Genomic DNA, 223,927 nt, shown 5'->3' on the forward strand with positions numbered 1-223,927 from the left:
TGATTTATGCTCTGATAGCGATCACTGTGTCAAACAACTTATTCTTTTTAACCCGTCGGATGCAGCGTTCAACATGAACCCTGAGAATGTACCGATCCACCCCGATCTTGTTTTTGAAAACACAAAACCTTCTTACTAATTTTAGAACTCAAACTCGTATATTCGCCGCTATACGACACGTTGTGATTAGAAATTTGCCGGTGTTTATAACAAACCGGAAGCTAGACTGCCCGACTAACGCTAAACGGAAACGCGTCACAGAGCTTGCGTGCATAGAGCCTATTCATTTATTTGAATTGTTGTATTGTGCCATTTTCTGTCCTGTAGAGTACTTTTAATTGTTGCTGTATGAAAAGGTGCTATATAAAGATTATTATTATTATACCAGGATTAAGTATTTTGTTCGTTTTGCTTTCAGCTTAGAGCAAAAACGTTTAATGAAATATTATCTACATCCTACATCCTCACAAACATTACTGCCCCCTGTGGACTGAAAGAAGTGACAGTGCTTCAAATTCACACCACACTACCTTCCATGATAAAATAACTTAATTATAACCAACCCTCAATCCCTTACCCCAAATCGAAAAAAAGGACAAATCTTACTCATTTTAAATATTGAGAACTTATTTATTGGTACAGTCGTTTACAGAATAACAAAGAACAAGAATATAGAATATAACACAATTATGAAAATAAAGCTCACGTTCACAGCAGACTAGAGTTCAAGAGTTGTTCCATTACTGACCATGGTTTCAAAGCTTTAATAATCGTAAAGAGACAGTCCTGTGGTCGAGTCTTTAGTGCTTAAACTGACTACTCATTCATACTAGTAAAATGATCTTACTAACAGTTGAGAGTTATTTAGTTTATTAATAACACGGACAAAATAACTTCAGAGGGCTTTTTAGTTATTAATAAATGCATTACAGTATGAATGAATGAATGAATGATCTTTCAGCTGCTCCAGCTGTCACAGTGGATCATTCGGCCATTCGTATGCATGGATTGAAATCCATGGAACTCATGCACTGCTGTTACCATTACACCACACAAGCTCATATGATTGCTGTACACTATACAGATTTCAAAGGTATGTGTTGCCTCAAAGTCAGGCCACAATACATGCTGTGACAAGTTTCTCATCTCGACTCCTCCGAACACATTATGGATAAATTGGAAAATTGATTGTGATTACTGCCTGATCTGCAAACAATTTTCAAGTAATATTTATAACCTGATTGGAGGACTGAAAGCAAACGGTTAAGAAATAAACTGCTAATTCTGATTCACCTTGATAGATATAAAATTTTATACAACATTCCTGACTTAACACTTCATTTATTAACTGTCCGAGGGATAGACTAAATTAATATTAAATGTATTAAAATATATGGAAACATTTGATTTAACCATATGTTATTTGTTGAATAAGGGATTGTAAGTGATGCATTTCACATTCTATCGGAGTCTGTGGTATATAATCTGCCTGTATATTTTACTGCACTTAATTTTACAGATAAAAATGTAGAAATGCAAAAAAAATCTTGACTTGTACGTTATAAAGGCACACTTGGTTTTGACTGAAAGACGGAGGTCAAAAAGCGTTTCACTGCCGCTGTGCAATTGTGCCTTCTGATTTCAGGGAGGACACACATGCACTAGTGCTCAGTGTGGCTCTCTGTACACCGTACAGCTCTGTGTGAGACTCTACCACTGGCACATGAAAAAATGCAGCTCACCAACTGCAAGTGCTGACAGTTTCAGCTATCCCCGGCCCATTCTGGAAAGATTGGGGTGGGAGGGTCACATCTAATGGGGTTTACAGTAACTGCAGTAAATTAGTCAATTTTACAAGCTAGTTAAATTGGTTACATATTCAAACACAAGCTTTCATAATTCAGTAACGATTTACTGGATTTATTTGATTCAACATGTACTTTTATCTCAGAAACTTTCAGTGGCTTATTTAATGCCCTAAAAATCACACACACATTATAGTTATAATCAAATCTAAAACTTCAAAACTCAGTGGACACAACATCTACGTTTACAACAAAAATATTTCTCTTTGACTTGTCTCAGCAAGATCACTGTGCAAACTGGTTACAATTCCAACAAACAGATTAACGTTATAAATAAAAAATAATCACTTCTATTAAAGTTTTACAATACTGAAGAGCTCAAAGCCATGATGAGCACAACGGCAGTTAGAAAATAGCGAGTAATAATGCTACCACGACGAGTTGTGGATTTATTGGTCCGGTTCTTTCACCTACACCGTGATTCCAAGCCCTTAGTTTCGCTTCACAGAAACAAAGTAGCATGAGTGTAGGACCAAGCCAAACTTCATCAGCCTTCCAACTCCCACTGCTGGGCCTCTGTGCTGTCGCAGATCGCCATGCCAACATAGCCCTTATGGCTAAGAGGATCGAGCATGGCCAGGCACTGACCGACTGACACTTGGTACAGACGATTGTTCTTCTGCAGGAAGAAACAGAACAAAATAAATCTGTATTTATTTGTATTTCTCCTGAGGTTTAAAATTTAAGGTGCAATACGGTAAAGCAGTGGCTGGGGGGGGCCCCCTATTTCTATTTGTATTTCTGTAGAGGTATGTCTTTAACAGGCCCAGTAGGAGGAATGTAAACAAGTCACCCAGGCTTCTCTTTCCCAGGCACAGCTGGCTGTGATGAGCTTGGATATCAGACCGCTGTGCCACCCATGCGCTCATCTCATTCATTAACACAAAGTTTGTGGTATAGTGGCATGTGGTTAACAACTGGATGCTTTGTTGGGTGTTAAAGTTTAAGCATATTTCACAAAGCTTGTTTTAAATAGAAGTCTTTAAAGAATTGACTAGATCTTGCTGCCAGTCGGCTTTTATCATAGACGTAGTTGACTGGCTTCTGAGTCGTGAGGAAAGCCATAATAGAAGTATTAAAGTTCTAGGTTTAATACAGATTCAGAACCAGAAGGTTGAGGGTTTAGAGTTTAGGAAGACATGAAAGAGGAAGAGACTCACGCCGATGCTCCACTGTTGTGAGCCTCCTGAGCCATGACACTTCATCAAGCGAGGAGAATCAGACGAGCGAATCTCCGACATGTCCAAACACAGTAGCCCTGCCAGGATCAACTCATGCTCCTCATCATACGCCCATTCCTGTACAGATACACAAGTTCATTTGGACTTATATGTGGAAGCTCCTAGTAAATGAATATGTTCAGGGGTTTTAGTCACACCTATACAGGTCTATAAAATCAATTCTATACAAGAAATCATATGTTGGTTCCAGCATGACTGTGGCCCAGAAGACAAAGCAAGCTCCATAGGGACATGGTTTAACAAGTTTGCTGTGGAGGAACAATGGCATGCTCAGAGTTCTGACTTTAGCCTGACTGGAATGAATGTGAACATTGAACTTCTTGTTATTTTGAATCCAAGAGTGACATTTTTTTTTACAGCTACAACTACAACTCTATCAACTGTGATAAAGATGGTAGAGTTTAAACAAGACATGGACTTATATGTATTTATTAAGTGAAGTCGGATGAAAAAGCTTAGGGATTAGAATTTAAATCACCACTATGGCACTAAACACACAGAGAAATACAAGAACCTGATTGATGTAGTCACAGTAGTCAAATCTGAAACTTAGCTAGCTAGACTGCAAAAGGAAAAAAGACTTTTCATTGAGTTTTACACATCCATGACTGGAGGAGTGAAGATCAGCTTTGTGATTTCCAAAAATAATATCCAACAATAATAAAGAAAAACAGCAAATAAGGTATTTAGACTCCAAACAAAACAGCAGCTAGACTTTGTGTATAGAGAATTTAAACACCTGCCTTTTTTCCTGCACCTGTTTTTGAGAAAACTGATTAAATACCGATAACGTTAATGTTTTACTCTGCCTGCTTCTCATTTTCATTGCCTGATTGCAACATCTACTCCTGTTACTGAGCTTATGAGAACTGTACAATTTACTGCTTTTTATAAAGAAATACAATTAATAATGAGCACAATTAAGTTCACCCTATTAGTCCGGCCCTCCACAACAGTCCCAGTTTGAGGCCCCTTGTAAAATGTAATTGCCCATCTCTGGTGTTTTGTTTGTTTGTCTGTATGTTTTTATAACGACATGTTATTGCATTTTTGATATTCACGGAAGGAATATGTGTTTTATGCTAGTTTTATTGGTCCTATTGGCCTATTCTACATCTAGCGTAGATAATCATCTCTGGAGTAGATGATCTGTGTGAGCACTTACTATTTTCAACCCCAGAAAATGGTAGTCTAATACCAGACGGTCTAGCCAGAAGTGACTTAATTACAGTGATTTAATTTTGCATGGGTTCCAGTATCCCTCAATTAGTGAACTAAATATTTCTACAATCATCACACGTATAGAAGTGAATGCAGGAATTAATCAGACAGCGAGCATCTCTAGGTTTTTCTATGTCCAACCTTAACCTCAATTCCCTGTGATTTCAAGAATAACAACTCTATTAATCCTGTACCTGTTCAGGGTCCTGAGAATCGCAGGGTCTCACCACAACAGCGCCACCCTTCTGGCTGGGACGTCCTTGAGCCACCAAACACTTGTTGGCCAGCAGGTTGCGTAACTAAAAGAGAGAGACCAAAAAGAAGGGTTAAGTAATCAGTGATTGAAAAAAAGGTTGAGAAACGTACTCAACATTACTTTTAATGACCACTTGTCTGTGTACATGTGTGTTGGTCATTAAAGAGGGGGGTTGGGGTAAATCAGTTAAAGGATCTAATTCTGGAACCTTTTTTTTTTTTTTTTTTTTTTAATGCTCAGTGCTTGATTTCCTTCCCACAACACACTTGCAAAATGTAGCCTTAAAATAGCAAAATGTAGCCTTAAAGCTCCTAATGTTGGGCTTTTGGCTCCAAAACCATAAGCATTTATATGGTGTTAGGACAGAAAGCATTGTGTTAGGTTGAAAGCATTTAATTATTTTAGGAGGGTTGTCCACATATGTTTGACCATGTGGTGTACCTGCTAAAAAAGAACCATACTAGTAATTTTGCTGTGTGGTGGTCATGTGGCAGGAGGTTGTTTTTTACCCGGCCACGCTGCAGTACTTTGGGTCTCTTAACTCCACGGTTGAAGAAAACAGGATGCTGTGCTTTATTCTGAGGTGAGGACAGCTGCATTTCTGGATAGACGTTGTCCAGGTACCACTTAAAGGAGCGACACTGCAGGCGTCGGCGAACAGCCAGGCGTTCACTGATATCTCCATAGTCACGATTCCTAAGCTCCGGATGAAGTGCAAAATACTGCTCCTGAGAGCCAGGACATCAAAAACATTGCAGTCAGTTTTTTCATTCATCATTATACAAAGGCCAGAATCCACATTAGATGTCTCAAGCACATTGGTAGCTCAACATTTAAAGTATTGGACTAGTAATCAGATCTTGTAACAAAGTCGTAGGTTCGAGCCCCACCACTGCCAGATTGTCATTGTTGGGTTCTCAGTTGCTTGGTGGTATTCATTCACATATGTAAATCACTTCTGTAAATACCATAAATATATATGCAAAGTGCCACTACTACTGGGACCCAGGATTCAAATCCCCAGTGGTGCTATTACCCAGTTAGGCATCTACATACGGACATGACTGGCTATGTCTGTAGACGGGGATGACCATTTATTTTAAGCCCGTGTCTTTCACTTCATCAGTTATTTCCTCATTACTAGACAGTGTGTTGGGTCTCCTACATAACAGCCCTGTCCTCCTGCTGCAGGCTTTTACCTTGTACTCATCCATCCAGACATGAGTCAGCCGCAGGGAATTGTGGGCCATGGTGTCCTGGCCTCCTGGGGAGCCGTATGGACGCCGTTTCCGGAAGATGTGACCCACTCTGGAGCAGGGAATGATTAGCAGCTGACCTCCACACATCCAGATCTTAGAGACAGAGAGAAAGCACACGTTTTGTTTACATCGATACTATTGCTATTATGTAATTTTGGACTAAAAAAAGTAACAGGATGAGGCACTTGGGTGGAGCAGGGTGGTCCGTGTACCTTTGGTAATTCGTTTTTCACTTTAAATCCCAAAGTTGAAAAACAAGAAAACGGGTCGTTTTTTGTTTTTCGTTTCAAAAACCAATACTGAAAAACGGGAAAACGGGGCGTTATTCGTGTTTCGTTTTAAGATCAAAAATCAAATAACAAATAAGCAGAAATTGAAAAACGGGTCGTATTTTAATTTTCCAAAATCAACATTTTTTATCAGTTCAACCAGAAATAAAAGAGCGAGCGCGTGCACGTGCTGAGGTGCGTATACATGCTTCATATAAAGTGTAAATCAGGTACAAGTGTTGAGAAGACGGAGCAAAAAGTCATAATAACGTTACACCGCGTCCCCTGTTCTGACTTTTGTGTCTGCTGTACTTTTTCCTGCCTTTGTTATTCACACAAGAACTATTTATCCTATTACTATTATTATTACCGTATAGGACTCAGTTCTGTAATACAGGCATAACTAATCGTACATGTCACATAGTGGTGGTAAATTCGGTTCATTTTATGGACTCGGGTTAGTCTGAGTCACTCAGTAATGTGATTCGGTTCACTTGAGTCACTTGTACTGCCATCTTGATTGAGATTGATTTACTGCATGAAAATGCATCCAGATATCACTTATCTTCCGTGCACTCAGAGCCAGTGTCAATCAGAGGACCTATAGGATCCGGGTTCATTGCGATCTCGGACTCGTGATTCCTGATTCAGTACGAAGATTCGAATCCTTAACCGAGGCGATTCAATATTTCTTGTTCTCGGCCAATAAACATCCAAAAATTTATAAAATTGCACGAACTAACTCTGCAGTGAACAAGGAGCAACAACAATCAAATATATTTCAAAAAGTTATGTGGTAAATAATAGGCAGAACACTGATTAAAAAGAAGCATTAGATGTTGTAATAGCTTCACCGTGACATGTACGAAAATCAAATAACAAATAAGCCTGTATTACGGTATTGCCTGTATTACGGTAATAGAACAGGGGACGCGGTGTAACGTTATTATGACTTTTTGCTCCGTCTTCTCAACACTTGTACCTGATTTACACTTTATATGAAGCGTGTACACGCACCTCAGCACGTGCACGCGCTCGCTCTTTTATTTCTGGTTGAACTGATGAAAAATTTTGATTTTGGAAAATTAAAATACGACCCGTTTTTCAATTTCTGCTCATTTGTTATTTGATTTTTGATCTTAAAACGAAACACGAATAACGCCCCGTTTTCCCGTTTTTCAATATTGGTTTTTGAAACTAAAAACAAAAAACGACCCGTTTTCTTGTTTTTCAACTTTGGGATTTAAAGTGAAAAACGAATTACCAAAGGTACACGGACCCAGGGTCCGTGTACCTTTGGTAATTCGTTTTCCACTTTAATTCCCAAAGTTGAAAGACAAGAAAACGGAGCGTTATTCGTTTTTCGTTTTAAGATCAAAAATCAAATAACAAATAAGCAGAAATTGAAAAACGGGTCGTATTTTAATTTTCCAAAATCAACATTTTTTATCAGTTCAACCAGAAATAAAAGTGCGAGCGCGTGCACGTGCTGAGGTGCGTATACATGCATTTATACATTCATATAAAGTGTAAATCAGGTACAAGTGTTGAGAAGACGGAGCACAAAGTCATAATAACGTTACACCGCGTCCCCTGTTCTGACTTTTGTGTCTGCTGTACTTTTTCCTGCCCTTGTAATTCACACAAGAACTATTTATCCTAAAAAAAAATAGGGGGCTATTCTAAGAAAAAGAATGCTGCATTATTTTTTACGTTATTATTATTATTATTACCGTATAGGACTCAGTTCTGTAATACAGGCATAACTAATCGTACATGTCACATAGTGGTGGTAAATTCGGTTCATTTTATGGACTCGGGTTAGTCTGAGTCACTCAGTGATGTGATTCGGTTCACTTGAGTCACTTGTACTGACATCTTGATTGAGATTGATTTACTGCATGAAAATGCATCCAGATCTCACTTGTCTTCCATGCACTCAGAGCCAGGGCCGATCAGAGGACTCATAGGATCCGGGTTAATTGAGATCTCGGACTCGTGATTCCTGATTCAGTACAAAGATTCGAATCCTTAACCGAGGCGATTCAATATTTCTTGTTCTCGGCCAATAAACATCCAAAAATTAATAAAATTGCACGAACTAACTCTGCAGTAAACAAGGAGCAACAACAATCAAATATATTTCAAAAAGTTATTTGGCAAATAATAAGCAGAACACTGATTAAAAAGAAGCATTAGATGTTGTAATAGTGTCACCGTGACATGTACGATTAGTTCTGCCTGTATTACGGTAATAGAACAGGGGACGCGGTGTAACGTTATTATGACTTTTTGCTCCGTCTTCTCAACACTTGTACCTGATTTACACTTTATATGAAGCATGTATACGCACCTCAGCACGTGCACGCGCTCGCTCTTTTATTTCTGGTTGAACTGATAAAAAATGTTGATTTTGGAAAATTAAAATACGACCCGTTTTTCAATTTCTGCTTATTTGTTATTTGATTTTTGATCTTAAAACGAAACACGAATAACGCCCCGTTTTCCCGTTTTTCAATATTGGTTTTTGAAACGAAAAACAAAAAACGACCCGTTTTCTTGTTTTTCAACTTTGGGATTTAAAGTGAAAAACGAATTACCAAAGGTACACGGACCACCGAGCAGTGGCCTATTATGTTATCTGGGTTTTGTAATCTCAGCTGTGCTAACGGCCGACTGAGCGAGTGTCTACACAGAGACATGATTAGCTATGCCGGGGGGTATGGCCAAAGCCCTACGATGGATTAGAGCAGTGGTCCCCAGCCACCAGGCCGCGGACCAGTACCGGGTCATTTATTACCGGTGTGAGATTAAGAGATTGCTACAAAAGCAATAAAAACACCACTTTTTTAAGGGTGTTAGTGTCTCCAATCACCACTAGGTGGAAGCAGCGTCTCGTTGCAACAAAAAAAAGCTCATCCTGCTGCATTTTTCATTTCATTAGCTTTTTGTCGCATACAAATTAATGTGAACTTTTCCACCTCTAAATCTTTAACAGTTTAGATTAAATATTGCGACCAAAAACATTGTTTTGATACACCAACTGAAGAAAACTATGGGCATGACTAACTCCGTTATTATAAATAACTAGAGAATAAGGTATACATTATTTAAAATGGCCCCAAATACACAGGGGTGCAATGGGCGTCTCTGGAAAACAAACACTGTCTAGGTCAGTAAGTCCTAACCATTTTGTCAGCTGGCCTGCAATGTGCCACTCAAGGCCATAAATGTATGTGGCACTTAAAAATCCCAACAACACTGTTGCACCTTTTACACTCGTGCCAGAACAACACACACTACTATGTCATTGTTAAAGTCATTGCAGTGTGGAGAATGTTTTATTACTTAAATAATAAATAATCAGGTGGGGTACAGCGGAGTGACAAAGTGTACAGAGCAACAGATGGGCTACAGTCAGATATCGTAATCCAAGCTGAAAGGAGCCTATGGGTTTGTGCTTGTGCACCCCCCAGGTCTGTAGGAACCTGAACAGGGGACCCAACACACTAACCCAGTAATTCTCCAACTTTAGAGGTATTGGAACATACATTCATTGATTATTTTATAATCCATAACTTACATATAGATGAACTTTGTGGGTATAAAATTCATGACTGCAGTCCATTTTTTTCTTAGTACACTTTATTACACGTGTACCCCATTCATCAACTGATTGAGACCCCCATATAACCCGCCACTGAACAGATGATAATTGGATGGTGGAACATTCTCAGCAGGACTGTTTATCAGCACTGCCAAAGCATTTGAAAAAAGAAGAAAACCTATAATAGAAATGTTGAAAACACTCAGGTTTGTGTGTGCACGAGTTGATTCTTTACCCGAAATGAAATCTCAAGATTTTCCCCACCCCAGACGTCCATGCCACTGTCGTACTGTCCGAGCTCGTTAAAGTATGCCCTGTCCATTGCGAACAGGCCTCCAGCCATCGTAGGAGACCTGGAAGAAGATCAGAGACAAGGCCAAAAATCAATGCAAACACTGAACAAGTCAAAGCCCAAAGTGTTAGTGCTAAAGAGTGTATAGCAGTAGAACAAACACAGCTACAGTGACATCAGTTAGAGTTTGATTTTTATTTCAGGTGCATGATGCAGGTAACCAGAGTTTGGGCACTTGGTGGCACAGCGGTAAAGTACGCTAGCCAACAGAAGCTGTTTTGTATGATTTTTTGTTTCTAATACTGCATACAAATTTTCAGTATTTTCTTCCAGTGATTAAAAGCACTGTTGTCTTTTACACATTTATTGTTCAAAATACAGTATATTAGAAAATCTTTGTGTACCTGATGGCTCCACTGGGACTGTTGAGTTCTGCTGGAGGAACGGGGTCCCATTTAAAGTGCAGCCCCCAGTTAAAGCCACCCCTCACAATGGGGGAGGGAGTGTAGATTAGTGTATCTGCACTGATGATATCGATGACGGGGCACACCACTGTGTGACGGTTCTCTTTAATAGGAGTCAGCAGGGGCTGTAGCCACATCTCATTCACCTCACAGTGACTGTCCAAGAAGACCAAGACCTCACCTAAACCAGTAAGAAGAAGTGACAGCGTGAGAAACGAAGAGAGAATTAAGTAGAGTTTCATTTATGGCATTTAGCAGACGCCTGCAGCCAAAGTGTCTTACAAATGGAACCAATTACAATGCAAGCAATTGAGGGTTAGGGCCTTACTAGGAAGCCCAACAGTGGTGGTCCTGGGGCTTGCATTACTAGTCCGGTACCTTAACCACTGAGTCACCACTGCCTCGAATATAATTATGAAGTGCGGACCTGTAGCATGCGACGCTCCGATCATTCGTCCCCGAATGAGCCCTTCTCTCTTCTCATTCCGTACAACCTTCACTTTATCTGGCAGGTTCTTCTGCACATACACATCCAGGTCCTCCTTCAGATCATCTACACAGAACACAAACAGTCAAGTGAAATCAAACCCTTTTCCCCTGCACAGCAGTCTTTAAACTAATGACGCTGTAAAGCTCTTATCCGTGTTGGAGATGGCATCACTAGGTACAGAAGTTGAAGATTATGCTAGTAATGTTCTTTAACCAGATAAAACAGGACACCTTTAGATGTCTTGTGGAGTCCATTTCGACTGGGCGGGTGATCACAATGTTTTGGCTCAGTGTATGTTCCAGTCATAATATTACTACAATTTTCTTTGAGATGATGCAACATTTTCCCCGACAGGTAACAATACAGTGCTCAAAAATAAAGGGACCACTTGTCACAGTAATATGTCCAATTACAAATCATGAGTGATTGTGAACCAAAAGGAAATGGTTTTTGCAGGTGGTAGCCACAGACAACAGACTTCTTTAGTTTTATGTTTATTTTAGTGTTCTTGTCACTACTGGTAGCATAAGGCAGTAGCTGCAGTCCATTCAGGTAGTCCAGCTCCTCCAGGATGGCACATTTATACACGTGGTTGCAAGCTAGTTTGCTGTGTCTCCCAGGACAGTCTCAAAAGCATTAAGAAGATACCAGGATACAGGCCATTACAGGAGGAGAGCTGGACAGGGCTGTAGAAGGGCATCAGACCCATCCGCAGGACCAGTATCTGCTTCATTGTGCAGAGAGAACCGGATGAGCACTACAAATGACCTCCAGCTAGCTACTGATGAGCATGTTTATGACCAAACTGCCAGAAATAGACTCCATGAGGGCGGCATGAGGGTCAGACATCCTCCAGTGGAACCTGTGCTCACAGTCCTAATTTTTACACTACTTTATCGAGATCAAATGTGTGATTTAATTATTCCCTTAATTTTTTAAGCAGTGTAATAGATGATACAGGTGAAGATACTGGTGTCAGAACCAGACTAGTAACAATGTCATATCAGACTGATTTAAAAGAACATTTTAAAACTGGAGGTAAAGAGGCTTGCCTAGCTCACTGCTGTCGTCCACCAGGATGATCTCATGCAGAAGGTAAGCAGGTGTTCGATCCAGAACGCTGTGCACAGTCCTTAGCAATGCTGAGAATGCCTCATTAAAGAAGCAGATGATGACACTGGCAGTGGGTAATGCTAATGGATACATCTTAGCTTTGCACCTGGAGGATTAAAGTAGTAAAGAAACACCAAGTTAAAACCATACCACCAAAAATAAATGAATAACAGAGGCTTAAGCACACTGGAGGAAGTTAGCCAACCCCTAGCTGCCTTTGCTATGCCATTAAACATTAGCTTTTTGGAAAATGATCCTAGGAGTAGTATCAATAATAAATACGACAACTAATTAGATGCTAGTATTACATGAACTTTAAGCTCATCAGATCATCAGATCTCACACATTGTGCTAGAGTCAGCAACACTTACTCAAGCAAATCACCCAACATCATTGTTCAACACAGAAAGTCATCAATTTGGAAATTTGGATGCTTAATCAAATTAAATCTAACCTCTTGCTTAAAATCCAAGAAACCAAACTGAAACTCTATTACTTTTCCTCCATGCCCCTTATTTTAACATGAGGAGCTTAACTGCTGTCTTCCTGTTGCACACTTTTTGACCATAATATTTCAACTTAATTCTCAAAGTATTCCAACGTTATTCTTCGAGTCAAATAAAAAAAATAATAAACAATGGCCCTACAACACTTGTCATAGTCCCCTCGCCTAAGTACTACTAACAAAATAGCTCATTTCTTAGAGCTATTCTCTTACAAAGCAATATTGCACACAACACGACATGTTTACTTCAAGTTTAGCCAGTATTTCACATACATAGTTTGCAGCATGTAGCTGAAGTTATTGAAGCACAAGATTTTGAAGCACGTCCATGTTTTCAGCCCAACTACCATTTATGAAGTCGAACACTGACAGCACGTGAGAAGTCCTGGGTCACAATAGATATCCCAATTTATTCCCAAGCTGTTCACTGTGGTTAAGTCATGGATTTGGTGCAAGTCACTGGAGTTCCTCCAAACTTATGAAACCATGTCCTTATTAAACTTGTTGTATACTGGCACACAATTTAGGCTTCAGAGATTCAGAAATCTATGTATGTGTGTGTAGTAGTGGCCAGTCCTGCATCTACCTAGACATAATTGTCTGGAGGATGGATGACCAAACAGCATAGCTATTGGGATGTGCACTTTTCAGGGCGCTCTCAGTGCTGCTCCCAAGCCTGGATAAGAATAGCCAGGGTTGCGGCAGGAACGGCATCCAGTATAAAAACTGTGCCAAATTAGGTATGCACACAACACAAAAATATACTGATTAGTGGCTTACAAATAACGTTCTACCAACATGGTCCAACCAGGAGCGTAACACACCCACACACACCCACACACACCCACACACCTACTTTTCATTTCTGGTGTCTGGTAGGTCTCTGTGGTAACCGATTCTGTTGCTGATGAGAACATTAAAGGCATGTCTGTGGTAGCCCATATCTCTTATTTCCTGATCCTTCTCATTGTATATCATACCTGCAAAAAAATACCAGAAGCATGACATATCGAAGTGTCTTGTTGGACATTTTTGTTTGTTTATTAGGATTTTAACGTCATGTTGTACACTTTAGGTTACATTCTTGACAGGAACAGTAGTTACTCATTACACAAGATTCATCAGTTCACACAATGTTATATCAAACACAGTCATGGACAATTTAGTATCTCCAATTTACCTCAATTGCATGTATTTGGACTGTGGGAGGAAACCGGTGTACCCAGGGTAAACCCACGCAGACACAGGAAGAACATGCAAACTCCACACAGAAAGGACCCGGACCGCCCTACCTGGGGATCAAACCCAGGACCTTCTTGCTGTGAGACAACAGTGCTACCCACTTAGCCACCGTGCAGCCCTTGGACATACCATTTAAAATCCATCTAATATAGAGTTGGCAATCACACCACACCATCCACTGTTTTGGAAATGCTTTTGTTTAGTTGTTTGTGGGAGTTTGTGCTGATTTAGTTACTAGTAAGACTTTGTAAGGTCAGGCACTAGACTTCGAACTTCAATTTGACGTTCTATTTAGGGATGTCCCGATCCGATCTCAAAGATCGGGATCAGGGCCGATCAAGGCATTTTTTAACTGATCGGAATCGGCTTTACTAAACCCGTTCGTAATCCCGATCTTTTGTTTTACATCAGCATGTCCGCTGTGTGGAAATACTTTAAATTGGAAAGTGAAACAAGTCCAGCAGTGAAGTGTAATGTCTGCAATGCGAGCGTTTCACGAGGCGGTAGGAGCAGAGCTGCGTTCATTACTGTACAATTTTACTATTTATATGGTGTGTGAGTCAAGGATCACACCGGTTTACAAAACAATGTAGTGATGCACTCGTTTAATAAAGAAATAAATACACGGTATATTCACATATTGTCGGGAGCAGAACACTTTATTAACTTCTTCTGTTACGGTTCCGAATAGCGGACAGCTAGAGTCAAGCACGCTATTCCATGCACTATGGAAGCCCCAAAGGGTCAAAACACACTCACTTCGCATAGAAACGTCCATCAAACCACTGTCGCAATACAAGCACTTTAAGAACTGGCTTTCCTTCATAACAAAAGAGCCTTTCCATTTTATTTTGGTATTCAGGTTTTACTGTAATGCTTTTAAGTAACTTTTTTTCTTATATTCAAGTTAACCCTTTACAGCCGGCCCATTCAAATTTCGAAACAATAATTTCGATGGCTTGAAGCCTTATATCTCCGCCGTCCAATCACTGATTGTAAATCTGAAAACTGCCCCAGGTAGCTGACAACCCAGGCTAAAAGGCAATGTTATTGGTCAAGCGGTTTGTGTCGTGGCTGGTTTGCATATTTAATGAGAAGGCGGAGAATTTATTTTTTTTATTCGCCCCGCCCTCACACGGAGCGCTGCTGAGACAGTCGACTGGATAACAACACAGAAAGAGAAATTCTGTCAGTGAAATAAGGTAAGATTTATTTTAAAACTGTTTATTAGTGTTATTACTTTTCATTTCTACTCAGAAAACTTGGCTTTAATGGTAAAATTGTAATATTATTAGTGTTTACGCTTTGGAAAGGCTGAGGTGATTCTGAGAGTTGCGTTCTAAGTTTAGTCAGTCAGGTGCTCTGCTCTCCTTTCTGAATCGATTGTAATGTTTTTTATGTCCATCTAGATGGAAATAAATACGTGTGGAGAGTTTATCAGATACCTTTTTAGTCTCGTTTGTTTAGTAGTTTGTAAAGTATGCAGCAGTTTTACACAAATAAGTGATTAGTAGTGAACCTAAGCTAAGCTACCGGAGCTGTTTGTTACATCCTGAAGCCATGTGGTTTGAAAAGTCTGCTAAAGGCTGCTCTCAAACTCCAAAGTTAGATTTTATGCATGTAATCTTGAAATCAGTTATAGCTTACTTGTTTTACTTCAATACTGTCTAAAGTCTGCTTAGAAATCACCTTAGCTTTGCTCATAATATAATTACATTTTGCATTGCATGCATTTAGCATGACTGGCTAAAGTAAGCTGAGGCAGAAAGCATAAAGTTGTGGATATGTCAGTCTGGGCAATTTATAACCTTTATTTCCATGGTATATTTTATCTGTGGTAATTTGTACTTATAACAGAGAAATATTATTTTATCTATAAAATATTTCTGTCAAATTTGCATCATTTTCTAAAAAATTGCTGCATTTATTTGAAAGAGACTAAAGTATGCTATGCTACCATATAGGTGCATATAGGTAGATAAAATGTCAGTCTGGGCAATTTATAACTTCTTTTTTTACCATAATATATTTTTTTCTGTGGTAATTCTTACTTGTATCAGTGAAATATAGTTTTATCTATAAAATATTTCTGTCAGAGTTGCATAATTTTCTAATGTATTGCAAGAGATATTTGAAAGGGACTAAAATATGGTATCAAACTTTTTTTGAAAGCTTTTTTTGAAAGCATACAGGTGCATAACATTTCAGTCTGTGACTATTTACAACATTTTTAAATATAACCATAGCATCAAGTTTTTTCTTGTAATTATTGCTTCTCTTAGATAATTATTGTTTTATGTGTAAACCATGTGCCAGATTTGAGAAACTTTTGTCATATGTATTGGTTCAGTGTACTTGAGTTTACTTCTAAACATGAGCCTGTGGACATTAGCTTCTCTGGCAAAAACATAGAGTATTTGTGATTGAATTCTACATATATGTAATTATTTTTTAAAATAACATCACTGTCACCACCTTTATTCACTGTAATCTCTTTTCTTTTATTATTATGACATGGATGGAGACAAGGCTCAATATGCACGCCTTATGGAGTCTCTGAAGAGGAGACAGCGGCTAGGCCCTGACGAGCTTAGACTTATTGCTGAACATGACAGCGATGAAGATCATGAAGGCATGACCATTGAAGAGGAGGACTTCATGGACATGGAGCTCTTGGATGAAGGGGAAGAAGAGGATGAAGAGGAGCAAGATGAGCAGAGGGATCAACCAACAACCTCCTATCGGTAAATGCATGTATTCCAATAGTGTGTATTTGTAAATGTGTGTGTGTACATATATGCTGACAATAAATGTCAGCATTTGCACCCACACACACAATCAGGGCTGCCAACAAAAAGTTAAAATTAACAAAAGAGTACAAACTGAGATTATGATTTTTACTAATGTTTGCTTTCTTTTATGGGTTTGGTTAGTCTTTCTTGTCCCATGTCAGGTAGGAAGCGGAAACGCTTTCCTGACTCTGTATCCTTTCCTTCCTATGCTGATGTAGACACAGAAGCACCAAAGCCCATACCATTTAATCCCTCTCGTCCAGTAGGCATAGATCTGGAAAGTGTGCGTAGGGCTGTACGGTCAGCCACAAGTACCTTGCGTGAAATAGACTTCTTCAAGTTGTTTTTCACGTACACCATCGTTGCCGAGATTTGCCAGTTTACAAACTCTAAGGGGTGGGAGCTTGTACTGAATAGGCCGTCTTATGCGAACCATCATGGGGCATGGGAAGAAGTGACCGCGGATGAATTCTACCGGTTTCTTGGGCTCCTTATTTACATGGGTTTCACGTCCCTGCACAGCATTCACAGATATTGGGGAACCAAATCTCTTCAGGGTTCATGGGCCAAGTTATTCATGTCCCGTGACCGTTTCAAGGAATTGATGTCAGCCCTCCATGTTGTAGATCCTGCCACAGAAAATAATCTTGATCGTCTTAGGAAGTTGCGTTACCTGATGGACCACCTCAAAACCAAGTGTCAGCAGCTTTTCCAGGCTAATGAAAATCTGAGCATAGACGAGAGAATGGTAAAATCAAAAGGTCGATCAGGATTCAAGCAGTATATGAAGGGCAAACCTACTCGCTGGGGTTTCAAATTGTGGGTCATTGCAACTTCAGATTCGAGATATACCTTAGACTTTGATGTTTACACAGGAAGTCTTGATGGGCGCATAACTGATTTGGCTATAAAAGTGATCGAAGACCTTGTGCAGCCATTTAAAAATCAAGGTCACACAGTTTGGTTTGACAACTTCTATACATCACCAACTGTTATGGTCCGACTTAAGGAGTGGGAAATCAATGCTTGTGGGACATGTAGGATTAATCGTAAGAAATTCCCAGTGGATTTCAAAGATGTCAAGAAATGGGAGCGGCAAGCTAACCGTGGTGATATGAGGTGGTGTAGAATTGACGGAAATGTCTTAGTTGTTCAGTGGAAGGACACGCGAGCAGTTACATGCCTCTCTAATTTCCACAATGCTAATGATTCATCAGAGGTTTCTAGGATGGTAAAGAATGGTGCCACGTGGGACAGAAAAGTAGTCCGTCAACCAGCTGTAGTAAAGGACTACAATAAACACATGGGAGGTGTTGACAGATCTGATCAAATGTTAAACACATACAATCTGCTTCAGAAAACTCAAAAGTGGTGGAAAACACTTTTCTTCCATTTTGTGGACATAGCCGTCGTTAATAGTTTCATTTTGTTTCAGGACTGGCATCATTCCAATCCAGCATCACGGTATGGGTTTAGTTCAGCAGGCTACAGCCAGATAAACTTTAGGGAAAATCTGTCGCGCCAACTTGCAGAAATTTCCGTCGATTCAATTTTGCCATCTCAGCTTTCAGTAGCTCCAACCACTTCCTCATCGTTTTACGTCACCCACATTCCTCAGATAGAGCAAGTATCAAGAAATTGCTGGCTTTGCTACAAAAAATTCAAAAAAGAAAATAAAACAAAGATTGCATGCATGGCTCCTGAGTGCCAAGGTAGAAGATTTTGTTTAGTTGGCAATCGAAACTGTTTTCAGTCTTGGCATTCTAGCGAAGGAGATGAGTTTCGCAGTTAGACCTACACAGGGCTTCTGTCTTCTACTGTCAGTCCCGCTCATCCTTCCTCAACCCCTGTGTTTGTGTATATGTTCTTTGTTTCTCTTTCTCTTCACAGGTCAAAGTTCAGTGTGCATTGTTCATTGGAAGGAGGTAATTTGAGGTAATTATCCATTGTGCATTGTCTGTTAAATATTTTGTAGTGAATTTTTGGCAAAATGGCTTAGATGAGATTTGATATCCTGTTGCCTCAAAACTGTTTACTGAATTGTTCAATGATTATCCTGAACAAATAATTGCTTTTTCTTGTATTGTTGAATTGGATTATTTGAAAGTTTGTTTTATGGAGTGATGTTCTTCAATAGTGCTGAACTATATTGTATTGTTGTTTTGAAATTATTTATAGAATGAGAAGTGTATATAATTCTAATAAAAATCTTTAATGTTTTTGAACTATACACTGTTGTTAGAGTGCTTATTTTGTCAAATACATTTTATCTGCTGTCTTATTTCAAAAATATGAATGTTGACAATTTAGTAATAATTAAGAAAAAAGTACACTTTCATTGGTGTATAGTGTATGCTGACATTGGTAAAAAGTGAGGTGAAAAAGGAGCTACACGGACATTCTAAATTGCTAAATGACACCTTCTGCTAAATTGATCATAACTTTTGAATAGAAGATGATAGATTCAAAATTATTATCTTGACAAATGGCTCACAAAATTGCAAACATTTCATATGTTCTATATTGTTCTCTATATTGCACAGAAATGTGTTAAAAATGTAAGTTTTTATGAATTAAATAAACAACGAGAGATTTTTTTAGGTTGATTTTGAAGGTTTTTTGTAAACATTTATTATATTACACTTGAAAAACATTGTGTTTCATATAATTTTAAAGAACTGATTCTCCTGGTTATAATGGTGTGTGTATATGCAGGGTTTTTTTTCATAAAAGTACACTTTCATTGGTGTATAGTGTATGCTGACATTGGTAAAAAGTGAGGTAAAAAAGGAGCTACACGGACATTCTAAATTGCTAAATGACACCTTCTGCTAAATTGATCATAACTTTTGAATAGAAGATGATAGATTCAAAATTATTATCTTGACAAATGGCTCACAAAATTGCAAACATTTCATATACTCTATATTTTTCTCTAAATTGCACAGAAATGTGTTAAAAATGTAAGTATTTATGTATGAAATAAAAATTGAGAGGTTTTTTAGGTTGATTTTGAAGGATTTTTGTATAGATTTGGTTATATTACACTTAAATAACCATACTGAGTTTTATATCATTTTAAAGAACTGATTCTTCTGGTTATAATGGTGTGTGTATATAGTCTATGCTATGTACGGTATTTACACAATAAGGTTTTTTCTATGACCATGTTACATAGTGTCCGAAAATGGAATGTTCCACTCAGGCATGAAAGGGTTAAGCTGCTACACAGATTTCTGTTCATTTTTAGCGTATCACTGCATTAAACAGATTTTTTTTCTTCGAATGTAAAGTTTAAAGTAAAACTGTAATTATCTCACTTATTTTGATTGATTTTGTAAAAATACAAAACATTAAGCCAATAGCTTGGATGCAGCATTTTTCCCTACAGCACTGCAGAGCTATTTAGTTGTTAAACATGTACATTGGATTAATTTGAATAACTGTTATGTACTTGAAGTGTGCACTGTGTGAACAGTATTATCTAGTTCTTATCTAGACAATATCTAGAAAATACAAGTATCGGTTTGAGACTCGGTATCGGATCGAGATCAAAATTAATAATCTGGATCGGTATCGGGAACAAAAAAACGTGATCGGGACATCCCTAGTTCTATTTAATGCCAAAGGTGCTTAAAGGGGTTGAGCTCAGGGCTCAGTGCAGGCAACTGGAGTTCCTCCATATAAAACTCATGAAACCATGTCTTATGAACCTCAATTTGTGCACAGGGGCACAGTCAAAGTTTAAATTATAGAATTTGTTACAAAATTGATTTGACTTTGACTTTTTGTGTGTCAAACACCTGTAAGGAGAGGTGTCTACATACTTTTGGTGTTACATGGTGTATTTGTGGTTTGTAACCTCTGCGTTTGATTGAGGGTTCGAGTTACTTTAGCCTTAAGAGTAAGAAGTTATGGACTACTAAGTGGCATAAAGAAGGTAAAAAGCTACAGCGAAGATTTGTTTTATCTAAGATTGAGCAGTTAATATAATAGAGACTTAATTATAATGCAGACATCCCAAGTCTCCCGGAAGTTCCGGGAGTCTCCCGCATATACATAGCGGCTCCCTGATGCCCGCAAGTCAGATAAAATCTCCCAGAATCTAGAACGAGCGGCCAAGAGAGACACAAACGCGCTCGCAGGCGACACAGACTTTATTCCCCGATCGCGTATTAAAACCGTTATCGGATATACAATCTAGTGCACTATGTAGGGAACATAAATCCGTTATCTGATATATAATTTAGTGCACTATGTAGGGAACATAAATCCGTGATCTGATATACAATCTAGTGCACTGTGTAGGGAACATAAACTAATTAATTCACTTTCTAGTGCACTACGTAGGGAACATAAATTCATATCTAAAATACTATCTAGTACACTATGTAGGGAACATAAATCCGTGATCTGATATACAATCTAGTGCACTGTTTAGGGAACATAAACTAATTAATTCACTTTCTAGTGCACTACGTAGGGAACATAAATTCATATCTAAAATACTATCTAGTGCACTATGTAGAGAACATAAATCTGTTATCTGATATACAATTTAGTGCACTATGTAGGGTACATAAATCTGTTATCTGATATACAATTTAGTGCACTATGTAGGGAACCTAAATCCGTTAACTAATACGCTACCTAAAGCATTATGTAAGAAACAAGTCTATTATCTAGTACACTATCTAGTGCACTAAGTAAGGAACATAAATTCTTTTCTAATATACAATCTAGTGCACTATGTAGGGAACATAAATCTATTATCTTTCACAATATCTAGTGCACTATGTAGTACACATTAATGTGTTTGTGACGCGAACAGTTAGCTTAGTAGCTCAGTTAGCAGCTCCTAAAAGTTCTGTTATCACCCATATCCTTTGGTGTGTGCGAGAGGTTTTTAAGCTTTTTTTTTCTTGGGCTAGGGGGGGTCGAGGTCCTGGTCCGGGGGTACCTCCCTGAAATGAGTTTTTGCAACTTGGGATGTCTGATAATGGCACTTCAGACTTAAACCCGATTAATGAAAATATGTCAGACAGTTACATCAGACAATTTGCCCTCATTATGCTATTGTTGTATCAACTGACCTCGTTACTTCAAAAGCAGCTTCGACACTAAAGTATAAATATTTACATATTGATATACCAGAAATATTTTCTGTGGTTTTGAAGTATGGACTCGGTCTGTGTGCCGTGTTTGGTGCAACAGATGTGTATTCAAATTATGCTTCTATTCAAACAAGCTTTTTAATGCATGCCAGCTGTAGCAGATGTGCATAGAACGCGAGCCCATACCACACACTGAACATGTTTTATTTTCCTGTCTGTATTTCCAACCCCCAATACACTCATACTGTATAACAAACAAAGTCCATACAGACTCGGGTGATCATACTAAAAGAACTGAATCAAAATGACTTATTTTACTACCGACTGTAAGAACCACAGTAGTTTTTGCACCACTGATAGGCCACGACTTCGAGGACCTCAACTACGAGTGAGAGTATCCATAAATAATCACATTAGTATTGCTGCCTACTCACTTACCCATTTCAGGTGCAAGGTTGTTCCGGAGGGCGTTGTGCCCATGTGCTTTGCTGAGCAGTGCTGGGCGGCGAGTGAAGCGGGGTTGGAAGCGGTGTTGTGACCCCTGGATGGGCACATGGCTGGAGGACAGGCGGATCTCCTGGCTAAAGTTAAAGTACAGGAAGAGCAAGACGGACCAGGTCAGAGACGTGAAGAGACAGCCATAGCAGAAGTATCGGAGAGTGACACTCCCCATGGTGGAGCTAGCATTGTCGACGGCTCATCCTTATGGCCCTGAAAACAAACACACACACAAATAAATTCAAATCCATCAAGCCATGAGGAATGGGTAAAAATGTCCAGAAACAAGTGTGCCAAGCTCGTAGCTTCTTTTCCAAGACGCCTTGAAGCTGTAATTGCTGTCAAAGGTGCATCAACCAAGTATTAGGCTAAGGGTGTGTACAGATATGTAACCCCTAAATAAACCATTTTTGGCAGTAAAATAAAATTGCATATTTTCGAAACCCTGTTTTCACTTCGTATTTATTGGCAATTGTGGGTAGATGTTTGAGGCAAAAAAAAAAACAACCAACCAAATTAAATGAATCAACTTTTTTTTTTTTTTAAAGGTGAACACGTTGAGTTTAAGGGAAATGTTAAGTTTAAGGGTACAAATTTCTCAACGAAGGGCGTTGATTTGTAAAGAGTTTAAGTTTAGAGAACGTTGAGTTACAAGGTACCACAGTATTTCGCAAATCAAACAAGCTAATTAGCAGAGTCCATTATCTATAATCTTATTTTATTTTAGTCTAGTCTGAACCTGTACTGGCCAGCTCTGGGTTAACCATCACTCACATACAGTCAGAACACAAAGTTGGTGTACCTTGCTGTTTTGTATATATTTGCACTGTTAATCTAGAGCTAAACCCCCCCTTAGAACTGAACTTCGACCTGTGCTGTGATGAGCCTGTCTGGCTACAGTGCACTCAGCTACACACCACTATAATACTGTTAATTGTTAGGCACACAGTTAAAACGGTAACTTTGTAACATGAAATTATAAATGCAAACTGAGCGAGCAGAAAATAAAAATCAGAACAGTTTTTAAAATGACTAACCAGTGGGTCTAATGTTTATTCATCAAATTCCTTTCAAATCTAGAAGTTCTATTTTTAATATTACCAAATATAAGGCCAGCACAGGGCACTCTACAATAACTAAGACTTTAAAATATGGGGAGCAGGTAGAGTTGGTATCATACCTCAACTATCCATGTTTGGTTTTCATCTTTGTCATTTACACTACTTTTTCTAGAAACAACCAAACATCATAATTCTTCTTTGCACTTGTCAGAACAAGAATAAAGAAATTGGAAAAGATTGTCTCTTCAAACAAAGATCCGAATTGTAGAGAGTATGGTCTTCTCTGTGGTTTGTATGGATACAAAAGCTGGACAGTTAAAATTCTGGACAGTAAGAATATTGATGCCTTTGAACTTTGGTGTTGGCAAAGACTTGATAGTAAAGAAGACAAAAAAAGGCAGCTCAGGTGGCGCAGCGGTAAAAACACATGCTGGAACACCAGAGCTGGGATCTTGAACACATCGTATCTAATCTCTGCTCTGCCTGCCGGCTAGGCTGAGCGGCCACATGAACAACGATTGTCCTGTTGTTCAGATATGGGCGGGACTAAGCCGGATGGGGTCTCTCTCCCATGATTGGTGCAATTACGACCTCTGCTGGCTGATTGATGGCACCTGCACAGAGATGAGAAAAGAGTGCTATCAGGGTGTGTCTCTCCGTACAAAATGCTGAGCTGCACTGCACTTGTCCAAATGTAGGTGATAAGATGCATACGGCATGCTGCCCACGTCTTGGAGGGGGCGTGGGTTAGCTTCGTTCTCCTCAATCAGAGCAGGGATCGGCATTGGTGGAGAGAAAGCATGACGCAATCGGTCTCGTTTAATAGAAAAAACAGTTAAGCTTGGAAAAGTTAACGGTAAAAGAGAAAGAAGATGGATGGATACAACTGGAAGAACAATGAACAAGCCATTGAGAATCCTAAAGACCCAAACAGTAGACACAATATTTTGAAGAAACACAATCAATAAGGTCACCAGGAGTCAGAATCGACTTAACATCACTTAAATATATATAACAGTATAGAGTAGCATGAGCCAATGACATTGTCATGGAAAGTAGTTAGTTAATCCTAGGCTGCAATCACATGATTTGCTGGCTGTGCCAGTGTTTCCTATGAAACAAAGCAGTGCCGTTTTCCCAGTCACTGCACTATTTCAGTAGTGCAGTGACTGGGTGCAGTACTATTTTCCCAAGTACACCTGCCAATTTGACAAGGATTTTTTAATGCTTGCAGCAAAGTTCCAACCAGACTGAACTTTGACCCAGTTTGCCACTGATCTCTTCATGGCAGACATGGCAGAGAGAAACTGATTCTCACCATTTCATGAACGGTGTGAAGTGCTGTGTTCCACTTTAAGCTAAAAGCATTGCATTTTTGGGGGGCAAAGAAATTCTGAGTTTGCACAGCAAAGATGGGCAGACGATTTCCAGTATGTCAATTAATACATGAAAAAAATTACTGAAATGTTTAAACACAATGTTGCTCAAAAAAGGATTTGCATATTTTTTCTCTACTGTGCATAAGATCATTAAATGATTAAATGATAATGATTAAAGAATCTGTAAGAATCTCAGGGTGTAAAGACAGTGCCCTTGGCAAAGGTAATTTACACTTCTGTGATGGCAGCATTAATGCAGAAATGTACATTGAGATCTTAGAGTAACGTATGCTGCCTTCAAGACGTCATCTTTTCCAGGGACTTTCATGCATTTTTCAACAAGACGATGCAAAACCACATGCTGCACACATTACAAAGGCATGGCTCCAGAAGAAGAGGGTACGAGTACTGGACTGGCCTTCCTGTCTACCCCAATAGAGACAACTCTGTACTGTTGCACACCTTACGTGTTTTCAGGAAGAATGGGACAAAACACCTTCATCAATTGGTATTCTCAGTGCCTAAATGTCTTTTAGGTATAGTGAGATGGAATGGCAACATTACAAAGTGGTAAATGCTTTGCCATCCCTCCTGTTTGTGTTCCAGGTCTGAACTGCAAGACTGTATATTAACAAATGAATATGTCTGCAATTAAATAAGTCAGTGTAGGAAAGACATTCATTTGCATTTTCCATACTGTCCCAACTTTTTCTGATTTGGGGTTGTACACTAAATTTCATACAAAACTGCATATGAATAAACCAGTACAGTCAGTCAATATTAAGGATTGTTTTCAAGCTTGCTGCTCAGTGGCACGACCTGCAGAAAGCTGTATATCACATGAAGAGTGTAAACACCGCTGCAGGCATCAATATGTGCCCAGCCTTACATACCACATGAAAGCCACCTAATGTGTCATGGTGTCTTTTTATGGTCACCTATGATTTATTATTTAGCATTTTAAACTGACTAGTTTGGTTTTGTGGGATTCAACATTGAGCGATTCCTGGAATGTATCTAAACGTAAAAATGCTTCTTTAGTTTGACAGTTTTGTCAGCTGGCACAGTCGAGGTTGTTTTACAAAAGGAAAAAAAAATGCTACAGCATAAATTCCTCCAGACATAAAGCAAGCAGTCCAAATCTAAAACATGATGGTGTCACATTAAATATTAAATATACTCCTATTTTCCCTCTAGTGATTCTGATTGACTATTAATTAATCCCACCCCTAGAAATCCTTAGAAACAAAATGAAGCAAAATGAAGTATTTTTTTCAATGAATATACACCGACTAGGCATAACATTATGACCACTGACAGGTGAAGTGAATAACACTGATTATCTCTTCATCATGGCACCTGTTAGTGGGTGGGATATATTAGGCAGCAAGTGAACATTTTATCCTCAAAGTTGATGTGTTAGAAGCAGGAAAAATGGTAAACTGTAAGGATTTGAGCGAGTTTGACAAGGACCAAATTGTGATGGCTAGACGACTGGGTCAGAGCATCTCCAAAACTCCAGCTCTTGTGGGTGTTCCCGGTCTGCAGTGGTCAGTATCTATCAAAAGTGGTCCAAGGAAGGAACAGTGGTAAACTGACAACAGGGTCATGGGCGACCAAGGCTCATTGATGCACATAGGGAGCAAAAGCTGGCCCGTGTGGTCCGATCCAACAGACGAGCTACTGTAGCTCAAATTGCTGAAGAAGTTAATGCTGGAGCATCGCAGTTTGTTGTCTGCATAGCCGCAGACCAGTCAGGTGAGGTGTTGACTTGGCCTCCAAATTCCCCAGATCTCAATCCATTTGAGCATCTGTGGGATGTGCTGGACAAACAAGTCTGATCCATGGAGGCCCCACCTAAAGGATCTGCTGCTAACATCTTGGCGCCAGATACCACAGTACACCTTCAGGGGTCTAGTGGAGTCCATGCCTCGACAGGTCAGCGCGATTTTCACTGCCTTGAATTAGGTAGGGCCTTACTTCGGGGTGACAATAATTGTGAAGATTAATGGCAGAAAGAAAACTCCAACTGACACATTATACTGAAATGAGATGTCAGAATAGTCAGATGTAATGCAAACAACTGCATCTGCCAGAACACAAGTGAAAGTGTTGACAGTCAAACAAGCTTTTAAATAATTTGATCAGCAACAAACTTTATTCGAGCCAGCTTTGACCTCCCCCCCTGCGCCAATGCCAGAATGTTTGTATGACTCTAGGCAGCAGCTTTTAATTCATAGCAGACCTGTTTGTGGTAACTAAATCACATCTGTCCATCTCAGAACGACAGTTTTTATCCCCAACCTTGGCTAAGAGACTGTGTACTTTGTACTTATGGACAATTGTTTGTGATGATCATATGAAGGATTTTAAGGACCTGCAGGCTGTTAAAGAAGACGCTACTCACTCTAAATGACTTTTTAAAACAAGGTTATCGGAGAAGCTTAGATCTTCTGCCCTGAAAGGCATCTGTCTTCCATTGCAACATGAATGGCTGAGCCAGTAGGAAACATGAGAGAGAATTTGAAACATGATATTTCATCATCAATTAAACAAAGCTCGATCCAGGGCGCCTGCCACGCTGGACAGGATTCGTCACACGACTCTGTAGGCCAGAATAAAATGCTACACACACTGCACACAAAAGGTACAATTATGTAGAATGTAATGTTTGAAGCGAAAGGACAGAAAGACTCAGTGGTGTCTGGTAATTAAAGCTCAGCTACATACACAAAAAGAAAAACACACATTCTTATTTTAGCAAAGGACTATAACCCACAGTTAGATTGTAAGTATGTTCCTTCATTCTGTGGCGAGACCTTAAACGGACAGTTTATGCTGGAAAACCTTTTAATGTAGCCAAATAAGAGCAATTCTGCAAAGAAGAGAACAAAATACCTCCACAGATATGGAAAAGATTCATTAATGAAAGTTATTGCAAACTTTTGATTGCAATTGTTACTGCCAAGGGTGTCACAAACAGTTTTTCCAACTAAAACATGCAGATCCGAGAATGGTCAGCTGCTTCAGTTATCCCCCAATCTAGCTATTTCCAATTCCTGATTGTGAATCCACTGTCGCTTGAACAACCCGTGATCTGATCAAGGATAGCCCGATCACCGTACGCCCCCTTCCAGTACATGTCCAATCTACGGCTGCTTTTTATCACCTGTCAGTGTTGGGTTCCAACACAAAGCTGTACTGTGTACGGGGAGCCATGCTAAACACCATGTGAATCTCCCCACTCACACAGGCACCTGGACCAGTCCAAACAACTGCATATGGCTGAGGCAGCGAGAAGAGACCCCATCCGATCCATCCTCCCTTAAACACGGCCAATTGTGTTTGTGTGGATGCCTGGCCAGGTCGGTGACTTTGAACGTTTAATCTCTCTACAGTGGTGTACCAGCCCGTTAAACGGCTATTATTTTAATTTCAATAGAACAGTTCTGACCAATGTGTACAACAGAAGGAGAAGCAAATTATTTGGGATGGAGCTTTTGTATATAAACAGCAGAGTTTATATACAAAATAATACTGAATCTAATATCAGCAGCACTTTAAATCGAAGAGTTTTCTTTATAAGTGGTAGTGAAACATTAAACCTTTGGTCTACCATTCTAAACCACAATTGTGTAGTAATTATATGCATTTATATCTAGGGATGTAACGATGCACCACAAGACAGTTAAAAATCGGTGCACATGTTCCACGGTAATTCATGGTAATTCATGTAAAATTAATCAATATTCACTTTCAATGTTATTTTTTAAAGAGAAATAATAAAAATAAACTTTGTCATAATTTGTCTTCAATTTCATTTAGTTAAAAAAATCGTATCGTAAAACGTATCGCATTGTGGGTAGAGTGTATCGTTACATCCCTAGTTATATCTCATAAATACATTCATGTCCAAATGTGCATCTGCCAGATTGAATGTTCAATACAGTCAAGACAATATCACAATTATTTTACAATTTTACAAATCCAAAAGACATGAACACAAACTTTATGGGTGCTTGGGTGGCACACAGGTGCTACTGGCCTGTCTGGAGTACACTAACTGACATGACGGGTTATGCCCGAGGAGAAAGGGTGGATGACCAAAGCCCTGTGAAGGAATGGCATTATCAGGGTGTGTTACTCCATTGTGCTCATTGTTAATATAAGGTCTGATAAAAAATAAAAAAAAATCATAAAATCCGTTAAACAATTTGAATGAAAATTTGTATGTCAGCTTCCTTTGGATAAAACACTAGAGTTCCTCTTATGTTACAGTTCCTCTTCCTCTTAGAGTTCCTATTACGGCAGTGGCAATCAAAAGGTTGTTGGGCCCCTAATGCCAAGTTCACACTACACGACTTTCCAAGTCGACAGATCGCTGTACAGTTCACACTACACGACTGGATCTCTTGTAATCGGGAGTCTTTCAAGTCGGTGTGGCTTTCACACTACACGACTGATCGGCGATAGGGGGTTTCACACTACACCATCTATCTATCACCAACTGGAATCGCAGGCGAGCTTCTCTGGTCTCCCAAACTACAGTTTGTCATGAAAATAAACGCGAGAAGTGAATTGGAGTTTAGTGATACCATGTCCAAAAATGCACGTCAAAAAGTAGCGTTTGTGCTCTGATGTGCAGCGTAAAATCAAAGAGAAAAATAAATGAATCCGAGTGGATTGGGCAACACGACCAGCAGGGATTGTTCTGTTCTGTAGCGAAGTTGGAGGTTAATAAATATTTTTTGTAATGCAGTGCTGGTATTATGGTTGGGCCTGGACGATAAGTTCACAAATATTGTAAAGCTTTAAATAAATTTAAATGATGTGTCAATATCTGTTATAAATTTAGCATACCAAATACTAAGACATTTCTGTAAATTTTTCAAAGATTTCACTATTTAGGTCAAATTCATGTGCTGACTAAATCCAAAAACACAAGACGTTTCAGACTTATGGTCTCCACTGTACATCTAAAATACCTGTACTAGCAACATATACTGCCTGGCCAAAAAAAAAAGTCACACACTCTAATATTTGGTTGGACCGCCTTAAGCTTTGATTACGGCACGCATTCGCTGTGGCATCGTTTCCACAAGCTTCTGCAATGTCACAACATTTATTTCTGTCCAGAGTTGCATTAATTTTTCCCCAAGATCTTGTATTGGAGATTTGGACCACTGCGCAAAGTCTTCTCCAGCACATCCCAAAGATTCTCAATGGGGTTCAGGTCTGGACTCTGTGGTGGCCAATCCATGTCTGAAAATGATGTCTCATGCTCTCTTTCACAATTTGAGCCCGATTAATCCTGGCATTGTCATCTTGGAATATGCCCGTGCCATCAGGGAAGAAAAAATCCATTGATGGAATAACCTGGTCATTCAGTATATTCAGGTAGTCAGCTGACCTCATTCTTTGGGCACATAACGTTGCTGAACCTAGACCTGACCAACTGCAGCAACCCCAGATCATAGCACCTCCCCCACAGGCTTGTACGGTAGGCACTAGGCATGATGGGTGCATCACTTCAGCCGCCTCTCTTCTTACCCTGATGCGCCCATCACTCTGGAACAGGGTAAATCTGGACTCATCAGACCACATGACCTTCTTCCATTGCTCCAGAGTCCAATCTTTATGCTCCCTAGCAAATTTAAGCCGTTTTTGCCGGTTATCCTCACTGACAAGTGGTTTTTTTAAGGCTACACAGCTGTTTAGTCCCAATCCCTTGAGTTCCCTTCGCATTGTGTGTGTGGAAATGCTCTCACTTTCACTATTAAACATATCCCTGAGTTCTACTGTAGTTTTTCTACCATTTGATTTCACCAAACGTTTAAATGATCGCCGATCACGATCATTCAAGATTTTTTTCTGACCACATTCCTTCCTCGAAGATGATGTTTCCCCACTGTCCTTCCACTTTTTAATAATGCGTTGGACAGTTCTTAACCCGATTTTAGTAGTTTCAGCAATCTCCTTAGATGTTTTCTCTGCTTGATGCATGCCAATAATTTGACCCTTCTGAAACAGAGGAACATCTTTTCCATGACCACAGGATGTGTCTTTCAACATGGTTGTTTAACAAATGAGAAGCTACTCACTGCATCAGTTACGGTTAAATAACTTGTTGCCAGCTGAAACATAATCACCCATGCAGTAATTATCCAGTGGGAGGCTCTTACCTATTTGCTTAGTTACATCCAGGTGGTGACCTTTTTTTTTGGCCAGGCAGTGTATAAATGACGTTTATGCATTATTTTATTGTAATAAATATCGTAATAGGCACTAGAGACACTTTGTAACACTGTATAGATCAGGTCCTGCACCACCTATGCAATAATGCAGATGTTATGGAGCAAAAATACAGATGTTCTATATTTAATGACATTTGTTAATAGCAGCAGGTTTCATTTGCGCAATGCTGGTTTAATTACTGTTAATTATTAGTATTAATAACTAGAAATAACTAATTCTGTTCTTGTAGCTGTATTTCAAACCATAAAACATAAGAGAGAAACATTACTCAGTGAAGCTCCATAACAACCACACACAAATCACTGCAGCTCAGCTAGCTCGCTAACTCTTAGACAAAAAAACACTATATTTGATATATTCACAGATTTGATACACGTTAACAAGTCCAAACCAACTCACCAACCTTTCTTCTTACCAGAGGCACTTATTAATTAAAATGAAATAAAATGGAAATACACGAAAAGAATGAAAAACTTACTCTGTAATAAACATGGTGCGTCTCAGCCTCTGCGCTTACACAGACCACTACACGCTACAGCTACTGCATAAGATTAAGCAGCCTGTCCTATTCCTCTAGATCCTCCAGCACTGACCTATGAGAGCACAAAAATTATGCGCTTCTCACACAACTGACCAATCATAACAAACACTGAATACAGTGACGTACAAAAGTCACCAACCATAACACGGATTTACAACAAAGGCGGGTCAAACACGAAGAATCGTTTGGCGATACGTGCCGCGCATGCGCATCACTGTGGTTTTCCAAGCTGCTGGGTTTTAACTGCTTATGTGTCGCTTTTCGACAATAAAGGTGAAGTAAGTTTTATTTTAATGGTATACCACCATTTTATCCTAATCAGGATCACGGTGGGTCCTGCCTCACTATTGCCAAAAGTATTCACTCACCCATCCAAATCATTGCATTCAGGTGTTCCAATCACTTCCATGGCCACAGGTGTATAAAACCAAGCACCTAGGCGTGCAGACTGCTTCTACAAACATTAGTGAAAGAATGGGTCGCTCTCAGGAGCTCAGCGAATTCCAGCGTGGTACCGTGATAGGATGCCACCTGTGCAACAAGTCCAGTTGTGAAATTTCCTCGCTACTAAATATTCCACAGTCAACTGTCAGTGGTATTATAACAAAGTGGAAGCGATTGTGAACGACAGCAACTCAGCCACAAAGTGGTAGGCCACGTAAAATGACAGCAGGGTCGGCGGATGCTGTGGCGCATAGTGCGCAGAGGTTGCCAACTTTCTGCAGAGTCAGTCGCTACAGACCTCCAAACTTCATGTGGCCTTCAGATTAGCTCAAGAACAGTGTGTAGAGAGCTACAGAGCAGTGGAGACGTGTTCTCTGGAGTGACGAATCACGCTTCGCTGTCTGGCAATCCGATGGACGAGTCTGGGTTTGGCGGTTGCCAGGAGAACGGTACTTGTCTGACTGCATTGTGCCAAGTGTAAAGTTTGGTGGAGGGGGGATTATGGTGTGGGGTTGTTTCTCAGGAGTTGGGCCGACCCTTTAGTTTCAGTGAAAGGAACTCTTAATGCTTCTGCATACCAAGAGATTTTGGACAATTTTATGCTCCCAACTTTGTGGGAACAGTTTGGGGATGACCCCTTCCTGTTCCAACATGACTGCGCACCAGTGCACAAAGCAAGGTCAATAAAGACGTGGATGAGCGAGTTTGGTGTGGAAGAACTTGACTGGCCTGCACAGAGTCTTGACCTCAACTCAACAGAACACCTTTGGGATGAATTAGAGCGGAGACTGCGAGCCAGGCCTTCTTGTCCAACATCAGTGTCTGACCTCACAAATGCGCCTCTGGAAGAATGGTCAAAAATGCCCATAAACACACTCCTAAACCTTGTGGAAAGCCTTCCCAGAAGAGTTGAAGCTGTTATAGCTGCAAAGTGTGGGCCGCCATCATATTAAACCCTATGGATTAAGAATGGGATGTCACTCAAGTTCATATGTGTGTGAAGGCAGACAAGCAAATACTTTTGGCAATATAATGTATAAATGTACACAACCGGTCAAAAGTTTTAGAACACCCCAATTTTTCCAGATTTTATTGATATTTACACAGTTTAATGTTTTAAATGTACTTTGAAATTAAAGCATAGAACAAATAAAACTTAAGATAAAAATAAATAATGGAATAATTTTGTCTGTTGTTTAGACTTTTGACTCATCAGAGTAGCCACCACTTGCAGATATAACAGCTAAACAATCAAGGCGGTCTTTCTACAACCCCAAATCAGAAAAAGTTGGGTCAGCATGGAAAAGGCAAATAATAAAAAAAACACAGTGTCTTACATTTACTTTGACTTTTATTTCATTGCAGACAGGATAAACCTGAGATATTTCATGTTTTGTCTGCTCAACTTCATTTAATTTATTATTAAAAATCTATTCCTGCATTTCAGGCCTGCAACGCATTCCAAAAAAAGTTGGGACAGTAAAGCATTTACCACTTTGTAATGTTGCCATAACTTTTCACCACACTTAAAAGATGTTTTGGCACCGAGGATACCAAGTGATTTAGTGTTTCAGCTTTTATTTTGATGTTTCTATTCAGGGTAAGAACATTAGGGCCAAGAGTTTAAAGCTTGAGGTGAACCCCAGTTCTCTGAATTAAAGTTATGTTGAGTTTTGTGGGCCCCTTACAGTGCACATTATTTTACACTTCAGATTGAAACAACACTGCTGTGGACAGTCTCAATCAGATTCCAACAGTAAAGCAGTAATAGTTTAGTGGCCAAGGTACTGGATTAGTGATTAGAAGGTTGCTGGTTCAAGCCCCTAAAGAACACCCTTAACTTTAAATTGCTTGCATTGTATTAGTGACCATTTTATGATCACCTCAGGTTAGACTGCAGCCTTCGTCTCTGCACTGCATTGTACCGTATCTCATATGTAATGTTTTACCTTCAAATTCTAAATACATTATTAGTAATATACAAATGTTATAAAGACCACTGAGACTTAGGTTTGAATCTCCGTCGTGCTAACAGCTGACCAGACCTGATTGGCTATGCCTAAAGGTTATGCTCTAAGCCCTGCAATATACTGCCACTCTGTCCAGGGTATTCCTGCCTTGTGTTCAGTGTTTTTCAATGAAATTGGACTCACTGCAATCCTAACCAGGATAAAGCAGTTGATAAAATGAAATTAATTAAAATGAACAAATATTATACATTACATCATTTAAATTACATTTGAACTACACACTGTTCAGCAGCTAGAGACAGAAGTGGTACTTTCTCAGGGTTTCTTCCTTGTAGTAGTTTTTTTTCTGCTACTGTTGTTCTGAAATCCATGAAGTTGTTTTGAGATGATGTGCATCATTTAATGCGTCATACAATTAAATTTGACTTGATCCTATTGTGACCCAACACCATAGAAAACTAAACTGCTTTAAATAGGTTAATATAAAAAGCAAATACTACTGTTGAACACATAGAACAAGAACTGTTTTATGAGCTCTCAGATGGGAGGGAGTGTAGGAATGTTTATTGTCCAGCAGATGGTGGAAGAAGCTCAAATGTCCAGTTTTCAAAAAGCATGGATAAGGTTGTGATACATTTTGAAGTGATCATTCTTACAGAGGGCACTTCATAGTGCCAGCCTGACTGTGTCCCTGTGTGCAAAAGTGAGGTTTATGAAGACAGGGTTTAACAAGTTTAATGAGAAAGAGTACAAGCTGCCTGCACAGGGTCCTGACCTCAACCCCTATGAACACCTTTGGGATATATTGAAATGCCTGGCATCACACATGTTCTTGCATAGCTTTTTAGAAGACAGACCCACCATGACCCTGTGCTGTGGTAAAACATGATAATAAAATGTAAAGATTTTTACTCACCTGTTACGCACTCATTTGGAGGGGTGTCCAAATACTTGATTGCTGGCCATATTGATTATTTTTATATCCACAAATTTCTACCTCTCTTAAATTATTACACAGGACACAGGCACAAGGACAGAAGGATAGGATCGTAGAAGGGCATCAACCCAGCAGCAGGACTGGTACCTGCTCCTTTGTGCAAAGAGGAACAGGAGAAGCACTGCCAGAGCCCTACAAAGTGACCTCCAGCGGGCTACTGGTGTGCATGTTTCTGAACAAACTGTCAGAAACAGACTCCATGAGGGTGGCATGAGAGCCCAACGTCCTCTAGTTGGACCTGTACTTAAAGCCCCACACCATGCAGTTCGATTGGCATTCGCCAGAGAACACCAAAACTGGCAGGTCCACCATTGGCGCCCCGTTCTCTTCACAGATGAGAGCAGGTTCACACTGAGCACGTCACATGTCTGGAGATGCCGTGGTGAATGTTATGCTGCCTGCAACATCATCCAGCATGACCCGTTTGTTGGTGGGTCAGTGATGGTCTGGGAATATCCTTGGAGGGTCGCAAAAACCTCCACGTGATAGCCAACGGTACCCTGAATGCTGTTAGATATTGAGATGAAATCCTCAGAGCTATTATCAGACCTTACGCTGGTGTAGTGGGCCCTGGGTTCCTCCTGGTGCAGGACAATGCCCAGTGTGTAGGCAGTTCCTGGAGTATGAAGGCATTGATGCCATTGACTGGCCCTCACATTCCCCAGACCTGAATCCAATTGAGAACCTCTGGGACTTTATGTATCAGTGCATCCAACGCCGCCAAGTCGCACCACAGACTGTCCAGGAGCTCACTGATGCCCTAATCCAGGTCTGGGAGGACATCCCCCAGGACACCCTCTGCCGTCTCATCAGCAGCATGCCCAGACATTGCTGGGAGTGCATAAAGGTACTTGGGGGCCATACACACTGCTAAGTAACATTATGAGTTGCCGTGATGAAATTCACAGAAATTCTACTTTTACTAGTTTACTAGTTTTACTTTGATTTTTGTTCTTAACTAATTACACCATTTATATCAGTAAAGATTTTCAACTTGAATCTTTTGTTCAACAAGATCCGATGTGTGATTTAAGTGTTCCCTTCATTTTCTTGAGCAGTGTATATTGACTCACAGATTTTTATTTATTTTTTAGTCATGAGGACCTATGATCTGACTCTCTACCCTCTAACCCTGAACAACAGTCAATCGTTGTTCATGCTGCCACCCAACCCAGTCGGAAAGGTAAAGTCGAGATTCGATGCGATGCATTCAGAACCCCAACTCTGGTGCACTAGCGTACTTTATCGCTGCGCCACCTGAGCGGCCTATAAATTGTTTTTAATGCATGTTTTTTTTACAAGTAAATTGTATATTACACTGAAATCCTTACAGGTGGTAAAATGTTCACCAGATGTAAATGCACATTACAGTGGTTTTATTCTATTAAAATACACATTTAATGGAATCATTACAGTACAAATAAAATACAGATTACACTGGAAAAGCTGACATGTGTGACACATTATAGCATTAGCATAGAGTTCAGAACCAAAGAGTAAAGCTAAAGCTCATCACAGCCACTCTGAACATTCCCATGTTGTACCACCAGAGGACAGCACCCCCCAGAAAGGTGACTTGTTTCCATGGTTACTGCAGTTCATCCTCACCTGTTTGTAATTAATCATCATTAATCAGTGCTTAAATATTCTGCTCTACATTGCTGTAGATGTGAAGTAATGCAGGCTATTTACTCTGCATTCTGTGCTCTGTGCTCTAAATTATGTGACCTGTACTCTGAATTTTGTGCGTTGTACCATGTACTCTGTGTTCTATACTCTGTGCTTTGTACGCTGTTGTACTGTACTCTGTACTGAGTACTGTGCGATGTACATTGTATTATGAATGTAAATACTCTGTTGTGTACTCTGTACTCTTACTCTGTGCTCTGTTCTATTTACTTTGTTATCTGTAGAACCCTTTGTTCTGTGCTCTGTACCCTGTGCTTAGTGTTCTGCGTTCTGTACTCATTAATCTTTATTCTGTGGTGTGTACTTTTTACACTAATTTGTGATCTGCATTTTTTACTCTGTACCCTTTACTCCGTACTCTGTGTTCTGTTCCTGTTACTCAGTATGCTGTGTTCTGTGCTCTGTATTTTGGCCTCTGTTCTATGTGCTGTGTACTTTAGTTTTTCTGTGCTCTGAGTGATGTTCTTTAATCTGTACTATGTGCTTTGTGCTCTGCTCTCTTCACTTTTTATGCTCTACTCTGCACTCTGTGCTTTGTACTCTCTGTCCTGTGTCTAATGTTTAATTTACTTCTTGTACTTTGATTCATAGCTGTTTACTATTTACATTTAAAACTAGTATTTAATGCACTTGTATATTTATTGGCATCCTTAGTAAATGTGGCTAAAATAGGTATAAAAAGATACCTGTCTTGTTCATTAGGTCAGACTCTTGCTACCATAATTCGATTCAACCCTAAAACAGTCCATAGATAACAAGTATTAAAGTGTGTATATATTCCCCCCTTCCCCGGGTAAAGGTGTGTACGTATATCTATCCTCCCGCCCACTTAAATAAAATACTCTGTGTCAATGCTACAGTAATAATGATTTGGAACAAAAGCAGTATCCATGAAAGCAGTGTTTAAGGGGCAAAAATGGGCAGTCTCTTCTGTACACTTCTGTGATGCAGCATTAATGCAGAAAAGTAAAATTGAGATTTTAGAGCAACATATGCTGCCTTTGTGACGGCATCTTTTCCAGGGACGTCCATGCATTTGTCACCAAGACAATGTTAAAGCACATACTGCACATATTACAAAGGCATGGCTGCGCATAAAGAGGATACGAGTACTGAACTGGCCTGCCTGCAGTCCTGACCTGTCCCCAACAGAGAATGTGCGGAGAATTTTGAAATGATTTTTGAAAATGAATTTTGAAAATGTGACAACGGCAACCTGTACTGTTGCAAAATTTAAGGTGTGTTTGCAAAAAGAATAGGACAAAACACCAGCTAAAACACATCACGTGGTGTCCTCATGGCCAAAATGTCTTTTAAGTTTTGTGAGAAGGAACGGCAACATTACAAAGTGGTAAATGCTTTATTGTTCTGTTTTTGCACTTTGCTGCAGGCCTGAAATGCAGGAACAGAAGTTAACAAATGTTATATTAACAAATGAAATGAAGATGGCCAGACAAAATATGAAATATCACAGTAGGAACACTGTGTTTTTTATTTCTATAGTCCCAAATTTTTCTGATTTGTGGTTGTAGAATTTCAATCACTTCATGCTGGTCATATGAGATAACAAAGAGACCACATTCCAATAGTCATTCATCAATTTAATGTGTAAAAAATACACACATGAAGTGTGTGTTACCTTATCAAGTGATAGATGTAAATACACAATATTGCCAAATGTACACCTGATCCTGAGATTGTTGAACATGGGCATCATGGGCATCAATATAGATTAACCCTATAAAAATCTTCACTATTATGGGAAGGATTTCTACAAATATAGTGTATATAGTAAAATGCATTTGTAAGGCTAGGCACTGACAGAAAAGCTCCTGGCTCACAATAAAAATTACAATTTAGTTTTTCCTCATTGACAGCAGTGACTGGTGAATGTGTCACCACAAGAAGTGAAGGGACACAAAGGGCATAATCAGACTCTCTACAAGAATCCACCACTGGCTGATGTAAAGAAGTGGCTGGTGATTTCACAGTTTGTGAAAGGCTTTTTTTTTCAACAAGTCCATGAATACATAATTAGATAAATTGGGAAGGAAACACTGCAGTGGCATGACCTTAACCCCACTAAACACCTTTGAGCTCAATTGAAATATTGATTGACAAAGCCAGAGCTTCTCATCCATCAGTGCTGACCTTAAAATGCTTCTTTGACTAAATGAGCATACATTACATAATTATGTTAAATAATAATTATTTTTCATTAATTTTATAACTGCTTCATCCATGTCATGGTTACAGTGGGTCAGATGCCACCTGGAAACACTGGCACAAACACACAGGCCATTAAACCATTTCATGGCTTACTATTTAAAAGTTTGCTATTTCAGTTACATTCCACCTTCACACATATACAGAGATTAACTAGATTGCTCACAATTGAGTGAGTGTCACTTGCACCCTGTCCAGGACCTATTTCTGCAACAGTGACTCTATATTTAGAATATAGAATATTTTGAATAAATTTAGAATCTATACTCAGAATTAATGAGCTACAATACATTTACAGCTATATACTAGGTTTTACATTCTGTAGGTTCTTTAGTGGAAATATTTATCTGAATTATTAAATCAGCTGATCTGTCACATCTATCTCTGACTGCTGACCATCAATAACTAGTCAGTTTTATGTATGATTGGCTAATGCTGATGAAGTTAAGACCTCTCAGAACAGTGAAAGAGTTAAAAAAGTTAAGAGCTATCTCTTTGTAAACTGATGTTCAACTCTACAGTGCTCAAGATCTACAGTATGGATTTATAAAGCATAAACTGTGCTTTAAATACAGTATACTAAATCTACAGTGGATTCAGAAAGTATTCAGACCCCCTAACTTTCATTGTTGTGTAGATTAGATTTTTGTTTATCACCAAGCTGCATCAAGAAACCTGTAACAGCTCAAGGAGGGCATGCCAATCCTCTCACAGCAAAGATCAAACCCAATTGTTCAACATACACCACCGGTCTAGTATGAAAGAGGAAAAGCTAGCTAGGGAACTCGTTAGCCAGTAAGGGTGTCATCTAAGTCACAGTGGTAGCCAAAATGCACAGGAAAATTGGGTATATCCAGATTGGAAAACATCACATATTGGAAAAAATCACAAACAAATTTGAAGTGATTGAATGACAGTTAGAGTCACAGCTGTACAGGTAAGTCTATAAGACTAACTTTCCAAGAAGGATTGTACCAATTCTCTCAGTAAACACTTATTAAATATTAAATATAAAAATAAAACATACAACAGATGCCGCACACATCAGTGTAAAGTGTTAATTATTTAGACCCACATTAGAGATGCTGATGCCATTACATGTAGTCTTCCTTTAAAAGAACTGCACTGGCTGAGCTGTTTTCCCCCAACATTTGAAAGGCATCTGATGTATTTGCCCTGCTGACTGTCACAGGCTAAATTAAATGCTTGTGTTGTAGCAGTGACATTATTGTTTCTGATCTTGCCTGTTTTTACATGATTATTTATTGCACATAACTTTAAAGTGGCCTTGCAAGGCTATTACAGAGACCCCCACTGCTAGCACAGGTACCTCGACCAGACAGCAGAGGTCGAAAGTGTACAGCAGCAGTGAAGGCCAGTTCAGTAGCATTGCTTGTGATTAAGACTTAAGTTAAGTCCTAATGATCTAGAGCATTAGACTGCTAACTATCATATACTAAGCAATGCAGTAGAGTGAAAAAACATCAATGTTTACCCAAATAGTTTTACCACTTTTCTATGCAAAACAAGGGCAAGAAATCAGAAGCATCATTTCACTCAGCACACCCACACAGCCAATGTTTTTTACTGGAAAAAGTCATGATGTAAAATCTAACATTTCATTATCTGTTTAAGTGTCTAGTTTTTTTCTATGATAATGTTTCACTCCATGTTTATGCAGTGCCATGAATATTTTTTAACTGTCTTAGCAGTTTCTATGCTGCTGATTGCTGATGTACAACCCCAAATCAGAAAAAGTTGGGACAGTATGGAAAATGCAAATAAAATAAAAATGCAGTGTTCCTTACATTTACTTTGACTTTTATTTGATTGCAGACAGTTTGAACCCAATATATTTCATTTGGGTTTTATCTGCCTAACTTCAGATAAAAAGTTATCTGCTTTTATCTGCTTAACTTCATTTAATTTGTTAATATACACTAGTACACTAGTGTAGACACTAGTAACAAGATGAAAAAACTAAATAATGATGTGATTTCAAACAGGTGATGTCAACAAGTGATTGTAATCATGGTTTGGTACAAAAGCAGCATCCAGGAAAGGCTGAGTCTTTGATAAGCAAAGATGATGTCAACAAATGCGTGAGAAAATTATTGAAATGTTTAAAAACAATGTACCCCAAAGAAAGACTGGGAGGGATTTGCATATTTCTCCCTCTACAGTGCATAATATCATTAAACCATTCAATGAATCAGGAGGAATTTCAGTGCGTAAAGGCCAAGTGCACAAGCTTAAGCTGAATGCCCGTGCTCTTTGATCCCTCAGACGGCACTGCATCAAGAACCGCCACTTAACAATAGCTGATATAACCACATAGGTGAGGGATTACTTTGGCAAACCTTTGTCAAGCACTACAATACAGAGTTACATGCACAAATGCCACTTAAAACTTTACTGTGCAAAAAAGAAACCTTATGTTAACCATGTCCAGAAGTGGCGTCGACTTCTCTGGGCTCTGAGGCATCTAGGATGGACCATCACACAGTGGAAACGTGTATTGTGGTCACATGAATCAGCATTCCAGGTCTTTTTTTTTTTTTTGGAAAAAATGGACGCCGCGTGCTCCGGACCGAAGACAAAAAGGACCATCAAGATTGTTATCAGCAATGAGTCCAAAAGCCAAGGTCTGTCATGATATGGGGCTGTGTCAGTGCCCTTGGAAAAGGTAATTTACACTTCTGTGATGGCAACATTAATGCAGAAAAGTACATGGAGATTTTAGAGCAACATATGCTGCCTTTGTGACGGCATCTTTAAATAAAATAAAATAAAATAAAATAAAATCAAGGTTTATTTGTCACATACATAATCATACACATTACAACTGGCAGTGAAATGCTTTTGTGACTGCTCTGCCACAGTAATTACAAAAACTACAAAATAGTCAAAATATATATTATACAAAAAATATAGAAATGTTTTTAAATGAAAAGTGTAGAAAAGTTATATAATATAATAGTATAATAGTAGTAGTACAGTATATATAATATCATTTAAAGAGCAATTTAAAGTGAACAAGTGTGTAAAAGTGACAAGTAGTGTAGAAACTGTGCAACATAATGCTATACAGATGTATATACAGTGTATCACAAAAGTGAGTACACCCCTCACATTTCTGCAGATATTTAAGTATATCTTTTCATGGGACAACACTGACAAAATGACACTTTGACACAATGAAAAGTAGTCTGTGTGCAGCTTATATAACAGTGTAAATTTATTCTTCCCTCAAAATAACTCAATATACAGCCATTAATGTCTAAACCACCGGCAACAAAAGTGAGTACACCCCTTAGTGAAAGTTCCTGAAGTGTCAATATTTTGTGTGGCCACCATTATTTCCCAGAACTGCCTTAACTCTCCTGGGCATGGAGTTTACCAGAGCTTCACAGGTTGCCACTGGAATGCTTTTCCACTCCTCCATGACGACATCCCGGAGCTGGCGGATATTCGAGACTTTGCGCTCCTCCACCTTCCGCTTGAGGATGCCCCAAAGATGTTCTATTGGGTTTAGGTCTGGAGACATGCTTGGCCAGTCCATCACCTTTACCCTCAGCCTCTTCAATAAAGCAGTGGTCGTCTTAGAGGTGTGTTTGGGGTCATTATCATGCTGGAACACTGCCCTGCGACCCAGTTTCCGGAGGGAGGGGATCATGCTCTGCTTCAGTATTTCACAGTACATATTGGAGTTCATGTGTCCCTCAATGAAATGTAACTCCCCAACACCTGCTGCACTCATGCAGCCCCAGACCATGGCATTCCCACCACCATGCTTGACTGTAGGCATGACACACTTATCTTTGTACTCCTCACCTGATTGCCGCCACACATGCTTGAGACCATCTGAACCAAACAAATTAATCTTGGTCTCATCAGACCATAGGACATGGTTCCAGTAATCCATGTCCTTTGTTGACATGTCTTCAGCAAACTGTTTGCGGGCTTTCTTGTGTAGAGACTTCAGAAGAGGCTTCTTTCTGGGGTGACAGCCATGCAGACCAATTTGATGTAGTGTGCGGCGTATGGTCTGAGCACTGACAGGCTGACCCCCCACCTTTTCAATCTCTGCAGCAATGCTGACAGCACTCCTGCGCCTATCTTTCAAAGACAGCAGTTGGATGTGACGCTGAGCACGTGCACTCAGCTTCTTTGGACGACCAACGCAAGGTCTGTTCTGAGTGGACCCTGCTCTTTTAAAACGCTGGATGATCTTGGCCACTGTGCTGCAGCTCAGTTTCAGGGTGTTGGCAATCTTCTTGTAGCCTTGGCCATCTTCATGTAGCGCAACAATTCGTCTTTTAAGATCCTCAGAAAGTTCTTTGCCATGAGGTGCCATGTTGGAACTTTCAGTGACCAGTATGAGAGAGTGTGAGAGCTGTACTACTAAATTGAACACACCTGCTCCCTATGCACACCTGAGACCTAGTAACACTAACAAATCACATGACATTTTGGAGGGAAAATGACAAGCAGTGCTCAATTTGGACATTTAGGGGTGTAGTCTCTTAGGGGTGTACTCACTTTTGTTGCCGGTGGTTTAGACATTAATGGCTGTATATTGAGTTATTTTGAGGGAAGAATAAATTTACACTGTTATATAAGCTGCACACAGACTACTTTTCATTGTGTCAAAGTGTCATTTTGTCAGTGTTGTCCCATGAAAAGATATACTTAAATATCTGCATAAATGTGAGGGGTGTACTCACTTTTGTGATACACTGTATATAAACTGTATACACGCATATACTTATATACACATACATATGTCTACATACACACACACACACACACACACATATATATACGATTGTGCAAGTTGTGTAAATTTAGTCCTAAATGCTATTTTCGTTGAGGACTCGAATAGCTTGTGGAAAAAAGCTCCTTCTCATCCTTCTCATCTTTTCCAGGGACCTCCATGCAATGCAAGACCACATGCAGCACACATTACAAAGGCATGGCTGCGGAAGAAGAGGGTACGGGTACTGGACTGGCCTGCCTGCAGTCCTGATCTGTCCCCAATAGAGAATGTGTGTAGAATTTTGAAACAAAAAATGCCACAACGACGACCCCGTACTGTTGCATCAGTAAAACATGATGAAACATGATAAAACATGTTTGCAGGAAGAATGAGACAAAACAAAAGCTGAAACACTAAATCACTTGGTATCCTCTGTGCCAAAACGTCTTTTAAGTGTGGTGAAAAGGAATGGCAACATTACAAAGTGGTAAATGCTTTACTGTCCCAACTTTTTTAGAATGTGTGGCAGGCCTGAAATGCAGGAATGGATGTTTATTAATAAATTAAATGAAGTTGAGCAGATAAAACATGAAATATCTCAGGTTCATCCTGTCTGCAATGAAATAAAAGTCAGTGCAAGAAACTCTGCTTGCACTGAAACCATGCTGTCCCAACTTTTTCTGATTTGGGGTTGTATTTATTTCCAGATGAAGTTCCTAAAATGCCCCTTGTAATACCACTGAATCATCTACATTTGATTCAGTAACCACTATATTCTGTTCAGGACATCTGAAATCACTGGGCACAAGCCAGAAATACATAGTGGACAGAGCGCCAATGCAGCACATATTTGCTGACCTAGGAATACCAACGCCTCTGTGTTCATCGTGCTAAACTGTACCACGTTTACCCTTATATCATGCCACTCGAAATCTGGGCACATTGCGCTGGACAACGCCGCTGTTAAAATGACTGACAGGTGAAAGGACCACACGCAAATCAAAAGTGGAAAGCCTCCCCCCAGCGAATCAGGTGAGCGTAGAGGCGGGGCTTGGTCAGATTACGGGTAATGCTGCTGTTGTTGGTTCTGTAACGGAGCCGCTGTGCGCGGGAGGGCGGAGAGTGTTTGTTATCCGAGTTAGAGGATACCGAGACGAAAATCTAATTTATTCTATCATTTCTGCGCACGGATGGATTGAATGGATTGGATATGTTAACGAGGAACGGTGGGAACCTGATACCGTTGAGGAGGGCGTGTAACGGTTGTGAGAATAACGGGAATTTCGTGTCTGTCTACAGGTGCACCGAATAAACAAACAATAATAACAGGATGGTTATCTGATTACTGCATGGGAAACCGGTGAGATCGGACCCGGTGGCGCGGGGATCATGGCGGGGATCAGACTGTGTTTGCTGCTGCTTGTTGGATTGCTGATTGGTGCGCGCTGCTCCAAACCGGACCTTCCGCGCGCAGTGGCGGCGTTTCTGCACACTGGCGATCCGTCGGCGCTCGAGCGCGGAAACTGCACCGCGCGCTACGAGCTGCTGAGCGTGCGGCGACAGAGCGGGCCGCGCGCGCAAACGCAGCCGCACTCGCGCCCGAACGTCTCCACGCGCGGCGCCTTGAACGCCCTTACGCACGCCACGCGATTCCTCGCCGCGTTGCTACGGGATGAGGACCGGGACCTGAATCTGGCGCAGTGGTGCCGCGCGCTAGTCCGGAGCGTTTTGGAGGGTGACGTCAGGGTTCACCGCGCGCTCGTGGCGTTTGACATCACGTCAGGTCACGCGGGTCTCCTCATGCAGGCTACGCGCGACACCGTCGCCGGGATCGACATACAGGACCTGACCGCGTCGGCGCGCGAACTCCTGGCGCGCCACACCCCCGACACCGAGTGGTACCACGCGCACGTTCACAAGCGCGCTCCCTCTCGGGACCGGGACAGACACCGGGATCGGCACGCGGAGAGTGACGTCACCCACGAGAACCCGCAAGTAAAGTGGTCCGCGCCATTTCTGGAGTGTCAGGCAGGGATGCTGGTGCCTCGTTGGCTCCTCACGCTCTCAGCGGGATTTTACTCCATCAAACCCAACCTCACACCTGAGTTCAGGTGAGCAGTCACGTGACCTGTATGTGCATGTACAGTACAGTACAGTACAGAAAATGCATGAACTTCTAGTGAGCCAACCTCACTTGAAACCTATTAAGAGCAAACCATAAGCTTGGGTGTTTAATTCATCTTCATTCATGCCTAGACAGGGCACCAAGCATATCACAGGTAGTGGTGGTAAATTCGGTTCATTTTATGGACTCGGGTTAATCTGAGTCACTCAGTAATGTGATCCGGTTCACTTGAGTCACTTGTACTGACATCTTGATTGCGACTGATTTACTGCATGAAAATGCATCCAAATATCACTTGTCTAACATGCACTCATCTTCTGTAAATAAATCCTTCTCTCTTAAATCTCCTGGCACCTCTCACTTCTCTTATCAGTGACAAGTTCACATTTTTTTCTAAGTGGAATCTTGATAATGGGGGATAGGGACAGGGAGGGGGTGGCCTCACTTACCAAACAGATGGGTATATTAATGGGTCAAGGGTTCAAGGGGGATGGTCAACAACAAATTTTCAGGGTAACTTGACCCAGTCAGGCAGCCACAGTGGCACCAAAACAAACAGTCAATAAATTACCATGGGGGAAGGGCTATGATACTCCTTAAGTGGTACAGTCCTAAAGTTGCCTGTAAGCATTTGCATTTTAATAATAGTATAACTATATTTTGTTGTTGTTTTGTTTACGAAAAATATACTGCATCACTAATCTAAACCACTACTACTGATGATAATAATAATAGCATGTTTATTGGAATATTTAACTTAGATTACATAGATTCACGGACTGGAGTGAAGTCGGTTCAGCCAAATTACCGCCCTCAGTGTTTCAGGTGACTCTGCTCACTCGCCTTGTTTACTTAGCAGTAGCCAGTCAGAGGATCCGGGTTAATTGAGACCTCAGACTCGTGATTCCTGATTCAGTACAAAGATTCGAATCATTAACCTGGGTGATTCAGGAACCACCCAGCTCTAATCACAGGGCATTAGATACTTACCAACACTGAAAGAATATGCCATCCGCCTTACAGACAGTTACCAGAAGCAAAGTTAGAAACCAGGACCCTGGAGCTAGGTGGCACCCATACCTCAATCCCACTCAAAATCACACGTAAACAAGACACTACATCTTCTTAAGTCAATTCCATGTGTTCATCTAACATTAAAGCAACTAAATCAAATGTATTTTTTAAATATAAACACAGTTATGATTACATTAATGTTCTACCTAACATACTATTTGGTAATCATGGTGGCATAGCGGCCAGCGATAGTGCTGCACAAGTCCTTGTTTTTATCTTCAGCTTTAGTTTAGTATCCAGTCCTGAGTGTCCTGGTTGGCACATAGTGTGTCCTGGATAGACTTTGCAGCCAGGGTACTCTTAATCAGGTTCAATTTATGTATCAGTTTATTAAGATAGGCGCTTGGGTGGTGCAGTGGTGAATTACGCTTGCTGGATGGCGTCTACATACAGACATGATTGGCAATGTCTGTGGCTAATCCTCAATGGATTGATGTCCTGTCCAGGTTGTGTTATTGCATTGCACCCAGTGATTCCAGGAAAGCTGGACCTTCGCAACCCTGACCAGGATAAAGCAGTCGTACAACATGAAAATGAATCTCATTAGCATCCAATTTCCAGTGAACTCCATTGCAGGGGGTTTACCCAGGACAAAACTGGTGTTGATTGTTTGCTGCCTATTTAGGCACTAAAGCAAAAGATAGGTGTTTGGAGTTCTGCATGGCTATAGACATCAGAAGAGTAACTGTACCACAGGTGCCCATTTATGTGGTGTACGGGATTCACACTTGATTGAGTGTAAAGATAGAACATTGACTGAATTTATAAAACATCGACAATCAGTTAGAGCTAAGCATAATCGGTTCTTATGGAAAGAGACAAATCTACAGAAGTGTGAATGGATAAGCTGCAGTTTTATAGTAAATTGGATGCTTTTTACAAGACATAATAAACACAGAGGCTAGAAATTAAGCATGCAGCTCTCTTTAAATTGTCTTTTTATATGATGGTGTGGCTAGAACAAAAACTTCAATAGAATTTATTATGCATTTTTCCTAAATTTTCCCCACAGTCTAGTCATATCCAATTACCTGAGTCGTATCTAATTATTTCTCTACTGCTGCTGACCTCCGCTCCTGATCGGCCGTGACTATCACGTGCCCCATTTAAAACTTGTGCAGTAGCCAAATGCGCATGGAGAGTTTTCATCGTCCCCTGTTTCTATGCAGGCGCCATCAAACAGCCAGCTGAAGTCGTAATTGCAGCAGTCATGAAGAATCCCCACTGGCATTCCCACCCATGGTTGAGCCAGTCATTGTCCATTTAAGTACCTGACCTGCCGGTAGCAGGTCTGAGATTTAAATTTGCAAGTTGAAGATGTCAGCTCTGGTGTGCTAGCATGTTTTACCGCTGCACTACCCAATTGCCTTAATTTTAGTTTCAACTCAGACCAGTTCACATCCCTAATTTAATGACAGTGTCAACATATTTGTTAACATAGACTATACTCACTTGTTGACACTGGGGCAGAGTTTTTGGGCAAATTGTTGTTACATATAAATGAGAAAAAATGAAAAAAGATGCATTAAAACTAGGTGTAATGTGTGAATGTTAATATTCCAGTGATCCTGGGAACAGTCTGAATGTTAAAAGCTTATGAGAGTCTGTGTTGCTTTGTATGATTTTCCTCTCAGTTTATCTTCTATAGGGAGTTACCATAACACAGCACCTAACAACGGAACAATATGCCTCCTTCCTGCTAACAGACTAATTAATCCCCCTGGTAAAAAGAGATTGCACAAAGAGTAGCGTGTGATTTCTGTTGACCTAAATTTTATTGATCAGTAGTGTATTATGTTACTGTGCATGCTGGATAACTTTATTTATTGAATACATCAAATCTTGTTTGAGAAAATGTGATGCAAATTTACACAGTATCTTTTTTGGAATGAAAAAAATAATTTGACAACTACTCAATAATCGGCAGTTGGGTGGAGCAGTGGTCTATTAAGCTAGCTCACCGCTGCTGAGATGTGGGTTTTTTAAACTTAACGCTGTCTATGTCTGTGGTTTGGAGTTGGCTGAAGCCCTGCGAAGAATTGGTGCCCTGTCCAGGGTATTCCTGCCTTGCACCAGGTGTTTCCTTGTGGAACCAAGACTGCCGCAACCATGACCAGGATAAAGCAGTTGATGGAAATAAATAAATAAAAAATAATAATAATAATAATAAACATAAGATAAGTTTTTGAAGAGTTGCAAGGTGTTGCTATAGTAGTGAGTTAATTGTTAAGTGGTTGCTGAGGTGTTACTGAGTGGTTGGTAAGGTTTTGCTACACAGTTGCCAAGGTGTACTGACGTTACTAAGCTATTGCTAGGTGATTGCTAAGGTGTTGCTGGTCAGTTGCTATGCTAACAGGTTAGTTGGTAAAGGGTTGCTTAATTGCTTTGGTGTTCTAGGTGGTTGCTAGGGTGTACGCAGGTATGTATGTGGGGGGAGGAGAGTGAATACTTTCGTTTAAACAGGTGATTGGATGTATATATTTGTAATATAGTTGTATAATAAATGGAAGTGTGTATTTTATCATTTTTGATTTAAAAACACACAGCTACTCAGGTGGCGCAGCAGTAAAAACACATGCTGGAACACCAGAGCTGGGATCTCGAATACATCGTATCGAGTCTCAGCTCTGCCTTCCGGCTGGACTGAGCGTCTACATGGACAACAATTGGCCTGTTGTTCAGATAGGGGTGGGATATTAAAGCTGTATAGGGACTCTCTCATAACCAATGCAATCACGATCTCTGCTGGCTGATTGATGCTGCCTGCACAGAGACGGAAAAAGAGTTCTGTGAGGGTGTGTCTCTCCGTATACAGTGCTGATCCGCATTGCACTCATCAAAGTGTGGGTGACAAAATGCATACGGCTGCTGCCCACGTGTCGGGGGGTGGGCATGGATTAGCTTCGTTCTCCTCAATCAGAGCAGGGATCAGCATTGGTGCAGAGGAATTTGACGCGCAATTGGACGCGCTCAAAGGGAGAAAAAGTGGAGAAAATGCATAAACAAAGTATAAAAACACTATGTAGCCAAAGATATATGTAAATTAAATAAAGATACATTTAATCATACAGCTCACAGGCAGTTTTAGAGCAGTCAGTCCATCATTTAAACTTTTTGAGCTAAGTGTGTTAGCATAAACTGCTGTAGACCTCAGAAACTCCAGGAACTCACTATATGGTTTAAAATGAATCATATTTGCCACGCAGCAGTAAAATACGCTAGCACACAAGAGCTGGGATTTCGAATACATCGTATCGAATCTCAGCTCTGCCATCTGGCTAAGCTGGACGGCTACATGAACAATGATTGGCTGTTGTTCATAAGGTGGGACAAGCTGGACCAGGGTTCCTCATAACTGGTGCAATTACGATCTCTGCTGGCTTATTGATGGCGCCTGTGCAGAGTTGAAGAATAATGCTGATCAGGGTGTGTCTCTCCGTATACAGTGCTGATCCGCATTGCACTCATCAAAGTGTGGGTGACAAAATGCATACGGCTGCTGCCCACGTGTCGGGGGGTGGGCATGGATTAGCTTCGTTCTCCTCGATCAGAGCAGGGATCAGCATTGGTGCAGAGGAATTTGACGCGCAATTGGACGCGCTCAAAGGGAGAAAAAGTGGAGAAAATGCATAAACAAAGTATAAAAACACTATGTAGCCAAAGATATATGTCATATATAAATAGGGCCCCATCTAAATCACGGCCATGAAAATCCTGTCATTAGCCCGAGAAAAGAGCCATTTCCTGTGTAATATGCAATTTGCTATGAAATTCAAAATTTAAGAATTATGTTTAGCGATTTATCATTTTTCATTTATGTAGCGTATGAAATATGAGGCTTAATAGGAGGTGGTCCTAGCAATCGTACGGCATTATACGGCGTCATAATTACGTTAGTGTAACAGATTTTTCTGTGGTGTAATGTGCTGATGAAGTTTGATGTATGTGTTTACGTATAGAATGCATTTTGTACCTTTGGGGATTCCATGGTCAATAAAAAATTGTGCTTCTATACACACGTGATCATCTCTCTGTAGTTTGTGCTTAAAAGAACGAGCCAGTGAAGTATTATACTCCCTGTAGTTTGTATAAACTGGGGGGGGGGGGGTTGGGGGGGGGGGGGGGGGGGGGGGGGGGGTTGTGTACTGTTTATTGTAACTTCCATTGATTTTATTATTAAATTTATGAGTGTTATTTAATGACTGCCGTGTGGCACTTTTGTTGCAATTTTTCCCATTAATTTAGTAGGGCCCTATATATAATTAAGATAGAAGATAACATATGTGTTCAGGCCACTGGGATTTTTCCACACAAAGCTCATTAAACTATATCTTTATGGATCAAACACGCTGCGTACAGAAGGGACTGGAAGGGATAAAATGGGGGGGGGGGGGGGGGGGGGGGGGGGGGGTTGGGGGTTTGTGTACTGTTTATTGTAACTTCCATTGATTTTATTATTAAATTTATGAGTGTTATTTAATGACTGCCGTGTGGCACTTTTGTTGCAATTTTTCCCATTAATTTAGTAGGGCCCTATATATAATTAAGATAGAAGATAACATATGTGTTCAGGCCACTGGGATTTTTCCACACAAAGCTCATTAAACTATATCTTTATGGATCAAACACGCTGCGTACAGAAGGGACTGGAACATTTTGTTTGTAAGGATTAATATAGCTGTTAGCAGTGGGTGTGGCTGAAACACCAACTCAATAATTAAGAGGGGTGTCCACAAATTTGATCCATATTGTGTATTTCAGGTTATTTGTGAGTAGTCATCCTAATGCTGTAACACATTTAATTAATTAATTTATGCTTACTGGTGGTAACTTTACAGCCTGGCTTACTGAAGACCCATTATTAGCACCTACGCTTATTATTAAGAAAGCACAGTCTTCTCTGCTGCCTCCAGCCTCCTTCCCTACCTCCCTTCCTCCCTCCCTCCCTTCCTCCCTCCCGTATAACAGCAGTCAATACACTGATGAATAAATAATAAATGATGTACAAATGTGAACGGAGGCTATCTTCATCACAGCCTTCTAATGCACAACCTGACATTTTCACATTAATTTTGTGCATCGGAACATTCTAGGTTTGGAGCCGCTTATCCTTGCAGATAAACAGTGATGGTATTTCATTCCTGAAACAGCTGGCAGCAACAAATGGATGTTTGAAAAGTTAATTGCTTCCATTACAGTCTTTTTGCTATCTTGACAAGTCCTATTATGTGCTGCATCGTGAGCCGATTGATGCTGTAGATCTTTTTGTGTGGTGACACTACAGAGATCATAACAGCCATGCGACTGAAGAAATCATAAAGACATCACATTTAAATCAAATGTAGATAAAACATTCAGTAGAAAGTTTAATGTTCTTACCCTCTGATTGTGTTGGCTTGAATCAGTTTGGTTAAAGAAGGCTTTTTTTTTAGCATGCATGTCATCAACTTCTGCCTCTGGACAGACTGACAATCAATTGCATGGTAACACACGCTTACACATTTAATCATACAGCTCACAGGCAGTTTTAGAGCAGTCAGTCCATCATTTAAACTTTTTGAGCTAAGTGTGTTAGCATAAACTGCTGTAGACCTCAGAAACTCCAGGAACTCACTATATGGTTTAAAATGAACCATATTTGCCACGCAGCAGTAAAATACGCTAGCACACAAGAGCTGGGATTTCGAATACATCGTATCGAATCTCAGCTCTGCCATCTGGCTAAGCTGGACGGCTACATGAACAATGATTGGCTGTGGTTCATAAGGTGGGACAAGCCGGACCAGGGTTCCTCATAACTGGTGCAATTACGATCTCTGCTGGCTTATTGATGGCGCCTGTGCAGAGTTGAAGAATAATGCTGATCAGGGTGTGGCTCTCCGTACATAAGGCTGATCTGCATATGAACTCGCCTTGTGCAGGTGAAAAGATGCAGTCAGTACTTCACACATGTCGGAGGGGGCGTGTGTCAGTTGCGAAGCTCCTCAGTCAGCAGTGGAGGGTTGTATCGGTAGAGGTGAAGCGTAACGCAATTAGGGTAACTAGATACAACTAGATTAGGGGACAAAATTGGGGGACAAATTGAAAAAAAAAAAATCATATTGTATATTTTATTTTAGTTTTTTTTTCTGTTTGCTGCTCCCCTCATTTTAGCGGTTGCCACAGTGGATCATTTTGGTCTCCATACCTAATTTGACACAGTTTTTACACCAGATGCAATTCCTAATACAATGCTTCTTATTGTATTCATGCTTGGGTCTAACACTAAACCTCCCAATGGCTAGGCTGTTTGGTCATTCTTACTACCTCTGACATAGCCAATCATGTCTGTATAGTTGCCCGACCTGCTGATAGCACTGCTGAGGTTTAAACTCTGAAAATTAGTCAGAGTGGGTTAGTGTGTTTTACCACTGTGCCACCTAACAGCATATTCGATTGTGACAACCAGTTCTCATTTCTGTGCTATTTCTATTCGATCCACTTTCTCCATTGCAGGCTGCAGATCTTTTATTTGTTTTGTTTTTTCTGTTATTTTGGCCACCTTATTTATTTGTTATTGTTGCTGTTTGTTAGTTGCTTTTAGCCACAGTATTGTGTTACATTAAATGCACTTAGATTATTTTTTCTGTTCTTGCAGGTATAGGGCTTGACCTCACAATTCACTTACAGGCTGCAACCTGCCTAGTTACAATTACAATTACAATTTTAGGAAAAAAACATGAGAAGCTTAGAGAAATAAAACTGTTACTTATATCGGCTGTTTTGATTGTTATACAAATTAAACAGATCTAACAAATGCCCCTAAAACTGAAAAAAATCATAACAATAACCATGCATCTCTTTATAAGTTCCTAAGCATAGTTTTATTGACATGTGTTAAACATTATGCATAACAATTTCTAATAGACCCACTTCAAGTTGTTCTTAAAATAAAATGAAATTACTATTACTGCCATTGCTAAGAATAAAGGAGGTGGTGGAATCCATTGTTATGCTGAAATGTGCCTTATTATACCTATTTTTTTATTTTATGTATTTCAAACATAGTTGGAATAATGGCCTGGTTTGGCCTCATACAGAGCTAAATTGGCTGTGCTTGCTTATTTTGCAGAGACAAACAATGAACAATGACAAAGCTTGGTCACATGTCATAAGAAAAAGCTGTAGGTATTGTCGTAGAAAAACATGAGACCTAGTAACAAAGACTCAGAATAAAATCAGAACCACCCAGGATTAATGCAAAAGGTTTATTGCACAAGATCTATTGCAATAGGACACATCTCATCTACAGTCAATCTTCAGTCCATCAGCGAATGTGCAATGAGACAAAGAAAAGTCACATTACTTATACCCAATTTAGGGTGTTGGCCGAAGCCTTATATGGCGATTTCTAGAACATTCTATCTCCGGGCAGATTTCAAAGCTAACTCAAGTTGTTATTTATAAGGAGATGAAACTCTTTACATTGTCAAAAAAAAGCAGAACTTGTCTCAACAGCAGAGCTAGTCTCCAAAAATAACAGAACTTACAGACATACAGAATAGTTAACTTTTTGACCTCACACGACTTGCACCAAAATGTTAAAGATTATAGAAAAATGTATCAATGTATTAAAACTTCTGACTTACTTAAAATATATTAAAATTTCCCTCACAGTATCTAGGATAAGGAGTAAAGATTCTCGATGGTTGCAATTTATTTACAACAATAAATGAACCATCCATCAGCTGCATCCAACTTGGAGCTCTGCCCTCCCACAGGGTTTTGCTTCAACACCTGATCCATCTAGTTAAAATCCACAGGGACACCTGACTGTTAATAATGTGTGTGTTAGATACGGGCTGGAAAAATATGTGTAATTTAGACTGGGGAGGTTGAAGATGCTGGGGGTGCTTACCATTTTAAAGCCCTTAAAAATAAATGATATTTGGACATTCCTGAATAAAATTCCCTAATCATGTGGTGAAAGTTTGGGCTATTTTATTTTAACTTGGCCAGAGAACCTTGCTGTTTCATGTTCTTTTTAATGGGTGGAGTCATTTTTATACAGGCACAGAAAAGTCATCTGATATAGTAATTACATGCAACAAACTTCAATTACATTTTACACCTCTATATTAATGATCTAAGTTCTGTACTTTAGAGAAGTGTTCCATTGATCAAGTGTTTCCAAACTAGTTGTTTCAGATTCCTCATAGCACCCTACCTCAGTCATGGCCAAACGTGTCTGTTGGATGCCTGGTCAAGTTGACAGCACAGCTGAGGTTTGAACATGTAAGCTTGTCAGCAAATGTTTACACGTTTATGTATTCTATTGTCTTATGTAATCTATTGTTATTAAGCTATATCATAGTGATAGGCTAGTGTATTAGACAGCTGCACCACTTGAATGCCCAAAATTGTTTAAATCATAAGGCTGACATACTGTTTATGTTCCGTACATGTTTATGTAATTTAATGTCTTTACTTGTAGCTTTGTACAACATGCAACTGGAATTATTCAACCCCACTCACCAGTAAACAGAGAAATATAATTTATTTATGCATACATGCAATTTTGAGAACATATTTTAAGTTAATAAAAAGTTGATAGTTTTGGGTTAGATGAAAAACATGTATTTCTCTTGGCACGGTGGTTAAGTGGGTAGCACTGTCGCCTCACAGCAAGAAGGTCCTGGATTCAATCCCCAGGTGGGGCGGTCCGGGTCCTTTCTGTGTGGTTTGCATGTTCTCCCCATGTCTGTGTGGGTTTACTCCAGGTGCTCCGGTTTCCTCCCACAGTCCAAAAACATGCAAGTGAGGTGAATTGGAGATACAAAATTGTCCATGACTGTTTGACATTAAACTTGTGAACTGATGAATCTTGTGTAACGAGTAACTACCGTTCCTGTCGTGGATGTAATCGAAGGGTGTAAAACATGATGTTAAAATACAGATAAACAAACTCTTGACAAATGCCCAGATGCACTATTATTTAACCCCCAACCTTAATACTTGGTGCAACATCATTTTGGCTTAATAACCTCTAATACATAATTTCGGTAAGTGCTAACAGGCTTCTGACATCTCTCTTGTAAAACCTCCTACATTTTGCAACTGCTTTCTTTATATCTCACCAAAGATTTTATATGGGATTTAAATCTGGAGACTGAGAAGCCCACCCAATGATATTTCAGGACTGATTCCTTAACCAATTTCTTGGTTGACTTCGAAGTGTGCTTGGAAGTGTTGTCTTGTTGGAAAGTCCAACTATCACCGAGGTCCAGTTTCACCACAGAAGGCAGAACATTCCTCCTCGAAATGCCTTGGTATTTCTATGAATCCATGATGACAGTCACATGGTCAAGACTGCCAGTTCTTGCAGGAGATAAATATCCCCACATCATCACTGACCCATCACTATGCTTTAATGCTGAGGGTCTTCATGCCTGAACAAGACATACACATCTACTGACCCAAAAGTAAAAAGTTAGCTGCAGTATGCTTAAAACCATATACATACACCACAAAAGTTTTGGGATTCTGTTCTGTGGAACAGAACATTTTGGGCCAATGGTTCAGCAGTATGTCTTGAGGAGAAGAATGAAGCATACACTGAAAAGAACACCCTGTTAGAACACCCAGCTAAAGCATCATGGGACCCTCCAAAAGGCCAATGATCCTAAGGCTTGGTTTTAGCCACTGTGGAATTCAGCCAGCCTCATAGATATCAATTTCATTATAGCCTTTTTTGTTTAATAACTGTTTGCACTGACTGGCATTGCATCAGGACCAACCACAACCACCAACACCACTGCATTAGGACCAATCACATCTCTGACTGAGCAAAGTATTGCTGATTGGTAAAATCTTAGTTGTTCTTCCAAGTGTTTTCTTTTACAGTGTGTATCATATTACAACTTCTGTATATATAATTTTGTATTTTTTAAAATCTTCACTTGCAGTTTCTATTTAAGACATTATATATTTGCACAGAATGCTTTCTGTAGCACTCACATTCCTCTCTAGTAAGTGCTCTTTACGCAACTTTTTACTTTACCCATGTTGAAAAGGACTAAGCACATCTCTTAGAGATACAGAGCAGCTTGAGTGAATTCATTATTGTAAGGTGTGCTAATAGAACTTCTTGTCTGTATGAATGTGCTCATGTGTGCATGTACTAAACCAGCACTGTTATGCAGGAGTCAGTGAAAAGCTTTCCATTCAGCAGCCTATGACAGAGAGAAAGAGGTCCTGGGTGCCATAAGACCCAAAACTCTGCCCATAGGCTATCCTTTAAAGTTCAAACTTTAAAATCAGTACCTTTAAAGGACATAAAGGCCGGCCAGTGTGACAGTCTACTGTAGACTGGAAGAGTTGCTACAGTGTCACATTAACTTGGTTAGTTGTGGTAAATAATGTTTAGCTTACTTGTCAGGTTTTTAAAAAATTCTGATTAAAATGCTGTTACACTAGCCCATCAGCTGAGACCCGGGTTTGAATCCCAGTGGTGCTATTGGCTGGCCAAGCATCTACACAGACAATTGGCTATGTTTAAGGGGGATGGGGTTGGTGTTAGAAGCCCTGCGATGGATTGGCGCCCTGTCCAGACCCCACAACCCCGCCGTAACCAAGACCAGGTAAAGCAGTGATAAAAATAGTAATTTTGTAATTGATACACTCACACCAGAACAACACACACTATCGTGTCATTACCATATTAGTGTCACTGGAGTGCTGATAATGGTCCACCACCCAAACATCATCTGGTCAGTGAGTGTCCTATGAGGGAATCCCAGGCTGGGCTTACAAATACAGAAGATGTTTGCCATTAAATGAACCTAGTCATTGTGAAGACACATATCAGCGCACAAATATTGCTGGTCCCAAGAATGGGTTAAATAAGAGAGTTGTGTCAGGAGAGACATCCGGCATAAAAACTGTGCTGAATCAAATATTCAAAGAAATGACCTGCTGTAGTGACCCCTAATGGGAACAGCTGAAAGAAATTATTAACTGGCATTTTAGTCCTGCTTGTGTTCTGACTGTGTGGTTGTAAATATGTTCTAACATTTATTATTTACTTACCATTTTAGAAAAGAGAATATCACTAAAGAAGACTAAAATGTGTATTTATTTTTATTTTTATTTATTTTTTAATTGTGTTGAATTTCTCGGGTCATTTCAGTCACAATATTAACAGCACTACCTGCATTACATCTCTGTAAGTTAAACATAATAGCCTTATTATACACACATAGCCTTATTTAAAAAAAAATTTCATATAATGTTGTTTTGACAATCATGTATTAACTCTCAGTAAACCACTAATACAATCCCAAATCAGAAAAAGTTGCAAAGGCAGCTTAGGGTGTGAAACAGTACATTTTTGTTTCAAAATGCTCCACACATTGTGTATTGGGGACAGGTCAAGAGTGCAGGCAAGCCAGTCCAGTACCCATACCCTCTTCTTCCACAGCCATGCCTTTATAATGTGTGCAAAAATGCAATGACCATCTTTGCTGGATACTGCTTTTCTTCCAAATCATGATTAGAATCACTTGTGGACATCACCTGTTTGAACTCACATCATTAGTTTTTTTTTTTTTTCCCTTTTTGCTAGCCCTTAATGCCCCTTCTCCAACTTTGTTTAGAATGAGTTGCAGTCTGAAATGCAGGAATGGACGTATACTAACAATTGAAATGAAGCTGAGCAGACAAAACATTAAATAACTTGGGTTCATACTGTCTGCAAATAAAAGTAAAATTAAATGTAAGAAACACTGCATGTTTTTTTTGCGTTACCCATACTGTTTAATTATTTTTTGATTTGAGGTTAAACATGCACAGTTTATTACTGTATATCTGAGATGTTAGGAAATTAGCATCAGATTTAAAGTAAATGAGATGGTCTAGTTAAAAACAGTAATGCACTGTAGGTTGTAAGGTACAGTCAGTTGTCGTGTAGGTGGTACGTTTGATCTTTGATGTCTTTAGCTAGAAAAAATAAATATAATGGTACATGATTAAGAACCAAATTTGCAGCTTAAGGATTAATGTTGTGCATTCATTTTCTGTTCATTGTACACCAGTATATAGTACCTTTCTTTCTGAATGTATTCTGTCAGCTAGTGCAAAATTACTGCTGGGGATTGTTTATTATTCCTGAAGCAAATTTATCCTCATATTTGCATATTGTCATGCTATTAATATGATGGACTGTACATGTCCACTCACTAATAATTTCTTGTTCATTTGAAGAAGGAAATATGAAGACCATGGGTTGTAAATAAGACATTTGAAATTGAAATGTCGATTATGAAGACAGATGCAGTTCTGTTTGACCTCACTGAAGAAATGCAGTCTCCTGGGAGAAATCCATCCGCCCCCATATTAGCCAGAATTAGTCTGACTTCAGCACTCAGTCTGGTCTAAATTTGAATTCACAGAGGAGACAAAGTGCCTTATTAGTGTCTTTCTTTCATGGAAAGTCTTCATTTGTAATAATACAATTTTATAAACTTAAGGCCTTAATAAGTACTTCATTGTCTGAATGTGATTAAATCTGTTTTAAAAGGATTGTTTTGTCATATGTATACTTGTGTATAGTAAAACTACATTTTTGTCTTCAAAAAATTCTAACTTATTTGGAAGGTCAGAGCTATTTCTGTACATACTTGTTTAGCCTGCTTTCACCCTGTTCTTCAATGGTCAGGACCACTACAGAGCAGGTATTATTTAGGTGGTGGATGATTCTCAGCACTGCAGTGACAATGACAACATGGTGATGTGTTAGTGTGTGTTGTGCTGGTATGAGTGGATCAGACACAGCAGTGCTGCTGGAGTTTTTAAACACCGTGTCCACTCACTGTCCACTCTATGAGACACTCCTACCTAGTTGGTCCACCTTGTAGATGTAAAGTCAGAGACGATCACTCATCTATTGCTGCTGTTTGAGTTGGTCATCTTCTAGACCTTCATCAGTGGTCACAGGACGCTGCCCACGGGGCGCTGTTGGCTGGAGATTTTTGGTTGGTGGACTATTCTCTTTCAAGACTCCATCAGCATAGCTGCATGTTATCCACTCATACCAGCACAACACACACTAACACACCACCATGTCAGTGTCACTGCAGTGCTGAGAATGATCTGCCACGTAAATTATACCTACTCTGTAGTGGTCCTGGGAGAGTCCTGACCATTGAAGAAAAGCATGAAAGGGGGCTAACAAAGCATGCAGATAAACAGATGAGAAACTACAGTCAGTAATTGTAGAACTACAAAGTGCTTCTATATGGTAAGTGGAGCTGATAAAATGGACAGTGAGCGTAGAAACAAGGAGGTGGTTTTAATGTTATGGCTGATCGGTGTATATTATTAGAAGTCAAGAAAGTTTAGAAACTTCTATGCAAGAGTGGTTGTTTGGGGAAAAAATGTGATGATGTGGTATTATGATCTGGGAATGTTTTATTGGCAGTCAAACTGGTGCATTGCAGCGAATTTGATGAAACATTACCTTTTTTTAAAAATCTTTGATACATTTAGGTGTTTCAGCAATGACCCTAGAGTATAACAGGGCAGATCGCATCTTGCCACTGAGGTGGTATGTTTGGCCCTGTACCTGCGCAGAATGGGGCAAGTGATCCCAATATGCAGAATACATAGCCAAGGTAGAACAATACTGCAGCTAAAGAGCCACAAACTAAAATGAAACTGCAAAATAAAGTGTGGCCAAAATAACAGAAATTAATCAAAGCAAGGAAAACCCACAGCCAAACTGAGGTGGTAATAGAACAGATACATATGAGCACATTAGTGGATTAGGGGGTTTTACACTCCACACATTCATCCAGAAAAGACAATGTCACCCAAGGACATAAGCTTATGCTGTCCCCAGTAAACATGGAAAACTTAGGAGGCCATGTGCTAGCCCCACAGAGACCTGAGCGTCACAACCTAAGCAAAACCCACAACAACAGAGGAAGGCAGGAAACAAAAAGACAAAAAGGACAGAGTTGAAAAGTCCACTTAGTCCACCAGTGTCTAGAAACTCATGTTTTCAACAAAAACAGATAAAAGTAAGGGGATCTCAGTATATGTTGGGCGACAATTAAATAGAAGCAGAGCAGCCACTCCATCACTTACGCAGCCTGTGTCCAGCATGGATTCATCTCTGGGGCTACTGTCGAAAGGGTGCAGTAAGATAAAAAATGCTGACATCTGAACAGGTGAAAACAAAAGATGTTGGCCGCTCAGACTGTGTAGGTGAACACCATACAACTCAAAACCAATGAGCAAGCAAATAAAAATGAGAATGGTATTTAAAGGGCTTTCCCAGCTGCAGCACATTAACGCAGATGAGACGCAGAGACCGTTTGATTGATGAGACTGCCACATACAGTTATCTGTGCCTTCATGCTCCCTGCCTGTAATTATTGACAGGCCAGATGTACATGATTCTGTAATCCGAGTCCACTGGTGATCTCCACTTTTTTGACAAGAATTTGTCTCAATTGTTCAGTCTTAGATAAACAACCACTAATCAAAGTTAGAAAAACGCAAAAAAGTGGGATGGTAAAACACTTACCAATTTGTAATATTGCTATTCCTTCTCACAAATTTTAAAACATGTTTTGGCACAAAGGATACCAAGCGATGAAGTGCTTCATGTGTTATTTTGTCCCATTCTTCTTGCAAATATATCTTAATGTGTGCAACATTATGGGTTGTTGTTGGTTTCTCCACACATTTTGTATACCCATACATTTTCTTCCGCAGCCATGCCTTTGTAATGTGTGCAGCATGGGGTTTTGCATTGTCTTGTTGAAAAATGCATTGACGTCCCTGGAAAACATGATGTCTTGAAGGCAGCACATGTTGCTCTAAGATCTCAGTGTACTTTTCTGCATTAATGCTGTCATCACAGAAGTGTAAATGACCTTTGCCAAAAGCACTAACACAGCCCTATACCATGACAGACCCTGGCTTTTGGACTTGTTGCTGATAATAATCCACTATGTAATGGTCTATCCCAGATGCCTTCAAGCCCAGAGACCTTGAAGATGCTTCTGAACATGGTTAACATAACGTTTGTGCATGTAACTTCGTATTGTAGTGCTTGACAAAGGTTTGCCAAAGTAATCCCTTGCTCATGTGGTTATATCAGCTATAATGAATGACGGTTCCTGGTGCAGTGCTGTCTGAAGGATCGGAAATCATTGGTGTTTAGCTCAAACTTGCACTCTTTCCCTTAACACATTGAAATTTGTTTAATGAAATTATGCACAGTAGAGTATGCATACCCCTATCATTTTCTAAGGAACAGTGTTTAAAGAACAGTAATTTCTGGTGATCCTCTGCTTATCTTTGCTCCTCAAAGACTCAGTTTTTTGTGGATACTGCTTATGTACCAGATCATGATTACCTGATGACATCACATATGTAAAAATCACATCATTGTTTAGAAATGAATGTGTATTAACAAATGAAACGTAAGTCAAAGTAAATGTAAGAAACATAATTTTTTATTTGCCCTTTACGTACTGTCTGTTACGTGGGGGGAAAAAGGAGGACCCAAGATGCAGAGTTAAATAACAAAAAGTTTATTAATAAAAGTAAACAAATAATAATCAGGGATATAACGTTTTAACAAAGGAAAATGAAACCGAGTCGCGAATCCCCTTCGCGGCTTGCGAGGCCGTCGCGACCGGCATTGCAGGGCAGGAGCTTCTCCATAGAGGAAATTAGAGAATAACCCGAACTCGCTGTCGCGATGTCCGGGGACAGGTGGCTCTGTCACTAGTCGCACCATGCTGTCACCAGGCAGAAGCTCACCTATAGGAAACAAGAGAATGATCCGGACCCGCGTCAGCGCAGTCCGTGGAAACCGGTGGCTCTGTCACTAGTCGCACCATGCTGTCACCAGGCAGAAGCTCACCTATAGGAAACAAGAGAATGATCCGGACCCGCGTCCGCGCAGTCCGAGGAAACCGGTGGCTCTGTCACTAGTCGCACCATGCTGTCACCAGGCAGAAGCTCACCTATAGGAAACAAGAAAAACACCAAACTCGCCGTCGCGATGTTCGGGGAAACGGATGGCTTGAACGTCAGCCGCAGCTGGAATGCAACCAATCCGTTTAACGCAAGGAACACACCGAACTCGCCGTCGCGTCGTTCGGAGCGATGGCTGTATTCCCAAAGACCGCTTAAGCGGCGGGGGAAAAACAGCCAACCCGGAGCGCTTGCATAACGGGTTCGCAGGCTGAATTCCCAAAGACCGCTTAAGCGGCGGGGGAGAACAGCCAACCCGTATAGTGCAAGGAACACACCCGGGAGCGCTTGCATAACGGGCTCATGGGCTGAATTCCCAAAGACCGCATAAGCGGCGGGGGAAAACAGCCAACCCGTATAGTGCAAGGAACACGCCGAACTCGCCGTCGCGTCGTTCGGGGAATCGGATGGTTTGTCACCAAGTCGAAGCTGGAATGAAACCAACCCGTATTGTGCAAGGAACACGACGAACTCGCCGTCGCAAAGTTCGGAGAGCCTGATGGCTAAGTCACCAACCACACCTTGCTGTGGCTGGGACTGAAAAAACAAAAAGCAACCAAACCAAACGAAACAGGGCTAAAGGCATGACAACCTGTGGCTGCATGGTGCCTGCTTAAATAAGCAGGTGCAGCTGCAGGTCGTCAGCCTTAATTAGGAGACCTCTAATTTAAGGCCTTTGTTCCAGAGGATCTGTAATTCCTGCAACGCCGGGGACCAAGGTAGGTTAACCCCAACGCCGCAGGAAACCTTACAGTACGCCCCTCTCAAAAAGGACCGCTCCTGAGGTCCTAAGCCCCGCAGCCCGAGTCCCCTCGGGTGGACTCAACCAACCGGGGAGTTACAGAGGACCACTCCTCAGGTCAGAAGCCCCCGCAGCCTGAGTCCCCTCGGGTGGACTCAAGCAGCCGGGGAAGCAGCCAGGGAGGGAAGCAGCCAGGGAGGGCCCCCCCGGCCCCCCCAAAAATTTTTTGACAGGGAATGGGGAGTTCTCCGCGGGTCCATTTACTGGTCATGCCTTTCTGTTACGTGGGGGGAAAAAGGAGGACCCAAGATGCAGAGTTAAATAACAAAAAGTTTATTAATAAAAGTAAACAAATAATAATCAGGGATATAACGTTTTAACAAAGGAAAATGAAACCGAGTCGCGAATCCCCTTCGCGGCTTGCGAGGCCGTCGCGACCGGCATTGCAGGGCAGGAGCTTCTCCATAGAGGAAATTAGAGAATAACCCGAACTCGCTGTCGCGATGTCCGGGGACAGGTGGCTCTGTCACTAGTCGCACCATGCTGTCACCAGGCAGAAGCTCACCTATAGGAAACTAGAGAATGATCCGGACCCGCGTCCGCGCAGTCCGTGGAAACCGGTGGCTCTGTCACTAGTCGCACCATGCTGTCACCAGGCAGAAGCTCACCTATAGGAAACAAGAGAATGATCCGGACCCGCGTCCGCGCAGTCCGAGGAAACCGGTGGCTCTGTCACTAGTCGCACCATGCTGTCACCAGGCAGAAGCTCACCTATAGGAAACAAGAAAAACACCAAACTCGCCGTCGCGATGTTCGGGGAAACGGATGGCTTGAACGTCAGCCGCAGCTGGAATGCAACCAATCCGTTTAACGCAAGGAACACACCGAACTTGCCGTCGCGTCGTTCGGAGCGATGGCTGTATTCCCAAAGACCGCTTAAGCGGCGGGGGAAAAACAGCCAACCCGGAGCGCTTGCATAACGGGTTCGCAGGCTGAATTCCCAAAGACCGCTTAAGCGGCGGGGGAGAACAGCCAACCCGTATAGTGCAAGGAACACACCCGGGAGCGCTTGCATAACGGGCTCATGGGCTGAATTCCCAAAGACCGCATAAGCGGCGGGGGAAAACAGCCAACCCGTATAGTGCAAGGAACACGCCGAACTCGCCGTCGCGTCGTTCGGGGAATCGGATGGTTTGTCACCAAGTCGAAGCTGGAATGAAACCAACCCGTATTGTGCAAGGAACACGACGAACTCGCCGTCGCAAAGTTCGGAGAGCCTGATGGCTAAGTCACCAACCACACCTTGCTGTGGCTGGGACTGAAAAAACAAAAAGCAACCAAACCAAACGAAACAGGGCTAAAGGCATGACAACCTGTGGCTGCATGGTGCCTGCTTAAATAAGCAGGTGCAGCTGCAGGTCGTCAGCCTTAATTAGGAGACCTCTAATTTAAGGCCTTTGTTCCAGAGGATCTGTAATTCCTGCAACGCCGGGGACCAAGGTAGGTTAACCCCAACGCCGCAGGAAACCTTACAGTACGCCCCTCTCAAAAAGGACCGCTCCTGAGGTCCTAAGCCCCGCAGCCCGAGTCCCCTCGGGTGGACTCAACCAACCGGGGAGTTACAGAGGACCACTCCTCAGGTCAGAAGCCCCCGCAGCCTGAGTCCCCTCGGGTGGACTCAAGCAGCCGGGGAAGCAGCCAGGGAGGGAAGCAGCCAGGGAGGGAAGCAGCCAGGGAGGGGGGAGGGGGGAGGGCCGGGAGGGCCCCCCCAAAAATTTTTTGAGAGGGAATGGGGAGTTCTCCACGGGTCCATTTACTGGTCATGCCTTTCTGTTACGTGGGGGGAAAAAGGAGGACCCAAGATGCAGAGTTAAATAACAAAAAGTTTATTAATAAAAGTAAACCAATAATAATCAGGGATATAACGTTTTAACAAAGGAAAATAAAACCGAGTCGCGAATCCCCTTCGCGGCTTGCGAGGCCGTCGCGACCGGCATTGCAGGGCAGGAGCTTCTCCATAGAGGAAATTAGAGAATAACCCGAACTCGCTGTCGCGATGTCCGGGGACAGGTGGCTCTGTCACTAGTCGCACCATGCTGTCACCAGGCAGAAGCTCACCTATAGGAAACAAGAGAATGATCCGGACCTGCGTCAGCGCAGTCCGTGGAAACCGGTGGCTCTGTCACTAGTCGCACCATGCTGTCACCAGGCAGAAGCTCACCTATAGGAAACAAGAGAATGATCCGGACCCGCGTCCGCGCAGTCCGAGGAAACCGGTGGCTCTGTCACTAGTCGCACCATGCTGTCACCAGGCAGAAGCTCACCTATAGGAAACAAGAGAATGATCCGGACCCGCGTCAGCGCAGTCCGAGGAAACCGGTGGCTCTGTCACTAGTCGCACCATGCTGTCACCAGGCAGAAGCTCACCTATAGGAAACAAGAAACACACCAAACTCGCCGTCGCGATGTTCGGGGAAACGGATGGCTTGAACGTCAGCCGCAGCTGGAATGCAACCAATCCGTTTAACGCAAGGAACACACCGAACTCGCCGTCGCGTCGTTCGGAGCGATGGCTGTTTTTCCCCCGCCGCTTAAGCGGTCTTTGGGAATACAGCCATCGCTCCGAACGACGCGACGGCGAGTAACAGACCACAGGCCACAAATGTGACCTGTGGTGGTAATGTAGAACCCGACAACGCCACTTGGGGGATTCCACCCCAAGAATATAAATATAAATATAAATAAACACTTAAGCACTCAGGTAAGCTTGAAATATATTCAGAGACATAGATTGAGGTAAGTAGGAAGATTTATTCACAAAAACATCTATAAAACCACTTGTTTATTAATACTATTTAAAATGAGCACAGAACAAAAAAAAAGAAGCAAAAAGAATATAATTAAGGAACAGGAGCTCCAAGGAACTAACCCTGGCTATGGGCATCCAATTAAAAAGGTGGCCTAGACCGGTCTATATTCTAAAGTCTTCGCTATCAAAACAGACTAAAACTGTGTACTTTTGTTTCTCTGTAGGATCATGAAAGCAGAAATGAATGACATGAGGTGATAAAGTGATGCTCATGTAGTCAGACAAATCTCATGCCATCTTTCAGAGTAAATTAGCCAGCCCTGAAAGCACCTCTTTAAGAAAACTCAGTGTATTTGTTGTTAGCGTGATCACATTGTATGGTTAGCCGAGCTGAAAGGGAGGGAGACATAATGGAAATGCATTAAGCTGACAGGACTAATGCACCCCTGGCCAGAAGACGCCGTGATCATTTCAGCTCGCTCTGTCTTCAGTCATCAAAGCAGATGGCTGGCCGCTGGTGATTTTGCTGCCACAAATGGCATTCTTTGTTTGTGCTTCCACATTTTGCTTCTGTCGCCCAACTGAAGTATATGTTTTTCTCCCTTTTCTCTTACTTTTTTAGTTCTTTCTTTCTTTTATTTCATCTGAAGTGCATTAGCTGAGCTCATGGAACATCAGTGCTGCCTCTTTACGTTTCAGCTTGACTGGTTGCAATAATGAGATGCAGTCAATAGGAATCTTCACCTGAACCAATTTGAAGTAGCCAATTGCTTTTTAGCTTCATTCACTATTGGCATGAATGATCTAACTAAGCAAAGAATTAACAAAACCACTATTTAAAAACACTATTTTTTATTAGCAGGGACTATTATCACACCTAAACTTATTGATTACTCTGAAATAATGAGATTGGATGGCTTGAAACCTTTACTTAGGGTGCACCAATCTAAAACTAAGAGCTAATATGTCAAAGTGGTGGACAGCTTTTGTCTTCTTGGATCAATTTCTAACAGCAAAGGATCCAGCAGTCAGGAACTCAGACTGGCACATGGCAGAAAAAAAATGGAGGAAATGGACAGGACCTTCAGATGTAAAGTTCTGTCTCTCCAAACAAAGATTAGAATTATCCAGACTATGGTATTTTATATAATTCTTTATGGATGTGAAATCATAACAATAAACAAGTGAGACAGGAAGAATACTTGGACCTTGGACAGCAACAAAGACAATTAAATAGAACCTGGACCAAATCAAACCTAACCTCTCCTCAAAACCCAGATAACCAAACTGAACCTTTTATTTTAGACCTATTGTGAGAAGAACCACTTTCTTGGAAAGGAAAATTATGCTTGGAAGTAAAATTAGATTACACTTTGGTAAATGTTAAAGCACCACAGGACTATAATCCCACAGTCTGTTAGCAACGCCGATGATCTCTGAGCTGATCTGATCCTGTGTTTTCTCTGTATATCTGATATCATTACAGATGTAATCTCTCATTTTGCAGTACATTCCCGACCTGTAACCTTTTGACCTGAGACAAAGCTAAGCTGAAACTTAAGAACAGAAAAGCTAAAAACATCATATAGTGTGTTTATGAGTGGCACGGTGGTGGTGCACCAGGTAGTAATTTAGCTGTACAGAAGAAACAGCTGTTTCTTTAAATTGGATGACCAATATGCACCCAGTGTTCCTGGTATAAACTGAGGATGACTGAGAACAATGTGATTATTACAAATGAATGACTTAATAAGAAAAGTTAATTATGCTTATTAATTTTTAGCATATTTTTAATATGAAGTTATCTCTTGGTTCGAAGCTTTGTTTAGATTATTTTAGAAGGAAATGACTACCTGATTTTGCAGCAGGTTTTCTCTAAGTTTGTGATCCTATTTTCCCTTTTCGCTCTTTTCTTATTGGGGTGGAATCTGATTGGCCCTGCTCTCTGTATTGAAGGTTCATAATTCCTGTCTCCTTAATCACTCAAGCAGCAGCATCTAATTTCAGTAGTTTCTCCTTGTTTCTACACTCACTGTCCATTTTATCAGCTCCACTTACCATATAGAAGTACTTTGTAGTTCTACAATTACTGACTGTAGTCCATCTATTTCTCGACATACTTTGTTAGCCCCCTTTCTTGCTGTTCTTCAATGTTCAGGACCCCCACAGGACCACTACAGAGTGGGTATTATTTGGGTGGCGGATCATTCTCAGCACTGCAGTGACACTGACATGGTGGTGGTGTGTTAGTGTGTGTTGTGCTGGTATGAGTAGATCAGACACAGCAGTGCTGATGGAGTTTTGAAAGAGAATAGTCCACCAACCAAAAGTCTCCAGCCAACAGCGCCCCGTGAGAAGCGTCCTGTGACCACTGATGAAGGTCTAGAAGATGACCAACTCAAACAGCAGCAATAGATCAGCGATCGTCTCTGACTTTACATCTACAAGGTGTAGCTTCGGCGCTTCTGTGTAACTCGCAACATCACTACATTATATAGACAAAGGTATTTAAACACCTGATCATGTTCTTGTTGGACATACCATTAAAAAATTAGTATTATAATAGAGTGACTTATATGTGTTCTTTTCAGCTATAGCCACTCTTCTCATAAGACTTATTTCTGTGGGAATCTGAGCCTATTCAGTCAAAAGAGCATTTGTAGGGTGGGGCATTACCTAACCTAAATTACCATTAGCAGTGTTTTAAAGTTAGCTGCAGAGGTTTTGTTTGCATTATACAAATACATTCATTGTTAATTTTAGGTAAGTGAAACTCTGTCAGTAAAAATAATGACAGCTACTGCTGCACACAGTACAGCAATTATTTTGCTATCACAAAACTGAATAATACGAGTGTTACCAATCTTCTTCAGATCTTGTGGTTTGATGTTGGGTTTGTGTGACCTTGGACGAGTCAGCGTCATGACCACGGTTGATGAGCACAGGATCTAAAATTAGCTTTGTAGAAAGAGCTTCAATTAAAGCAAGTGACAAGTCAACACCCTTATGCGGCATTTCAATCTCAGTACTTCTTATGTTCTTCACTTTTTATTAAATGTAACTAGAAAAACAATGGAAGATAATCATGAAAAAAGCTAACAGAAAAACAACAACAGGAAAAAAGAATGACCGGAAAAAGTCATATTAAGACTCTTAAGGCAATGCAGCTGGTTTGATGTGTTGTTAACTTAGTTTAGCTTCTGTAACTAACCTGCAAACCTGCAATATGTATGCATTTCCCCCCAATTTCTCTCCCAATCTGGTCATATCCAACTCCCCTATTACATTTCACCTTCTCTACTGCTGCTGACCTCCACTCCTGATCAAAGGGAGCCATAGCTATCATACATTCCGACATGTGTGTAGTAGCTGACTGCTTTTTATCACCTGCACAGTGCATGTTTATATGGATATTGGTTTCATGCACGGAGAGTCATGCACTGATCTGTATTATCCTCTCTCTCATTGTGCAGGCATTATTAATCAGTAAGCAAAGGTCGTAATTTCAGCAATTCCCGTTCGGCAGTCCCACCCTTGAATGAGTCAGTTATCCTCCATATGAACGGCTGGCCTTCTGGTAACAGCTAAGATTCAAACTCGCGAGTTCGAGATGTCTGGTGGGCTTGCATGCCTTAATCATGCACAGTATTAAACAGCCTCTATATTCTCTTGCTAACAATATGTTGCATCGACAATCCTCAACTTGCTGCTTGAATGGTGAAATAAAAGCACTTTAATCTAACTGTAATGCCAGTGCACCACAAACATCCTGCACAAAATTCATATAGCATTCATTTTTGGAAGTTATGACAGGAGAGTGTCAAAATGCAGGTAGATTACAGGTGATTACAGATAACACTGCTGCTACATAATAAGTGTTTCATTATTCAGCAATTATTCATTAATATGTATGTGCATTGCTTTCATTTGAATTGTGTTGGTGTAGAACTGTATTAAAAGTCATTAGCTATCAGTCCACTGTAATATTTATAAGATAATTGTATAATAGAGATGCAGCAGGTAGCTTATAAATTATATCTGACTTTGTATTACTTTACTTTAAATCTTCTAATCATTTAGTTAAGAAATAACATGGATCCACATGTGCAGGGGTTAATGTAATTACTAAATGTAGTCTGTTTACCAGAGGCTTCTCACTGATGCATGATAGATTTGTTGTTAATGATTTAGAGTACTGAAAGTACTGAAAAGGTTTCTTGTTTATGATTTAAATACATTAAATGAACATAGAATTGCAAGTAGCTCTTCTGAAAGGGTATGCATCTGTTGTGGATAACAGAAACTTAGATTATTAAATCAGTTCTATATTTGATATATTTGATAGGGGCATAAGCTATTAATTTCTTGATAGGAATTATGATTGACCATAGCTGCTGAATTTGTATACATTTTCATTTCATTTTAATTAACCGCTTTATCCTCGTCAGGGTTGTTGTGGGTCTGGGCTTTGGCTGTCCCTGCCCCTCAGACATTGCCAGTCATGTCTGAATATAGATGTCTGACAGACTGCTATGCCACCTGTGCGCCCACTGTATGAATATACGAGGGATCTTCAAATAGTTTCTGCACTTGTATATTTTCGTTGGAAACAGTGAGGGTGGGAGGAGTAGTAATTGTTCGTGTCTGAGAGACTGAGAGAGAGCTTTCATTTAGCGGCATTTGTTTTCCACCTTTTTGGACTGTTTAAAGAAGCTTTAAGGGGAAGAAGATTTTCATGTGATGATGATGTGAAAAGCAGCAGTGCATCAGTGGCTACGCGGCCAACCAAAAACATTTTATGCAGATGGAATTAAAAAGTTGGTATGACACTAAATAAATAAATAAATACAGTTTAAAAAAGTGTGGCAACTTTTTGGAGAACGCTAGTAAAATTATTTACTACATGAAGACTACATGAATTATTTACTTAAACAGTGAAGGGACTAGACAGAATCAGAACAAAAGAGTACCCTACAGAAAAAAAAAGATCAGCCACAATAAACATAGTGGCTAAATAAACAATGACAAAAATGCCCAATTGACCCAAGGTATATTTAAATAACATGCTGTACACTGTCAGAGACGACCGCTCTTCAGCGTGAGCTATCCAGCCAGCTAGAAGTAAACAAAACTGACAGTTTATGCTTTCTTCATGATCCATACACTTCTTATTGCTTGCAAATGTACATACAGCACTCTAGATAGTATATTACTGACCACATTTCCTAGACTTCACTGGATTGCCTTGTTTATACTAGATAACAATGCTTACAGTTGCTAGGTCCAATTATCTGCAATATGTAAGAAGAATATTAGGCTGCATTTCTGCCAGCGGTGTTGGCGATACTGTAGAAAGTAATGGAAACATACTGTAAATGCTAAAGTGTACAGACAGGTTTTAATTTATCCTGCCATTCCTTCTGGGAAGCACCTGATTGGGAATGGTTTTGTTTTTTAGCATTATATCTACCCCAATCACTTCTAATGCAGTGAAATAATTTTGGGAGAGAAAAACAGCTGATCAAACACTGACAGTCATGGACTGGCATTCACAGACCTGAATATGATAGAGGCAGTATGGGATCACTTGGACAGAGAAAGAAATGAAAGTCTAAATATAAAGTAGAACTCTGGACAATCTCCCCAAAAGAGTTTAAGATGCTCAAAGAGTGCCAAGGGAGGGCATACTAAATACTACGTATTTAAATACTGCCTGTAGAAGCCATCTGGTGTACATATTTCCTGTATTTTCTGTTTGAATCTTAATAATGAGACCAAAAATTAAATATGAATAGCCATTAATACTTTGCTACAGTACTGTGGATTCAGGTCTCCGGTGGAGAACCAGACCATTTGACCAAGTCAGAACTGAGGATGTGGTCTGCGATGTTGGTTAACCTGGAGTCGCTGTCTTCTGACTGCACACTAGAGCTGGGCGGTTCCTGAAACACCCGGGTTAATGATTCGAATCTTTGTACTGAATCAGGAATCACGAGTCCGAAATCTCAATTAACCCGGATCCTATGAGTCCTCCGACTGGCTGCTGCTAAATACACAAGGTGGGTTAGCAGGCTCACTGGAAAAGCTGCGGACTCAGATGATTTGGCTGAACCGGCTTCACTCCAGTCCATGAATCTAAGTAATAAGTTAAATATTCTAATAAACAAGCGGTTAAACACACTGGTGTTCGTTATATGGCTGATTTTATGCACATGCTATTATTATTATTATCAGTAGTAGTGGTATAGATTAGTAATGCAGCATATTTTCTTGTAAGCCAAACAACAACAAAATATAGTTATATTATTATTAAAATGCAAATGCTTACAGGCTACTTCAGGACTGTACCACTTAAGGAGTATCATAGCCCCCATGGTAATTTATTGACTGTTTGTTTTGGTGCGACTGTGGCTGCCTGAATGGGTGAAGTTAAAATGGCAATTTGTTGTTGACCATCCCCCTTGAACCCTTGACCCATTAATGTACCCATGTGATTGGTAGGTGATTGGAGTCCATGGAAGACAAGTGATATTTGGATGCATTTTCATGCAGTAAATCAATCACAATCAAGATGTCAGTACAAGTGACTCAAGTGACTCAAGTGAACCGGATCACATTACTGAGTGACTCAGATTAACCCGAGTCCATAAAATTAATCGAATTTATCACCACTACTGCACACTGGATGCCTACATGTGTCTCTTTCCAGACTTTCTCACTCATCCAGAGCAATTTGTCCAACGATGCAAACAGTGGGGGCTGGTATCCCAGTACACACTGGAATGGCGTAAGTCTAGTGAAGGGATGTATTGAGGAATTTTGGGCGTAATTTATTTTTATGGAAGAAAACGACTCTAAATGCGTCGAGTATTTATACGGAAAGTCCTCAAGAACTGACTATCTCCTACTTAATATGTATTAATTGTTCCCGTAATTCCTGGATGGGTAGAACACAGCGAGTTACATTTGGACATTTAGTAGCTGCAGGTGCATTGCTGTGCATGGAGCTAAAATGCATGACCATGTCAGATTAGTTTTGGGATCTGACTTGGTCTTTTCACCTCATACTGTCTAGATAGAGCATCTGCTTTTGTGTTTTTTGTTCCTGGGGAGGTATGTGATAAATTATAATGTGCGAAAAAAGGTCTCACCTTGCTTGTCTGGATTTAAGGTGTCTTGCAGTCTTGACATATTGAAGATATGTTATTGTGGTATGTGTAAATTTAAAATTTAAAAGAGTTGTTCTTTGCCTTCTGGCCAATGTCTCCATTCTTTTTGGGCTTCCTTAACTGCCAGTAGTTCTCGGATGCCCACGTCATAGTTTTTCTCTGCAAAAGTATTTTTTAAATTCCAGTCTTCACCACAAAAGAAATTAGGATCCAGGTGTTTAAATATTTGTATTATTTTATGTTCAGTTTATTTTTTTGCCATTTATTTTGTAAATATGTACAGTAGATCCGTGGAGCAGTGATCATGCTCAGGTTCCTTAAAAAACGTTTGTAAAAATTAACAAACCCCAGAAACCATTGGAGTTCTTCAACCGTCCGGGGTTTAGGCCCCTGTGTTACAGCCTTAACTTTTTTCATTCATCCCTACTTCCCTGCTACCTGTGCACTTAACACATATTTCTTTGTGTATGACTCTTTAATATAAAAATCACGTAATTCAGTTTAACATACAGTACAAGTAGTGTTCTAATAGGCATTTAACACCTTGTGTACATGACTCGCATGTTCTTTAAAGTTCCTAGAGTAAAATAAATGCCATCTAAATAAACCACCTCCCATTTGTGCAGCATATCCTGTATAACTACTTTATATCCTGAACTACTTTAAACCAAAAATGTCAAACAGTAATTAAAGTCAGATCCTCCACTGTGAGGCACCAGGTTCTGTAGCATTAATTCCCCACATGCTAAATATGGCTGCCGGACTATAGGGCTTCCTCACTGTCAGGCTCACTCGCCCCCTGCTTGGGTACCATATGCCCACTTTATTTTGCTGGCAGGGAGGAAATCCTATTAGTGAAAATGGGAAAATGCATGGATAAGTTTAATATGAACCAAATGTTGGGTTTTTAAACATGGCAAGTCTGCAAAATGTTCTGCCAATGAAGGAAGGATGGCAGAACCACCGGATGCCAGAACTTGATGCATGACCAGTTTATCAAAAAAAACACCATACATTAGCTGCGTTAAATCCAGGATTTATTTGGAAAAGCGATGACGGTTTGAGTAATGGTTTTATTTAATTATATTTTAATTTATTTATTCTTTTTTCTTTTATTATGCCTTGCACCAGTGATTACGTTCCGAACTCAACATCGTCTAATCAGTAAGTGTAAAGGTTCTTTAAAAAAATTTTTTAACAGCTGCTCTCTGTATGTTAGGGATCGCCACAGCAGATCATTCTGCTCCATACACCTGAATTGGTACAGTTTTCACATCGGATACCCTTCCTGATGCAATGATTGGGACCGATGCTGAAAGCGCACTGACAAGTGCACTTCACAATGGCTATGCTGTTTTAGCCCATCATGTCTGTGCAGATGTGCAACGGGCAATAGGCCACTGAGATCCAGGGTTTCTGGGCAGAAGTGTGTAAAATCTCATTGTACTTACTGGATCTCCAGTGCAAACAGGCAGGTTAATCTGAGATGTCTCTCATTATTGTGGTTGTGTACCAAATGTACTTCTACTGTTGTATAGTTGATTAACAGGCTGTAAAATTACAACCCCAAATCAGAAAAAGTTGGGACAGCATGGAAAATGCAAATAAAATAGGAACATAGACTTTCATTTACTTTGACTTTTATTTGATTGCAGACAGGATGAACCTTCATGAGATATTTCATGTTTTATCTGCTCAACTTCATTTCATTTATTAATAAACATCTATTCCTGCAATTTAGGCCTGCCACACATTCCAAAAAAACTTGGGACAGTAAAGCATTTACCACTTTGTAATGTTGCCATTCCTTTTCACCACACTTAAAATACATTTTGGCACCGAGGATACCAAGTGATTTAGTGTTTCAGGTTTTATTTGGTCTCATTCTTGCCTGCAAACACGTCTTAAGATGTGCAACAGTACGGGGTCGTTGTTGTGGCATTTTTCGTTTCAAAATTCTCCACACATTCTCTATTGGGGACAAGTGAGGACTGCAGGCAGGCCAGTCCAGTACCCGTACCCTCTTCTTCCACAGCCATGCCTTTGTAATGTGTGCAGCATGTGGTTTTGCATTGTCTTGTTGAAAAATGCATGGACGTCCCTGGAAAAGATGATGTCTTGAAGGCAGCACATGTTGCTCTAAGATCTCATGTACTTTTCTGCATTAATGCTGCCATCACAGAAGTGTAAATGACCTTTGCCAAGGGCACTGACACAACCCCATACCATGGCAGACCCTGGCTTTTGGACTTGTTGCTGAAAGCAGTCTGGATAGTGTTTTTCATCTTTGGTCTGGAGCACACGGCATCTATTTTTTTCCAAAAAAGCCACTTCTGGACATGGTTAATATAAGGCTTCTTTTTTTCACAGTAAAGTTTTAAGTGGCATTTGTACATGAAACTCTGTATTGTAGTGCTTAACAAAGGTTTGCCAAAGTAATTCCTCACCCATGTGGTTATATCAGCTATTGTTGAGTGGCTGTTCTTCGTGCAGTGACGTCTTGAGTCTTGAAGATCAAGGGCGTTCAGCTTAAGCTTGTGCACTTGGCCTTTACGCACTGAAATTCCTCTTGATTCCTTGAATGGTTTAATGATATTATGCACTGTAGAGGGAGAAATATGCAAATCCCTTCTAATCTTTCTTTGACGTACATTGTTTTTAAACATTTCAATCATTTTCTTACACATTTGTTGACAAACTGGAGATCCTCTGGCCATCTTTGCTCATCAATGACTCAGCCTTTCCTGGATGCTGCTTTTGTACCAAACCATGATTACAATCACCTGTTGGGAATCACATCATTATTTAGTTTTTTCACCTCATTACTAGCCCTAAACTTCCCCCGTCCCAACTTTTTTGGGAATGTGTTGCAGGCCTGAAATGCAGGAATGGATGTTTATTAACAAATGTAGTGAAGTTGAGCAGACAAAACATGAAATGTCTTGGGTTCAAACTGTCTGCAGTCAAAGTAAATGTAAGAAACACTGCATTTCTATTTTATTTGCATTTTCCATACTGTCCCAACTTTTTCTGATTTGGGGTTGTAGATGTCCTATAGGAAACGTGCAGCAAAGCAAGATATACAAAATTTATCTAACCACTTTTGTTTCACAGATTCACTTTGATTTACACACTGTGTCGTTACTGTGTAGCTATACACCGACCACACATAACACTATGACCACTGACAGATGAAGTGAATAACACTGGTTATCTCTTCATCACGGCACCTGTTAGTGGGTGGGATATATTAGGCAGCAGGTGAACATTTTATCCTCAAAGAAGCGGAAAAAGCGTAAGGATTTGAGTGAGTTTGACAAGGGCCAAATTGTGATGGCTAGACGACTGGGTCAGAGCATCTCCAAAACTGCAGCTCTTGTGGGGTGTTCCTGGTCTGCAGTGGTCAGTATTTATCAAAAGTGGTCCAAAGAAGGAACAGTGGTAAACCGGCAACAGGGTCATGGTCGCGACCAAGGCTCATTGATGGGGAGCGAAGGCTGGCCCGTGTGCATCCAACAGATGAGCTACTGTAGCTCAAATTGCTGAAGAAGTTAATGCTGGTTCTGATAGAAAGGTGTCAGAACACACAGTGCATCACAGTTGCAGGGCTGTTTTGGCAGCAAAAGGGGGACCAACACAATATTAGTAAGGTGGTCATAATGGTATGCCTGATCGCTGTACATATTAAGAGAATATCAAGCTGTATGAAAGTCTATAAATGCATCATAAATGCCTTGGAAATGCATCAGACCACTTAACTTCAGCTGTTGCTCAGGGTTCCAGGTTTGTTTTTTTTATAGCACATGATGTGTCTTTGCAAACTGGCTTAGACTGAGTGGTGGTGGCATCTACTCCTCACACTGAACTTTTGACTGTTGAAGTTGCCATAGGTTGCTTTAAAATCCTTACATATTGAATTTCTAATTGTCAGGAACCTTATTGAAGTGCAAAACTTAAATCTACAGTCATATTTTGCAATTAGCATGTCATCGCTTTAAGATTTTTTTTAATATTGTATGGCAGAGGTAGCTCAGCTTCAAGCCCCCTGCAAGGTTGTCGCTGTTTGGCCCCTGAGTAAGGCTCTTGACTCTCAATTGCTCAAACTGTATTTGGTCACAACTGTAAGGTGCCTACAAGTGTCTGCTAAATGTCATAAATCTGATGTTATATACTATTTCCCTACCATTTTATTAGAAAAACAAAACCTACCTATTTTTATCAGCTGTATTGTTAGTGCATACCTCTAGAAACAGCTACAAATGACCTAGTTTATGGATTAGCAACTCTACTAGGTGTATATGAGTGAGTAAGTTGGTGAGTGTGTGATGTCTTTAAATGGATTTTAATCATGTCTTCTGTGTATTCTCACCTTACATGTCTGGGTTTCTGGGTAGGCTACAGAACCTGTGTTTCCCTGAACAGAAGAAAGCATTTAGTGAACATAAATAAATAAAATAATCAATGCTCTTTACTTGAGTGGTTTTTATTTTACATAATACAGTGACTGTGGGATTACACTGGGATTTACAATATACATTGTCTCAAAGCAACTTTACAAAATCCAGGACCAACAGATACAAAAACCCCTGTTGAGCAAGCCGAGGGCGACTGTGGCAAGGAAAAACTCCCTAAAAATTACAGGAAGAAACCTTGAGAGGAACCAGACTCAGCAGGGCCCATCCTTCTTGGGTGGCCTGGAGGATACTTTAAATAAATACACGATTTACACAAATCATACAAACACCGAATTAAATGATCTAAAAGTCATAACTGGTAATAAATAGATAAATAAACAATTAAATAATAATAGAGTTGTTATCCGCTCTAGTCTTCAATAAAGTCTGTAGTGATTTCTTGTCGTTGCAATTACTCCAGACCCGTCACATCTGACAGGAGCAGCATCGTTGTCCCGACAGTCTCGACTTTAATCCTTAACCTCGGCGGGTAAACAGGTTTCCATCAGAATGCCCTCGGGGTAAAACAACAGAGAATGTAGTTAATAATGTACAATGCTAGTTGACAAACAGTTTTACAGAGAGTTTTAGACTCCGGCAGCCCTAATTATTACAGCATAACTAAAAGGGAGAGCGAGCAGGTAACAAGGTCATGAAGGCTTTCAGAGGACATCAGCGCCCATCTCCCCACCGTCATCAAACCTGAGTGATCGGACAAGAGAGGCAGGACGACAGCAACCCAACATCCCTGATCACCACAAGTTTCTATGACCAAGAACCCCCAAGCTCTGCACCTTTGTCTATACTAATCAAAAGCCTGAGAAAATAAATATGTTTTCAGTCTAGACTTAAACATTGAGACTGTGTCCGAATCCCGAACAGAGGCAGGAAGATTATTCCAGAGTTGTGGAGCTTTGTAAGAAAATGTTCTTCCACCAGCTGTGGTCTTTTTAATTTTAGGAACTATAAGTAACCCTGCATCTTGTGAGCGAAGTGGACGCGCTGGGTTGTAGTGATTAATAAGTTCACTCAGATACTGTGGAGCCAGACCATGTAGCGCTTTATAAGTTAGTAAAAGTATTTTGTAATCAATGCGAAATTTAACTGGCAGCCAGTGTAGAGACGATAGAACAGGAGTAATATGTTCAAATTTTTTAGTTCTAGTTAGCACTCGAGCTGCTGCATTTTGAACTAACTGGAGTTTGTTTAAGGATCTACCAGAGCATCCAGTTAGAAGAGCATTACAATAATCTAACCGAGAAGTTATAAACGCATGGATCAGTTTTTCGGCGTCATTAACAGATAGTATATTTCTTATTTTAGAAATGTTACGCAAATGATAGAAAGCAACTCTAGTAATATTATTAACGTGTGTATCAAATGAGAGATCTGAATCTATTGTGACACCTAAGTTTTTTACATCTGGGCTGGGAGTAACAGAGAAAGTGTTTAGGTTTAGCACCAGGTTAGACAACTTGTCTCTTGCAGCTTTAGAGCCAACAAGTAAAACCTCAGTTTTATCTGAATTAAGTAAAAGAAAATTACACGACATCCAGTTTTTTATGTCGTTTACACAATCTTCTATCTTACTGATTGTGTCAGTATCATTTGGTTTGGCTGATATATACAGCTGTGTGTCATCTGCATAGCAGTGAAAGTTTATGCCAGGACTGGCATCTCTCATTTAAAGCATTTCTAGAAATTTCAAACATACCATTAAATAGGACAGTTACTTTGGGCTATTTTCATTTCATTTCATATTTCACTACAGCTTTATCCTGGTCAGGGAAGCAGTGGGTCCGGTTTTACTGGAATCATTGGGCTCAGTGCACCAAAACACCCCTGCAGGACGCCAATCCATCACAGGGCCTCAGCCATCCCCCTCTTAGTCATAGCCAATTGTGTCAATACAAATTTGGCGATTTTCTATTTTGAAAGGTTTTATAATGCAAGAACCTTTAAAATAAAAATTTATTAATTTATATTAAAATCCCATTAACAAAAAGAGGCAGAAAAAAAACTGAACAAATCTTTGTGCTTATATCAAACAGGGCATGGTCTGACGCGTATTAGGGCCACTGTAAAAAAGTTTCGATTTCGAGAATAAAGTCGTATAAGTTTCAATTTCGAGATTAAAGTTGAAAGGATTTTGAGATTAAAGTCGAAAGGGTTTCGAGATTAAAGACAAAATGATTTCGAGATTAAAGACAAAATGATTTTGAGAATAAAGATAAAATGATTACAAGAATAAAGACTAAATGATTACGAGAATAAAGATGAAATGATTACAAGAATAAAGACTAAATTATTTTGAGAATAAAGTTGAAATGATTTCGAGAATAAAGTTGAAATGATTTTGAGAATAAAGATAAAATGATTACAAGAATAAAGACTAAATGATTTTGAGAATAAAGACTAAATGATTTCGAGAATAAAGTTGAAATGATTTCGAGAATAAAGACGAAATGATTACGAGATTGAAGTCGAAATGATTTCGAGATTAAAGTCGAAATATTTGGGCCATAGCAAGGTCCTTGTGTTAAAATGACGGATTTTCATGATTTGGTAAAGTTATACTTTCGTATCGGTTTCACAAATAAAGAAATCCACAATCTCCTGCACATCAGCACCAGTTTGTTATTAGTATAAGGTCGCTGAAACGGCTTTGCAATAAACTGAGTTTATTTAGAAGAGTGTGCGCCACCGGTATGCTTGGCATCTGCGTCGTCGCCAGTACTTCAGCCGAGCCTTATGGACTCGTATGATAAGCTAAAGCCGTATGGCATCACTATGAATGGTTGACTTCATTCTCATAATCATTTCAACTTTAATCTTGAAATAATTTAGACTTTATTCTCATTTAGTCTTGAAAAAATTTTGACTTTATTTTCATAATCATTTCAACTTTAATCTTGAAAAAAATTCGACTTTATTCTAATAATCATTTCGACTTTAATCTTGAAATATTTTCGACTTTATTCTCATAATCATTTCGACATTATTTCGACTTTATTCTCATAATCATTTCGACTTTATTCTCAAAATCGAAACTTAAAAATATTTTTTTTTACAGTTGCCCTAATATGCCATCATTGCATGGACCTAACTACTAAACTGAGTCAAAGTTCTTTCTTTTCCTGCATGGTTATTAAATCTCCACCATTAAAAAGCTATTTCTACAATAAAAACAACAAAACCTGACTGTTCCCCATTAAGGCACTGCATGGTGTCTTTTTTGTTACTATGTGTATCTCCAGTACAGTGTAAAGGGACTGTTGGGGGTCTATTGGCTCTTTCCTGGTTGTTAGCACTAATGGCCTCTCTCTCGGCTGCCTACAGTCTGTGAGGCGTTTTATTACTTCATTACAGGTGAAACTGGGTGGTGGTTTATTGACTCGTGAGCATTACGGGATGTCTTAACGATCTGCAGCAGCAGCAAGGGGTGAAGGACATGAATAATTTAAACAGACAAACACACTTGACTTCTCTTAAAGTACCACAAAGATGCCATTGTAATCAATTAAAACAGAGTTATATATGCATTTATTCAACTCTACTATCTGATTTTGTTCTGGTTGGGGTCACTGTGGGTCCAACACCTCTCAGAAACACTAGGTGCAAACAAGAATACAGAATAGACCGACTTCCAATCAAATGCAGGCCATCGCACTCACCTTTTCACTTATTCTATCACACCTAGGGGCAATTTAGAGTAGCCAATCCACCTTTTACATGTTTTATGAGGAGGGAGAACACTCAGGTACCCAGTAAAAATGCATATGGACAGGAGAAGATACAAAACTCACAGTAGGCAATCACAGACAAGAATCAAACCCAGGCTGTGTGCCACCATCTTACCCCCACTAGCTACAGCTTCACAATGTTCCTGCCTGAACTATGTCCAAAAAAATGCAATAGAAACATCTCTATATCTCTGCATCATCTTCATTTTTTCATCTTCAATAGCCAGTTTTTCTCTGACCAAGATTGCAGTGGGGCCATTGCCACCTGAAAACACATGGCATAAGGCAGGAATGCATTCTGGAAAGGACAATACAAACCCTCCCACTTTCACACTAATTCACACCTTTTGCATGTTTTACTGGGTGAGAGAAAATGGCAGTACCTGAAGTAAACCCACTCTGATTAAGGGAACATATACCATGCTCCCCACAGAGAGTATCAATAGGCAAGATATAAAATTGAGTCCCCCGAACCTTGGTGATGTGTGGCACCCATATATACACCGATCAACCATAACATTAAAACCACCTCTTTGTTTCTACACTCACTGTCCATTTTATCAGCTCCACTTACCATATAGAAGCACTTTGAAGTTCTACAATTACTGACTGTAGTCCATCTGTTTCTCTGCATGCTTTGTTAGCCCCCTTTCATGCTGTTCTTCAATGGTCAGGACTCTCCCAGGACCACTACAGAGTAGATATTATTTGGGTGGTGGGTCATTCTCAGCACTGCAGTGACACTGACATGGTGGTGGTGTGTTAGTGTGTGTTGTGCTGGTATGAGTGGATCAGACACAGCAGCACTGATGGAGTTTTAAAACACATCACTGTCACTGCTGGACTGAGAATAGTCCACCACAAAAATATCAAGCCAACAGCGCCATGTGGGCAGCGTCCTGTGACCACTGATGAAGGTCTAGAAGTTGATCAACTCAAACAGCAGCAATAGATGAGCGATCATCTCTGATTTTACATCTACAAGGTGGACCAACTAGGTAGGAGTGTCTAATAGAGTGGACAGTGAGTGGACACGGTATTTAAAAACTCCAGCAGCGCTGCGGTGTCTGATCCACTCATACCAGCACAACACACACTAACACACCACCACCATGTCAGTGTCACTGCTGTGCTGAGAATGATCCACCACTTAGATAATACATAAGCTGTAGTGGTCCTGTGGGGGTCCTGACCATTGAAGAAAAGGATGAAAGCAGGCTAAAAAAGTATGTAGAGAAATAGATGGACTACAGTCAGTAATTGTATAACTTCAAAGTGCTTCTTTATGGTAAGTGGAGCTGATAAAATGGACAGTGAGTGTAGAAACAAGGAGGTGATTGTAATGTTATGGCTGATCGGTGTATATTCAAACACAGGGAAGCAGTCCACACTTTTGTGAGGCACCCACACTACCTGCTATGCCTCCCCGGAGTTGGACTGGTCACTGGTAGACATGAGTGGGATTTTTATCCATAGAAATGTATTAGTCTAATCAGTGAAAAGCAGAAACACATAGCACATGGATTCCTGTCCTTCTGCCTTGCCAAATTTGGTCTGCAGTAGATGCATGGAGTAGCATAAGACTGACATGTTGCCTTCTCCTAACTGACAGTCCTGCTGAAAATTAATTTGCTCCATGTGGAAGTGTTTTTGTTTATCATGGTTTCTTCCTCCAGCTCATCTGTTTGCAACTTGCTTTCTGTGGAACCATAATAATGGATTCAGTCCCGTTCTGTTTTCTGCCCACTTAGATACCAGCATATTTTATTTTTATGTACTCAGTCGGTGTCATAACCCCGACCCCATAACGGCATCATGACAGAACTGCCCTGGACAAGCAAGATGTGTGACAGCCCTTTTTCCTGAGCTGACCCGATGTTTAGACCCACCGGTTGTTGCTTGTTTTTTCTGTCCTCAGCTTGTTTTGGGTTTTCTTTCTCTACTTACCTGATTGCATTCCACGTTCTCTTCTAATGCTGATCTCCACTCCTGACTGAGGAGAGCCGTGACTAACACACGCCCCCTCCGACATGTGTGCAGTAGCCAACTGCATCTTTTCACCTGCACAAGGCAGATGTATATGGGGCTCAGATTCGCACACGTAGAGCCACAGAATCAGCTACTTATCACAAATCGACTGACTCGAACTTCTCATACATTCCCGGCGTCTCAATGCATTTACCCGCAGAAGCTGAGCGTCTCTTCACTTCTATGGGGCTGCATGGGAGGGGTTTTTTCATTGCTTCGAAACTCGCCGGTCATTGGATAAATGCCACGATTTTACGCTGAGCGTCTCTGGGGGTGAATGGAGCTGTGGGCGGGTCTGGATGCTGAGCTTCTGCAAGATCACTGGAGGATCAGTGGAAAGGCTGAATCCCGTTGTGATTGACAGCTATCACTGGGAGCTTCAGTCCCATCGCGGATTTTGCGAGTGAAGTCGAAAGACAAACTGCAACCCATTTCAGGCCATTTTCTTGAAAAGGAACAGAGGGCAGAATTTATATATAAATAAATTGACAAATTTTATGATGTAAGCCGACAATGAGCTTCCCTTCTTTGAAAGACCAGCAGCCGCCACTGGTGTCAAGGCACAACCTGCCCAGTTAAAATAAACTTGCTTTACATGATTTTTGTTTAAACATTTAAAACAACTAAATGCAACAAACATTGCGGAGGGCAATGGCTAAAAGAACAAGGTAGTAGAAACATGCAGGAGAAATAGGGTTCCTTTAAAGGGTGGCTAGGCTTACTGTCCACAATAGCCCGACTGGAAGAAACTCAAGAGTTGAGCTGCTGCTATTCAAAAGGAGCAATTTGAATCTCACAACGATGTCCCATCGGATAAAGTCCACCAGGCTGACCCTAGACTTACTGGGGAAATTATAATTTTCACACTGGTATGTAATTAACTGGAGAAACCCCAGGAGGAGCTGGAATTGTGAAGTCTGGGCTGAACTCTGCATCCTGCTGCTACTGCTATTTGCAGTGTACTAATTAGACATGTTACTAAATATGGTAGACTGAAGTTTAGAATACAGCATGCTTCAACTACTGGGTTTGGTCCTGCCCTAATAAGACTTTTTACCCACCCACCCAAGTTTCTCCAGACATCTAATCTCATGGACTACAAAAAGCATAAATAGTAAACATTGTTTAATGTTGAATAAATGCTCTAAATGAATATTTTAATGTGTTCTTTTATTTCAACACTATCTAGCTAAAGGGTCCACATGTTTTGAATCATGCAATGCATTTTCAAATGTCAGAATGCAACTGATTCATCATCAGATATGAACAGCCATCTATAAAGAGTCAACCTAACATTTACAAATCTATTTTGTCTAGATGTTCTTTACCTGAAGATGGGCCAGTTTGATTTATCAATGTTTCCTGAATGCATTCCTTTTATGCTGTTCTATTTTTGGACTGCACATCTGCATCAGTCTAATAGAAGCAAACGTCAGTCACTACCTGTCAGGCCTTGGCACTTTCATTTTCATTTTCATTAGTCGTGTGGTTTGCTGTAGCATGTGTCATGCTGACCGGGGCTGTAAATCTGTCATGGCTTTAATGTTTCCATCTTATAAAGCTTTCACACTTATATAGAAGCTGTCAGGCTTCAGGCAACATGTTTTTCACCTGATGCAAGTTTTGTGGATTGAAAGCATTTAACCAGTGAAACCCACATTTCACTTACAAATGTAATATTTGGGCTGATTGACTCGGCTTCTCAACTCATAACTGAACCTTCTTTATCTTTCTCTCTTTCTCTCACAGGGGAGTTGTACGTTTGGATATCAATCTGCAGGATGTGGATATCGATCAGTGTTCCAGTGATGGCTGGTTTGGTGGAACTCACAGGTGTAACCTAACCAGCATGGAGGTCAGATTTCCTCTTTTTGGTAGAGCATTTGGTTTTAGATTTCTGAGAATCACAGTGGTACAGCTAATTCATATTAATGAAGAATATTAATACAGTTTCTTACTAGTTTTCTTACTAGCTGGCACCTGACATTCACAATTCCTGTTTGTAATTAACCCACCCCTGCATTTTCACTCATTGCTTTATCTTGTTAAGGGTCACATTGGTGACCACTCACACATTCACCCAATAACCTTCGGTAATTTAAAGCAGCCAGTTCACTTACTTGCATGTTTTGGCGATCAATATCAAGGAATATAAGCCATAGACAACCTTTAGCTTGACATTTAGTTAAAAAAACATAGGCATTAAAATTAAGTTTCTTTTATTTTAATGCCTATGTCCGCCTACACGGACATTGTCTGTTGGCTTGTCCATTGAGTTGGACGCAGAAGGGATTCCTTATAACTGCAATCACAACCTTTGCTGGCTGACCGATGGTGCCTGCACAGAGATGGAGGGTAATGGAGATCAGTGCGTGGCTTTCCGTACGCCGATCTCAATATGAACTTGCCTCGTACAGGTGAAAAGATGCAGTCGGCTACCGTGAACATCCTCATCATTGGTTTTTAGCATTGTTTCTGGTGTTATGTTTTGTTATGTGCTATATTGCTATAACTAAAAAAGAGCTAATTTGTGTTGGAAGTTTTTTTGCTCTTCTTTTGCTGCCTATATTCTAAGTAGAGAAGATACATAAAAAGACAGACAGACAAGTAGAATTGACAGCTATTCCATGCAAGTGCCTGTTGAATTCCTTTACAGGCACACATCATTTAATCTATTTAATAAGGTACTGATTAAATGATTACCTGAACCAAATCTTAAATAATAAGGAAAAGTATAAATACATTGTTGTGGTCATCAATATTCTCATGCAATAGGACAAGCTGGGTCACAAGAACAAGACTAGTAGTATCTCAAAAGTAACTACAATCAAAAGATTTGCAGTGGGAAAAAGAAGGGTCTTCACTGGCAAAGGGATACAGTGAATCTCTTGCATACATAAAGACGGCAATTCATAAGGACAAGGTCAAGAAGTATTTACGGACAACAGCCATAGACCAGCCAAGGGTGGAAAATGACACTCCACTGACTGGATTGACTGCCAACTGCCAACAATTAAAAACTATTGGAAGACGTAAAATGACCAAACAGCAACTGGGTAAAGTACACAACAAGGATGGTTCAAAAGATGCTCCAAGGGGGAGGACTAAAGCATGTAAAGCTAGAAAATGTGTGATTCATCTAGGTTAGTATTATTATTGTTGTTAATAGTATTATTATTAAAGTGGTGACAAGTGGATTCTGACTCTTGTTGACCATATGCACAGTGTTTCTCCAAAGCATCATGTCTACTCTTTGGTTCTTCAGGCTTCCTAATGGCTTGTTTATTTTAATAATGAAAAAACCCTCACCAATAATTAAACTGCCTTTCACATGGCTGCAAGTGTTTGGTCTTTGTTTATTGATAAGGTCCTTTTTCGGAAGCACCTGTGAGTAAAATGCTTGCACTTTGGATCCCTGCATGTATCAGTTACTGCATCACTCCACTTCCCCATCCATTCCTCTTTCCTTTGCTATGTGTAATTGAACTCTGCTCTGAGTGCTCTGTAGTCAATGGCTGAGTGCCCTGATGTTTGCCTGTGAATCCTGAGAGTTTCCATTTGATGTGCTGATGCAGAAAGTAGTTGTTAGTTGGAAAAAGGCTGCTGTCCCTTTTAGCAGTGGAGGTTATAAATAGTGCTGAGGACGGCATGGTTTGTGCACTTGTGGTGTAATATGATAAAGCCATCTTATTGTGCCTGCAGCTCTTCTTATGCAAATGAGCCATGATTCTCTCCTGTTATCTCTGGCTCTGCAGCACACAGAATGAATCAGTATAGAACACTATAGAACCACCAGCAGAGCGCCAGAAATTTATTGGTCACACAATTGAATAGATGCTGTAATAGTTATAAGTGCTGACTTCAATTATTTAGGCATTTTGAAGAATCATACACGACTGAGAACACATGCACATGCACACCTGTAGATTGCATGGGTAATTTTTCAAAATCAGCAGGTCAAAATACCAAAACATGATTAGTAACCAGAACTCCACACATGAACCTGGGAACTTTCAGACTGAAAGGAGTCATGCTGTTACATCTGCACAGATTCTACCTGTTAATTTAAATCCTGATGAATTAGTTCTAAGTGATGTCATCTGTTGTGATTCTCTCTGTCTAGTGCCAGAAGGTCCTGAAAGAATCAACTCAAAAGCTGCCGTTTTGTTAATAGATCTGAAGTCATACTTGCAAATGTGTAGTACTGTGAAATAGTATGAATCATATGGACATTTACAGTTGCAATTAAAATGATTAAAAACTGATCCCCAGGCAGGGCAGTCCGGGTGCATGTTCTCCCCGTGTCTGCGTGGGTTTCCTCCGGGAGCTCCGGTTTCCTCCCACAGTCCAGAATCATGCAGTCAGGTTAATTGGAGACACTGAATTGCCCTATAGGTGAATGGGTGTGTGCATGTGTGTGTATGTGTGTCTGCCCCCTCCAGATGGACTGGCACCCCATCCAGGGTGTAACTCTGTGCCTTGCGCCCATTGAAAGGCTGGGATAGGCTCCAGCACCCCCCGCAACCCTAATTGGATAAGCGGTTAAGAAAGTGAGTGAGAGAAAAAAATCTACGAACTTTCAGCACTTTGCAGTAAACCAATCAAACAAGAACCATTTAAATAGTTTAATATAAAAATTAAACACAAAATTCCACTTTAAATGACTACTGCGGTCTAAGAATTATTCAACTCTCTGAATAGAACCACCTGGACTTGCTTAAGTTTTATTGACTGTGACGTTTGATTGCAAGTTAGAAATATGACTAAATTACAGTCCAGAAAGTTAGGACAAGAATAACTGCCTTAAGCAAAAAAGTATTCAAAATGAAAGCAAATACACTGAATTCTTATAGAGATACATTTGAAAGCATAGTTCCCAAGTTCAGACTTACTAAACACTGAAGTTATCCATAACTGAATTACAAAACAGACACTTTTAATGACCCAAAAGCACAAAGAAAGTCAATACGCTCAAAACCGTATAAATAAGTTACAGAAATCTTGGGATTCTTTTCTGTATAATGGTAAAACAAAACTGGAACTTTTCAGGCCTGTGGATCAAGGGTATGTCTGGAGAAGGAAGAATGAAGCATACACTTAAAAGAACACCCAGCCTAACCTTAGGTGTGGCTGTGGCTCGGTGATGCTCTGGGGCTGCTTTGCTTCCTTTGGCAGTGAAAAACTGCAGTGTCTAGATGGATTCAATCAAGTATGAGGAAATCTTAGAAAAAAACTTAATGCCTTTTGTGAGGAAGCTGAAGCCTGGGTGTCAGTGGACCTTCAGTCCAATACTCAGAAGGAAGATATTGGATTGGTTCCTACAATTGCCTGACTTGAACCCCATAAAAACTTTTTGGTGGGATTTAAAGAAAGCAGTTGCAGTACACAGACCCTAGAATATTAGTGAACTGGAGGCAATTGCCCATGTAAATGGGTTAAGATTCTTCAGGCATGCTGCAAGAAGCTGTTGTCTGGCTATGCATCACGTTTGCAACAGGTCATATTAGCAAAAGGGTGCGCTACTAAGTGCTAAAGATGCTTGTCATGAAGGGGTTTAATAACTGTGAGACTGCAGTAGTCACTGTTATATATCAAGACACCACTTTTTATATGTAAGTTGTGTTGAAGTATTTAATGTGTTCTTATTAGATTGGTTCTTATTGGTTCATTGCAACCAACTTTGTAAATTTGGGGGGTGGAATAATTTTAATTGCAACTGTAACTAAAAGTCCACAAAGCCTGAGAAACATCTAACAAAGTGTATCAGGCATATAACAATTTTCTAACAGTACTGAGAGGTTTAAAGAGGTGTGGATAGCTTCTAATGGATAGCTTCAGAAAGAGAAAATGCCCCTCTTAGGGCTGCTTAATTGTAGTATTATAATTATATTATTTCCTGTTCTTGTTTATTATAGTAATGGCACATAATTAGTCCTATCTAGTTTTTGTCACCGCTCTGTAGTTTGTGTGTTTAAACTTACTGTATTTGCCTTTGTATTGGCTAAGTATGTATGAATACTGTATCACTGAGGTGTGTATTTTCTAGTGTTTTGCCAATCACCCTCTGTGCCTTCCTCTGTACTTCAAAAAGATCTCTTCACTGTTTAAAGTTCAGTGAACTCTGACCTTTACCTTGAAGTCACGCATAGACATGTCACATAAACATGTGATCCATTAAATGTAATATACTGTATATGTAGGCCAGCACCAGTATGCTTAACCAAGGTAGTACAAAACTGATAAAAAGCCACAAACAAAAAAGTGTAATGGAAAAATAAAAGTGGTGGCCAAAAATAACAGAAACAAATAAAAGACTCAAAAACATCTGCAGCCAACAAGGGAGAAAGTGAATAAAAAAGGGATATAACAGAAATGATAACCGGTTGTCACAATATGGCAAGCTGATCAGGTGTCTGTGACAACCAAGTTCTCAGCTAAAGAGGAAACCCAGAACAAAGACACACCACACACCACCAACTGTCACAGCCCACTCTCAGCATGGTTTCAAAAGTGGGGCTCACTCTGGAAAAGGCCTATCAGAGAAAAGGCCCTCTGGAGCAGCTTGCTCATCCATGGCAGTTTCCTAGTGACCCCGGAAAAAAACACAAATTATAAGTCTGCCAGCAGAAAACCAGTATGTTGCTTACAGACATGATTGGCCAAATCTAAAGGGGGTGGATGGATTGCTGTTCTGTCTGGGGTGTGTTACTGATTGCAGTCAGTGATTCTTTAGAAACCGGACAAGCATAAAGCAATGATAAAACATGAAAATGTAATAAAATTTAAAAAAGCAATCAAACGGCTTGGGGTTACTTAAAAATACATATTTTAATTGTTTTGTACTGTTTAAAATTTAGCACAGGCCAAAAACTATTTAAAAACCATTGTTATGTGTACTTTTTGTCTAATATTTTTCATATCTGAATGACCACCTAGGGCAGGTAATCATTTACTTAAGTGAACTTGAGGACATTCAAGATACAGATCTGTGGATGTCAATAGAAATTGTGGATATAACCAAGATGCTTTTTTAGGTTTTGGAGCGAAAGGCCATTATTTTATTTTAAAAGAGCTTGATTAATAAGGCACCTTAGGTTTCTAGTTGTTCTAGTTGTTTTGGTTGTCTTGTACAGCGTGCTTTATGGAATAGCTGTGGAAAATAAGGATTTATTTACACTGACAGTCTTTTTGCCAACAGTCAGCTGTAAGACAGTCAAAATGTATCTGCTTTCAAAATGCAGACAAAACACTGAAGGACAAATGGATTTTATTACCTGATTAATCAAGACGCAAGAAAAGACCTGATTTGGAGGTCGGATTGTTGTTTTTGAGAGCTTAAAGCCAATTTTAAAATTCTTAAAGGCAGTTTAAAAGCAAATTGGTTGTTTTTTCACAATGCTGTTTAGCATTATAGCCAGCCACTATGTAACTATGTTGTTTACAGGTTTACAGTATTACTGTGGCAACAGTAAGTGTGCTGTGTGGGCTGCTTTAAACCATATCAGCGTTAAACATCCTACGTGAATCCTGCTTTCCATATAAAAAGTGCCTAGTGCAAGCATAGAAATCTGCAGTGGGGTCACCTGAGATGCAGTTGAAGTCATATGAAGAATATCTTTTACAAAATCAATAATATGAATATGTACAGTACTTCTAGGCAGATAAATCTTACTTAGAAATGTAAAAGTTATAATATAAAGGTTTTTTGACATTCCATAATTGACTGTCTTTAGATTACCTATTTTATTTGGAACCCCTCTCATTCTGTAGACTTAAATCATAAGCCAATGGGGCGTAAAGGAGGTTTGTGGTGGGGTTAAAGTTTGTAAACCCTCTTAATTGGCTGAAAACCCCTGCCCAAAGTGTATATATATATATATATATATATATATTAGGGCTGTCAAACGATTAAAATTTTTAATCGCGATTAATCTCAGAATTTCATATAGTTAATCGCGATTAATCGCATTAAAAAAAATCTGTGTAAATGTTATAGAAAACAAGGATTTTTAAGTGAAATGTTACAATTAAAATGGTGAACACATTTTATGCTAAATGTACTGATGTTAAAAACTGCTGGGACAAGAGAAAACTGTAAGGGAGTTTTATTCACTCACATACTAGGCAGTAAATGTCAGATTGTAGTTTAGAATTTCTCCATCAGCGAACATTGTAGATCAGCGGTGCTTTAGGTGGGATAAGGCGTAGTTATTGTAACAGACTTTTCTGTGGTTGTATTGTGACAATGGTTTGATGGCCGTTTCTACACGAAGTGAGTGTGTTTTGACCCTTTGGGGCTTCCATAGTGCATGGACTAACGTGCTTGACTCAGCTTTCCGGTATTTGGTACCTTAACAGAATAAGTTAATAAAAGTGTTCTGCTCCCGACAACTTGTGAATATAGCGTGTATTTATTTCTTTATAAGTGCATCACTACAACGCTCGGTTACATTATGTTAACAAACCGCAAATGAAAAACGGTGGCAAGTCCGACATTAAAACGTTTGTTCTACCAGTCAAGTCTCAATATTAACTAGAATTTGCGTTAACGGCACTATTATTTTTAATCGCGTTAAATTGAAATCGCGTTAATGCGTTATTATCGCGTTAACTTCGACAGCCCTAATATATATATATATATATATTGTTTATGCATTTTCTCCCCTTTTTCTCCCCTTTTTCTCCTGACATTAGGGGGTCCAATTGCCCAATTGCGTCATGCTTCCTCTCCACTAATGCCGTCCCAACTCAGGAGAATGAAGCTAACCCACGCCCCCTCCGACATGTGGGCAGCAGCCGTATGTATTTTGTCATCCACACTAGAAAGGCCTGTGGATCAGCTCTGTGTACATAGAGACACACCCTGATCAACACACTCCTTCCACACCCAAGTGCAGGTGCCATCAATCAGCCAGCAGAGGTCGTAATTGCATTAGTTATGAGAGAGTCCCTATCCGGCTTAATTCCCCACCCCTATATGAACAACAGGCCAATCGTTGTTCATGTGGCTGCTCAGCCAAGCTGGCAGGCAGAGCTGAGACTTGATATGATGTATTCGAGATCCCAGATCTGGTGTGCTAGCGTGTGTTTTTACCGCTGCGCTACCTAAGCAGCCTACCCAAAGTGTTTTTAGAAGAGTGACAAACACTAGTCACAAAGCAGTCAGAGAGGTTACTCTGACCATCTGCAACAACTCAGTTCTCAGAAAAAAATTAAAGGTAGAGAACCCTTAAATGACATGGGGACAGTAACATGCGAATGGGACCACTGGCGCAGCTCATGGCCAGCGTGTTTTGTAACAAGGTGCTTGCTCTAGAAAAGGGCTATTATGCCAACTTCTGGGGCAGCTTGCTCATGCAGAACGGTTCTGTCGAGAAGGCTGAAAAAGGCCGACATGCTGACTTAGTTCCCAGAAAAAATATACAAAAAATGCTGCCATCCCACTCCAGCATTAAAACAGACTGGACCAAGCTTGGCATCATAGTTCTAGAGAAAAAGCAGATTGCCAGAGGAGCTAGAAAAAATTTGAAGGAGAAATCTTTTAACTGATCGGAGACTGTCAGTTAGGAGAAACTAACATGTCAGTCATCTGTGCCTCCATGCTCTCTCTGCCAGCCATATTTGGGAAGGCAGAAGGGCATGATCTCTACAGCAGGTGAGCTTGTTACAATCCTGTTATCTTCAGGCAGTAGAACACAAGAGAAAATGTGTTTTTGTAAATGTCATTATCAATGTGTCACTAGTCAGAAGCACAACCGTAACTCTGACCAGGATAAAGCAGTGGTAATACAGACAATAAATGAATGAATTGTTGTTGTAGGCACTTAGGAGGTGCAGTGGTAACTTGCACTACCTCTCTACCTCTGCACCTTGTATGCGCCCTCAACAACAACAATAATAAATACATATAATCACCAATAATGTGGCCAGTATACATACATGTGTGAACATGTGGTCAGTACATCTATAGACAGACATAGCTATTGTAGGTGCACATTTGAATCCACTGAAGCAAAAACATTAGTGAAATAGTCAAAAATATTTTTGTTCTAATTGCAAAAATGCCTAAGCTAAGATTTCATGGAGTAAATAGTTGCTTTGTTTACATGACAACTTACCCTCAAAAATGTCTGTGTAATTAACAGATCTGCCAGTTAGACTGCTCCCAGTGGACAGCCGAGATCAACATGAGATATTTTTGGAACCCATTATATGAAGACAAATTGTGTGTAATTTTGTCTGTCAGATACTGCATTAAGTTATATTAGGACAAAGTGATTTTCTATTAAAACTGGAGCTCATGCTGCAGATGTTTACTTGATTAAAAACAAGCTTTTTGTCATTGAAAGAGTTGGTAAATGTTGGATTTATGATGTTATTTCAGATATGATTAATTTAGTGCTTAAATGCTAAACTGGCTTAACTTATTTTGTACCAAGTAGGAATCGCTGCCTTTTTTCATACTGAGCATTACACACATCTCACACAGCAAAGCCCTGACTACACTAAATAAATAAATCATGCTAACAATGAAGAAATGTGATTACTGTTGGCAGTGTATATCATAAGCACTTATTTATAGTTAGTTATAGGTTTCTCATCAGATCACAGGGGCTTACCTTCCTGGGAACATCAAAGTTGCTATTTACAACTATAGATAGACAGATGATTTATAGATAGACTGATAAGACAGGTAATATAGAGACGTCAGTGTATAAGTGGTGTAAGTTCTAGGAAAAAATCAACCCTAATCAGTCCAACAACATTAGGTCTGACCAGTGGCGTAACTAGGAGCTCATGGGCCCCAGTGCAAAAAAAAAAAATATTTTGGGCCCCCTCAACAAATTTCATATATATATATATATATTGCCATAATACATGCATAATACGTGCAGCCAGTGGGGGGGGGGGGGGGGGGGGGCAGTGAGGTGGGTGGTTCATGGAGGGCCCCCTCCTGCCATGGGCCCCAGTGCACCTGCCACCCCTGCCCCCCCTGTAGTTACGCCACTGGGTCTGGCTGCCCCGACTGTAAAGAGACTCATTGTAGAGTCTGATGGCAGAGGGTAAAAAAGACCTCACATGCCACTCTTTGGCACAGCTTAACGGGTTTAGCCACTTGCTAAACACACTTTTCTGTGCCTTCACTGTTGAGTGGAGGGGGTGTGCTGCATTGTCCAAGATTGTTAAATGTTTATAAAGTGTCCTACGTTCCAAAACAGTTTCCAAGTAATCCAGCTTAACTCCAATGACTGAGCCAGCCATCCATTGCCCAAGCAGACAACAGAGTACAACAGAGCACTGGCTACAACCGACTGGTAGAATGTCCACAGCAGGGGCTTGCACACACCAAAGGACCTGTAAAAAAACTCTAATCAGGAAATGCTTTAAATTCTCAATTGAAATATACAGGGAATTTTTTTTTACTTTTTTTAAAGTAGAGGTCTTCAAGCACAACCAACCATCTGAAAACCAAAGCTGATACAGGAACTCATCTGACCACAGCACACATTTCTACTTTCTTTTTGTCTAACTGAGATGAGCTTGTGCCCAGAGAGCTTGGTTGTATTTCTGTATAGATTTGATTTATGATTTTTTTTCTTTGCGTAATACAGCTTCAGGTTGCAGTTCTTGCTGCAGCGTTGGACTGTGTTAAGTGACATCTGTTTTGACCTCGCCCCACACAGACTTTCTTCAGATTTGCTGATGCATATGCATAGAAATGGTGAAATACCTAAATTACTTAATTTGTTTTGAGAAATATTCTTTTTTTTAACTGCTTGAGATTTTTTTTTTTTTATAAAATAAATTGCCTTTGGTCAATTAAAACCCAATTATGAAACCCTTACCTGTTACCAGTTCACCTGCTTATTGTGAAATGTTTTAAAATGTTTTAAAATGGCGTGCTTTCAGTGCCAATCCCAAGGTTTTTAAGCCTGAATAATAATGAGATTCACATCAGGAAGGGTATCTGGTGTAAAAAATTTGCCAAATCAGGTATGTGGACCAAAATAATCCACTGTGGTGACAATCAAATCAGGGCAGAAGAAAAGGAATAAGCATAAATAATTGCTTTCCTTTCTTTTAAACTTTTGCCTGCTTTATTTTTTTTATTTTTTTTTATTCTTGTCCTCTGGTTAATCCTGTGCCCCATGTTGACCCTGGACCTGTCAGATACATAAACTTCAAAGCTGTGACTGCTTGTGAGGATGCAAAAAGCCCTTCAGTACAATGCAAAATTTAACAAGATGTTCAAACACAACCTCCTGCTGTTCCAAATAACGCTTTGAAAGCAGATTTACATCACATTTAGTATGGTTCTGCTTTCTCTGCAGTATGTTAGCTGTATGTCCTGGTGCTTTTCATTTTAAACATGTATTGCCAAGAAGAGGAAGTGAAAAATATCTTAGACAGGGTAATAAAGCATTAGATTAGATAACATTCATAACAGGGTATTTATAGTACAGTCAACACACAGAGGAAATTTGTACTCTTTGCACTCTTAATAAAGACTGAGCTGTATATAGTTGCAAATGAAGATTATCTCTGTGTGTTGATTGTTCTAAAAATACCCTATTATTAATTTTATCTAATCTGATACTTTATCATTATGGATGAAGTTTTCTCTATTTTGTATGTCATACTAAACAGTTTTATTGCTAAAAAAATTTAAAATAACACTATAAAACCATGGGGAAACATAATATTTTATACAAGGAAAATAAGGTTATGTGATAATTATACCACCTATGTGAAAAAGTAATTAGACCCATAAACTTTGCTGGTTGTTTCAATTTGGCAACAATAACTGGAACCTAACACTTCAGACTTTTTAAGCATAAACATATGACCTTTTAAGGTCCTGACACAGATTGATGACCAGACTTTCTTTTTCAGGATTTTTTGCTAGAAAGCAAAATTTATGGTTCTGTCAATTATGGCAAACTGATCAGGGCCAAGCAGCCCCACACCAACAATTACACTAACACAGATTTATACCACATGTGACTACATGTGACCAGTGGTGTGAACCATTGTTTTCTTAAAAAAAAGTTCTGACTCATCAATGCACATAATGTTATCCAAAAAGGCTTAATTAAGTTGGATTTTTAGCAAATGTGTGACTAGCCTTGATGTTGCCCCAGGTTAGCAATGCTTTTTGCTTTGCAGTTCTCTCAGGAATGCTAAGGTGGGCCAGGCCTACAGTTTGTTTGGTTTCTTTTGTGACTTTTTGGATGAGTTGCTGATTTGCAGTTTTCGGACATTTCTTTTGATTGAGGCACACTGTGATGCTTTATTTAATTTTTTACCACCTCTTTATACTGGTCTAAATCACGATGATTTCAGAATCCCCAAGCACAATGCAGTAACACACAATGGACAGGACACCAACTCAAAGCAAAGCCTTGGCAATTCCCTCCTTGGACAATCATGTCTGTATCTAGGCCTCCGACCGTCTGATAGCACTGCTGAGGATTTGAACCCTGGATCTTATTTGGTATTTATATAAAACTAGTAAAATTTATTTAAAAGTAGTTCTAGAAAGCAGCAAATAAGCTGCAAAAGGATAAGTTTTTTTCTGTCTAAATATTCTCAATCAAATGCTTGCAAGTTTGGCAACAATTTGGAAATCCTTTTACTGTTTCATCAGGACTGTTCCCCTGTGCACAAAGTAGGGTCCATAAAGACATGGTTTGATGAGTTTGTGTGGAGAAACTCCAGTGGCCTGCACGGAGCCCTGACCGCAACCCCATTGAACACCATTATGATAAAATGAAAAGTTGATTGTGAAATTGTGAGGCTTTTGTTTCCAACAGTGCCACACAAATACATATTTCACTAGATGACCTCAAATTTCCAAAAACAAAATCTTTCCAAAGGAGTGTATTTGTCCCAAAAGTGTTTGTGTGTGTGTGTGTGTAGGGGGGGGGGGGTGTCCTATTTCAACGAGCCAATACTTTACCTATAAAGAGTATATAACACACGGGTTGAACTAAGCAAGCACTACAAGAACATCTTTGTACAGTAAAAAATCACCATGAAACTGTGTTGTTCTTCATATTTAAATTGTCTTCAGAGATCATAGCTCTAGGTTAAACTATATTTAAACTTGTAATAAATTTTTTTTATGTAGTGTTTGCTTTGATCAGTCGGAATGTGTTACTACACCATATCATCAAGTTCTTCTTCTGTTTCTCTTTTAGTGTCTTCCCATTCCTGGTCATGGATTTGTTCTGGACAAATACAAATGCCGCTGCAAGAGTGGTTTTTACAACACCAACAGAGTGGCCATCAATGGAGTTAAGAGTAAGTAAATACTCTTGCTTTATTGAAAATGACCTGACAGTTTGAAAACAAAATGAACACTTCTACAGCTAAGTAACAGCATAAGGGTAAATAAACATAAACTAATTATAAAAAAATTCTATATGAAATGGCAATGAGTTCTTAAATTACTGTAAAAATTCTTACATGTGCATTTTATTTTTGAATAAAATACTGATTACAAAATGCAATTTATGTAATAGTATTGACTGCATACATATGCTTAATGTCATTGTGCAACAATGCTGTCAAAATTGTTACTGACACCCTATTCCCAGACACCCTAGCAACCACTTGCAACACCATAGCAATCCACTGAAAACACTCTAGTAACTACTTAGAAACACCCTAAGCAACCACCTGGTAATATCCTTAACAGGGGAGTAACTACCGGGGGGGAACAGGTGCACTGGGGCCCATGGCGTGGGGGGGCCCTCCGTGACATTAACTCAACCCCCCACCGCACTGCCCCCCCATTGGTTGCACTCGCCAGGTCGTTATTATTATATTACAATATTGTAGCGGCGATATGTGAGTGACATTCAGCTCAGCCAATCAGAATAGAGCACCCGGATTTATTCATGTGCTTTCGGATGTTTTGCAGTTAGTTAGTTTTGTATATGAGACTCACCGTATGGCCCCATTATTGAACCCAATAGGTTTGTTTGATTTTAACATCATGTTTTACACTTTGGTTACATTCATGACAGAACAGGTTCTCATTACACAAGGTTCATCAGTAAACAAGGATATATCTCCAATTCACCTCACCTGCATGTCTTTGGACTGTGGGAGGAAACCGGAGCACCCGGAGGAAACCCACACGGACACGGGGTGAACATGCAAACTCCACACAGAAAGGACCCGGACCATCCCACCTGGGGATCAAACCCAGGACCTTCTTGCTGTGAGGCGACAGTGCTACCCACTTAGCCACCGTGCCGCCAAACCCAGTAGGTAGTTCGGGTGCTGGAGCTAGGCAGTCTAAAGTGTTGTAACGCTCATTCAAGTCCTGACTAAACAGTTAAAGTGAACTTTACCTTGTCGTGTGCCTTTATTCCCACACCCCCACCACCGCGCACAGCAAAAGACTCGTAGCATCCCCGCCGGACAAGCAGCACTCGCAGTGGCTAGGTGAGCCAACCCTCTACGGTAGCAAGTGGCTAATGCTAGCGGTAAAGTGCGGCGATAACGAAAGTAAAAACACGACAATATTTTCGTAAAGTAAAACATTAAAATAACTAAAAGACAATGAAATATCAGAATACTTGTAATCAAAATATACAGTGAGTGCACAGCAAGGGATTTTGAGAATCTGTGTAACCTGCTTAACGTTACTAGACATACAGTGTATCACAAAAGTGAGTACACCCCTCACATTTCTGCAGATATTTAAGTATATCTTTTCATGGGACAACACTGACAAAATGACACTTTGACACAATGAAAAGTAGTCTGTGTGCAGCTTATATAACAGTGTAAATTTATTCTTCCCTCAAAATAACTCAATATACAGCCATTAATGTCTAAACCATCGGCAACAAAAGTGAGTACACCCCTTAGTGAAAGTTCCTGAAGTGTCAATATTTTGTGTGGCCACCATTATTTCCCAGAACTGCCTTAAGTCTCCTGGGCATGGAGTTTACCAGAGCTTCACAGGTTGCCACTGGAATGCTTTTCCACTCCTCCATGACGACATCACGGAGCTGGCGGATATTCGAGACTTTGCGCTCCTCCAGCTTCCGCTTGAGGATGCCCCAAAGATGTTCTATTGGGTTTAGGTCTGGAGACATGCTTGGCCAGTCCATCACCTTTACCCTCAGCCTCTTCAATAAAGCAGTGGTCGTCTTAGAGGTGTGTTTGGGGTCATTATCATGCTGGAACACTGCCCTGCGACCCAGTTTCCGGAGGGAGGGGATCATGCTCTGCTTCAGTATTTCACAGTACATATTGGAGTTCATGTGTCCCTCAATGAAATGTAACTCCCCAACACCTGCTGCACTCATGCAGCCCCAGACCATGGCATTCCCACCACCATGCTTGACTGTAGGCATGACACACTTATCTTTGTACTCCTCACCTGATTGCCGCCACACATGCTTGAGACCATCTGAACCAAACAAATTAATCTTGGTCTCATCAGACCATAGGACATGGTTCCAGTAATCCATGTCCTTTGTTGACATGTCTTCAGCAAACTGCTTGCGGGCTTTCTTGTGTAGAGACTTCAGAAGAGGCTTCCTTCTGGGGTGACAGCCATGCAGACCAATTTGATGTAGTGTGCGGCGTATGGTCTGAGCACTGACAGACTGACCCCCCACCTTTTCAATCTCTGCAGCAATGCTGACAGCACTCCTGCGCCTATCTTTCAAAGACAGCAGTTGGATGTGACGCTGAGCACGTGCACTCAGCTTCTTTGGACGACCAACGCAAGGTCTGTTCTGAGTGGACCCTGCTCTTTTAAAACGCTGGATGATCTTGGCCACTGTGCTGAAGCTCAGTTTCAGGGTGTTGGCAATCTTCTTGTAGCCTTGGCCATCTTCATGTAGCGCAACAATTCGTCTTTTAGGATCCTCAGAGAGTTCTTTGCCATGAGGTGCCATGTTGGAACTTTCAGTGACCAGTATGAGAGAGTGTGAGAGCTGTACTACTAAATTGAACACACCTGCTCCCTATGCACACCTGAGACCTAGTAACACTAACGAGTCACATGACATTTTGGAGGGAAAATGACAAGCAGTGCTCAATTTGGACATTTAGGGGTGTAGTCTCTTAGGGGTGTACTCACTTTTGTTGCTGGTGGTTTAGACATTAATGGCTGTATATTGAGTTATTTTGAGGGAAGAATAAATTTACACTGTTATATAAGCTGCACACAGACTACTTTTCATTGTGTCAAAGTGTCATTTTGTCAGTGTTGTCCCATGAAAAGATATACTTAAATATCTGCAGAAATGTGAGGGGTGTACTCACTTTTGTGATACACTGTATATATATATACAGTGTATCACAAAAGTGAGTACACCCCTCACATTTCTGCAAATATTTTATTATATCTTTTCATGGGACAACACTATAGACATGAAACTTGGATATAACTTAGAGTAGTCAGTGTACAACTTGTATAGCAGTGTAGATTTACTGTCTTCTGAAAATAACTCAACACACAGCCATTAATGTCTAAATAGCTGGCAACATAAGTGAGTACACCCCACAGTGAACATGTCCAAATTGTGCCCAAAGTGTCAATATTTTGTGTGACCACCATTATTATCCAGCACTGCCTTAACCCTCCTGGGCATGGAATTCACCAGAGCTGCACAGGTTGCTACTGGAATCCTCTTCCACTCCTCCATGATGACATCACGGAGCTGGTGGATGTTAGACACCTTGAACTCCTCCACCTTCCACTTGAGGATGCGCCACAGGTGCTCAATTGGGTTTAGTCCATCACCTTTACCTTCAGCTTCCTCAGCAAGGCAGTTGTCATCTTGGAGGTTGTGTTTGGGGTCGTTATCCTGTTGGAAAACTGCCATGAGGCCCAGTTTTCGAAGGGAGGGGATCATGCTCTGTTTCAGAATGTCACAGTACATGTTGGAATTCATGTTTCCCTCAATGAACTGCAGCTCCCCAGTGCCAGCAACACTCATGCAGCCCAAGACCATGATGCTACCACCACCATGCTTGACTGTAGGCAAGATACAGTTGTCTTGGTACTTCTCACCAAGGCGCCGCCACACATGCTGGACACCATCTGAGCCAAACAAGTTTATCTTGGTCTCGTCAGACCACAGGGCATTCCAGTAATCCATGTTCTTGGACTGCTTGTCTTCAGCAAACTGTTTGCGGGCTTTCTTGTGCGTCAGCTTCCTTCTGGGATGACGACCATGCAGACCGAGTTGATGCAGTGAGCGGCGTATGGTCTGAGCACTGACAGGCTGACCTCCCACGTCTTCAACCTCTGCAGCAATGCTGGCAGCACTCATGTGTCTATTTTTTAAAGCCAACCTCTGGATATGACGCCGAACACGTGGACTCAACTTCTTTGGTCGACCCTGGCGAAGCCTGTTCCGAGTGGAACCTGTCCTGGAAAACCGCTGTATGACCTTGGCCACCATGCTGTAGCTCAGTTTCAGGGTGTTAGCAATCTTCTTATATTATCTAAGTTATATCCAAGTTTCATGTCTATAGTGTTGTCCCATGAAAAGATATAATGAAATATTTGCAGAAATGTGAGGGGTGTACTCACTTTTGTGATACACTGTATATATACAATTGCTCATCGTGTCCCGCTCATTGTGTAAGTCGCTTTGGATAAAAGCGTCTGCTAAATGCTGAAAATGCAAATGCAAATGCAATGCAAATATATATATAAAAAAAAGGTCACCACCTGGAGCAAATATGTAAGATGTAAGCAAATATGTAACTAAGCAAATATGTAAGAGCCTCCCATTGGATAATTACTGCATGGGTGATTATGTTTCAGCTGGCAACAAGTTATTTAACCGTAACTGATGCAGTGAGTAGTAGCTTCTCATTTGTTAAACAACCATGTCGAAAGACACATCCTGTGGTCGTGGAAAAGATGTTAATCTTTTTCAGAAGTGTCAAATTATTGGCATGCATCAAGCAGAGAAAACATCTAAGGAGATTGCTGAAACTACTAAAATCGGGTTAAGAACTGTCCAACGCATTATTAAAAAGTGGAAGGACAGTGGGGAAACATCATCTTTGAGGAAGGAATGTGGTCGGAAAAAAATCTTGAATGATGAAATCAAATGGTAGAAAAACTACAGTAGAACTCAGGGAAATGTTTAATAGTGAAAGTAAGAGCATTTCCACACGCACAATGTGAAGGGAACTCAAGGGATTGGGACTAAACAGCTGTGTAGCCTTAAGAAAACCACTTGTCAGTGAGGCTAACCGGCAAAAATGGCTTCAATTTGCTAGGGAGCATAAAGATTGATGAGTCCAGATTTACCCTGTTCCAGAGAGATAGCGCATCAGGGTAAGAAGTGAGGCAGCTGAAGTGATGCACCCATCATACCTAGTGCCTACTGTACAAGCCTGTGGGGGCAGTGCTATGATCTGGGGTTGCTGCAGTTGGTCAGGTCTAGGTTCAGCAACGTTATTTGCCCAAAGAATGAGGTCAGCTGACTACCTGAATATAATGGATTTTTGCGCAGTGTTCCAAATCTCCCATCATCAATACAAGATCTTGGGGAAAAATTAATGCAACTCTGGACAGAAATAAATGTTGTGACATTGCGGAAGCTTGTGGAAACGATGCCACAGCGAATGCGTGCCGTAATCAAAGCTAAAGGCGGTCCAACGTAATATTAGAGTGTGTGACCTTTTTTTTGGCCAGTCAGTGTATGTATACAGGTCCTTCTCAAAAAATTAGCATATTGTGATAAAGTTCATTATTTTCCATAATGTAATGATAAAAATTAAACTTTCATATATTTTACATTCATTGCACACCAACTGAAATATTTCAGGTCTTTTATTGTTTTAATACTGATGATTTTGGCATACAGCTCATGAAAACCCAAAATTCCTATCTCAAAAAATTAGCATATCATGAAAAGGTTCTCTAAACGAGCTATTAACCTAATCATCTGAATCAACGAATTAACTCTAAACACCTGCAAAAGATTCCTGAGGCTTTTAAAAACTCCCATCCTGGTTCATTACTCAAAACTGCAATCATGGGTAAGACTGCCGACCTGACTGCTGTCCAGAAGGCCATCATTGACACCCTCAAGCAAGAGGGTAAGACACAGAAAGAAATTTCTGAACGAATAGGCTGTTCCCAGAGTGCTGTATCAAGGCACCTCAGTGGGAAGTCTGTGGGAAGGAAAAAGTGTGGCAGAAAACGCTGCACAACGAGAAGAGGTGACCGGACCCTGAGGAAGATTGTGGAGAAGGGCCGATTCCAGACCTTGGGGGACCTGCGGAAGCAGTGGACTGAGTCTGGAGTAGAAACATCCAGAGCCACCGTGCACAGGCGTGTGCAGGAAATGGGCTACAGGTGCCGCATTCCCCAGGTCAAGCCACTTTTGAACCAGAAACAGCGGCAGAAGCGCCTGACCTGGGCTACAGAGAAGCAGCACTGGACTGTTGCTCAGTGGTCCAAAGTACTGTTTTCGGAAATCAAGGTGCCAGAGTCTGGAGGAAGACTGGGGAGAAGGAAATGCCAAAATGCCTGAAGTCCAGTGTCAAGTACCCACAGTCAGTGATGGTCTGGGGTGCCATGTCAGCTGCTGGTGTTGGTCCACTGTGTTTTATCAAGGGCAGGGTCAATGCAGCTAGCTATCAGGAGATTTTGGAGCACTTCATGCTTCCATCTGCTGAAAAGCTTTATGGAGATGAAGATTTCATTTTTCAGCACGACCTGGCACCTGCTCACAGTGCCAAAACCACTGGTGAATGGTTTACTGACCATGGTATTACTGTGCTCAATTGGCCTGCCAACTCTCCTGACCTGAACCCCATAGAGAATCTGTGGGATATTGTGAAGAGAAAGTTGAGAGACACAAGACCCAACACTCTGGATGAGCTTAAGGCCGCTATCGAAGCATCCTGGGCCTCCATAACACCTCAGCAGTGCCACAGGCTGATTGCCTCCATGCCACGCCGCATTGAAGCAGTCATTTCTGCAAAAGGATTCCCGACCAAGTATTGAGTGCATAACTGAACATAATTATTTGAAGGTTGACTTTTTTTGTATTAAAAACACTTTTCTTTTATTGGTCGGATGAAATATGCTAATTTTTTGAGATAGGAATTTTGGGTTTTCATGAGCTGTATGCCAAAATCATCAGTATTAAAACAATAAAAGACCTGAAATATTTCAGTTGGTGTGCATTGAATCTAAAATATATGAAAGTTTAATTTTTATCATTACATTATGGAAAATAATGAACTTTATCACAATATGCTAATTTTTTGAGAAGGACCTGTATATATATATATATATATATATATATATATATATATATATATATATAAATGAAATTTGTTGAGGGGGCACAAAATTTATTTTGCACTGGGGCCCATGAGCTCCTAGTTACCTAGATCCTTAATATCATCTGGCAACAATCGAGCAACTGCTTATAAACTTTTCTACTGCCACATAAGATACCACAGTAACAGTAACACCCCAGCAAGCACCTAAAACACCACAGTCACCACCTAGCAACACATTGGATAATGTAGTAGCATGCTTGGAAAAGCCTAGCAGCCATTCAGCAACTTCCTAAAAATACCAAATAATGTTTTTTTGATTTCTGTAAGATTCTAGTTTCATTAAGGTTTCAGTACTGAGAAAGGAACAGAACACCCATTGGTTTTCTATCATTAAAAATTAAAACATCAAAGTGTGTAAAACTAATAAAAACCTACAACTGCTACATTATAACAATGAAGCTGTCTTACAAAAACAGTTCTGTTGTAGTTTAATCCATGTTTCCATAACTGAAGCAGTACAATAAAATATTTTGGTAGTTTTGTGATATCCTGGTTGTTGTGGTTATATCAGGCTAAGAAATTCTGTAGAAGGCTTTTAAAAAGTTGCCTAATTGCATATTGTATGTCATTGGCACTTTCACCATTTTAATGAGCACACATTGTTCTTGTAATTTATCACTTCTTGTTAGGAACATGATGCAACTGCTTCCTGCTTTTCCCACTGCTGCTTTTGCTCACAGTCTCATTACAGCTGGAAAATGTGTGCACAGGCTTCTCTGTTAACTGTGATGTCTATATTTCTTTGACTCATAATGTGTGGCATTACAGATCTGTAATTTTTAGGCCTTATCAGGTATTTCCAAGCATTACCATATATTTTACTAAGCATCTCTGCAAACTACAGTCTGAAGCTAATAGCATGAACAAAACCAAAACATTACAAGTACCAGTAATGTCCAAGGTTTGTGTGAACATGGTTTAAGTCATGGAAACTAAACACAAACAGTCACATTTGCATAACAGAGCAATGACAGATAGAGACAGGTGTAAAATAATAATAAGTAAGGTCTGAATGTATAATCTTGTCAACCTTTTAAGGTCTAATAGCATCATTTCATTTTAAGGGCTCAGATTTTTTAACAACTCCACACAGTTAGATAACAGTTAGATAAGTTCATATTTTTAAAAAAATATTTGAAGACTGAAGGGAAATTATGGAGTATTCATGTAGCTTATTTTATGCCTATGACAGGAACTCCATTAACATCCTAACCTAATAATAGCAGGACATCCAAAAAACTTTAAATATTATTATTACATTTTCAGCATTTAGCAAACACCTTTATTCAAAGCCACTTACAATTGAGACTGTATACATTGCAAGCAATTAAGGGTTAAGGGCGTTGCTCAAGGGCCCAACAGTGGCAACCTGGCAGATGTGGGTCTTGAACCAGTGACCTTTTAGTTACTAATTCTGTACTTTAACCGCTGAGCTATCACTGGCCTTTTATTAAATATTCCATGAGTTAGAGCCCAGAAATACATATATATTGTTTGTAAAAAAAATCATTTGCACCTCAGACCACCCTACGAACGGTACCAACCACGAAAGTCAGGAACAACATTATTATAGCAGCTTACAGCACAGTATCTGTTCCTGCTTCCCAGGAGAAACTTCATGCTTTTGATGATGCTCTCATTATTGTTTTTGTCCTGGCATGCAGAGCCTCCTACACGCTTGTTAGTACTCACCATGACAATGCTAATAGAGTTAAAGTGATGTCTGGTTGTGTTATTGTTTGTAGAACTGGATGAATGGATAATCAATCACAACACAGCATGTGCATTAGCTTAAATGCTTGTGTTTAAAATGATCAGTGTCTTCTGCTCCTCCTAAATTTAACGTCATTCCCATGCAAAGGTTCAGTCCCAGACTTAGGCACAGTGTATTTCACTATGCTTCAGTTACCTGCATACAGTGGGAAAAACTGGAACTCAGGAAAAGAGGCATTTAGGACAAAACCAAATATTCACAAGTTAGACTGATTTACTACGTAAGTGTTTTTGTCATACTGCAATTTTTTATTGTACAAATATGACAGTACAGTACTAGTTTTACAGCGTTTAATGTGACTTGTATACAAACCATAAAAAGCTGGGTTTCGTTAATTCACTTGAATCTTTATTTAAATGTGAATGGTACAAAGAAAAAAGAGCTATGTACAGCACTGTGTTAACGTCATATTTCCTAATAATAAGACTTTTTTATGGTTTGGGAACTAAGAATATGAATTGTAGCAGTTTTGCAAGTTCAATTTTTGATTGATTCTTGCTTGGTACAAGACTTCATCTGCTCAGCAGTCTGTGGGTGCTGTTGTTTGATTCGTCCCTTAATGCCATACATTTTAAAAAGATACAGATCTAAACTACAGGCAGGCCCGTGAAGCACACGCACTCTGTGTTACACTGTTGTAGTGCATGCAGAATGAGGTGTGGCATTGTACTGATAAAATAATCATGGACTTATGGGACAAATACCTGTTTTCTCATAGGGCTCTTTTTTTGCTAATAGGCACTGCTAGGGCCCTGGTTGCTCAGCTGTTAAGGCACCGGACTGGTACTTGGAAGGTCGTTGGTTTAGGCCCACCACTGGCCAGGTTGCTACTGTTGGGCACTTGTGCAAGGCCCCTAATTTCCATTGTATACAGTCACAATTGGAAATTGCTTTGGATAAAAGTATAGTGTAAATGCTGAGTGCTGTAAAATAATGTACATAATCTACACACTGTATCCAACTACCATGTGTAATTACAGGTTCTTTTCAATTATGTACTTTTTACAAAAAGTTATTTGAATTTGTTCATTCACTTTAACTAGCCATCTCATCCTTGTCAGAGTTGTGGTGGGCTTTGGACCATTACTAGCCACTTTACACATTACTAACGCACTCACACAAATGTATCAATTTACAACAGCCAATTAACTTTAGGTTTCCCTTGTCTCCCCAAAACATCCATATAGTGCCCATAAGAAACCCACACAGACACAGAGAAAACATGCAAAACTAAACTAACCAGAATAACCAGAGTAACCAGAATTGTACATAGGGTTAAATCTAGAGAAAACAATTAATAGTAAGTTTTTTTAAGTTTGTAGTAAGATTGTGGTAGTTTTTAAAATGCATTGCATAAAATGTATGAAATAAAAAGAAATATATGAAGTAAAAGAAATACTTTTTTATGAATACATAAACCCAGTCACTGTCTAAGAAATACATTTTGCATTTTTCTCTCATGTCCTGGTTCTTTTTTATGTCTCTTTCCAAAAATATGCGAAAGATGACTTGGCTACTCTAAACTGCACCCAAGTGTGAGTCAGTTAGGAAACGTGTGAGGGTGTGATGACATGCAAAAGACTGGCACCCTGTCCAGGATATTTTTCTGAATTCCCCTTTCAGTACTGGATGGTGAATATTGTTTTTTGAACCTGGACCTTGATTATGAATTCTAGACTGTGGTTTAAGAACTAAACTAGTCCTAGTAACTCAGAAAGTTGCTGGTTCAATCCCAGCTACTTCCAAGTTGCCATTGTCAGGCCCCAGAGCAAGGCCCTTAACCCTTAATTTCTCTGCAGTTATACAGCATTCCAGGAATTTTGAGACTGTTGACAGATGTTGTGGGGATTTCTCAGGGTTCTCAGGGCTGGATGTACAAATGTGATGAGTTGCAATTTAATTTCTGCTTCAGATGCCACTGCAGTTTAAGATCACACAGAGCCTGGCATCAGCGCTTAATTGACAAAAGCTTTAAAAGGTTGTAGTATGATTATAAGTCCAGTCAATAGCCAGTTTGCTAACATTAATTAATATTTTGCTGGCTGTGTTTTAAACAAACTTCGAAACAATGTTTTTCTGTTTTACCTACCTATTTACCTGAACTTAATTGTGCTCATTATTAATTGTATCTCTTGATAAAAAGCAGTAACTTGTACAAATTTGGTAAGCTGTTAAGCTGAATAAAAACACCAACATTTTTTGACATTAAAGTTCACTATTTATTCAACCTTAACGAAAACAGGTGTGACCCCCTGTTGCTATATTGTTCAAAGTGTAATTACCTTATTAGCTATTTTTCAGTCCTTTGTTATTATTGGATATTTATTCTGGATATCACAAAGATGTTCTTGACAATGTCCAGGTGTGGTTTAGAAGCATCTTGATAGCTGAAGGATAAATGTGAGTTTTTTCTTTCTTCTCTGTATTATCCAGGTAAGGCGTCGGGCACTCAGGACTCTGAGGTGCATCCACATGGTACCGAAGGTGTCAGTGTGTGCTTGCCATGCCAGGAAGGATGTACACACTGTATTGATGACACGCCATGTGTAGCAGGTGGTGTGGGGCTCTTGCGCATTACTGTACTGGCTTTACAGGGCATCTGCATGCTGCTGGACTTCATCATTATGGTATTGCTTTACCACTTCCGCAGAAACAAAGTGAGTATGAGACATAGCCAATACCAAGTATAATAACTTTGATGGTGCGCTATATTTATACTCATATGCAGTAATGCTAGAAAATGCTACAATGAAAAGGGATAATCAGTATGACCTTCGATGACATGTCTGAAACTGAATGTTTCATTTAGCTGTAATGTATGGAGCAACAGAAATGCAGCATTATGATGTTGGTACAGTATGTGATAATTGTAACCACCAAATAAAAAGATTGTAAATGTGATGGAGGGACCATGGCATTATCAAGATAATGTGCAAAAATGTGCTATTATAAGAAAATAACATATTTGGTGGAGATATTTATAACTAAATAATAAGCCCAAATGTAAGCTAGAGTTTAAATAATGGTTGCTATGGGTCAATATGAGTCTTTATGTGATATGAGGCTTTATGTTGCTTGTTATGACGACTTACAGAGTGCAAGTTCAAGTCTGTTTATTAACAGAATATGAAAACATTTTATTAAGGATGAGTCGAGAGTCATGGTTGATAAAACTGTAGCTATAGTCATAAACGTGATACTTAGAAGATTAAAGAAACACTTGATACAGGCTACCTTGATACCTTGCACTAGCTTGCAACACACAAAAGGGGCTTAAATAAATGACAAACAAGGGTGGGTAATGCAGGACAGGTGAACACAATCAGAGATGATCACCAGAACTGAAAACGGGTGTGTAAAACACTGAAATACCAGAATTAGAAAATGGGTAGGAAATCAAACTGGGCTTAGACCAATGCAAGCACTATCAATCAACACCCAACCCCCACCCCGGTCCGTCGCCAAAGAAGCTATTTCCTTTTTTAGGCCTACTTCTAGGTTTAGCTGCTGGCTTATTTGAATGCTTGGCAGGGAACCCCTGGCAGAGAAAGGGATTAAGCACATCTTGAGCAGTAACCAAGAAATAGCATTTCTCTGTCATAACTCTTCCACTTGACAAGGTACTCGATCTTCTGGTATCAGAGGACACACTGGGATGGAGCATGTTTTGTGGTGGAGTGTTTAAAGAATTCTGGGCATACTCTGTTCAGGGGAGGAAGCCAACCAAGCTTGCACAGAACAGGCAGAAGAATTCACTTGGGTTAACCTGCTTTACCTGTCCATTGCCCTTCCTCATGGCGCTTCCCCGTAAACAGGATGTAAACTGGTGACTGACAATGTCCTCCTGAATTCCAAATAACCAAAACACATTCAAAAATATGCTCTCCGCTGTTTGGAAAGTAGAGTGCAGTCTGGGCAGTGGTATTATGCATACAGACTATTTCCACCTGACATTGGGAGCTCAGTAAAACAGGGTTGCTGGGGTATAGGTAATGGCTTGAGATGCCAGAGGGTAAAATGCATGAAACCTTGGTTTGTGCACATGATGTACATGAGGATAGATCACTTTCTCCATGGCCACCAGTTTCTCCTCTTATGTAATTCTGAGGTGTGTCCTGTCCCTGGGTGCTCCCAAGCTGGAGAGGTGTGGGCCCAGGTGATGAGCATATCTTTAACACTGAACTCATAGAGCAATTAAAAGGAATTTTGTTGGGAGAGAGCAGGACAGGTTTGCTTGGATGGGTGAGTTAGGATAGGTGCTGATGTGAATGCAATCAAGGCAATCAAACGCACTTTGTGCATCAACATTGCAGTAAATTTTTCCTTTTTTTAACAAAGAGGTAATGGGACAAGCTATGGTCCTAAAATCTTTAAAAAAAAAACGTTGATTATTTTTGTAATCGAGTATTCTATCGATTATTCCAGTGATTCCAGTAATCTTTAAAAAAAGAGCAAAAATAAATACATATAAGATTAAATATGACATGTCTCTTAAAACAAAATGTATACAGTGGAACCTCGGTATACGTCTGCTTTGGTATAAGTCCAACTCGGTATACGTCCTGTTTGGATAAGAAAAATTTTGCTTGGTATACGACCTTTATTTGGAATACGACTCGCGTGCTAGAACTTGTATGGGTCAAAATGAGTCACGACACCGCGCACTACACTTGTTTACCTCTCGCGAGACCAAGCCACGAGCGTCATTACGCCAGTTGCTTCCATTCAGTAAACAATCCACGCTATAACTCTATAGCTATAACGCGCTATATAATTTTCAGGTACTGTACTACAGGTACTGTAGTTCCGTTAACGGTGTGCCGTGTTGCTAGGCAACATTAGGGCGAACATAACATTCACAAACTATTACACTATTTCTTGGACTAAACACTCACTTAATGATCAGGATTACTGTTTATATTAATCTGGACATTTCCATGTATAGTGCATCACTTAAAATAGTGTTCAAGTTTGTACTTTTTCTTCTTGTTTTCTTTTCAGTGGCGTATTAATATGGAATGATGTGAGATGGTCACAGTTGCACTTATAACAGGGGAACTATCCGTTTTATAAATTATTTTTATACAACCCCATCAACGTATAATATGCCAATAACAATAGGATTTTTTTTTCATGGGAACGGATTAATCATTTTCTCTTTATTTCCTATGGGAAAAATTCGTTTGGTATACGTCCTGTTTGGTATAAATCCAAAGATCACAGTTCAAAGTTGAAAGAGAAACCGTTTATAATATATATATATATACAGTATATATATACTGTATATATATATATATATATATATATATACAGGGGTTGGACAAAATAACTGAAACACCTGTCATTTTAGTGTGGGAGGTTTCATGGCTAAATTGGACCAGTCTGGTGGCCAATCTTCATTAATTGCACATTGCACCAGTAAGAGCAGAGTGTGAAGGTTCAATTAGCAGGGTAAGAGCACAGTTTTGCTCAAAATATTGCAATGCACACAACATTATGGGTGACATACCAGAGTTCAAAAGAGGACAAATTGTTGGTGCACGTCTTGCTGGCGCATCTGTGACCAAGACAGCAAGTCTTTGTGATGTATCAAGAGCCACGGTATCCAGGGTAATGTCAGCATACCACCAAGAAGGACAAACCACATCCAACAGGATTAACTGTGGACGCAAGAGGAAGCTGTCTGAAAGGGATGTTCGGGTGCTAACCCGGATTGTATCCAAAAAACATAAAACCACGGCTGCCCAAATCACGGCAGAATTAAATGTGCACCTCAACTCTCCTGTTTCCACCAGAACTGTCCGTTGGGAGCTCCACAGGGTCAATATACACGGCCGGGCTGCTATAGCCAAACCTTTGGTCACTCGTGCCAATGCCAAACGTCGGTTTCAATGGTGCAAGGAGCGCAAATCTTGGGCTGTGGACAATGTGAAACATGTATTGTTCTCTGATGAGTCCACCTTTACTGTTTTCCCCACATCCGGGAGAGTTACAGTGTGGAGAAGCCCCAAAGAAGCGTACCACCCAGACTGTTCAGTTATTTTGTCCAACCCCTGTATATATATACTGTATATACAGTGTATCACAAAAGTGAGTACACCCCTCACATTTCTGCAGATATTTAAGTATATCTTTTCATGGGACAACACTGACAAAATGACACTTTGACACAATGAAAAGTAGTCTGTGTGCAGCTTATATAACAGTGTAAATTTATTCTTCCCTCAAAATAACTCAATATACAGCCATTAATGTCTAAACAACCAGCAACAAAAGTGAGTACACCCCTTAGAGACTACACCACTAAATGTCCAAATTGAGCAATGCTTGTCATTTTCCCTCCAAAATGTCATGTGACTCGTTAGTGTTACTAGGTCTCAAGTGTGCATAGGGAGCAGGTGTGTTCAATTTAGTAGTACAGCTCTCACACTCTCTCATACTGGTCACTGAAAGTTCCAACATGGCACCTCATGGCAAAGAACTCTCTGAGGATCTTAAAAGATGAATTGTTGCGCTACATGAAGATGGCCAAGGCTACAAGAAGATTGCCAACACCCTGAAACTGAGCTGCAGCACAGTGGCCAAGATCATCCAGCGTTTTAAAAGAGCAGGGTCCACTCAGAACAGACCTCGCGTTGGTCGTCCAAAGAAGCTGAGTGCACGTGCTCAGCGTCACATCCAACTGCTGTCTTTGAAAGATAGGCGCAGGAGTGCTGTCAGCATTGCTGCAGAGATTGAAAAGGTGGGGGGTCAGCCTGTCAGTGCTCAGACCATACGCCGCACACTACATCATATTGGTCTGCATGGCTGTCACCCCAAAAGGAAGCCTCTTCTGAAGTCTCTACACAAGAAAGCCCACAAACAGTTTGCTGAAGACATGTCAACAAAGGACATGGATTACTGGAACCATGTCCTATGGTCTGATGAGACCAAGATTAATTTGTTTGGTTCAGATGGTCTCAAGCATGTGTGGCGGCAATCAGGTGAGGAGTACAAAGATAAGTGTGTCATGCCTACAGTCAAGCATGGTGGTGGGAATGCCATGGTCTGGGGCTGCATGAGTGCAGCAGGTGTTGGGGAGTTACATTTCATTGAGGGACTCATGAACTCCAATATGTACTGTGAAATACTGAAGCAAAGCATGATCCCCTCCCTCCGGAAACTGGGTCGCAGGGCAGTGTTCCAGCATGATAATGACCCCAAACACACCTCTAAGACGACCACTGCTTTATTGAAGAGGCTGAGGGTAAAGGTGATTGACTGGCCAAGCATGTCTCCAGACCTAAACCCAATAGAACATCTTTGGGGCATCCTCAAACAGAAGGTGGAGGAGCGCAAAGTCTCGAATATCCGCCAGCTCCGTGATGTCGTCATGGAGGAGTGGAAAAGCATTCCAGTGGCAACCTGTGAAGCTCTGGTAAACTCCATGCCCAGGAGAGTTAAGGCAGTTCTGGGAAATAATGGTGGCCACACAAAATATTGACACTTCAGGAACTTTCACTTAGGGGTGTACTCACTTCTGTTGCCGGTGGTTTAGACATTAATGGCTGTATATTGAGTTATTTTGAGGGAAGAATAAATTTACACTGTTATATAAGCTGCACACAGACTACTTTTCATTGTGTCAAAGTGTCATTTTGTCAGTGTTGTCCCATGAAAAGATATACTTAAATATCTGCAGAAATGTGAGGGGTGTACTCACTTTTGTGATACACTGTATATATATATATATATACAGTATATATACAGTGTATCACAAAAGTGAGTACACCCCTTACATTTCTGCAAATATTTCATTATATCTTTTTATAGGACAACACTATAGACATGAAACTTGGATATAACTTAGAGTAGTCAGTGTACAACTTGTATAGCAGTATAGATTTACTGTCTTCTGAAAATAACTCAACACACAGCCATTAATGTCTAAATAGCTGGCAACATAAGTGAGTACACCCCACAGTGAACATGTCCAAATTGTGCTCAAATGTGTCGTTGTCCCTCCCTGGTGTCATGTGTCAAGGTCCCAGGTGTAAATGGGGAGAAGGGCTGTTAAATTTGGTATTTTGGGTACAATTCTCTCATACTGGCCACTGGATATTCAACATGGCACCTCATGGCATAGAACTCTCTGAGGATGTGAGAAATAGAATTGTTGCTCTCCACAAAGATGGCCTGGGCTATAAGAAGATTGCTAACACCCTGAAACTGAGCTACAGCACGGTGGCCAAGATCATACAGCGGTTTTCCAGGACAGGTTCCACTCGGAACAGGCTTCGCCAGGGTCGACCAAAGAAGTTGAGTCCACGTGTTCGGCGTCATATCCAGAGGTTGGCTTTAAAAAATAGACACATGAGTGCTGCCAGCATTGCTGCAGAGGTTGAAGACGTGGGAGGTCAGCCTGTCAGTGCTCAGACCATACGCCGCACACTGCATCAACTCGGTCTGCATGGTCGTCATCCCAGAAGGAAGCTGACGCACAAGAAAGCCAGCAAACAGTTTGCTGAAGACAAGCAGTCCAAGAACATGGATTACTGGAATGCCCTGTGGTCTGACGAGACCAAGATAAACTTGTTTGGCTCAGATGGTGTCCAGCATGTGTGGTGGCGCCCTGGTGAGAAGTACCAAGACAACTGTATCTTGCCTACAGTCAAGCATGGTGGTGGTAGCATCATGGTCTTGGGCTGCATGAGTGTTGCTGGCACTGGGGAGCTGCAGTTCATTGAGGGAAACATGAATTCCAACATGTACTGTGACATTCTGAAACAGAGCATGATCCCCTCCCTTCGAAAACTGGGCCTCATGGCAGTTTTCCAACAGGATAACGACCCCAAACACAACCTCCAAGATGACAACTGCCTTGCTGAGGAAGCTGAAGGTAAAGGTGATGGACTAAACCCAATTGAGCACCTGTGGCGCATCCTCAAGTGGAAGGTGGAGGAGTTCAAGGTGTCTAACATCCACCAGCTCCGTGATGTCATCATGGAGGAGTGGAAGAGGATTCCAGTAGCAACCTGTGCAGCTCTGGTGAATTCCATGCCCGGGAGGGTTAAGGCAGTGCTGGATAATAATGGTGGTCACACAAAATATTGACACTTTGGGCACAATTTGGACATGTTCACTGTGGGGTGTACTCACTTATGTTGCCAGCTATTTAGACATTAATGGCTGTGTGTTGAGTTATTTTCAGAAGACAGTAAATCTAAACTGCTATACAAGTTGTACACTGACTACTCTAAGTTATATCCAAGTTTCATGTCTATAGTGTTGTCCCATGAAAAGATATATTGAAATATTTGCAGAAATGTGAGGGGTGTACTCACTTTTGTGATACACTGTATATATATATATATACAGGGGTTGGACAAAATAACTGAAACACCTGGTTTTAGACCACAATAATTTATTAATATGGTGTAGGGCCTCCTTTTGCGGCCAATACAGCGTCAATTCGTCTTGGAAATGACATATACAAGTCCTGCACAGTGGTCAGAGGGATTTTAAGCCATTCTTCTTGCAGGATAGTGGCCAGGTCACTACGTGATGCTGGTGGAGGAAAACGTTTCCTGACTCGCTTCTCCAAAACACCCCAAAGTGGCTCAATAATATTTAGATCTGGTGACTGTGCAGGCCATGGGAGATGTTCAACTTCACTTTCATGTTCATCAAACCAATCTTTCACCAGTCTTGCTGTGTGTATTGGTGCATTGTCATCCTGATACACGGCACCGCCATTGGATGCACATGGTCCTCCAGAATGGTTCGGTAGTCCTTGGCAGTGACGCGCCCATCTAGCACAAGTATTGGGCCAAGGGAATGCCATGATATGGCAGCCCAAACCATCACTGATCCACCCCCATGCTTCACTCTGGGCATGCAACAGTCTGGGTGGTACGCTTCTTTGGGGCTTCTCCACACCGTAACTCTCCCGGATGTGGGGAAAACAGTAAAGGTGGACTCATCAGAGAACAATACATGTTTCACATTGTCCACAGCCCAAGATTTGCGCTCCTTGCGCCATTGAAACCGACGTTTGGCATTGGCACGAGTGACCAAAGGTTTAGCTATAGCAGCCCGGCCGTGTATATTGACCCTGTGGAGCTCCCGACGGACAGTTCTGGTGGAAACAGGAGAGTTGAGGTGCACATTTAATTCTGCCGTGATTTGGGCAGCCGTGGTTTTATGTTTTTTGGATACAATCCGGGTTAGCACCCGAACATCCCTTTCAGACAGCTTCCTCTTGCGTCCACAGTTAATCCTGTTGGATGTGGTTTGTCCTTCTTGGTGGTATGCTGACATTACCCTGGATACCGTGGCTCTTGATACATCACAAAGACTTGCTGTCTTGGTCACAGATGCGCCAGCAAGACGTGCACCAACAATTTGTCCTCTTTTGAACTCTGGTATGTCACCCATAATGTTGTGTGCATTGCAATATTTTGAGCAAAACTGTGCTCTTACCCTGCTAATTGAACCTTCACACTCTGCTCTTACTGGTGCAATGTGCAATTAATGAAGATTGGCCACCAGACTGGTCCAATTTAGCCATGAAACCTCCCACACTAAAATGACAGGTGTTTCAGTTATTTTGTCCAACCCCTGTATATATATATATACAGTGTATCACAAAAGTGAATACACCCCTCACATTTCTGCAGATATTTAAGTATATCTTTTCATGGGACAACACTGACAAAATGACACTTTGACACAATGAAAAGTAGTCTGTGTGCAGCTTATATAACAGTGTAAATTTATTCTTCCCTCAAAATAACTCAATATACAGCCATTAATGTCTAAACCACCGGCAACAAAAGTGAGTACACCCCTAAGAGACTACACCCCTAAATGTCCAAATTGAGCACTGCTTGTCATTTTCCCTCCAAAATGTCATGTGATTTGTTAGTGTTACTAGGTCTCAGGTGTGCATAGGGAGCAGGTGTGTTCAATTTAGTAGTACAGCTCTCACACTCTCTCATACTGGTCACTGAAAGTTCCAACATGGCACCTCATGGCAAAGAACTCTCTGAGGATCTTAAAAGACGAATTGTTGCGCTACATGAAGATGGCCAAGGCTACAAGAAGATTGCCAACACCCTGAAACTGAGCTGCAGCACAGTGGCCAAGATCATCCAGCATTTTAAAAGAGCAGGGTCCACTCAGAACAGACCTCGCGTTGGTCGTCCAAAGAAGCTGAGTGCACGTGCTCAGCGTCACATCCAACTGCTGTCTTTGAAAGATAGGCGCAGGAGTGCTGTCAGCATTGCTGCAGAGATTGAAAAGGTGGGGGGTCAGCCTGTCAGTGCTCAGATCATACGCCGCACACTACATCAAATTGGTCTGCATGGCTGTCACCCCAGAAGGAAGCCTCTTCTGAAGTCTCTACACAAGAAAGCCCGCAAACAGTTTGCTGAAGACATGTCAACAAAGGACATGGATTACTGGAACCATGTCCTATGGTCTGATGAGACCAAGATTAATTTGTTTGGTTCAGATGGTCTCAAGCATGTGTGGCGGCAATCAGGTGAGGAGTACAAAGATAAGTGTGTCATGCCTACAGTCAAGCAAGGTGGTGGGAATGCCATGGTCTGGGGCTGCATGAGTGCAGCAGGTGTTGGGGAGTTACATTTCATTGAGGGACACATGAACTCCAATATGTACTGTGAAATACTGAAGCAGAGCATGATCCCCTCCCTCCGGAAACTGGGTCGCAGGGCAGTGTTCCAGCATGATAATGACCCCAAACACACCTCTAAGACGACCACTGCTTTATTGAAGAGGCTGAGGGTAAAGGTGATGGACTGGCCAAGCATGTCTCCAGACCTAAACCCAATAGAACATCTTTGGGGCATCCTCAAGCGGAAGGTGGAGGAGCGCAAAGTCTCGAATATCCGCCAGCTCCGTGATGTCGTCATGGAGGAGTGGAAAAGCATTCCAGTGGCAACCTGTGAAGCTCTGGTAAACTCCATGCCCAGGAGAGTTAAGGCAGTTCTGGGAAATAATGGTGGCCACACAAAATATTGACACTTCAGGAACTTTCACTAAGGGGTGTACTCACTTTTGTTGCCAGTGGTTTAGACATTAATGGCTGTATATTGAGTTATTTTGAGGGAAGAATAAATTTACACTGTTATATAAGCTGCACACAGACTACTTTTCATTGTGTCAAAGTGTCATTTTGTCAGTGTTGTCCCATGAAAAGATATACTTAAATATCTGCAGAAATGTGAGGGGTGTACTCACTTTTGTGATACACTGTATATAAACAATAATACATAAACGTTGCCTCTAAATTGTGCAACTTTCAGAACTAAAAGTTTCAGCTACAGCTCACGCAGAACATAAAGATTTAATATTCTGACGTGTGTGTGTGTGTTTGCCGGAGCCCTCAAAAAACCTGTTGTGGTTGCAATGTAGAAAAGAAACACGACGGTCTGATGGTGTGGATGTTGTTCGGAGTTTTAGTTTTTTCCAGTTTAAAATGATCTCAAACTTTCAGTTGTTTTCCCTGTTCGGCCCGCTATTCTCTCTCTCTCTCTCTCTCTCTCTCTCTCCATTTTGCAGTCCGCGCTATCAAATCTCGGCTGCGTTTCAAATCGCTAATTTCATAGTAAACAGTACGCAGGCGAAAAGTACCCGTATTAAGTCCTGTTTAAGTGAGAGATTTGGGACGCTTCCTCGCATCACCTGCACACAGCGTAAACGCGTTGTGCAAGTGAAAGTCCGTGTGAAACACCGTTAACTGTATATTAAAATAAACGATTCCTCGATGCAAAAAATTTGAATCGATGATTTTTTGTAATCGAATTACTCGAGTTACTCGAGGAATCGTTTCAGCCCTAGTTGACGCTTCCAAATGGTGGAGGGAACTGGCCATTTAGAAACTGCATCTACTTTAGTATTGTTCATTATGACACCCTATGCTGTATGGGCCTATGATGTATCCCAGGAAGGTTATTCATGACACCTCAAACTCACACTTTTCAGCTTTGATGTATAACTTACCGTTGAAGTACCTGATGCACATGCTGGGTGTGTTGCTCCTTTGTCGGGGAGTAGATTAGGATGCTGTCAGTGTAGGCTATCACAAATCTCCCCAGCATATTCTGCAGCACACTGCTGATGAGGTTTTGGAGAACACTGGGGGCAGAGGACAGACCATAGGGCAGGACCTTATACTCATAGTGCCCAAAGGTGTGGCTAAACGTTTCAAACCAGGGGGTTCAAATACTCTTTAGTGGTGTGCTAATGTGTTCGGCCACTTGTTAATTTTTAACCAGGGTCACATAATTTGTCAGGTTTTTGCTGAAGATTACTTTGTGTAATGTCCTAGAACATGTGTAAACAATATATAATAACAGGTAATCAGAGAAGGGGCAATTACTTTTTTTACACTAGTGTACACACTTGGTTCTAGAACAGTATAAAAGATTGGTTAAGCATGCCAAAGGCTAATTTTGGCTCACTCATTTAAATGGCTGCTACACACTACACTGAATTATTCCTCCAGTCTTGGTAAATAATTGCTCTGCTGCTTGCTGTGAGATAATTGGTGTTTACTTGCAAAATGCATTATACAGCGTGATTTTTGCAGTTGTGCTGCTTTTGCTGTGGTAAGATTTCTGAATATTTAATGCATTTCTTTATTACAAAAGACAAGAGCATTGAAAAGTATTGAGAAACAAAATTCACATAAAGGTTTAACCTTTACTTCCCAACAAGTACAGAAATATACTGAGATCACAATCAGCATGGGTGGATACTGTTTATGACTGACAGTTGAGTACTAGGTCAGAAAGAATTAAGTTATACGGAGCACAAAGGTGTTTCGTGAATCCACCTCTCATGCAGACATCTCAACCACCCAGCCTAGATCACATTTGTACACACTTCCTACTTTTGACCGCCGTAGCGTGTAGTTCTTGAAGGAAGTAATTTTTTGAGAGCTGCCTTGGTGGGTATATGAGGTGTACGATAGGCTGTCTAGACATACACTGATCAGCCATTACATTAAAACCACCTCCTTGTTTCTACACTCACTGTCCATTTTATCAGCTCTACTTATCATGTAAGTAAGTAAGTAAGTAAAATTTATTTATATAGCACTTTTCACAGATAAGAATCACAAAGTGCTTTACAAAAACATTGCATGACAAAGTACATACAAAAGTATGTAGGAGCACTTTGTATTTCTACAATTACTGACTGTAGTCCATCTGTTTCTCTACATACTTTTTTAGCCTGCTTCACAGGACCACCACAGAGCAGGTATTATTTAAGTGGTGGATCATTCTCAGCACTGCAGTGAAATTGACATGATGGTGGTGTGTTAGTGTGTGTTGTGCTGGTATAAGTGGATCAGACACAACAATGCTACTGGAGTTTTTAAATACAGTGTCCACTCACTGTCCACGCTATTAGACCTAGTTTGTCCTCCTTGTAGATGTAAAGTCAGAGACGATCGCTCATCTATTGCTGCTGTTTGAGTTGGTCATCTTCTAGACCTTCATCAGTGGTCACAGGACGCTGCCCACAAGGTGCTGTTGGCTGGATACTTTTGGTTGGTGGACTATTCTCAGTTCAGCAGTGACAGTGAGGTGTTTAAAAACTCCATCAGCATTGCTGTGTCTTATCCATTCATACCAGCACAACACACACCAACACGCCACCACCATGTCAGTGTCACTGCAGTGCTGCGAATGATCCACCACCCAAATAATACCTACTCTGTAGTGGTCCTGGGAGAGTCCTGACCATTAAAGAACAGTGTGAAAGCAGGCTAAAAAAAAGTATGTAGAGAAACATATGGGCTACAGTCAGTAATTGTAGAACTACAAAGAGCTTCTATATGGTAAGTGGAGCTGATAAAATGGATAGTGAGTGTAGAAACAAGGAGGTGGTTTAAATGTTATTGCTGATCAGTGTATATCCCTCGTTACTGTCATGGGTAAAAGTACCATGGGTAAAATTGCCTTCCCTGGGGTGGATGGGATCTTCCAGCAAGACAATGATGTGACTAGAAATGTCCGACACTGGTTGGAAGAGCATGACCAAGACCTCCAGGTGCTACCCTGGCCCCCTCATTCCCCAGACTTGAATTCAACTGAGCACCTGTGGGACCACTTCGATCGTCGTGTTTGCTCTATGGATCCTCCCCCACGCACCATCCAGCAGCTGTGGGATGCACTGCGGTCAGCAAGGCTCCAGATACCTGTGACAACCTACCAGGACCTTATTGAGTCACTCCCAGCCAGTCTAGCTGCTGTCTGTGCTGCACATGGCGGTTACTCTGGATATTAGCTGGTGGTCATAATAATGTGTCTCGACTGTGTAGTATCAGTGTGGAACCCTGTCAGGGTCCCTTCTTCCAGGCACAGTCAATTAAACCCCCAGCTCTCAGTGGTGGTGGGTTAGGGCACTAGATTGCTGTGCCACCTGAGTTCCAAAAGACTGTATAACTGCTTTTATTAAAAGTGGCCTTAATCTTTGGTCTTGGTCTAAATGATTCAAATGTCTTCATTGTCTTGGTTTTGTTTGGAATGGGTCTTAAGCGAGATGCTCTTGACTATAGCACTGCTGGTTTTACAGCCAAGAGACATTTTCATAGCATTTGTATGAATGATATACATGCTGGGCTAAAGAGCTTTTTAGGTAAAACAACACACACTGCAGTCCGGAATGATGGTCAGTGACTCATGTAATTATCTTCATCGATTTGGTATGACCTTTCAGTGCATTACGCTATAAAAATTCCAGCATCTTTAATAATTGATGAGCAGCCTTGTTCTTTTGCTGATTATGTTGTTTAGTTTAATAGCCTTGGGAGGGTCCAGTATGATTCTAGTTCATTGCTACACTTGTGCTCTGTAGCTTAAAGTTCAGTTTAGGTTATTTATTGTACCTACTTCTTTTTTTTAGACATTGCTCCAAACCGGATTATAGGTAACCAGTTAAAGCAGTAGCTCATAACAAAAATTAGACCTTTATCACTTTCCTTTTTTTCTCCAATTTCCCCCCCAATTTTCTCCCCTAATCTAGTTGTATCTAATTACCCTGATTGCGTTACGCTTTACCTCTACCGATACCACCCTCCACTGCTGACTGAGGAGCCTCGCAACTGATACACGCCCCCTCCGACGTGTGCAGTACTGACTGCATCTTTTCACCTACACGAGGCGAGTTCATATGTGGATCAGCCTTGTGCACAGAAAGCCACACCCTGATCAGCATTATTCCCCAACTCTGCACAGGCACCATCAGTTGGCCAGCAGAGGTCGTAATTGCACCAGTTATGAGGAACCCTGGTCCGGCTTATCCCACCCTGTGAACAACAGCCAATCGTTGTTTATGTAAGCTCCCAGCCCAGCCAAATATCAGTTTCCTTTTAAACCAAATTGTAGTCTATACAAGTTAGTACGTTGTTTGTTCACTAGGGGTTATTGTAGTTAGGACATCAGGGAAGCTTATAGCTAATGCTTTTTTTTGAGTGAACAATAACTTTAATGGGCACACCTGCTATAGAGATCCGTTGTATACCATAGCAGGTGGGCATGATTTTTAACCCACACCCCATACCCATCTTTATGGCAGTGGGCCCATTACAGATAGCATTTAATTTTATCACATTGTTTATTTTGATGTTTTTGGCAAAATGGTATTTATTAATTTCATTTGAATCAATCGCTTTATTCTGGTCGGGTCACAGTGGGTCCAGTTGGACAATACCTGAATTAACAATAGCTGGGATATGCAGAAAAAGAACTTCATTGTACTGTACATGCGTCTATGTTTAAAAATAACAAATAAAAAGCATTTATTCCATTCTAGACCTAGAAACACTGGTTGTAAAGCAGGAATACCCTGGATTAGGGCTGGACGATATGGCTAAAATTTATATCACGATATAACTCCTAATTTCGGTCAATACGATATAATTCCGATATCGATATGAATAATACAAATGTCAGAAAAACTGCCAAGAACACCAACATTGAAAGGCTGTACCTGCAAACCTCTGAACCCTGCAAAAGTCTATGAAATCTCACCCTTTACAACTACATAATATTTTAGAAATAATAATAAATTAGCTTTTACCTTTTACTTGTATTCAGCATTTGTATACAGAGAAAAACACATCATTCTCAAATAAACATAAGCTTTGACAATATATAATATAATATATTAACATACAGTGGGGCCAAAACTTATTTAGTCAGCCACTGATTGTGCAGGTTCTCCTACTTAGAAAGATGAGAGAGGTCTGTAATTTTCATCATAGGTACACTTCAACTATGAGAGACAAAATGAGAAAAAAAAATCCAGGAAATCACATTGTAGGATTTTTAAAGAATTTATTTGTAAATTATGGTGGAAAATAAGTATTTGGTCAATAACAAAAGTTCAACTCAATACTTTGTAACATAACCTTTGTTGGCAATGACAGAGATCAAACGTTTCCTGTAAGTCTTCACCAGGTTTGCACACACTGTAGCTGGTATCTTGGCCCATTCCTCCATGCAGATCTCCTCTAGAGCAGTGATGTTTTGGGGCTGTCGCTGGGCAACACGGACTCCACAAATTTTCTATGGGGTTGAGGTCTGGAGACTGGCTAGGCCACTCCAGGACCGTCAAATGCTTTTTACGGAGCCACTCCTTCGTTGCCCGAGCGGTGTGTTTGGGATCATTGTCATGCTGGAAGACCCAGCCACGTTCCATCTTCAATGCTCTCACTGATGGAAGGAGGTTTTGGCTTAAAATCTCACGATACATGGCCCTGTTCATTCTTCCCTTAACACGGATCAGTTGTCCTGTCCCCTTTGCAGAAAAACAGCCCCAAAGCATGATGTTTCCACCCCCATGCTTCACAGTAGGTATGGTGTTCTTGGTTTTTTCTTCCTCCTCCAAACACGACGAGTTGAGTTTTTACCAAAAAGTTCCATTTTGGTTTCATCTGACCACATGATATTCTCCCAATCCTCTTCTGGATCATCCATATGCTCTCTGGCAAACTTCAGACGGGCCTGGACATGTACTGGCTTAAGCAGGGGGACACACCTGGCACTGCAGGATTTGAGTCCCTCTCGGCGTAGTGTGTTACTGATGGTAGCCTTTGTTACTTTGGTCCCAGCTCTCTGCAGGTCATTCATCAGGTCCCTCCGTGTAGTTCTGGGATTTTTGCTCACCGTTCTCATGATCATTTTGACCCCACGGGATGAGATCTTGACCCCAAGGGAGATTATCAATGGTCTTGTATGTCTTCCATTTTCTTACAATTGCTCCCACAGTTGATTTATTCACACCAACCTGCTTGCCTATTGTAGATTCACTCTTCCCAGCCTGGTGCAGGTCTACAATTTTCTTCCTGGTGTCCTTCGACAGCTCTTTGGTCTTGGCCATGGTTGAGTTTGGAGTCTGACTGTTTGAGGCTGTGGACAGGAGTCTTTTATACAGATAGCGAGGTCAAACAGGTGCCATTAATACAGGTAACGAGTGGAGGACAGAAGAGCTTCTTAAAGAATAAGTTACAGGTCTGTGAGAGGCAGAAATCTTGCTTGTTTGTTATTGACCAAATACTTATTTTCCACCATAATTTACAAATAAATTCTTTAAAAATCCTACAATGTGATTTCCTGGATTTTTTTTTCTCGTTTTGTCTCTCATAGTTGAAGTGTACCTATGATGAAAATTACAGACCTCTCTCATCTTTCTAAGTAGGAGAACTTGCACAATCAGTGGCTGACTAAATACTTTTTGACCCCACTGTATGTCTTAACCAGAGGTGGAAAGAGTACTAAAATATTGTACTCAAGTAAAAGTACTATTACTTTAATGTATTTTTACTTAAGTACGAGTAAAGTTACTAGTCTAAAAATCTACTCAAGTAAAAAGTACAAGGTAACTCATTTAAAATGTACTCAGAGTAAACTTCACTTCGTTACTTTATTAACAGGAGAGGAGGGGTCTCTTCTGTGTACTGCAAACAGGACCAGTGGATATAAATCTCACAATAGTTTTTAATTCAAATATAATAGAAGAAACATGTTGATACAACATTTAAAACATTTAGGGATGTGTAATGTGTCATTTTAGTCCCATAAAACCTTTTCAAACTGTATAACCACTAGTGATGTGTCGTAGCATGATTCGATTCTATTGAACGGCTCTTTAAACTGAAATAAAGGAACCGACTCTTCTGGGAGTGGTTATGTATATATACGGCTCTTTAAAAGGAACCGAGACAAAAGATTCGACTCCCCGTCACAGAATTCACTGCAGCAGTTTCCCCAGACGCGATGTCTTTAGCGTTTATTTTACTCAGTAACGGATCTTTTTTTAAATGTAGAGAATTACAATTCTTAATACAAAACATACTTAAGTAAAAGTAAAATTACAGGCTGTGAAATATACTTTAAAAAGTACAAGTACACAAAAAAACTACTCAATTACAGTAACGCGAGTAAATGTAATTCCACCTCTGTAAATGTTACTTTCCACCTCTGGTCCCAACTTTAATGCACAACATGGACTGATTATTATTTGTATGTAAACATTTTCGAACAAAAGTGCTTATAGTTGCTGCAGAATTTGCTACAGCAGGTGTTGTGCTTGAAGACTACAGAAAAAAAGGGTCTAGTTTTTTTCTCCCTCATCAACTATTTCTACTGCTTCTTTTTTAACTGTGGATGCTCGTTCACTCACAGCTGTTGAACTCATTTAGCCGCTGATATCCACCGTGTTGTAGCGGAGTGTAATCAGAGCGGTAACGCTGAGCACTGGCTTCGTGCCTGTGGCATATGTCAACACGCATTGACGTATGCATATTGATCGAATTTGTTTAAAAATCATATCACCGTTATTGAAACATTTTCTATCGCGATATATATCGATATCGAATTATTGTCCAGCACTACCCTGGATAAAGCAGCAATCAATCTATTCCCCTACCTGTTATGATGAGCAGAGAGGGAGGACCCAAAATGCGGATAACCAGAAAGTACTTTATTAACTGAAATGATAATAAACAACAAAAGATGTTAAACAGTCAACAAAAAACAATTCGGGAACCCCGAACGCTGCCGAAGACGTCTTGGCTCTAAAAGAGAAACAACAGAGAAAAACAAAAGACGAAACCCGAAATGCGAGCCGCGAACCCCGGTCGCTGGCTCGCCGGTCATAGACCGTAACACCTCGCTATGGCGAGGCTGAAGGGAGGAAGCGAACAAGCGCTTATGAGGAGCGCCAAACGCTACGTATCTCTGGGAAAAAACCCACGAGAGTGGCGAGACACGTTAGAAGGGGGAAAAACAAGGTTCCGGGAAATCCCGGACGGCACTGTCACCAACGAGGAGCTGGGAAGGGGCCGCTTACAAAAAAAACCGCAAAGCTAAATTGCGGACTCCGGACGCGAACCCGGGTCGCTCCGGTACAGACGCGAACCCGGGTCGCTGCGGTACAGACGCGGCTCCGTACCAAAGAGCCAATCGCGCCGTGAAAAGCCGGAGATCCGGAAGCGCTATTAAGCACAGCAGTGTGCAAACAGCGGCGCTAGCATTAGCCAGCAGCTAACCAGCTAACCAGACACAAACACGGCTCAAAAGAACTGCAGCGCGAGGACTGCACGAAATCGCACCAGCTTAAAAATACAAAAGTCTAGACCTATTTACCTCAGTCTTTCGACTTACACACCCTACCGCTGTACAGCGCCAGGGGAACCCACTAAGCCCTATGAAAGAAAAGACTGGTACGATGCAGTCAAAAGCCGGTTACAAAACAAAAGGTGCGACGCCGGCAACCTGGCGACGCCCACTTAAGTAGTGAGCGCGCAGGTGCCGGTCGTACGCACTAATCAGCGGACCTCCTATTAGAGACCACGCTGTTCTTAGTTCTGTAACGTCTGCGACGCTGAGAAGAGGTGGTAAGTTCATCAGACGCCGCAGACACCCTAACAGGACCCCCCCCTCTAGGGACAGCTCCCGAGGTCCCAAGACCCACAGACCGGTTCCTTCGGTATTCTCGGATCAGTTCGGGGTCCAGGATACGCCGAGCCGGTACCCACGAACGTTCCTCGGGGCCGTAACCTTCCCAATCCACCAGGTATTGGGTGCTGCCCTGCACTCTCCTGCTATCCAGGAGGCGGCGAACCGTAAATGCAGGGGCACCCTGGATGATACGAGGGGCGGGAGGTTGTGGGGGGGGTAAGGCTCCCCCGCTCGCGAAAGGGCGAAGTTGGGAGACATGAAAGGTTGGATGCGCCTTCATCCTGGGAGGCAGCTCCAACCTATATGTCACCGGGTTAATCCGTCTAACTACCTTGAACGGACCAATGTACCTCGGTGCCAGCTTGTGAGTGGTACCTTTGACGGGGAGGTCCCTCGTCGACAGGAGGACACGTTGGCCCGGCCGGAACGTCAGAGCCGGCTGTCGCCTGCGGTCGGCATTGCGCTTCATGGAGCGCTGAGAAGCCAAAAGGGCCTGTCGCAAGGCCTCATTGATAAAGCGTTGGAAGACCGCGGGGGCATTCATTAACCCAAAGGGCATCACCAGATATTCATAGTGCCCCGTGGGCGTAATGAACGCAGTCTTCCATTCATCCCCTCGCCGGATACGGATCAAGTTATAGGCGCTGCGTAGATCCAGCTTCGTAAAAATGGAAGCCCGCTGAAGAGCTTCAAAAGCTGTGGCCATCAGCGGCAGCGGATAACGATCCTTAACCGTTAATGCGTTCAGACCTCGATAATCGATGCAGGGGCGCAAGGTCCCATCCTTCTTTCCCACAAAGAAGAATCCCGCCCCAGCTGGGGAGGATGAAGGTCGGATGAACCCCTGATCGAGTGCCTCCTTGACATACTCCTCCATGGCGATCCTCTCCGGTCCCGACAGGGAGAAGAGGCGCCCTCTAGGAGGAGAGGTGCCAGAAAGCAGGTTAATGGCGCAATCAAAAGGTCTGTGTGGGGGCAAATCCCGCGCCCGGGACTTACTGAATACCTCCTGTAGGTCATGGTACACGGGAGGCACCCGAGTCAAATCAGGGGTCGTCTCTATGGACGATGATGGGGCCGATGACATGCTCGCTGGCAACAGGCAAGCATCTTGGCACCGCGTTCCCCAAGCAAAGATTGACCCGGTTTGCCAATCGATTTGGGGGTTGTGCTTCTTCAGCCATGAGTGCCCCAGTACCACTAGGAGCTGAGGAACCTGGGTCACTAAAAAGGTGACCCGTTCCTCATGAGTCCCCAAACGCATCGTGAGAGGACACGTTTGATGCGTGATTGGACTCCCGGCCACCGCTCGGTCGTCCACGGCGTGAACCGCAATGGGGACTCGTAATGGCTGGAGCTCAATCCCCAACCCGTGTACCAGGTTGTGGTCAATGAAATTTTCCACCGCGCCTGAATCGACACAGACTTTGAGATCGGTGGACCCGGATTCCCAGCGCAATGATGCGCTGAGAAAAAGTCCTAGCCCAGGGATGGTGACGTGGCTCGCCCTCGACTCCCTACCACGAGAGCGGCCTACTCGTTTAAACGAGGGCGAGCTCTCGTGGTGGGGTCGGATGGACGCTGGGCGGCCCCCCGGGTAGACCCAAGTTGCATGGGTTCCGGGTCCTGATCTGCCGAAACGGCCCGGGGCTGACCTTGCGGCCGAAAAAAGGGTTGGTGGAACCCTCGCTCCCGGGTACGTTGTCGGAGTCGAGTGTCGATCGAGGATGCCAGGAGATAGAAGGCTTTGAGAGAAGTGGGGAGTTCTCGAGTAGCCAGCTCGTCTTTAATTCTGTCTCCTAGCCCGCGGTGAAAAATAGCGACTAATGCCCCCTCGTCCCAACCGCACTCAGCCGCCAGAGTGCGAAACTCGATAACGTATTCGGCGACCGAGCGCCCCCCCTGGGACAGTTCGAGCAATCGCGGACCCGCCTCCCTTCCCCCGGTGGGGTGAAAAAAGGTGTCCTTCAGGGCTTCCCTGAAGGCAGCCTCAGAAGCACACTCAGGGGCGTTTTGTTCCCATAAGGCAGTAGCCCACTCCAAGGCTTTACCGGTAAGCAGAGATATTATAAATGCTACCTTGGAGCGCTCGGAGGGGAAGCGGGACGGCTGTAGCTCGAACGTGAGGGAGCATTGTAGGAGGAAGCCTCGACATTTCTTCGCCTCCCCTGAAAAACGCTCGGGGGGCGGAATGGAGGTTTCAACTACTACAGGGGGAGCTAGAGGAGGTGTTGGAACGGGAGGGGGGCTGGGAGAACCCGAACCGGCCGCCAGGATCGACAGCAGCTGGGCGATGTCGGCCACCCGCTGTGTCAACTCGGACAAGGCCAGTTCGTGCCTGCCCAGTGCGACCCCCTGGTGACGGAGGGCGTCCACCATGGGTGGGGTTTCCGCTGGGTCCATCTTGGTCGCACCTTTCTGTTATGATGAGCAGAGAGGGAGGACCCAAAATGCGGATAACCAGAAAGTACTTTATTAACTGAAATGATAATAAACCACAAAAGATGTTAAACAGTCAACAAAAAACAATTCGGGAACCCCGAACGCTGCCGAAGACGTCTTGGCTCTAAAAGAGAAACAACAGAGAAAAACAAAAGACGAAACCCGAAATGCGAGCCGCGAACCCCGGTCGCTGGCTCGCCGGTCATAGACCGTAACACCTCGCTATGGCGAGGCTGAAGGGAGGAAGCGAACAAGCGCTTATGAGGAGCGCCAAACGCTACGTATCTCTGGGAAAAAACCCACGAGAGTGGCGAGACACGTTAGAAGGGGGAAAAACAAGGTTCCGGGAAATCCCGGACGGCACTGTCACCAACGAGGAGCTGGGAAGGGGCCGCTTACAAAAAAAACCGCAAAGCTAAATTGCGGACTCCGGACGCGAACCCGGGTCGCTCCGGTACAGACGCGAACCCGGGTCGCTCCGGTACAGACGCGGCTCCGTACCAAAGAGCCAATCGCGCCGTGAAAAGCCGGAGATCCGGAAGCGCTATTAAGCACAGCAGTGTGCAAACAGCGGCGCTAGCATTAGCCAGCAGCTAACCAGCTAACCAGACACAAACACGGCTCAAAAGAACTGCAGCGCGAGGACTGCACGAAATCGCACCAGCTTAAAAATACAAAAGTCTAGACCTATTTACCTCAGTCTTTCGACTTACACACCCTACCGCTGTACAGCGCCAGGGGAACCCACTAAGCCCTATGAAAGAAAAGACTGGTACGATGCAGTCAAAAGCCGGTTACAAAACAAAAGGTGCGACGCCGGCAACCTGGCGACGCCCACTTAAGTAGTGAGCGCGCAGGTGCCGGTCGTACGCACTAATCAGCGGACCTCCTATTAGAGACCACGCTGTTCTTAGTTCTGTAACGTCTGCGACGCTGAGAAGAGGTGGTAAGTTCATCAGACGCCGCAGACACCCTAACACTACCCATAGACATAGCCAATCATGTCTGTGTAGACATCCAGTAGCACCACTAAGATACAAACCCTTATGTCAGCAGTCAGCATGGGTGGGCTAATCACAGAACACCATGTTATTTATATATTTATTTATTTTGTAGCATTTTCTTCCTTTTCTTCACCAAATCTAGTTGTTTCCAGTTTACCCTTTGTAGATCCAGTGTACTTACAACACCCTTTTTCTGGCCAAACAGAGCTGCAGACCATAAGTGCTTCCCTTCTAATGCACGTAGTTCTCGACCACAATTACTAACTGGTGCTGGTGGGTTCCCACACCAGGTCATATGGCCACTATACTCCATGTGAACCCCCCATTAGTGCCAGTGCCCAGACCAGTCTTAGAGACTGGTATCACATATCACAGCTGCAGTGGAAAGAAACTCCATTTGACCATCACTCCATCAGACACGACAAAAACTGGCGCCACAGACTAACTGTGATTAGCTAATCACTGACAATTATTTAAAAACTGCTATCAAAAATCTATCAACGCAGAGATTTTGAGCTCCAAAGTTTGAGTACCTGCTGTTTGATGAAGCTGGCACTAGCGGCAGAAAAGTATAGGCAGAGGTGTGTGGTTTTTCATACATACTTTCTGCAAGAACTCATGGCTGGCTGCTGTAAAGGTGTAGCTGGCAAATTCACATGTCAAAGTTTTAAATAAGAAATACAAGTTTGGGGACAAAGGAATAGATTTATTAAGAAATTCCATCCCTTTCAAAAAGGTACCGTTGTCAGTACAAGTAAACAGTGTAAAAAACACAGATAAGACTTATATGCCAATTGAAAAAAATCAGTTGACAACTACTCTGCTCTATTGGAGCATGCCCACCTGGCAAGACACTAACAGTAGTCAGTGGTGCATGGAGGCACACATGACTGACAGGGCTAGTTCATTTAATCAGTAGCCTCTGCACCTCATTAAGCATTCATTTGCTGCAGTTGAAGGATTCTGTATATAGTCACCAATCCTCAGTGGTTTCTGCACTTATCTCTGTGGCTATGATGCCGGGCTTGGTCCACGATAGCTTTTCTGAGCCTATGTTGGCACTCTTTATCTTCTCTCCAGGGAACTCATCAGGCTTTCCTGCATCTTTTAGCTCTGACATTTACACCGTTATGGTGACCCTATTAATGGACCCTACATATAAGTCCATGCTGGATGCAAGCCTTGTGATTTGGTGTAGTGACTGCTCTGCTCCCTCTTTTGCCCTTTTTATAGCTGCTGCTGGTTTATACAGAATTCAGTGCATTCTCTTTTATTTCGAGAACTTGGGTTGTCACATGCTGTTGAACTGAATAGCTGACACAACCTGTTCTCAGTCTTGTCTCTTGCCTTTTCCTGTCCTCTCTTTCTCTGCTTGGGCTGTGGATCACAGTTTGATTTTCTTTTATTACTTTAGACCTTTGGGCATTTTGTATACATACAGTATTTGTTCATTTTACTCCTTTTTACTTTGTGGTTCTTTAGCCACAGTATTGTTCTACCCTGGTAATGCTGGGCTAAACTGGCTTGATCTCTTCTAAATCTCGTAGATGCGGGACTCCATCCAATGCCTTCATAGTAAGACGAGACCCACCTCAAAGTTTTTGATTTTGACTGACCTTTATTTAACCTTTGTGTATAAAACAGATCTAAGGATACAAATTTGAGAAAGAAAAGTTAAAGGAAATATTTTGAGGTAATGCCAAGTTCACACTGCACAATTTTCCAAGCCGTCAGGTCGCTGTACAGTTCACACTACACAATTGGATCTCTTGTAATCGGGAGTCGGTGTGGCTTTCACACTACACGACTGATCGGCAATAGGGGGTTTTACACTACACGATCTATCACCAACTGGAATCACAGGCGAGCTTCTCTGGTCTCCCAAACTATGTTTTGTCACGAAAACAAACGCAAGAAGTGACAAAAGGTTTAATGAAACCATGTCCAAAAATGCGAGCGATCAAAGTTTGTGCGCTGATGTGCAGCGTAAAATCAAGGAGAAAAAATAAATAAATCTAAGTGGATTTGGCAATGCGACCAACATGGATTGTTCTATAGTGAGTTGGAGGTTAATAAATATTTTTTGCAATGCAACGTTGGTGTTATGTTTTGTAGAGAACAATAAGGTCAGAAATACTGTAAAACTTGTGTCTGTGCCGATGTATTCTGATATAAACTATATTATGCCCCTGTCCCACCTTTTTACAACTCCTCCCCTGCGTTTCCCCTCACACCATATCTTGTGTTCTCATTGGCTGTTCGACATAGCACTCATTGCCAGTCGGGCAACTCAGATCCAGATATTTAACAAGCTAGATATATAACTTCGGTTGTTGAGTAGTTCACACATAGCGATTTAGAGCCGAGTTTCGATCGCTGAGCGAATGCCGAGTTGCTCCCGAGCCGGCAGTCGACCAGTCGCTGAGCGAAAATCAGGGCAAAAATCATGTAGTGTGAACTTGGCATAAGCAGCACTATATGGACAAAAGTATGGCAACACTTTGAGAAAGGCCATTTCCGGCTCCATCAAGACAAAGCATAAAAATAGTCCTTAAAAATGTGGTTTGATAAGTTTGGTTTTAGGAACTCCAAAATCTCATAAAAAGCCTTGCCAGACTGATAGTTAAATTAAATATTTTATAATAATACCCATGATTTTGGAATGGTATGTCTAACCCGGCTCTCAGGTGGCGCAGCAGTGAATTACTCTAACCCACTACAGCTGGGATCCAGGGTTTGTATCCCCAGTGGTGCTCATAGCCAGAGATTGCCATTCTCTTTGGGATTTGGCACTAAATTTTGCCCAGTGATTTTGGGTAAACTGGAACCACCGCAACCTGAACCTTGATAAATCAGTGGTAAAAAATTAAAATTGCATTTAAAATAATTAACCTTCTATATTCTATTCTATACTTAATAACTGCAACACATTGCAAAAAAGTTAAGACAGAGGCATTAATATTTCATTCCTGCTTAATTATAACACTTCAGCTGTTCAAGTGTTTGGGGTTTCTGTTGTCATATACACCGACTTGGCATAACATTATGACCACTGACAGGTCATCACGGCTGATGTGTTAGAAAAATGGACAAGTGTAAGGATTTGAGCAAGTTTGAGGGTGAAATTGTGATGCTAGATGACTGGGTCAGAGTATCTCTAAAACTGCAGCTCTTGTGGGGTGTTCCCTGTCTGCAGTGGTCAGTATCTATCAAAAGTGGTCCAAGGAAGGAACAGTGGTAAACCAGCGACAGGGTCATGGGCAGCCAAGGCACACTGATGCACGTGGGGAGCGAAGGCTGGCCTGTGTGGTCCGAGCCAACAGACGAGCTACTGTAGCTCAAATTGCTGAAGAAGTTAATGCTGGTTCTGATAGAAAGGTGTCAGAATACACAGTGCATCACAGTTTGTTGCGTATGGGGCTGCATAGCCGCAGACCAGTCAGGGTGCCCATGCTGACCCCTGTCCACCACCAAAAGTGCCAATAAGTGGAACTGGACCACGGAGCAATGGAAGAAGGTTTTTCTTTTACTTCAGGTGGATGGCAGGGTGCGTGTGTGTTGCTTACCTGGGGAACACATGGCACCAGGATGCATAATGGGAAGAATGGATGGCAAGCTGGTGGAGGCAGTGTGATGCCTTGGGCAATGTTTCGCTGGGAAACCTTGGGTCCTGCCATCCATGTGGATGTTACTTTAGCATTGTTGCAGACCATGTACACCCTTTCATGGAAACGGTATACCCTGATAGCTGTGGCCTCTTTCAGCAGGATAATGTGCCCTGCCACAAAGCAAAAATGGTTCAGGAATGGTTTGAGGAGCACAATGAGTTGAAGTGTTGACTTGGCCTCCGAATTCCCCAAATCTCAATCCAATCGAGCATCTGTGGGATGTGCTGGACAAACAATTCCGATCCATGGAGGCCCCACCTCACAACTTACAGGACTTAAAGGATCTCCATGCCTCGACAGGACAGGGCTGTTTTGACAGCAAAAGGGGGACCAATACAATATTAGGAAGGTGGTCATAATGTTATGCCTCTTATCGGGGTATTGTTCTTCATAATGCTGCTCACATTTTTAATAGTAGACATTTCTGGTTTCAAACAGGGCAGTCTAATATCTGCACTCTCTTACTACAAGAAAAGCTTAAAGTTTTAAAAGGTACCAGGTATCTTTTATAAAAATCTTATTTATTTTGGACCAGCTGAAAGGTGTGTAGTATTTACAAGGTTAATCCTCACATTTCCCTTTAGACTGTCATTTGACAAGTGATGAACATTTTGGCAGCTTCAGCATTCTAATTTAGTCAGAACTTGTAGTGGGTTGGTAGAAGATCTATTCAGCAGCAAAATGAAGCCTAACTGAAGCAGACAGATTTCAGATTGAACGTTTTACTTCTATTTTAGTCAGCGCTTCAAGCTTGTTTTTGGTGCTTTGATTGTAGAATGGCTGGCAGGTCTTCAGCACCAGTTACTGATAAAAGGATTACTCATTTCCCTTTTTCAAGGGTAAAAAATCTACCTTCATTATTGTTGCACAGATTAAGTGCTACATAAAGAGCTCTTTTCATTAAAATATTCCATAAACATGAACTGAGTAAGCTGTGGTTATTTTTGGTGCTAGTTTCTTGTGAAAAGCAGCTGAGCGACAAGGAACACTATTCATGTTCAGCAGTGTGTATCCTGAAGTTGCTTTTGCTTAAACATATTATTTAGAAGCTCTCAAATGAAAATGTACCGCAATTCATTCATAGAACAGGCTTTAGCATTAGCCTGTGGGACATAGAAGTCATTTATTTGGAGTGCATTAGAAGTCAAACAAAAAGCTTTTTTTAAAGCTGCTTGGCTATTATGAAGCAAAGTCATAGTTAAAAATTAGACCAATAAAAACAACAGTAGTTTTAATGTGTATAAAGCATTTCTTTTAGAGAGCATTTAGGTTATTTAGATTTTAACAATTTTTTATTATTAAAGATGATATAACAGTTTACCTATAGGCACATGGGTGGCACATCGGTAAATTTTGCTAGCTAACTGGACCCAACACGAGCCTTACCAGGAAAGCTAAGGTAAAAATAACTGAAACGAATGAATGATTACATACACCGACGAGGCATAACATTATGAGCACTGACAGGTGAAGTGAATAACACTGATTATCTCTTCATCACGGCACCTGTTAGTGGGTGGGATATATTAGGCAGCAGGTGAACATTTTATCCTTAAAGCTGATGTGTTAGAAGCAGGAAAAATGGGCAAGCATAAGGATTTGAGCGAGTTTGACAAGGGCCAAATTGTGATGGCTGGACGACTGGTAAGAGCATCTCCAAAACAAAACTGCAGCTCTTGTGGGGTGTTCCCTGTCTGCAGTGGTCAGTATCTATCAAAAGTGGTCCAAGAAAGGAACAGTGGTAAACCGGCGACAGGGTCATGGGTGGCTGAGGCTCATTGATGCACGTGGGGAGTGAAGGCTGGCTTGTGTGGTCCGATCCAACAGACGAGCTACTGTAGCTCAAATTGCTGAAGAAGTTACTGCTGGTTCTGATAGAAAGGTGTCAGAATACACAGTGCATCACAGTTTGTTACGTATGGGGCTGCATAGCCGCAGACCAGTCAGGGTGCCCATGCTGACCCCTGTCCACCACCAAAAGCGTCAACAATGGGCACATGAGCATTGGAACTGGACCACAGAGCAATGGAAGAAGGTGGCCTGGTCTGATGAATCATGTTTTCTTTTACATCACATGGATGGCCGTGTGTGTGTGTGTTGCTTACCTGGGGAACACATGGCACCAGGATGCACTATGGGAAGAAGGCAAGCCGTCGGAGGCAGTGTGATGCCTTGGGCAATGTTCTGCTGGGAAACCTTGGGTCCTGCCATTAATATGGATGTTACTTTAGCATTGCTGCAGACCATGTACACCCTTCATGGAAACGGTATACCCTGATGGCTGTGGCCTCTTTCAGCAGGATAATGCGCCCTGCCACAAAGCATAAATGATTCAGGAGTGGTTTGAGGAGCGCAACAACGAGTTTGAGGTGTTGATTTGGCCTCCAAATTCCCCAGATCTCAATCCAGTTGAGCATCTGTGGGATGTGCTGGACAAACAAGTCATATCCATGGAGGCTCCACCTGGCAACTTACAGGTGTTAAAAGGTCGGGTGCTAACATCTTGGTGCCAGATACCAGAGCACACCTTCAAGGGTCTAGTGGAGTCCATGCCTCGATGGGTCAGGGCTGTTTTGGCAGCAAAAGGAGGAGGAGGGTGGTCGTAATGTTATGCCTGATCGGTGTAAATGGTCATGTAAACTGCATAATCTGATGACTAAATTCTGAGTATGTTCAGTTCTCACTATATAAAACTCTAAGTAAACCATCTGGATTTTAGAACAGTAACCTATATTCTTGGATTCTTGGATCATATTTTAATAACTGTGCATGTGCAGGAATCCCACTTGCATGCCTCAGGCTGTTTTTTGACAGAGTTCCTAAAAAATAAAAGAATTGTGTTTATGTAATGCATGTTAGAATATTAATGACAAGTGAGCTTGTGTTGTGCGATAAAGCCACACTGCTGGTAACAGCAATTACAGAAGGAGATGGCCTAACATAAACCTAGTCATTCTGGTGGGACACATTAGTGCACCGGTCCTGAGCCTGGTTAAATAGGAAGGTCTTATCATGAAGGGCATCCTGCAAAATCAGATTCCTAGGTCATGTGTCACGTTAGCTAATTACTAAAGTGCTTGTAAATTTTATAATCACAATATTGTCAACATTTGATTAGCTGCTTTTATTCGATTATTCTCTGCATGTAAATGCACCCACAGATTGCTGTCTTTCTCTTTCAGAGTATCAGGGCCTCAGGTCTGGTTCTGCTGGAGACCATCCTGTTTGGAGCACTACTCCTCTTCTTTCCTGTAAGTATCACATTCTTTTACTGACTCAAGTTTGCATATTTCAGTTCATTTGCTGTTAAAATGGATTTATGCTCAATGAAACTGTGAGCTAGCTTAGATTTTTTTAATGTAGGAAGGAAAAACACTGCAGTTATAATGAACTTTATGTGTGTTTACTTCCAGTCTGGATTGCTGCCAAAAGACAGTAAGAGACAGTAGCTATTTCTCTTATTTAGCTCATGCCTAATTTAATCTCATGGATTAAATCAGAAGATAATATGATGATCACATTTATATCAGAATGAATTGTTTTTTATAATGTGATTGTGATTATTGTCTTCTGTGATTATAGCAATAATTCTACAGTTTAAATTAATCAACAATGTAATTATAATAATTTATAGTCTACAGTATGATGCTACAGTATGATGCTACATTATAATGCCATTTAATGATAGTTGATAAGATCTAAATTCTGGGTTAATGTGATGACTAAAATGATCTCAGTCTGAATTGTTTGGTAATGTGTCTATGATTGATGTCTTCTGTAATTACAGTAATTACCCCATACTTTACTTTAGACAGTGTAATTATAGTAGTTGAATAGTCTACAGTTCATTTTAATGCTAGTTGTTATTTTATAGTGTTACATCTCGGTGTATTGGAGTGCCATAGTAAAACACAGTCTGAATGGTTTGGTAATGTAATTATGACTATTTTTGTATGTGATTGTGGTAATAATTCTATATTTTAAACTAAGGAATCTTATCAGGGTTACAATATATTCTACAGTATGATATAATTAGATGATACTGTAATTAGTAGTCTAAAGTATGGCCTAATATGATGTTATTTGTGTTCTAAAATGTAATGTGGTAATGATTATAATTCCAGTGATGAGTTTCAGTGGTTGGGAGCCCCCACTAAATGTCCTGCCCCCCACTGACACAAGTTGACAATTTAAGGCTGTGGCTTTGAATGAGTGTACATTTAAAAAAGGCAACATGATTAAACTCTGAATATCTTGTTTTTATACCATTTATTTTTAAAAAGCCAAATACAACTTAAATTAGTACCTTGCGTACTATTCTGAATTTCTGTATTTGAAGTTTGTAAATAATACATTGTTTTATTATAGTGATGTAACTATTTTTATAGTTTGGTTAACAAAAGTAATGACATTATTACTGTATCTCATAATCTACTTTCTTACTAGTATACAGAGAGTGTTGATTCCCTTACTGTATACAGTGCTCTCAGTAAGTATTCAGACCCCTTGACTTTGTGTAGTAAATTACATTTTGGACTGACAAATTGTGATAATTATTAGTTATTGAGTGCAACATGTTTAGAGTTTTTCCAAAAATAAACTAAAAACTTAAATCTCGTATTCACAATAGTATTTAGACCAGCTATAAAGTCCAAGGAACCTTCCTAAATTTGGCTGTCTGGCCTTGGTCAGGGAGGTAAGAAAGAACCCAGCAGTTCAGCTTTAAATGTCCTGTGCATAGATAGGAGAACATGTTTGGTGGTCTCTGTAGCACTAACCTTAGGCCTTTATGTTCGGGTCCTTTCTGTGTGGAGTTTGCATGTTCTCCCAGTGTCTGTGTGGGTTTCCTCCGAGTACTCTGGTTTCCGCCCACAGTCCAAAGAAATGCAGATGAGGTGAATTGAAGATATAAAATTGTCCATGCCTGTGTTTTACCTTACATTTGTAAACTAATTAATCTTGTGTAACAAGTAACTACCTGTTCTGTCATGAATACAACCAAAGTGTGCCAAACATTAAAATCCTAATAAATAAAAAAATAGACCTTTATGACTAAGTGCCAAGAAAGAAGGCTCTGTTGAGTAAAGGGAAAAGACAGCTAGGATTTGCAGTGCATTTAGAACTGAAGAAATGTGCAAGAAATGAAACTGTATGAGAAATCAAACACCTGACTCTCTTGCAGCTTTGGACAAAGGCTGGACCGATGGGATGACAAGGTCTGCCTTGTGTTCAGGGAACATGGGAGGACTATACCCAAACTGGCACTCAAAAGATAACATGCCAACGAAGGAGTGCCATTAAGTGTTGTGGGCATATTTTGCCTAGAGCAGATGGCTTGAAGAGGACATAGAGTTGAGGATGCAGAAGGCCTTCCAAAATTGGCTAGTGAGCTGGGGTTCCTGAGCCAACACTAGATCACTAGGCAAGCCATTGACTTATACTTGTAGTATTATTCTGATACAATGGCACCTGATAACACTTAACAGCAATGTAATGTTGAGCAGGTAGGTGGAGAGGGAGCAATAACAGCAGTCTGGAAACATATTGCAAACTTCACTATGCTAAAATCTCAAGAGGATTAGTTAAAATAGCTCATTTTATTTAATCAGTTAAATAAAACATCTGAAGAACATACACAGCACAGAGTTCACAGCCTTTGTTAATGCTGCTAGCAGCGGGAAACAACAACAACCATTTTTGCAGTAAGTTGGAAAACCAAGAGAAAATGCCCAGAGACTACCCACAGTCTGTAAAAAATGGAGAAAAATAATCAGTCATTGCTGGTTGTGGGTAATCTGGGATTTTTTTTGTCTTATCAGCTTGTACGAGATTCCAAGCACCACCAACGCTGCACGACATTGTGAAAAAGCAAATCAGTATTTTGTTGCAGGGCAGTTCAGCATTCAGCTACAACACTTATATTTGGACTAGCAGTGTCAGCCCAATGTCTCTTATCAGTTTAACTGTTCAGTGGATTTTACTCCACAGAGTGTCCTTCTACATCCAAAGCAGTTTCAGGGTTTGCACACTAGCCAAACCATAGCAGGTGTGTTCGATGATATGCTTCAGACCTGGGGTCTGCCATGTGTTGCTCACCCTCCAGCTGACTGTTAATGAAGGTCTGTTGCCGATGCTGTGGCAGTCGGATGTAAAATAGTTTTTAAACATTATCATTTTTAAACATTGCTAAAAAAACATTCAGGTGCAGCTCAGCCAGCCTATAAAAACTCCAGCAAGATTTGCTGACCTGCTGCAGTCTCTTAGCAAACAGAATATTTGGGTCTGAATATGAGTTCTCATTGCGCACCAATGGACACCTCTGTAAAAGTCACTTTATGTTCTGGCTTCATTTAAGGAGTTATCCGAAAAGTGAGCTTTGGCATCAGATGTGCTTCACAGACTTTTGGTCAAAGAAGAAGACGAGGACCATGAGGACCATCAAAACAATGAAGTAAAGCTTCATTGCAGATGTTGAGATGTTTCACTGACACAAAGAAAGCTCTAATGCATTGCAACTGTGTATATACACCAATCAGGCATAACTTTTGATCCCCCTTTTGCTGCCAAAACAGCCCTGACCCGTCGAGGCATGGACTTCACTAGACCCCTGAAGGTCTGCTGTGGTATCTGGCACGAAGATGTTAGCAGCAGATCCTTTAAATCCTGAATTTGGAGGCCAAGTCAACACCTCAAACTCGTTGTTGTGCTCCTCAAACCATTCCTGAACCATTTTTGCTTTGTGGCAGCTTGTTGGCACTTTTAGCGTTGGACAGGGGTCAGCATGGGCACCCTGACTGGTCTGCGGCTATGCAGCGCCATCCGCAACAAACTGTGATGCACTGTGTATTCTGCCACCTTTCTATCAGAACCAGCATTAACTTCTTCAGCAATTTGAGCTACAGTAGTTCGTCTGTTGGATCGGACCACACGGGTCAGCCTTCGCTCCCCATGTGCATCGATGAGCCTTGGCCGCCCATGACCCTGTCGCTGGTTTACCTCTGTTCCTTCCTTGGACCACTTTTGATAGATACTGACCACTGCAGACAGGGAACACCCCACAAGAGCTGCAGTTTTGGAGATGCTCTGACCCAGTCGTCTAGCCAACACAATTTGGCCCTTGTCAAACTCAAATTTTTCCTGCTTCTAACACATCAGCTTTGAGAATAAAATGTTCACTTGCTGCCTAATATATCCCACCCACTATCAGGTGCTGTGATGAAGAGATAATCAATGTTATTCACTTCACCTGTCAGTGGTCATAATGTTATGCCTTGTCAGTGTATATCCAAACTTATGAATACAACTGTATTCTTGCAAAGGTCTGTAAAGCACGGTTGCAGCAGGAATTACCTCTGATGCCAAAGCATCAGAAGAGCTCACTTTTCAGATAAACTCCGCAAGTGGAGCCATAACAGATATTGTCCTTTCCAGAAGTGTATATTGGTTAACAGAGAGATTGTCTGTGAGATTGTAATTTAGTTTATGAATCATATAATATGTAAACAGTGTGAAGGGCATTGATGCAGCTGATAAGCTATTTGATGCTGTTACCTGTTTTAATTCTAATTAAGACATTGTGTAAATAAGCTTTGTGATCAAAACTAAAAATTAAAGTGTTTTCCTTTTTGGTGGTTGACCTGTTTTTTGAAGACACATTTTATACCAAAAACATCTGGCTAAAATATTTCTCAGTTTATGAAGTGATTTGAGCAGCTAGATGTATTTCTTGTGTGCATTAAAACTAGCATTTTTATTAGATAATATCTATCCAGAATTAACCCAAAACTCAAGATGCATAAAGTAACAGTATAAACAGGGCATCTAAGTCCTTGTCACTACAGAATGAGCAGCTTTCTGTCTTACTATTAAAAGAGACCAGAGGCAAGATGTCGTACATGTTTATAATTCAATAGATATACTCTCAGCCCATCACCCAGCTCAGCTATAACAGAGTAAGCGAGTGAGCAGAAATGGAGAGGAGGTTTTTCTTGTCTGCTCATGCTCAATGCCTTCTAAGTCTAAAAATAGAATCAGTGCTATATTTTCTGGCTCTACCTGATTTTGTTTTGCTTCTCTATCCATCACTTTATATTTCTCTGTGTTTTTCACCCTATGGTTAATGATTCTGCTATTGTCAATAAACAGAAATGCCTGGGAAATATTAGCATTGTTTAGGGGTTTTTAATTACCTCTTGTAATTAAATGAGAAAAAATGCATAAAAACTGGTGGATGGGAGGGGTCCTTTAGCACTGGTTTGGATTTGGATGGCATCAATTGTGCTTTTTATAGTCTCAGTAGAAATTACTAGATCAAATGAATGTATCTGTCCTATTCAAATAAAGCTCATTGTAGTACAGTAAGAATATATAATCTAGTATATATATTAGAAACGCAGTTTCTTACATTTGATTTCATTTAATAGCAGACAGTATGATTGTTTGTTTATTAGGATTTTAGCGTCATGTTTACACTCTTTGGTTACATTCATGACAGGAACGGTAGTTACTCATTACACAAGGTTCATCCATTCACAAGGTTATATCAAACACAGTCATGGACAATTTAGTATCTCCAATTCACCTCACTTGCATGTTTTTGGACTGTGGGAAGAAACCGGAGCACCCGGAGGAAACCCACGTGGATACGGGGAGAACATGCAAACTCCACACAGAAAGGACCCGGACTGCCCCACCTGGGGATCGAACACAGGATCTTCTTGCTGTAAGGCGACAGTGCTACCCACTTAGCCACCGTGCCAACCCAGACAGTATGAACCCAAGATATTTTATTTTTGTAACTTAATTTTATTTGTTAATATACAGTACATCCATTCCTGCATTTTAGGCCTGCAACCCATTTCAAAATATGTTGGGACAGGGGCAATTTAGTGTTAGCAATGAGGTAAAAAACTAAATAATGATGTGATTATAAAATGGACAAATAAGACTTTTGCAGGAATAATGGGACAAAATACCTGAAACACCTGGTATCCTTGGTGCCACAACATATTTCATGTGTTGTTAGAAGGAATGATAACATTACAAAGTGGTAAATGCTTTACTGTCTTATTTTTTTGGCATGTCTAGCAGTTGCATTTTCCATACTGTCCCAACTTTTTCTAATTTGGCTTTGTAAGTTTCCTTAAGATAATATGTAATGTACAGTTTGCAGAGAAGCATCTCCCATTTAAGGTGTTTGTGTTGCTCTGATTTTTTATACTGAACTGTTGTTTAATAGTTTGGTTTCTGAGAACTTTAGGAAGCATTTTCACTTTTACCATCATTGCTAAATGATGATGATAGAACAGTACTAAAATGATAAAATTTTCTAGTTCTGGTTAGCACTTGAGCTGCTGCATTTTGAAACAGCTGGAGTTTGTTTATGGATCTAACGGAACATCCAGTGAAAAGAGCATTGAAATAATGCATCTTTAATATAGATTATATTTCTTATTTTAGATATATTGCACAGATGAAAAAAGCATATTTATATTACTAATGTGTGCATCAAAAGCGCGGTCTGAATGTATTTGTCCCATTATTTATGTTTTTTTTACAACTGAGCTGGGAGTCAAAACACAGTAGTTTTAGTCATGCACATTTACTATAGCGCTTGTTCTCACATACACTTACATACAACCTAAAGCTCCACTATGTGCCAGTGCTATCTCCATGGACCTTGTGATGACGGAAGAGGGAATAGAGAGCCTCATACCTATGTTGCTATGGTGGTTTGATCTTGTGACTGTGCCAAGACCATATGGCATGTAATTTACAAATCAGAAAAAGTTGGGACAAAATGAAAGATTTATGTAAAAATGCAGTGTTTATTACATATACTTGACTTTAAATGTTGGGATGGGGGCAATGTAGGGCTAGTAATAAGTAACTAGTAAAAAAGTAACTGGTAAAAAAAGCAAAATACCAATAATTTTCAATTCCTCCAACAGCACTGCATCAAGAACAGTTATTCATTAATAGCTGATATAACCACATGGGCAAGGAATTGCACTGGCAAACCTTTGTCAAGCACAATAACATGGAGTTACATTTACAAATGCCACTTATTGAGCAAAAAAGAAGTATCAGTATTCCAGATCTTTTTTGGAAGAAATGGATGCTGTGTGCTCCAGACCAAAAATGAACAGGACCATCCAGAATATTATCAGCAACAAGTCAAAGTCATGGTCTGTCATGCTATGGGGTTTGTCATCACTTTTGTGATGGCAGCATTAATGCAGAAAAGTACATTGAGATTTAGGAGCAACATGTGCTGCCTTCAAGGCGACATTTTTTTCAGACAACGACCATGCATTGTTTCAAAGGCATGGCCTACATTACAAAGACATGGCTGTGGAAATATGCAGGACACTACAGGTACAGGACTGGCCTGCCTGCAGTCCTGACCTGTCCCCAATAGAGAATGAGTAGAGAATTTTAAAACAAAAAATGTGACCACAATAACCAGGTACCATTGCTCACCTTAAGACATGTTTGCAGGAAGAATTGGACAAAATAACACCCAAAACACTTCTGTGTTTGATGTCCTCTGTGCCAAAGTGGTAAATGTCTTACTGTCTCAACTTTTTTTGGAATGTTTTGCAGGCCTGAAATGCAGGAATGGATGTTTATTAATAAATTAAATGAAGTTGACTAGACGAAACATGAAATATCTTGAGTTCATACTGTCTGCAATAAAACAAAAGTAAATGTAAGAAACAGTGTTTTATAATAGTCACAAAAAATTGACAGCAGTCACTGCCAGGATGGTGCAATTCTTTTAACAGTGGTTGTTTTTGCTGTTTGCTCTCTGTGTAAGCACCTGCTAGATGAAAATGAGATAATGTAAATAAATGAATGATGAAAAAGAGGATAGAAAAATGCCCTGTAATCAGTCATTCTCTTCTTCACTGGTTATGGTGAGTGAATCATCTCTAGGCCTGTAGAGCCCAGCTATTCTGCGTTTATTCATACTGCATTCAGGAGGCAGCATTTTTTCAGTTCAACACTAGATCAAATTTTCCTTCTGTTTGAGATGCAAAATTTTAAAGCAGTTTAAAATTATTATAAACAACCTTAGAGCCCTTAAAAAGCCCAAGAATATATAGTTTCTCATTTGTTAAACAACCATGTTGAAAGACACATCCTGTGGTTGTGGAAAAGATGTTAATCTGTTTCAGAAGGGTCAAATTATTGGCATGCATCAAGCAGAGAAAACATTTAACCTCTTGAGACCCTGCAGTCACATATGCGGACATTACATTTTGGCTTTGTTATGCCTTATTCCTTGACCTGCTAAACTTAGACCGATTGTCCCCATTAGTGTACACTTTTGTCTGCCATCTAGTGGTAGCAAAAGTACTAGAAAACTAATAAAGTTTGTTTGATTCTTTATTAAGATTTTAACATTATGTTTTACACTTTGGTTACATTCATGACAGAAACGGTAGTTACTCATTACACAAGATTCAGGTTATATCAAACACAGTCATGGACAATTCAGTGTCTCCAATTCACCTCACTTGCATGTCTTTGGACTGTGGGAGGAAACCAGAGCACCCGGGGGAAACTCATACGACAACATGCAAACTCCACAGAGAAAGGACCCGGACTGCCCCATCTGGGGATCGAACCCAGGACCTTCTTTGCTGTGACAGTGTGCGACAGTGCTACCCACTGAGCCACCGTGCCACCCAACTAATAAGGTTAAAAACAAAAGGAATAGAAAAAATGCATTGACAAAATCAAAGCTCGGGTCTCAGGAGGTTAAGGAGATTGCTGAAACTACTAAAATCAGGTTAAGAACTGTCCAACGCATTATTAAAAAGTGGAAGGACAGTGGGGAAACATCTTTGAGGAAGGAATGTGGTCGAAAAAAAATCTTGAATGATCGTGATCGGCGAACACTTAAACGTTTGGTGAAATCAAATGGTAGAAAAACTACAGTAGAACTCAGGGATATGTTTAATAGTGAAAGTAAGAGCATTTCCACACGCACAATGCGAAGGGAACTCAAGGGATTGGGACTAAACAGCTGTGCAAAAATGGCTTCAATTTGCTAGGGAGCATAAAGTTTGGACTCTGGAGCAATGGAAGAAAGTCATGTGGTCTGATGAGTCCAGATTTACCCTGTTCCAGAGTGATGGGCGCATCAGGGTAAGAAGAGAGGCGGCTGAAGTGATGCACCCATACAAACCTGTTGGGGGAAGTGCTATGATCTGGGGTTGCTGCAGTTGGTCAGGTCCAGGTTCAGCAACGTTATGTGCCCAAAGAATGAGGTCAGCTGACTACCTGAATATACTGAATGACCAGGTTATTCCATCAATGGATTTTTTCTTCCCTGATGGCACGGGCATATTTCAAGATGACAATGCCAGGATTCATCGGGCTCAAATTGTGAAAGAGTGGTTCAGGGAGCATGAGACATCATTTTCACACATGGATTGGCCACCACAGAGTCCAGACCTGAACCTCATTGAGAATCTTTGGGATGTGCAAGAGAAGACTTTGCGCAGTGGTCCAAATCTCCAATACAAGATCTTGGGGAAAATTAATGCAACTCTGGACAGAAATAAATGTTGTGACATTGCAGAAGCTCGTGGAAACAATGCCACAGCGAATGCGTGCCGTAATCAAAGCTAAAGGCGGTCCAACGAAATATTTTTTGGCCAGGCAGTATATACAGTGGGTACGGAAAGTATTCAGACCCCTTTACATTTTTCACTCTTTGTTTCATTGCAGCCAATTGGTAAGATCAAAAAAGTTCTTTTTTTTGCTCATTAATGTACACTCTGCACCCCATCTTGACAGAAAAAAAACAGAAATGTAGATATTTTTGCTAATTTATTAAACAAGAAAAACTGAAATATCACATGGTCATAAGTATTCAGACCCTTTGCTCAGTATTGGGTAGAGGCACCCTTTTGAGCCATGAGTCTTCTTGGGAATGATGCAACAAGTTTTTCACACCTGGATTTGGGGATCCTCTGCCATTCTTCCTTGCAGATCCTCTCCAGTTCCCTCAGGTTGGATGGTGAACGTTGGTGGACAGCCATTTTCAAGTCTTTCCAGAGATGCTCAATTGGGTTTAGGTCAGGGCTCTGGCTGGGCCAGTCAAGAATGGTCACAGAGTTGTTCTGAAGCCACTGCTTTGTTATTTTAGCTGTGTGCTTAGGGTCATTGTCTTGTTGGAAGGTGAACCTTCGGCCCAGTCTGAGGTCCAGAGCACTCTGGAAGAGGTTTCCTCCAGGATATCTCTGTACTTGGCCGCATTCATCTTTCCTTCAATTGCAACCAGTCGTCCTGTCCCTGCAGCTGAAAAACACCCCCATAGCATGATGCTGCCACCACCATGTTTCACTGTTGGGATTTTATTTGGCAGGTGATGAGCAGTGCCTGGTTTTCTCCACACATACCGCTTAGAATTAACACCAAAAAGTTCAATCTTCATCTCATCAGACCATAGAATCTTCTTTCTCATAGTCTGGGAGTCCTTCATGTGTTTTTTTGCAAACTGTATGCGGGCTTTCATATGTCTTGCACTGAGGAGAGGCTTCCGTTGGCACACTCTGCCATAAAGCCCTGGAGGGCTGCAGTGATAGTTGACTTTGTGGAACTTTCTCCCATCTCCCTACTGCATCTCTGGAGCTCAGCCACAGTGATCTTGGGGTTCTTCTTTACCTCTCTCAACAAGGCTCTTCTCCCACGATTGCTTAGTTTGGCTGGACGGCCAGGTCGAGGAAGAGTTGTGGTCGTCCCAAACTTCTTCCATTTAAGGATTATGGAGGCCACTGTGCTCTTAGGAACCTTGAGTGCTGCAGAAATTCTTTTGTAACCTTGGCCAGATCTGTGCCTTGCCACAATTCTGTCTCTGAGCTCCTTGGGCAGTTCCTTAGACCTCATGATTCTCATGTGCTCTGACATGCACTGTGAGCTGTGTGGTCTTATATAGACAGGTGTGTGCCTTTCCTAATGAAGTCCAATCAGTTTAATTAAACACAGCTGGACTCCAATGAAGGAGTAGAACCATCTCAAGGAGGATCAGAAGAAAATGGACAGCATGTGAGTTAAATATGAGTGTCACAGCAAAGGGTCTGAATACTTATGACCATATTTCAGTTTTTCTTGTTTAATAAATTAGCAAAAATATCTACATTTCTGTTTTTTTTCTGTCAAGATGGGGTGCAGAGTGTACATTAATGAGCAAAAAAAAGAACTGTTTTGATCTTACCAATTGGCTGCAATGAAACAAAGAGTGAAAAATTTAAATGGGTCTGAATACTTTCCGTACCCACTGTATATATATACAGTGTATCACAAAAGTGAGTACACCCCTCACATTTCTGCAAATATTTCATTATATCTTTTCATGGGACAACACTATAGACATGAAACTTGGATATAACTTAGAGTAGTCAGTGTACAGCTTGTATAGCAGTGTAGATTTACTGTCTTCTGAAAATAACTCAACACACAGCCATTAATGTCTAAATAGCTGGCAACATAAGTGAGTACACCCCACAGTGAACATGTCCAAATTGTGCTCAAATGTGTCGTTGTCCCTCCCTGGTGTCATGTGTCAAGGTCCCAGGTGTAAATGGGGAGCAGGGCTGTTAAATTTGGTGTTTTGGGTACAATTCTCTCATACTGGCCACTGGATATTCAACATGGCACCTCATGGCAAAGAACTCTCTGAGGATGTGAGAAATAGAATTGTTGCTCTCCACAAAGATGGCCTGGGCTATAAGAAGATTGCTAACACCCTGAAACTGAGCTACAGCATGGTGGCCAAGGTCATACAGCAGTTTTCCAGGACAGGTTCCACTCGGAACAGGCTTCGCCAGGGTCGACCAAAGAAGTTGAGTCCACGTGTTCGGCGTCATATCCAGAGGTTGGCTTTAAAAAATAGACACATGAGTGCTGCCAGCATTGCTGCAGAGGTTGAAGACGTGGGAGGTCAGCCTGTCAGTGCTCAGACCATACGCCGCACACTGCATCAACTCGGTCTGCATGGTCGTCATCCCAGAAGGAAGCTGACGCACAAGAAAGCCAGCAAACAGTTTGCTGAAGACAAGCAGTCCAAGAACATGGATTACTGGAATGCCCTGTGGTCTGACGAGACCAAGATAAACTTGTTTGGCTCAGATGGTGTCCAGCATGTGTGGCGGCGCCCTGGTGAGAAGTACCAAGACAACTGTATCTTGCCTACAGTCAAGCATGGTGGTGGTAGCATCATGGTCTTGGGCTGCATGAGTGTTGCTGGCACTGGGGAGCTGCGGTTCATTGAGGGAAACATGAATTCCAACATGTACTGTGACATTCTGAAACAGAGCATGATCCCCTCCCTTCGAAAACTGGGCCTCATGGCAGTTTTCCAACACGATAACGACCCCAAACACAACCTCCAAGATGACAACTGCCTTGCTGAGGAAGCTGAAGGTAAAGGTGATGGACTAAACCCAATTGAGCACCTGTGGCGCATCCTCAAGTGGAAGGTGGAGGAGTTCAAGGTGTCTAACATCCACCAGCTCCGTGATGTCATCATGGAGGAGTGGAAGAGGATTCCAGTAGCAACCTGTGCAGCTCTGGTGAATTCCATGCCCAGGAGGGTTAAGGCAGTGCTGGATAATAATGGTGGTCACACAAAATATTGACACTTTGGGCACAATTTGGACATGTTCACTGTGGGGTGTACTCACTTATGTTGCCAGCTATTTAGACATTAATGGCTGTGTGTTGAGTTATTTTCAGAAGACAGTAAATCTACACTGCTATACAAGTTGTACACTGACTACTCTAAGTTATATCCAAGTTTCATGTCTATAGTGTTGTCCCATGAAAAGATATAATGAAATATTTGCAGAAATGTGAGGGGTGTACTCACTTTTGTGATACACTGTATATATATATATATATATATATATATATATATATATACTGTATATACACGTCATGCATCATAACTGAAAAGATTTTAGGATGAATACTGCCTAAAGCAAGGCTATTTGCAGACTTGATTCTAAATGCTTCTGCAGATTGGAAAGTCAGTCTGAATTATTAGTCAAGCAATACAAATAAAACACACAGGCTGAATAATGAATAATGTGGCTGATTTATTGTTGAGACAAGTTGATTATGTTGAGACGTGTTGACTTTCATACACGCTTTTCTTCTTACTCTTATTCTCTCTCATCTGTTTTCCTCCCTTTCTGTATTTGTTTCCACCCAACTACTGTGTGTCTCTGTCTGTGACACCTTTGCTCTTCGTGGAGCTTAAATGACAACATTAATGAAGTGATGATAAACTCCATCACACAAGACTGATAGGGTAGACTCTTTGTAAGCCTTTATTGCTGTGATTGGCAGTTCAGGCATTTATTAAACAGTTTAAAATATCTCTTTTTAATGTTTAACCACTATATATTCATAGGATTACAGCTGAAAATAAACTCCTTTGGTTATATATGTATATACAGAGTGCAGAAAAAGAAGTACAAGCTCATGTCAAATGGTCGAAGGATATAGTGAATGGGAAGTACTGAATCTGTGTTTTAATTAGAGAGCATTACAGAGTGATTCAGATCTGTTTACAAGAAGAAAGAAAGCATACTATATGAGGTGTGATGTGATGCAATGACTCACCACTTGCTGGAATTTGGGCAAGGTCATATCAGCTAAATATAACATATAGTGTAGCTGGATTAACACTGGATGGATGGATAGATGGATGGATTCGTAAACTACAGCACCAAATTAGAAAAAGTTAGGACAGTATGAAAAATGCAAATAAAATGTAGGGGTGTTCACACTATTAACCCAGGATATTTCATGTTTTCTCTGGTCAACTTCATTTTATTTGTTAATATACGTTCATTCCTGCATGTTCGGCTTGCAATACATTCCAAAAAAAGGTGGGATGGTAAAGCTTTTACAACTTATGTCATGTTGCCACTGCCTTTCACAACACTTGATGTTTTGGCACAGAGGATTCCATATACATTTACATTTTCTGCATTTAGCAGACGCTCCTATCCAGAACAACTTACAGAAGTGCTTCCATAGTAAACATTACCTTACTTTAGTTTAAGTAGACAACAGTTCAAGAATACAAATCTGCTGAAACCCTGTTAGAACCAAAGTTGTTTTTTTATAAAAGCAATGTTTTTTATAAAATTGTTTTTTATAATAAATAAGAGCATTAGTAAGTACATGTCAGCCTAAGTGCTTAGTAAAGAGGTGGGTTTTTAATGAAAAGAAGGCGAGAGACTCAGATGTTTGGACAGACAGAGGACGTTCAATCCACCACTTGGATGTAAGTACAAAGAAGAGCCTTGATGCTTGTCTTCCTCGAGTTCTGAGTGGAGGATCAAGGCAAGCGAGACTAGTGGCTCAGAGGTTGTTTGGTATGGAGTGGGGTTTTATTAGACCTCGAAGGTAGCTTGGGGCTGGTCAATTTTTGGTCTTTGTAGGCAAGCATCAGTGTTTTAAACTGAATGTGAGCAGCTACGGGAAGCCAGTGAAGAAAACACAGCAGTGGGGTGATGTGGCAGTGTTTTGAAGGATTTGCATGGGTTTGATAGTGGACATAGGAGCACCTGCCAGGAGGGGGTTTTAGTAGTCCAGTCATGAGATTACAAGTGACTGGACAAGAATCTGAGTGGCTTCCATGAAGAGAAATGGACGAGTCTTCTTGATGTTGTACAGAAGGAACCGGCACAATCCTGTCATGTTGGCTACATGAAAAGAGAAAGACAGCTGGTTATCCAGGACAACACCAAGGATACTGGTGCAACAGCACCAGGTTGTCATTGTCAGATTTTTTTGTTTTAAAATTCTCCACACATTCTTTATTGGGGACAGGTCAGGACTATAGGCAGGCCAGGCCAGTACCCGTACCCTCCTCTTTCGCAGCCATGCCTTAGCAAGATGTTAAAAAAATAAGGGTGTATGGAAAGAAAAAAAATATTTAAAAATACTATTAAACTAAACAAAACAAGTATTTATTTTATATTCTTTTAGTGCATACCATATATCCATTTAAAATTCATACATAATGTCTTTAGAGTTTGTACCTAAAATACAAATGACAAAGTTAAAATAAGGTTTTTTTCTTACATCACAACACAGAAAGTAAGGTTTCCGTTGATAACGTGTAATACTTTAGTATTGCTTAAAGAGAAGAAGGTTCACAGTATGATGCTGTTACTTGTATATTTTACTGTGGGTTAGGTGTTCTTGGGAACATACATGCAACCTTTTCTTAACTTGAGAAGCTAAATTCTTGCCCATGTGTTAAATTCTAGTTTAATCTGAGCATTGTACTTTTGTTTACCACTACTTTATCCTGGTTAGGGTTGTGGTGGATCCAACTCAATGACTTGTTCAACGTTCCTCTAATTGTATCCAACCATTTTGTTGTTGGCTGAACTTTTCCAAGTTAACTTGTATTTTCCAATAAATTGGTTCTTCTCATATTGTGTCTAAAATAAGAGAGTTATCTGGGTTTTGAGTTAGAAGTTCAGTTAGTTTGTCTTCTTTGCCACTCAAGGTACACCACCAAAGTTCAAAAGCATTGATGTTTTTCTTGCTTTTTTGTCCAGCTTCACAACTTTATATAGAACCACAGACCAGACCATAGTCTGGATGATTCTGAACTTTGTATAAAGAAAAAAATCATTCCAGTTCCTTCATTCTTTTTTCTGCCAAGTGCCAGGCTGTGATGTATTTCCTGACTGCTGGGTGCTTTGCTGTTAACAATTGATCCAAACAAGCAAAAGTTGTTCATCACTTCGACATCTTCTCCATCAATAGTAAAGTTAGTGGTCTTTCATGTTATTGTGACATTTGTCTTCTTTATATTGAGCTGAAGTCCAGTCTTTCACTCTCTTCTTTAAATGTTCCTCTAGGGATCTTTATGTCTTCCTGGTTTCCTTTCTGAGTTTTGTGTCATCTGTATATAAAAAGTTAATGTTTGATGTTGAAGATTGATGTTTTTTCTGCCAGTACTGAGTCCTAATATTACAGTTGAACAGGAAAAGTAACAGAATGGAGCCCTGCCTATCTCATTTAGAAATGTGGATGTTTGTCCATTTTCTGTCATGACTGTGGTTCATTGATCAGTGTACAGATTTCTCATTAGAATGATGAGATGTTTTGGTATTCTCATCTTTTTGAGGACATGTTGACGTCCTTCTTGATGTACTTTGCTTTTTCCATAATCCAGCATACATCTGTGATAGCTTTTGTTCCTCTGCCTTTTCTAAATTCAGCATGCACATCTCTGACAGTTCTCTTTCTATATAAGTCACTAATCTGTGTTGAATAATCTTCAGCATAATTTTACTGGCATGTCAGAGGAAAGATTGTTTGACAGTTTGCACACTCTTTCTTGTCTACTTTCTTTAAAATTGGAAATTGACCTTTTCCAATCTGCTGGCCATTTAGTTGATTTCCAGGTTTGCTGGTGTCATTTGTTTAGCACTTTAAATGACTCTTCTTCAGAATCTTAAAATATTTCTGTTGCAATGTTATTGATTCCCATGGCTTTCTTTTTTGGCAGTGATTTCAAGGCCACATGTCAACCTCAAGCACTGTAGATTGTTTTTGAATTTGCCATTAACAAAGTGTCTTGGCATCTGAAGCCCTGTATTCCTTTCATTATTGCTTGATCATTGTTTGGTCCATGGACATCCCTTAGCATAACCACTTTGGGTTGAAATGTATTCCTGATCTCACGTATTTACTGCAAAACAGTTTTTGGTTTCTACATTTGTTTTCATCTTAAATGTCTTGACAGATGTTGTTGTTGTACTCTTGGTCCTTGTTCGTCCTTGCAGTTCTCTGGAATTCACAAATAAGGTCTCTTAAAAGAACAGTATTCTTCCTGATTTAGGCCTCTCTTATCTTTTTTTGCAATCTTAGACTTAGACTTAGACAAACTTTATTGTCATTCATTATACACAAGTGTATGCAGAACGAAATTTCATTACAATTAGCTCGCATGGAATTTAAAAAGTAGGTGAAGAAAGCATTGATATATGGTAGCACAGAATTGGTCATTCAATTTGATTTTCTTTCTACTTTTCATTTTCCCAGGTTTTCTCTGATTCTTCTTTAATGTCCTCTTATTGTATCATCTAAGATTGGTTCCTGATTTTTTTTTTTCCTTGATCATATGGTATGTTCACCAGCTAATATTTTGGAAGCCCAATGGTTTGTCTTTTTCTCAGCTTTACTGAGAGCTTGCATATTATTAGTTAGTAATCTGTACTACAATCAGCCCCAGGTCTATACAACTAATTTTCCATCTTTTGCTGCAAAGAATGTAGTTAATTTGGTTTTGTTAAGCCATTTGGTGATGCCCAGGTGACATGTTTGCCAAGTCATAGTTTGATTGTTATATTCTTAACTTTATTTAGATGTTTACATTAGAAGTTTGAAGTCTGTTCTACAATCAGAAAATGTAGCTTTTTTATCTTTTGAAAGATAGAATGTAGTCGATTTGGTTTTGGTGTTCTCCATTTGTTGATATCCTTGTGTAAAACGGTTAATTTGGTTGTTTAAAGAATGTCAAAGAATGTCAAAAAGTCATTGTACCCGCAAAAGTTAGTCATTCTTCAGCCTCATTCCTCTTTCTAAGGTCATGTTGTCCAGCTGTATTTCCCTCCTTCTAATTTCTGACTTTGGCATTCCTGTCTTTCATCACAAATCTTTGCCTGCTCATCTTTGCTGTCTTGTCAGTTTCAGTTTGAACTTTAAAGTTATTAATGAAAGATAGATTCGATCAACATTAGTTGATCATTTACAGTAATATAAGCCATGATTGGTATATCTTTGCTAATGATGAAAGCCACTTCATTTCTTCTTTGTTTATGCCCTGAGTAGTACTGAGTGTTTTCCCACTAGTACTTCCCTACTGAATTCGCAGACCACATTTGAAAAATATCACAGATTCACGGTTTTTTAAACAAAAGTGCCACATTTTACGACAGTCATCATATAACACTCATAAATTAAATTATAGAATTAATAGGAATCTACAATACACAGCACAGCCTACCTTAATAGCTCCCTCTCAAAGCCGAATATTCTCGTCCGTGTTTTGACACACCATTCTCTGCGTCTACAGAATTGGTTGGGAGTTTTCCAAACTCAGTTACCTGAGTGTTTTAGCTGCTTTACACTTCGACATCTTGAACATTTTGTCTAACTGATTTCTAGTGTAACTGAGCATCTTTAGAGTTTGTTGTGTTTATAAATAAAGAAATAAACTGTACACAAACTATCGCAGCACAGAAAGGATCACGATCATGTGTGTAGAGAAGCACACTTCTCTGTTGATTATAGAATCCCCAAATGGACAAAATGCACTTGATACATAAACACATACATCAAACTTTGTCAGCACACTACACCACAGAAAAGTCAGTTACACTAACTTAATTGCCGTATGATTGCTAGGAATATTTTTGTGTAGATTATCCATCTACATTTTCACAACTTCCAGTTTGCCATGATTCATACTTCGAACATTTTATCTTTTAATAATAATTTAGTTTTTCCAACTTTCATTTATCTTTTATCACTTGTTAACATCAGCAGCAAGGCATCCAGAGAACTTTGACCTTGCTGCCTCGTACCCTCAAGCCGTAATCAGAGGAATCCTTAGCTGTTTCTCAGTAGCAGTTAAGTACCTACCGACCTGTCCCAGTCACTCTGTTTTTAATATCTATTTAGGTTTCCTGGTTAAGTACTGAAAGTGTTTATCATTGCCCTTTTCCATGCAGTCACTGCTGTTGTTACCTTTCTGCCTCAAACATTGTTCTACATTTCAACTCCCCAATATAGGTGGTAGGTTTAGTCTGGCACCTTTACTTAGACCTTCTGCCTTGAAAGACCCTGATAATAGATAAAACCTCAAGCAGCATAGCTCTCTGCTTCTTAATGCTCACAAAACTTCTCAACTCGACAAGGCACCACCCCGTGAGAAGATTTTATAGATATTCTGTATGTCTATAACATGTATTTTTGATATGTTTTAATAAGAAATACTGTAAATGTTTTTCCTTTTTTCTGCAGGTGGTGGTTCTGTACTTCCAGCCCAGTGTGTTTCGCTGTATCCTGCTGAGATGGGTACGCATGCTCGGCTTTGCTACAATGTATGGAACAATCACGCTCAAACTATATAGGTAATTACATCACTTATTCTATATTTTGTAATTTTAAGTGATTTGCAAAATCGTAAAAGCCATACAGAGATTCATACAGAGAACAATACAAAGAAAGTGTCCCTGGATGTTATTTACAAACCCCTTTTTCAGAAAAGGGTATATATGCACTGATCAGCCATAACATTAAAACCACCTCCTTGTTTCTACACTCACTGTCCATTTTATCTGCTCCACTTACCATATAGAAGCACTTTGTAGTTCTACAATTTTTCTACATTGCTTTTTAGCCCCCTTTCATGCTGTTCTTCAATGGTCAGGACCCCCACAGGACCACTACAGAGTAGGTATTATTTGCGTGATGGATTATTCTTAGCACTGCAGTGACACTAACATGGTGGTGGTGTGTTAGTGTGTGTTGTGCTGGTATGAGTGGATAACAAACAGCAATTTTTTTCAAACAGAGTATTTAAACACCTCACTGTCACTGCTGGACTGAGAATAGTCCACCAACCAAAAATATCCAGCCAACAGCACCCCATGGGCAGCGTCCTCTGACCAGTGATTAAGGTCTAGAAGATGACCAACTCAAACAGCAGCAATAGATGAGCATATTCTCTGATTTTACATCTACAAGGTGGATCAACTAGGTAGGAGTGTTTAATAGAGTGGACATTGTGTGGACACAGTATTTAAAAACTCCAGCAGCACTGCTGTGTCTGATCCACTCATACCAGCACAACACATGCTAACACACCACCACCACTACCTAAATAATACCTACTCTGTGGTGGTCCTGTGGGGGTCCTGACCATTGAAGAACAGGGTGAAACCAGGCTAAAAAAGTATGTAGGTAAACAGATGGTTACTACAGTCAGTAATTGTAGAACTATAAAGTGCTTCTATATGGTAAGTGAAGCTGATAAAATAGACAGTAAGTGTAAAAACAAGGAGGTGGTTTTAATATTATGTCTGATCAGTGTATATACGGACACATTTTTATGGCTGGGCATTGATGTTGGTCAAGAAAGCCATTACAGTTCATTCCAAAGCTGTTCAGTGTGGCTGAGATCAGGGCTCTCTATAGGCCACTGGAGTTTTTTAAACCAAGCTTTGCTTTTTCTTCTATATAGACCTTGCTTTTGCAGGGCGTTTCTCAATACCTGTGCCCATATAGTGTATGTGAACACACTACTAAAGATAAGGTGAAATGTTTTTTTCCTAAATTTTATTTAAACTGTTCTGAATTTATTCATTTTATATATTTATTTATTTTGTAGTGTTTTATTAAATTAAGTGCTCTTAATAATAATGTTGTTTCAATGCCCATCAAATAATCTTTTGATCGTTGTTGCAATGTGTTGCTGCCTTCTTCTCCCAAAACATCAATCTAGCACTGCTTAACTGACAAAGAAATGGATCGGTTTCTGCTTTTACAAACACTTGCCATTGATATTCCTCCTAATTCCCTTTAAAATGTCAGTGGTCTATAAAACATTTCAGACCTGCGTGTTCCTCTGCAGGACCAGAGTGTAGTTTAAAGACTACTCACACCACCAGTGTGGGCCAGAAAATAAATAACAGTAGGTACTTGGGCCAAAATGGCCACAATTTATTACATTTTATCGAAGGGTTGAGACGGCTGAGGTAGAAGATAAATGACAAGCAACTTGTTCCCTGGAAAGCCTCGAGTACAAACCTTTAAAATAAGAGGAGCTCTTGAAATGTAGAGGAAAAAGGGATAAGAAATGATGGATATTTAGATAAAATAGCACAGAATATATGCTGCAGTAGGTGGTATGAGAGAAAAGAACAGGAATGATCAGAATTATGAATATATGTCCGTAAAGAAGAGAGAGGAAGTGCTGCAGAAATTTTCGAAAGTAAGACACAGCTAAGAGAAACTGTAGTTAAGATAACGAATATCTATGGCTAAACAAGTAATCATGAGGCAGATTAGTTACACTATATCACTGTAACTTAAGCAATGTCCCAGTGTATGCTTGCCAATTCCTCTGGTATTTTTACCTCTGCACAATGTACAACATGTTTGTATACTGTCCACTTGTCCAACACCAGAAGTACCTGACCTTACAAATTTGGCACTTACATACCTGATGTTATTTGGGGTTGGTGCTGGTCCAGTTTTCATAAGCCAGCAATGTCAACTCTGTTACAGTGGGGCCAAAAAGTATTTAGTCAGCCACTGATTGTGCAAGTTCTCCTACTTAGAAAGATGAGAGAGGTCTGTAATTTTCATCATAGGTACACTTCAACTATGAGAGACAAAATGAGAAAAAAAAAATCCAGGAAATCACAAGAATTTATTTGTAAATTATGGTGGAAAATAAGTATTTGGTCAATAACAAAAGTTCAACTCAATACTTTGTAACATAACCTTTGTTGGCAATGACAGAGGTCAAACGTTTCCTGTAAGTCTTCACCAGGTTTGCACACACTGTAGCTGGTATTTTGGCCCATTCCTCCATGCAGATCTCCTCTAGAGCAGTGATGTTTTGGGGCTGTCGCTGGGCAACACGGACTTTCAACGCCCTCCACAAATTTTCTATGGGGTTGAGGTCTGGAGACTGGCTAGGCCACTCCAGGACCTTGAAATGCTTTTTACGGAGCCACTCCTTCGTTGCCCGAGCGGTGTGTTTGGGATCATTGTCATGCTGGAAGACCCAGCCACGTTCCATCTTCAATGCTCTCACTGATGGAAGGAGGTTTTGGCTTAAAATCTCATGATACATGGCCCCGTTCATTCTTCCCTTAACACGGATCAGTCGTCCTGTCCCCTTTGCAGAAAATGATGTTTCCACCCCCATGCTTCACAGTAGGTATGGTGTTCTTGGGATGCAATTCAGCATTCTTCTTCCTCCAAACACGACGAGTTGAGTTTTTACCAAAAAGTTCCATTTTGGTTTCATCTGACCACATGATATTCTCCCAATCCTCTTCTGGATCATCCATATGCTCTCTGGCAAACTTCAGATGGGCCTGGACATGTACTGGCTTAAGCAGGGGGACACACCTGGCATTGCAGGATTTGAGTCCCTCTCGGCGTAGTGTGTTACTGATGGTAGCCTTTGTTACTTTGGTCCCAGCTCTCTGCAGGTCATTCATCAGGTCCCTCCGTGTAGTTCTGGGATTTTTGCTCACCGTTCTCATGATCATTTTGACTCCATGGGATGAGATCTTGCGTGGGGCCCCAGATCGAGAAAGATTATCAATGGTCTTGTATGTCTTCCATTTTCTTACAATTGCTCCCACAGTTGATTTATTCACACCAACCTGCTTGCCTATTGTAGATTCACTCTTCCCAGCCTGGTGCAGGTCTACAATTTTCTTCCTGGTGTCCTTCGACAGCTCTTTGGTCTTGGCCATGGTTGAGTTTGGAGTCTGACGGTTTGAGGCTGTGGACAGGAGTCTTTTATACAGATAACGAGGTCAAACAGGTGACATTAATACAGGTAACGAGTGGAGGACAGAAGAGCTTCTTAACGAAGAAGTTACAGGTCTGTGAGAGCCAGAAATCTTGCTTGTTTGTGGGTGACCAAATTCTTATTTTCCACCATAATTTACAAATAAATTCTTTAAAAATCCTACAATGTGATTTCCTGGATTTTTTTTCTCATTTTGTCTCTCATAGTTGAAGTGTACCTATGATGAAAATTACAGACCTCTCTCATCTTTCTAAGTAGGAGAACCTGCACAATCAGTGGCTGACTAAATACTTTTGGGCCCCACTGTACTGTCAGCTCTGTTTCTGTAAACCCTGTGATTGTCACCCTGTTATTTCCCACTAGGCCAGCCCAAAGCAAACTTTTTGAAAGACCAAGCTAAAGCAACCCCAGTAGTCAGCTGATCTGGCCTTAGTTGTCTCAGCTTTACACTGGTTTATGCTTGTTTTTTTCTTTGTTTGTGCAGGTAATTTACTTGCACTTCTCAGAAGTTTATTTCACTACATAAAGAAGTAGAACACTGCGTATATGTTTAAATGTAGGTAAATGAATTAAAAGTGCAGTCAGCAAATAAACCGTCTACCAAGACAGCCTTAATTATAGATGTCATTGTACATCGTGTCTAAATGCAGCAGCTCAAATGCTTATCCTATTAGTCCTATTCTACCATCTTTGTACTCATTAAGTACAAAATCCTTTTAATAAGCTACAAAGCCCTACATGGCCTGGCTTTACAATATCTTAGTGAACTTACTGAGCACTACAACCCAGAGAGTTTACACGGTGCAGGGCTACTTACAGTCTCAACCTTCAAGAACAGATTAAAACAAATTCAAATCAAATCAAATCAAATCAAGGTTTATTTGTCACATACATAGTTATACACAGTACAACTGGCAGTAAAATGCTTTTGATATTAAATTCATATTTACTCAGGTGTTTGATTAGTTTTTGCAAACTAGTTTTTGCAGTCAGTTAATGCCAAGTTCACACTACACAACTTTCAAGTTGTTCCGGTTGCTGTACAGTTCACACTACACAACTGGATCTCTTGTAATCGGGAGTCTTTTAAGTTTATGTGGTTTTCACACTACAAGAATGATCGGCGATAGGGGGTCACACCTACACGATCTATCACCATAAGGAATCTCGCCTGACGAGTCTGTATGGTCTCCCAAAAGTACGTTTTGTCACGAAAACACACGCGAGAAGTGACGAGGGGTTTAATGATACCATGTCCAAAAATGCCTGTCGGCAAGAATCTAGCGATCAAAGTTGTTTGAGAGCTGATATGTAGAGAGAGTTGCAATGCAGCGTTGGTATTATGAATTGCCGTGGGCGATAATTCACAAATACTGTAAAGCTTGTGTGTGTGCCGACGTATTCTGATAGAAACTACGTATATTATACCCGTGCCCCACACATTTAAAACTCCTTCACCAGTGTTTCCCTTCTGTATCTTGCGTTTATAACAATTACAACCTGATCACAACACCTTTCACACTGCATGATTTTGAGTCACCGACAGGTCCAGATGTTTACAATGCTGGTTATTTTTCTTGAGTCTGAGAGCGATCTGCGAGTGCTCGGCGAGCCACTCAAATTGAGTCGTTGAACAGTTCACACATAACGATTGAGAGCCGATTTTCTGTCAATGAGAAAATCAGAGCAGAAAACGTGTAGTGTGAACTAAGCATAAGCTGTAATAATTAGGGTTGCTGGAGTCTTATGCTAATCTGCAATTCATTTTTGATTTTATGATTAATTATTTCATTTGAAATAAATTTAATTCTGTATCTCTTTAGTTAGAAATCATTTTATTTATACACATCTAGTCTATTTAATCAAATTTTAATGAACTTAGTTATCCTCTAGGCCACCTAAGAAGGATGGGTCCTATTGAGTCTGGTTCCTCTTAAGGTTTCTTCCCTGTAATATTTTCACTCGCCGGTGTTTGGTCTTTGAATCTGTAATGTTGCTTTGAGACAATGCCAGTTGTAAAAAGCACTATACAAATAAATTTGACTTGACTCAAGAGAACCCAACATTATGTTGGATCCCATCTGGGTTTGCTGTTGTTTTCATGCCCTTATAATTCCTTGTCATTTCTCTGCAGGGTTCTAAAGATTTTTTTGTCTCGCACTGCTCAGCGGATTCCATACATGACCAGCTGGAAAGTACTGTGCCTTTTATGCATTATTCTTCTGATCGTGCTGTGGTTTCTGGTAGCATGGACGTCGGCTGTGTGCCAGAACCCAGACTGGCACCTGGCACTTATCACTGTGGGCTTGACACCAGATGGCCTGCAGTTTAGCATGTGTTTGCTGGACCGCTGGGATTACATGATGGCAGTAGGTAAGAAGTACCAATCTGTGCAGGATACAGTATTAAGTGAGTTTTTATTAGGTTATCTGTATCAAAAGTTATGGCTTTAAATGTCAAACTATTCAGGAGCATTCAAATAGAGACAAGTAAAAGTGTTCTAAAACAAAGGGTGCCCTACTTCTTATGATTAACAAAAAATATTTTTTAATAAATTATATGCTGCCAACTGTGTCCTCGGGTGGTGTGGTGGTAAATTGTGCTGAAGTGACATTCCAGGGACATATGCTCCCACCTTTGTGGCAACAGTTTTGGTATATATTATTTTATTTTTTTTATGTGTTTTTCCTGTTTTCCTCCCAGTCTGGTCGCATCCAATTACCCGACTGCATTACGCTTTCTTCACTGATGTTAATCCCCACCCTGGTTGAGGACAGCTGAGACTGATACACGCCCCCTCCGACACGTGTGCAATAGCCGACTGCATCTTTTTCACCCTCACAAAGCATGTTCATATGCGGATTATCTTTGTGTATGGAGAGACACACCCTGATCCTCATTATCTCTTGACTTCCTCGTGCAGGCGCTATCAATCAGCCAGCAGAAGTCGTAATTGCATCAGTTATGAGGTCCTGTCCGGCACCCCCCTAAGAAAACAGCCAGTCATTGTTCGTGTAGGCGCCCAGCCAGAGCTGAGTTTTGAACCGACGAGTTCGAAATGTCAGCTCTGGTGTGCTAGCGTGTTTTACCGCTGCGTCACCTGAGCACCTTTATTTTAAACTTATTAAGGCCACTGTAAGACCTTAGATATTGTTTTTTATATTTTGCCCTGATCTGCTGCTTGCCACAGTTTAATCCACTGATGACAGTTATTTCGATTTCATGGTTTGGTTTTTGTTCTGACCATGGAATTTACATTGTGGAACATCCAGGCTTGCCAATTCAAAGCAACAGGTGAACTTCAGTTGCATTCTAGACACACCTCAAGGATAATTAAAGCAATCAGGATGCACCAGACCACAATTCTAAATGGCTCTGAATGTCTTTGTAAGAGATGTCATGACTTTATTAAATAAATTATGTTTTATTGTTTTAAATACATGCTTTTAATTTGTAATTCTATGTGATTTAGCATAGCTTGCTGGCAGAAATGGCAGTTCTAACCATTTAAAATCCAATCCACAACACAATAAAGTGCAACAATGGAATGGATCTATAAATAGCAATATCACTTGTGCTTTTAAAGGAATAAAAATGTCAGGTAAATGTCAGGGGGAAAAATCAGCCCAGGCAGTACCCAAAGAATACAGCCAGTTTAAACAGCATTTGCTTTTGTGCTTTTCTCCACCTACAGCTGAGTTCCTGTTCCTGATGTGGAGCGTGTATCTGTGCTATGCTGTAAGGACGGTACCTTCTGCCTTCCATGAACCACGCTATATGGCTATAGCAGTGCACAACGAGCTCATCATCTCTGCTATATTTCATATAATCAGGTAATTCACTTAAAAAAGACTTCCTTGCACTCAGTGTTTTCGATCGGCATTAGACCCACGGTAACCCAGAACAGGATGAAGCAGTTAGTAAGACAAAATAATTTCTCTAAATCAATGATGAATATGTGTAATGCTAATGGTTTCAGTAGTATCCTAACAATATATAAATCATAAAGTCATAGTCATATATACATATACAGATGTACAGTACTACAATTTTTTTTCTTCGCATAGCCCAGCTTGTTAGACGCTGAGAGGGTTAAGGGCCTTGCTTGAGGGCCCAACAGAGGCTGCATGGCAGAGCTGGGATTCGAACTCTTAACCTTTTAGTTTATAGCCCAAAGCCCTACCCACTAGGCTACCGTTGCCCCACTAGGCTACCACTTTTACAATCATTTCAAAGCACCTTTAAGTATTATGTTTGGTTTTGTCGTGCTTGTAAGACAATAGAACCTGTACATTGCCATCAGCCAGTTAGCATTTTCAGTTCAGTGAGTCACATGACATCATGCAGTCCAGGACCTCAGCTTGAATGTATTTTAGCAAAAAATGTATAAGGAACCAGAATATGAATCATTCATTATATTGCCAAAAGTATGTGGACACCTGACCATAAGCTAGTTGGACACCATATTTTAAAACAATATGCATCTACATCATACACCCAACCCCACTCAATTGTGAATTTTGAGACAAGAATTTTGAGTGTGTCTGTGAGAATCTGTGCCCATTTTAATAAATGAACATTTCTAAGGTCTAGCACTGATGTTGGGCAAGAAGGTCACATTCATCCCAAAAATATTAAGTGGGGGTTGAGGTCAGGTGTCTGTTCAGGTCAGTGGGATTCCTCCATACTAAACTGGTCGAAGTGTCTTCTTAAACCATGTTTTGTGCATGGAGTACTTCCCTAAACTGTTGGAATATAAGTTGGAAGCATATATATATGATTGACTTTGATTGACATGACTGATAGTTTTAACAATAGATTAGGCTGAAAAATGTATTAATTGGAAGTGGTGTCTACATACTACAGACTCTTATTGAAATAAATATAGGTGAAATCTAATTACTTATTTTAGTTCTTATGATACCTCTAAGCTAACAGACTGGTAAAGAACATGCTAATAAACTATCTGAAGTAGAACTACTGTGTGCAGTTATTTATGTTAAGTGCTACATGCTACATAAAAAGCATCAATTGTTTTTTATATTTCAGGAATTTGTTATGTTGTAATGGGCTGTCAGCTTTTGCTTGGTGCTTTTGGTTTAGACACATCTGCCTTTTGTTTATAGGCGGACTAATTGATAGTGACTAAACATGATATAGTGTAGGACACTAATCACAGCAAATTTAGCGCAGCTTTCAGTTTGGTATGGAGCGCTGAAGCAGAAGTCATGAATCATGATTTTATATAATGTGTTTACAGAACCAGACTCAAACAATGTTAATGTCATATAACTGCATATTTCATGGAAATCTTTCAAATGTGGATACAAGTACCTACATTGGCACAGATCCTCTCTGTCATATACCCAGATATAGAGCTGCTTTAAATGCTGCCCGTTTGCTATATATTTCATCTGTCATTAGTGGTACTGGATATAAGACTAAAATACTTTTTCTCTACTAACAACAAACTTCTTCACTCTCCTTCTGCTACTCCTCCTTGCACTGTTGACCAGTGTAAAGTCATTTTTCACAGACAAATTAGTAAAATCTACCAACATTTTTCCACAACCTCCACAATGCCTGTTTATAGTAACATTCCTCTTAACCCAGCTGTCGAATCTCTGTCTGTTTTAATTGAGTTAATTGCCAAATAAAATGCATCTACCTGTCAGCTTAATCCTGCCCCATCTCACTTCCTAAGACATGTCTTTCAGTTATCTTTTACCCTATCTATTATTTCCTTAACTCGTCTGTTGCTTAAGGTTTCCATTCTCAAGAACCCTTGAACCCTAAAGCCAATTTCTAATCTTGCCCTGTTTAGACAAGCTGTTAGAAAAGGTTGTAGCCTTTCAAGTAGTCTTTATTTGATTAATAATGATCTTTTTGAACCTTTTCCATGGATGCAAAGTGCTGAGGCAGCCCCTTTACAAGTTCTAAACTTAGGTATTTCTGTGTATCGGGTTATATCGCCCATAATAACACAAATACATGAAATGGAACAGGTTGAAGTTCTGTTCTGATTAACGTCTTAATCTAAGTTTGGTGGGAGTCCCAACTTAAGGAATACTGCATGCAGTTTCACTATGTTTTCTGCCAACCTGGAGCTATTTTCCCAAACAGCATGACTAGCTTAAAATCCTGGGGCATCAGTAACATGCTTATTTACAGTGTATGTACAGTATATTGACGTTACTAACACTGGTTTATATTCTACATCTCTTCAAATAGATTTCACCTTGTTGCTCTTGGTAAGCATCATTCTGTCATTAGTGCTGCTAAATATTGTGTTTCTCAGGGATCAGTCCTTGGCCCTTAACTATTCATTATCTATAAAATTCAAGGTCCATGTCTTTTACCCTATATGACATACTTAGATTTTGATCTAAGTATGTAGATTTTACCCCACTTAGATTTTGAGCTAATTTGCATTATTTACAAATATGGTATTAAAGGAAAGCAAATGTGATATCAAAGGAACCATGAGAATTTGAACCTTAATAATTATAAAAATATGTTGGAATTTCTATTTTCTGTTCAGCTGGCACAGGAGTTTCACAGTGAACAAAAATTGTCATGCACAAATTAAGCCAGTAGAATAAGCCCATAAGCAGGGTTGTTGATATTCTCAGCCTTCCGTGGTAAAGGGAAGAAAACTGCTGAAATGTATTGGATAAGGCTTCTGATATCTTTAGCAAACTCAGCCAGTGCCCACTAAAAAGTAAAGGGTGAACATGTTTACAAGGAAGCAGAGTTCGTAGAAAGCCTTTTTTCCTTACTCCTACCCCTGCAGCATCTCCGCTGCAGCATTTTAGGAGTGCAGCATACCAGGCAGGCTGTATATGGATTCTTGCTGAATAGTGAAAGTATATCTGAGGCAGATCTTCTAAACTAAACTTTCACCTATTGCAGAGATTTGTCAGCAGCTTGCCAAGTGTGGATGGTGTCAGAATGCAGTGGAGTTCGCTTTGGTCTTACCTGCAAAGCATTGTGCAGCTTAAGATGCCAGTCAGATGCCAGTCATGTTCAAGTTTCTATAAAACTTTGATCTGTTGAACAGAATTGGGGATTGACAATAGTAAGAAAAATGAGTTAGAAATCCTTAAATTAGGCAATTGTTGTTTGGCCAAACTGCTATATATTTTATGTTCCAAAAAAGCATGTGGGAAGCATAGTGGTACAGAAATGTGGGTCTAAATGATCTGCACTTGATTTTTATTTCTGATGATCCTCATTTAGGGGGCAGTGGTAGCACAATGGGTAGAGTTCAGCTTTCATTTGGAAGTTTGTGGTTTGAAGTCCCTGCTCTGTGATGTAGCTACTGTTGGGCCATTAAGCAAGGCCATTAGCCCCCTCTGTTCCAGGGGCACTGTACAATAACTGTGCTCCGACCACAGCTTCCTAACAAGCTGGCATATGTGAAAAAACATTTGCATTGTACTGTGTATGTACATATGACAAATTTAGCCATTACATTAGACCTAGATTATATTCATCTGCATTTTGTCTACTTTGTCACAATATGAATTTCAAATTTTTTCCTGAGTCTTCATGTACTACAGTGCACAGCCCACCTCCCAAAAAAGCAATATATGGATTGTAGGCTTTAAAATGCTCCTGGAAATGTATAAGGAATTTTTGTGTTGCCCCCTGTCCAGGATGTATTCCACATTGAGCACCAGTGTCACCAGTCCCACTGCAAATTTAATCAGGATGAATAAAGGGTTCGTCAGAAAAAAATGACAGTCACATATAAAGGCATAGGTGGGCACTGGGAGAAAGAATCGCACCAGTCCCTGTCACCCATACGTCAGGTGTTATTACAGTAAATTACTCTGTGCATTGGTACTTCCAGAAATATATGTTGGCAAGTATAGCAGGAATAAAATATAGCAAACTCACCTTAATATAAACTAAGTGGATCCTGTTTTTGTCTTCAAGCAGCTGCAGCACTTGAGAGTTTTAGTGCCTACAAAATGCTGATACTCAGAACAGGGATATTATTCACCTGAGCACAGCCCCAATACCTACAATCTACAATCTTACTTATTAGTCTGAAATGTCAAGTCAAGTCAAATTTATTTGTACAGCACTTTTTACAATGGACATCCATTGTAAACAGAATACAGAATCCGGGACAATGAAATGTCTGTCCAAAGCAATCATACAATACAAGCAGTTGTCTACATACTTTTTGTCATATAATGTATATAGTGTATGACAATTTTTTTCTATAATTATTTGCAGATTTACTCTTGCATCTGAGCTGCACCCTGATTGGATGCTTATGCTGTTCTTTGCCCACACACATTTAACAGTGACAGTAACTTTGGGCCTTTTACTCATTCCAAAGGTAAACTGCACTTTTTAAAAAATAAACTGGTTTGTCTTCTTGATTGTGTTGTCTAAGTGGTCAGATTTCTTGCCTATGGCTATTTAACTTTGCTGGTAGGGGGACCGAGACTGCGTCTCTTTAATATATGTTTTTTAATATATGATTTATTTTCAGCTTTTTAAATAGATAGACAGACAGACAGACAGACAGACAGATAGATAGACAGACAGACAGACACACAGACAGACAAATAGACAGACAGACAGATAGACAGACAGACAGACAGACAGACAGACAGACAGACAGATAGATAGACAGACAGACAAATAGACAGACAGACAAACAGACAGATAGATAGACAGATAGCTAGACAAATAGACAGACGGACAGACAGATAGATAGACAAATAGACAGACAGACAGACAGACAGACAGACAGACAGACAGACAGACAGACAGACAGACCGACCGATAGATAGATAGACAGACAAATAGACAGACCGACAGACAGACAGATAGATAGATAGACAGACAAATAGACAGACAGACAAATAGACAGACAGACAGACAGACAGATAGATCGATCAATAGATAGATCGATAGATAGATACTTTATTGATTCTTTGCAGGAAATTACAACAGCTCACATCAGACAAACAACTTGTTACATACATACAACATCCACTGACAAAGTATAAAAAACAAGCTAAAAAAATTCACAGGAATGTCTATATACATGTAAACATTAGATGCTGGTGTATGTATGTAACAAGTTGTTTAACAAGTTAAATAGATGTCTAGTCCTGTTATAACATTTGAAAGAAAATGAGTAGAAATTAAACATGTAGCTTTGACTATTAACTTTTCAAACATGACAGCGAAATATTAACTTATAGTTTAAATGTAAATTAATGTTGTATAACTATTTTGTATAATTATTATTTATGTAATAATTAGCTGTTGTGTGGTGGGTTAATAGGCCTGATCAAGTTTAATTCATGGACATTGCCATTTGTTTAAGCAAGGTGTTTTCTAACTGCAGCCATGGGCCATTTGCATTTATATGATATAGAAATTTTACTCCTATATTAATACATTTGCATGGCTCACAAGACTGGCTTTGCTATAAAATGTTAAAAACTTCTGCTTTATGGTATCAATATAAACAGTTGCATACATTCCCATATGTGTCCTACAGTTCCTGTTTGCGGGAACACACCTGAGGGATGACATAGCGACAGAGGCCTATGAGGATGAGTTGGACATGGGGCGATCAGGTTCATACTTAAACAGCAGCATTACCTCTGCATGGAGTGAGCACAGCCTGGATCCAGAGGACATTCGGGTCAGTTTGCTTTTGTTTTATTCTGCTCTATTTCACTACCTTTTCATATTCTTGTTTAATACACTGCCATAATCTGTTTGTCGTATCATTGATAAATTTACTGAGCCATGGCAGTTTTTTATTGCAGACACCAGACGAAATGGGCCAGCTCAGTTCTATAAATGGCTGTGGCGTAAGATCTTACGACAGTCATTGGGAAAAATGTACCAATGTGAGCAGAGGTTTTTGTTTCTTTGTTAGAGCTGAAAAAGTCTCTCACTACAACCTTAAACTAGTGATTCAGTGCCAAGTGCAGTTTGCAAAGTGGTTTTAATGGGGTCTCTGCTTTGTCAAATACTCAGTGGGTTACATAAAATGCATCAAAATTCTTTTGAGACTTTTTTCAGATCTAAGAATAGAACACACAAAATGTATACTTAATACTGTTCCAGACCGTCCTGTTTTTGGTCACTGTCAAAAAGCATGTCATAATGTTCAAACATCTTTGTGGCTCTGTCTGTAGTCGCAAACATTAACTTACATTGCATGTTTTTGTGCAGTAGAATGTCTGCTTATTCGTGTTATCCATTTTGACCCTCTTAGATCCTGAACACTTTGCTGCTTTAAGTTTGCTTACAGTTCTCTTGTATTTTAATTATTTACAGGAGGAGCTAAAAAAGCTCTATTCCCAGCTTGAAATCTATAAAAGGAAAAAGATGTTAGCCAACAACCCCCACCTGCAAAAGAAGCGCAGTTCCAAAAAAGGTCTGGGACGCTCCCTTATGAGACGCATTACTGAAATCCCAGAGACCATGGGTCGCCAGTATAGCCGTGATGACAAGGAGCTGGGTGAGCATGCAAGCAACCGCAACAGCATATGTGTACTGAGAAAGAATACTTTTGAGGCATCTCATTCAGCCAAACCTGTCAAAGAGGAGTCCCTAAAGAACAAGGTTTTTTCCCTAAAGAAGTCACATAGCAGTTATGACCATGTCCGAGACAAGAGCGAGGATTTAAGTAACTCAGCAACTGACAAAATGGAAGTGTCCACCACAGAGGGATCTCTTCTTGAATCATTGGAAAAGAAACTGGTCAAAAAAGAGTCTTCTGAAAAGATTGATGCAGCCAGTGAGTCAACTGAATCAGTTCCCTTGGTGTGCAAGTCAGCCAGTGCTCACAATTTAACTGCTGAAAAGAAACCTCTCCACCCAAGGACTTCCATGTTGCAGAAATCTCTTAGTGTCATTGCCAGTGCCAAAGAAAGAACACTGGGTCTTGGAAAGACTCAGTGTGTAGAAGATCCCAACAAGAAAACTCAACAAAAGAACAAAGAAGACAAAAGCCCTGTTGAGAATGAAGAAAAAGAGGGGTATATGAAGATGATAGTTAGCCAGTCTGTTGAATATAAGCAAACTGCTGCTAAAACTGGAATAATGAAACGTCAGAATAGTGGGAGCCAACCATCTATCTGCTCTGAGCCAGCAAAAAGCAAAGATGGGTTCAACATTTCTGAGGTATGCCCTTGGGAGCTAGAGGATTTGCCCACTCCCTCAGAAAACAAGGTCCAAAAACACGTGTCAATTTCTGCTGAGAAACCAACTACAATCCAAAGCAACAGCACCAAGGTTGGCAAACAACAGCAGCAGAAACATAAAGGCTTGGATCAGTCACCATCTTCGACCCGACGACCTGTCCAGAAGCAGATGGATAGAGTAGAAGGAAAAAGTAAAGAAAGCCAAAATCAGACTGAGGCTTTAAAACCAAATTCCCACAGCCACCCTGCTCAATCCAGAACACAGGCAACTCAAGGAGCAGAAGTCTGTCCATGGGACTTTGAGGAACTGCCAACAAAATTGAAAGACTCAGATCAGAGCAGGTTAAAAACCACTGAGGTCAAAGACAAAACAGAAGCAAAGGACAGAGGAAGTACTAATGCGAAGAGCAAATCAAAAGAACTGCTGCCTTACAAACCTTTAGGCAGCTCCCAGAAGGCTCCTTCAAAAGCAGACATCTGTCCATGGGATCACGAACCAACAAGTCCCACTTCTGAAAAGATGCCCAGCCGATCTCAGGTTACTAAAATGAAAGAGGCTCCTGCTACAATAATGGGGGCAACTCCTGGGAGAATATTTCCAAAGGAAATAGAGAAGACCAAGGGTACAGATGATGAGAGAACCAAAATAAAGAGCAAGGACAAGCCAACTTTAGGTAAAACCACAGAAAGACCTCTCAGCCAAGCCGCAATGGCAGAGATTTGTCCTTGGGATGTGGATAGTAGTCAAGAGATGGGGATGGTAGAGAAACAGAAGAGTCCAAGTACTGCAAAAGGGAAAAGCAAACAAGCTGAAATATGTCCATGGGACTTTGAAGAATCAGCAACTAAAGAATCGACTACAAAAACTGGTTCATCTATACCGAAGCAGAAAAGTCCAAATTCCAGCAGAGCAATTCCTGGCAGTGCCAAAAAGGCAGATGTAGGCCCATGGGACTTTGATGACCAAACCACGAAAAAAGCATGACACTTGACCTAGATCTAGTTCTCATCCTATGTGCATTGTGTCATCTTATGAAACCCTGGAATACAGACTAGATATGATTTACGGTAACTTGAGGGAATAAAATGAAGTTGCACAAGCTGCCTTTCTTTCCAATATTTTTTCCTTTGTGCTTTTTGACAAAAGAGGAAAACAAAACAAAAAAAAAAGGGAAAAATGCAACAAATCATCAAGCATTCCAGATTTTTAAAAGTACTTTGTTTGGAACTTTAAACACAAACCGTAGTGTAACAATTATGCAACTCTTTATGTGCAATGTAGAATGACCTGCCTTTGCTCATCACATGTACCCTTGTTTATTTACCATTTACATCTTTCTGAACTTCATAATAACTGCATTTGTAGCATGGTCGTTTTTGACTATGTCAATCATGTGAGATTGTACAATAATTAGTTCTTGCAGAATTAGGAGCACAGTGATATCATCTATTTTACCAGTACTCAGATGGAGCATGCATGAATTGTCCTAGGATAAGCATGACCTGTGGTGTTTTATGTTCAAGCTGGGTTGGAACTGACATTGCCAAAGACTTAAAGGTAACTGATATCCGACGGTATCGTCTGAGTAATACGTAAAAGTACTCGAATCATATCAGATTTTTCGTTGGGCCCAATCCATGTGGTTGCTTGTGAAATTAGCCTGTAGCACTTTAGTAACTTGCCTATATTATGACAAAATTAAGTGTATATGTATACATACTGGCATTCATGTTGTTTTTTTATTTATTTATCCGTCATGCCATTCTCACATTTGTGTGCATTTCTGTCACAAGGTTCACCAAAACCTCTATTTATTTTTTGGTTTTGCACCATAAAACCCTTTTAATGCTTCCAGATTTGCTGGTATGAATGTGCCTAAAGAAAAGTCTTGTATCAGTCCTACATCGTATTTAAAACGGCACAGTGTCCATCCCTCCCTGTGTGCACCCATTTTTTCTAAGAGTCGAGTTTATTTTTTAAATACCCCTTACCTCAACTTAGTGATTAGATACAATTGTTGCAAAGAACATTCCATGCACTAAAATATCCTTGTAATTATCAGTCTAGCCCAAAAATATTGTTTAATAATGAAACATGACATGTTGTTGGTGTTATTATATGTGGTACCTATTCCTGACATTTCCCAGACTGTCTAGCACTGTTGGCAAGATGGCATTGCACAAAACAGTTAACCTGATAAAACCTGTGTAAAGTGCAAGCTATTTTTTCACAATTAATTAGGTAACTCACTATCTACCAGCTAGCATTGTGCTCATGATAAACATCTCATTAAGAATAAAGTAAGTTGACCTGTATTCAGTGCAGGTTAATGCACCAGCAATTAGCTGGTATTAAACCTTGCCCTAACATTACGATAATAAATGCATCTTTTTGTAGAATATATCGACAGATTGTAATATTATCAAACAAGACTTAAATAAAGCTCAGCAGTTTTGGTAATGGACTAATGATCAGAAGATCCACGACTGCACCACCAACCTGGAACAAGGCCCTTAATCCTTGATTCATTGCCCTGTATTTGGTCACAAATTAAGTTGTTTCACACATTTAGTGCTTTAGCTTTTTTAATAGCAAAACAGCCAGTTAACAGCTAACAAACTAAGCTTACATTTGCCACCACTAAATACAGGTGGGGTTTCTCTTAAATCAATGTTTTAACATCCATACACTATATGGTTAAAAGTATTTGGACACCTGCACATTTTATTTTAAAACCAAAATCTATAACAACAGCCACTCTTGTGCAAGCTTCTCACACGACCTTGAACTTCGTTGGTCAACGAAGCCTCAATTGATGTTCCAGTTAATTTCAAAGTCCATTCTTGTGTTGCTAGGACAGGAAATGGCCTACTGCAAGTAGAAACTGTTGCTGCAAGATTGGAAGCTTATAATTTCCTTTATATAATTGATTTATTATATCTATTAGCAACTAATGAGGCTGAAACAGATGAATCCAATAATTAGAAGGAGTGTCCTGATACTTTTATCCCGTGTATGTTTACAAACCCCATTTCTGAGTTGAGACATTAGACATTTGAGACAACTGAGACATTTTGTAAAATGCAATAAAATTAAGATTTGGGATTTATTAATTTTCTTAAAACTTACCCATGTTTTCACTGATCAACTGGTGTATGAATATAAACACATTCATAATTGGATTCCTGCATCACATTAGAAAAAAGTTGTCACAGTATGGCAGGCTGCTCAGAGCACCGCCTCTAGGGCAGTTCGCTTATCCATGGCAGTTCTGTTGTCACAGCCGAAAAGTGCCATGATGCTGGATTAGTTCCCAGGAAAAGATAAAAAAATGTGCCGGCATCTAAGCAAATCTATGTGGAAGAAATTGTGAAAAATCTGGAGTGAATTAAAGCTTAAGAGGGTTATGAGGAACCAACATGCCAGTCATCTGCACCTTCATGCTCCCTCTGTCAGCTATACATGGCAGGAGGATATGATTCTGTAACCATGCCCAGCTGCCAATCTCCACAGCAGGTGGGCCTGTTACAGGCCTTGTCCTGCATAGAAGTTTTTCTAGAGTACCTGTCATTCTTTGCAAAGACGGAGACTTTCCTTTGTTACCCAATTCAGATACCCTCAATTTTATCAATTGTTATTGTTGATTACAAAAAAGGATACTTAAAGCAAAGCGCCCTACAGAGACTTAAATCTATGCTGCCCTCCAGCTGGCCCCCCTGTCAGAAAACTCATAAAGGCTTCAGCAATAGGCCCCCAGTAAAATGCACAACCACACAGTAGGTAAAATAAGATACCTGTCACAAATAAGCCTCCTGCCAATCTTTACAGGATGTCTTTTTACAGTTTCATATATTAAATTATTGTATACATTTTTTACTCTTGCCCATGTCCCAATTCATTTTGAGTGTGTTTAAAGAATGAAACATATGTGAACACATATATCCTTTCTGTACTTTTGTTGAAAGTTTCAACAGAATAAACAAATCACGGATTCTTATTTTACAAAATGTCTCAACTTACCAAGTGTAAGGACCACTTGACTTTTTGCACACCTTACTGTGTTGTGTATTTAATTTTGATGTTAATATAATTGCCATTTCTACCTTTAATCTGCACTTAATCCACCATAATAACAAAGTGAAAACATGTTTATCATGTGAATCACAAACTGAAATCCATTCTGTTTGCTTTAATTATATTTGAGATGTATCTAGAAGTAGAATCTTCCTTTTGCTATTTAATCTGATTAGTCATAGTGATAAAATGGGTTCATAGTGAGAAAATGGGTCCATAAACACCCACAATTTACACTGCACTGTCAGGACTAAAATCAAGCCATGAAGTCTAATGTGCTTTTTGAGGATGTTTGTGATCAAATTGTGGCAAGGCATAGATCAGGGCATGGACACAAACAAAGAATATAGGTATAAAGGTTTTGATTGTTCTCAGGACCACAATGGCCTCAATAATTTTTAAACGGAAAAAGCTCAGATTTGGTCATCTGAACAAATAAGGCATTCGGGCAAGAAGGGCCCTGGTTAGGCAGGTAAGGAAGTACCGAACATTTACTCTTAAATAGCTTCAACACTCCTGGGCACTGATGGCAGAACCTGTTGGACAAATAACCATCTCTGAAGCACTTTATAAATGAGGCCATTATGGCAGACTGGTAATTTGGAAGCCAATTTAGAGTGTCCTGCTTATACAACCCCAAATCAGAAAAAGTTGGGACAGCATGGAAAATGCAAAGAATAAAAAACACAGAGTTTCTTACATTTACTTTTATTTGATTGCAGACAGGATGAACCTGAGATATTTCATGTTTTATCTGGTCAACTCATTTCATTTATTAATAAACATCCATTCCTGCATTTCAGGCCGACAACACATTTTCAAAAAAGTTGAGACAGTAAAGCTTTACCACTTTGTAATGTTGCCATTCCTTTTCACCACACTTGAAAAACGTTTTGGCACAGAGGATACCAAGTGATTTAGTGTTTCAGCTTTTATTTTGTCGCTGCAAACACGTCTTAAGATGTGCAACAGTACGGGGTCGTCGTTGTGGCATTTTTCCTTTCAAAATTCTCCACACATTCTCTATTGGGGACAGGTCAGGACTGCAGGCAGGCCAGTCCAGTACCCGTACCCTCTTCTTCCTCAGCCATGCCTTTGTAATGTGTGCAGCATGTGGTTTTACATTGTCTTGTTGAAAAATGCATGGACGTTCCTGGAAAAGATGACGTCTTGAAGGCAGCATATGTTGCTCTAAGATCTCAATGTACTTTTCTGCATTAATGCCGCCCTTACAGAAGTGTAAATTACATTTGCCAAGGGCATTGACACTGCCCCATACCATGACAGACCCTGGCTTTTGGACTTGTTGCTGATAACAGTCTGGATGGTCCTTTTCGTCTTTGATCCAGATCACACAGGGTCCATTTTTTATACATGAAATATCTTGGGTTCAAACTGTCTGCAATCAAATAAAATTCAAAGTAAATGTAAGGAACACTGAACTTTTATTTTATTTGCATTTTCTATACTGTCCCAACGTTTTCTGATTTGGGGTTGTAGTTGGCTAAATTGAAGTTGAAAGTTAAACTCCTTGCCCATCATACTATTTTAGTGTTTTTCAGTGGCAGGATAAACATGTTTTCGCTTTTTCCTTAATAGTAGACTGATGGTAAAAGGGGCAATTATGTATATTTAAAAAGTATGTGTGCAAAAAGTGGCCTAAATACTTTCAAAATCAACAGTAGATTGAACCTAAGGTAGTAAGTGGTTTAATTAAACATTAAAACATGTATTTGTTAATGTTAAAGTTAATTATTGAATTGGAATTGTTATATTTTTACTGTGTTTTTAGTGTAAAATAGCAAATCCCACTTAAAACATTATTCCTAGATGCTTGATCATTGCCTGTGACTATGATGTGAATTAAAAATCACACGTCCCAATAATTCCTGGATTGTTTAAATACTGTTATGTCTCTGTCAGAATGGCAAACCATTAACCATTGTTTATTTGGCATGAATTGGTATACAATAGGACACCCAGTATTATGACAAAGTGCTCATTGTAATTGTTTTGTTTAGTGAAGAAATAAGTGTACAAGTGTATAGCCAGTAATTCATGGTTATGATACATATAAGGCAACAAAAATAAAAAATATTTGAAACATTTTAATTAACCCCTGCATTATAAGATGGACAAAGCCATGTTTTACCTGTTGCAAGGTGTCTTAACATTGTCAAAATAAACCACATAGCATAAAATGTACATCAAATGAATAATATGTGTTAAAGTTAAAGCCTCAGTACCTAAAAGATACTTAGTGAGATATGAATTCAATATACAGGCAGAACAGTACTGTGGCTAAGAAGCCAGAAATAAAAAAGAGAACACTTAAATATCGGTGGCCAAAATAACAGAAGCTAAAAGCAAAGGAAATCCTAAATAAAATCTGAATTTCAAAGCAGAGAGTTGATAGAACAGATAGATGAGTGCATTAGTCAATGTAGGGGTCGCACTCTCTACACAACTGCCCAGAACTGCCCAAAACAGAACAGAAAAGATCAGAAAAGAAAAAGGACATTCACTTCACAGGGACTTAAGGAAAGTTAAGTGGACAGTGGTGATAAGCCCCAAGTGAAATGCATAATCACAGTGTATAGTACAAATATAAGACAAACAAGAAAAGGTACCACAACACAAGCTCACTGGTCCACCACCATGTGATGGGCCCATTTGAAACCCAGTATTATTGGACATTCATTACATAAACCCTATATCATAGACCTTACCTCATATGAACACATCATAACACTGGCAAAACATAAACCTGAACATTGAAAGATTAACTAAGCATGAAATACTTATCAATAAACCTACATTACATGAACCCCACATCATAAGACCTAAATCATATGAACACAACATCATAACACTGGTAAAAACATAAACCCAACATTGTAAGATTAACTAAGCATGAAATACTTATTAATAAACCTACACTACATTAACCCTACATCAAAGACCTACATCATATGAACACAACATCATAACACTGGCAAAACATAAACCCAACTTTGTAAGATTAACTAAGCATGAAATACTTATTAATAAACCTACACTACATTAACCCTACATCAAAGACCTACATCATATGAACACAACGTCATAACATTGGCAAAACATAAACCCAACATTGAAAAATTAACTAAGCATGAAATACTTATCAATAAACCTACATTACATGAACCCCACATTATAAGACCTACATCATATGAACACAACATCATAACACTGGCAAACATCAACCCAACATTGTAAGATTAACTAAGCATGAAATATTTATTAATAAACCTACATTACATGAACCCTACATCAAAGACCTACATCATATGAACACAACATCATAACACTGGCAAAACATCAACTTGACATTGTAAGATTAACTAAGCATGAAATACTTATCAATAAACCTACATTACATGAACCCTTTATCATAAGACCTTCATCATATGAACACAACATCATAACACTGGCAAAACATCAACCCGACATTGTAAGAATAACTAAGCATGAAATACTAATCAATAAACCTACACTACATGAACCCTACATCATAAGACCTACATAACAGATGTTATAACACACACACACACACACACACACACACACACACACACTTGACAACTACTGCTACAAATGTTTAAAACCTGGAACAGTCATATAGTAATCATTAACATTATAACGAATAACATCCACTATGATGCTGTCATAGACTGCAATAACATGATACGATAAACTTCATAACCTTTTATGAGATATAATATGTTGGTAAGTTCTCTATTCGTTCATTTTGGGCTTTCTAATAATCTGTTGGACCAAAAATAAACATACAGCAGCTGGGATTATTTATTTATTATTTATACTGTACATGGAACAATGTTCTCGAGCCAAGATTTGGAAGAAGGTCTGGGAAAATTTATAGTCTTTACAGTCAGATGTAATATTAGCCAAGAGCTATCAAAAACATGGCAAAGCTCACATTTTCCAAAAAAACAAAACAAATCAAGCTTTACATAGCAGCTACAGTCTTAGTGGGTGCCATGCACGAAAGAGGCTTCTGTAAAGCACAATATGTTATTCATCTTAAATGGCTTTAATGTCTTTAAGTTAACTAGAATTGAGGGAGCTTACGACATGGCTATGTCCGTCTTACAAAGCAGGATTAAAAATGCTTACATAATGTAGTTTTTGTTGTTGATAAAAACTTAAAACCTCATTTTATATTTCTTATACTGTATGTACCAAAGAAGAAAAAATATAAAAAAAAGATATGATGCACTTGATTTCCATACATATATAGCATCTCCCAGTAACGCCTGGGTGACATTTTAAATATATCAGAGGTTGTAAAACTTTCTGTGTAAGAGCTAGTGTTTTACTGACTGAATAATAATCTAAAAAAATGATGTCTCATCCAGAGTTATTGTAATGGCTGTTAAATCCCTGCTATATTATTAGATCGGGGATGTTATGCATAATCCATGTTAGATTGACTTGACTGCTTAATTAGGACCTTAAAAAGTTCAAATAAAAAGAAAAATCAAACATGCAGCCTTGCCCATTGTCTTGTCCACTATTAAAAGAACAGAATGTGTCAGTGGTATAGCTGTTCTTAATGTTTTGCTAGGTGGACGTGTAAAATTCTGCTATCTACATTAAATAGAGAATGTTCTTGGGAATGGTTGTTGTTTTGTGGTGCATTTACCTTGCTTGTCCATCAGGATACAGGTCTTAAATTCGACCTGTATGTCTGTTTGTGTCTGTTTGTATCACAGTTTGACCTGTGTGAGCACTGTATAAATCTGTTGTGACCTGTTGGCACTGGTATTTGTCTGTTACACTGTCTAAAGCCTCATGTGGATTGGACTAGTATATCAGGGAGACCTGGGGTCATTACAGTTTTACAGGTGATCCTTGGGATGGAGTACAAGGAGTTGACAATCCTCTATATTTTTTCAATCAATGTTATTCACCATAGTTAATTGTTTACCTTGTGTATCTAGAGGATACTGTTCCAGCACAGTAAAAGGATGGAAGGTTTGGAAGAGTCTGGGCAATTTTTGGTCTGGGTAGTCAGAGTCAGTCTGGGTATCTCATCTTTTCTACATTGGGAGAGCATTATTAAGAGAAAGAAAATAAAGTCGATTTCAAAACATAATTGATTTAATGTGCTGATTATGGTAACAGTTACAGGTAGCTCCACAGCCTTACTTACACAATATTATACAATCATTTTCTACAGATAAATAAGCAGTTCTGGCATTCTATATTTTTATAAAGTTGGAAAAACTACTAAAATAAATATTTATTCCCTGGTAATTCCATTATTGTCTAAGGTGAGTTTTGGACAGTGAGTATTCTCATTGAGGAAACATTTATGAACTGCATTACATACATCTCCCTGATAAATTATTCCAATCTAAACAGAGCCTCATTGCTCATTTAGTTCCTCTTCTTATTTCTTGTCTGTTTTTTTAATAGTTTATTTCAAGCCAACCCCTACATGTGTGTCTCATTAAGAAAACACCACCACCCCTTACTGCTGTAATGTCTTAACTATCGCTCTTGTGGCTTCTGCATGATCCGATAAAATTAGTAGGACTGATGTTACACTGCCCTTGATAGACTATAAAAAAAACTTTTGGTCTTTTATGGACTGTTACAAGTTGGATAGTGAGTAAAACTGTAACTAACCCACTGTAATTTGTGGTTGTTATAATAAATAAATGCTCTATGACAAGCTCTAATAGCATACACTTAATGGAAATTTGGTAGATTTATATGGTGTTATATTGTGATAGCATGTACATAAAATACCTCCTCTGCAATAAATATTTATATACAAATGATTGTGTTTTTTTTTTTGCTAGCATAAATGCATTGTTGATTGATTTTGCACAAAAGATGAAATGACCTTTCTGTTTCACTGTCTTACTGAGTCTATACATCATCATATTCCTCCTTTAAAAATCTTAATAAAAAATATATATAAATGTAATATATACACTATATTGCCAAAAGTATTCTCTCATCTGCCTTCACACACATATGAACTTGAGTGACATCCCATTCTTAATCCATAGGGTTTAATATGTCGGCCCACCCTTTGCAGCTATAACAGCTTCAACTCTTCTGGGAAAGCTTTCAACAAGGTTTAGGAGTGTGTTTATGGGAATTTTTGACCATTCTTCCAGAAGCGCGTTTGTGAGGTCAGACACTGATGTTGGACGACAAGGCCTGGCTTGCAGTCTCCGCTCTAATTCATCCCAAAGGTGTTCTATCGGGTTGAGGTCAAGACTCTGTGCAGGCCAGTCAAGTTCTTCCACACCAAACTCGCTCATCCACGTCTTTATGGACCTTGCTTTGTGCACAGGAAGGGGCCATCCCCAAACTGTTCCCACAAAGTTGGGAGCATGAAATTGTCCAAAATCTCTTGGTATGCTGAAGCATTAAGAGTTCCTTTCACTGGAACTAAGGGGCCGAGCCCAACTCCTGAAAAACAACCCACACCATAATCCCCCCTCCACCAAATTTTATACTTGGCACAATGCAGTCAGACAAGTACCGTTCTCCTGGCAACCGCCAAACCCGGACTCGTCCATCGGATTGCCAGACGGAGAAGCGTGATTCGTCACTCCAGAGAACACGTCTCCACTGCTCTAGGGTCCAGTGGCGGCGTGCTTTACACCATTGCAGCCGACACTTTGCATTGTGCTTGGTGATGTAAGGCTTGGATGCAGCTGCTCGGCCATGTAAACCCATTCCATGAAGCTCTCTACACACTGTTCTTGAGCTAATCTGAAGGCCACATGAAGTTTGGAGGTCTGTAGTGATTGACTGCAGTAAGTTGGTGACCTCTGCGCACAATGCCCTCAGCATCCGCTCTGCCCGCTCTGTCATTTTACATGGCCTAACACTTCGTGGCTGAGTTGCTGTCGTTCCCAATTGCTTCCACTTTGTTATAATACTACTGACAGTTGACTGTGGAATATTTAGTAGTGAGGAAATTTCACGACTGGACTTGTTGCACAGGTGGCATCCTATCACGGTACCACGCTGGAATTCACTGAGCTCCTGAGAGCGACCCATTCTTTCACAAATGTTTGTAGAAGCAGTCTGCACGCCTAGGTGCTTGGTTTTATACACCTGTGGCCATGGAAGTGATTGGAACACCTGAATTCAATTATTTGGATGGGTGAGTGAATACTTTTGGCAATATAGTGTATGTTTAAAAATACTATTTGAGTGCCTTTAAATAGCTCCTAATCCTTTTTACTCAGAAATGATGATTCATCGGGGGCTCAAATGGCACAGCAGTAAAACATGCTAGCCTCTCACTGCTTAGATCTCGAACACTTAAATTCAAATCTTAGCTTTGCTGCCTACACAAGTCTCAAGTCTTCTTCATTTAGATTATAGTGTTGTCATAATGATAACATTGTCGTAGTATTTACTGATACCAATGAAAATTTTACAATTCTTAGTATTAAATTAATATTATTTGAAAACAGAAATGCTAATAATTACAACACTTTATTTATGAACTATAATAAAACTTTATTAATTTATTTATAAAATAAACATTGTAATGTTTTTTTTTAAAACTGGTACTGGTGTCAAGGCGTTAAGTTTTGAGGTGTTTTTTCCCATAAGGATGTATGGGAAACTTGTTAATGCATTTCATGGTCCTGTGGAACTGCATATATTTTAGGCTAATGCAAATATAATATAAACCTCTGAAATACAATTGAAAACTTAATATTTATTACAGTAAAACCTGCACTTTACCTTTACTTCTTTATTGTTTCCTTGTTTTCCTTTATTAAGATGCTTAATCTTGGAATACCGTGTTCCTTACCGAGCTCAGTAATTCAAATGGGAAGTGACAAAACTGCTTTTGTGCTGGTTGTGCCATAATTTTCTATGAAGTGTGGCGGTGCACAAAACTTCACGTGACTTATTGTACTAAATTGAACAAGGAATTTCATTAGTGGAGAGAACTTATGTGTAACGCTTATGTGGGCTAGACAGACAGGAGGGGCGGACACAAACGCAGAGATGTGATATAGAAACTATATGTAATAATAATAATAAAGATAAGACAAAGGAATACAAACAAACATACTGGGCTAACAGGGAAACAAAGCAAATAAGCTAAACAGGCTAAAGGTGCTAAACAGGCTAATGGGGCTAAACTAAATGTTAACAGGGCTAAACTAAATGCTAACTAAACTAAACATACAAAGACTAAGCTGAACAGGGACTAACAGAGCTAAAGCTAATATACAATAGGCTAACACAGAGATAACACACAAAGGGCTAACAAACTGAGACAAAGGCTAAATAAGAGCAAACAGAGTTACCAGACAAACAGAGTTACCATGAAAATAATCTCCAACCAGCCATTCCCAGCTCCTCTCTTAAATACCCTGCAGCTGGGGCTAATTAGTTCAGGTAACCAATCATGAGAGGGGAGCTGGCTGGAGACACAGGAGAGGAGGCGTGGCACACTGGAGCACAGGAGCTCCAGAGCACACAGAGGCTCAAAGTGTGACAGTAGCCCCCCCTGTAGGCACGACTCCTGGCGTGCCCAAAAACAAAACAAAAAATTCAAAAAGGAGGTCCTGGACCCTGAGGGGCAAATTTAAAGTCATTTAGTATGCCTTGCGGTAGGCATGATAGGAGACCAGAAGCGCTGTCGGGGAGCGCCGACGAGAGTTCAAAAGCGCCGTCGGGGGGCGCCAACGTGGGAACAGAAGTGCCATCGGGGGGCGCCAACACGGAAACAGAAGCGCCATCTGGGGGCGTCATCTCGGAAACAGGAGCGCCATCGGGGAGTGCCGACGAGGAAACAGGAGCGCCGTCGGTGGGCGCCGATGAGGAAACAGAAGCACCTTCGAAGGACACCAACTCTGGAACAGGAGTGCCATCGGAGGGCACCAATTCGGGAACAGAAGCGTCAACTCGGAAACAGAAACCAGCTGCGTGGAGCCTGGCGAAGAGGCTTCGGGAGTCAGCTGCGTGGAGCCTGGCGAAGAGGCTTCGGGAGTCAGCTGCGTGGAGCCTGGCGAAGAGGCTTCGGGAGTCAGCTGCGTGGAGCCTGGCGAAGAGGCTTCGGGAGTCAGCTGCGTGGAGCCTGGCGAAGAGGCTTCGGGAGTCAGCTGCGTGGAGCCTGGCGAAGAGGCTTCGGGAGTCAGCTGCGTGGAGCCTGGCGAAGAGGCTTCGGGAGTCAGCTGCGTGGAGCCTGGCGAAGAGGCTTCGGGAGTCAGCTGCGTGGAGCCTGGCGAAGAGGCTTCGGGAGTCAGCTGCGTGGAGCCTGGCGAAGAGGCGTACGGAGTCAGCTGCGAGGACCCTGGCGAAAAGGCGTCCGGAGTCAACTGCGAAAACACTGGAGAAACATCACTCAGCTGTGAGGACCCTGGAGAGGCGTCCGAAGTCAACTGCGAAAACACTGGAGAAACATCACTCAGCTGTGAGGACCCTGGAGAGGCGTCCGAAGTCAGCTGCGAAAATCCTTGAGAAACTCCTTGAAACAGCTGTGAGGACCCTGGAGTGGTGTCCAAAGTCACTTGCGAAAACACTGGAGAAATGTCATTCAGCTGCGAGGACCCTGGAGAGGCGTCCGAAGTCAGCTGCGAAAACACTGGAGAAACATCATTCAGCTGCGAAAACACTAGAGAAATATCACTCAGCTGTGAGGACCCTGGAGAGGCGTCCGAAGTCAGCTGCAAAAATCCTTGAGAAACTCCTTGAAACAGCTGTGAGGACTCTGGAGTGGTGTCCAAAGTCACTTGCGAAAACACTGGAGAGGCGTCCGAAATCAGCTGCTTGGACCCTGGATATGCGTCAGAAGCCAGCTGTTTGGACCCTGGAGAAACTGGACTCAGCTGCGAAAACACTGGAGAGGCATCCGAAATCAGCTGCTTGGACCCTGGATATGCGTCAGAAGTCAGCTGTTTGGACCCTGGAGAAACTGGACTCAGCTGCGAAAACACTGGAGAGGCATCCGAAATCAGCTGCTTGGACCCTGGATATGCGTCAGAAGCCAGCTGTTTGGACCCTGGAGAAACTGGACTCAGCTGCGAAAACACTGGAGAGGCGTCCGAAATCAGCTGCTTGGACCCTGGATATGCGTCAAAAGTCCGCTGTTTGGACCCTGGAGAGACTGGACTCGGCTGCGAAAACACTGGAGAGGACTTGGAACTGTTTGACTTAGACACAGGCGAACATGAACACAACCGAACTGGCAGAATACAGTCATAGACTTTCCTGAACAGAAACTTAGACTGACTACGAGTCAAGGAAACAGACGGAACTGGCAGAGGACTGACCTGAACCTGAGTACACGGGACTGGAGCCGGCGAACAAACAGAAGGACCCCCGGAGCCCTTGGGGTCGAAACAGGAAACAGGACCTAAATAATTTTGGCTCCTAACGTGGACTTGGGACAGTCACGAGCTTTATAAGCGAGCACTGGCTCCTGGACCACATCCGCAGTGGGCACTGGGGAAAATTTAACCTCCCCAGTGGGCACTGGATGCCAGGTATAAGCTGCAGTGGGCACTTTGCTACATGAAAATTTGGTTCTCATGAGGCCCTCAAAATCCTTCACCGAGTTCAGCACAACTCCCCTGTCAGACCAAAGCTGCTTAGCCCACTCATGAGCAGCACCCCTCAGTCTAGACATCATAAATCGTACCTTGTCGATTTCAGTTGGCTGGGGGTCCAGAAGGTTCTGCAGGTAGAGCTGGCTCTGTAGAAGGAAGCCTTCAACACTATGGTTGCTTCCATCATAAGGAGCCGGCCTACTAAGCGGGAAGACCAGAGGGAACCTTATAGAGCCAAAGTCTGGGAAAACGTGAACAAGCAACATCTCGCTGTGTCCTAATTCTGGGGAGATTAATCTGTAACGCTTATGTGGGCTAGACAGACAGGAGGGGCGGACACAAACGCAGAGATGTGATATAGAAACTATATGTAATAATAATAAAGATAAGACAAAGGAATACAAACAAACATACTGGGCTAACAGGGAAACAAAGCAAATAAGCTAAACAGGCTAAAGGTGCTAAACAGGCTAATGGGGCTAAACTAAATGCTAACAGGGCTAAACTAAATGCTAACTAAACTAAACATACAAAGACTAAGCTAAACAGGAACTAAACAGGACAGAACAGGGACTAACAGAGCTAAAGCTAATATACAATAGGCTAACACAGGGATAACACACAAAGGGCTAACAAACTGAGACAAAGGCTAAATAAGAGCGAGCAAAGCGAGCAAAGCGAGCAAAGCGAGCAAAGCGAGCAAAGCGAGCAAACAGAGCAAACAGAGCAAACAGAGCAACCATGAAAATAATCTCCAACCAGCCATTCCCAGCTCCTCTCTTAAATACCCTGCAGCTGGGGCTAATTAGTTCAGGTAACCAATCATGAGAGGGGAGCTGGCTGGAGACACAGGAGAGGAGGCGTGGCACACTGGAGCACAGGAGCTCCAGAGCACACAGAGGCTCAAAGTGTGACATTATGCAGATTCGTATCATGTGCACACTTTGATGACATTTTACCGCACCACTCAAACAAAGTGGCTGTTAATTGTTAATAAATAATAAAAAAAAAGCTGAACCTGTTGAATTTAAGGGTACAAATTTCTCCACAAAGTCGAGTTTAGGGGACCTCAAGTTACAAGGTACCACTGTATTGTAGAAACGTTCTTTAAATAATAAACAGAAATGTTCTTATAGATATTTAGTGTGACTTTTGACCATTAATGTTTAATGATGTTATTAGTTGGTTCATTAGGAGGCAATTGGGGGTTATAAGCTGCTGAATAGCATATAAAAAGAAATATGTCTGAAGCATTAGCATAGTATAGCATGGCAGATTTTAAACAGTTTTGGTTTGTAATTTTTTTTGCCTCATGAATGTGAAATTGAGTTTCACAGACTGAAAACGTAATCTCAATAAGAGAAGAAAACTACAAACTTGAACTTAATGGAATCACAGTTGCACTGGACAGTTCTATGTAAGCTTTAGACATCTGAAACAATAAGGAGGTGAACTGATTGCATGTGAGGGAATCATAATTTGGTCTAAAAGGGGGATCCAACAAAGGCTCAGTCTTTACAAGCAGTGATGGGTTGTGGCTCACCAGACAGAATGACAGAACTGTCAATCAGTTCAAAAAATTGTCAACTAAAGATAATTGTGATTTTCACCATCTACCATACATAATATTGTGAAAACTTTTAGGGAATCCAGAAAAGTCTAAGCCTGTGTAGGGCAAGGTCAGAGGCCTCTGTTGAAAGTGCGTGACCTTCAGACCCTCAAACAACATTGCATGAGAAACCGTGATCAACTAAGCCCCATGGCTTGGGAGTACTTTAAAAATACCGTCGTTACCTAACACAGCCCATCATAGCAAACTGAAACTATTTCACAAAGAGAAAGCCAAACATCAATTATATGGAAAAACACCACCAAGTTCATCTCAAATGCAACCAGTGACCATGGAAATGTGGTCAGATGAGTCCACATTTCAGCTTATTTTCAGAATCAACAGACATAGCGTTCTCCATGCCAAGGATGAAAAGGACCATCCAGACTGCATCCAGAAGCTGCAAAAGCCAACATCTGTCATGGTATGGAGTTTCATCAGTGCCCACGGCATATGTGACTTGTGTGAAGGTACCATTGATGTGGAGGCGTTTATTGGGATTTTACACATACTGCCATCAAGCTGACATTTTCTCATGAAGTTCATGTTCATTCAACAAGACAATGTCAGACCTCAAAACTGCAACAACAGTGTGAGTTGAAGTCAAAAGTTTACATGTGTTTGTATGTAAACTTGAGGCATGTATGTCAGGTTGATTTGGGGATTATTTGAATGTTTTCTAGTGTAGTTATCTATCTATCATAAGTTTAAGTACTTATGTACAACACACACAGGCCTGCAACACATTCCAAAAAAAGTTGGAACAAGGGCAGTTTAGGGCGAAAACTGATGTGATTCCAAACAGGTGATGTCAAAAAGGAATGGCAACATTACAAATTGGTAAATGCTTTACTGTCCCAACTTTTTTTAGAAATGTGTTGCAGGCCTGAAATGCAGGAATAGATGTTTATTAATAAATAAAATGAAGTTGACCAGACAAAACATGAAATATCTCAGGTTCATCCTGTCTGCAATCAAATAAAAGTCAAAGTAAATGTAAGAAACTCTGTGTTTTTTATTATTTGCATTTTCCATGCTGTCCCAACTTGTTCTGATTTGGGGTTGTAAATGTATTCTAATAAAATATTAATGCCATTTAACTTTCTTAACTTTCTCAGTGCCCATATAAATAGGGCTACATGAATGGCATCCATTAAAAAGTACATTGGACTATGTTTTTTGTGCCAAGGTTAGGGAAAAAGTCAAACTGTCTATCGTTTGCTGGCTGGATATTATCATATATTATCCAGATATATCAGATATTACTCAAGACCAACCAAAAACCAGATCTGCAAAGAATTATGCAACAGTAGTGTTAGAATTTTTGCACATTTAGCAAAAGTTTGTTTCATATGAAGCATGTAATAGTTAAATATAGGCATGTTAGCACCTGCTGGTTTCTTAATAGTCTTAATAGGCTTTTGTAGTATGTGCTATTTGTCTGTGACTACAATTTAGAGCCATCTTTAATACTATTAAACATTTTAAAGCTAAACTGAATTATAAACACCTTCACATATTAATATTACAGTGCAGGCCTTAAAAGGAACTCATGGACTATCTTTATTACATTTGACAGATACAGTCTTGTAGACTATGTAGCCACCTTCATTTTTATTAAAGCTTTCTGCATGGCTCCAGTGTTCTTCCAGGATGCATTACTGTCTCTTTCTCTACAGGAGTTTATTTACTCAGAATGGAAAAATGCAGGTCTTTTAAAAGCCCTCAGCGTTCGAGCTCCAGCTTCAGGTTATTCATATTCATGCTTTGGCTCAGCTCCTGAAATGCTTTTATGGAGACGCTGTAGTCTTTCTGACACGGATCAATAAAAGCTTCTGTTGTGCTTGGTAGAAGTGGATATGATGAAATCAGACTCTGTATTCTCAACCCTGTCAATATTCCAGCTGTTGGGCATTAGTGCAGAGAACTATAGTGAATGCTCTATATAACATCCAAAATCCAAATGACATCTTATTAATATGAAGTTAAATCATCTTTGTGGCTATAACAGTCTCCATTCCTCTGGAAGGCTTTCCATATAAGGCCTGTTGTAAGTGTGTATGAGAATTTGGGTCTGTTAAAATGTAAATTGTCTCTGCCTTTTAATCAATGTTACAAATTATCCCAGAGGTATATATAGACTATTTTATGGACCCCAGGAAGCTTTCCTTAAATGGTTGGCTGATGCACAAATGAAAACAAATGAACCTAATAATAAAGTTGATATGGGTCTGAGATGTGACAATTCCTTTCTGTTTATGTTTAAATAATTAATTTAAACTGCTGATTAAATTTATGATAATGAATTTTTACATATGTATTTAAACACAGGCAATGACATGGTAGCATCATGCTATAGGGTTGCTATCAGCTTCAGGGACAGCATCACTGGTAAGGATTGAAGGATGAATGAAAATCATCTTAAACAAAACTGGAGTGTCTTTGGGACGTCTCTGAAAGTGACCCAGCCTAGATTTAAAACATCTGTGGGAGACCTAAAGATGGCAATTCACAAATGCTTGCCATACAGTCTGACAGAGTTTGAGAGAATCTGTCATGAAAATTTGAGGAATTACCCAAATCCAGGTGTGCAAATCTTATAAGAGCATATTCAAGAAGACTTTCATCTGCAGTTACTGTCAAAGTACCTTCTAAAAAATATTAAATAAAAGGTTGAATACTTTTGAATACCAGGCAGAAATTGTTGGCAGCCTTGGCAGTACAAAAACAATGTAAGACTAACATGTATGAAGTATCGTTCACACTGAGGACCGACCATGCATGGCTAATATGGTTGCTGCAATTCCAGGTGCTGGAAAGGCTGCAAGAATACCAGTTTAATGTCCAGCACTGTGCCAGGTGGCTGCACTGTAACGTTGCCAGAGCAGGCCATGGCATCATTGTGAAAAGCTAGATGCTACCCTGAACCGTGCGGACAGTTGTGCTACATTGAGCAAAGCGGTGTTAGGGAGGAAGGCACCATTTGTCAACTCAGATAAGCTAAAAAATGCTTAGGAGCCTAGCCACTCAGGTGGCGCAGCGGTAAAACACGCTAGCACAACAGAGCTGACATTTTGAACTCAATGGTTTGAATATCAGCTCTGCAATCTGGCAGGCTGTCCGTCTACACAAACAACAATTAGCTGTTGTTCTGGGGGTGCCAGGCAGGACCTCATAACTGATGCAATTACGACCTCTGCTGGCTGATGGCGTCTGCACAGAGACGAGGGATAATGCATTGATCAGGGTGTGGCTCTCCGTACACAAAGCTGATCCGCATATGAACTCGTCTCATGCAGGTGAAGAGATGAAATCAGCTACTGCACACGGTCGGAGGGGGCGTGAGTCTCAGCTCTCCTCAACCAGGGTGGAGATCAACATCAGTAGAGAGGAAGCATAATGCTGTTGGATAATTGGATATGACTAGATTGGGAGGAAAACTGGGAAAAATGCAAAAAAGAAAATGCTTAGGAGCCTGACCCAGAGCTGTTAGTGCACTGTTATGTGTTGCGGGATGGCCCAACACTAGAATGCTCGACTGTGACTTCTTACAGGACAATCGTGAAGGTGCATCGTAAGGAACAGGATGGTAAGCTGTACTGACACTGGGTGAGTCTGCCCTCATGCCACTCTTGTGTTAATATTGTGTACAAAAATGTGATTAGATTTATAAATGTTAAACAAATTGCATTATTGATATTAGGAAATGTATCTGTATGATCTTTATGTAAAGATTGATACCTATTGTGTTGTAATATGTACATATATGTTGTGTTACCGTCCTCATGTATTGTAGTGATTTTAGTTAGCCCAGCCCTTATTCACTATATCAGTCTAAAAGTAGACGTCCGCTTTGCCCTGCCTGTGTATCCCTTTATAATAAGAAACTTTCTGCTACCAGGATGTTTATTTTTGCCCTGCAGAGCTGAAGCTGATTAATAGTTCAACCAGTAATTGTAAACTATTGCCTTATATACACCGATCAGCCATAACATTAAAACCACCTCCTTGTTTCTACACACATTGTCCATTTTATCAGCTTCACTTACCATATAGAAGCACTTTGTAGTTATACAATTTCTGACTGTAGTCCATCTGTTTCTCTGCATGCTTTGTTATCCCCCTTTAATGCTGTTCTTCAATGGCCAGGACTCTCCCAGGACCACTACAGAGCAGGTATTATTTGGGTGGTGGGTCATTCTCAGCACTGCAGTGACACTGACATGGTGGTGGTGTGTTAGTGTGTGTTGTGCTGGTATGAGTGAATAAGACACAGCAGCGCTGATGGAGTTTTTAAACACCTCACTGTCACTGCTGGACTGAGAATAGTCCACCAACCTAAAATATCCAGCCAACAGCGCCCCGTAGGCATCGTCTTGTGACCACTAATGAAGGTCAAGAAGATGACCAACTCAAACAGCAGCAATAGATGAGCGATCGTGTCTGACTTTACATCTACAAGGTGGACCAACTAGGTAGGAGTGTCTAATAGAGTGGACGGTGAGTGGACACAGTATTTAAAAACTTCAGCAGCGCTGCTGTGTCTGATCCATTCATACCAGCACAACACACACTAACACACCACCACCATGTCAATGTCACTGCAGTGCTGAGAATCATACACCACCTAAATAATACCTGCTTTGCAGTGGTCCTGTGGGGGTCCTGACCATTGAAGAACAGGGTGAAAGCAGGCTAAAAAGTATGTAGAGAAAAAGATGGACTACAGTCAGTAATTGTAGAACTACAAAGTGCTTCTATATGGTAAGTGGAGCTGATAAAATGGACAGTGAGTGTAGAAAACAGGAGGCGGTTTTAATTTTATGGCTGATCAGTGTATATTAAGTAAATACCTAAATAATTTTCCTGATTGTTTTAAAATATTTTATAAATGTACAATTTCAATTATAATACAAATAATATTAATCTAATTTCATTATATTGTTTTATTGACATAAGCTTCAGTGGAACAAACGGTTTGCCTGCAGTATTTATAAGACTACTCAACCAAAGCCATGCTGAGGTTGAGAGCTCGATCATTACAGCCCCACCAAGTGGCTCTAGGAGGATGAAGCCAGGATAAAGCAGTGTTAAAAACATTAAACTGAATGAATAAACAGTTGAATAATTGAATGTTTTATGATATTATTAATTAATTGTTTAAACAAAAAAGGTTTAATAGAGCGATATACATATTTGACTGTTTCTTTATAAGATTGGTTTGGAGTAGTAGACAGGCTATTTATATAACATAAAACATTGATTTGTTACTATAATTAAATAATGTTTATATATAATATTTATTTTGCTTATTATTTGTTTTATTAAGACACTGCATTTGGTAAAATTATCAAGTGGTTTATTAACCTGCAAATGGAAAGTTTATAGAACCATAAATTATCAGACCCTCCAGGTTATGATTTAACAGCATGCTATTTAACTAATAATAGGAAAGGGTAAAAATGAAGTCACCCAAAAAACTGCAAGATGACTTAAAAGCAGCTAGAACAATAGTTACACAAAGAACAATAAGAAATTAACTGGAGCACAATCACCTGTTTCACCACTTCACACAAAATGTTTTTAAATACTGTGTCCACTCACTGTCCACTCTATTAGACACTCCTACCTAGTTGGTCCATCTTGTAGATGTAAAGTCAGAGACGATCACTCATCTATTGCTGCTGTTTGAGTCACAGGACGCTGCCCACGGGGCGCTGTTGGCTGGATATATTTTTGGTTGGTGGACTATTCTCAGTCTCAGTTCTGTGTCTTATCCACTTATACCAGCACAACACACACTAACACACCACCACTGCAGTCACTGCAGTGTAGAGAATGATTCCCCACCTAAATAATACCTACTCTGTAGTGGTCCTGTGGGGGTTCTGACCATTGAAGAACAGGGTGAAACCTGGCAAAAAAAAAATGTAGAGAAACAGATGGACTACAGTCAGTAATTGTAGAACTTCAAAGTGCTTCTATATGGTAAGTGGAGCTGATAAAATGGACAGTGAGTGTAGAAACAAGGAGGTGGTTTTAATGTTATGGCTGATCGGGGTGTATATCAAACAGTCATGGACAATTTTGTATCTCCAATTCACCTCACTTGCATGTATTTGGACTGTGGGAGGAAACCGGAGCTCCCAAAGGAAACCCATGCAGACAAGGGAAGAACATGCAAACTCCACACACAAAGGACCAGGACCGCCCCACCCAGGACCTTCTTGCTGTGAGGCGTCAGAGCTACCCACTGAGCCACAGTGCCGCCCATTATTCTTAGTACAAGGGTTCAAAAATCTGGTAGATATGTGCACTAAAAGTACAGCACATTAAATAAGATTGCCTGTGTCAAAAATGAAATGTGCTTGCCTTTTAAAAAGAATTATGCCCTGCATTGATGGGAGCAAAGCCGTTGATTTCAGAACGCAGTATAGTGTATTTTTCTGTATTTAGCTCTGATTTCTTTACATATGTATTCATCTTCAGCATATCTTTGACACCTCATCTCTGATCCTTTAAGAGGCGTATTTTCCTCAGTTTCCAAAATAATGTGATGTGATGAAGCAGTGTGTAATGGCTCCACTGAGCCTTTCTGACAGTTTTCAGAGTTTTCAGAGTTCTCACTTTCTATTTTTATTCTGCAGTTCTACAGCTCTTGCAGTTAGTGGATTGAGGAAAAGAAGCATTTAGTAGATTTAGTAGACCGCACTATAATCCATGTTTTGATTACACACTCAAAAATATTCTTTGGGAAATTGGTTTGAAATGCTTTTCTTGCTACACTCCTTAGTGGATTCTAAACCACCACTCGAAGTAACATTTGCATAAGAACTGTTAAACAGGAGAATCGTTGACTGGCATAAGCACAGTGCTAAATGATGCCAATTTTGGCTGGACTGGTGTTAAGTTCACCAATACTGGTATTAAAACGTGGTAGAGCAGTGGTAGCTCAGCACTTAAGGTAATGAAAAAAGTAATTTAAAGTTCCCTGGTTCAAGGCCCACCACTGTCTGGTTGCCACAGTTGACCCTTGAGTTGCTTGGATTTTATATGGTGACAATTGCAAGGCACTTTGGATAAAAGCATCTTGCTAAATGCCACAAATGTAAATGTAAAAAAAGTTCTTTCCTGAAAGATGGTGATACTTCACTAGTGGGTAATCTGTTGGACAAACCTGGACTTGGTGGATGCTAGGAGAATGCTACAATGAGCTACCACTGTAGCCACTGTAACTGTTTTTAATGACTTGGCCTACTTAATTTATTAAAGTGAAATTTTAATGCTACATCACAGAATGACACCGTGTGTCTGTTTGAAAACCTAGTAAGCTACTTTGCTGTCTACTGCCTACATAGGATTCTAATAAGACATCAACTTCAAAGTCAGGTTATTTGGATACGTTACTTAGACTGCGATTACATTAGTTTTCGCTTAATAAGCTAACACAGTTGCCATTCAAACCAATGGGATGAGGTGGCACAACGTGCTAGCATGTCAAAATCAGTGGTAATTTATTTACATTTGAAAAGAACTCTATTCGTTGCTCCACATTCGTCCGCCATATTTGTAATTTTTTTGTGAGAAAAGTTGTGTCGCACTGAATGCTGGGATTGGCTTCACCGCTAAGACAGCATCGGATGCTCCCTCATTATTCAGTCAAAATATGGTTCAAATTTAAGGTACCTTACTAGACAGCATTTTAATGCATCTGAGAATTGTCTTCTTCTCGGGAGAGTGCGTAGGTTGACATAAAATGCAGCCTATGTAGAGAGCTTACTAGGTATTCGAACACACCCTGTATGGGACTGTAAAATGCCCTTTTTTCTTGTGCTAGCCCTAAAATGTCATTTTCTGTTAGGGGAAGTTGGGGGATGGTTTAGTATTAGTTTGGTATGACAAATCTTAATCTACATGACCTTAAATCAAAGTCTACATTATGGGTCAAATTAAAATGATGAAATTATAAATGTAGTATCACCTGTGGCTAAATGAAAGTGAGCTGAATTGGGGAACCAACTCTACACGAATCTCTACTAAAGTTTTTGCTAATTACATCTTTAAAGAAAAACACAGCAACCTCTAAGACCATGATGATGTGCAGCTTGCTTTACTGGGGTTCCTGTGTCATGCATGCACCAGCAGCTTTTAATTTACAGTAGATCTGATTGGTGGTTTTTGGATTATATCTGGCAATCTGGACAAACTTCCACTTAGCATAAGGTGTCTTGTTAATGTTTGGCAGAAGACCACTGATCAAGGTACTTTTTGATGAAAGCAGTGAAATTAGCCCTGTTTGTGAAGGCACATAGCGGTTACCAGCTTTTTTCATATCGTAATAACTAATGACTGGAAGGAATTCAGGAACCTTTTAGAGTACAAGTTAAATAAAATCACAGTTTATGACAGTAAATAGAATAGAATAGAATACTTTATTGTCACTCCACTGCGTGCAGTACAGCGAAATTGAAAGCAGACCGGTGCCATAATACAAGATATAACAATCTGTACGAAGAGTACACATACACATACACTATAATTAAGTACATATAAGGTGCTTGAAATTGTAAACTTGTCCTACAACAAACTTAATGATGGCATTGGAGTTGTGAATGGGAATGCAGTCAGTAGTATATAGAGAATAAAGAAGCGGACTTAATACACAGCCCTGTGGCACACCAGATTGGGAAATTATCGAAATACCAAGACTTTCAAGTATAATTTAAGTTTTTAACTCAACTGTAAGTAATGCTGTTGCCCTTGTCAAAAAAAAACCAAGGAATACACCAAGAATATAGAAAGAAGATAATATTTCTGTATTTATATTAGTAATAAAAACTAGGCAGAAATGACAAATACAGTGTATCACAAAAGTGAGTACACCCCTCACATTTCTGCAGATATTTAAGTATATCTTTTCATGGGACAACACTGACAAAATGACACTTTGACACAATGAAAAGTAGTCTGTGTGCAGCTTATATAACAGTGTAAATTTATTCTTCCCTCAAAATAACTCAATATACAGCCATTAATGTCTAAACCACCGGCAACAAAAGTGAGTACACCCCTTAGTGAAAGTTCCTGAAGTGTCAATATTTTGTGTGGCCACCATTATTTCCCAGAACTGCCTTAACTCTCCTGGGCATGGAGTTTACCAGAGCTTCACAGGTTGCCACTGGAATGCTTTTCCACTCCTCCACGATGACATCACGGAGCTGGCGGATATTCGAGACTTTGCGCTCCTCCACCTTCCGCTTGAGGATGCCCCAAAGATGTTCTATTGGGTTTAGGTCTGGAGACATGCTTGGCCAGTCCATCACCTTTACCCTCAGCCTCTTCAATAAAGCAGTGGTCGTCTTAGAGGTGTGTTTGGGGTCATTATCATGCTGGAACACTGCCCTGCGACCCAGTTTCCGGAGGGAGGGGATCATGCTCTGCTTCAGTATTTCACAGTACATATTGGAGTTCATGTGTCCCTCAATGAAATGTAACTCCCCAACACCTGCTGCACTCATGCAGCCCCAGACCATGGCATTCCCACCACCATGCTTGACTGTAGGCATGACACACTTATCTTTGTACTCCTCAACTGATTGCCGCCACACATGCTTGAGACCATCTGAACCAAACAAATTAATCTTGGTCTCATCAGACCATAGGACATGGTTCCAGTAATCCATGTCCTTTGTTGACATGTCTTCAGCAAACTGTTTGCGGGCTTTCTTGTGTAGAGACTTCAGAAGAGGCTTCCTTCTGGGGTGACAGCCATGCAGACCAATTTGATGTAGTGTGCGGCGTATGGTCTGAGCACTGACAGGCTGACCCCCCACCTTTTCAATCTCTGCAGCAATGCTGACAGCACTCCTGCGTCTATCTTTCAAAGACAGCAGTTGGATGTGACGCTGAGCACGTGCACTCAGCTTCTTTGGACGACCAACGCAAGGTCTGTTCTGAGTGGACCCTGCTCTTTTAAAACGCTGGATGATCTTGGCCACTGTGCTGCAGCTCAGTTTCAGGGTGTTGGCAATCTTCTTGTAGCCTTGGCCATCTTCATGTAGCGCAACAATTCGTCTTTTAAGATCCTCAGAGAGTTCTTTGCCATGAGGTGCCATGTTGGAACTTTCAGTGACCAGTATGAGAGAGTGTGAGAGCTGTACTACTAAATTGAACACACCTGCTCCCTATGCACACCTGAGACCTAGTAACACTAACAAATCACATGACATTTTGGAGGGAAAATGACAAGCAGTGCTCAATTTGGACATTTAGGGGTGTAGTCTCTTAGGGGTGTACTCACTTTTGTTGCAGGTGATTTAGACATTAATGGCTGTATATTGAGTTATTTTGAGGGAAGAATAAATTTACACTGTTATATAAGCTGCACAGAGACTACTTTTCATTGTGTCAAAGTGTCATTTTGTCAGTGTTGTCCCATGAAAAGAAATACTTAAATATCTGCAGAAATGTGAGGGGTGTACTCACTTTTGTGATACACTGTATATGTTCAATTGTATCAATGAAACGATAAAAATAATTAATGCATCACTCCCCCACTTAATATCCATGTGCAATACTACAAATTATTTGCTATGCTATATATTTATTTTAGACATTATATTTTTCCACAACAGGAAAGCCTGTAAGACTTTATTTCTCGTTAGAGGGCAGTATCGCTCCATAAACAGAGGTTTTCACAGCAGCCTCCACTCTTCTGGGGGGGCTTTCTACGAGGTTTTGGTGGATAAATGAGCCTTTATGAGGTCCATGAGATACATTTATGATGCTGGACCGGAGGGCCTGGCTTACAGTCAAAATTTCTTTTAAAGGCGATTACCCAAAGGAGTTAAAAAGTTGAGGTTTGGGCTCCTTTACCAAACTCATAAAATCATGCCTTTATGGACCTCACTTTGTGCACAAGGACACAGCTGTGCTGGAGGAGGAAAGAGTTTTCCCAGACTATTGCTACATATTGAAATTTTGAAAGCATTTTTTTTTTTTTGTTTGCTTGTTTACACCTGTTAGCAATCGGTGTGGCTGACAAACCTGAAGTTAATTATGCTCTTAATCATATAGACTTTTAATCATATAGGCTACATAAAGTTGAGTTGATAAACTGGTAATGTCCTGATACCAGATATTAGATTCTATGTCTTGATTTGACCGCATATTAAGCAGGTAATGTTTTGCTATCTGGTAACTGTGGCCAAAGAGTAAAATTTTACTCATTGTTTTGCACACATCAGCCTTTAACTTTGGTGTTGAGCTTGCAGAAAAGTTTACCTTCTGCTTACTTTTCCATGCAGTTTAGTCCCTTCTTTTGGATAATATGGTCAAATACGATTCTACTTAACAACTCTTAATTAACAACAAAAATGAGGAACATCATCAAGCAGGTATGGACCATAGAAATTCGCACTCAATCACTGTCTTAACCGCTTATCCAATTATGGTCGGGGGGTTGGCGCAAAGCACACAGTAACACCCTGGACGGGGCGCCAGTCCATCGCAGGGCAGACACACATACACACACCCATTCACCTATAGGGCAATTCAGTGTCTCCAATTAACCTGACTGCATGTTTTTGGACTATGGGACAAAAACGGAGCTCCCGGAGGAAACCCACGCAGACACGGGGAGAACAAAAAGGACCTGGACCGCCCGGCCTGGAGATCGAACCCAGGACCTTCTTGCTGTGAGGCGACAGTGCTACCCAACGAGTCACCGTGCCGCCCCCAATAGAAATTCTTCCAGATTAAATTGTGCTTAATAAGGAGCCATTTTCCCTCTTAAAAAGATAATCGGTTATTTATCGTAAAATGGGTAGTGTAGGAAAGTAAGTGGCTGTGATGGAAAGAACTGAGTCAGCAAGTGGATCAAAAGAAACAGCAGATGGACAGGCAGTAGAGCACAGTTTAAACATTCTAAATGTTAAATTTATTCCTAATGTATGGATAAGGTTTGTAAATGAGCAGTATTAAATGTGTGGTTTAGCAGTCTTAAATCTGTGAAACTACTACATTTTCCAGCTCAGTCAGCCTTCAGGACTGGAGAACGCTAATGTGGTCATTTGCATGAGAATGAAAATAAATTTCAGTAGCTATTCTTGGAGCCGATTGTTTTTAATAGCTGCAAGGCTAATGCTTATGACATGTAAGTAAAGCTTATAGCTACCAGATTCAGAATATTGGTTTTGGAAATTGCTACACCATTTAAATAGACTCAGTGTACTGAGTCTTATATCATGGTTTCATGGTAATTTCGTTAGAATGCCAGAACTGCCAGAGGTTCCAAAATAAATCCTATATTTATATATCAACATATTAAGAATTACACATGCACACAGACACATAAGGCCTGGAATGTTCATTTTGTTCATTAAGTCATTTAAGCTTACATTTTATTTACATTATAAATATTTTACTTAGTCCAATATCATAATAAAAATGTGTTATTAATACAAATTATACCAAAACCAAAAACCACTTGACCTTCGAGCTCTCAGACAGCATTGCATGACAAACAGTCATGCTACTGTCATAATTACAGCCACATGGGCTAGGGAGTAATTCATAAAACCGTTGTTACTTAATACAGTCGACTGCTGCATCAACAAATGCAACCTGAATTTATATCACACAAAGAGAAAGCTGTATGTCAAATCTATGCAGAAACACAGCTGAGTCATATGGGCTTGAGCTCATCTCAGATGGACGGAAAACAAGTAGAAATATGTGCAGATTTTTAGGAAAAATTAATGTCATGATATGGAGTGCATCAGTTGCTATGGCATGGGTGACGTGCATATGAGAAGGTAGCACTGACACAAAAACATACTGTATATTGGGATTTTAAGGTGAAATCAGCACAGTTTCTTTCAGCACAGTTTATTTCAGGAACTGTGCTCAGTTCCCAAACCATTAGAAAGAAGAAAGGTGATAGAACAGTGGTAAACATGCTTTTTTGAGTTACAGACATCAACTTCTAAATTTGTTTTTATTTACAAAATACAATAAAGCTGATTAGTGAAGACATTGGAAATCCTTTCTCTGTACCTAAGTCAATTGAGTAAAGATGAAATAAAATTAACAAATCACAGATTCTTGTTTTTTTTTTCTCTCTCTCTCTTTTTCTTAAATTTTCCCCCCCAATTTTCTCCCCTGATCTAGTCGTATCCAATTACCCTGATTGCGTTACGCTTCACCTCTACCGATACCACCCTCCACTGCTGACTAAGGAGCTTCGCAACTAACACACACCCTCTCCGACACGTGTGCAGTACTGACTGCCTCTTTTCACCTGCATGAGGCGAGTTTTTAGATTTAGATTAGATTCAACTTTATTGTCATTACACATGTACAAGTACAAGGCAACGAAATGCAGTTTAGCATCTAACCAGAAGTGCAATAAGCAGAAAGTGCAGGATATACGGTATCTATGATATACATTATTTACAGTGGGTAAAAAGCAGTGGTATGAGCAAGATCTATGAAGTTGAATATGTTATTGAATGTACTATAAACAAGATATACAGCTAAAAACAATATACAGATTAAGGTGCAGATTTAGATTAAGGTGCTTTGCAGGGTAAAGTGATACAGATTAAGGTGCTATGGACATGATAGAGGAATGTATATATGAAACATGGTAAACAGATGTATACGGTATACATGGAATTTATGTACAAATGAGGTATGAGGTATGTACCAATGATATACCTAGCAGAAAAAGGATCAAAAGGATTGTAGTACAACCTTGCCAGGAGGAGAGATGTGGGGGTTGGGTTAGCTGGGGACAGAGTTCAATAAGGAGACAGCTCTGGGGAAAAAAGCTGTTCCTTAATCTAGTAGTCTTTGTCCGGAGGCTCCTGAAGCGCCTGCCAGAGGGCAGAAGGGCAAACAATCTGTGTGCAGGGTGGGAGGAGTTCATATGCGGATCAGCCTTGTGCACGGAGAACCACACCCTGATCAGCATTATTCCCCAACTCTGTGCAGGCGCTATCAATCAGCCAGCAGAGGTCGTTATTGCACCAGTTATGAGGAACCCTGGTCCAGCGCACCCCATTCTGAACAACAGCCAATTGTTGATCATGTGGCCGCCCAGCCAAGTTGGATGGCAGAGCTGAGATTCGATATGATGTATTCGAAATGTCAGCTGTGCCACCTGAGAGGCCATAGCGTCTTTTAAAATATGACCATGAATTAAAATGTATATATTTTATTGTAGAATAATAAGCTGTGGGTCAATTAACATGTCAGTTAAGTTTCAACATAGGGGGTGTTCAGTTTTTGGGCTGCACACTGTTCCAGCCCATTGCAGACTTATTGACAAGAAACGTTGAGAACCACTACTCGAAATCAGCTTTGCATAAGTAAATAAATAAGTGGACGTGTGATGCCCTGTGATGAATTGGTTAAAGGACAGTCGTGTGCTGTGTGTTCCAGGAACAGGCCCAAAACCCAAGGATTAACAAAAATGTTTACTAATAAGGAACAATATGTTGTGGACTCGTCTACGAGGTCTGCTAAATGCAGAATCAATGGATTCATTCTTCAGTGATATGTTTGACCTCTCAGTGTTGGTCGATCAGGATTAATGTCTGATGAAGTTAGTAAATGGTTAATCAGTCCTGTTGTTTAGCAACGCGGCTACGTCAGCAGCTGCGGCTGTTCACTTCAAGAGAATTTGGAGTCGACTCCTACTCTGATTCCTGCATATAGGATTTGATTCAGAGAGTCGATTCTAAACGGCAACCTACTCGAATGCACTGATTTGATAAACAGAGGCGTGGTGTGTTTCCATGGCCGGTGGGGCGATGGATTTATCAATCATAATAAGTTAAGGATTGGAGTATTTGGGTAAGGAGTATCATCTGCACAGGGTGGCATTGAGAAGTTGTATAAAAACTTCTTGTTGTTAGTATCTCAGTCATCATATTTTTCAGGATCACTTGTATCATAACAGCAACCATCCAATCACTAGTTCACAGCCTTAACCACTGAGCTACCAACACCCTTACCGCTTTGAGGTTTTGGGTTTGTGTTCTTTAGTACCCTATTAGTATATATAACATGATGGACTTACTGAAGTACCAGGAGATTTTTTTTAAAGTTCAGAATACACAAGGCAAGGCAAAAACACCCTGGTCAGAGTGACAATCCATCATATGACTTTGGCCATCCCCACCTCAAACATATCCAATCATGTCTTTGTAAACACCTGGCTGGCTGATAGTACCACTGGGATTCAAACCCAGATCTCAGCAGTGGTGGACTAGCATAATTGATTGCACCAGTGCTGTACCAGTAAATTTATTTTAATTAAGTCTGCCAAGAAGTTAAAGCTTTATTAAAAGTTAATAATAATGATTTTAAGCAATAATGTGGCTTCTCATCTAGAGGTGACAAAATGCATCAATCAACAATCATATACAAAACTATTTATATCTTTATCTGTGCAAAGATAGGCAGGAAAAACAAAAGACATTTCTCTAAGTTCTTTGACAATTTTCTTTTTCGTAATATAATAATAATTATAATTCTTGACATTTATTAACTTTATGCTTTTCAGCATAATAAGATCTTAAGTTATATACTTTATTAATCCCGATGGAAATTTAGTAAGCCAATAGTTTAATACAACACTGATAGTAAAGATTTAACAATACACAAACAAAAATATTAATCTGTCTCTTGAGCAGCTCTGCTTCCACCATTACCAGAAAGTTCAGCTCCACTTCGAACACCAACCCAGCTCACCTGACCAGCTTGTCCAGCTGCTTCTCATCTCTCTTCTTAATGCTGTCTCACTATCACACAACAGAATAAAATACTGTTCATCTTGTTCAAAAGTAAATGTGTTCAGAAGTGTGTGCTTGAGTCAGACAGGGTGACTTGAAGAGTGGTGTGTCAGTGTTTTTTTTTTTACATTTAGGGTATTTAACAGATGTTTTTATTCAGAGCAGCATACAACTGTGAGCTATCAAGGGTTATGGCCTTGCTCAGGGGCCCAGTTGTGGCAACTTGGCAGTGTATTCTGATCATTGATTCAGTATCTTAATATGGATCGATCCGCTCACCACTAGTGAGGTGTCCGTAGAGAGACTGACGTGTCTGAAGAAGAGAGGTTTGCAAGTTAGTAAAAGTTGTGGGAACGTTCCCTGTTATGCCAAGTTCACACTACACGACTTTCCAAGTCGTCGGTCACTGTACAGTTAACACTGCACAACAGGATCTCTTGTAATTGGGAGTCTTTCAAGTCGGTGTGTATTTCACACAAATCTAGCGCCGACCAGTCGGCGAGCGAAAAAGTGTATTGTGAACTAGGCATTAGCTGGGATGGACTTAAACTCATCTCAGATGGACTGAAAACAAGTAGAAATATGTGCTGTGGTCAGATAAGTTTCAGCTTTTTAGGAAAAATGAATGTCGTGATATGGAGTGCATCAAATGCCATTGCATGGGTGACTTGCAAATGTAAGAAGGTACCATTGACACAAAACATACTGAATATTGGGATTTCAAGGTGAAATCAGCACAGTTTCTTTCAGCACAGTTTTTTTTCAGGAACTGTACTCAGTACTCAGTTCCCAAACAGTTAAACAAAGGAAAGGTGATGGAACAGTGTTAAGGACATCAACTTCTAAATTTGTTTATATTTACAAAATACAATGAAGTTGATCAGTGAAGACATTGGAAATCTTTTCTTTTGATGTTTTTATTCAGAGCAGCGTACAGTTGTGAGCTATCAAGAGTTAGGGCCTTGCTCAGGGGCAACTTGTGGTAATATTCTGATCATTGATCCAGTATCTTAACTAGTAAACTACAACTGACACTTTTTCTTCTTTACAAGTAAACTTATTTGCTGCTGGTGCTGCACAACAATATGGGATCTGGTGACTCTAAACTGCTCCTAGGTGTGAGTAGAAGGTGAATAAACGCGAATAAATGGATTGGTGCTCTTGTCTGCGTGGCAGTCCTGCTTTGGGCCCAGCATTTTCATGTGGAACCGTCACTGTTCAAATGACGAGCTGTTGATGATTCATTCAACCATTCAGCTAGAGTGGAATCAAATTCGAATCGACTCATTGTTTTTTCTTTTACTGTGACTGGAATAGAAGAATCGACTCTTTTTTGGGGTCGGACTCCAGCGTCAGCAGCTTCTCGGTTACAGATCCTCACCTCGAAATTTTCTAAAATGGGAAACTGTCAGGTAAGATTATTTTTATTTATATGTCGTTGTTATATGTCATTTTAAGTTCTATTGTATTTTTAATGTGTTACTATACACAACACAGAGCAGCTGGGTTAACGTACTAACGTATTAAAGTAATGTTTTGTCTTCGGAGTGTAAAAACAAAGCTAGACGTGTTAAAAAGCTATTAAAACCGCCCATAGTGAAGGAGAATATGGACTGCTAAATTAAAAACTGACACATTTGTGTTGCGTCACCAAATCTGAAACCGCTATATCTCACAGGTCTTAAAGCTTATAACTTAAAAATGCCAGTCTGTGCTTTTTTAAATGGTGTTTTTAGCTGAGCTGTAAGTGTTTGGACAGTATTATAGGCTTATTACACTGTAGAGAAAATAAAAGGAAACGGTCTTTCTAAACATTCCCGTTAGCAGTGTGTTGTGAATCAGGGTTAATGTGGAAGGCCAAATGGTCAATAACTATGCAAAAAGACTGAGAAGAGACCTGCAACAGTGCTCAGTATAGTAGTGCTGAATTGATACTGAATTATTGGTATTGGCAAAGGAAACCACTGATACCCACAATAACCCTGACATTACTTTTGGCACACACACTTCTTTTTTAATTTCTCTATGCTTAATAATCTGTTACAATCCAGGAACAAGGGCATTTCCACTGGTGGGCTCGGGTGGGAGGCATCATCTGCCCATCCAATAAAAACTCCCATCGGGAAAACCGGGACAGTTCCCTGTGAGCCTTTCTGTGTATTTAACTCTTCTGATATTGAAGTGTGCATTAGCCCCCATTTGTGGTGCCATTTGTTGCTTCATAGCACTTCATTGGCTGAATTGTAAAAAGTTGCAAATGTTACATGTAACAGCTAACAAGGTATGACAGGTTAATTATGTATAAAGTTCACCAAACAAAGAATTACACTTTAATGTAGGATATATCTTTGGTCCCTCTGTATTGAGTATTAGTATGGCCCCTTTTGTGGCCCCTGATTTTGTGTACAAGTGCATCTAAGAGTAGCTTGTTAGCTGGCCTATTGTGGTATTTTTCCAGAGGTTTTCATTATTATACAGTATACGTGATGTGTCAATTGGCTTAAATCAGTCCAGCTGGTGTGGCTTAGTGACTACTAAGACTTTTGGCTTTCCATAGTTTGGGAGGGGTACAGATTTGTGCTGAGAAGATCTGTGTGAAAGTGCTCTGTAGGGAGAAAAAGGGGCCTCCACCAGAGACTCTTTGTTTTTATCTTTCCTCTGTATACAGAACGAGCTCTAAAATCCCACAGCCTTCTTTTCAAAGTGCACACCCCCACTCTACATCACTCCAGCCAATTTAAAACAGGAATACAATGCAGGACAAGTTTTAAATGTACAACCCCAAATCAGAAAAAGTTGGGACAGTATGAAAGATGCATATTAAAACATGCAGTGTTTTGTACATTTACATTAACTTATTTTGGCATGGATTACAAGTTGGGTTCATACTGTCCACAATAAAATAAAAGTCAAAGTAAATGTGGCCCAGCTTTTACTGATTGTGGGTTGTTGCTATATCATTTTGTCCTTGCTAGGGGTGTAACAATTTAGACATTTTTAGGTTCTGTATAGGTTTGCCAAATTTATTCCTGAAAACATTTCTGGAAAAGTTGGGACATTTTGTAAAACGCAGTTATCCTGAACCTTTATTTCCTTGATAAAATACAAAGACATGACTCAGGACAGTGGTAACCTAGTGGGTCGGGCCGAACCACAGCTCTGCCATGCAGCCACTGTTGGGCCCTTGAGCAAGGCCGTTAACCCTCTCTGCTCCAGGGAAGAAAGAATTTCGTTCAGGGATGGACTGGCCATCGGGAGGGTCGGGAGTTTTCCCGGTGGGCTGCTCTGTATGTGGGCCGCTGAGGGAGTGAAAATTTTTTTGTTTTAAATATTCCTGAATAATAATTCTAAAGTGTGCATTGGCACAACACAGTATCCTCACTGCATGTCCATTGGCCAATCACAGAAATGTCCCTCCCCCAGGATTAATCGTAATCACAACCACCAGTACAAAAAATACAAAGTGAATGAGTGCGAGATGGAGAAATGGTCAAGAAGGCGTAAAGGAGGTGCAGAAAAAGTCCGTGATAAAAAACAGAAGAAGCTGGATGCAGAAAAGTGCAGGAAACTGGACAACCTGTTTGGCAGTGAGGAACTACAGCATAGCCAAAGAGCAGAAAGATATAGTTAGAGTTCAGAGCCTCTGCTTCGTTAGTAACGACGTTTAAGAAGAGACTGTCTCTTGTCGTTGACATCTCAAATGTCGTTTATGCCCTACTTAGGGTACTTTCTAACAGTACAAAACATTTTTTTTAACAGGCACTAAATGATTAATAAGTAGTTATCTAAGCTACTGTTGGATACCAGGGGCTTTAAACCAGCCGTGTTAAGGACTATTTTTGTGAAAGTTCTATGATGTCATGTCCAACATAGTGCACTACATAGGGCGGTGGATATAATTTGAGATGGTACCATTAGTCTCTGCTCCTCATCTTGTCCTCTATAATACAGAACGGAAAATGCAGTTGTTCAGGACATTTTTAGAGTGATTATGTGCATAGCTCACATGGTTCATTTCCCTTGTCAACATATTAAAGTATTTACACATGCGATTTATTTCTTTGCTCATCGGAGCAATGCACTAATTTGGAACAAACGTGAATCACGTGTGAATAAAAGTGCGAAAAAAAGCATATTTACCAGTGTTTACTTACAAGGTTTAAAGACTGATTTTATTTCTTGCGGTTTAATGAGACAGGATGGGGAAATCCAATAGAACCATTCAAGAAACTGTAAATCTTAAGAAATACTGTAGAATTTGTAATTGTGGGTGATAGATGGATAGAATTATTAATCCCAAAGGAAGGTGTTGGAAATATATATATGTGTACAGTGAGGAAAATAAATATTTGATCCCCTGCTGATTTTGTAAGTTTACCCCCTTACAAAGACTTGAACAGTCTATAATTTTTATGGAAGGTTTATTTTAACAGAGAGAGACAGAATATCAACAAAAAATCCAGAAAAAAACATTAAATAAAAGTTATAAATTAATTTGTATTGAATAAAGGGAAATAAGTATTTGATCCCCTACCAACCAGCAAGAATTCTGACCGCCACAGACCGGTTATGTGCCCATGAGGCACACAAATTAGTCCTGTCCCTGTATAAATGTCTCCTGTCACAGAATCAGTTTCTTCCATTCAAATCTCTCGACCACCATGGGCAAGACCAAAGAGCTATCAAAGGACGTCAGGGACAAGATTGTAGACCTGCACAAGGCTGGAATGGACTACAAGACCATCAGCAAGAAGCTTGGTGAGAAAGAGACCACTGTTGGTGCGATAATTCGAAAATGGAAGAAATACAAGATCACAGTCAATCGCCCTCGCTCTGGAGCTCCATGCAAGATCTCACCTGGTGGGGTAAGAATGATTCTGAGAAAGGTGAGGTCAGCCCAGAATTACACGGGAGGAGCTTGTCAATGATCTCAAGGGAGCTGGGAGCAGAGAAATGCTGGATATGACCCCAAGAACACCATCCCCACTGGGCATTTCTCTGCCTCCAAAAACGGCGAGTGGAGTTGATGCCAAAGAGCTCAATTTTGGTCTCATCTGACCATATCACATCCAAGCTTTCTCGGAATCATTCAGGTGTTCATTGGCAAACTTCAGACGGGCCTGTACATGAGCCTTCTTGAGCAAAGGGACTTTGCGGGCACTGCAGGATCTCAATCCATTACGGCGAAGTGTGTTACTAATGGTTTTCTTGGTGACTGTGCTCCCAGCTCCCTTGAGATCATTGACAAGCTCCTCCTGTGTAATTCTGGACTGACCTCACCTTTCTCAGAATCATTCTTACCCCACCAGGTGAGATCTTGCATGGAGCTCCAGAGCGAGGGTGATTGACTGTGATCTTGTATTTCTTCCATTTTCGAATTATCGCACCAACAGTGGTCTCTTTCTCACCAAGCTTCTTGCTGATGGTCTTGTAGCCCATTCCAGCCTTGTGCAGGTCTACAATCTTGTCCCTGACGTCCTTTGATAGCTCTTTGGTCTTGCCCATAGTGGTCGAGAGATTTGAACGGAAGAAACTGATTCTGTGACAGGAGTTAGGACTAATTTGTGTGCCTCATGGGCACATAACCGGTCTGTGGGGGTCAGAATTCTTGCTGGTTGGTAGGGGATCAAATACTTATTTCCCTTAATTAAATACAAATTAATTTTATAACTTTTATTTAAAGTTTTTTTTCTGTATTCTTTGTTGATATTCTGTCTCTCTCTCTGTTAAAATAAACCTTCCATAAAAATTATAGACTGTTCAAGTCTTTGTAAGGGGGTAAACTTACAAAATCAGCAGGGGATCAAATACTTATTTCCCTCACTGTATATGTTTGTAGTTATTTTTTTATTATTTAAATTTTTATTATAGTGAGTTATTAACTTTAGTGGTAAGATAGATGAAAACTATCAATATCAATCATCTAACATTTGATTAGGGGGTAATATGTGTGGCGCGATGTGCTTGTAGTGGGCTGGTCAAGAAAAAAGTCCAGGGCTGATTTAGTTGTACTGTACACCTGTATATGTATACATGACAAAAAGGCTTCTATTTTATTCAATGTTTTGACTGACTAACTTTATTATATTTTGTAAATGTCATTTTGATACCTGCAACACTCAGAAAAGATGGAGCACAGGCAAATAAAGAGCATATATAATTTTCTGTTATTGAATTGACACTGTTTAAAAAACATTCCACAATAAGCAGGTGAACTGCTGATATTATGGTTACTTAAGCAAGAAAATACCATGCCTCATTTTGCATGCGCTATAACAGTGTGACTTTGTAGACAAAGAGTGTCTGTGCTTGACTGGTCTACGTGTCAGATCTGTCTCAGTTAAAATTATGCTGCATCATGACGAGGACACTCAGACAACAGTGAACACTGTTTAGAATGTAAAATCTTGTATCAACCAAGAATGGGCAAAAAGTCCATTTTTAAAACTGCAACAATTAGTGTCCTCAAATCCCCAAAGATTAAAGCGTGTAACTAATACCAAAGGAACACAGTAGTAGTCCCAACTTTGTGTGTGTGTGTGTGTGTGTGTATGTATATGTTGCTGGCATCAAATTCTACATTTTATTTACAAACCCCATTTCCAGAAAAGTTGGGACTTAAATAAAATAAATAAATAAATACAATGATGACAATGAATATTTTGTCTTTTGATTTTTTCAGCCAACAATTTTTCCATATGATGAGTTTGATGTAGTGGCTGACATCAAGGCCATCCGGAAAGCCTGCAAGGGTCTAGGTGAGACATCAGTTTTTAAACTTTATATTTGTAAAATGCAGCAGATAGTTTATAAGCACACTAAGAATGAAAGCATGGATTTATGAGTGGTGTGTACGGATATTTAATGCCTGAATAAACCCCATTGTAACATTAACCTAATTAATTCATTCATTCATTCTTTCATTCTTGTATTCTTTTTAGTAACTGCTTTATCCTAATCAGGGTTGTGGATTAGGAAGGTGGAAAGATATCCTAGATAGGGGGGGGGAGTATATCCAGGAAATGTGCCAGGAAATTGGACACTCATCACTTGCATAGGACCATTTTGAAGTAGCCCGTCCACCTGCTGGCAATCCACTTCAAAATGATCAGACCTATTAAGCAAACTTTAGGTTTGTTCTAAACAGTACTAAAAATGTGTGGCTTTTTGTCCTGAAATCTGATGCTTTTACTGAAAAGATGGCCAGTTGGTTTGGTCATAACCTAGGCTGTATAATATTTTGGGATTGAAATACACGCACACACACACACACACAACAGCTACAGAGAGATACAAAACCTTGGTTTCAGCTTGCTGTCTAAAAGGTCTAGAGATAAACATGACTTAAGGCAGCTTTCACATAATGAGTGTTTTGTGCTTTATTTACCATAAGGCTGGACACTTTCCGCTGCCTTTAAGCCTTTCACATGTATGTGGCAAAACTGCTTGCAAGCTTGAAAGTAATCCACAGTATTGACAGTGCTGTTGATTTATTTATATGCAGTTTTGTATGAAATGTATTCTAGTTCTGGCAGTGTCATATTTTGGAGACATGAGATGATAAAAAGAGAAGACATCTTCATAAACCTTTGTTAATCTTTGTTAACCCTGATTTAAATCTTATGAAATTGCTATCTAAAGTGTAAACCTGGTCTCGCTGTTTCACAGCTCACTTGTGGACATTCCATATTTTTCTCACAAAGTCTTGCTAGATTTAAGGTGGACTTTGCAGTAAAATAAGCATCAAAGCACAGTGACAAAATAAGTAACACCTCCACATAACTCCATATAAAACATGTGAATGTAGCCTACGGCATTTTATTAGACGTGCTTTACTGGAGCACCTGTTGTGGATTTAGGAAGAATTGTTAAGTTTTATCAGATGGCAACATCATTGTTTTTAGCATTTTACAAAGTTGTGCTTTCTTTGTTTATGTTTCTAGGCACTGATGAGAAAGCTATTATCGAAATCCTGGCTAATCGCTCTGCAGCTCAGCGGTTGGAAATAAAGCAGGCCTACTTTGAAAAGTATGATGATGTAAGTATAGCAGGTTTTATTGCATTACATCATTGTTATGCATATTTATGCATCTTATTTATGCTTTTTATTTGTATACTCATTAATATCATCTTTGCTTCTGCATTGAGTTCGGAATAGGGATGCAAATTGTGCAAACTTTTTAAAAATGATAACCAACCTGTTCAGTTAGTCAGTGGCAAAAAAACAACTGCAGCAACAAGCTCCAGTTCTGGCAGCGTTAGTTCTGGCAGCGTTGTCAATTTGAAATGTGAGAAGATCAAAGGGAAATGGGTTCATGAAACTGTATTGCTTCAATCCAAGCACATTAAATCTTATTAAAGAGCTATGAAACCACGACAAGTGATCCCAGGGTTATGAATGTTTAAATATGTGGGCTGAAATACATGGTTACCTCTGTGGTGGTTTCTTTCTGCAGGAGCTGGTGGAGGTGCTAAAAAGTGAGCTCTCTGGAAACTTTGAGAATGCCATTCTTGCCATGCTAGACCCACCACACATTTTTGCTGTGAAGGAGCTACGGAAAGCCATGAAAGGAGCGGGCACAGACGAGTATGTCCTGGTGGAAATCCTCTGTACTGCCACCAATGCTGTAAGTATTAACATTATAATAATGTTGTATTGTGGCTCCAGGTGTGTTTAGCTGCATGTTACAAGATGAATAAGGACAATTACTTGAAACATATGGATGGAGGTGCTCAGGTGGCACAATGGTAGAATACACTGGCCCACTAGTCCATTCTGAATCTTGGCCTGTCTGGCTTCTACACAGACATGATTGGCTAAGTTTGCAGATCACACTGCTTGTGTAAACATGCCCATTCAACATAGTTTTTTAAACTCCCGAGTAGCTTGTTTGTTTATATACCCCACCTTATTTATTTTATTTTATTTTTTGCATTTTTCCCAATTTTCCTCCCCAGTCTAGTCGTATCCAATTACCCGATTGCATTACACTTCCTCTCTACCAATGCTGATTTCTACTGTCACAGGCCCCCTTTGACACGTTTGCAGAAGCCGACTGCTTCTTTTCACCTGCATGAGACGAGTTCATATGTGGATCAACTTTGTGTACGGAGAGCCACACCTTGATCACATTATTCCTTGACTCTGTGCAGGTGCCATCAGTCAACCAGCAGAGGTCGTAATTGCATCAGTTATGAGGTCCCTCTCCGGCTTCCTGTCCCTGTATGAACAACAAGCCAATTGTTGTTCATGTAGCTGCCCAGCCCAGTCAGATGGCACAACTGAGTTTCGAACCGATGAGTTCGAAATGTCAGCTCTGGTGTGCTAGCGTGTTTTACCGCTGCGCCACCTTTTTAAATGTGAAATTACTCTGCAGTGGGTTATTTTTCAAAAATATTTTTATATATATTTTAATTTGTTGTGTCTTATTTTCTTTGACAGTAAAAATGACTTTTACACTTTTAAGATCTTAAAATGTGTAAATGGAGTTACTTTAGATACTTTAGGTATATCATACACTGAAAATGGTTTTGGGCACATTACTTCTATAAATTTTGCATTTAATGTATGATATGTTTTTTCATGTTTTTTTTCCAGGAAATTGCCACTTACAAAGAAACTTACTTCCAAGGTAAGCATGGTAATTCTTGTTTGGTGTTGATTGTACATATCTTTGTACATTGATTCCTTACTACTGTTTGCTCTGTAATCTAACACGACATGCTTTTATATTTTAGTTATTATTTTATATTTTCTTTCGACTGCAAAAGTATTTAGGGGTCAACACAGTGGATGACGCTGCATATCTGCATATCTGCTTTGGCACAGTTTATATGCCGAATACCTGCTGCCTGATTTCTGACACAAGCCTTCTTATTTTATCCAGGCTTGGGACTGGCACTGAGAGTGCACTTATAGTGGCAGTGCATCTCCTAATTGCTAAGCTTTTGAAGCCAACCCCCTCCCTCAGACATAGCCAATCATGTCTGTGTAGACATCAGACAAGCAGATAGCACTGCTAAGATTAAACCGTGGCTCTAGCATGATTCAGTCACTGCACCACCCTAGCACCTCTTATAGTTTATGATTAAAATATAAACATTAAAAGTACTGCTTCCATTATTCAGACTTTTTACAATAAAAATCTAACTTTTTTTCCATGCTTTTTATGTGTATGCTATAAACTTTCAGCACTGTGCTAAGCTTTTTGTGTTTTAGGTAGATTTGTTAAGAGGCTATTTTTACAAGCTGCACCACGTGTACTGGATGAATACATGTACATGTATATGCCAGCATGAATACTGATACTCTAATATGAGCTCTGTTTGTTTATTAGGATTTTAACGTAATCTTTTACACACTTTGGTTATATTTGTGACAGAACAGGTAGTTACTGGTTACACAAGATTCATCAGTTCACGCTTAATGTCAAACACAGTCACAGGCAATTTTAAATCTCCAATTCATTTAACTTACTTGTCTTTGGATTGTGGGAGGAAACCAGAGCTTCAAGAGGAAACACACAGACACCTGGGGGGGTTCTTTTTCAAACAGAAAGAATGGGCCACTGTGCCGCCCAGTATGAGCTCTAGTTGTCTCTGTATGATGATATTGCTTGGCATATACAAAAGCATGATGCTCAGAGCATTGTCCCTCAGAAAATAAATATGTACATTGTTTTGTCCATTATCTGCTATGTTAGATTTGTTTGCCCTGAAACCGGTGTTTCTAGATTTTTCTTAGTCTGATAATTAATGTCCATCTTTATGAAAACATTTTTAGGCTTTATTGTTGATGATGTCTGAATGTCTGAATTTCAGTCTTTACAAGATTTCTTTTACATATTTTTGACCTGATAGTGATGAGTGCAATTTTAAATGACTTACTGACTATATATACTATATAAAAATACTGTATACTGCAGTCCTGCAAGGTCTAGACAGTACAGATGGTAGCCAGTATCAACCCTAATCCTTGTATTCTGTTCTGTGCAGTGCATGAAAGGGATCTGGAGTCGGATGTTGCCGGAGATACCAGCGGGGATGTCAGGAGGCTGTTAACGCTGCTGCTCGAGGTATTTACACGTCATGATTTCCTAAACATGCTGTTAACAAAGTTAACTACTCTCCCCAGAGTGAAATTGAGCTGTATGTGACTTTTCTGCAGACTGCAAAGCTGTGTTTCAATTTCCTGTTTATTGTCTATGATGTTTACTTTCCTGAATAATACAAAAGGATGGAAGCGGTCATGCAATGAAGTTGTTTATTTTATAGAACACAACAGGAAGTTCCAACCAATCCACACAATCTGAAAAGCGGCAGATAAAAACGATTGAAAAGAAAGAATTAACTGAAATCAACACCTGTGCTGACCACATCATGGATTGATCCACATTCAGTTAATAATTCCTGCATTAGTTTTTACCATTTGTAACATTTGTTTCATTTTATTACTACAACACAAAATCAAAACAACACCAATAATATTAATAATAATGATGTTATGCGCAGCAACAACCCATTACATTTCTGTTAAAATAAAAATGTTTTGCCTTGTGAAAAAAAGAACAATAGACAACCTTATGCTGTGTGTTTTTGTGAACAGTGCTTCAGCTGTGAAGATCTCCTCATTGCAGAGAAAAAAGCTCAGCTTCACACTGAGTTTCCATTCTATAGTTATTCTGTTTTTAATTTTGACACACACCTTTGGATCAATCACCTTTGGCTGTGATAATGCTTGCCATAACACACTTCCTTTGATGTTCTATTAGTTAATTAATGAAATGATCATCAGCAGCCCTAGAGTAGACCAGGGTAAGAAGACCTGCTAGTGGGCAACAGTGGGAACAACAGTGAGATTTGACCTCACTTAGCCTAAGTCCATTATAAAAGCTTTTTACCCCAGTGACTCATGAAACCCAGAGTGAATAGCAGTAAGGGAAGATAAACCTCCCTTTGGGTGGGTCTATCCAGAAGGCACTGGATTTAGTATCTTACATCAGTGCCTAATCAGTGGAGCTGACTGCACTGGCGAATATTCAATCAGTTTTGAGGGTAAGTGCTTCACATCAGTGAACCAATCAGTGGAGTTCACAGATGGCCAAAAAGCTTTTATTATAAACAGGACAAAACAAAAATGAATTGTCTTGTGAATTATGAGCAAGAGAGCACAAACATTTTGGAGAAACAAAAAACCTAAGGCTGTAAATAGTAATCAAAACTCAGATCAAAAGAAAACTGCACAGCAAGGCAGTAAAACAAAACATTTTAAAAGGAGTTCCAAAAAGTCATAACTGAAGACAGAAGAAGACAGAACAAAAAATAACAAACTGAAAATTGTATGCACTTGTATGCTCAAGTGACAATTTCCGAAGGTTCAAATTAGCTCTTCATGTAACCTAAAATTCAAATCAGAAATGATAAGGGGATGGAAGGACAAAATTGTTAACAGACAAAGAGGATTGGAGGAGAGAAGAAAGTACTGGAGAGAAAAGAACAGAAGTCAAATTCAGTCCTTTCAGTGTTCTGTTACTAATAAATGTTTTGGCTGGGATCTAAAACTATTATAAAAATAATATTATATTATTGATAATAAAATGGTAAAAAATAATCCTGACATTGCAAACAAAAACCTTTACAAAAATTAAAATATAAAATTAAAAACAAAGTAAGATTAACAGAAGATTTAATAGTGGTACACTGGTAGTTCTTATGCCATTAATAGCCTTTTTTCTTTAAATATTGTGACACCTTAGATTTTGGGCTAATTTCAGCTTCTGAATAGTCGTTTTTAGTGAAGAAGTGTTTTTTTCTGCTAGCTTTGTGGATTATTGACAATAAAACAACAATGGAAACATTTTAGATATATTTTATTGCTAACTAGTTAATTTTCATATTGTCCCAACTTTTTCTGATTTGGAGTTGAACTGCCACCCTTCACTATGCAACACTTTTTTTTTTAAACAATACAGCATTATTGATGGTTGGATTGTTTGATAGTATAATCTGTTTAAAGTAACATAACAGGGCAGGTTGCAAACATCAGGTGAAGCCCCATACCTGCAAGATTGTAAAGATGAACCCAATATTCAGTATGCTTAATTAAGGTAGAAAAGGGAAATGGCAAAAGTATGGGGTGGCAGTATCAGAAAAATGCACAAACAACATCTGCAGCCTTTAGTATAGAGAGTAAATAGAAAAGGGTTAAAATCAGAATGCTAACCGGTTGTCATAACCGGGCCAGGTCTTCAGTCCACGAGCCAGTGACAACATGAGTTTTTAAGAAAAGAATAGAGAGAGAGGAAAAAATGGGAGTTAACTCTCTAAGCTGTTTTTTCTGGAGTCTTTTGTTAAGAAACTCAGAACATTTAGAAAATAGTACAGATTTTTATTGTGATGCAGCTATAAAGAGAAATGACATCATAACTCAGGTGATAAATATAAGTGACTCAGTGTCTCTATTTGTATTTGCCACCAATAATTATGTGGCTTAGGGCTGCATAGTGTTGGGATAGGTGTTTCAGCCACACCCATCAATTGCATGTTCTGACTTCATTCATTTCTGTAGGGAAATCGAGATGAGAGTTATGAAGTGGACGAAGCACTGGCTGAAGATGATGCCACTGCCCTTCTTGAGGTTGGAATGTTGCCATTGTATTTTTCTTATTTCTAGATCTGAAATGTGACCTTAAATGAAAAAGAAATGCTAGCTGTTGTTCTTATCATCACTCTTAGGCTGGAGAGGGTCACTTTGGCACAGATGAGTCGACATTTAGCTTCATCCTGGCCACCAGGAACTATCTGCAGCTTCAGACTATGTTTAAAGCTTATGAAGCAGTGAGTGGAATTTCTCTCCAGCTCTTACAGCCTGAATATTAATTTATTTCACTTGTGTCTGGTGATAAATCTGTGATATGTTTTATTCCCCAATAATGATAGATTTCAGGAACTGAAATTTTGGACACCATTGAGAGTGAAAGTTCAGGAACTCTGAAGCAGTGTTACGTCGCTCTGGGTTTGTATTAAACATTATTTAGCAGCAATAATAAACGTCATTTACCTACCTGTCTTAGTCAGAATCAGTTCGATAGCACAGCTGAGATTTGAACTCAGCAGTGGTGGGCTAGGGCTTTAAACCACTGCTCCACTTGATTGTCCTTGTATTAAACAATAATGGTTTGATCATCAGTACTAGAAAATAATTACATTATTACCAAGGGTATGGCTTTAGGTAGTTTAAACATTCACCGATTCCAATCAAGGTGCTCAGGTGATGCAGCAGTCTATTACTCTAGCCCACCACTGGGCTAACCCTAACCTAAACCCTAACCCAAGCATCTACACAGACATGATTGGCTATGTCTGGGGGTTGGGGTGATGGCTGAACCACTGTGATGGATTGGTGTCCTGTCTAGGGAATTCCTGCCTTGTGTCTAGTGTTTCCCAGTAGAACTGGACCAGCAGCAACCAGGATGATAAAATTAAATGAAATAATTTTAAAAAATTATTATTACAGACTACAAAGATAGGCAGGTGTAGATATGTGGAAATTAAGAACAAGTATTAGCCAGTGTCATTGAAAAAATAAATGGTCCAAATCAGAAGCTTTCAACCATGGAGATACAATAAAATATGGAGTGGTTAGCATTAGCTTGTGTTTATTTCAATAGGGTTTGCTCAGTGTTGCAGCAACGCACAGGAAATATGATTCACATCCTGGTTCTTGACAATTTTTTCCTGCCCAAATGAACAATGACCCCGAGTCACACATGTCACGTGACACTGTGTTAGAAACTTAACCAGACAACCAGTGACTAAGATCATTTTATAGTCTGACCACACCCACTTCATCTTTTTATTCATTTATTTAATTACATATAAACAGCAGAACCAAATGTTCTCAAAATTTTTCAGTCATTTTGGTAAATGTGTTTATTCCAAACCCCACATGCATTGTAATGAATGACTCATCTCTTTTCTCACAGTAAGATGTGCTAAGAACCCACAGCTGTACTTTGCTCGGAGGCTGAACGCAGCCATGAAGGGCGCAGGCACTGAGGAAGACACTCTAATCCGCATTATTGTTGGTCGCTCTGAGGTAGAATATTCTGATATTTTGATTAATTCTGAAAAAAAGCTTTGCAGCTTTGCGTTTAATAATGATATTAAATCGCAGTTTTACTATAAAGACCAACTAAAGGATCCACTATATACAATATATGGCCAAAAGTATTTTAATACCCGACCATGAGCTTGTTGGACGTACTAGTTCAAAAGCAAATTGTATTAAAATAGAGTGACCTCTATGTGATAGCTATATTTATAGCTGTAACAACAGCCACTGTTTGAGGTATGTCTCAAACATATTTTGAAATTTCTCAAAAGAGCATTTGTATGGCTGGGCATTATTGTTGCTCAGAAAGCCTTAATTGATGTTCCAGTTCATTCCTAAGTTGTTCAGTGGGGCTGAGCAGGCTACTGAAGTTTCTCTAAATCAAGCTTTCCTTCATGTCTTTATTGTTTGTTTGTTTTTTAGGATTTTACCTTCATGTTTTACACTTTGGTTACATTCATGACAGGAACAGTAGTTACTCATTACACAAGATTCATCAGTTCACAAGATTATATCAAACACAGTCATGGACAATTTTGTATCTCCAATTCACCTCACTTGCATGTCTTTGGACTGTGGGAGGAAACCGGAGCACCCGGAGGAAACCCACAGACACAGGGAGAACATGCAAACTCCACACATAAAGGACCCGACCACCCCACCTGGGGATCAAACCCAGGACCTTCTTGCTGTGAGGCGACAGTGCTACCCACTTAGCCACCGTGCCGCCCTGATGTCTTTATAGATCTTTCTTTGTGCAAGGGGGGAGGCAGTCCTGCTGGTACAAGTAAGGGCCTTTCCTAAACTGTTGCTGCAAATTTGGAAGCATATAATTTTTTTATATCATTGATTTATTAGACCATTTTTTTTTGCTGAAACATAAATTCAGAAGTTCAGCTTGTCTTAACAAAGAGATAACACAGAGATAACAAAGGACCATCATCAGTGAAAGGTGCAAAAGCCAACATCTGTCATGGTATCCCCCATCAGTGCATCAGTGCTCATAATATGACCTGCATATGTGTAAAGGTACCATTGATGTGGGCAAGGCACGGTGGCTCAGTGGGTAGCACTGTCGCCTCACAGCAAGAAGGTCCTGGGTTTGATCCCCAGGTGGGGCGGTCCGGGTCATTTTCTGTGTGTCTGCGCGTGTTTCCTCTGGGAGCTCCGGTTTCCTCCCACAGTCCAAAGACATGCAAGTGAGTTGAATTGTAAATACGATATTGTCCATGACTGTGTTTGACATTAAACTTGTGAACTGTTTCTGTCATTAATGTAACCAAAGTGTGTAAAACATGACATTAAAATCCTAATAAATATATAAATAAACCACTGATGTGGAGGTGTATATTGGGATTTTAGAGAGACATATGCAGCAATCAAGTTGATTTCTTTTCCCGGGAAGTCCATGATTATTTCAAAAAGACAATGTCAGGCCTTATTTTGTACATTTTAATACAGTGTGGCATTGTACACACAGGATGCCTCCTGTCTGTCTTTTATTGAAAATGTATTGTTCAACATGAAGAGGAAAATCAGATGATGTCGACCACAGGCTGTTGAGCAGTTGCAGTCTTGTATCAAGCAAGAATGGACAAAATATTTAGCAATAATTAGTGTTCTCTGTTCCAAAATCATTAAAAAGTTCTGTTAATAGGGAGGGTGAGGAAACATGGGGGTAAACCTCACAGACCTGGATTGGGGTACTGTTCACAGTGTGTTACTGCATTGTGCCTAGTAATTCTGAGGAAACCGGACTCACTGCAACCTTGATCAGAATAAAGCGGTGGCAAACATAAAAACTCAAATAAATGAAAAATATTAACACTGCAATGTTGTCCAGCTCCTCACCTCCACCATGTCTAATATTTTCTTACATCTCTTGTGTAATGCTGTATCTTCTGTGTTTAAACAGGTCGATCTGGAGACCATTAAGGACATGTACTTGGAGAAATACGACGTTCCTCTGAAGGAAGCCATCAGCTCTGAGTGCAGCGGAGATTTCAAACGCCTCCTAGTGGCTATCTGCCATTAAATCAGGCAACCATAGGAGCCAAACTCAGTCAGATCAAGTGCATAGAGTAGTGAGATAAAAACTAACACACACACAACTTACCATGGTCCTACTGAACACAAACACAAGCTGTAAAGTATCCAGCTCAACACTATCTGTAGTTCTGATGTGTCATTTACTACAAATTAGTGGAAAGAATCACTACTACACAGTTTTTTTGTGTACAACACAGCGGTCTTGTGCTGCATTTAGCCAGACTCATTCAGTTTTAGCTCTTTATTAAGAAATTGGCATGGCAGGAAAGTTCTGATGTTGAACGTTAACCAGCATGAAGCAGTGAAATGAAATTTAAATTAAATTCTAGTTAACCAAAGTTATGCTACAATTATATTATGCAATGTTAAATATCACAATTCCAGTATTTTAATTCAGCATATTTTGTATTTTTAATGTGTTCTTGGATTGTGAAAGCAAGCTTAACACTGAATGTTTTATTGACTGTTACAGAGTTTATGCTATGCAGTTTTATAACAGTTCTAAGTTGTGGTCAGTTTTGATTGTTTTCTAGTAATGGGTTTTAATGCATGGTTTGTGAAGAAGGAAAATGGTCAGTTCATGTCGCATAGCTTCAGCTTTGCTCATTCATGGTCAGTTATTACTAACACAAATATTTATTACATTTATTACACTTTATATTTAACGCCATGTATTTTGTTTAGATTATACAATTTTTATATAAATTCTATTCAGTCTAAAAGTCTGTAATCAGTCAGAAGTGGACACACACTTGTAATGAACAGAGAAGCAATGTAATAGCAGCATTGGGATTTTAATCATTTCTGCTATGGTTCTTTTTCTGTGTTTCAATGGTTGGAACACAAACTCCTTTGTCCAATGTCCAAAAAAAAGCTCATTTAAATTCATTCATTTGCAATCCTTATGCCACTTGTACCTCCCCCACACTGGCCGAGGTGAGCTAAGACTATCAAGGGCCACCCTGGCACATAGTCACACAGTTGCCAGGTGCATCTTTTCACCCACCAGTGTTGGAGTCTCACAGAGAGCCATACCCATTATAAAGCAACAGGCTATTAACTGTGCGAATACCCCACCACTACATTTTTATATTTACATTTTTTACATTTAGCAGACGCTTTTATCCAAAGTGACAGTATACAGTCCAGTATACTACAGGTTAAGGGCCTTTCTGTACCCATAGAAATGTGTCTAGATTGTCTGCACAAGCATATAAGTAAGAAAGTCTTGAGGGTTCTTGATGGTTCTAGGCAACTTTGTGTACTAGCTGTACAACTAATTGTCTGTAGTAAAAGTACAAAGCACATGCAACAGTGTTGTCACCTTCTTATTAAAGGAAATTAGTTTTAATAGTCATATATCATCTAAGAGCCTGCACAAAAAACAGGTCTTGAAGCTGCTGGAACACAGGTGTCTCTATCCACAGTCAAGTGTGCTGTTACGTTAAAAAAGCTCCGTGAGGGCCGCTCAGGTGGCGCAGCGGTAAAATACACTAGCACACCAAAGCTGGGATTTCGAATACATTGTATTAAATCTCAGCTCTGCCATCCAGCTGGCTATATGAACAACGTTTGGCTGTTGGTTATCCAGGGAAGGGAGCCGCATAGGGACTCTCTCATTACTAATGCAATTACGACCTCTGCTGGCTGGTTGATGGCATCTGCACAGAGTCAAGGAATAATGTTGATCAGGGTGTGGCTCTCCGTGCACAAGGCTGGTCGGCATATTAACTTGCCTCGTGCAGGTGAAAAGATGCAGTCGGCTGCTGTGCACGTGTTGGAGGGGGCGTGTGTCAGTTTGCGCTCCTCAATCAGGGCGGGGGTCAGCTCCAGTACAGAGGAAGCATAATGCAATTGGGTTAAAAAAAAAAGCTCAGTGGCCAGTGGTTTTAAGGGCAGTGGAAGCTCAGCGATTGAGGTACTAGATGAGTAATCAGAAGGTCCCTAGTTCAGGTCTCACCACTGCCAGGTGTCCACTGTTGGGCCCTTGAGCAAGGCCCTTACTGTTCAGTTGCTTGAATTGTATATGGTTACGGTTGCTTAGGATGAAAAATTCTGTAAATGTAAAGAAGCAGTGGTGGCTTAGTGGTTAAGGTACTGGACTCAGATGTCCAGAAGGTTGCTGACCTATTCCCCACCACCACCAAGTTGCCAATGTTGGCTCCTTAGCAAGGCCCTTAACCCTCAATTAATTACAACTGATAATTGTGCTTACAATTGTAAATCACAAGTGGTCCCAGAAATATCTCAGAAAAAAACACAAATGTATCAAAAAGTTCTTTTTAAGTATGTGTGAAGAAATATGTCCAATCAGTATGTCACAAAAATAACTTAATTTAGAATTTAAAATCCCAACACTGTTATGACTTATTACAAGTATATGTAAACTTTTGATATTTACTGTATGTGGTAGCTTTAATATGAAGGGAAAAATAAGCAGCACCTGGTCTGCTGCTCATACCCATGGCAGCTTGGTTTTAACAATGAGATCTGACTCACTTTCCCTGTATGACCACTATTCTTTGTTGTTACTCATCCAAAGAATGACTGTGTGGGACCAGAAAATATTAGGGGTAAGAGGTAAATGGAAAGGGGGGAATTAAAGACCAAAACTGCCTGTTAATTACAATCAAAATAACAATAAAATTGTAACACAAAAGAAGTGTTTGTGTATTATTGTTTTCTTACAGTTTATATATTTTTTTATATCTTTCATTTATTTATTTTCCACTAACCTCATTTTGATCATCATCATCATCTTGATCGGAGTCACAGCAGGTCTGATTGCACCTGGAAATTAGGTCCAAGACAGAACCACACCCTGGACAGTGTACAGTCAGAGGACTGAGGTTTAAGAGTAATTTGTGTTCATTACATCCATTCAAAAGAGCATTTGTGATGTCAGATGCTTCTTTTAGACTAAACTGAC

General features: G+C 40.3%; 3 protein-coding genes across 5 annotated transcripts; 2 read left to right on the forward strand and 1 right to left on the reverse strand.

Moving 5' to 3' along the window:
* Positions 1-609: 609 nt before the first annotated feature.
* Positions 610-31,456, reverse strand: galnt11 (UDP-N-acetyl-alpha-D-galactosamine:polypeptide N-acetylgalactosaminyltransferase 11 (GalNAc-T11)). Of its 3 annotated transcripts, XM_062991118.1 has the most exons (12): positions 31,402-31,456; positions 22,169-22,441; positions 13,439-13,562; positions 12,017-12,183; positions 10,902-11,027; positions 10,415-10,655; positions 9,954-10,071; positions 5,783-5,935; positions 5,093-5,311; positions 4,522-4,626; positions 3,026-3,163; positions 610-2,484 (listed from the first exon to the last, which is right to left on the reverse strand). In XM_062991118.1, exons 2-12 carry the CDS (start codon positions 22,401-22,403, stop codon positions 2,353-2,355), a joined length of 1,758 nt encoding a protein of 585 aa, XP_062847188.1. In that variant the 5' UTR covers positions 22,404-22,441; positions 31,402-31,456; the 3' UTR covers positions 610-2,352. The 3 variants fall into 3 exon arrangements, with proteins under 3 accessions (XP_062847188.1, XP_062847189.1, XP_062847190.1); XM_062991119.1 differs by lacking the exon at positions 31,402-31,456 and having other exon boundaries at positions 13,435-13,562; positions 22,169-22,256; XM_062991120.1 differs by lacking the exons at positions 22,169-22,441; positions 31,402-31,456 and adding an exon at positions 14,584-14,673 and having other exon boundaries at positions 13,435-13,562.
* Positions 31,457-44,789: 13,333 nt separating this feature from the next.
* gpr158a (G protein-coupled receptor 158a) lies at positions 44,790-172,824 on the forward strand. Its single transcript, XM_062992017.1, has 12 exons — positions 44,790-45,660; positions 85,472-85,577; positions 97,924-98,026; positions 109,284-109,507; positions 138,125-138,193; positions 157,020-157,129; positions 162,689-162,927; positions 164,249-164,387; positions 168,802-168,907; positions 170,087-170,233; positions 170,361-170,444; positions 170,878-172,824. Exons 1-12 carry the CDS (start codon positions 44,939-44,941, stop codon positions 172,729-172,731), a joined length of 3,903 nt encoding a protein of 1,300 aa, XP_062848087.1. The 5' UTR covers positions 44,790-44,938; the 3' UTR covers positions 172,732-172,824.
* A 32,345-nt stretch (positions 172,825-205,169) lies between these two features.
* anxa13 (annexin A13) lies at positions 205,170-223,660 on the forward strand. Its single transcript, XM_062991122.1, has 11 exons — positions 205,170-205,249; positions 210,520-210,595; positions 211,781-211,875; positions 212,294-212,464; positions 213,436-213,469; positions 214,833-214,912; positions 217,405-217,473; positions 217,572-217,673; positions 217,776-217,851; positions 218,822-218,934; positions 220,865-223,660. Exons 1-11 carry the CDS (start codon positions 205,235-205,237, stop codon positions 220,982-220,984), a joined length of 951 nt encoding a protein of 316 aa, XP_062847192.1. The 5' UTR covers positions 205,170-205,234; the 3' UTR covers positions 220,985-223,660.
* The last annotated feature ends 267 nt before the right edge of the window (positions 223,661-223,927 follow it).

This window comes from Trichomycterus rosablanca, chromosome 3 (genome assembly GCF_030014385.1).
Source record: "Trichomycterus rosablanca isolate fTriRos1 chromosome 3, fTriRos1.hap1, whole genome shotgun sequence".
Lineage (NCBI taxonomy): Eukaryota > Metazoa > Chordata > Actinopteri > Siluriformes > Trichomycteridae > Trichomycterus > Trichomycterus rosablanca.

Coding starts and splice junctions, on each gene's coding strand:
- galnt11 (XM_062991118.1), bottom strand. CDS start 22,403: ATGGGGAGTGTCACTCTCCGATACTTCTGCTATGGCTGTCTCTTCACG. Junction 13,563..22,168: donor CAACCTTGCACCTGAAATGG/GTAAGTGAGTAG, acceptor ATTTTTTTGCAG/GTATGATATACAATGAGAAG. Junction 10,072..10,414: donor AGTCCCAGTGGAGCCATCAG/GTACACAAAGAT, acceptor ATCTTCTTCCAG/GTCTCCTACGATGGCTGGAG.
- anxa13 (XM_062991122.1), top strand. Junction 210,596..211,780: donor GAAAGCCTGCAAGGGTCTAG/GTGAGACATCAG, acceptor TTATGTTTCTAG/GCACTGATGAGAAAGCTATT. Junction 211,876..212,293: donor ACTTTGAAAAGTATGATGAT/GTAAGTATAGCA, acceptor TTCTTTCTGCAG/GAGCTGGTGGAGGTGCTAAA.
- gpr158a (XM_062992017.1), top strand. CDS start 44,939: ATGGCGGGGATCAGACTGTGTTTGCTGCTGCTTGTTGGATTGCTGATT. Junction 45,661..85,471: donor AACCTCACACCTGAGTTCAG/GTGAGCAGTCAC, acceptor TTTCTCTCACAG/GGGAGTTGTACGTTTGGATA. Junction 170,234..170,360: donor TGGATCCAGAGGACATTCGG/GTCAGTTTGCTT, acceptor TTTTTATTGCAG/ACACCAGACGAAATGGGCCA.